Source organism: Phasianus colchicus, chromosome 21, assembly GCF_987193195.1.
Source record: "Phasianus colchicus chromosome 21, bPhaCol1.hap1.1, whole genome shotgun sequence".
NCBI classification, from domain to species: Eukaryota; Metazoa; Chordata; class Aves; order Galliformes; family Phasianidae; genus Phasianus; species Phasianus colchicus.
In genome coordinates this window covers 5596455-5877119 of record NC_143456.1, presented here as the reverse complement: position 1 = coordinate 5877119, position 280665 = coordinate 5596455, and the positions used below count along the sequence as shown (strand labels likewise).

At 44.5% G+C, this 280665-nt stretch overlaps 18 protein-coding genes, 1 long non-coding RNA gene and 3 other non-coding genes across 53 annotated transcripts in view; 7 read left to right on the top strand and 15 right to left on the bottom strand.

The window, feature by feature from the left end:
- The window catches only part of LRRC75A (leucine rich repeat containing 75A), a 47212-nt gene extending 33767 nt beyond the window's left edge, over positions 1-13445 (bottom strand). The window contains exon 1 of the mRNA XM_031591743.2: positions 12105-13445. Within this exon, the coding sequence (XP_031447603.1) occupies positions 12105-12365 (261 nt within the window). The 5' untranslated portion in view covers positions 12366-13445. The remainder of the gene's footprint in view (positions 1-12104) is intronic.
- Positions 13446-28835: 15390 nt separating this feature from the next.
- On the bottom strand, positions 28836-43719 carry TMEM248 (transmembrane protein 248). Of its 3 annotated transcripts, none has more exons than XM_031591746.2 (7): positions 43499-43719; positions 36282-36456; positions 35367-35652; positions 33881-34031; positions 32909-33092; positions 32316-32459; positions 28836-31568 (listed from the first exon to the last, which is right to left on the bottom strand). In XM_031591746.2, the coding sequence occupies exons 2-7, from the start codon at positions 36438-36440 to the stop codon at positions 31548-31550; spliced, it is 945 nt and encodes a 314-aa protein (XP_031447606.1). In that variant the 5' UTR covers positions 36441-36456; positions 43499-43719; the 3' UTR covers positions 28836-31547. The 3 variants fall into 3 exon arrangements, with proteins under 3 accessions (XP_031447606.1, XP_031447605.1, XP_031447607.1); XM_031591745.2 differs by lacking the exon at positions 43499-43719 and adding an exon at positions 43017-43304; XM_031591747.2 differs by lacking the exon at positions 43499-43719 and adding an exon at positions 40161-40234.
- A 755-nt stretch (positions 43720-44474) lies between these two features.
- On the bottom strand, positions 44475-65884 carry RABGEF1 (RAB guanine nucleotide exchange factor 1). 6 transcript variants are annotated; one of them, XM_031591750.2, is made up of 10 exons: positions 65776-65884; positions 57511-57696; positions 55879-56045; positions 54801-54920; positions 51772-51941; positions 50511-50592; positions 49605-49737; positions 49126-49217; positions 48540-48796; positions 44475-47590 (listed from the first exon to the last, which is right to left on the bottom strand). In XM_031591750.2, exons 2-10 carry the CDS (start codon positions 57687-57689, stop codon positions 47192-47194), a joined length of 1599 nt encoding a protein of 532 aa, XP_031447610.1. In that variant the 5' UTR covers positions 57690-57696; positions 65776-65884; the 3' UTR covers positions 44475-47191. The 6 variants fall into 6 exon arrangements, with proteins under 6 accessions (XP_031447610.1, XP_089978794.1, XP_089978791.1 ...); XM_090122668.1 differs by lacking the exon at positions 65776-65884 and adding an exon at positions 58893-58917; XM_090122665.1 differs by lacking the exon at positions 65776-65884 and adding an exon at positions 57900-57920.
- A 2959-nt stretch (positions 65885-68843) lies between these two features.
- Positions 68844-78965, bottom strand: KCTD7 (potassium channel tetramerization domain containing 7). Of its 2 annotated transcripts, none has more exons than XM_090122681.1 (5): positions 77919-78965; positions 75262-75437; positions 74369-74538; positions 72488-72666; positions 68844-71974 (listed from the first exon to the last, which is right to left on the bottom strand). In XM_090122681.1, exons 2-5 carry the CDS (start codon positions 75403-75405, stop codon positions 71598-71600), a joined length of 870 nt encoding a protein of 289 aa, XP_089978807.1. In that variant the 5' UTR covers positions 75406-75437; positions 77919-78965; the 3' UTR covers positions 68844-71597. The 2 variants fall into 2 exon arrangements, with proteins under 2 accessions (XP_089978807.1, XP_089978806.1); XM_090122680.1 differs by lacking the exon at positions 77919-78965 and adding an exon at positions 77354-77789.
- An 874-nt stretch (positions 78966-79839) lies between these two features.
- Positions 79840-106924, bottom strand: TPST1 (tyrosylprotein sulfotransferase 1). Of its 7 annotated transcripts, none has more exons than XM_090122676.1 (6): positions 106688-106924; positions 95323-96266; positions 89401-89599; positions 82057-82107; positions 80886-80961; positions 79840-79887 (listed from the first exon to the last, which is right to left on the bottom strand). In XM_090122676.1, exons 2-5 carry the CDS (start codon positions 96165-96167, stop codon positions 80917-80919), a joined length of 1140 nt encoding a protein of 379 aa, XP_089978802.1. In that variant the 5' UTR covers positions 96168-96266; positions 106688-106924; the 3' UTR covers positions 79840-79887; positions 80886-80916. The 7 variants fall into 7 exon arrangements, with proteins under 7 accessions (XP_089978802.1, XP_089978803.1, XP_089978801.1 ...); XM_090122677.1 differs by having other exon boundaries at positions 106746-106924; XM_090122675.1 differs by lacking the exon at positions 106688-106924 and adding an exon at positions 105229-105346.
- CRCP (CGRP receptor component) lies at positions 104440-147549 on the bottom strand. Of its 5 annotated transcripts, XM_031591762.2 has the most exons (11): positions 147356-147549; positions 144547-144691; positions 137191-137227; positions 134938-135036; positions 131275-131369; positions 121051-121108; positions 110400-112610; positions 109521-109933; positions 109291-109392; positions 108436-108577; positions 104440-105351 (listed from the first exon to the last, which is right to left on the bottom strand). In XM_031591762.2, exons 2-7 carry the CDS (start codon positions 144555-144557, stop codon positions 112470-112472), a joined length of 441 nt encoding a protein of 146 aa, XP_031447622.2. In that variant the 5' UTR covers positions 144558-144691; positions 147356-147549; the 3' UTR covers positions 104440-105351; positions 108436-108577; positions 109291-109392; positions 109521-109933; positions 110400-112469. The 5 variants fall into 5 exon arrangements, with proteins under 5 accessions (XP_031447622.2, XP_031447620.2, XP_089978810.1 ...); XM_031591760.2 differs by lacking the exons at positions 144547-144691; positions 147356-147549 and adding an exon at positions 139069-139199; XM_090122684.1 differs by lacking the exons at positions 144547-144691; positions 147356-147549 and adding an exon at positions 137364-137517.
- Positions 139306-139376, bottom strand: TRNAG-GCC (transfer RNA glycine (anticodon GCC)). The gene has a single exon. It is a non-coding gene; the product is annotated as a tRNA-Gly (tRNA).
- On the top strand, positions 144054-153990 carry LOC116227864 (delta-1 crystallin). Of its 2 annotated transcripts, XM_090122669.1 has the most exons (18): positions 144054-144135; positions 144247-144309; positions 145420-145614; positions 146581-146664; positions 146978-147034; positions 147299-147396; positions 147746-147823; positions 148134-148211; positions 148355-148407; positions 148720-148782; positions 148996-149110; positions 149686-149770; positions 149950-150009; positions 150181-150264; positions 150571-150651; positions 150747-150851; positions 151024-151130; positions 151622-153990. In XM_090122669.1, exons 2-18 carry the CDS (start codon positions 144298-144300, stop codon positions 151770-151772), a joined length of 1506 nt encoding a protein of 501 aa, XP_089978795.1. In that variant the 5' UTR covers positions 144054-144135; positions 144247-144297; the 3' UTR covers positions 151773-153990. The 2 variants fall into 2 exon arrangements, with proteins under 2 accessions (XP_089978795.1, XP_089978796.1); XM_090122670.1 differs by lacking the exon at positions 150747-150851.
- On the bottom strand, positions 149663-166337 carry LOC116228115 (uncharacterized). 2 transcript variants are annotated; one of them, XR_016459269.1, is made up of 8 exons: positions 165933-166337; positions 165148-165292; positions 163081-163150; positions 160001-162978; positions 159257-159382; positions 156689-156763; positions 149934-150003; positions 149665-149776 (listed from the first exon to the last, which is right to left on the bottom strand). It is a non-coding gene; the product is annotated as an uncharacterized LOC116228115 (long non-coding RNA). The 2 variants fall into 2 exon arrangements; XR_004166704.2 differs by lacking the exon at positions 149934-150003 and having other exon boundaries at positions 149663-149776.
- Positions 155750-164832, top strand: LOC116228110 (argininosuccinate lyase). 3 transcript variants are annotated; one of them, XM_090122671.1, is made up of 18 exons: positions 155750-155788; positions 155823-155853; positions 155951-156002; positions 157766-157960; positions 158947-159030; positions 159349-159405; positions 159944-160041; positions 160394-160471; positions 160785-160862; positions 161300-161352; positions 161783-161845; positions 162063-162177; positions 162888-162972; positions 163097-163156; positions 163430-163513; positions 163761-163841; positions 163997-164103; positions 164601-164832. In XM_090122671.1, the coding sequence occupies exons 3-18, from the start codon at positions 155991-155993 to the stop codon at positions 164749-164751; spliced, it is 1401 nt and encodes a 466-aa protein (XP_089978797.1). In that variant the 5' UTR covers positions 155750-155788; positions 155823-155853; positions 155951-155990; the 3' UTR covers positions 164752-164832. The 3 variants fall into 3 exon arrangements, with proteins under 3 accessions (XP_089978797.1, XP_089978799.1, XP_089978798.1); XM_090122673.1 differs by lacking the exon at positions 155750-155788 and adding an exon at positions 156426-156522 and having other exon boundaries at positions 155812-155853; XM_090122672.1 differs by lacking the exon at positions 155750-155788 and adding an exon at positions 156429-156522 and having other exon boundaries at positions 155822-155853.
- Positions 165505-178200, top strand: GUSB (glucuronidase beta). Of its 2 annotated transcripts, XM_090122664.1 has the most exons (13): positions 165505-165768; positions 167144-167332; positions 167485-167666; positions 168164-168306; positions 168807-168994; positions 169468-169620; positions 170069-170247; positions 170854-171000; positions 171902-171986; positions 173531-173707; positions 174335-174470; positions 175722-175859; positions 176281-178200. In XM_090122664.1, exons 1-13 carry the CDS (start codon positions 165520-165522, stop codon positions 176334-176336), a joined length of 2022 nt encoding a protein of 673 aa, XP_089978790.1. In that variant the 5' UTR covers positions 165505-165519; the 3' UTR covers positions 176337-178200. The 2 variants fall into 2 exon arrangements, with proteins under 2 accessions (XP_089978790.1, XP_031447615.2); XM_031591755.2 differs by lacking the exon at positions 176281-178200 and having other exon boundaries at positions 175722-175945.
- A 511-nt stretch (positions 178201-178711) lies between these two features.
- On the bottom strand, positions 178712-191215 carry VKORC1L1 (vitamin K epoxide reductase complex subunit 1L1). The gene is made up of 3 exons (XM_031591763.2): positions 190943-191215; positions 182916-183025; positions 178712-182261 (listed from the first exon to the last, which is right to left on the bottom strand). The coding sequence occupies exons 1-3, from the start codon at positions 191134-191136 to the stop codon at positions 182035-182037; spliced, it is 531 nt and encodes a 176-aa protein (XP_031447623.1). The 5' UTR covers positions 191137-191215; the 3' UTR covers positions 178712-182034.
- Positions 191216-192576: 1361 nt separating this feature from the next.
- On the top strand, positions 192577-194729 carry CHCHD2 (coiled-coil-helix-coiled-coil-helix domain containing 2). Its single transcript, XM_031591764.2, has 4 exons — positions 192577-192736; positions 193200-193425; positions 193988-194144; positions 194487-194729. The coding sequence occupies exons 1-4, from the start codon at positions 192687-192689 to the stop codon at positions 194495-194497; spliced, it is 444 nt and encodes a 147-aa protein (XP_031447624.1). The 5' UTR covers positions 192577-192686; the 3' UTR covers positions 194498-194729.
- An 814-nt stretch (positions 194730-195543) lies between these two features.
- On the top strand, positions 195544-200522 carry PHKG1 (phosphorylase kinase catalytic subunit gamma 1). Of its 3 annotated transcripts, none has more exons than XM_031591758.2 (10): positions 195544-195686; positions 196394-196503; positions 196971-197146; positions 197480-197534; positions 198010-198075; positions 198304-198467; positions 198880-198970; positions 199284-199437; positions 199518-199643; positions 200202-200522. In XM_031591758.2, exons 2-10 carry the CDS (start codon positions 196421-196423, stop codon positions 200451-200453), a joined length of 1167 nt encoding a protein of 388 aa, XP_031447618.1. In that variant the 5' UTR covers positions 195544-195686; positions 196394-196420; the 3' UTR covers positions 200454-200522. The 3 variants fall into 3 exon arrangements, with proteins under 3 accessions (XP_031447618.1, XP_031447619.1, XP_089978800.1); XM_031591759.2 differs by having other exon boundaries at positions 195550-195686; positions 196412-196503; XM_090122674.1 differs by having other exon boundaries at positions 195594-195686; positions 196353-196503.
- Positions 200518-204649, bottom strand: SUMF2 (sulfatase modifying factor 2). The gene is made up of 9 exons (XM_031591766.2): positions 204484-204649; positions 204116-204272; positions 203920-204034; positions 203515-203559; positions 203207-203357; positions 202818-202873; positions 202334-202418; positions 201589-201751; positions 200518-201290 (listed from the first exon to the last, which is right to left on the bottom strand). The coding sequence occupies exons 1-9, from the start codon at positions 204539-204541 to the stop codon at positions 201185-201187; spliced, it is 936 nt and encodes a 311-aa protein (XP_031447626.2). The 5' UTR covers positions 204542-204649; the 3' UTR covers positions 200518-201184.
- Positions 204650-205728: 1079 nt separating this feature from the next.
- CCT6A (chaperonin containing TCP1 subunit 6A) lies at positions 205729-211887 on the bottom strand. The gene is made up of 14 exons (XM_031591765.2): positions 211695-211887; positions 211431-211494; positions 210803-210937; positions 210063-210236; positions 209799-209902; positions 208955-209065; positions 208484-208643; positions 208143-208225; positions 207629-207725; positions 207095-207242; positions 206839-206972; positions 206629-206731; positions 206261-206333; positions 205729-206082 (listed from the first exon to the last, which is right to left on the bottom strand). Exons 1-14 carry the CDS (start codon positions 211826-211828, stop codon positions 206010-206012), a joined length of 1593 nt encoding a protein of 530 aa, XP_031447625.1. The 5' UTR covers positions 211829-211887; the 3' UTR covers positions 205729-206009.
- LOC116228248 (small nucleolar RNA SNORA15) lies at positions 209208-209339 on the bottom strand. Its single transcript, XR_004166730.1, has one exon. It is a non-coding gene; the product is annotated as a small nucleolar RNA SNORA15 (small nucleolar RNA).
- On the bottom strand, positions 210336-210467 carry LOC116228249 (small nucleolar RNA SNORA22). The gene has a single exon (XR_004166731.1). It is a non-coding gene; the product is annotated as a small nucleolar RNA SNORA22 (small nucleolar RNA).
- A 10031-nt stretch (positions 211888-221918) lies between the features above and the next one.
- On the top strand, positions 221919-226297 carry PSPH (phosphoserine phosphatase). The gene is made up of 5 exons (XM_031591770.2): positions 221919-222077; positions 222675-222809; positions 223824-223969; positions 224772-224920; positions 226143-226297. Exons 1-5 carry the CDS (start codon positions 221938-221940, stop codon positions 226251-226253), a joined length of 681 nt encoding a protein of 226 aa, XP_031447630.2. The 5' UTR covers positions 221919-221937; the 3' UTR covers positions 226254-226297.
- A 4079-nt stretch (positions 226298-230376) lies between these two features.
- Positions 230377-243740, bottom strand: NIPSNAP2 (nipsnap homolog 2). The gene is made up of 10 exons (XM_031591767.2): positions 243587-243740; positions 240534-240673; positions 240410-240455; positions 237830-237924; positions 235740-235810; positions 235231-235371; positions 234779-234810; positions 233440-233534; positions 232349-232432; positions 230377-231566 (listed from the first exon to the last, which is right to left on the bottom strand). The coding sequence occupies exons 1-10, from the start codon at positions 243670-243672 to the stop codon at positions 231502-231504; spliced, it is 855 nt and encodes a 284-aa protein (XP_031447627.1). The 5' UTR covers positions 243673-243740; the 3' UTR covers positions 230377-231501.
- A 609-nt stretch (positions 243741-244349) lies between these two features.
- Positions 244350-247049, bottom strand: MRPS17 (mitochondrial ribosomal protein S17). Of its 6 annotated transcripts, XM_090122685.1 has the most exons (5): positions 246963-247049; positions 246540-246646; positions 246150-246243; positions 245550-245696; positions 244350-245026 (listed from the first exon to the last, which is right to left on the bottom strand). In XM_090122685.1, the coding sequence occupies exons 4-5, from the start codon at positions 245670-245672 to the stop codon at positions 244736-244738; spliced, it is 414 nt and encodes a 137-aa protein (XP_089978811.1). In that variant the 5' UTR covers positions 245673-245696; positions 246150-246243; positions 246540-246646; positions 246963-247049; the 3' UTR covers positions 244350-244735. The 6 variants fall into 6 exon arrangements, with proteins under 6 accessions (XP_089978811.1, XP_031447634.1, XP_031447638.1 ...); XM_031591774.2 differs by lacking the exon at positions 246150-246243; XM_031591778.2 differs by lacking the exon at positions 246540-246646 and having other exon boundaries at positions 246963-247046.
- Positions 247050-247145: 96 nt separating this feature from the next.
- LOC116228123 (merlin-like) lies at positions 247146-270375 on the top strand. 2 transcript variants are annotated; one of them, XM_090122663.1, is made up of 18 exons: positions 247146-248189; positions 252507-252636; positions 253992-254117; positions 254494-254616; positions 258828-258911; positions 259432-259500; positions 259721-259803; positions 260805-260880; positions 261322-261459; positions 263173-263247; positions 264073-264186; positions 264626-264748; positions 265160-265377; positions 265566-265668; positions 266414-266541; positions 267143-267293; positions 267696-267905; positions 268861-270375. In XM_090122663.1, exons 2-18 carry the CDS (start codon positions 252547-252549, stop codon positions 268894-268896), a joined length of 1947 nt encoding a protein of 648 aa, XP_089978789.1. In that variant the 5' UTR covers positions 247146-248189; positions 252507-252546; the 3' UTR covers positions 268897-270375. The 2 variants fall into 2 exon arrangements, with proteins under 2 accessions (XP_089978789.1, XP_031447640.2); XM_031591780.2 differs by lacking the exon at positions 247146-248189 and having other exon boundaries at positions 252150-252636.
- Positions 270376-280665: the final 10290 nt, after the last annotated feature.

The window sequence follows — 280665 nt, the reverse complement described above, 5'->3', positions numbered from 1 at the left end:
ACTGCAGCACAGCAATCAGCTCTCAGAGCTCCACAACTCAGCATCGTGGGATGCTCCCTGAGCCACCAGCAGCTATAAGCACTGGAAACCAAGCATGTTTTTCTCTTATTAAACCATCGATCACTGCAAATTGAATCACAATTAGAGGAAAATTCAGCTGGTCCATGCAAGAAGTCGTGAGATAAGGCGTGCTGCTTGGTTGCTGCCTTTATTAACTCAAAGGGAATGCAGTTATCGGGTGCCCAAATGAGGTTACTGTGCAAAACACCGCCCAGAGCTCCTGCTATCACTGCTGCTCATAAATAGCCCCAGAGCTGCTATTTTGGCAAGCACCCCTTCCAACACTGGGCCTTATCTCCACCACGAGTGTAATGAATTGCTGAGCAGAGAGGTTGTATTATAAACAAGCAGTGAGCGTGGAGGAAGAGAAGGATTAATGCTGCATGCAATCCATCTTCCTTGGCAAGTTACGTGGGGGAAATGACAGCATGAGGTGGGCATCAACTGGAGATGGGCATGGGACATGGGCTGCACAAAGGCTGTAGGGCTGTTTTGTAGGGGGAGAATGAATGGGGTCCAGCATCTGCGTCAACCCCATCCACCCCATAACCAACCCCATAGAGAAGGGTGCTGCAAATTTGCTTGTAACCTGCAGGCCTGGTGCAAAACTGGAGTTTAAGTGCGTGGATATTTTCTGCTTAGGAGAACAAATTTTGGTTGGGAACCAGTGATTGCTCATCCAACCTCAAGTGAGGGTACGTTTAGAGAAGAGTCCATGTTTAAGGGAGGAAGTAAACATTCGCCTGGCAGATTGACTCCAATAATAAATAGTGGCAGCTCAACCCCCGTCCAGGAGGCTGCAAGTTTGGAAAAGAGGAGAGACGAATTAATGGGCAGAGATATGATGCCGCCATCCCAATAATAAACAGCTGTGAACAAGAGATTTGCTAAAGAATGTGCCACATTTATTTTAAACTGCGAGGCAAATGTAATTACCCCAGTTGGAGTTTGGCCAGACCACAGCTCACAGACTTTTTCAGGAAAGTGCCTGTGGATACTTAATGAGGATGGATGGCCTCGGTTGCCCATCCCATCTCGGTGTACAGTGGGATCCCAGTTTCCAAAAGCTTAGAAACTTCACTTGGGGAAGGCAACTCCAAATAACTTAAGTCTATAACACAAGGCAGTGGCTGACCTTGTGCAAGACCAGACTTCTCCTCCCTGGCAAAGAGCTCTGAGATCTCAGCTGGAAAACAGAGCTGGAGGACGGGATGCATCTCATCTCCTGCCAGGTGAGGATGCAGCCGCGTCACATCGCCCCGATCTGCTGCCAGCTCGTGTTAAGCTGATGATTCACCCAGTTCCGAGCAGCTGGGCTGAGTCAGCCCCTGGATGTGGCTGTCTCTATCAGTTAGCCGCCAAGAAAAGCCCTTCTAATTAGCTTATCTGAGACAATTCACGCAACCAGAGCAGGAATATCCCACTCATGCTGCTCTCACCTTTGTTTTCCAGCCCAGGAGACGTGCAGCTCAACTCCCAGCTCTTCCATCCAAGAGCAGCCCCAGCTGTTTTGCAGCAGGCCAGTCACCAGTATCAGTGAGGTTTTTGGGTTCCATTAGGTCCCCCCTGTTTTGCTGGAGCTCAAACACCTTCTGTGTTTGGGAGGGGACAAGAGATGCCCTACAGGCACTCAAGACTTTCATTTATGTATGCAGTTGTTGTCCTCATATGCACTGAATACTCACGCATCTTTGTAATAAGTATTTACAGAAAAAGGAAGAGGGTTCCAAGCAGAAGGCAGAGATGACAGATGGGGAGGAATCACTCTCTCCATAACTTCCCCAGTGTGGGCACACAGCTAGTCCTTCCCCACAGAGCAGCATTCACCATTGCATGCCTTACCCATTGGAAATTACAGCACATGCTATGACCAATGAGAGTCGTCCAACCTCAGTAATGATCCATCACACAGCCAGGATGAGTGACTGCTGTCTGTCCGTCCTTCCACCTCTCTGTCTTCCCTAAGGAGCCCCAAACGTCAGCCAGTTTCCTCTGACAATGGGAAAGGGGCAAAAATCTCAATGGTAAGAAAGTTCCCAGAAATTTTGGGGAATCGATGTCAGGGAAAGGATCTGGAGGAGCAGGACCTGGCTGCAGGACACCCCACATGGCAGCAGATGGACAGATACCAGGACAGATGGCCTGCAGCTGAGCCAGATGTTACACAGCTGCTGTCAGGGTTGCCCAGCTGGGACCACAAGGAAGACACTGGGAGAAGCTGGGTTTCCCAGAGCCAAGGTTTGGATCAACCTGCAGGAAAGCCAGCCTCACTTGCCCTGCATTGTCCCCATGTTGTACCCAAAGTCTCCTGCACCTTGCACTGAACCTACAGCATCAATATTACCATGTCACTGGGAACCTATTGGATCTTCTCTAGTGCCCAGAAGAAATCAATCCCTTCCTGCACATATAATAGGGGCTTGCAATCCAATAACAGCTATCTAAAACCTGGTTTCACTTCCAAGCCCTAGGTTGATTACTATTGCATTAGCTTCTGAGGGACATATTGTTACCGTTCAATAAATGTAAGCTGTACTTCAAAGGGACCAAATTTCAGTGGTGGAAGACTATACAAATGCTTTGACAACTGCTCTGGGATCCTCCAAAGCAGTTAGGTGCTAAAACAAACCCCAAAATCTTCCCAGGATCACAGAATCATAGGGGATGGAAGGGACCTCTAGAGATTATCTAGTCCAATGCCATGCATGAGTAGGTTCCCTATCAAACCTATTGATACAGGCTTTATTAAAAATGAGTATTTCTTATTCTTCAACACAGCTCATGCCCAAAGAAGGCTCTTCAAGGGAAGTCATTGAAAGCAATGCTCAGAGAAAGGGACCTGGAATTGAGATCAGACCCCTCTGAGTTCTGAACGTTCTACCCAATGTTCATCCCATCAGGTAGAACAGCAGTGGAGCAAAACAGGCAAATCCCACAGCACCCGGCTCATTTTCTTACCTAGGACAGAGCAACAGGAATAGAATAAATGGTTTCCACAGCTTCTAAGGGCTTGCCAAGGAGGCCAGCGGAGCACACGTAATTAATATGGACAACATGAATTTCAGTTCTTTCATTTGCAAATCCAGCATCATGGTTAATCTCAAGCATGGACAAAGTCCATTAATAAAGCAGATTCTTGTAATGGGATTCAAAGCACCAGCACAATAATATATAACACCCTTGTATGGTGGAATAATCTATGCTTCTCATAACAATCAGAGTAACACTGCTGGGTATTTAAACAGAGACACCCTGAAGATCAGCCCAGGCCACCTAAGGAGCTCAGCAGGATGTGGTGAGGTTGAAACTTCCCAGCAATAAACCCTGATAAACACGAGCACGGAGAGTTGCAGAGCAGAGAGGACAAGCAGGGAGGTCGTTATTTCACACGCAGGGCTGGCACTCCTAACGTCACCACCCAAAAAATATATATATATCGTGCCATCCCATCTTCATGGGAACGACAAGAGGAGGCTTCCCAGATCGCTCAGTGCTGGTGGTGATCCAGAGCTTTGTTTTCACTCCGCCCACGGCCAATGGAAAATTAACAATATATTAATATACATTTCACTTTTCCCAGCTCAGCATGACAGCACCCGGCCCTGGGGCTCCTCTCCTGTGGTTTCTCTCTGCAGCCTGTTGATTCTCCCTAAGAGGACCAACAGCACTGCATGATTTCCCCTTCACACGCATTTCTTGCATTGCTAATTCCTCCTCCCCAAACCTCTTTGGATTTTTCCCTTGGGGTAGGAGCTGCTGTCCCCTTGGGAGGGCACTAAGAAACGTCAAAGTTTCCCCTGATTAAGAAAAAAAAAAAAAAAAAAAAGCAAATATTTCTGCTTTGACAGTCATTTTTAACACGGGCTTTTGGTTCTTGCAGCTCTGTTGCAAATTCCCTTCCACCCAATCACCATTGCTTGGGTGCAAGAAGAGGACCAGAAGGACCCACTCCGCACACGCTCCCTATTGGGAAGGCAAAGCCCTCAGCCTCCACGCCCTGGGCTCTGTTCCCCATAACCTTACACCACCCCAGGAGCAGAAATGCTGGCAGCAAGGGAGAACCTGATCCCATCCTGTCCTGTGGGTGGCTGAGCCATCCTGGGAAACCCAACCAGACCCACAAGATACTGTGGCTGAGGAATATTACCACAGGTGCTAGAACAAAGCCTTCAGCTCCCAACTCCCACCGCATCCCCGGCGGTAGAAGCCGAGAACATTTACTTTCCAACTCCAAAATAGCCAACACTAATAGTTCTGACTGCCAGCTTTTCCTGAAGTTAACAACAAGAGGAAGAAGAACCCGAGAAGCCTTCAGGATATGGGATCAACTCCTTCACAGTGCTTTCCAGAGACAACAGCAGGGCTGAATAAGCGCTGAAACTTGATGCAAGCCGACGAGCTGAGCAGGAGCAGAGCCAGGATGAGCTCATTGCATGGCCCCAGCACTGGCTGAGCCTTCCCTCACTGCTCCCACCAGGACGACCACGACCCTGGGCTGAAACATCTCCATCAGCCATGAACAGCCAATGGTAAATGGGAAGTGACCTCAGCATTAGGTCCACGCTGAGACGTGAGTAACCACCACCAGGGGACCATAAAATGGTTGGGTTGGGAGGGACCTCAATGCACATCCAGCCCACCTCCTGCCTATTTAGGGACACGGTTAGAGAGCATGGTGGTGAAGGGCTGGACTTGGTGATCTTGGAGATCTTTTTCAACCTTGATGATTCTATGACTTGTGTTCTAAGCAACCCACACCCACAGCCAAAGGTCAGGGTCCAAGCAGTTCCCCAGCAGTGCTGCCCCTGTTGATGCTGTCCCCATTGCTGTTGTCCCCAGTGAGAGCATGGAAATCTGCACTCAGTGCCTCTGGCACGCAGGCACGTGGCACAGCAGTGCTTATTTGCTTCAGGAATGCAGGAGCAAAGCACAGGGATAAAAGTCCTCACAGTGCAACCATTGTCCAGAAGCTGGAGGTGAGATTTTGGCTGCTCGCAAGAACGCCCATGTCACATAAATGGCATTTTAATCCTTCATGTCCAATTGCACAGAAGTTTTTGCAGTGCTTTTTAGGATGCTGTAAATGTAAATAAGAAAGATGACAAGCTGCTGGAGGTGGAGAAATCTGCAAGCCCAGTAGTGAGGTGTCACTGCTCCCCTGAAATCAAGGGATGCAAAACCCCCTGGGACTCTCCTGCCCCAGGAGTGTTTAATCCCTTCAGGGTCAATGCAGGTTTCCATAGCTTTGCTCCAGCACCATTGCTGCAGGGAGGTGTGAGTCCTTCTTATAGAACACATTTGATTTACACAGTGCAGAAACACCAAAAGGGATTTAAAAAAAAAAAAAAATGGCTTTCAGGAGAGGAGTTTTGCTTATTTATTTTCTTTGCGTTTGCAGAGAGCAGCGGCTGATGGGCACGAGATGACAGCAATACACACAGAGATTCCTCGCCACGTTTCAGGGCATTAATCTCAGCTGAGCTGCTGCTGTCTGCTGAGTGGGGGAGGGTGCGTGGGTGCAGCTGGGCTGCCCCGAATTCCCTCTGCAGCTACAGGGTGGGAGGGAAAGCAGCCTGCAACCCAGCGAGCAGTGCCACGTAGCAGGACGCTGCAGTGAAAGCAGCCACTGCCTGCAGAGGAGCAGGGAATGACAGCGTTGGGCATTGCATTGACATTGCAATCCCAGGTCAATGCACTCAGGATGTTTAGAGCAATCCTAACATCCAGAGCAACCTCGTATCCTGCAGCACAAGGCAGCCTGGCAGCAGTCAAGTCATCAGCCTCAATCACTCGTGGCACTGAGGGGCATGGTGGGCACGGGTTGGGGTTGGACCAGATCATTTTAATGGTCCTTTCTAACCTTAATGACTCTGTGATCTCACAGCCCAGCAGAGCTGCTATAAGCAGGAGCAGAACACCCAGGGACATTCATCCAACAGGTGCTGGGTCGGGATCTTTTCCAGACCCACTGCAACACGAGCTCTGTGCCATGAGCAATAATTGCAACCTGCTTGGATCACCCAGCCTGGGGATGCTCTGCTCCTAATACTGAACACATTGAAGAGCATTCTGCATTTGGATTATAAACATCGCTTTCAACTGAAGAGAGGATGGAAAACACAGCCCAGCTCCCTGCAATCGAGAGAAGAGAAGGCAATGGCAGCAGGCACAGCACAACACCTGCAGTAAGCCGTGCTCAATGCTCTTAATTCCTCTCCAAAGCTCTCCTGCATGGACAAGCTGTACTAACGCAGCCCTCTGCTCAGTTTACCAGGCAGGCAGGCTGTAATTCTCATTACACGGGTTGGTAATGACCCCCATAACAAGGCAGTGATTTTGTCTGCTGAGATGAGGGTTTCTCTGAAAACAGCCTGAGATGAGAGGCACGCTGACTGGGAAGGCGATGGTGGAAGTGAAAGCTGCAGCAGGTTATAACCCCACTTCTCATAGAGTGCTCTCCAAGCCTCCCAGTTTCCCAAAAGGACCCTTCAACATTTCAATTTGCACCACTCAGAACTGGGAGCCTTGTACCCGTACATACATATATATTTTTACATATATACATATATATATATTTGAGTGAAAATGCCATTTTACTCTAAACCATTCTTTTTAAACAAGCAATTGAAGAGGCTGCCCAGGGAGGTGGAGGGATTACCATCCCTGAAAGAAACAGAGAGATGTGGCACTGAGGGACGTGGTCAGTGAGCATGATGGGGTTGGATGTGAGGACCTGATTGGTCTTTTCCAGCTTGAATGATTCTATGATGGCAAGCCACAGTCAGAGTTTGCCTGAAATACTTATCACACTTTGAGATTTTATCAGGTCAAATCCCATTTAAATGCTAGATTTCTGTGTTTCAATCCCCAGTTTTCACCTCCACGTAACTTGAGTTGCAAACAGAACACAAAAGCCAACAATCAGTCACGTAAACCCCAAATCCACCACTCCTCATCAGAACAATGCTATACACAACCCATCACACAGCTGCCATCTGCCAGCCTGGGGAAGGAAGCATCACATTGCTCCCAGCAGAATACACCAAATACAACCAAACGGGAAAACATCCTCTTGCTTAAAGAATAACCAAACAATCCTCCCCTTAAAACGAGGCCCAGATCCCCAAATCCAACCCCAGCCCACCCCTACCATGCACACTGACCACATCCCTCAGTGCCCCATCCCTATGGCTCTGGAACACCTCCATGGAAGGGGATTTCCCCACCTACCTGGGCAGCTGTGCCACTGCAGCACCTCTCTTTCTGAGCTGTTCCTAATATTCAACCTAAACCTCCCCTGGAAATGCTGACCCAGGGTCTCTACCAGCTGAGTAAGGAGGAGACTTGTCTAGGTTGTGCTCTTCAACACCAGCAGTGAAGAAACATGGGGTTTGCCTGGGTTCTCCTCATATTGTCCTTGCAGCAAACGGAGCCTGCCTGGGTGCACTGCATGTGCATTGCATTAATGCATCCCCCAACGCCCTGATTTCTGTGCACACGCTTCCTGATCTTACTGGAGGCACAGGGAGTTGTGGAACTGAGCCAGCAGTGAGTGCACTGGATCTGCCCTCCCTGCATCTCAGAATCCCACATTTTTCTTAGGACAAGCAGTAAGAGCTCCCTTAGAGGGTTTTAACTAAAGCAGGGCTGTTCAGATGCTGGGCAGACAGCAGGGTGCATCCACCCATATATCCCATAGGGAAAGGGAAGAGAACAGAAGGAACCACGATGGGAAGCAAAGAAGCAGCGAAAGGACAGTGCAAGAGAGCAGCTTGCAGCAGAGCACAGCAAGGAGACCAGAGCTGTCATCATCTGCTGTCAATGCTTCCAGCAACCTAAGGGTTAAAACCAACTGCAGGGAGCACTGTTTTCATCAGCAGCTGGGACCAGAGGAAACCAAGCAGCAGTGTGGAGCTCTGGGGCCTCTCAGGCTCTGTTGCCCAATTTCCACCTCTCTATGTCACAGCCATTGGTGACAGTGTCTCCAGCCCAGTGCTGCCAACTTCCTCCTCCTGGGGCAGAAGTGATGCTGCTGGGGTCTGACAGCATCCCAGGAGCTGTAGGATGGATGGTCCCCAGGCCTGGTACATGGGGACATAGGTAGGCATGGCACATCCAAGTAGGTATATTCAACCAATTGTGGCACCTGTGGGGCTGAAGTCTTGCTTCAAGGCTGGCGTAAAAGTGTTTGGGGCATCTTTAGGGCAGCTGGTTTGAATCTTAGAAGTGAAGGTGCTGAAAATCATCCCCCTTCATCCTGCCAGCACCTAACAATCCTGACCAGTTCATCACACACAGTTATACCACACAGCAGCATCTGCCTCCCTGAAAGGCAATTGGGGAAGGAAATAACCTGGGAACAATCTGACCCACCACAAGAGATCCCAATGCGCTTCTCTGCCAGCTTCCCTCTGCAAGCCAAGAGCAGAGTCCTGAAATGCAACCAAAAAACAGATGGGGAGGGACTAATTAAGTAGAAAAACACCACTTAGAACAACTGACAGTAAACACACAGCTGAAACAGAGCTCTGAAGCCAGCCATGCCCTGCTCCAAGGAAGGCTGCTATCTCCAACCTCAGCATCACTGCCTTCCCCCACCGCACCAAATCCTGTCGAGACCCAAAGCCCCAATGCAGGGGAAGGGCTCAGTGGGCACCAGACCACATTTAGCCCCATCTCATTCCTCCAGACCAAAGCTTTTGGGATCTCTGATCCCTCTCCCCAACCCCTTTGTAACCCACAACCACCGCAGTGCCAGCAAGAATCCACCTCGCAACTCACAAAGCTTTGCCACACCTCGGACCTTGCAATTAGGCTTCCATCCATCTTCTCCCTCCTGATGCTTTTTGGGAACGCTTTGCCCTGTTCTCCCCTTTTTATTTCACTCCCAGCCCCTCTGTGCCCCACACAGGTGATGGCTGAGCCCTGGTGAGCTGAGCCAAAACCAATGGCAAATTCCTCGAGTGAGACGTAATGTGCTGGGAAGTGCCTCACCACTTCGCTTGGGAAAATGATCCGTTTGGCAGCCGAGAGGAGGAAAACATGCTTTGTTTTACAAATCCTCTCCCCAGCAGGAGAGACACTCCCAGAATTTAATATACTGACAGTGCTTGGCTGCTTTAACCACCGAAACCCAAGAGAGCTTCAAAAAAGAGAAAAAGCACAAAGCGATGCTCTGTGTAAGGCAAAAGCCCATCATTTCTCAAAATGGGTGATGGGCACAGCCCTCCACCAGCACAGTTCTCCCACCTGTGTGAGCTGTTGGAGTGAGATGACGGGTGAGAGAGTGGATTCAAGGTTTTCCCAAGTGCTGACACCTCCACTAACCCAGTTTTCACCATCTCCCTGTGGCAATTGCCTGTGGGAAACCAGAGAAGCTCATGGAATGAATGAGGTTGGAAGGGACCTCAAAACCCACCCTGTTCTGATCAGTTTCAGGCTGATCAGAATTCAGTTTCCCCCACCAGCACAGGCTGCCCAGGGCCCCATCCGTGACACTGTGCACCTCCAGGGATGGGGCACCCACAGCTCCAGACTGCAGTGTCAGGGCCTCCCAGTCCTATTGAGTAAAGGATGCCAACGGGTAAATCTAGAAAGGCGCCTTGCAGCAGAGAAACTAGATCCAGCAGAAGGATTATCACCATAAGAAACCAGTGGCCCCATCCCAGTGACTGGGAGGTTCTTGTGGCCATTGCACCCCAAGCGTTGGCCTCACTGCAATGAAAGTGTTCCAATGTATTTCCACTTCTCCCCAGCTGCATTTAACTGCCAAAAGCAAACTATGCGCAGCACAGGAGGAGGGTTTGCAAGAAAACACACATCATCAAAAGAGCGCAGAGAACAGTGCTTTTTGGGGAGGGGATTTTAATTCTGCAGCTTGGGGTTGAGGTAGACCTGCAGGCTCCGAGGAGATGACAGCATTACCAGCACAGAGGAAATAACAAGAGGGATCTCCAGAAAAGAAACCATTAATACATCAGACTGAGCAAAAAGAGCACAGGTTGGCTTAGGTTGGAAGGGACCTCAGAGATCACTTTGCTGTGAGCAAGGTGGCCATAAGCAGGGTTTCACTGCCCTGCCATCGTTGAACCCAATTTTGGGGGGGCTGGCAGGCAGGAGGGGTTCCCACAAGCCTCTTCTTGCAACCCATGGATGGGGCAAGGAGTTGAGTCAAAGCAAACCAAAAATCTGCTGCCTGCCAGCATGCTCATCCCACTCAACCCAAGGATGGAGCACCTCCAGGAGGCAGGGACGCTGCCACCTGCCCCCACGTTAGCAGGCTGAGCTCACTTCAAACCTTGATGAAATCAATTGGAAAGGCTCCCAGTGACCTAAAACAACAGTCTCGATGCAATTGAGAGCACTAAGTCACTCGGTTTGCTGGAAAAACCCCAATTTCACAGCTTCATCAGCATCCCAACACAGCCCACAGCACTGGGATCCATTCAGCGGGGCATCCCACGGCTCTACCTGGAGGCGAGGAATAACGCTGCCTCGTTACAATGTGCTTCAGCTCTATTATAGTATCTAGGACAGAGCGTTCCCTATTTTGACACTCTAAGATCTATTTTATCAGTGGGAGCTCTTCAGAACCGCTCGTGCACAAAGACTGATCTGACTCTAACAGGTTTGTCGCTGCCATTTTTCAATGGATTTCTAGCTAGGGACTCCTTTTTTTTTTTTTTTTTTTTTCCCTAGACAGACAATGGGAAAAACCTGGACCTGAAGCAGAGAGAATATAGAGTAAGCCATGCTATTACACAGGCACAGAGATTATTTCTTGTGAGGGGAGGCAGGTGTGATACGAACACCCTCTAAAATTAGCACCATTTAGAAGGATGAAGCTTTGGCATGGATGAGGTGGTGGAACTTTAGGGCACGGAGCTGCTGTGAAATGGGGTGAGGGCACACTCATCCTAAACCAGCAGTGAGGTTCAGAGCCATTCCCATAAGGGACACAAAAAGAGCTGAAACCATTTGGGTTTCCCAGCTGGGCTGCCCCAAGGCTGGCATTAAGTCATGGATACCACTGGGATGCAGTGAATGGAAATGTGCCTCGGGGTGGGGCAGGTTATGGGGTCAGGGATGTGAGCTTAGTGACGTGGAATAGAAACTGAAGAGAATGGCTTTAGTTTAGAAGGGATCTTAAATACCATCCAGCTCCAACCCTCTGCCATAGGGTCGCCAACCAATAAATCAGGTAATCTAGAACTACTTGCCAAAAAGTTAACAGGATCAGAAAATGGGGTGAAAAAAGCAAAGCACCAACACCAAAACAAGAACCACATGGGACCCTGGAGCAGCTGTGCTTGATGTGGACAAGCTGACACAGAGCAGAGCCACGGGGCTGGGAGCTGCTCCTGATGCCCAGCAAAGAGCGGAGCGCTCCCCAGCTGGTAGAACAGGTTGTTCTGAGCCCTGGGGATCCAGGCAGAGTGAAATGCAGCTCAGACTGCTGTCTGTTTGCATGCAAAAAGTGCAGTTTTTCAAAGCTCAGCATGCCCCAGAGCCCAGCGCTTGGGTCTCGTTATCGCCTTCTATCAGCAGAAATGGTTACACGGTCATTTGCTGGATGCAGCGCACCGCTGCTCTGTTTGCTCAAATCAACTTTCTGTAGTGCTGCTCCTCAGCTGACGCCCAGCTCAAGCAGGATTCCAAGGGGAAAGGTCTCAGGTTCTGAGCAATTCACCCCCTGCTCCCACCAGCCCCAGCCAACGCAAGCAAAACTCCACCGAGCGACGCACTGAAAAGAACGCACTAAAAAAGCCAACTGCCAACTGTTGGCATCGCTAAGCCTGGAAGAAAAGAGCTGATTCTCCAACGCTGCTGGCTCTGATTGCCTCCGAGCTCTGCAGAGCCGCTTCAAACCAGAGAACTTTTGGAAAGTTGGGTGGGAACCTCCCTGAGTGGGCTGTGCTGCATAGCCCAGATCAGCACAAGCAGCAAAGGGAGGAAGAAAAATGCAGCCAGGAGGGCGACCCTAAATCAGCTTCTCCCCATCCCAAGCAGGCAGCCCCCCCCTGGAGAAACCTGTGCATCCTCACCTGCCGCAGGTGCCTCAGCAGCTCGGTGGCCTCCTCCTGCTTGCCCTGCTTCACCAGTCCCAGCATGTCCTGGATCATGCAGATCCTCCGGTGGTATGGGGGGAGGTTGCCTGCCCCCTTCCCAAACTTCTCACCCGATTTCACCACCAGCGAGGCGAGGAAGTCACCCCTTTCCCTGGGGGATGTTTTCTTGCGGTGATGGGCTGGAGGGCTCTCCCTGGTGCTGCCCGGCTGGCAGCCCTTGGTCTGCTTGGTGCCCATGTTGTGCTGATCCCACAGCCTTGGGGCTGCATGCAAAGGTGGGAGCTTGGGGCTGGCCTGCACAGGGTGGGGTAGGAGGGGGAGAGGGGGCACAGAGGGGATGAAGAAGGGGGTTATGAGTGCATAGGGGGTTGCAGAAAGGGATGGAGGGGATGCGCAGAGGGTTTGGGTGCGCAGCAGGATGCAGAAGGGGATGGGGGTGTGCACGAGGGGTCTCGGGGTGCACAAAGGGGGATGAAGAAGGGGTTTGGGAGTGCAAAGAAGGTGGCAGAAGGGGATGTGGGGGTGCACAAAGGGTTTGGGGGAACGCACAAAGGGAATGCAGAAGGGGTTTAAGGACACACAGGGGGATATGGAAGGAGTGTGAAATGCAAAAGGGGTTACAAAAGGGGCTTATGGAGCGCACAAGGGGATGAAGTAGGGGACAAGAGGAGAGCACAAGGGGTTTGGGGAGGGATGCACAAAAGGGAACGAAGATCCAATTTAGGGGGATGCAGAAGGTGTTTAGGGGAAGGCACAAAGGGGGTGAAGAATGGGTTTAAGGAGAAGCAGAGGGAGTCCAGGGAGATACGTAAAGGGGATGAAGAATGGCTTTAAGGGAATGCAGAAGGGGATGCACGAGGAGCTGGGAGGTGCACGAAGGGTTCGGGATTCAGGACGGGGCTCGCAGCCCCGCAGCTCAGCAGGGCGGTGGGTGCCCGGCGGCTGAGCTGCTCCTCTCTTGTAGTCGGAGGAGAGAACGGCGGAGCCCGGCGGTGTGGAACCGCCCCACGTCCCCGCAGCTCCGCTCCATCCCTCCGGCGCGGTGTGAGCGGGGCTCCGAGGGGCTCCTGCCCCGGTACCGGGCGGCGGCGGTGCTCAGCGCTGCGAGGGGGCGGCGGCGGTTCCGTGCGGTTCTCCCCCTCCTCTCGGAGTCTTTCCGTTCTCCTCCTCCCGGCCGCGATGCGGGGCAACTGTTGCACGGGGCTCCCCCCGGGGAAGCGGCTCCGTTCGGGCTGCTGCGGGGGTGCGTGCGGCGGGGAGAGCCGGGGGAGGGCCGGGGGCGGGCACCGAGCACCGAGGCAGGGCTTGCGGAGGAAGCTGGAGCCGGACGGGGCTCTTCCTTCCTCCTCCTCCGCCTCCTCCTCTTCTTCTCGCCCTGCAGAGCTGGGGCTGGCACCGGGGGGGGTTCCTCAGAGGGACCTCCAAAGGGAGGCACAGCTCCAGGGCTGCTCCACTTCCATCACAACCCCCGAAACGCACCCCCGGTATCACCTCCCAGCCCCCCTCCATGCGCTCGCCATGCTCCTGCCAGCAGCTCCCCTCCAATATTCAGTCACTCCTTATCTTCCCTTCTTTTCGGGCACGGATTGTAGCTTCTAGATAAGGACCGCAGCGAACAAGCAACGCTTACCGGCTGCAGCACACGGATGTCTCAAGAAATACCTGGGAGAAACGGGCTTGCATGGCCACAGCAACAGCTTCAGAGCTGCTCCGGGTGCGAGGTGCTGCTTTCCAGCCACAAACTGCACGCAACCACCCCCACGCTGCTGCTGGGCTGGAGCAGTGCTGGAGCTGAGCACACAGCACCTAGGCAAGCAGTGTGGAAGATGCTATGGGGCATCTCGCAGCTGTAGCAGAGGTAAGCCTGCAGCAGCTTTGCATCCTTTCTGCCTCCTTTGCATCCTGTCCACAAACACACACACACACAGTTCGTTATGCTGATGAATAAAGGGCAGCCCTCCTCCACGCCCAAATGGCTGCATAGCTGTGTTAAAACCCCAAAGGCCAACTGCTGTAATTCATTTCCATACCATGAGAAAGGTGCAGAGCCCTGTAGATCTCAATAGGGTTTGGTTCTGTCTTGCAGAGCTGTGCTACACTGCCCTCAATGCCAAACCCAACACTTTCTCATGAGCTGCATCTTTTACTGCTGTCATGAGATAAAAGCTGCTTTTCACTGCTCCAGGCACATAAAGGCAAGCCGTGCAATGAAGCATACAAGATGTACCTGGAGGAGGAGTGGTGCCCATCCCTGCAGACCCTGGGGTCAGGCTGGATGGCTCAGAGCACTGATGGAGCTGTGGGTGTCCCTGTGCATTGCAGGCAGTGGGACCTGGGGGTCCCTTCCAACTCCAACTGTTCTGTGATTCTATGACACAGGTTGTAGAAACCACCAGGTTTTGTTGAACAGTGATTCAGGGGTTCCCATGTTGGAAAACCTACTGAAGGAGCATCACTGCAGACCTGGTGCTGTGTCATGAAGTCAGTGGGATGGGACCACTCAATTTTCCCCACTTACAGTGAAGCTGCTTGGGCCAAAACCCCATGAGAAGCCACAGATTTACAGGCATGGGGATAGCAAGGCTAGGCTTGCTGGAGCCCTGAGCAGCCTGATGTGCTGGGGGGGCACTCAGCCCATAGCAAGGGTTGGATCTGAGGTCCCCCCCAACCCAACCACCCTATGGTTCTCCTGCATCTGGAGCTGCACCCTGGCAGGAGAGGTGGCTTTGCACAGCAACCGTGGTCCAGAGTAAATAAATAAAGCACAACCTTTGCACTTACGACACTCCTGTCAGCAGGGCGGATAGTTTATCTGCTGCTCCTGATCACACTTATTTATAGCACAGAACAAAGCCAGCTAAAAAAAAAAAAAAAAAGCCACCAAGAGCATGGTGTGTTCTCTCATTACACCGACGCAAAGCAGCCACAGAAGAGACCCAGCCTCACCCCACTGCACACAGCAGCAGGCACCATTCCCCATGCACAAATGGAGCACAGCCAGAGCTCAAGCACTGCAACCTGGCTCATCCCTGTGATGTTCACTGGCTGAACCCCTCTCTGCAGCTTCTGGACCAACCAAATGTTCTGCAAAAGTCATTGGATCTGCAGCTTTTCTGACGGTGAGCAGATGTGTGCAAACTGCAAATCAATGACCACAGGAGGAACTGGCTCTTTTTGTGTTCCTTTCTTTTTGACACGGTTCTTACCACTTAATATATATAATATAAGGGATGTGTTAGAAAAATCCACTGCTCTAAACTGAAGTACCTTCAGAACACAAGGGCGCAGAAGGAAACGGTTTCTCCTCTCCCACAGATGTCATATTTAAGAATGTTCTTGCTTTTACATCAAAATGAAAGCAAAACCACTCAAGGCATTATAATAGAGCCAGGACACATTCACAGCCCACCAGCCAGCAGCCCAATGCTATGAGGCAGCCCCCGACCCAGGGACACCCCTCCCTAAGTTGTGCATGCCAACCTCTGCACCCACACACTCAGACTGAGAGGGGAGGGTTTGTTAGGTAGAAAAACCCTTTTTGACCTCAGATCCCAACCAGGGCTCGCATCTTAAATGGGAAAATCCATTCTGCACATGCATGGTGCAAGGTGGGCATTGACATGAAAGAAGGGGACAGACTCTTCATGGGGGGGCTGTTGTAAGAGGAAAAGGGGAAATGGCTTTCAGCTGACAGAGGGGAAGATTTAGGCTGGATGTGAGAAACCTGTTTACAGTGAGGGTGGTGAGACATTGCATAGGATGGTGGTGGTGGTGCCCATCCCTACAGACCCCCAGGGTCAGGATGGAGGGCTGTGAGCACTGATGGAGCTGTGGGTGTCCCTGTGCACTGCAGGCAGTGGGACCAGATGACCTTTGGGGGTGCCTCCAACTCAAACCATTCCATGACAAGGGGGATATTTCTCATGGGATCTCTGAATGAGAGCTTTGCATGAGCTCCCAACCACCACTCCTACGTGCAGCCCATCCCACCACCCAGAACCCCACAGCCTGGCATCAATCCCCTCACCCTGCAGGTCCAGGGGTTTCTTTGCTCTGCTGTTGGTGCTCAAAGAGCTGCACTTCAGAGGGCAGCACGTGGTGTCCTTGCTGGGGATGGGATGGTATGGATTAATTTTAAATGTCACTACCAGAGTTGGGTTAACGCTGCGTGGGGAGGGCTAAGCTGGCTATCTGAAATACTGCTTTCAAGATGGCATTTAAAGGGATCTCAGATTTAATGAGATTTGGTCTCTTACTTAAAAAAGCAGCCATGCTTTCAGCCACCATCAACTCCAGCCAGAGGAGAACCCGACCCAAAGAGCACCTGCAGGGAGAAAGGCCCAGATGAAAACCTGTTTAGAAGAACAAATGTCTACCTGTATCCCAAGCTTTGCTCAGCTGGGGGCTGACAGCAGTGAGACAGCGCTGATGGAACGCAGAGAGATGTAATTGTGGATGAACCTAACTCAGGATAAATGGGGCAATATAATTATAAAGAAACATTACACGTACTCAGAGCGGTTTTTAAGGAGAAATGAAAGAATCTTGCACAGATGCAGTATGTTTCCTCCGGGCAATGGATGAAGTTTTCCCTATACACCCTGAATTCGTTCTCCAGGATTGGTTTCACGTAGAAAAGGCAAACAAAAAAGATGAAAAATACATCCCTGTCTCCATCACCTACAGCAAAGGGAGCACAAAGGCAGCAACATTGGTGCAACCCAGAGGGAAGCCTTCCTCCTCCTCCTCCTCGCTGTCTAAAGGTGCCAAGAGCTGCTCCCCCCATCCTATAAGCCCCACTCCCAGGTGTTTGTTCCCTCCACTGCCACCTCTCTGCGCTCCCACATTTCCCAGGCAAAAATATGTCCATACTCAAACCCTTAACCCCGAGAGAACATAAAAATACTTAAGCTGCCGGAAGCAATACATCTTCCCTTCACGTGATGGCTTGGGCTTTTTTCCACTCCACGATCTGGATGCTGTGTTTATAAAGGCAGAAGACTGTTTACACAGGGTCCAGAAGTTGTTTAGCAAGAGGTCGGAGCTGCCAGCAGGGCTCGCTGGATGTTTGCATGGAGACATCTCACAAACCACCCTCTCCTTTCCCTTTGCAGATAGGCAGGATTGAAACAGCTTGGATGGTTGTCTGCACTTCGGTCCATTGGGAAAAGTATAGCCTCGCTTTGCTGGATAGAAATAAATCAGTGAGCATCTTAATAGAGAATTATCCCTTTGTGCTGGTAAGATTTACTGCCAATTCGATGGGTCAGAAGCCCTGGGCTGCATTCTGGTGTTTTTCCATAAGGTTGCTCCATGCCTGAGCCACGTCACCTCCCTGTCCTCGCAATGGGACACGAGCACATCCCTGTGATGGTGATCTCTTTCATTCCTTCCTAGCTGAGGAAGGTGCCTCAGCACTCTGCTTACACCAGCGCTCATCCCCGTGCTGTTCTCTACTGAGTTGAACCCCCTGAGCCACCCCCATGCTTGTAGGGTGTTTTGGCAAGCTTGAGCTTGAACCTTTCCAAATGCTTCCCAGCACTGCATGGAGACAGATGGTTTGGAGCAGTCGGTCCCATCCATCCCACCAGCCTGAGGTTTCGGATGTGAGGCCATCCGTCACTCCGGGAGCTTCTCCCACTGAGGCCATTGAGCACTGGGTGTGTGGCTCTGGATGACACACTCCATTTATTTACTCCAGGGTGAAAAATCTTCATCACAGTGCTGAGGTGGTTCTGGGGACAACATGGAACCACAAAGCCACCAAAGACTTAACTCACGTTGCACCACAGACAATGCATGCCCAGCCATTCCCAGTTTGGATTGGTGGCTTCAGAGGGCTTCACACACACCACGGGCACCAAACTCATCAAATCTCAGCACCAAAGGCAGCGATGCTGATCACACATTGCCTTCCCAAAGGCATCCAGTGATTATCAGTGGGGCTCAGGCTGCCTTTTGTTCAGAGGACAGACATCACCACCACCACTCAGCCCTGCAGGGAGGGCACAGGAGGGGCTGAGCTCAGCGGCTGTTTGTCAGAAACAAACTGATGCAAATCCTATTTGTGCAAAGCTGCTTAAGTGCTCTCACTGGGAGAGCAGGCTCCTGGCTTGGCGTGGGGCAGGGGTTGGGCAAGCTTGGGGAGAAGGCTTGGGGATGAGCAAGGTTACAGTCCGAAGGTCACATCCCACAAAGGCTGGGAATTTGCAGCTCTCCAGGATTAAAATAATGATAATTTACAAGGTCTAGGCTCAATTACCTGTTTTTCAGTGGTGCCTGAAAGGAAAATGAGTGCAGATGGGAAGGGTGGGTAATAAATAAATCCCCATAATTTCATCTCCCATTTGGACCGTGCGCACCCATTGACCGTCCGTGTCTCCAGTAAGCTGTGCTGCCATCAGGGGCTTTATCTGGGATGAAAAACTATTTTCAGGGCATTTGAGAGAACAGAAAATTTAGGCTTAAACTCACAGTTATGAGCAGCAAAATCCATGGTGCACAGCACAACAGCATCGCCTTGGGTCAACTGCAAAATACAAGTTTGGCCCTCCTCATTTTAACTTTGTTAGAACTATTACATACATATTTATATGTATATAGATACACACACCATTCTGTTTACAGAAGAGCCTGGAACAGCATTTTCAGGCAGTAAAAAGACCCCTGGCTTGGGCTGCACAAAGCTCAAGGTGAAGCTGAGGTCCAACCTGGACACCTCCTCTGCCCATGAACCAGAAGAGATCCATCTCCTGAGAAGGAACAGGTGAAGCTTTTTGTGTTTGCAGCTCAAGCCTCTCAAGCGTGGTGTAGAACTGACCTGAATCCAAAATTTCCTGGCCAGAGTGAGGCTGAAACCACTGTGTGTTTTTTTCCAGCATAGAGTGAAAAGTTGCTATTTCAAAAACAGTTATAAATCAAAGTTTAAGCTTGCTTGTGCAAGGAAAGCTTTCTGATTTTGGAAACACTGTTTTACTTGTTGGCTCTCTGTGACAAAGCAACTCAAAGCAAGTCAGCTGCCACTGACACGATGCCGTGGTTCTCTTTAATAATACATCTCCTTATGCCTTCCTCCCCTGGGAATAAACAACAGCTTGCATCAGGCAACGCAGCAGCAAAATTCAATTTCATTTCATTGAAATAATCAAATGCTTTGGGGTCACTTCGGTAGAACACAGCCATGCAAGTCAGGCTGACCTGATCCAGAGATGCATCCACGCTGTGCTCCTGGCAGACAACACAGCAGTGCTCAAAGTGGGATTTGCAGAGCATCAGAGTTTGCTGCACTCCCTCCCGCTGCAGCAAAGCACCCAGAGGCCTTGCAAGACCAAATCCACGTGTGGTTATACGTGTGTATTTGCAAAACCTCTGCCTCCATCACCCCAGTGCCCTCCATCACCCCAGTGCCCGGTGGACACAGCTCTGATTTCAGCCTTCCCAATGAACCTGCTCTGACCAGCGTTCCCTTTTTCCTCCCTTTCCCATCAGAGTGTGAGAATTTTTGGTAGGATTGAGGATTTTCCCATTTCCAACCCAATGATGAAGCCAAGAGCCTGATGCCCAATCGCCAGCTCAACACAAAGCCAGTAGCTGCTGATCCACCAGCGTGCCAGTAATAAATGATTACATTCCCAGGAAGGTAAGGAGAGTAGAAGCAGCTTAAAATATTCCTTGGGATGTCTAAATAATGCAGCCCAGACAGAAATGAGCATGTTAAAGGAAGATGCCATCATATGCTCACTATATCCCAATGATGTGGGAATGGAAGGAATGCCAGGGAAGCAGCTCAGGTCCTTCAGCTCTGGGAAATCCCAAAAGGAGCAGAAAGTGCTCTTCTAAATGGTTTTGTCTTTTTATTTTCATTTTTTGTGCTTGTTGTTCTGTGCTTTTTTAAGCAACACAAATGGGATTAATATTCCTTGAAGAGGTGGAACAAGACAGGAAGAGCTCAAGCCTGCTGGAGAAGGCAAGAGGAAGAAAAGAAGTGACAGGTTTCTCAAGGAAACATCAGCTCAAGCTGACACAGATGGATAGCCCAACTCCTTGCACATGTAAACAGTGAAAGTTTAGGGCTGGGATTTGATAGACCAAGCTGGGTACACATCTTGCATCCCTTTCCTAGGGGATTTGGGCTCTTTAGCCTCTGGACTTTGCTTCACAGCCATTTTAGAAAGACAAGATCAGTCAAAATCAAAACATAGAGGCCCAGAAGTCTCAGTAAGGAGACGTGAGAGCACAGCTCCATTGAGCACCAGATGGCAGCAGGGCTGACCAAACACAAAGGCCTCTTCCCTACTTAGTCTTCTCAGCCCTAATCTAAAGCCCTTGCATCCTCAGCAAAGAGCTTACTTTCCTCAGTAAGAAGATGAGGCTGTTATATCTTACAGAGCCGCAAGAAAACTTATTTGGAGGATGAGATGAGAGATCCCAAGACCCAACAGTCTCAGGCCTTGCACCAAATATCCCCAGTGTTGCTCCTCTGTCAGTGGGAGCAGATCAATAGATGGCCTGGGGTAGCCTATGCTGAGCAGAAAAGAGGTAAAGCTCTTCAAAGGGATTTCAGGTGACCCTGAGCAGAGCTCAGAGCCCCAGAACAACTATTTTGCCAACGCATGTTGACATTTGGGGCACAGGTGTGCAAGGTATCCTGGTTCCCAAGTTCTAAAACAAACACATGGGGGAAAGCTTTGGGTTTCTTTGCATCGCACTGAAAGCTATTAACAGGGAAAGAGTCCAGATTTCCATACAAAACCTTCAGAAAAAAAAAAATCTGTGCTTGGCCACATAATGAAAAGGGCACATCAGGCATTGGAATGTCAACCCACAGCCACACCAGGCTTCCCCCTGGCCATAAATAGAAGGAAAAACCTCATGAAAGCATCAGAAAACTCCACTGCCAGGCACCTTCTGATCCTCACTATCAAGGCACCAATCATCACAACCAGCCACATCTCCAATGCGAGCACAGGAGTGAGGCCAGCTGCCTGCAGATAAGTTATGAATGGAAGGATGGGTACTAAGGGTCGAGGGAAGGTTACAGGCATGATTCTTGGAAGGCATGAGAAGAAAGATCAAATCAAAGCTAAATGCTGCTGCTCTTCCTCCTGCTATAACCTTTGGTGCAGAAATAATCCAGGAGTGCTTTGAATTCCAGCTGCTCCTGCAGAGAAGGTTTGGAAGTGCCTTATTTGGGATTCAAGCTACAGTGCAGAGCAGGGAGCACCAACAGCTTTCATCCATAGCATATGGGGTACATCAGAGCCTGCCTTTCTTCTCAGCCAGCCAGGGGAATTGTATGAATCTCAAAACCCCCAAGAAACCCTTCCAACTTATAACCACTCATTTATCCAGAACTGATGCAGAGAGATGCGCAACCACCATGAAACAACCACAGAGCCTCACACCAACACTGCTCCACGCTGCTTTTATCCACCCTTCCCCAGCAGGGGCTCTTCCTCTCTTCTCAACCATAGGGCAGAAGGCTTTTATCCCCATTTTGGACTCAAAGCACAAGGCAGACTGGAGCAGGTGTTCTCCAATAGCTGAGCTCAGGGTCTCCATCAGCCTCACCCTTCCCTGAGCTCATGCTGTTGCCAGAACTACAGAGCTGATTCCTTTATGACAAAACCCCAACTGCAGAGATACAACAATGCTTATTCAGAACTGCCTTCTCTTGATGCATCCCTAGCAAAGCATTTCCCAACTAGCATCAGCAGCCTTAAATTCTTCATGAACAGCAGTTAGTCTCACCACGGTTTCCATTGCATGCCATGAATTTTAATAGAAATACACACAAACTGCCATCCCTCAGCACCAAGTGATCAAGAACACGAGGTTTGTACAAGGTGAGAGGTCCTGCTGTTGGCTTTTCTTCCCTTTCTTCTTTGTTGCTGCCTGTTTTTAAACAGTCACAGCAAATTGTTGCAGTGGGTGAGAGCGTGGCGAAACAGTTTGGGAATCACCTGGATGCATCACAGCAGGGCATCCTGCACCAGCATTTCTCAAAACTAGGACAGACCAGAAGAAAAGATTCAAAAAGGAAGCAAAAAAAAGAAAAAAAAGAAAGCCAAACCAGTGCCACCAGCAGCCCTCACTGTTAGCAATGCTCCTACATAAGGAAGGCAAAATGTCCCAAACGTACATCCTGAGCCAACCCAAAGACACTGGAGATCTTAAATGCTCTTTCTACCACTGCTGGAGGGGCTTTGGCAGTAAATAAATCAACTCCTTTGCTTTTCCTGTATGTCAGCCTCTAGAATGGCCCTGTTCAGACACTGTGCTGGTACCACACAAGCGTGCCTTCCCACAGGCAACGGTGATTCACCCTCTGGTTTCAGCACCTCTGGAAGTATGAGAAATTAAATTTCCCCAACGTATCCTCGGCATCTCCTCCCAGAAGGTTAAAACAAACTAATAAGCAGAAACAAACACTTTCCTTGCCAGGAGGAGCAGCAATCTATGCACACACTCAGCACGCTCCTAATGGAGAAGCCTGGCTGACGTGATGGGCTGACAGTTTAACGGAGATCTTCCCATTTCCAGGAATGGGCTTGTCGAAGGTTGCGTTCACTTCAGCAGCTTTCTGCAACAACAAAACCCTCAGATGCCTGTGGTTGGAAGTGACCTATTTTGGATCGACAGAACAATGAACAAAGCACCCTCTCTCTGGCACAGGGAGCCCCACGGAGGAGTGTTTCGCAAAACCTTTTGGCAACAAGGGACCCTCTAGTTTTGCAATCCTTGTTGAGCTTATGGGCAAAGCTGTGCGTCACATGAAATCCTGCTGGGAGAAGCTGGAAGCAGCCAGCATCACCAGGAAGCCCTCGGACAGACAGACAGACAGACAGACCCCAGCAGCAGGATGCTGAGCTCCTCACAGGCTGTCCCAGCACAGACTGGATATTAGAAATGCATTGGCACAGCCGCCCAGGGAGGCAGTGGGATCCCCGACCCACTGGAGGTGTTAAGAACTGTGGGGATGTGGCACTGAGAGATGCGGTCATTGGGCATGCTGGGGTGGGCTGGGGTTGGGATCTGAGATCTCTTTTCCAACCAAAATGATTCTATGATGCAGCAGCTCTCAGGGACATCATGCTTCCAGGGGAGCACCTGCAAGCTGCTCTCAGGAAACGTGGCTAGAAACAGCAGACATGTGTGCTAACCCCAGATTGACATCAAGAACAAAGGCTGATGCTCCCTGCATGTCAACAGAGACCACCCAGCTCTAACCCAGCACAGTTCAGAGATTCCTGTAGATCAGCATAGCACCAGATGGGACCTGGGGCTTGCAGGAGTTCAGTGGAGAACCCAGTCATGGGAGAAGCCCCCTGTGTACACAGCTCTGTCCTCTGGGAGCTCCACCACATCCTCTCCAACTCATCATGTTGTAGAAATCCAGATTTTGTTATCGGGCCACAATGAGTTTAAGCTCAAATTTAGCTTTACCTCCTGCTACAATGCCACCAATGAGTCAAGGGGAAATCCTGGTGCTGCAGTATCTGGCGCGTCGACTCAGGGTTGCATTATTCACTGTTCACACTCAGCCACTCGATTGTCAGCAGATCTGCTCAGATCCCAATTATTCAGCAACAGGGAAAAGCTTCTTGAAGTCTTTTGACTTTCTCAGGGCAGCTGTGCCTGCACTGACATAATGTGCTACCCCAGCAAGGAGGGGCAGTGAACCTGAGCAGTGCTGGGCTTCAAACAGCCCCAAACACTGGGGACACCTTGAAGTCAAACACAGCAGTCTTCTGCCTGCTCTAATCAGCAGCAAGGACCCTGCTGGCCTCCAGCTGCACTCAGGGTTGGAGATGACAACTGCCACTTCTCGTGCCAGGGCTTCGCACTGCACTGCAGTCACTTGTTTGCTCCAGGCATTCACAATCACATCTGGGCAGCCACTTGGTGGGCAGAGCTTTTCTACTGCAAAACTGCTTCAAACAGATCCCATCTGCGTCCCTTCAGAAGAAGCCAATGAGGCATTAACCCTGCAGACAGCTCCAACACCTTGTATGAGCACACGGCCACGACGGGCACTGCTGGGACATCTCCAGTGCTGAAAGCTTCCTGTGTTCCTACAAACCATTTTGTTCATGCACAATAAAACAGCATAAATAATTCCAAGCCGGCTGTGCTCCCAAAGCACGGTGTGCCAGGGTTTGCCTCACTTGCTTTGCTGCCCTCCAACAGCCAGCAGGAGATGTGTGTGTTCAAGCAAGATGCACAGCAGGGGGAGAAAGGAGATTTCCCTGATCCACTACAGCCGAGAAAACACAGACTTAACAGCTAACAGGAGATGAGGAAGAACTCCAATCCTCAAACAAATAAATTAAATGAGGTACCTAATTCCTGTTGCCTTCAGGGCAGATAAGCACAGGAGGCAGATCTTGGTCAAGAGGCATTAACTTCTTGCTGCTAGCAAACGATTGAGTCATCGTCCAGGAAACAGCACCTCCTTCCTCCCTCCTGTATCAGTTCTGAACGTGGTTGACCCCACGCTTGTTAGCCAGCACCAACTCCAGGGATGCCCCAGCATCCCTTTGGGGTCAGGAAGGCTGTGTGTGCAACTAGAACACGCAGGCATCCAGGGGGAAAGATGGCATCACCCGAGCTTCCTCAGAACCCAGGGAACAGCCGCAAACATCGCTTCTCGACTCGATCACAGCCCCGCACCGCGGCTCGCTTCGCCCCTCGCCCGGGTTGCCCCGCCGCCACGCCGGGCCCCGCGGCTCCGTGCCGGGCTCTGCCGCCCCCTGGTGGCGCCGGGCGGGCAGTGCAGGGCCGGAGCTCAACGCGCCCCCGCGGGAGGTTCGCAGTTCGTCCCGCGGCCCTGCGAGCTCCAAAAAAGCTCCTTGCAGAAGCTACGGCCATCTAAATTAAACTCAGTTCCCCCCATTGCTGGGTTTTTGTCCGCTGAGCCCGGTCTCGCTAGGGATCGCCTCGCAAAGCATCCCCTTCAAGCTGCTCCCTCCCTTCCCAAGGCTTAACAAACACAAACAAGCTTTCAGGCTCAAAGACAAGTGCTCAGCTTTGCTTTAAGCCGAGCTCTCAGCCTATAGAAGCCACCTCCCGAATTACTTTTGAGATCCAGCTTTGCCACCCCATACAAACATCCAAACGAGGACGTGCCCACTGCCCAGCACACCACAACCACCGTTATTAAGACTTGCCTGGGAGGAATCCAGCAGCTCGAGCTCCTTTCCCAAGCACTTCTCACACTGCACCCACACCAACTTACTGCCTCTCCCCCCTATTAAAACCCGCAGCACAATCATCACCTCCCCCCGCGCAGCTGAGCTGCAATCAGAGGCGATCAGCAGCTCCTGTGGCACACAGACGATGCAACCCGGCCTCAGCTGCTCTGCAAAAGGCAACAGAAGATACCAGAATTCAGCTCTAGGATAAAAATCCTCCCGTTGGTGTTGAGGTGCTGTGAGTGCTGCTGGATGAGCTCTAAGTGGCCGCATCCAAGTGTGAAGGTCACAAAATTACTCTCCTTACCCACTTAGGCCAGCTAGGTAGTAATTTGGTTTATATGGGGCTCTGGGGTCAATAGGGAAAAAGAATCTCATGGGTTTATCAACGTTTTGCACTCTGTCACCTTGCCTGAGCTGCTTTAAGGTTCTCTCCCTCTTCTCCAGATTGGTTGCACGCTAGGAGCAGACTGAGCATCTCCATGGTGTGTTGTGCTAAGCATAGAAAGGACACTGCCAGCCTCCTCACTGCAAAGCCCCTTCTGTTCTACGTTGGAGGTCAGAAGATCTTTGCCAGTCAATGCAATGTATTGGAAAATACCTTCGTAATGTCTACAAAAGGTCCGTGGATTTGAGATCTTACATTGTTACTTACCTCATTAAGGTGCATGAATCACAGAGCAAGCAGCAAATGGCAGAGATAATGCAAGGAAGTCTATGCTCACGTCCTCAAGTTTAAACATGATGTAAAGAGACATCTTTAAAGGATGAATGGGGAATATTGATTCTGCTGGGAAGCCCCACAGGTTAGGAAACCTCCACCAAGGTCACAGCACTTCAAAATCCCTGTATAAAGGAGAAAACTGAGACACAGAAACACAAAGCAAGTTGCCCAAGTCACCTAGCAAGGCAGAGCAAGGAATCAAGAGTGCTGATGGGCAGGAACGCTGCCTGCATCAGTGCTGAACAAAGATCCAAATCCAGCAACTCTGCACCCTGGCTTTCAGCATTTCTGCCATTTTATTTAGCTGAACTTTTTTCAACACAGCACAAACGGGCACCTCAAGGTCAGTGCCCCACATCTGAGAGGTTGGCAAAGGCTCACAGAAAGACTGCTCAAGTGAGCAGAGGCCACAAAGAAACCTTTGTCCACACAAATCCTCATGGATCTTCCAGGAGGACGTTGGTGAGCTCAAATATCAAGTTTTGAAGTCATTGAGCAAAACGGTTAAAGGCAGACAGACCCAAAAGGGTTTAACACATCTGTGAGGCTTTCTGCTTCTTGCTACAGATGTCTCCCTCCACCAGGCAGTTCAGCACTAGCAGCATTTTTATTAAGGTTGGATGGCAGAGAAAAACTTGCAATCTACATTTCAGCAGCTGCCAGCACACTTATTCATGTTAACTCCTGCACAATGTTTCCTTGAAACCCTCTCTTTCAAAAAGGCAGTGACAGAAATCTGCTTGCAGGACGAAGGCGCTGCTTCAAGACAGATGCTGCTCCTCATTTCCAGCAATACTTCCACATAATACCAAAATATTTGGCACAAAACATCTGATTAAAGAACTGCCATCGCTGCTGGCAGATGGTGCTTCTCAGCCCAGTCTGCTAACGTTGGATGTAATCTGATTGCAAACACTGTGCATGCAATTTTTCCAGCTCAACAACCTTTACATAATTTTTCATTTTAGTTTGTTAACCAACATTGCTGTTATGAAGTAAACAGCCCGATTACAGTGCTATCAAATGAATCCTTTCTGCTCACCCCACCCTTCCAGCTTTGGGAAACGTCCTGTTGCACATTAGCCCAGCAGCCAGGTTTTCTCCCATTGCACCACCTGCATAAAACATCCCTCGGGCTGCTCGTGCTACGAGGAGCCAGGAGAGGGTCCTGAGAGAACTCAGCTTCATGCTTTGGCACTATATGACAGCAAGACTTTCCCTACGTAAGAGGTTTGTCAAGTATCCCCAGCAGCCTTTGCTCTAAAAGAAAAACAAAGGATTAAATCATAGAACGGTTGGAGTTGGAAGGGACCCCCAAAGGCCATCTGGTCCCACTGCCTGCAGCGCACAGGGACACCCACAGCTCCATCAGTGCTCACAGCCTGGTCAGCCTGACCTTGGCTGTCTTTATTTCTTGTTTTTCTTGGGAATTCACAGCTGATCCTCCTCACTATGCAGTAATAGCTCTAGAAAAAGGACGTTCTTCAAGGAAGCTACATGTCTACAGAGCTTGTTGAACATATGCGTGCATTTCCCAACCAGAGGCTGTGTGAGTTATGAAGGAGGGTTTGTTTAACAGGAAACAAACACAGACATGTGCTAGTGTCTCTCTTCCTCACCGCTGACAGACTGAGTGCAGCAGAGGCCAAGAGGATTGCTTTGCTAACTCATAGTGATGGATGAACTCAGAGACCATGCTGGCACAGGGCATTCATGCTCTGGACAGATATTTCAGAACTAGTCAGACTTCCTACAGCCAGACCAAAGGGATTTGTCACAGCTATTCTCTTCAATTCACTTTTTCCCTCCCCTATTAATTCTCAGAGTTTCTCTCCCCAGCAAAAACTCTAAAACAACTTTACAGCTTTGCTTTTAAACAATGCTCCCATTTGTCACAGGATTTGAATAGGCCCCATCTGGAAACACCCAGAGTCAGAACACTGCGTGAATGCTTTGAACCACATCCTCCAGAGAAGGAATACAGGCTGGCCTTGTATCTGTCAAACACTCGGTGCCCAGCTTGTAACAAGCTTTGAAGGACAACCCCGAGTCTTTCTTTCCTATTCTCCAGCACTGAAAAACAAACAGGTGCAGCCCGTTCCAGCTGCACAGTAACTGGAGCTGGAATTTAACAAGTTCTATTATCTTGATTTCAACAGCCATCCACAGATGCCCTTTAACGATCCCAAGCCACCTGCAGGCATTGAGGAATGCTCAGGAACTGGTTTGGGTTCAGCTGGGTAACACAGCACCTGCAGCAAGGAGGCTGGGAAGGAGGGCCTGATAACCACCAAGGCCAGCAGGAGGCTGAGAAGAGAGCAAACAAGGCTTCATTTCTGTCTTACATTCCTTTCAGAGGACCTTAGTGCAGTGAGAAATCCACACGCTGAGGATTTTGCTGCTAAACCTAAAGAATGCTGACAACATGAAGGACAAACATTTGCTCCACCTATGTATTCAGCACAGAGACCTGTATTGTATCAATAAAGCAAGCTTAATGTACCCGTGACTGATAAGAGGGACAAAAAGACAAGTAGAGCCCCAAAAAAGCAACAGGAGAGATAAGTATGTCATAAATTCTCCATTATAGCAACTATATGGCATTATATTCCCTGCCCCACGATACATAAAAACACTCTTCATCAATTCTACATGCACTGTAAGTACAGCAACGTTTGAAATTCCAACCTATTACAAACTTCACTGCCAATTTCTCCCAAGGGTCGATGTAATGTAAATGGTTTCTGAAACCTCCATAGCAACTGGTGAGGAGAAAGAAAGACAACAGAGTAAACTTCATTGGTTTTATTCTGCAAAGCAATATGCACATCATACAAACACAAAATTAATCTAGGAGAGAAATGTCATTTCCAAATCAGCTATGAACTGTCATGCAACAAGACAAGTGAAATGTAAGAACAAAACAAAAAAGCCATCTTAACCCTACAACCACCTGCAGAGGGTTGAAAACCAAGGCTCAGATTTTCTATGTAATGCCAAAGAAAAACGCAAAAGAAAATGGCAGCTTTCTAAGAACAAGAAAACACATACAAATAGAATCAAAACTGATTCAAGTCATAGTTCAAAAGAAAAAGAAAACAACGAAAAAAAAAAAAAAGGAAAGATCAATATGATCTGAAATCTAATATTAAGTTTTTATTTTTCTGTTTGGCTGCATTTATCTTGTTTTACATCGTGCCTAGGAACAATCTGATATTCCTCAGGATTGCAGCAACCCAACCTGATGGACTCCTTCCTCCCTGCTGCAATAATGGGGCAAAGGGAAAACTAAGGCCACACAGCTCTTTAACATTTTCCCTTTTGCTTCCATTGGTCACAATCTCCAGTATTTCTCTGTATTTCCATACAGTGGGTGACAAACCACAAAGCAGGCTCTTCTCCTCACCAAATAGCAAAACCAGATTAAAAAAAAAGATATATATATATACATATGTTTCTTCCCAACAGACCAATTTGTAAATGGGACATCTGGAGGTGGATTTTTAGTTTGCTGGAAGGAGGTGGGTTTGCTTTTTTTAAAGGAGTCACCATCAGTGTTCTCTAGGTATTTCTAGAACCTGCAGCACCACCCCAATCACTTTCGTCTTCCTGCCTTTGGTCCCCACATCAACCCTCTCAGGCAACTCTCACAGTCAGCACTAAAGCAGAAGGTGGTTTGCATGGATCAGGAACAGCTCAGACAATTTCCACGAGAAGCTGTTTTTACCTTGCTGACCCATGTCAGTGAAGCAATATTAGCCCATAGCAGCATCAGGAGAAAACTGGAAGCTTCGTTTTATCCCTAGACTTCAAACTGGGCCATCTCTTGAGCTTTGCTTTAACATCACTGGAGAAAAAAATATATTAGTTACCACTGCTTAAGTAACTGAATTCTGGAATGGAAACGTTCTGATCAAAAAGTGTGACCCTTGACTGCTCTTCAGAGCATCTGAAGCAAACTTACTGAATGCTGAAGTCCTATACATACAGGCCCACAGACCAGCAGGGTACCATCCACAACAGTGTCTATTGGTAATAAACTTAGAATCTTATGCCAGCACAATGGAGACTGTAAGATTTTGACTTGAGTCGTCTTGTTTTGTGTAGTTTAGAGTGAAATTTACCAAAGGAAGAGAGAGAGAAAAAAGCCCATAAGTGTATTTTCGCAGACCTACACTACAAAGAGAAGATGAAAGGTCAATTAAGGCAACCAGTGAGATTTTAAAAGCAGTGGTGGAAATGTCTGCAGGAAAACCACAACTCCTGAAAATTAATGAGGTTACTGAATAACATGAGGGAAATAAACAGCAAAAGCCAGAACGGAAAAGAGAAAAAGACACATAATAAAGCTCCTCTGATCGAAGAATGGACACAGAGAACAGTATGAGTTTTACTGTGTGGTTTCTTTGACCTTGATCACGACAGCCCCAGTTCCCTCCTTGTCATCTTCCCCTGAGTGGACAGCATTAAATGGAGATTGGCCTAAGCTAATAAAAGTGACATTTTCCGCTGCCCTTCAGAGATGGATGGAGAGCCCCAGAGTGAGGCTTTGTAACAGAGGACGGGATTTCTTTTCCTTTCATTATTTGCACTTGCCTGAGGCTGTGCAGAGCCCCGACAGACAGCACAATGCATCTTTTTACCCAGTGTCACTTTCTAGAAAGAAGGCTGACAGAGAGCTGCTCTGCAGCATAGATGCACATTCTGGGTTTGAGGGCTGCGGATGGGAGGCCAAGCAGAAAGCTTCCCAGGCAGTCTCAGTGCTGACTGACCCTCTGGCATTCAGTGGGCCAAATGGAAAAAAAAATAATAACAGTAAGAATCAAACTTAGTTTTCAATAAGAAAGATTTTAAAATGGGACTTCACTTCTTAAGGTTTTTTTTTACTATGAATAAAAGCACAAGTTTGTCCTAAATACAGCACTATTAAAATGTGTATATGTATTTCTTTTTTCCCCCAAAAATAAACCTAAAACTGTTGATATCTTTTCTCGCAAGCAAGGAGCAAATGGAAGAAGGTATCAGGCCACACAAACACACATTTAACTCATGTAGTAGATTGGTGGCTCTGGAAATGCAGTATTATATCAAAGGTGCATACCGTTTCAAACACACTGTACATATCATTGGGCAAATAACAAAGATTTGTTGGTTTGAGACATTTGCAAAGGCATCTTAACCTGCCCAGATGCAGCTAGACAAAAATATCTTGCTCTGACTATATGTAGCCATATCACTAAACATATCTACACCAACATTCAGCTATGTCCACAGGTAAAGACTGAACGCTTCTGGCCGCACTACAATGCGGAACAAGTGCATCATCTATTCTGAATACACCTTTATAAATATGTACAAATCAATTACAGGCACTTGAAATGTCTTTGGTTGGAATAAACCAACATTGCAAGATAATGTATTCACAGAGTGTCAAGACCCATTCTGGGTTCAGCAGGCAATGATTACGGTTCTCAGTCATTCTCAGTAAGATGAGAGGATGGATTACGCTTCTGACAAAGCAACCTAAACAAAAGAAAAAGAAAACATTTTGTTAAAGTCAAATTCTTAATCTGGTAACAGTGATATTGCTCATCTCCACACAGCTGGCGTATCTGCCCTCCAGCTTTTCAAAGAACCTTGAAAGTCTAACTTGGAAAGGATCAAAGGAAGTCTGAAAATGTTTTGTGCTTCGCATAATCTGTTTAAAAACAATACAGAACAAAACTGCTTATACTATAGAACATCATTAAGATCAAAAGAAGCTAGCATTCACTTCCTACCTTACAATAAACACATTCATATTTAATCCTCCAAGCAAACGTGCAGCTCCAATGCAGTACTGAATAATGACTGTTCCATTACCTTTGTGATTGCTTCAATTCTGATTAGCAGCCACTAGAAATATGTAGTATATTTTATTCAAAAATTATATTTTATTTTCAGCCCGTTGTGGTGAAAGATAAACCCATTCAGTGCTATCTATGCAATGCTACATACAAATTAATAACATCAGAAGTGGGGTGGCAGTCATTATGGCACTGACTGAATTGCACTAATCCACCTCTGCAGGAGAGAAATCTACCTGAGGATCTACACAGCACACATCTGTATTTTGCAGCACCCTTCCTTAGTGCCCACGATGAAAAACTCCTGTCTGTTTGAAAAGAAATTAAATCTACATTTCAAGAGATAAGAACAACCAGTCTGCAGTACATACAAAAGGAGGCTTTATGTTATCAGAGTCAGTACTTTGTTATTACACAAACTCACCTTTTCAGAGCAGAATTCTGTATTGCTTTGTCTCAGTTTGCTTGGTCTGCCTTTAATAACTGCATAGCAGAACATTGTAATCACCATCACAAAAAGAAAGTAACTGGTATGCATGAGATGTAGGTTTATTAGAGAGCGATCATCCTGCATAGGGAATTAAAACCATTCACTGACAATGCACCAGTAGTTGACACTTTCTATTAAAGCAATAATTACCAAATCAGCACAGAAATTACTTCATGAATCAGCTTTCTCCCCTATACAAGGCTGGCATTATAATGAAACTGACTGTGGCACATAAAGAGCCAAAAATGCTCCTCATGTTAAAAATCTGTCCTAGAGATCTCTTCCCATATAGCAGCAGTGCTTTTTGCCAAATGACTTCAAAACTGGTTATTACAAGTTGTAAGGGCCATGGAGATAACACAAAGCGCATCACACCCACCACAGGTAAAGTCTCTGTCTCAGCCCCTGCACTACACAGTAAGCCATCACTACATCTGACTATTTTAGGACATGAACAGAATCGTATTCACTTAAACTACAGCTAAGCATCTCCTCAACATAAGATAGAAAAACATTGTGGCACTTACATCTGGAACTATAACAGTTAGTTTGGGATTTAAAGCATGATACACTTTTCCAATTGCTCCTTTGTAACACCAGAAGGGGTTATAATCCTGTGCATACTTGGTGTTAGAGTCCCTTGCTGTGGTAAAGATCTTGTACCAAAGCGTAGCATTGCTGTATGTTTCAGGAACACAATGTGGTGGCTGACTGCAGAAAAACAGACATAATTAGCACATTAATTGCCATTCTCTACATTCAGTAAGACTGAGTTACAAGACAGAGTCATGCCTAAGTCTTCGCAGCTGCATAAAACACAATTTTATTCTGGATCTCCAAAACAGCAAAAAAAAAAAACAAGGATTAGCCAAAAGAGCATATAACACCAAATGATTACTATCCTAACATTAGAATTTAACTGTATGTTGTGCCAGGAAGCCAACACCCCACAGCTTAATTAGAAAAACACTGGCTTTCATATGGCTTCGTACAGTCAAGAGAACCTGTCTGATGGTCTTCCTGAGTACACTGCATAGTGTCAGGGGTTCAGAGGAGACAAAGGGAAATGATTCTGATGAAAGGGCTGTGCTTAGTGGGTTTGGCAGCAAAGCAACATTCAGCTTCTGCTGATCTCTCAGCAGGGAAGAGGATAAGAACCTCTGAGTCAAGCCTTAGCTCTCATACCAGGCAGTGAAACTGCATTATAGGATATCTTAAATTTCACTGATTCTGTTGTTCCTACTGAAGCTTAAATCACAGGTTGCATGCTGAAAGGCAGGTATGCCTGGAGTCAAAAAATCCTCTGAAAAATCTAGTGTTGCAGAAAGACAGCAAAACCCTCCAGACTCAAGACAGGGTTCTTTCAATGGGGGAAGGAAAGCAGGCACACCATTTGCACGGTCACATCATCATCCATCAGGATGTGCCAGCCTCAGAGAAGCTGCTGAGAGGTTAATCTCCCAGCAACCAGTCTATGAAAGTGTTTAAAATCCACTTACACTGTGACAGGGAATACATTGCTGGCTGCTGTCACAGTCATGCAGGTTGTGAACACAACCTGCTCGCAGTGACCATGAAGAACACAGTCGTCTGAATTCCAGGCAGCCGGCAGCGTGAACGTAATGTTTATCTCCTCGTGGGATTCTCTGCCTTTGAGAAAAGAGAGGAGAGGAAGAAAGCTGGTTTTCAATCACAAAAGTATCTGAGCAACAACCACAAGGATAAGGGCAGTGTGCAACTGAATAAGAAGGCAACCTTAGCCTGAGTCTATACCTTTGAAGTCACCCAGCATGTCTGCTACTAACAATGCAGAAAGCAAAGAGAATGTTTAAAACCAAATAAAACCAAATAAACAAAACCCCTGCAAACAAAGAAACTGCAAAGCAAACCAACAAAACCAACCCGGGAACAGCAACAAAAGCCAACAGCTGCTGGCCTATCTAATCTCTCCTCCCCTCCAAAAGAAGTGAGGGCATCAGGCTCCTCTCAGAAATGAAAACCTCAATACTTGTAAGTGAATTCATACACGTTCAGAGAATTGTATTAGAAAGTAAAATAACATATTGTCTTTCTCCTGCTTAAGACTTTGTTGAAAATTTGCTTTTTCAGAAGTTCACATTTCTGAAAAGATGCTAACAGATACTGAACTGCAGGTTGAGCGCTGTACTCCACGTGGATATATTCATCTTCATATGGAAAATAAATCCAGGCTACTTGAAATGGAACTTGCATCTGATAGCTCATAAAGCAGTAACAAAATAACACACAATACAAGAACACAGATTTATAGCTATGACTACTGTTTCTTTCCAGATCTCTGGGGCTGAAGACACCTTCTGATATGATTATGAAATGCAACCTGGGCTAAAAGCTTACATTCACTGAGGTTCTATCATTAACAGTGTAATCTCCTGACAAAACTGTCAGAACAGCCACATAAGAGGTCTTCACACCACAGAAATTTTAAACATCTGTTGCTGTCTGCAATATTAAAATGCTGTACACACTTCTAAGAAATACTGATCTAATATCTGAAGATAAATCACTGAAGCACGCACCATTAATGCCTTTGAAACGTGACAAATATTTGAAGTTGTATCAAGACACAACTCTCCAAAGGGTCACTTGTTGAAGGTTTCGTTGCTTAGAATTTTTTGGCTTAAAAATAACCTTCCATTGTCATTAAGTTTGTCGCTTCATACCACAAAACCTCATCCTGGTAAATCTGAAGATTCTTTCCCATTCTGAATGCAGGGAAAAGTTTCTCTAGCAAAGAAAAGGGCTCCGCATAGGACTGCACTCACAACATGTCTGGTAACATACATTTTTGAAGCTAAAGATACATTATCAAAGCTGATGGTTGGAATTAGTGATCAATGGTTGGTCTAGATGATCTTAGTGGTCTTTTCAACCTTAATGATTCTTATTGATGACATTGGAAGTTTAGGATATCGTTCAAACTTACAAAAGCCAAGTCTTGCATACCTGAGAGTCCAATCTGGTGTCCAAAGATGGTGGAACTTAGATGTGTGATGTTGCGGGAATATCCGCCAAATGGTCTGAGTGGGTCCAGTGTCAAAGTGATTGTAACAGAGATGTTGATGGGACCAGAGTCCTCAAGAGTCTGTGGGGACTGCGTGGAAGACCTCGCCTGCCCGCTGGTGACTGTACTTTCTGGAGTTGTGGTGTCATTGATGAGATGCTTCAGGGTTTCATTCTCAGATATACAGAAGTCCAAATCATTGAATCTCAGGAGGAAAGTATTCCAGTCCTTAAAACAAATGCAAAGATTTAGTACAGATCAGCAAGCTAACCACAGGCTGCCCCTCCTGCAGCAGCACAGACCTTGCAACATACCACCTGGCTGCAGTTCCAAGCCACCCAATGTGAGTTACACAGCTCAGGAAGTGAGCACAGACACCCCCATGGCATCTCAACAACAGGCAAGTAGTTTATGAGCGTTTGGTGTTCAATCCCAACCACTACTTGGCTCAAGCAGCAGGAACATCCTCCTTCAAACTCCAGAAAGAAGTACTGGCTCAGTCCATTCTCACCAAGCTCAAAGTATGAGCATTTTCCAACAAGGCTTTCCTCATTATTGAACAGCAGTGCTAGATAAGATCACAAGTTTCACAAACAAGCTGACACAAGGGATTAAGGAAAAGAATGGCCCCTGGTTACTCTAAGGAAGATCCACGTCAGATGGTTCGGCCTCACCCAGAAACTAAAATAAACTATTCAAACATTCACACCAATGTCACCTTCCTACTAAAATGAGCAGGGAGTAAATCAAAGACAATATCCCATAAGACTGCGTACTTCCATAAAACGGTTCCTGAGGGAGGAAAATAGAATTCATTAGCACTGGGGATGTTTTACAAATCACTATTTGTACCATACCTCTGTCATTTCTGGTGACTTGATCTCCTTGATCTTAAAGAAATAACCCAGTGTCAGAAAAGCTATTGCCATAGCGCTTACGCTGATCATAAAGACCACGAGCGGAGGCCGGCTGCTGATGTAAACCTTCAGGTTCTCCAACAGGTTTATGTTGAACATTATTCTGATTGTTCACCTGCAAAAGAAAGAACATCACAACAGTGACTGGGGCTGTGTGCGCTACGGGGTGGGGTGATTGTGGGGTGGCATTCTGTACTAAAAATGAGATGAAATGATGTAACTCTGGTCACTGAACACAGACTGGTATGTCTCAGCTAAAACAAATCAAAACATGTTCACATGAATCAAAATACATTCAACCTCACATTCTTAGCTCCCTGGGAACAGATTTTAAGAATCGAGGACAACTCCTAGCACAGATATCGGTGATGAGCAATGAAACCAGCCACCTCTCCACTTACCCATGTAGAATATACTGTGACTCTTTAATCCCAGTAACATTCAGACTCCTCAGATGCAGGTTATAACGCAGCCCACAAATCAAACTCCACACCTCTCTGCTTCAACTGCTTTTCGAGTCTGAGCTAAAGCCTCAAAACACCTCTTTCCCCCTTATCCCTAAAGGACAGGACCTTCAAAATGGGATCGAGAAGCAGCCAGGTGTATTTTAGGATTCTGCATCAGGAATCCTGCTGTCAGAAACACCCAATGACAGAACTGGTGGGGAGAAGAGCACAGCTCTTTGAGTCACACAGCTAGGGAACTTCTGCTAGAGACTGTGAAGAAGGAGAGGACTCCAAACACGCTGAGGAAATGTACCGAATCATTACTTTTGTCCAAAATGCAATATTTTGTCTGATTTTTTTTTTCCATTTGCAGAGTTTGATTGGTAGGCTGTGTTAAATCTGTGTCAGCTTTCCTACATCCCTGCACAAAAAGCAAATGTTCAAGCATTGGAGGCAGCCCTGCAGCACTACCTCCAGAGCTGCAAGAAGGAAAGGTGAAGCAAATCTTTTGCTGTTGTCTGACAGCATGGGTTACAAAGGTTCTAACCCCAGCTAAATCATAAGGAAGATGGCTATTTCTATAGCTACAGACCGCCTGCCTCAAAATCCCCCAGGAAAAGGCAAGCTTTGAGACCACTGTCTGAAGAATTCAGCACTGAAGTGGTTAATGTTTGAGCATTCATACAGATCTGATAACCTTTAATTAAGCTGGAGACTGCTGCCTGCAGGTCTGCATGGTTCTCATTGACTCTTATCAGAAGCACATGTCACTTCCAGCCCAGCTGGAGCCTGACCAGTGGAAGGATGCAGGGGGACGAGTTTGGAGGAGAGAGAGTGAGATCTGTGCTCTGACACAGGGAGCCGAAAGAAAGCAAGAACAGGAAAATGACAAGCTTCCAAAGTTTCTTCAGATCCCACCACGTACAACAAATGCAACTTTCTTCTGTTTATTTTTGACAGCAGAAACATCGACTAAACCTGCACCATGGCTCCAGAGAAAAGATCACAAAGTGTGTAAGGCAGCCTTGAGCTGCAGAGGTAACACAGCACAGAGCCTTCCCTGTCTGCTCCCCACGCACTGCAAAGAACCCTGCTGAAACAGGGGTTCAGGGCTCACTGCACAGCACAAAGTCACAACCTGGGTTTATTTTTCACACCATCGACTGATTTTCGGCCCTTCTGCAAAGCCCTGGAAAACTGGGAGCAAGATGGACGGGGTGCTGCAAGCACCTCATCACACAAACAGCGTGTCCTGCACGGTGCAGAGAAAGCAGAGAAAAGAAGGGAAAGAAGGAAAGGTGAGAGGTGATGACAAGCACGCTTACCAGGACTGCTGTCCTCATCCAGGAGCAGCAGCAGCTCCACCAGAGAAGCCTTGGAGGTGGCACAGAGGGGCAGGGAGTGCTGCTGCTGGGAGGATCCATGCTGGGCTGCTCAGCACGTCCTGCCTCCCATCCTCCTGCTGGCAGCCCATCTCCTACAAAGCCATCATTAACCCCCCCAGCACCCCATCTAAAAGCACAGTGGGATGGAAATAGACCAGATAAACCAAAAGCAAGCTTGTATTCAGTGTTCCCTCCTGGATTTCCTTGGGAAAATAACACCACAGATGCAAGCTTTATTACAGCCGTTAATCAAAGCTGAACGTCACTCAGAGCACACACAGTGCTGTGATCCCCTTTTAAAGGGGCTTCCAACTGTTCCATTAGGGTTCTTGTTTTAACAGAGGGTCTAAACTCGGCCATAAAAGCCAATGTGCTGAAAAGCACGCACACAAAAATATTGGGGCTAATATTTTTACGTAACAGATCACCAGCTTTACAGTGCCGGGTGCCTAATGTGCTTCCACAAGTCAGCAGCTTTGCAAGCAATTAGAAAAAGCTGTAAGCTGAACTGTAATGTGCCTTTGGAGAGAAAAGGGAACAACTGTGGATTTTAATACCCGAGCTGCCACGAAAACAGCAATTGGACACAGCTCATGCAAAGCAGAATTACAAGCAGCATCGCCACGCTGCTGCCCAGAGAAACAATTTTTAGGAAAATAATGTTTGAACAGCATTAATTACCAATGAATTTGTGCAAGAGATCAGAGCAGAAAAGCCAAAATGTGTGCTCCTACAGCAGCTCTGGGTTTGGGTAATGGTCCATACACTGATGCTGTTCCCTTCTGCTGAGCCTGGTTAGGAACGCAGAGCGGCTGCGCCTCTCCTCGGAGCTCACAGCTTCCCCTGTGTAAATGAATAACCTGAAGGATGCCATTGAAACTTCCATTTCTCTTTCACACAGTTAAGAAAAGAAACGGAATGCTATTACCTCCTGGCAGGTCAGGCAAACAAGATCACATTTCACTTTTAGCTGAATGAATAAGTAATTGAAAGAGAGGTCTGAAGCGCTGCTGCCGGCTGCTCTCCCTCTGGTTCTGCAGTTTAGGGCACTTTTCCACCAGGACAGCTCAGGGGTTAACACAGCAACCTCAGGAAAGCAGCACAAGCAATTGCTCCTGGTTTGTATTTAAAAGGGTATGGAGAAAAGGTGATGGCTGATACAGATCCATGAGTTTTTCCAAGAGTAAATTACAAATAAGGGAAATCTTGATGTCTATCGCAAAGACCAAAAAGTGAATGAAGTAAATCACAGCAGAAGGGTAAAAAATCACTTTTTGGGGGTTCGTATCAAAGGAGCCCAACTCATAACAACAGAACCTCATGTTGTATTAATACAGCTATTAGAGGACTAAAACTGCCACTGCCAAAAGAAAAAAAAAGATGAATTTCAAAGTGATGAAAGTAAACACATGACACAACTTTTTCACGTCTCTTGCCACGATGTTGCCTAACATCTTTTGTACAGGCAGCTTTGAATCAACTCATTTCCTTCAAGATATTTTCCCTTCTACGTGTTCTACGTCTGCCCATCTCCCTGCACTTAAAAGCACATCACCCCCACTCTGCAGTTCATTTTTATGAAATTAATTATGTTCTTCAAGATGCACCACTACCAGCACCACTCTGGGCATTGGAGGTAGGTCACCTCAGGGTTAACCACCCTGATCCAAAGTGATGTTCTGTGCCAGAAAAACCCTCCAGCACAAATCAGCTGAGCTGTGATTGCCCATGAGTGACACACAAACAAAGACACAGTGCTGATCTCATACCAAAGCACTTCTCATTTCAGAAGAGTAAACAGCAGCGGGCACCAAAATTATCTTGGATTTAATTTGGCTTCCTTCTCTTCAAACAAAATGGAATGTCTAGCACCTAAAACACTAAACGTCGTGAGATAAATATTTTCTTTTTTCAATCACAACATTTCCAAACACGTGCAGCTGGCAAAAAACAGAGAGCTTTCCCACTTATGTCATAGGAGGACTTACTTTTCATAGAACCACTGAGGCTGGAAGATCATCAAGTCCAAAATCCAACCCTTCACCATTTTCCATACTGATGACTATGGAAGAATAAAATAAAGGAGGTTCTTCAGTTCATCTTTTAGGAACCATATGGAGACACCGTGGGGTGAAACTGCTCAGCCTGCCGACATCTGTGCCTTGGGACTGAGGAATCCACCCGAACACAGTGCTTTCCCCAATGGCTGATTCTCCTTCCCTCCTTCAGCCTCAGAGGAAATGCCATTGGTCTTCTCTGGGAGTTGGACTAGATGACCATCAAGGGCCCCCCTTCCAACTCAAACAACTGCATGACTCTTCAGCCAGGGAAATACTAACAGCAAGGCAGGCTTACCAAGGACAGGAGAAGAGATCACATCCCCTGGTATCCTTCCACCACTGTAAGCACAACCACCCCGAGCCCTGCAGGCTCACGGCAACCTCTGCTTGTTCTCAGACCTATTCCATCCCATAAAGATCTTTCCTGATAAAGGAACATTTTCCCAGGAAGGAGGAAGCACACAGCACTGCCATGGAAATGGCCAGCTGAGGAAGCACAGACCAAAGATGCTGCACGATGCTGAGTGACCACGAGAGCCTTATTGCTGAAAAGGAGATTATTTCCTGATATTGCTGTGGTAACGGGGTCATTCCACAAGCAGATTATTAAGAGAAGCGTGAGAGCCCTGGGACTCAACAGAGCCAAACCATTCATACTCGCACCAAGTGTATTTTTCCACCTCTTGAAATGCGTTTTGAAGCCTAATTAAACATTTCAACATCCTCAAGAGCTACAGAACCAGCAGACATCTCAGCTCCACCCGTAAAACAAAGGCAGAGGAGGGAAGTGATCTGATCATTAGAGTCAATCTGAAGGCTCAAATAAATACTGAATTTCATAAGCCCAAGTTCCTGTGCGTAACTTCTGTCAAAGGCAGAAAACAGAATAAAGGCAGAAGGGTTAAAAAACAAAAAGGAACGGTTATCTACAAACTTTTACTCATCCAAACAGCTGTAAAGTAAAAAGTAAACCCAACTTCTGCCTGAAAACAGCCATTTTGCTGCCAAAGTGCAGAACACAGCCCCGTCTGCCAACAATCTGAGCAACGGGAAGAGTGTGTTTTCATATGCAAGAGTTCTGGCTTGGGCATCTCTTAAACCTTCCAACTGTTAGAAGCCAAGTGATGACTTACGGCATGACTTATAGTCTGGATCACACAGACTGCAGCAGAACAGCAGGATAACATAAAACAGCATAGAACTTCAAAGTCCTCGCATCTAAAATTTAGATGTTACAAATTATATATCACAGAATCATTAAGGTTGGAACGAGCAATAAGATCATCTAGCCCAACCATCAGCCCAGCTCCTACATATGACAGCCTAGGAGTGGAAAGCAAAAGGCCAATGATTCATTTGTATAGGATCTGCTCAATAGAAGCAGTTGTTATAAATTTCCATTAGAAAGCAAATTTTGTGTACCGTACTGATGGCAGCCAAAAAAAACCACAGTTCACAGAAAGGCTCTGCTCAGGAAGCAACGAAAATCTCAGTGACATTTTAATACACACTGGTTTAGCAACCAGTGTACGCAGGTTAATGGTTGACTTCATTAAGGCTACATATTAAGGAATGAGGTACAGTAAGAATACCCAAAAAAGCTTCTTCAGACAGTTTGTAACGAGAACTGTAATGAGACAGAGAGCAGACAGGTATGCAGCCTGAATCCCAAGAATGACGACTGAGGAAATGGTGTTAGTGGAAATAAATAACAAAGTACAGCTCTGCATGGGGACAGAGGATAACACCGACTGCTAAGAAGGGCAGAAGCAAAGCCAGCAGCCACAGCGAGGGAAAAGAGTGCAAATATGGCAAAAAAAGGACTGAAACAAGTAGGCAACAGCTGATAGCTGTATCAAATATCACAGCTGGGTTAGAAACGTTGTGTTGGTATCCACACCTGGCCCAAACAAACATAACTGTAGTTTGCTTAACCCAAACCAGCCCGAATACGGTTGTCGTTCTATAGACGGATAACCAACAAAGCCTGTCAGCCAGGGCACAGCTTTCCATACACAAAAGAGGGGAGTTCTGACATCTGGGAAGCAGTTTTATTCTCCAAAAATAAAACTCCTAATAGTGGCATGGGGAAATCTGGGAAAAAGCAACAAACTGATGGTTTTCATCCATTAATGCTTCGTTTGGGGCTCATTTGGTAAAACAGGATCGTGTCTAAGAAAAGTTAAACTGTCAGGCAGTGCTCACTGGGAAAGGGAGCTGCACCCTTGGCTATGAGCTCTGCCCTGAGACAATGCAGTCCCAGCCCCTGCCCACATGAAGGACACCTGGTTATGCAGTTGCTGCCCTGCTCCCCACCTCTGACGGCACAGAGTCAATCCTGTGCTGCTGTTTCAATTCTTATCTTTCAAGTGGAAAAGAATCACGTTCCTCTGTGCAGAGCCACTCCTCGAATCGCGGGAAGCAACAGAGCTGCAGAGGCCTTAATCCTCTTTGGGAGGAGTGAACTCTGGGGTCAGAGAGCACTCAGTTTCTGGGCAGGACTCACAATTCTCTTATCTCCACTCGGCTGCTGGCAGTGCGGCCCCCCATTGTGCAGGTGCTGCAGGTGGGTGTGTGGCACAGGGTGAACCCACAGCCACCCCACGCTCCCAACCTGGCACCGGCACATCCGACACCCGTTTACTCAGAACACCAACATTTATTAAACCGAGTTAATGACTGACCAGGCTTTAACACCATTCGCATTTCAGGACACGCTACGCATCGTCAAACGTCCCTCAAGTACAAACGAGGATGCAGAAAGCAGCATTTAGGGATTCATACCCAGAGCCACGGGGTTGTTTCACAGGAATGTGGGCAGAGAAAAGCAGATAAGGGAGGGCAGAGGTAACTTCAGGGCATCTCCGGAGGAAGGCAGAGCCTTGAAGCGCAAGGGAAGAGGAGGCAGGGAGCCCTGGGCTCTGCTCGTTCCTTTGTCAGGCTGAAGCGTTCCCATGGTGCACAGTTCTGTGCTTATGATGCACGGCTCGGTCCGAACTTTGGACACCCAGCAGCCGTACCGCACGGGAAATATTATTTTTAAAACGGGATAAAACCTTCAGATAGAGATTAGAGTAAAAAGAGAACGCGATAAGGAAACAGGAAGAAAAAAAAAATAATAATAAAGGGAAAAAAAAAAAAAAAAAAAGACAAAACAGCAAAAGAATCGCTACTCGGAAACGGAAATATCCACAGAGTCCCGTAGGGAAGGCCCGCTGCGATCCCACGGCCCGTCCGACCCCCCGGCCCGTCCCAGCCCGCCTTACCGGCGCCCGAAGGGGGAAGATGCCGCCGGGCCGGGCGGGTGGAGGCCCGGAGGCGGCGGCGGGGCTCAGGGGCGGCGGGCCGGGCTCTGCAGCATCCTCCTGCCCTGCCCTGCCCTGCCGGGGGGCTGCGGGGCGGGGAGGGCCGCTCCCGTCCGTCGCCGCGGCGCGGACAGCCGGACAGCCGGACAGCCGCCTCCTCCGCCTCCTCCTCCCTCTGCCGCCGCCGCTTCCGGGGACGCAGCCGTCACCTCTCACCCCGGCCGGCCCCAACGACGGCGGCGCGGGGAGGACAAAATTGTGGCGGCGGCGTGCGGCCCTCAGCCTCAGCGCGGGCGGAGCCACCGCACAGCGCCCGGCGTGGCGTCGGGGCTCGCGGCGCTGCGAGGCGGGCGGAGCTCGGCTCCTCACTTCCCGCACAGCCCCCGCCTGTAATCCCGCTCTTTCCCCCCCCCCCCCCCCCCGAGGTCCGCCCGGCCTCGCCGCAGCCCTGAGCGAGGGTTTGCGCAACGCGTTCAAAAATCAGCCGGAAAATAAAATAAAATAAAATATTTTAAAAAAGGGCCGTTGGATATGAAATCGCTGCCACCGCACCGCGCCCGCTGCCCTCGGTGCCGCATCCCCACGGTTCCTGAGCGCCCCCAGGGATGCTGAGCCCCTCCCCGTGCCGCTGCAGCACCGCTCTTTGGAGATGAAATCGTTCGCTGTGCCCGCCCTGATGCCCCCCTGGTGCAACTTCAGGCCATCGCCCCTCATGCTCCCTCCGTTACCTGGAAGAAGCAGCCGCCCCCCGCCTCGCCCACGTCTCCTCTGAGGAGCTGCAGGCTGGAACAGCGCTCCTCCTGCCCCCCGACAACTTTAAACTTCATTAAAAGTTGCTGTTAAACAGCACCGTTTACCTCCGTCCCTCCCTACCCGACTCACGAGATGCCCACAAAGAGCCTCACAAAGACAACGTCCACCACAAGACGGGGAAATATTCGTGATAATTTGGTAGAAGAATCAGTTTAATTTCATAGCTCGGTTATGCAAAACCGAAGATGTACAGTCCAATTAACCAATGCTACTCCAAAAGAGGCTCCTTACCACAGCAAAATTAATAGGTAGCTCACATGCAAAGTAGCTTACAGCATGTTCTGATTCCTGGTAACGAGACACGCAGACTCCATTTTCAGTAACACAGAACTAGCAGCAGGCTGTGGAAAAAACAAGGAAGCTCTGGTGCTGTGACTGTTACCAAAGCCCTTTGGCCAATTCACTTTTTCAATTAAACTCCCCTGTTCACTTGTAGCTTGTTCATAGCTACTATTTCCTAACAGGACTTTCTGTCCCAATCTCACCTGTGGGACCAGAGCACCTCGTACTACAGCGATGCCCAATGCTGAGCACCAAGCCCACCTGGTGTTGCATAGGATCACCATCTCATGGTGAGGTGACACAGCATCCTGCAGCTCAGCACTCTGCACGACGGCTTGCCCATTCTGAACCTCAAACACTAGAAAGATATTCCGTAGTTATCACGTTAGTGACTGAACTACCTTATTTTTAAGCAAGACAAACTATTGTTTTACCTACAGACAAGCTGGTCACCTAATAAAATACTGACAAGGTATTCAGCTGGGATATGGAAATCCACATTACCTGCCTTACAGGGATCTGGAGGATTTGTTTGCCAAAACCACTCCCACTTCAGTGGCTCGATAACAAGATGGCATATGGATTAGAGATACCTTAGTTACCAATGCACCAGGTCAGTCTATCTAATGTATTTAACTTTCTGCAAAGAAAAAGACATTGTTACCTAGACTTGCACTTGAATGACTAGGAATTCTCTCCCCCCAAACACAGATAAATCAGAATCAGTCACAATTACGTTCACATTAATCATTAACACCATCACAAAACCCAGTGATGAAATTTTTTAGGAGCTCATTAACAAGGGTGTAACGTACACACTTTTATTTAAACATAGCAAATTACACAACAGCTAATTTCCACCCCCTGGAAAGCCTGCGTACCAGGATATCAGAATTAGCACCTAATGTTCATAAACCCAATAAAGGCTTTGCACTATTATTTACTGCAAGCACTGGTCAGATCCTAGGCAACGTGGACAACATGGATATATGAAATAATCCAACTTCTGTGAATGCCTGGTTAGCCCATTGCTTCACCTTACCAGGGGAATTCTGAGTAACTGGTTCTCTCCCAAAGGAATGCATAGTTCGTGCAGCTGAGTACATGTGACAAAAAGGAACAAAACCACAGTTTTGGTCTGAAGTTATTGCAGTGCAAGTCTAAAATATGTGTTTGCAGAGCAGTGGAACATACAGAGGTAGGGGACACTCCTCCTTCTTGCTAAGAATTTAATGTTGCTTAAGAGCAGTTCAAGCTAAGTAGCTCTACGTTAGATATCTCAGGTACACTAACAGGTCGTGGCAGACTGGATGAACTGAGAGATTTAAAATGATACATAAAATATTTCACTAGGATTAAGAAGTTCCATTGCGAGAGGTTACTTTTTTGTGGAGTGAACTGTTCTTAATTTGAAATTCACCGATCTGAACTTGTAGTGACATAATGCCATATTTATCTTGATGCTCAATAGCTCAGCAAGGTAATTTTAGGGTCATCGGAGATCAAAAGAGTGATGTTTTGTGAAAATAAAGTGCGCTTTTCTGCTCAGAGCCACGGCTCATCCTTCTGCTAAAAAGCAGCCTCTAATTAGATGATCTCATTTATCAACCAGGATTGTCAGAAAAGCAATCAAGACCCAGTCCAATGATGGAATCTGATGGAAACTGCCAGGCAATGCCAGAAAAGAAAGCCACTTTGGGCATAATTCTTGCATTCTTTCTCTCCCCACTTTTGTTCTAAATTACGCAGTTTTTATTAAAAGTCTTCCCTCATACATATGAAGCCTGGCTCATCATTCTCTTCATGAGTGCTACCAGCAAAGCTGTCATCTGCACTGACACCAGAGAGAATGCTGACATTACGTAAAGAAATGTCCTATTTTAGATGGCACTTTAAAAAAATTAAAACAAAACCACCAAAAACCAGGAAGCTGACATGAAGATGCCTTCATGTACAAGAACACCCCCTCCAATTGATCAGTTACACCATTTAGCTTATTGAAAGACTAACAGTGTACTTGGCTGTAGACTGCAATGCAATTCAACCAAAAGGTGCTAAAATGAACACATCCATCTCATTTCCACTAATACACAAGATGTCATGCACAGCTGAGACATTAGATTTGAAATCTATTTACAATTGTACATATTTTACAAGATACATTTCATCTTTACAGCTACAGAATAAACCAAACTAACATTGGTAGCGTTCAAGTTTCAGCTGGAACTTGAAATCTTTATGTTAAACTTAGTAATTAAAAACGTTTAAGTGCATGCCTGTGAGGAAGCTTGCAGGAAAGATGTCAGTGAACTAGTGTTGCTTAAAAATTACACTGGTTTGTGTAGAAAATTTAAGTTCAGTTCAAAAACTCACAAAAGCCTAATAGAAATCTAAATTGACTAAAATAAATACAGTTTATTACACTTAACCAAAAAATGCACCTTTAAAAATGTATTGATTTAAGCTCATCTGATTTTTAGCCTTGAATTTACTTCCCTTCCCAAGAAGCAGATAGTGCTAGGTGAGAACAATGATGCTCTTCAAATTTAACACCCATTATTATCCTGCATAAACCTGAGGCTGCAGTGGTGGGGGCAGCTTGTCATTCTCCACATTTTCAGAGTCAATAGCTGCTAAGGCTTGATTTTTTGGTTTTATTTCTAATGGATATTTCTCAACAATATCTTGGACTTCCTTTGCAACTCCATCAGTCCAATCTATTAGGTCTTTCTCAAGCTTCTTGGCTTCACTGACAATTCTATCCTGTCTCTCATTCAACTGAGACAGGAGATCTAAGTTTTTATACATCTGCTTCACACCCAGGCACACATCAGGTGACCAGCTGTCAGATTCTTGCTTCTTCGGGGATGTCTGACCAGTCATAAAACGATCAAAATCCTCTTGGCTTAAATTTAAAGACTGAGCATCCAGTTTTTCAATGAAGGCCACAGCGCAGCACTACAAACAAAACAGAAAAAGTATCATTGCAAGCTACAGACTGGAACTTGGGTGCTCTATTTTTTAATCCTGCTGTTAGACCCAAAATTGATTATTTTATGCCTCAGATCATTCCAAAGGAGCTTTTCAGAGAGCTAGCTCTATCAGACAGTTCCCAGGCCTCTCTCTCCTCTCCAAAGTTTGAAGAAGTCAAACTCAGAGAATGATGCAGGAAGACATCAATCATTTCAGCTGAATAACTTACAGCACACACCACAGGGTCACTGCATTCTGGAAATGGGATGAGAAAGAACATGATAACTAGACAGAAGCACTATGTTAATATTTAATAAGCCAATCAGTGAGATCCAGTATGCTCTCTCCATTTTCTAAAAGAAGGAATGTTGAATGCCCACCTTACCTCATGGACATACTTCTACTGACAGGAATTTCTAACATTCCAAGTATCTCATTCAACTACATATTTTCCTTGAGAGCTGCTTTAAGATGAAATGTAGAGAAGCCAAGCAGTTCATAATCACAATTCTTTCTAGCATAAACAAGCACACATACAAATGCCTCCTACATCTGTTTACCTCCACAGACTAATTCTGCAAACCCCTGATGAGATGAAACTCTCATGGACTTATATGGGGAACCCTGCACCTGTAACATCTGCAGTGCCCAAGCCCAGCATTTCAGGAATAGAAAACACTCATCTCCTTAAAGAATAAAAACATACTCAAGTCTTAACACAAGACTGCTTAATAAAGGGCTTCATACTCCAAAGAGCAAAACACTGTCTAGTTTGGAAAGTAAAGAAGGAAGACAGAGGAGATACACAGCAAAAGAGCTTCTTATACTCTAAACAACTTTAAGCATTATTGGGAGAGTTGTTCCACTTTTCCTTCTGTATCTAAATAAAAGACAATCTTCTTGTATGAAGTGTCACTGCTGGTCCTGCACTTACCAAGTTGGTAAAATAGTAGCCATCTTCTCCTGTCATTAACCTGCTTGGATTACAAAAGCGTGTTATATACTGGATGTTGGACTGCAGACGGGGTGGGTTTCCCTTCAGAACAATATATATAAGTGTTGGAAGAAAGTCATCAGCAGAAGCTGGTTCATTTTTGGTTATCTTTATAGCATTAAAGATGTGCTTGCTGCACTTGGTGATGCATGCCAACTTATCACGAGGAACACGCTTTGAATCCATCTCAATAATATCTGTAAGATACAAAAGTTTTTCAAATCATTAAAACCATTTTAATCATCACTCAAACAAGTAGAGTACAATACAGAAAACTGTAAGTTTTGGTTTTCAATCTGTTTATTCAACTTTTTCTTGGTTGAGTCCAAGCATCTCAAATAGATTAGGTAAGCCTAAACACTTCTCTCATTGCAAAGTTGTTCTTGCTTCACAAACGACAAACTATGAGAAACATAACAATGACTACTGCCAAACTAAAAGCCTGAGCCTCTTTCTGAAGACAGCAGAAAATCTCTCTGACCAGGAGACCTGAAATTTAAACCTGTAAGTGTTATCACTCACAAACCTGTAATTGCTTTTACAACCATATCAGAGACTTCTGGAATCTCTTCATTGACAGGAACACACAGCATTTGTGGAGTTACCCAGTGCAAAGCCCTACAACAAGAAAAACAAAAAAGTGAAACCATTCTGTGCCAATAACATTCAGGTGTTTGAAGCCAGCTGCTTCTTGAGTTCAATGCACAAGGAGTGCTTTGTGTAGGTGAGGCACCAGTCCAGTTATAAGACAGTTTGTTCCACTGAAGTTACTATTTAAGAAAAAAAATCCCTTTTTGCTCTAATTTTCCAAAAATATACCAATTCATTTTCCTAGTGTAGTACAGCTATTCATTATTCATTTATCCTATTTCTAAAATAAAACTCTTTTAACACTTTCTGGTTAAAAAACCTTTTGTGTACACAGCAACGAACTCCTAACATGTTTGATTCAGAACCCTCTGACAGACTGTGGATTACCCAGCTGTTTTTCTTTAAGAGACTCACCTGATCCTCTTCTGGACAGCGAGATCTTTCTTCTCATCATCAGTTGTTTCAGGACAAAAGACGTATTTATACTGTCGAGTCATAATGTATTTTTCTATCTGATCCATTGCTTTCTCAACTTTCTCAGGTGGCACTGAAAGGTACAAATCCCCCGACCCCAGTACAGTGAACACAGTATTCCATGATTCTTTGGAAGATTTCATACAGTTTGATTGTAATGTCACTAAATCAGTGTTACTGGCTTGAGCCATAAGTCATATAAACGTTCTTGAGTTGATAGACTTGGAGTATTTCCACTCTTTGCAGCAGGAAAAGCACTACGATGACATGTCAAGTTCACAATGGAGCACATGCACCCAACAGCCTACCAATCTGGTTCAGCTGTTTGCAGCTCAGTAGAATATCTCTTGAAAAACAGTCTTTGAGAATAAATGCAGTGAGGCTCTCCAAGTCCTCTGTGCCTGTCTACCCCTCTAAAAGCAATCCTTAAGTACATTTAAGATGTGCCACTTACATTCCAGACACAGAAACAAAGCCTGCAACAGTAGCACTTCCCTATCATTTGCTTCTTGTGCATTACAGTGCAATGCAATGACCACAGGCTGTAAATTGGGTTGAGGCTACACATTCAACCTCAGTTCTAAACAAACAGCACTGAATTGAAAACAGGAAATTAAAACAATTGAACCACACTTCAAGAAAACCTTTAAAAACAAATCATTTAGATTGTAAAACTCTACAGAAATGGTGCTGCAGGGAATAGCAGGTAACTTTGGGACTAGAATTTCTTAACAGCATATCAGGTGTGGTTATGAACACTCTGTTTTTACTTGAAAATATAAGCAGTTTTATCCTCAAAGCATTACTTTTCCAGCACTAAGATATGAGGAAGGAGAACGTGGATACCTTTCCAGCGTGTCTGCAATTTCTCTGCTACATTTTGATAGAAGTCCTGGGCACATTCAGATTGTTCCTCAATACTTAAGTCCTGTAACAGAACACTGATTAAGCGTGCACGTATGGAAGAAATGGCAGCAATGCCTTTGATGGCAAGTGTCCAGCTGCAATAACAGTCTGAGAATGCAAATATATCCTCCCCAGAGGTGTTTATGTTGGCTACATTACATTCAAAAACATGAGAAACTAAGGTTGGCTCCTTAACTTGTGAAAGGCTTATACAGCTGTTCAGCAAAAATACATATTAGCACTGAAACTAGACAGGTGCAATTTCCCCCATCACATCTCTGGGTAATGGTAAGAATGCAGGCTACTAAAGCAGAATGTTTGCTCTCCATTCTGTCTCTAACTTTTCAACAAAACAAGAATGTAATTATAAATTTCAAAGAATGCCTGGACAGTCAACACTCCTAATAAAGTTACTATGAAATATATTCATGATGTTTGTGAAATAATGCTGTCCTACTATAGGGTTAGAATTAACATTACTCCTCGAGCCACTTTTCCCTGCTTAAATGGGAGCACAACTTAGCAACAACAAACACAGAGAAAACTGAGGCCAAACCCAAGCCTGAACATGATGATGCCTCAGCTCTGACAGCAGTGCTGCATTTTATACCTGGTTTATATGCAACAGCTAATTAAGTTTTGAGAAACTTCTTTGACTAGCACAAACTATCAAGGAATCAGGTGGGAAGAACAACTTAAATGGTTAAAACTAATAATAATTCACTATTTTCACAAACTCTGTGTTCAGAATGAATCAGTTCTAAAAGTAAAGAAATAAAAAAAATTAAGATGCTTTCAAAACAGGGCATGTAAGGCTCCTTCAGAATTCCCTTTGAATTTCCAATCGAATTTGAGAATATAATTTGAGCAGCTACTTATTAAGTAGAAAAGGTAGGGAAAAAAAGTAGTACAGGATACTGACTCATTTCAACCATAGGTGGCACTACAGATCTATTCATACCTCCCTTAGGGTACTCAAGGCACTGAAGTTTGAGAGTTTTGGGGCTCATAATATATCAAACCTACAAAAAGCAGTGCATTCAGAACTGAAGACTGCCACTACATCTTCATTTGACTAAGCACATCAGCTTAAAACTCCTGTACATAACACACAAAAAACTACTGGAAGAAGTGCAGCATTTTCTCAATTTCTCCCTTGTTTCCCCATTTTATCTATATAAAAGCCATGCAAATCACTTACCCTTTTATGATTCATTGTGTCTAAAAATAATTTACATTGCTTATAGATATCTTGTCCTGGTTTATGGTAGGTCTTGAGAAATTCTATGAATTCCTTGGATACTCGGTCTGTCTCGATGCTAGCCTGCCTGTTTATAGAAGGGCTGGGAGCTTTGGCTTCTTGGATCTCTGCTGGGAAAGTTTGGACACAACAGATTAACCTTTTCACACTAGTGTATGAATTCAGAAAGCACTGAGTATGTATTAAGTTTTCAAAATTTCTTTTCCCCTTCAATCTTGCAGTTGAAAGAAACCATTCCATTTCTCAAATCTTAGCAGTGAAATGGTGGGATATTATTAAATGGAACAGTGAGATACTCAGCTTGTTAGAGAAGCAAAACACTGACAGCCACAGAGCCATTGAAACAAATGGCCTTTTATATTAGCAAACTACTGTAGTGTTCATTTGCTTTCAGGTTCCTTACGTTTTCCTTCCCAGATAAGATCCCTCCACATGAGTTCAAGGCCTCCTGATAGGAATCCACAGCACTCAAACTAATGGCGTGGTCCCATTTCCACTCTCCCTCACCTTCAAATTCCTGCTCCTCTCCCATACTTCCATCAGCACAAGCATTCATTCAATTGGCTCCCTAGCTTGGGGAGTAGCAACTCAGAGTAATCCTAGTTGGAAACCAATCTTTTTTATGGGTTTTCCAGCTGAATTAGGCCCCAAACTGGCACACTAGAAGCACCAGTAGCAGCACAAGACAAGGAGTGGGAGCATGAGGTTGGTGCAAACACAGCAGCTCCTCTATGGCAAAGCAGCAGAAGCCCCAGGGCCACACCTGCAGCCCAAATGAGAACGTGGCCACTTGCATCTCTGCAAAAGCAGAAACATCTGTTCAAGGAAGAATCTGCTTGGCTCTCAAGGAGGCAGGAATACAGACTGCACACAGCACTGGATGCAAGCTTACATAGCTGCAAGCACAGTTTTCTTCCACAAACACATCTGACTTTGTAAGGTATACTTTCAAGGAAGTTAGCTGTACCAATCCAGTACCTTTCCTATCCAAATTTAGTTCACCCACCTTTCAACTTGCCAGCCAACACTGTTCAAAATGTAGGATTGAACAGAGGTGATGTAAATGAACATGATGAATAGCAAGCAGCAAAGAAACAGAAAACATAAATATGTTCATAATCAATGGGATACACGTATATCTTTCAAGCTGAAAACACTAACATGCACAACAACAGCTCCTCGTTTCAATAAGCACACATGCAGAACTCCAAAGTAAAAGAAAATAGATGGGATTAGTATATTTAAGTTGGTACGTTTAATTTGGACTGAAGTAGCTTATTGCTTTGTTTGTTGTGTTTCAGAGCTGTGTTTCAAAGCTCTGTGATGACTAACAAATACACATCACTTGACCAAAGCACGAGGCTTGCTAGGGCCTCCAGGCTTCAGCACAACCTTCTCTGGATAATGATTTGATCAGGCACCATCAGAGCATTTATGTTATTTAAGCATTAAGGAATGCAGAAGGCTTCACATATATTTAAATTCCAACTGTAGTGATGAAGATAGAAGTGCAAATCATTCTCCTTTATAGTTATACTGCAACACCTTTTCAGAGGGAGTTACTCCAGTTTTTTTTAATGAAGATTCAAAGTATGTACAGTACAAAGACTGTACTGTATTCAAGAATTACTATTGATTCAATATTGTCACATTTAATATTTCATAACCAGCAAGTAGAAAGCATCTCTTCAAAATAATAAACAAAAAAAAAAAGTAGATCCACCTTTGAAAGGACAGAATTATATTTTTGACAGTTAATTAGCGGTTTAATTGAAAATAAACCTTCAGTAGTTCTTTCATTTATTTCAACACTGACCTCACTTTATCACAAAAATAACGAACCTCATTCTGCTATTTGTGCTTAAGGAATATGGACATGAATTTTTCAGCTGCAGTTTTAAAACAGGACTAGAGAGATGCAGACAACTGAGGCAGCTTACTGCTAATAGAGGCATCAAGAAAATCAAGTGTTAGAATGAACAGCCTTAGACACAAGGACTCTGTGTAGTTACTCAAATACTTCAGCTTCACTGATTTGTGTTGAAACCTTGATCTAAGGAAAATGAATCTGCAGGAACCAGTGTAGCTCCAGCAACAAAATGTTTTCAGCTTTGTCACGTACTCTCCAAGAATTGAAATAAATTGAAATTGAATTGAAATAAAAAGCAGCTGATTGCAGGAGGGAGATTCCATCTGAACAAGAGAACCAACCAGAGGAGATATGCCAAAATGGAAGAGTTCAGGAGGAATTAAGAAAGGATAATCTTCTACAAAGAATAAACATCATTTATATTAAAACCTTTCTCAAGGCATTCTACCACGATGCTAATTGCCACAGCAGAACATCAGCACTCCAGTGATTCACTATGGTTGTGCCATGGTTGTGGATCTGAGTTCAAGTAAAGAATATGAAGTGTGTGTTATTAGCTTCACTACACAAATGCACTCAGAATCTTCATGTAATTTGTAAAACAGAGGCAGGAACATTTTCAATTTTGTTTAGTAGGCACAACAGGACAAGACTGCACACAAGTGACACAGGGCAAAAACTGAAGAGCTGTCAGTATTAGAGGTTTTAGTGCTTTTTCATTTAAACAAAACAATCTATGTTCTTGTGATATGAAACTGTTTTCTTAATGACAGACATCTGGAGATGTTTTGAGATTGTAAAAGTTCTTGAAGTGTGAATTCTTCAACTGCAGTACTTCATAATCAGATTTATAAAGGCAGCCTGGAATTGGGGTTTTTTTGGATAAAAGCACAAAGCAGTACAAGACCCAGCAACTTCTTCCAAAAATTCTTGTTTGGAAACTTCATAATCCTTCAGATATCAAACTAAGGTAGAGCCTTTTGTACCCAACAGCACAAGATATAACTGGCACAACCCTAGTTGGTATTTTGCAAAGCCCAACTAAAGAGTAAGCTTACTACAACCAAGCAGACAGCTTGCTCAAGCTGTGCTGCATTACCTTCAGTAGGGGAAGCCAGTTCCCAGGAGGGAGTAAAAATCTCCTTCAAATCCCTTAGAATGTTATCAGCATTTCGCTCCCTCCCAAGCTGTCCTTGCTTAACGACTTTCTCTTGAGCCACTGAAATAAATGCAAAATCAAGCAAGACACCAAGAGCAGGAGCACAACATGAGAGATGGTGAATGGGATTAAAAAAAAAGAAAATATGGGAAATGAGAAGAATGAATGTAAAAAAAATGGTTTCCATACATAGCTGAATGCTTCATTTAGCAATCTGCTGCTTATATATATAAACATGTATATGCATATATATATATATATTTGCAAGACAAATTCTAAGATGAAATGAAGACACATTTAAGACTTCTTTCTAAGGAAATACATCACCTATAAGGTTAAGATGCATTAATGTCATTTTTTTTTTCCCCTCTGGAATTCCTCCTCCACAGTCCAATAGTATAAAATGTTGACCATTACAAGATACTGCTGTAGGATGGCATGAGTGTGACCAATTACACTTACTTGTACATCTGCTCCAGCATAAACTTTTAGTCAACCACAAACTTGATATCCACAACTCACATATGCAGAAATACCACAATTTTCCTTGCATGTTTCCCTTCACTTAAAGCCACCATGCTTACACATTCCAGTTCTCCTCTTAAAGATGCTGAAGTATAAACTAGAGCAGCATCGCTTGATGCTTTGTATCAGCATTTCTATGGCACTTACACAGACTTGTTCCACATGAGTGACAGTCAGTACCTTTTCTCTGTTTTCTTCTGGAAAGGTTCATCTGCAAGTCTTAAACCATATTATCACACAGTGATTGACTCAAGATTCTAGTATGAATGTGCATCACACAAGCACTTCTACTCAGCAGTGTAGTTCAGCATCACCTACAAGCTCACATTTTCCTGTGTTTTCACTAAGATGTCACATACTCCCAAAAAGCATAATTATTCCAACTTTTTCGAGTCACAGAGCATCCCACTGCTTTCAGGACAATACATCTGCCCAAAATCATTTCTGACTTCACGCTGCACAGAATCATTAAAAATGAAGTGAAAAGAGTTACCCTTCTTAGCTCCTGTTCTGGAGGAAGCAGTGAAGAACTTCTTCACAGTTGTGACCTTTCGTGTTTTCTCATTGGTTTTCTTCTCCTCAAATTTTGAGAAGGTCAGTGACTGTGCCCCTTGGGTACTCTGACTGCTGGCATATGCTTCTTCCTCCTCACGCTGCAGCCTGGGATTAGAAAAACATCAGCCCAATTTAACTGGTTACTGCCAGCACAAGAAAAGTTAACTGTCTGTGCAATAAATTAATTAGTCTTTTGACATGCCAATTCTCTTCTATGCTCACCTTCATTTCTAGCTTTCTCTCACACATCCCTTCACTACACTGAATTCATTCCCAGATTATAATGGGGAAAGTGAAGGAAGGCTTAAAATAGGGAGGGGAAAATGGTAATGTCAAAAGGAAGGAGGCTGAAGTAGAGGTAGAGGTGAAGGGAAAGACTATGAAAGCGTTTCCAACAATCCTCCAAGTAAGTTTCCTGCCCATGTCCTGGTCTGGGGAGTTTTGCTGCATATCACCAGAACTACTTTCCATCTTAAGATGTCTCCAACTGACATTCAATCCCTTTCAACCCCAAAAATGACTTGGCTGTCTTAAGACAACTCCTCCATTCTTGTCAGCTGTTACTGCGTGTTTCCATTCACAGACAGTCCGTCATCTTCCTTTATCATCTGACTGAAGATGAACCACGGCACGCAGCTGAGGAAGTGAAATACCCTGCCACAATCTCAAAAATATTCTGAGAAACAGATTATTGCTGTCAAAACTTGCTTTCACAGTCTTCTGAATTCACACACTTGCTTGAATGAATGAGGCAAACCCTTCACTGCAACCTAATAGGTGTCATGCAAAGACAAAGCTCCTTTTAATATATGAGGGGGGGAGACATACTAATCCTTCAACAGCTACTATTTTTCCTATGCAGAATTATTAAAATGGGTCAAATTTATTGTTCTTCATGCTGCTCAAAGGTTGAGCAACTTCAAGCTCCCATCCAACTCAGAACAGCCCATAAATGACCTTGCATGATGTAATCTGGAGGCAGGAACTGCATCTCACCTGTGCTGTGAAGCCTGTCTGCACACTGCAGCAAACAGTCTCAGCACCTTCCTGCTGAATGGTTACTCAAAGAATTAGAATTGCTCGAGTTAATAAAGCAAAAGCTTTGATGTCTCTGGGCTTAACTCTGCAATTGAATAGAATGACCACAGATGACACAAGCTATTTTTTATACAGCAGCTGAAACACAGAACCACTGTGCTGGCTGTGTTCGAGACAATAACTTTGTCTCCAGAGGCAGAGGTATTTTAATCAAAATTGTCACTTTCACCCTTCTAACTGCTAGTTAGAGTTGCAGATTTCAATATGCAAATTAGGTCAAAGTATTTGTTGAGAGGTTGGGGGGTGTTTACATTTCTTACTTCAGACTTTTGTTTGAAATGCCTTAAATTAGTACATCATCAAAATTCATCTTTGTGTCAAAAGGAAGGCTTTCATTCCTGCTGGAAAGGTCAAGTTTGAGAACTGGTGATGAAAAAGCCACAGCAAACAGCACCAGAAAACATGAGACAGGGACAGCATTTAGTAAAATCACCCTACTGGGAGAGACAAAGGAATAAAGAGGGCTCTTTACCGCTCTGCCAGCTCCCAATCCTCTTGGATCTGTTTCTGCCTGGCCTTATGGTATTCCTCTCTCCAGCACTTGGAGCAGAAGCCCTGCCAAGCAGGATTGCCATAGTAACCACATCCCTTCTTGCACAGGAGCTCTGACTGATCAACGTGAATTCCTCTGCGCTCAGATTTCAGGCTCATTTTCTTCCTGTTTAAAGAGAAAAGGGTTAAAGACAGAATCAGCAATAACCTGCTCCAACCAGTTTCTTTTGAAGGCTTGTCTCTTAGAAAGATGTCACCCCTTTTAATTATTGAACAGTTAGTTCCATAGTAACAAAATAAATTCTAAAGAAGGAAAGGCGCAGTTATATAAGCACACAGTGCCAAAAGCCAACTGCAGCATTAGCATACGTTTGCATAGCTGTGACCTGTAAACAGTGCTCTGCAGCTGGGTGACAAGCAGGCCAGCACTGCCAGCCCTGCAGCAATGGGCACGTGTGTGTGCAAAGGCACACTGCTCTGAGCTCAGCAGCACAGCCTTCTGACAACCAGAGGCACAAAGCAACCGAGGGAAACAGAATGACAGCTGCCATCACCAAAGAGAACTGAAAAGAGAACTGAGCCAGCGCAACTCTGCTGGATTTATATAGAGAGATTGCAAGAAAATGATTTATTTTGCAGCTCTGCAGCCCTTCCCTTTCTTTTTTTTTTTTTTTGCTAGACAGAAACGTGCCCACGTGCCAGCTCAGTCCCAGGAGCATTTCAACCACCAATTTTAAATGCTGGATTCATTTTAGGATAAAGGCAGCACACAAACACCTGCCCTAGCAAGTTTTATGGCCTGCATGATAAACCATTTGAATTGCAATAATGACACGCACAGAACTAGGAATAGTGCAGCACTGCAGGGTAGGTCTCAGCCCCCCAAAACAGCCCCTTCTCACTCCTGGATCCACAACAGTGCCTCACATATGCTGGAGAAGCATCTCAGCAGGTTGGGTTCCTGCTCTCACGCTCGTTGGTGAAGTTGTCCCTCGCATCATCGAGTGGCTTCTGTTGGAGGGGACTTAGAGATCATTTAGTTCCAAGCCCCTGCCACAGGCAGTGTTGCCAAGCACTGCATCAAACTGCTCACAGCCCTGTGTCCAACACGGCCATCAGTGCCTCCAGGACACGCTCCCCTATGTGCAGAACTTCAGGTCACCACGTGGAAGGTGTGCAGTGTTTTCATTAAGATGCGACGCATGGAAAGAGAGATGAAAAGTAATCTTAAAATAAACAATGTCAGCAACTGCTGAAGGAATCTTGTTTCTCCCCCAGGCTCATAATGAGACTTAATGTTCCTGTGTTTGAAGAATGTGGATCTCTTTGGTTTTGCATATCTGCCCAATAAAGGTTACTCACTGCTGGAAGTTCTGGCACTCGGCACCTCAGGAAGATCCCTCAGCTCTGCTCTGAGCCATCCAGCAAAGCACACACAGGGAGATGCGTGGCTGCCAGTAGCAGATTTCCACTATGGGAAACGACAGCAAGATGATCAATTGTTTTTAAAGACTCATCATGCTTAAGGCTTCCTGTTAACCTAAACAAGTTATTTTAAGCAATGTGAAAGGTATGATTTTCTCTGACGGAGGAACAAATTAAATTCTCCATCTCATCCAAGGATTAAGGTTCTCTCCTCCAGCATCTTATTATCTTTGGAAAAAAGTCATGACTTTCTAAAGTAATCTAAAAATCGTTGTATGGATCTGTTTATCAAAAGAATCAATTTCACAACAGCATTATTTCTAAAGACAAGTTTTCTCATTTATTTACGCAGACCCAGTAGCTGTACAGGCCCTTTTCCTTCCCTGTCTTTCCCAGAAATGCCTTAAGCAGACATCAGTACATTCCTACAAACCAAAGAGGAGAGCACCACATTTTAAACATTCCAGACAGCTTTACATCCCCCACTGCCTTTCCCAAAATGTTTTCATTTCTGCACTGCCACCATTTTTTCCTTCCTCAAATCACTGCTCCTCTCGATGATGGTGCACAGCACAGTGTATAACAAAGCCCAGAAATTAGAAATCACAGTTTTGTCAGCTGCAAGACCTGAAGTTCAATGGGATGACAGGCTGGAAATGGCATGGTGTTGGGATCTGGAAGCACAGCCTTTTCTCAGTGCCACACACACCCCTTACAGGAAGGTGAAGGTTTGCAACTTCCACAGCTGCTCCTGACCTGCATGTTAAACATTGCTTCCCAAAGCAGAGGGTGCTGCAGCATTTTGGTCACAGACTTCTAAAGCAGATGCCTGAGATGAGAACAGAGCAAAGCACAAAGCCACCACACGTGCAGCTGTGCACACTGCCATGAATGGTAAGGCTGACGGGCCGGAGCTGCAGCAAGCTATCAACACATGCCACACAAATCCTAACACAACATCACAGAAATGTTACACACATCTCCATCGCTCAAGGAAACGCTGTCTGACCTCATCACCCACCAACACGAAGCAACTTACAACAGTTCTGCAACTCCGTTCTGGGGACCACTTCCATGAATTCAAATATTTCCTGTTCCTAATGAACAGCATCCAACAGCCTCGGGCACTTGGATGTTCCACCATCCCCACAGGCACAGAAATCAGCTCCCATCACTTGCAGGGCTCAAGCCACATACCAGCACTGAGGTTACCTCTGGCATCCCACTAACCCTTCTCCCACACTGGGACTGAAAATAGTGCTCTGAACAGTCAAAGTTCAGCAGCTTACAGCGCAGGAAGCAACATAGGCTGTTGGGGGTGAAATGCAGGTTTTTTTGCATTCTTTCTGGAGAGGTCTGTACGAAGCTGCAAAGCCAAGGCACTCACAAACAACTTGTTCTTTTTCTTCCCCTTCAAGTAGTTTCAATTGCAGTTACATCAGTTTTGGATCTGGGGACGAAGGAGGTCACCCTGAATCAATAGGAAGAAATCACATGCTGAGCACGGAGCACAGCCTTTCTTCCTTTAAAGACATAGGGCCCTTTAAAAAAAGGCTTCACAGCCAAGTTCTGCATGTCAGCATAACAACAAGTTTATTAAACCTGACTATGAACAATCCACCCCACATCAGCTTTCCTACAATCAAATCACTACGTCATTTACCACCTTACACCATTCCTAAAAAAGCTTTGATGGAGCTTCTAAGAATCCAAAATGCTCCGCTCCTCTCTCTAGTCACTTCTTTCCTTCCTCCAGCTAGACATGTATCACTCCATTCAAACACCAGCTTGATGTGTTTGCAAGGCCAGACCTCATCTTTGCACTCATGCCCTGGATGTTCTCAGTAACACAACCTAGTGTGTTCTCATGGAGCCAGAGGGGGAGGCAATGCTGAGCAGCCTCTGTGCTGCCTGAGCACTGGGAGGGCAGAGTAACAGCAGTAAGGAAAGCAACAAACCTCCACACTGAAATAACAATAATCCTTCTTGCCATCAAGAAGGATCACAGGGCAGCAGAGGATCGTGGGTGACATCAGGCAGTGCAGTTGGGGTCCTCGAGATCCAAGCTGTGTCAGATGCACGTTGTTATTATTAAACCTCACTTATTTTTTCCTTTTATTCAGCGGTACTTTGAGCACTGGCATACTTGGAGCCATTTCAGAGTGCAATACTGGCTCGGAGCATCTCCTCACACCCTTCAGTGTCTCTTGTCAAGTTTGTCATCCAGAAATACATAGCTCTTTCTTCAGAAAATGGAAACTTATGTGATTCATAGAGGATAGGCCAGCTGCCTGCCCAGCAGTTCCTCTGTGCCTTTGTATAGCCACAAGTGAAAACGTCTGGGGAAACGATAGAGGGTTTCGATCACCACAGGCATAGAAGCAGACATGAGCCAAAACCAGAAAAACCAACTATCTGCATTGCACTGCCCTGAGTCACATTTCTCAGTCTGTCTGTGAAGATTTGCTAAGAAAACACAAACAGCAGAACACACGAAACTTGCATTTTGGTACAAGCGCTGCAGAAGGAAAAGAACCAAAGCACCAAAGCTGCTTGGAATGTGCTGGGGATGGAAGAGGAGGGAGCTGCTCCTGCTTTGCTTTTATTGATATACTTTTTGCTGACCTGAAGTACAACAGCACACCTTGAGTATAGATGCTGAATATAACACTTTTATTCTGTCTTTCAAGGATTTTCAGTTTCACGAGCCCAACTTTCTCATGAGATGCAATAAGAACAACTCACATCTACAAGGGGATTCCATCAAAGCCTGCAGTCTTCACAACCTGCTACCTCCAACCTACACACACTGGGAAATACCTGCTGTCATCCAAAGGGAACATTTAGCAGCCAGCAAAGCACAGCAGCACCTGGCTCACAGCACACACCTGTGCTCACTCCCTCAATGGTGAGCCCACAGATCCTCAGTGGGTTCTGCCAGCGTCCACAGCAGGGCTGCAAGGAGCAGCAATTACAGCTCTCAACAACAGCAAGAGGCTGTCTCCTAATGATCCACACAGACCAGGTTACAAAATAGCTGGAAAAACTCACAGGGAACCTGTTAGAGCAGTGCTGTAGTCACTGCAGAGCAAACGCGCTCGTAGCCTTTATGTAACTCAAAAAATAGGATCTGTCACCAAGAACTGATTTAATGCACACATGAAAGATTCCACTTATGTAACACATCCCTTTCAGCAGTAAACCCAAGATCATTTTCTACCACGTTAGGGTTTACAAAGGCTGCAGGCAGAGCTGTGGCTTTAGGAAGAGCACTGTTTGTGCAATGAGGTTTAGACGTGGTATAGATTCATCGTGAGCTCTGACACCACCTGCTCGTTTCTCTTGCTGCTCTCTTAACGTGCACCAACCTCAGCTCCCAGGCACTGAGCAGGTGAGCAGACACCTTTATTGCTGATGTGGACAAGATACTGACTTCTTCATAAACTATTCATTAGCCCTGGATTGCTTACCTGGGATGGAAGCTGGAGCTGGCAGGGCTCACGTAGCAGAGCTGAGCGGGCCTCACTTCATCTACAGGTGCCTTCATTAAGATGTAATTGCAAGTCAATTTACAATTATGACAGGCTATGAAAAACAGCTTCAAAGTAACTCAGCGTGTAAATCCTGCAAATCAAAGCGGTGGCTTTTATTTTATTTTACTCTACTTTATTCTATTTCTTGACAGCGAGGCTTCTCATGAAAGCCCTCAGCACAACCCTTACAAATAAGCCCTACAGTCTTTTCTCTGGACAGACATAAATGCAATTTAGCTCTCCAAGTTTAAGTCTCCATAGCACTTTGTGAACAACTCGTATTAATTCTTCTCATTAAAAAGTCATCAAAGTGCTCCAGAAAGTGTTCTCTGAACGTCTGACACACCACTGCCCACTGACTGTCTGGTCTTTAATGGCCATCCCAGGAATGAAATCTTAGAGCAGGAGAAGTAGCAAAGCTCGGGAAGTCTCCAAATGGGCAATTCCTAAAGTAATGGCTGCTGGTTTACACTGCATTGCATCAAAGTTGTGAGGGGAGATGGATGGGATGAGGTGAAGGTCTCCAAGAATGAGACATTTTGCCTATGAAAAACTATCCTGAGAATAATAGGTGTAGCCAACAGCTTCAAAGCTATTGCTGCATCCCAAAGGAAGTGCTCAGAAACAGACAAACTGCCTTATCAAGAGAAACTGCCTTAAGCAAGAGAAACGTAAACGGTCTTTTCGGGTAAACGGTACAAAATGTTATCAGCACTGGCATCTGAAGAAGCAGATGATCTTTTAAGTGAATACCACTCTGAAATACCAACTTGTAAAGAACCAGAGTCCCATCCCACTCCCTTCCATCATCCAGGAGCTCATTCCAAAGAACAACCACTGACCCAAATGCCACAAAATTCCTCAGAGCCATCTAAGGGTTGAAATAGCCGTGACTCATGTGTAGCCCTGTATGTTCAAGTATGTAATTAGCAGAAAGCTAATTAAGCATGAGCTAGTTTCTTCCAAAGGAAAGGGTGGGGCAGCATGATTTAACAGAGTCAGAAAATACAAAAGCCATTAGGCAACTTCAGAATTGAGAAGGAAATGCAGCATCTATTCTTGCTCGAGCCTTCACAAATTTAGGGAGCATCTTTCTTGCAATTATGAAACTTCAGCTATAACATCTGCATCCCAATATACACGTTATTGGTTGTTGATTAATAATCCTGAGGAAATAAATGGTTGTTAACTGAAACCATAGACACAGAGCGTGGTCAGCCACCTGAAAACGAGCATGCAGACTCAGGCTATAATTAGGCAGCGGAAATGGCAACCACTGCCTTAAACTTCTGGAGCCCAATGACCAAGGGGCTTCGACATCCTACGCCCAGAGCTCACTGTTTACTCCAACATAAGGTCACTTTCCTCCCCTCCAACATCAATATAGACCTCAGGCTACAGTTTTACTTGCCCACATCAAAATCACAAATTCTGCTCTGCTAGGAGGAGCATGTGCTCATGAATTAACAGCCTCAGTCTCACCACATCCACATGACTCATAATGGCACTTTTAAATGAAATCACAAGAAGCTGGGAATTCAAGTAAGAGGATGAGCCAGAACTTCTAAAACCTTCTCAGAAATAGCAGCTACCAGCTTCTACACACTTTGCTTATTCTGCCTGCACATAAACCACTGGATACAAGTTAAGAAGTGAACTGCTCTTCTCTCAACGAAAATCTTGAAATCATCTCACATGGTAACTGCTCATTGTGCAAAATGATCTTATGAACTGATATAATTGGCTTCATTTCCTATTATTTTCTCTTATTGCATGTTGTTTTGGTGGTTTTGGTCAGTGAAATATCATCCGAGCTATAACTGTCTTCCCAATCTTGTCTTCCCCTGCAAAACACTTGCGCAGCTATGTCCAGAAGGCTGACACGTATGGTCCTCAAGGCAGGGCTGCTCCTGCACTGTCAAAGAACCACAGAATCATTTGAGTTAGAAGAGACATTTAAAGGCCATCTGATCCCACAGGGAAATTCACAGCTCCATCAGGTGCTCAGAGCCCATCCAGCCTGAACCCTGGGTGTCTGCAGGGACGGGGCACTCATCACTTCTCTGGGCAACATGTGGCAGTGCCTCACCAGCCTTATAATAAAAGACTTTTTCTTTATATCCAGCCTAAATATCCCCTCTTTTAGTTTGAAACCATTTCTCCTTGTCCTATCACAACAGACTCCACTGAAGAGTCTGTCCCTTCTTTCTTACAGCCCCTCTCTAGATACTGACAGACCACTCTACGCCCACCCCAGAGCATTCTCTCCCCCAGGCTGCACGTCCCAGCTCTCAGCCTGTCCTCACAGGGAGATGTTCCATCCCTTGGATCACTTTTGTGGCCCTCCTCCGGATGCGTTCCAACAGCCCCATGTCTGCCCTGAGCACTCCAAACCTGGATGCAGCACCCCAGGCAAGATCTCACCAGCACAGCAGAGGGGCAGGATCCCTTCCCTCCACCTGCTGGCCGTGCTTCTTCCGATGCAGCCCAAGGACACTGTCAGGTGTACAGAGCTACAGTTAGCTGTCCTGCCATGCTCAGCCTCCAGCCCCCGGCTGCCATGAAGGTGACCTAGGTGAGCAAGCTGAGAGCCAAGAGCTTTTCCATACACGCCCCAAACACCAACATAAGGAACTGCCAACGCATAGCAATGCTTCAAAGACAGTTTCTCAACAGCGAGAGCAAAGCAGAACAGTGTCACCAACAGACTTAAAACAGAGCTGCCATTAGGAACCCCCTTCTTCCAACACCGTGCAACTCTACCAGCTTGGCACCATGCCCCATCCATCCCATAGCAGCGATTGGGCTCTGCCTGCCACAACCTGCCCGACTGACTCAGGGCCCCACACAGAGGCAGGCTGAGCACCTGGGCACGTCCCTCACTTCCCGATTCCTCACCCCATCGCGGCCGCTCCCAGGCGGTGAGCCGGGCACCGCGCGGAGCCCCGGCTGCAGCTTCAAGAACTTTGATATTATGGGAATGCTCACGGACAAGGAACCAAAAGAGAAAACAAACAGAGGAAGAGGGGAAAAGGCTGAGTGGACAGATCTGCGAAGCTCAAAATGACGGCTGCAACCCGGAGAAGGGGAAGGGGTAAAGGAGAAAGGAGAAAGATGACCGGTGCCACGGAGCTGCGCTGTCAGGCTGTACCGGCGGGCCCGGCCGCAGCCCCGCGACCCACAGCGACCCGGGCCTTCAGCGGGACGGAAGAACAGAGGCTGCCCAGGAGGGACCAGCCCGGCTCCATCCCCTCAGAGAAGCAGGGCAGGGCCGAACAGCGGCTCACCGTTTCCCGGGCGGTGGCGGGGCCGTCCCCGCGTCCCGCGCTGCTCCGCTCCCGGCACCGCGCTTCTTCCGCTCCGCGGCCGCACGCGGAAGCGTGCTGACGTCACTTCCGGGGCGGGGCCGGGCGGGGGAGGTGCGCTGGGATGTGAGCGCTGCCGGCGTGACACGGGAGGTGCGAGCCGGGCTGAGTGTGGAAGAGGATCGGACAGCGAGAGCAAAGGGCTGAGGAAGTGGAAAACAGCCCCAGCCAGCTATACAAATCCTGAAACGGAGCTCCTTTTAGAGCGCGGAGAGCTGCTCGGAACTCCGCGGTGCTGTCTCACATGTGTGGCTGGGTGTGGGGGGAGGGAAGAACTCCGATGATCAGATTGCAGTCGCTGTGCTCAAGGACCATCTGTCAGGGAAGTGCTGATGTCCTTAAGGAAAGCTTGGAAGGGTGACTGATACCGTAATTATCGTGTGGTCACGGAAGGCAAACTCAAATCACGCAGTGCAAAAAAGGGGAGAGCAGCAGCTGCAGCCCAGGTCAGCCACATCCCAGCTATTTTCCGTATAATTGATTGCACAACAGAAGCTGCATGTACACATTCTTGTCTTTTATAGAGGGTATATCACCTGTACTGAGAAGCCAGGTGTAGTAAGAAATAAAGTACTGCAGTACCCACACTATTAAACATTGCACATTAACTTAATTAAAATAATTGAGGATAAATGCAAACCTCAACCATTAGCATCCAGGCTGGGTTTTCAATTGCTTTAGGGGCAAAAATGCATACAGACACCCAACTTCAGCAAAGTCACAGTGGAAGGGTAGGTAAACTGGTAGTAAACCTGTGTAAGTAAAATGAGTAAGAACTGCTGATCTGGAAAGCAATTTCCAGTTAGAGGAGTACATACAGAACACTGTATCATAATTATCCTCTGAAAACTAGCTTATTTCAGAAAGGCAATGAAAAGACAGGAGGTTTTTCTTTGCTTAGATGAAATTGTCAATCAATGCTAAAATTCAAGCAGTCTGATCCAGCAGACACCTCACCAGTCACTGCTGTGTTTCCCAGTTCAGTGCACAGCCTCTGCATCTTCTCAGACTTTGTTTATCACAGGAACGTGAACCTACACACAGGAACTGGAAGAACACACCAAGGTTAACCAGGCTGCCACAAGGACTGGATTGTGTAAATTCCTCAGGTGTTTTTGTAATACCTTAGAAGTTCAAACATCAGAGTGGGTGTTCACAGAGCAAAAAATGCAGTAGTGCAGAAGAGAGGATTACTGCATGTCCTGCAGACAGAAATTGTTCATTTAGAAGTTACAGAAAAGGGAAGGAACCAGGAGCAATCCAGAGAGCTCTTATCTCATCATGGATCTTCTAGCAAGACACCTCACCTCCTTAAGCATCTGAAAAACAGAGATGTGGGGAAGCACAGCGGGATCTCACCGAAGTATTCCTATTCCTAGCAAGGTTTTTTCCTGGGGAAATAAGCAGCAGAACTAATTCCTTCCTACTGTAACTGTTGCAATAAGCAGCACGTACTCAGTGCACAGGGTATGTGCAAAACAAGCTGTGTTCAGGCTTGGGGGGCTGTGAGCTGTGCTCACTCGGCTCCAGGTTCCACTGGGAAAACACAGATAATGGTGAGAGCCATTAACAAAAGAACTGGTCAGAACATCTTACACAAACACACATTAGAACAATAGGGCTCCAACTAGATTACGGTTTAACAAAGCTATCACTTGGAACAGTTTCAGGTATCAATACCCTTTGGAATTTGCTGCACATTTAACAATCACTTCACTAAAAGTCAGATTGTGTGCATGTGCAAATCTCACAATCTTATCCATTTCTCACATGCTGAGGTGTCTTTGACTTTTGCCTCCAAGGACTTCAGCTAGCCAGAGCCAACCCAGTGACTGCTTGGTGTCACTGCTGAAGCCATCCTCACCCAAGCAGATCAGAAGAATGGAGGCTGCAATTGAATCATTAGGAATTTATCCTCTACAGAACTCATGGAAAGAATCAGGAAGGACTCTCAATTCTCCTGCAACTATAATAGCCTTTACTGTTTCATGTACTGAATGACTCTGAGATGAGTGATTTTACACAATGAGTACAGGGGACATTTAAGGCATAAGCAGGCTTATCAGAAGCCCAACACTGAACTCCTTGTATCTCATATTAGTTTCAGGAATTAGTACTACAGAACTAAACAAAACCAATAAAATCTCACAAATATCCACACTAACAAGTACATGTATTTACTATATCATGATGTATCTCCCAGGCACACTTCTTTACCATTTAAAGATCCATCACAAGGGTTATGCCAAACTTTCTGCTGCAGGAAATCTTTATATCATGAGTGTTTCACAAACAGGTATCCTTCCCATGTTACAAAGCAAAACCGATGCAAAAGTGTTTGATGTACTGTGAAACTGGCCAAGTCACTTATTCTAAGCACTGGTGTTAAGACTACTTTTTGCACTACACTAAAGAAAAAAAACCATATTTCATGTGTTCACACAAACAGCAACTTCAAATCTATCTAACAGCTCTACTTTTTAAACAACAACCCTCTGACTATCTCACAATCACTCCCTGCTGTTCATTAAAATCAGAGAAAGCTCTGAAATCCAGACATGCAATCCATACTTTGAAAATATTTCAGATTTCTCATTTAGAAGGGCAAAAAAATAAAAATTGTTTCTAAATGTGTTCCTGAACATCAATCTGGAACCAAAATTGCACTCATCCTGTCTCAGAACACTGAATGAAAACCGTCTTTCCTTCATGGTGAATGTGGACAATGGACTGACAAACATTGTCCTTTTAATATTTGCAGAGATGATGTCCACCAGAACATCAGAGTGATAACATGAAACCATACTCTGTGTGGCCAAATTGCCAAGAACAGTGCAGCAGCTTGTAGCCACAGGGTGTCTGTAGGGTTATGTGTGTGGTAGAGTAGCAGAGAAGATAATAAAGTGACAAAAACACAGAGCAACAGTTAAGTATGTCCTAAAAGACCTTTAGCCAGATATAAAGAAATTCCTGAACAAGAAGGGAAAAAAAAAAGCAGTATTACATAGGTATTTAGTTTAATTAGACAATAATATCATATTTATGATATAAAAAAACAATGATCTTAAACACTGATTTAGTAATCAGAAACTCACATCTTTGTTGCAAACTCAGAATTTCAAAACACATGCTATATGCCAGGAAAAGTCAGTAATGTCATATAAACCAGTGATGGATGACACTCCCTGACATGTGCCTGCACTACTCTTCTGTTTCTGTCAAAACCCAAATGCACATTAGGCAATATAATCAACGCACTGTAAACAAAGACTGCTTAGAACAAGCGTAGTTAGTAACAGTATTGCTAACTTGTACAAATCACCACACACCATGTATGAGTTAAATGAAAGCACGTTGGCTCAAATCTGTGTTTCCTCCTTCAATATTGCACTTAATTATTTCTGTCCTCTGGAAGATATGAAAGGATGAAAGTTTCAGTTAAGATGCAATTGATACAGACCCAGATTTTCACCTTCACCTTTTGGGTTAGGCAGTTTCCTTACTTTCTCACTTATTTAAACAGTTAACAGGAAAAAATTTACAAAATAGCAACACGTGCACATTAAGAAATAACAAACATGGTTCTAACAGGAATTTTGTCACAGTTTCTCTAGGAGAACAGCTAAACAACACTTTAAGCCAAAAATAAAGAAATCACTGCCTGCTTCATGTCAATAAGTGGTGCTGAAATTCAAACCAGAGTTACGTCCTGTGTGATATGGGAAGCAGCAGAAAAATAACAAGAGAATATTCCAGTACAACTGGGATTCTCATTGCATACCCTAATAAACTCAGAAGTTTACAGGCAGCCAAAACTTTCTAAGCCTCAGCTTTAAGGTTTTACATCATTTTATTCCAAACCGTGGTTGCAATTTAAGATTCTTGGGGGAGAGAAGGCAGCAGAAAAGATATCATGCAAGCTTCCTCTCAGTTTAGGGAAAGTTTGTTTGACTTGTAATTGTAGGTAGTCAAATAGAGGCACAGGAACTTGTAACACAATAATACTCAAGGAACAATTAAATCCAAAGAAATTTGAACTGATAGATTCAAATACACCTAAGTGACATTCACCTCCCTCCTCCCAACACTGTGCTTTACAATTTCAACTCTGGACCTGAAAGTCAGCACCTGACAGCAATGAACTCCACATAAGCACTTGCAAAGAGCTCTTAAAAACTTTATGTCCCCGACTCTGAGAGACCATTTAATAAAAATTCCTAAATTAAACACATAGAAGTGTGAACATTAATCAATGCAAACAATCAGCCTCCTCAAAATATTTTTGAGACAATTTTACGTCAAGTTTTTAATCATTATTCTAAGAATTATCTCAGGTAAATGATCATTTTTATTATCATAATTAATATGTGTCTAAAGTATTTTGGTCAGAAGTTTAATTAAGCAAGAATCTTGGATTAACGAGTCCAATGGAATTCAATATGCAGACATGTACTTTCCAGCTCCCCTCAAGATTACTGTGAGGCTGCCTCAGGTGGGGTCTTTCTGAACAATAGTTTCATTTTCTGAAGCTCACAGCATCTTCAGACAGCTCCATCTATCTTTCAGCTTTGGACAGACAGAAATGGAGCTTCAGCAGATGGTTATCAATGTCAGAAGTGCAAAAATTACCTTCTGGAAAGAACATGGCTCTGCAAAAGCTGCCTCTTTCAGCATGGAAATAAATGTACTTCCCAGATACACTAGTGGCTAAGTGGAGAAATACCAGAATATGAAGGAAGAAAAAAAGGTGCTGATATCACACAGAGAAGTGTCAGCAAGAACGCTGGAAGTTAGATTTAACTGAAGAGGTGAGGAGAAGGAAGCACTTGTCTCATATCATCATTTGACTAGCTCTAGAACAAAGTTTAATAGCACAGACTGTAAAAAGAATCAGTAATAAAATAATACACATTAAATATTCTTAATACTTCTGCTAATAGGAACGTACACATGGAGTTACTCGTTCACCAAAAGCCTCTGCAAATGACCTGATTCTATAGTTTCTTTTTGTAGATGCTGTAAACATTTAGAATTTCTAAGGCTAAAAACAGGCACAAGTCTTTCATGAATGGTAATTATTCCAAAAAGCAATAAGGAATATTCTCCAAACCTGCTGTTCCTTTTTATAACAACGGAAACAACTAAATATTATACAATGCAGATTCTTAATTTTTAAAATATGTATATAGCTTAATCTTCACAACAATACTCCTCTATTTTTTTTTTAAATTGTCTATTACACCAAAATGACACTTGCAGGATCTCTGTGCGGGGTGTTACTCAATCCATGAAGTGGCAGGCCTACATAGTGACTGGAACACTCTGAAGTGTGTAAAATGGAACCACGTTCTATCAGCATTACTTACTAGCACCTGAGATCCATTACACCCACTTTGCAGACAATGGGACTGCAGCCACACAGTAGGTGGCACATTAAAAAATAAATGTCAGACACTCCTCTCCATAATTTCCATGAGGTGATTTTGTTTTGTGCCTCATTAAGGTACCTGAGCCAACAGTCTTGTTTCAGGCTGTTTGGTTGGTTTTTTTAATATTGCAGAGGTTTTTCAACCTCTGTGACAGGTCCCTCTTTGCTGAACAGCTAAGCACTAGCCAACATTTCAGCAGACTGATTCCAATATATGTTAGCAGCAATGCATTTCCAGAGACATGTTGCAAAAATATTAAAAGCAATTGTCATCTAGAAGTCCTTTCATCTCCTGCACCATTCTGGACAAAACAACTCACCACCAAGTGATCTTGAACTCATAGATAGGACGCTTGCAGTAATAGTGATTTATCAGGTGTTTATCACACACACCAATACACTGATGATCCACAGTTATCCCTCTATCAGACAGGTCTGTCACAATACAATGCAGAAGGTCATACACATCAGCCACAGCCTCCCAAGGTCCAAAAGATACATCCACTTCACAGTGATGTTCAAACAGCTTTGCCTCACTTTCACTTCTTTCAAAACGTAAAGAATTGAAATGTGGGCATTCATAAGGAGTGATGGGCATCTCCTCTTTGAAGACACAGACTTTCAGTTTTGCAAATCTTGCTTTTCTTTGCACAGCTCTAAGCTTTGCTATTTCAATTATCCGCTCCAAATGATCTAAGAAACAAAAATTGAAAGTAACAATGAAACACCTAGTGAAAGAAATTAAATCTATTCTTTTTTCACGTGAAATACATTACTTCAGTGTTTACATGTTATTGTTAATATAGTATTAGCAGTAACACAAAGATGGATGCAGCTACATTCTATATTCATTAAATCAGTCTCCGTTGTCTTGTGAGCTTGGTGTCCTCACCATGTGCCTGAACTGATTCCATTGCAGGCTCTAATGGAGCAAACAGGGAGGCACAGAGATGCTCCTGCTCAGTGATAAGCCTTGCATGTTGTGGCCTAGATCTGGCTCCCTTTGAACACAGCATAAAAAATTCACAACCTCAGATGCATCAGGAACAAATCTCACATGAAAGCCTCAGAGGCCTAAGCAGCATGGGAGATACATAAGAAACTTATGACATACAATGGAATTAGTCTAAAAGGAGGCCTAAAAGCACCACGTAAACTATCTGAATCATGGCAGATACAACAGTCAATAGTGCTTTGTTTATTTACCTTTGTAGTATGGCATTAGGCCCAGGAAAGCTTGCCTCACTTTCTCTCCTTTCAGAGGCTGGACATCCTCTAGATGGTCTAGCAATGGTCCTATGGAATAATACTGAGCTTCCTTGTAAACTGACCTCACTCGCTCTCTGGGCGGCAGGTCACCAGACCGCAGAAAGTTAAGGATGTCTCTGAAAGAAGGACAAAAACACTGAGAATTAACAAGTTTCCAGCAAAACTGTTGCGCGTGGGAAAGGAAACACTGTGTATTCATTGTTTACTCTACTGAGACAGAAATCCTTAATCTTCAGTAACTCAAATAAGCACGAGTTACATTTCCAGCCAATGTTTTTAACTAAAAGTTGAGGGAGTAACCCCTTAAAATAGAAAAGGCCATTTTATGGGAAAGAAATCATAGTCACTGTATTCCAAATTTCAATCTGGGACAAAAACTTATTTAGTTTTCCTGGAGAATCTGACATGCGGACGTTTTACCCCACTCCAAGGTTCCATGTGAATGGATGGAACATTTGCAAAGGAGGTGCTCCTTTCACAGGATCAGGGCCATATCCATTCATACAATAAGAAAAAATGAGAGAAAAAAATAATATTTCCTTGTGATTCTGACACACTGTTAAACCCCTGGAGTTTTAAAGAGGAAAATAAATCACCTGATAAGCATTAATCAAGTACTACTGACCATATCAAGTAAAACAAGCATTACTGCAATCTTCACGTAACAAGTGCTAACTTGGCTCTCTGCTCCCACTACAATTTGACTTCAGATCAGTAACATCACAAATGAATTGGTTCTCCAACAAGATGGCAGGAACTTCTAAATTGCCAAATGTAAAAATATTTTCACAGTGGCTAAATCTATTTCAGTCCCACATTAAGGTACAGTTCAAACATGCCATGAAAATAAAGCAATCCTTCAGCAGAGAAGGACTAAGGAGATGTCAAGGACAAACAAGTAACTTAAGTTAAATTGCAAAGCATGCTTTGTGACCCTAACCTATGAACACTGCAAGAAATGATGTGCGTCTTTTCTAGTGATCTCACATCATTTCAAACAGAATTGAAACATAAGGTTATTTTTATTAAAAATAAAACAAGCTACACACAGGCTACAAAGTTCAAAATGAATCCTGAAAGTATATGGTACTGTCAGCAAAAATTATTCAAAGAAATACTTTTTAAAGTGTTGTTTGCCCCCCTCCCCCAGTTGTGCTTTAATCTAATGTATTTCTGAAGAGCTCCAGAGGTTATTCCCTTACCAGACAGCATACGTACCTCGGTAATTTTTTCTTCTTATAAAGCTACAACCCATCACAGGCACAGATACTGCATTAGAAGTCCACTTTTATTGTCAGAAATGCATTGGTTAAAGCCTAATAATACTTTCCCTTGCATATTCAATTCAGGGGAAATAGATAATGAAAAATGTGATTAACATAAAAAAGATCTTCATTAAAACAGGAATTTTTGGGGAACTAAAATACTTCTTTAATCACTGAAATTTTAATGGAGTAGATTGGTATAAACCAGTCAAGTGCCAAATACGTCACTTTTTAAAGCAGCAAAACAGCTTGATTCTCTGAGAGCAGATGTTCCAAAGCAGATGACGTGAATTTGTCCTCTAGAACATTATCAGCTGCTTTTCCTTCTCCACTGTAAAGCTTAAGCCCTTAAGAACAAAATAAATCATTCCCAATGGTGACGTGCTGCAATTCATTTTTTCTCAGAGATTTTTAAGGCATGGATGCACACCAACGCCACTTTCCTAAAATCTACTCCGCAGACATCATTCAACTAGAAAAAACAAGCATAAAACTTAAGTTTTCCTTTCCCTCAGTCACCACTTTGGAAGCATACTGAGGACACTGCACGTACCCAAAGTAAGTTCCATCTCTGTCAATGAAGTATCTGCCTTCGGCATCCGTGGGGATGTAATGCCTTCCGCTGAACATCGCCGCCAACATCGTGTCCTCGTAACGCCTCAGCGTTGACAGCCTTGTAGTGAAATACATGCCTCCTACATTCAGTGGAATGACTTCTGGGAACTGGAAAAGCAATCACACTGTCAGAAACGAGCCTCCAATGCTTTGTAGTTATGCACAGGCCAAGAGAGTAGGGATTTGTAGAAGACCCAGCATACAATCTGTGCCACCGTGACAAAACTTGGTCTGACAAATGCCTCTGCCCTGCTGCCACAAAGCAGTGAGCTTCATGGGTCAACATCTTATATACCCTAGATGTTGTCTGGGTGAATTTTAGACAGAAATCTGGAACAGCACTGGTCACTACAGCTTTCATACCAGATATCTGTTAAAAGTGTGAATGCCTCCTTTCGGCATTTTGAGGAAGAAAATAAATCAGAAACAAAACAAAACAACAACTCCTCCTTTCCCATGCAGAAAAATAAAAAGGGGAGGAGGTACACACTCCCAGGCCAACCCTGGCACCTGCACTTGGCTGCGTCTCCATTGGTTCCCTTACAGCACACTGGCAAATCAGTGATTCTGCACTTAAATGAGGCTGACAGCAGGCCCCAAAATCTTAGCATCACATTGCATCACACTATAAGCTGCCTCGCTGTCAGAATAAAGACTTATTCGTATTTGTCAAGCTCAAGCAGGGACGGAGATGGGGAGCAATCGCTGTAATTCAAGGGCTTGGCTCCAAACCGAGCTGGACGTGCGCTGACAGCCCAGGAGAGACGCGGGTTCGTGGCGCTGAGCTGCGGGAGCCGCGACGCCCGGGGCTGGGCAGCGAGCAGCCCTTACCTGCTGGGGCAGCAGCGGCAGCGCCTGGCCCGCCTGGGTGGCCGTGGGAGTGGCTGGCTCTTGGAAGTCATCCTCTGCATCCGAGCTCGACATGGCCTCATCCGGGTCTCCGCTCCCTTTGCTCTGCCCTGTGACTACCACCATCCCTCTGGCTCTGCCCAGCAGCAGCCGCGGCACTGCTCACGGGAAGCGAGACCCCGGTCAGGCGGGCGCCCTCCCACCCCACGCGGTAGCGGAAGGTCACGTGGCGGGCGGGGCGCGCGCTGGCGGCTGCACGGGGACCGGCCCACGGGCAGCGCCGGCACCGGCGGGCGGGGCTGGGCCGCGGCCAGCGGGGCTCCTCCGCCAGCACGGCCCCACCAGCCGCGGGGTACGAGCCCGACGCCCATTGGCTGCGCAGCGCACTGCCGCGCGTTGCCATTGGCTAGAGGGATGAGGGCGGTCCGCCCGCCGGCAGCGATAGGCCCGCGGCAGAGCGCGCTCCCGCGCCGCTCCCGCCTCCTGCTGGCGGCGGCGCGCCCCGGGCTCCAGGTGCGGAGCGGCGGCCCCGCGTTACGTAAAAGGCTGCCGTGCATCGCAGCGCCCGGACGCGCTGACACCGCTGGGGGTCCCGTCCCGCTCCCCGCCTCCCTCCCATTACTGTAAATTATTAAAGGAGGAGGAGCATCTGCTACTTGGGCGCTGCCTCTCGACTACATAAATGTTTCATAAGGACTGCTTACACTCCCCAGCAACAAGAAGTAGTGACATGAAATATCTATGGCTACGATTAGCTGTTGTGTCTGGCTAACTGTTGATGCAGGCACCGTGATCCTCCCTTAGCAAGACATCGAGGTTTAGGAAAAGAAAACATCTGTGTAAGTTCATTACTACGTGTGATAACCTTTGGAATTGCTGTACAACATCCTACATATATTGTGAACCTCGCTAAGACCTCAGCCCATAATTAGTGCAGGGTTTTATGAAGAATATGGCACAAGCAGTGGGTAATCAGCACGTCTCTATTAACCATCACAATAAACAAACAAAACCAACCCTGTAACTTTAAGTAAACGCATCCATTTCATGCTCAAGGATGTCCAGGGCCACCTCAACAGATAATTAACGAGAATGCATCATCCCTCAACAAAATGATTTCTAAATCAAATATTTATTTGAGCCGTGTCAGCACCATCCAACTCTACCAGAGATTCCTCCTCCTGGTTTACGAGCTCCTTGTCATTGGAATGGCCTGGGCTGCTTCCCCGAGCTTTTCTGACTGCTCAGACGCCGTCTCAAACACGCACAACAAAGAAAGGTTACTGAACTGGACCTGCAGGTCGTGCTTCATTCCCTGGGCAATGGCAGCAGCCCCAGAGTTGCATTAGGAATGTGTGCTGACAATAAAATTATTTTTAAAAAAGCCTCTCAAAGCACTGCTGTACCCTCAGCTTTTCTATATTGGCTTCAGCAACTTTCTCCTAAACACCTTCAGAGGTTACGCTGCTGGCAAAGTTGTATCCCTATAGAAAAGTGACCCAACGATGGCACAACTAAACGCCATCAGAGCAAAGGTCTGTGAGCCCAACACAAAAGATCTGCTAACCCACACGGGTGCTGATAAAGCCAACCCATGGGAGCTGTATCTGGGGCCATTCGACCCAGCTGCTACACAGCAGGGCAGGACCTGCGTTCTGTCTCACACGATGTGAGGTTTACGTGAGCAAAGCAGAAGAGGCAGGGCATCCAGATACAGCGATTCTAATAAATCTGTGTACAAAGACCAAACAGACGCTCTGAAACGGGGCGGGAATCCCTGAACTCGCTGTGAATCAGACTGTAAAACTCCACACTGTCAGTATAACTGATTATTAGTGAGAAGTGATGCGGATTGAGATGCGAGCACACCGCAGCTTCTGTGTTAGGCTACAGAGAGATGCTTAAGAGCAAGACGTGCAGCGTGTGAGGGGAAGGCGCCCTGCCAGCAGAGATCTCCTCACACCAATGTGGGGCAAGGGGAGGCCTGACTGGAGATGAAGGCCGCCTAGGCAAGCCTGGCGCTCGATTAATTGAGTATTAACGAGGCAGCTAAACGCCAGCTCTGGCTTAGCACCTTGCCAGGTCCTGTTAATCATCAGTGGGTTCAGCACAGCTGGGTCCTGGCGGCGTGACAGGCGAGGGCAGCGCCCTCCTCTCAGACCGCCATTTCCCACACCCCCATCTGGCGGCGGCGCTGAGGAACTGCGGGGAAACACCTGCGGCCGCCTCAGAGAAAAGGGCGGGAAGCGGGGCGGTCCTCGCCGCGCAGACACCAGGGGGCGCTCCCGCCTCGTTTTCGCATTCTCTTCAGTTCTAAGGAGGGTTTGGTGCCCAGTTGGGTAACTGAGGGGAATCCCTTCCCCGCAGGCACCTAAAAGCGTGTGTCTGCTTCTGCTTTATCAAATGCAATTAAATCACTGCAAGAGGAAGTGCATTAGCTAACGGAAATGAAGGAAAATAAAGCTCTTTCACGTTGTTAAGCAGAATTTGGGTAAAGAGAAACAACTGGGGGGGAGGGGGAGGGGAGAAAAAGCCTTTAGGTAAACTCAGTGTATAACCCTGATTATCTTCACTGGGCTGAGTGCCAGGTCAGAAAATACAACCAAAACAAATCCCCAAACCAAACCATCATAACTTACCTCAATAGTGATGTTCCTGAGTGGCTGATGGGCGCTCAGAGCTTCGGGGTATCCATCTGACTGCACTGTGCTACGAGCTGGAAGGAATGTCCTTCAGAAGAAGCCATTTCCCCACCATCACCACCTGTCCCAACACAACTGCTCTGGGTGAACAAATTCCATAGGCTAAAACCTCCCTGCCTACCCCTGTGGGAAACAAACGCCACGTTACAGCCCACACGCCTCTCAGTGGGCACCCACCTTCATTTCGTCCCATTGCTCAGCTCCTAAAGCAAAGAAAACCCACCCAACATCAAACCTCAAACAGATCCACAGCCAAGACATGAGACAGAATCACTCCTAGAATCACTAAGGTTGGAAAAGACCACTGAAGTCACCAAGTCCAGCTATCAACCCGTGCCTGTGACTGCTCAGACTGCGTCACAGACGACATCTTCACAGATGAATCATTTCAACCCCGACTCTGAGGCAAAAAGTCACGTTTAAAGCATTTATTTTGAAAAATAAAATACAAAAGATCATTGAATTGTAATTATACATGTCATTTATCTTTTTTTCTTTTCTTTTTTTAAATAAAAGGTATTTAAACCATTTCCACATGTTGATAAAATAAAACTGTTCCACCAAAAACCGTTTAGGACGAGCACAGACCACTCCTCTGAGATTTTCATACACTGAAAACCAAACTGCTGAAGGGAGAAAAAAATAAAATAAAAGACCCTTGAGGATGGAGGCTTGGGATTAAGACGACAGAAGAGCAATTTCAGACACAGGCATTGTTCTGTGTTTCTGAAAACCTCAGAAGTAGTTGTTTACATGTAATACAGTTCTACATTTAACAGTGACTTTTCTAGTTTTTGGTTTTTTTTGTTTTTTTAAACAGGCTTGCATGCGCTCACAACAACAAAACCTCGAACAAAAAGAAAAGAGTATGAAAGTAATGGGGAGAGAACTGTGAGAAAAGCAGGCCATGAGCAGTACACCTCATTGATCTCAGTGGGACAGTCCTTGTAACATCACTTCCATTGAGAAGGCAGCAGTGTTCTTCTAAAGAAAAAGAAAAAAAAAAAAAATCAGTTTTTTGGGGGCTCAATGTAGTATTGTTTTTAACCCCTCATAGCATATTAAATTTATGGAAATACTGCATAATTACAAGCAACCACCATGATTCAGTGTGTGAAGTTAAACGAAGTCGATCCATTAGGAGCTGCCTTTTCAGTCTGCTATCAGACTTCCTCCCAAAAACACATTTAGGCACAAATCTGAACTTTGTGCATTCAAAGCACCCAAGGAAGCGGGCTGTGTCTACACAATGACAGCATCTCTTTCATCACAACGTACGAGTGCTAATTACTGCTGGGCTGTTAATTTGGTTTCTCAGAAATCAGACTGTTTTAGAGATATTTGTTTTAAATACCTTTTTGAAAGATGTAATTGGCAACGTGAAGTAGTCATTTTAACGTTGTCTACATGAGAACATTATGGTTTCCCTATCAATTCCAAAATAAACATCTGCAATTAATCTTTGTAAAACATTTATATCCATTATTTCTAATTGGCGTGACTTCGGCTATATTTAGGGCTACAGAAGAAGCTCTATGTGTGGCCACATATTGATATCTACACTGGCTATATTTTAGCAGCCTACTGCTTTTGGATATAGAAGAATGCAACCGGTTGAAGTGCTATAAATTCTAATGGGCCATGCAGAACTGCACAGTTACTCTTAAACCACAAACTGTGCTTCTGTAGCTCTCACCACTGTCACTTACCTCAATGCCACTTTACAGATTCAGAACCAAGACCTCTGTTTTCATGTTTCTCTTACCCAGAATCTTGAGTGGAGTTAAGTAAGCTTAAAAAGATCACTTCAACTACACCAAGAACAGCAACTGAACAAGACTGCAAGCATTTCTATTACCTTCTGTGCAACAAATATCCATTGCATCTTCTATTCCATGGGTTCAGTCTGTTAAGTAAATAATTAAATAAAATGAGCAATATTCCATTAGAGAAAAAGACAGCAGCAGCAGCACCAGTGCACCATTCAGCTGTTTGGTCACATCACATTAATTTTATCTTTAGCGTGATATTAAAGCAGAATATTTCATCAGAATTAATTTCACCTCTAGTTTTAACATCTATATTTTAAAGAAACCTCCAGTTCAAAAAGGTTGGCCTTGCTTTTTGCAAGAATCTTACTTTGGATCAATCTGCTGAGAACGAGGTAAATACTGCAGTCACAATACGCTAATTGTGTAAATTCACCTCCTGATCTTTAGGAGACACCCATTTTGCACCTTTCCTATTATATGGATTGCAAGATGACACTTGCTAGAAACACTGTGTCTTCTGACACAACACAAGGTAACTGGAAAATAGAATTTAATCTAATGGATGCTGCAGGCAGATGAAGGATAATTTGTTTGGATAATGACAGCAAACCATCATTACACCACACGCTAAGCTTTCAAGATAGCTCATCCCTGCATTTGCCAGAAATCCTTATCAGCAATATTTAATCTTTATGTTTTGACACACCCTATGTTTGCAGCCAGATATGCTGCAACTGTTACACTGCAATTTTGAAATAAACAAAATAATTGCATTTGAAAGCATTATGAAATAACTGCAGCACACTTCCTCAATACAGTTTGCTAACAATAACTCTTAAGCAGCACATACTGAAATAGTTTTCTTGCCATTAAGCTGCATAGACATATTGGCCAGCAGTTGAGAGTGAACAATGCTGTGAGCAACAGCACACTTAGCTGCATGGTGCCAGATCCTTAATGGTGTTGTTCTATTAGCTGAGCACAACCAGCAAAGCGCGAGCGCTGACTGGAGGGTGAGAGCACACAAACATCCAGTAAGAGTGCAAAGCCCATATCAGAGATCACACACAGGTTTATCAGAAAGATTTGGTGTCCACAGCAAAAAGCTATGTTCCAAAAACATGAGACAGACACTATAGCTATTCGACTTCACTGATCCATGTTCATTTTATCTTGCCACGGGACCTCCTTTCTACTGTCTTCTTTGGCTGGAACAAAAGAAACCAGTTTTCCTTTTTAATAAGCTGATTTTCATTTGAAAGGATTGAAGAAGTCACAATGTGTTGTCTGTGCATGGTCGATTCTGTGCATTTCTGAACCTTTACACCCAACAGAAGTCATATTCAAGGAGTCTTTTCCCAACGCTTGGGAACCAAAGTCAAGAAAGCTTGTACCCCCTGTAAATTACTTGAGTTAATACAGGCTGCCTACATTTACATTCTCAGTAAGTTTCTGTACTGACTGTATCATCACTGATGGATATAGAAATATAAAAGAAATACAAGCACTGTAGATAATGTGCCTACTTTGGTCCTGGTCACAAAAATCACGGTAACTCCAAAGGTTTTTGTTGAGGTTAATGAGAGGCCAGGGTATCTCTCACACTACAGTTGCAGGAAAATTTGGAGGCAGAGAGCCCCAACAATGCTTTCTCTCCACATTTTGCAAAGCTGTGCTCCTGGATATGCAGGACAAGTTGGAAGGGGGGGAAAAAAAACAGAAAAACAAATATTTTTCTACTTAGCTTTACTTGAACACACCCTGAGACAGTAACAGGAATGAGCCACTTCCTGTTTTTTCTATCTTAGCACAACAGAGAGCACTTTAAACAGCACTTGGACATTTAGTATCAATTAACAGCTTGCACAAATGATCATTTTGGTTTGTTCTGCCAGATACAGCAGCACATTTTTTTTTCTTTTAAAGCCTCATTATTTCTGCTATCCGTGCCATATTTGCTTGAAACCTTTCAGTGCACAGCAACAAAAGGTGATATTCCTCTACAAACAACAACTTGGTCTACGTAAGAAAATATACAAAATGCCTTTAGTTTCATGGCAGCCTTCAGTCAGCTGAGGACTGCAGGCACCACAGTACTACTAACATGAGAGTTAAACGTGCATTCAAAGAAAGCCTTAGGGCAGCTGAGTGGGAGCAAGGGAGATGCAATCTCATGAAAAAGCTGTTCACAGCCCTTCTTTTAAAACCCAACAGAAAAATCAAAAGTATGAAGTGTTTGTAAGGCTGTTTTCACAGTGGCTTGCTGCTGTTCCCATAGAAAGGAAATTAACTGAGCACTGTACCTGTGGCGCTTCTTTAAGGAAGTCAGGAAGCTGAAATTCACCTTTAAAAACCTGGGAGAATAAAAAACAAAACAATTTACTATTCAATGCCAGCACTCACTGATGTTTGAAACTATAAGAGCTTGGTAAACAAAAAAAAAAAAAAAAAAAAAAAAAAAGGATTATTCTGGGTTATCACCATTCAGCAATGCTATATCAGACTACCTGGGAACTTTCAGTTCTTAAACATCTGTGTTTTACAGTTTCAAAACTTGACAAATGTCACTGATACAAACAGAATTATTGCTCTTGGACAAATGCAACTCCCACAAAGTCTGGGAAAGCTCATAACAACTTCAGCTGAAATGGCCAACACTCAGCATCTCCTTTATCCCATTTCACACGCATCCATTCCTTCATTTACATATCCAGGTCTGTAGGAAAGTTCCATCCAGCAACTCCTATATTTGTGGATTCCTACAGCTGCAACCTCAGCACCAGCCTTATTTTATGATAGTTTGTCATGACCACAATTCCCCACCTTTTACAGCATAACATCGCTGCTGAAACACTGCTCTGGAAAAGCAGCGAGCAGTAAATATTGTCAGACATAGCAAGAGCCACACCAAACAACTGTTCCCACTATCTGACCAATTAGGAAATAAATTGGTGATGGATTGTCTTCTCTTTTGAGGATGCTTTTTAAAAGCTGTTTGCTTCTGAGATCAAACTGGAACACATTCCAAAGGGGGGGAAAAAAAAAAAAAAAAAAGGAAGAAAAAAAGGTTCTGGATTTGACAAAAATAAGCAGAATAGAATGGAAGGAGTTTTACCACCGTCCTTCCTGCTGAACCAAAAAGACTGAACACCCCACCGTCAGCGGTTTTTGTGTGGCTGTAATCACATACAATCAAAATCCACAAACCTACTTAAAAATTCTACAAAGCCAAACCATGGCAGCTGAGCTGCTCCAACGCATCTCTCTGAGTTGAGATGCCTGATTTGCAAACTGCTTCAAAGGAAGACAACTCAGGAACTCCAGGCATGCTTATTAACAACATCCGCTTTCCCTGCCTTGCTCTGAACAGACAACCAGAGCCTGAAGACCATTTGGTCAGTGCCCTGCTGTGGCTCACAGCTGCTGTGTCAGCTTCGAATTTCCTGCCTGTAGGACTGCTCACCCCAAAGCACATCTGCAGCATTAAACCTCCTGCATGACTCATGTGCAGGGATGGAGGAGCTGGAAGCTCTCCTTGCTCTTTATCACTAGGCTAAACACATCCAAACAACCAGCCTCAACATTAGGGTAGGAATTATTATACATGTACAACGCAGAACGCTGCTCCTTCTGATATCTCATAGAAATAGAAAGACTGACTCAGCGATGGGCAAAGCTTTCATTTACGTTCAGTTTGGGGATACAGTCATTCCCATGGTAACCTTAATGAAAGCCACACCGGTCAAAAATTCAGCATGCGGCTTATGCAGCCTGGATACACAATAAGAGTATAAATGAAGAATGGTATTTCATATCTTAGGCTTCTAAGCAGAACATTAGGATGCATGCTATGTTCTGGAAGTGGACATTACAAATCAACAAAACCACCACATAAAAATGCTACAGAACAACCTGGGCAAAGCTCACTGGGAAATGCAATCCGTTATCAGATTTGTGCCAGAGCTGGAGGGAGCAGACAGCCTTCACTTCAGGTCTATTGGAATCCACTGCAGTTGTCAGCTGAGCATTTTTAACAACAGTAATACCGATGATGATGCTATATTGTGGTTTGTCCAAAAGAGAAGTGACCAAAACCACATTTTTCACTCTGGAGGACTGTTTCTCTTTTCCGCTCCTGCAAATATGACTTAATTCTAATATAAATACATATCTAAAATACATATTTTTTTTCTCTGCTCTAAAAGCCTTACCACTGTAATGCCCTTTTACTCCTAATAAACATCAATAGAAGGTAATTAAAGGTATCAACCCAACAGCATCATTAAGGAAAATAATGACACTAATATCACAGCCTGGAAAAGTAAGACGTTTCAGAGGCATTTGATTATATTGACATAAAATATCCCCATTGCACATCATACCCATGACAAGCCTGAGAAGCTGCTGCTAGATTAGGCTTAAGACAACTGTATGTTTTGAATTCTCATTCAAAAGCAGTATTATCTAGAATTCTGGTTTTGTCAGGATTGAGACTGCATTCGAACTAGTTTAAAGTAGTTCCAAAAATGGTGAGTGGTCCCTTCTGAGTGAATAACCAGGGATCAACTGCAATCCCGAGATTCGTAGAACAATGACTCCATTTGCAGCCAAAGAAATTAAGAGGTTTCAGATTCAAAATTCTTTTCAGGCCAGTTTCGAACTCTAAAACACATTATTTGGAGTGTGGCAGCACAGAGGCTGAAGCAGGATATTGGAATGGTTTCCATTCCAAGCAAGAATTCAGTAAAATAGAGTTGTGTTTACTATTTCTAAGGGAATTATTTTGCAAGCCCAAGTGGATTTCCAAAGGGGAGGGGAGAATAATCTGAAGTCCAAGTCAGTCTGCTGTTCACTGTTTGCATTATTCAAACCCACTTAAAAAGAAAAATCCCAAAACATTCTTATAGCTAAACTAAATGCATTTTTGTTCTCAAAAAGAGATCAGAAAAAAGCAACGTATTCAGTTATCTGAATACCCTCAGAAATACACAAGGAAAGCCAAGAGAAGGGAAGAAGGAACTCTGAGAAGTGCAACCTACAAAGCAACAAAGATTTCCAACAGGCCACTGCATGTCCACCAAGAGGCAGTTTGCAGCTCAACTTCACCTGGTGCCTTGTTTGTTAATAGCTTTATGCCTTAGTAAGCACACGGCTGTGTAGCTGGTAAAAATAAAGCAAAACTTAAAGCATAACTGCACAGAACAGCTGTGCAGTTGGGAATCTCCAGGCTGGAAGCAATACTCACTAAACGTGCTAATAAGCAAAGCAAAAGAAAATGCCCCATCACTGGATGTGGCTCTGGGCAGCCTGGTCTGGTGGTTGGTGACCCTGCACATAGCAGGGGCTTGAAACAAGATGAGCATGGTGGTCCTTTTCAACCCAGGCCATTCTGTGATTCTGTGATACTGAGGAACTATGTTCTGTTGGTAGTCCTACAGCCAACAACAACGACAAAAAAAAAACACTATTTTTTATTTTAAATATCAGACAATACTCAAAAAGCCCACTGCCTTTATACTTACCTTATGCCAAATGGAGCAAAATGGAGATGGATGGCTTTTTTCTCCCTAGGCCACTTAAGCAGCCTCTCATAACTGCATTCCTCCACAATTACACACATTTGACAGCACAAGTAATTATGCAGCAGCACAGACTCACTTCACACCCTTTATCACAGACTGCATCTGGGCTTTTAAAGACAGAATCAAAGTCCTGAAATCGTGTTCCTCCTGGACGTCTCAACACTTAACAGCAAGAGGCATTTCCTCACAATTTAATATGGGCATGAAACAGGAGTTTATAGAAATCTGTTTTCCTGTAGATGTTAACTGCAGAAAATACCATCAACAGAACATAAAACAGAGACAGATAACAGCTTTCAGATGCGAAAAGCAACATATATTTAAACAGCCATGATGAAAACCATAACTTCTTCCACAGTTCTGTACATTTCCGTCCCTCGATCTCTGCAGGGTAAGCATCACAGCCTCATGAAATAAACGACTGGAATATGTATTCCTAGTGCTCAAACTCATTCAGAGGGAAGAGTGTGCCAAAGAAAATCTGATGTAAGCCATTGCAGATGTGAAAGGAGAGTGCTTGGCCAACCATAACATAACAACACGCCAGCTTCTGCAGGGCAGCATCAGAGCTGTGCAGCTACGAGCTGTCCTCCCACCTCTGGTGTGTTCTGTGACACTGCTGCACACACTTCCACGTGTGTGATTCTACTGTAATATTTCAGCATACAGTGGCTGAGCTTTCAGTTCAGGCAGTTTGTTTCCATTTTCTGCTTCATTTACATACGAACACTCATTTTAGCAACAAGATGCTCGTTTTCAGGGTGTAGAATTTGTTAAACTCCAGGAAAAAAAAAGTGGTTTGTACCTATAAGGAATGGACCATTGCAATTGCTGTAACAAAATTAACAGACCAGCAACAGCACAGTGTTACTCAGAGCTTCACCTCTGCCCTCTGCTCCATCTCTGAGATAAAGAGTGTCACACAGGACAGTGCAGTCAGCTCTAACCAAAAGCAAACAAGAAGTTAATGGCTGTGTTCGTGAGAACATCAGAGAAATCTGTTAGATTTGTACTCTACAAGCACAGACACTCACAAAGACACCATATTCCATAAGACCACATTGTACACTGTACATTGGAAGACCATCAGGCAAAGAGATGGAGTTGCTTCAGGCTCTCTTACTTCCTAAAACAAAACCAGAACTAACATGGTAGAGTATAAACACCCAGTAACATCTTCATGGTTTTGTGCTGTTACAGGAGCATGGAAAACCAACCCCAGCCCTTGGTGTCCCAGATCAGTAAAATTAAAGTGAAAAACCCAAGTTCAGCAGAAATCATTACCTTCCCTGCATTTCCTGCAAGCACATAGAAATTCTTCTACAAGCACTGTCCTTTAGATGGTGAGAATCATCATTTTACTTCCAGACTGAATGGAAAAAAATATTTAAACCTGCACATACGTAAGTCACCAGAAGGGGGACAGAAGGAGAGGAAAATTAAAACCAACAGGATTTAACTGCTCGGAAAGCTTAGGGGAAACTAAGAGCATCACGCCAGCCATTCCCTTCCATTTTCCCCAGTCACAGCCCTATCGTGCTATGGGCAAACTTCACACTGTTGGTTCAGCCACCACCATCAGCAGCTCTGAAATTACTGACATTTTCAATATTGAGAATTAATCTCATCTGCAGCCTTTCCAAGGAGTGACAAATTTTGATCAGTTATACACAGCTGGTATGACATAGCATAAATGCAGAAATGCATGTAGCATTTAATCACAGCATCACAGAACAAAGACATCTTGCAGCTTAATTTTGTGGAAGATAATTTTGAAAGATTCCAAATGGACAACACACTCCTAGAACTGTCCTAGGAGTACAGTCTCAGAACTCTGAGCCGTCTGCATTCAAGAGGTTTTCTAGCTGCGAGTTTGTCTGGCATCCCATTTATCTGTATGTTTTTTATGTACAGTATTAAAATCATCATAGAATCATAGAATGACTTGGGCTGGAAGGGACCTGAAACAAAAGTTCTCTTTAACAATGAGAGAAATGTTGCTTCTTTAACACACCTAATAGCAATGAACTGGATGACACAGTGCTGTTCCATCTCTATTTAGGTGGAGCCACAATCTCCCTGCCAGTAATTTCAGTGGTGCTGGGCTTCCACCCTGCTGTTGCAACTTCCACAGTCAAATTAATGCCAGCATTACGTACCCCAAAAAACTGAACAACTCGTTCCCCATCTCCAAAAACAAAACCACCAGCCCTTCCCCATACTCCTGCTTTCTGTTTGCCAGAATGAAGCAGCTCCTTCCATCCCAAGTGCTAGCTCATGTGCCTGACCTGATTCCAAAACAACAACATGAGCAGAGAGAAGCAGAAGTCAGTAACTCAGCGTTAGCCCAGGTCAGTCCCACTAAGGGTTACCATTCTAACACAGCACTGTTCTGCTTTAGGAGTCTAAACTTCTTTAAAATCTGTTTTCAATGAATAAAGTTCAAGTTTTGTACTTGGTTTAAAGTTCTCAGAGACCACAAAATACAAATATAACAGAGCTGCTTCCAAAAAAGCGAGGCAATAAACAGTTGCTTGCAAGATTTATATATATTATTATGACTGAAAAATAGCTGGAAATATTTCATTTGGACAGCTTCACCTCCAGCAACCCATACAGCACAAAGCTCTGAAAAGCTATCCCAGGTGAAGGAATTTTAAGACAGCAAGATCAAAATTAAGAAGTGACTTACAAATATTGACACCTTTGTTTCTAAGCTGAAATATCAAGAAATAAATGAGCACAACATTCCAGAAGAAGTGGACATTCCCAGGGCAGCATAAGCTACCTGTGATGGGCACACGAGGACACACCACAGCTCCCTTTTCCAGCCTTTCCCAAATACCTTGAACTTGTTTTGAAGCATGTTCCCCATCCCCAAACATAAAAAAAAGTTGTGGGGAAACAAAACAAAACACAGCATTTCCCAGGGATGAGTCAGATCCTGCTGATCACCAAGCAGGATATTAGTTATTTCCATTAGGGCCAGCATTTTGGCAGTTTTCTGTGCAAGATGCCTGATGGTCAGGAAGCTTGACAGTGTAAAAATATTTGAATTGTATCAATAAGAGATAATCAACTTTATATTATTGAATTACTGTGTAAATTTTCATCCAAGTCACTGTTTTTCAGTATGAATTTATAGGCACATGAAGATTTTGTGTTCCATTCTGAGCTCACAGCTATTAAATAGTCAACCTACCATCATCTAATGCATTGCTAACTGTTCTATAAGGGTTTTTCAGAGAAGGCTCCTAAAAAGAAGATGCAAAATGTTTGAAGATTACACAAAACACTGTTTTCTTCTCAGCAAAGTGTACCAACCAGTTTTTAAATATCAGAACACTGGTGAAAGACAGTCCTTTCACATTGTTTAATTCAATTTCTCCAGTGCTGACTTTGCTGCAGCAGCAAAAGTCACCTTCTTTTAATACAGTATACATTCTCCAAAGGACAGAATTGAAAAGTTAATTATTCTTATTCCAAACAATGGTAATGAGCTTTTCAATGGATACCTCCAGGGGTAAACAGTTGTATAGCTGAACTATTCAAATCCCAGCTACATTAAATTCAGGCTAAAATCCTCGTGTTTAGGTTAATCAGCACCAGACTTTCCACCGTCTTTTGTTTGTTCTACAAAGGAACAGCAAAGAACTGGAGCATTTGATATTCTAGTCATCCTGGGCTATTTTCCATGGGTCACTTTGCAAATTTGCTCATGTATCTGGAAGACAATTTTGTGGAAGAGCATATCCCAAACCTTATATATAAAAAAGTTGAGCTCACGTTCGATAACGGGGCGAGACAACTAGCTTTCTTCTAGGACTATCCGCACAGTTCTCAAGAAGTTCAGTTACACACAGCAAAGTACACAACACAAGCCTGTTGGTTGTGAGAAAGGAAGAGTGAAATGGAAGATGAACAAGAGCTAGATTTCCAGTCCTATGAAATTTGGCCCTTCACAGCAAGGCAAGCATTAAAAGGTATTGGAAATGGACTGGAGGAATCTTTTACTCCAGAGTTCACCTCCGCTTGGTCAACAAATCAAACACAAAAATGCCTTACCCTTCTGGTATTTTCCACAACTTTCTGATCTGGCTTCCCATAGTTTGGTGGGTTGGCATACGGATCATAGCCCAGCTTTGCTAGCATGGGTGCGATCACCGGCATGTCCTGCAGAACATCAGCAGGGATCTTCCCAACCCACTTTGACAGTGCTTCCACATTGACTGGCTTGATGACTTGGTCAGTAGATCTTTCAACTCTGCAGAGGGAGAAGGAAAGGTTATATTCTGCACTCCAACCAAGACTTGCTTCTTCACTGGCAGTGAGACCTTAATGCTTTTTTTTTTTCCCCCTTCCCTCTCTTCCTCAAGATTTCCTGTTTCTGGGGTGCTGGTGGGAAGTTTTACTACACGAGGCTAAAATAAGAATGATGAACACAACATCCACACATGCTTTCTAACTTAGGCTTTCACAGAGAATGTGCTGAAGCAAGTCCTTAGCAAGTGAGAAGCACACACACACCTACATACAAAGCTGTTTTCCCACTGAACTACTCCCACGTTTGCTGTTTCGTTGTCTTAACTGCTCTTGAAAGTTGTATTCTAAATTAAAACCCATGTGTCATTTATTCTTCCCCTCATATTGTGACTAAACTCTTTATTTCCTTTAATGGGACACACATAACATTTCCAGAGGCACTTTTGAGTACCACACCATCTTTGCACGACACTCAAATGAAAGATGCTTCATGAAAAGACCAGTGGAACTGACAGAGATAAAGGCTGTCATCATGTTTTGTACAATTACTTTAACTGACCAATGGTCACACAGCTCTTAAAGGAAGCAAGTGAATGATCCTAAGTGTCACACGTACTGTGTGTATAAAATAGTTTATTGCTCACTTAAATCAGCCATTTGAGTCTTTCATTCTTGCACCCCACTTATTGTTGTGTGGAGCTTTTTTTGTTTGTTTGTTTCATTTTTTTTAAGGAAGAAATCTGGCACTGCTTTGCTTTCCCACGTTCCTTGCTTCTTTTAGATTACAAGATGCCAAATCTCCTTCCTGCACTCCTCTCTGCAGGCCAGAAGCACTCAGAGCACACACAGCAATCTGAGGCTCTCAGACTTTGTTCTGAACTCAGAGCACACAAGGATTCGGGATGTCAAGGCTCATCTTTCCTTTAAGGCAGGTTGAGATCAGATCTGTGTATACAGAATGCCCAGAGGAACACTGACATCTGCATTACAAGTGATGCTGTGAGGTGTGCCTTACAAGAATTTAATCTCAAAAAGCTCTACCACACAGAAAACAAAATTAAAAGCGGAGTACAAAGGATAACAGCACTACCTCATCTGCATGAGACAAAGCATGAGAATACAAAGATTCAAATTAACACTCCAGCAGCTAATTCTTCAGTTGCACAGCGGAATGTGAGAAAACATTCTGAGAAGAACACTCCTTAAATCTTCCCAACAGTTTGAGAGAACAAGAAGCCTGAAGTCAGGCTGCTCCTTCTCAGCCGAGCCCAAAATCTCTTCACCAAAGCTGTGAGTTTGGCCATCTGCAGTAGCAGCACAGAGCAGCTTTGGTTGGAAGGGACCTTAAAGATCATCGAGCTCTGAATGCAGCTCGGGCTGACTGCCCCCACATGGCCTGGGCTACCTCCATGGATGGGTACCCACAACCTCTGGACAAAGTAAGGAGGATGCTGCGATAAGCAGGAATGGGTTTGGCCAACAGCTCACTGGAACCCCAAAGCATAAGTGCTATGCAGCAACTCGGTCCCAAATTAGTACACATATGGATATCTTGTCCTGAAGCAAAAGCACATTTCAAATGTGCACACTGTCCCCCACTGACATTTCAAATCCTTGGTAACAATAAGCTGAGCACAAAGCAATTCCCAGTGGTGACAGACAGACAGGCGGCTGCAGAGCTGCTCCTCGGAGCTCACCCAGAAATACAGCACTGCACATTCAGTCCTCTGCTGCAATCCTTCACTGCCCTGTCACTTCAGATGGGAAGAAATACAACAGTTACTGGGGAAGACCCTTCAAACCAAAGAACATCAGGACAATGGAGTGAAGGGGGAGAGGGGGGCAGAAGGGAGGAAGAAAAACATCATAACGAAGCAAAACAAGAAAATACAGCAAGCCTTGACAAATCTGATTGTGTATGCATGTGGCAAACACTGCCTGGTCAGTACTGCCAGGTTCCATGCACAACTGCAGGGACAGGCTGGGCTCTGAGAGCAGCTGGTAACCCCAACCACTTCCACCACTGTCCTCCAATAAAATGGAAAAAAGGTATTCACTAAAAATATATTCTGAAGCAATTCTGCCTAGACAGCTATTTTCACAATAAGCCCAATAAAAATGCTATTAAAGAGTTGACAGCTCTTTGCATCAGTGGTCACCACAGCTGTTTTCAGTTAGCAGGCAAATGCCAGAGCTATATTAACAATGCTCATTATAGCATGCAGCCCAGCCATAACATTCCTCCAACAGAACAGCCACGCTGGCAATTACTTCAAACAACAGGTTCTGCACTACTGCTTCATTCCGTGGTGCGCATCCTTAAAACCTTGCAGCATTCCTCAAGTAAGAAGCAAAAGAAGGAGGGAGGAATAGTAATAGAAAAGCAGTGAGAGTAGGGCTGGGTCAGCAGTAATCAGAGATTGCTGAGCAAATACACAGAACAGCCAACAGTTTCCTTAAATCAAGCAGCTAGGGGGAAGACGTGAAGTCAGATTGTTAAGTACGAACTGTCCAGTGCCTCTCATTGCTATTGAAAGGCTATTGCATAAGAGCTGCTGAGTTTGGAGTAAGAGAGAACGGAGACTGTTCACTTTCTGAAGAGTTGTGCAGGCCACCTGGTGGCTGGCTTAGCTTGGGAAGAGAAGTAACGTGCTTTAAGGCCATGCACAGCTGCTAATAAAGCACCTCACACTGAGCCAGATCCCCATTCTAACACACACTGCATATCACAGTACTGGGTAATAGCATCACTGCAAGCTCTTACTGGGGCACTGCGATCCCTTTCTTGAAGTGCCTGCAAGCATTCCAAGGCAACAAGCACTTGCCAAATTTCCAAAACCTTGCAGCAGTCCTAACACCTCCAGCCATCCCACTGGGGGCCTTTCTGTCCCATCCAACACCCTGCAGGACATGGGGAAACAGTTCAACCCAGCTGTTCCTTTCCCTGCTGTGCTACGAGGCTAGCACTACTAAGGCAGTGTCACACTTAGATACAGATTGCTTGGTCCTTGTGAAATGCTTCTCCTGCCAGTAAAACTGTAATTTGAGTGATCTGATTTGAACGCATCGTTACGGAACAGCTTGAAGTACATGGCAGAGGGCTCTGTGAGAAGAGAAAGTTGCATGTAACAAATAGCTCTGTTCTGAATTTCCTCAGATCATCTCTGAGGGCATCTTCAGCACTGCCCTTTGAAAAGGCAGGTGGGAGAAAGCTATGGGCAGAGCGTGGAGCCAGGCCTGGAGCCAGCTGCTTCAGCTGAAAGAAGGTGCTGTTCACACACTGCAGCATGGAGCACTCCCAGATAAACCTCAAAGGAAACTCCATGCTGCAAGAGAACAACGCAGAATTGAGCCTGAGCCTGGAACTCAACACCTGAGGCCATAAGGAATTTGGCTGCAGCTGAGAAGGTGCCAAATGCAACCTGATAGAGGGAAAACTAAGCGCTGCGAGGTTTATTTTGTTCAGCTGTCAAAATCTGATAAGCCGTGGCACAGCCCTTGAAGCTCACAGTAAGGTGTGTGGGAAGGATCCTTCTGCAAAGCAGCTCCAGGGCAGCGAGGAGAGGGGGATGTCAATGGGGTACAAATGCTGCAAGGAAACCAGACTGGGGAGCCTCGTGCTCCTCTTACTCAATTTCAGTTAGCATCATTTAATGACATGAAACAGATGTGCAAGTTACAGAATTTCATAGGCACTGTTTGTTCTACAGCCCTCTAAAGACTGAGTCACTAAAATCATTATCAAATTATAAAGGTGTCTTGCAATTGGAAACCAAATCTCACCATGTATTTCAAGGGTATTTGATTAGATAGACACACCACAGCCATAACATTAACATCCCCTCTGCCCCCTATTGCCAAAACCTCCTGAAATAACTAATTATTTCCATGTATCACCTTGCAAGAAATAGCAAAACCATCCAATTCTATCAACAAACTCAAGTGAGGGTCCCAAAGAAAAGAATACTTTGAGACAAATTGATGATTGGACTAGTTGACCATACAGGTCTCCTCTAGCCTTAACAATTCCATTCAGTGGGCACGGTGGTGATGAGCTGATGGTTGGACTGGACACTCAGTGGTGTTTTCCAACCTTAATGATGCAATATTGTATGATTTTAGTACCAAATTTCAAAGTTTGAATTGGGAATATTCCCAAAGTCACGTTTTACTTTCAGCACTACATTCTCCTAACTTCTAGGGACGTGAACAAATATTCTCAACTCCTCACATCCTATTCCACCAGATCCAGCAAGAAATACTACTTGAAACCGTGTGAACTCCGTAAGGCTACTGAGTTTTATAGTCTAGAGGCCCATTAATTTTTACAAACCCTGATCTGTGAGCTGTAAAGCAGCAATAATTTACTAAAAAAGGCCTTCTGCACGGCTATTTTTACAGGACACTTAACAGAACTTGGCAGCACCTATTTATGGCAGTAAAAGTCAGCCTGCTCCCCCCTCAGCCACCACTGTGAAGCAGTAACACAATACAGATAGCAGAAGAGTGCAGGCACAGCAGATACAGCTTGCAGAGACATCCAACAGCACACTGCTCCACGTTAACACCATCTGAAGGCTTCCATCTGCTAACAAACAAGACTGCAAAAAAAAACAAACAAACAAAAAACAAACCACAAATATGGCTGGGATGCCTTCTTGACAGCAGCATCCAATTTTATCACTGCTTTCAATCATAACCCCTTACAATACATTAAAAATCCCACACAACAGGAGCAGCCACTTCCCTGTATAAAGAAAAAACCCACTTCCAACTTTTCTCTCTCAAAACTTTAGCTGAAATCCCAGCCCATGCTGCCTGCTGAGCAAGGTGCCTCTGCTACTCAATGCACTTGGTCAGTGCTGTATAGTAAAAAGCAGAAGTCAGGGGATTTAACTGTGCTTTTTAATCAACATTTCAGATGGCTTTTTAATCAACATTTCAGAACTGTAAGTGACGAGATCCGTCAGATTGATCTGCAACAGCATAAAGAAAAGCCAAAAATGCAAAAGAAAAAAAAAAAAAAAAAAGGAGAACAAAACATACAAACCCCAAACACCCACCTCCTAAATACTGAAGTTTTCTAAGCACAGCTGGATTTCTGTTCCTGAAAGCAGTTAGGTCAGACACACAGATGGTGTGACAGACTACTAAGATTTGCCTCCAACGAGGTTAATTTTATTCAGTGCTTGTCCTCAGAGGAGCACAAGCCAACAGAAGAGCATGCCAATTCTGCTTTCTATTTTGTTGGAACAATTTCTCAAGTTTCCTGGAAGAGTACGTCCTTGGCAAATATACCTCAAAGGCCATTCCTGCATCAACAACAGTAATTAAGTTCCTGAAATCACACGGGTGATCTTGCTAGGACTAACAGTGCCAGTCTAGATAAAAACGTTTATTTTGGGGCAAAGGGAAAAGCAAAGCTCTGCTGGAGGAAAGGCTGATGCTCGATGTCCAAATTCAAGTTAGACTGGCCTTAAAGTATGAGCTAGTTCACTTGGTCCATACATATATGCTACAGGGACAACTGCTCAGAGTTCACCCAAGACTGCAAAGCAATAGTTGACAGTCATTCCTATTTTGCATACAATCTGCACCACAGATCAGCTTCCCAAGATATCACCAGCTACTGAAGAACTGAGTTATGACTGGTCTTTCATATGCAAAAGGCCCTATTTTATCTTTCAGAGCAATAACAGATAAGAGAGGAACGCTCATACTCACTTGGAAAGAGAAACACCCCCGGCTTTTCCAATCATTTCTTCGTGGTGCAGCACTGCTTGGTTCCACGGGATGCGAAGGAACTTTAAGAGAGTTCTCATCCATCTTTCAGGATGCAATACAAGCTGTTCGTAATGTACCAGCATACATCTCTCAAAGCCAACCTCCATACACTGGTTATACATAGTTTCTATAGCACGATTCCACTTGGTCAAACAGTCTCTGTAGCTGTTGAGGTCAAACCCAGCTATTGTGACTTTTCGAGATATCATGGAATGTACAGATGCACGACCATCCCGTACCATTAGAAGAAATTTGGCATTGGGGAAAATTCTAGCAAGATAAGTTAAGGATTTTAGAGCAAAAGGGTCTTTGTTACACAAATAAGGCGCAGGCTCCCCATGCTTCACGATGATTTCCAATAAAAACGCTTGCATGGCTGAGTCCAGGACCTCATCTGTGACTCCAGCTTCATCCAGCCGGATCTTCTCTTTGCTTGATCTGGCCCACATCTGCTTCACTGCCAGAATTCGTGGGATTACCCTCGTCTCCTCTCCACATCGAATATCCGGATGAGCATCAAGCATGGCACGCATCAACGTAGTGCCACTTCGAGGTACTCCTCCAATAAATATTAAAGGCATGTCTTTGTTGTAAGCAAAAGTTTTATTTGTGTTTCCATTAGAAGCAGTTCTTACTGTGCTTCTCAGGCTCTCCAGCCGCGCCGGCTGGCTGCGCTCCTCTATGCGGTGGTGGCACTCCATGGCATGTTGGCCCAAGTAGAACACGGTCACTGAACTGATCACCAGGCATGCCAACAGCAAGTTCTGCTTCAGCTTTCCAACCATTTTGATAAAGACTGTCGCTTCAAAATAAAGAGACCTTCTATTGCAGATTACTTTCTAGTTCACGTGCCATGGAGATCCTGATCCAAAATAAGTTAGGGTCTGGTGAGAGGAAAAAAAAAAGAACTTAATTAACAGCTACAGTGATGCATCAGCACCAAAAATATCTGATGGCACTCAATACAATTAGTATCTCCTGATGTTGTATTAAGAATACTAAATGCAACATCTAAAAAGCAAAGAGCCAACAATGCAAAGTCCTCTTGTCTACCACGGCAGCAAAACAACACAGAACACGATTTGTGATTATAAGTGCTATTTACACAGAAGTTCTCCGGCACGGTTCAGCACTATATTTGAAAGAATTCCACCACTGGATAACTTCTGTTACACTCTGCAGTCAAAGACACTGTTTGTAAGGGACTTTAGAATAGGGAAAAGCAACCATTAAGGCACCTTTTCTCATTAAGTGAGGAGCTTGACATGCTCCATTTCCTTCAGAGAACACAAGATTATAGCAAAAGACATTTCACAGCTATATAACAACGTTTGACTGTGAGATTCTCCAGTTTTTGATCATGGGCTTAAAGCAACAAAGAGAAATAGTTCCCAGTAAACTGAGGACAAATCCATTTTCATTTCAAGGGAAGCTTTGGTGAAAGAAGTGGATGATCACTATGAACTGTAAGCGGAACCCAAGACTGAAGTTGACCAGGATCAAAACTAAGATCAGCCTTCAACAGCTGAAATACTGAAAAACTGAATAAATTAGAGAGAGAAATCAGCCCTATTCTCAACCAGGATACCAGCAGGAAAAGGTAAAGCCTTATATGATTTCAAGCCGTGCAACGAAGCATTCCCAGAACAAAGTATATATACTGCATTCTACCTTCAAATAGGAACTGTGCTCCTTTCAAGCAATGCTGCCAGCTTGCACTTTCTTTTAGTCTCTCCTACATCACCTAGACAGATCTGCATTCTTGCTGGTACAACAGTGAGCATGGTGGGGCTGGGCTGCCAGATGGACCTGATCATCTTAGAGGTCTCTTCCAACCTCACTGATTCCATGGCAGCCAGCACCCTCCCCCATCCAAAACACAACACTTGGAAGTTAAGAATGTGAAAATGTATTGTCGTTTTACAAAGAGGTTTATGGAAAGTACTCCCATGACAAATCAAAAGGCAGTGGCCAATACCAGTAAGACGGCTACGCTCCATAAAGCATCCTGGCAGCCACATCCATGAGTTTATAGTTACAGTCATCCCACGTTTATAGTATGGAATGGAAATACATGCTGTAAAAAAATGTTTAACTGTTACATCACAGCGTAACCTCCCTTCTGGTTCTACAATATCACACATAAATCATCCAGTCGGTTTTAAGCCCTTACAACTATCACAAAACAATGGAAAAAAGGCAAATCAGGGATAACCACTCGTCCCTTTCCTGAGGTGCCAGTAATGTCCTACATTAAATCCATTCTCAGCTCTATGAATTAAGCAGTTGCCATTACCTGGTGACAGAGCATATCTCAGTACAGTTCAAAGTGAACTTAGCTACAACAAAAGCTCTGCTTCTCTCCTGTAAGTTATTTTCACGTGGCTATGGTGCTATCATCTACAACAGGACAATTCAGTACCCAAAAACAAATGAGACGTGCTGAAATGCAAGGCTTTGCACACCTATTACTAAATATTTTATGACTTTTTTTTTTTAATCAGTAATGATGGGAGAATAGTGCCTGAAGCCCCAAAACACCCAAAATTGAAACAAGGTTTTTCACAAACATCATTTTCCATTTTGGCTCCTTCAAACTGCACCATTTACAGTACAAGTGAGAACCAAAGACCTAATTAGATCACTTCAGCAACGTACATGAGTCTGAACAAAAGCTTTAGATAGAAACAAAAGGTTTAAAATCCGTTGCTGAATCCACACAGACACATGCAGGAAGGATGAAGAACAAGCCATGACTTACAGTGGGTACCAATGGTTATATCCAACATGGGCTGGGACAGAACTGCTGCCTCAGCTCCCAGCTGACTTCATCTGCTCACACTGACCTCAGCCCTGAACATTTACCTTCTCCATCCCTAGAAGTTATTGTACAGACTGCTCCCTTACCTGTGTTCTGCCGTCCAACCCCGCTGTGTTTCTGGAGACACGAGCTAGCCTGAAAACCAACTCTTCCTCTCCGAATTCAAATGAAATTAGCCCTCTAATTGCTACTTTAAACATGAGCTCGCTTTTCAGAGCTGAAACAACTCACTGAGCAGCATGAATCACAGATGCTTTTCATTGTGAGGAGCTCCAAGCGCTGCCGTACTGCCAACATTTGGATGACGGCTGCCCTCAATGCTTTTCCATCCCCATCAGCAGCAATCCTCCAAGTCCAAACCCCAACCACCCCACCGTGCCCACTGCTCACATCCCTCAATGCCACATCTCCATGGTTCTGGAACATCTCCAGGGATGGCGACTCCCCTCCCTGGGCAGCTGTGCCACTGCAGCACTGCTCTTTGGAAAAGAAATTCTTCCTCATTTCCAACCTGAATTTCCTCTGATGAAACCCACAGCCACCACCTCTTATCCTACAGAGTCTCATTACACTTCATGTGCTGCTCCCTGCTGAAGAGGTGGCTTAACTCTACCTTAAATACATGGATATCAGCAGAATTATCTATACACACAATTCAACCCACAGCTCCACAGCACCGAAAAGCAAAACGTCTCTCCTAAGCAAACTCAGCATGCACACAATTTTCAGTTAGGGAAGGAAACTGTTCTACTTAAATCAGCAAACAACACCCAAAATCCCTTTAAATGCTTTAAGAAACAGAGAAGTTTTAGTAAAAAGCGCTCAGAAAAGAGCTAATGCAACAGGAGGACACTTTGCTGCAGAGCACACAAGATATGCAAACATTTACACCAATCCTGATGTTATTTGGTTTGAGTACATTCCATAAAGCTCATTTCCTCAACCATAACCCCCTAAAACAAAACACTGAACCAAAGATCTCCTTCACCTTCCTAACTAAAAACAAACAGGCAAACAACCAACCGCCCCCTGAAACTACAGAAGTTCACAGCATCACTGAATGCCCGAAGTTGGATGGACCCATGAGGAGCATTGAGTCCAACTCCAAGTTCAGCAGCTGATCTCTGCAGGAAACAGATCCCTGCAGCCATTGCTATTGGAACAACAGAACCAAGCTGAAGACCAAGCAGCAGCAGGGCAGAGCAGCGACCAAAGGCTGAAACACCGGGGTTGGTGAGGCAGAGGGATGAGTCACTCTCAGCAGCAAATGCTGTGAGCACCACAGTTTGCCAGTTGGTTTCCTAAATTACCATTGACCGCTCACAAAAGCAGCAATAAAAAAATCCACGTGACACACACACACGTGAGAAAACAACCACCAACCCACCGCAAACAGCTTCAATCGATGCAGTAACTTTTGGTAAGCTCAGTGATGCCAAAGGCTGAAAGAGCATAAGCAGACAGAGCTTTGCTGTCCTGTGACCTTCCGTGCTGCTGTCTGCCTGGAAGCAGTGCTTGGAGCATGCAACTGCCATAAAACAGCAAGACCAGGGTCTTGTGCATCAGGAAACCTACAGAGGAGCTGACAAAACAGCACTGCTCAGCAAATCAATGTGCTCTGCAAGCCAGCAAACTCCCTCCCGGGCCCCAAGATACACATAAAGCTCTTCAAGATAAGTGTGACAGATGGAAGTGACTGCCCTTCCAGCAGCTCACAAATCAACAGACCCCACCTTCGTCCTTCCATGAGTGAGCGCTCTGGATCGCATCAACGCCAACCTGGAGGAGAGCTACAAGTCAGTAGTGCTTGCTAACAGCAACAGCTGACAGCATTTTACAGCCACAGCAAGGCAACCCGCTGTCCCTTGCAGCATAGAAGTCCAGCTTTGAAAAACAGTGGGTTCTTTACTCCACTAAAGCTACAGCCCACTCTTAATTGCAATAATAAAATGACCAAAAACCAACCAACAACAACAGAAACGCCACAACGTGAGCTGTAGATCAATCAGCAGCTTTTGAATGACAGATAAAAACAAACTCCCTGCAAATATACATGTAGCAAAACCACACCGAGATGGGATCCGCGCTTTGCAGTACATGAAAGCACAGCTAAGCAGCACTGCATGCAAACTGGATTCACTTCCAGAAAAGTCAGACCTATGAGTCAGCCACAAGATGTTAGCAAAGCAGAATGACTGCTTTGTTTCCTCACTCTGCACACAGCAGTTCTCCCCCCCAACCCTGGCCTGTACATGCAGTGGGTCAAGACCTATCCTCCTAAAGTTCATCTAAAAAACGCTGAAGATTTCAGTATAGAAAAGAAGCAAGTCATTCATTTGTATCTTATGGTTAAACAGCCTGGGGTTTGTTTAAAACACTCCATATCAGGGGAGTAAAAGAACACCCATTACGCCCCAGAACTGAGCAGCTCCCATGAGCTCTACAGGTCAAACTCTCATTACAGAAACTGGAAAGTCCAGTGACCGTCAGCTGATGACTGCCATCCAACCAAGCAGCTTTTTCCAATGCTAAATCAATGGGCCAACACCACTTCCATCACCCACCTCAAAGAAACCCACAGACACAAAGCAGTTTTTGGTGATCAGTTTGTCCTTGGCTTCTGCCTCTCAAGCTTCTGGCTCACGTTCTGCCAACCAGACCTCCCTCTAGAGCAGTGCTTGGTTTCTGTGGGATGGACACCAACACTGGACTGGAGCAGAACCCATTGTGATGGAAGCCCCTACTCAGCCCTGTCCCCTCTGCTCACCTCAGCTTCCACGCTTCTGCTCGACCTCCAAAACAAGGTAAGCAAAGACAGTAGGAGATGCAACAGGCTCTGCTTTACTCATGCAGTTAACTGGATCAGCCCCAGCACTCTGTCGCACAGAAGGAGCTCCAAGCAGTTCCTGCCGAGCCCTCTGAAGGCCACTGTTGCTCAAAAAAGCAGAAATGTACCCACATGAGCTTCCCTGAACGCAGCAAGCAGAGCAGACTGGCTCTGCAGCTGCTGGACTTCAGCCACTCATCTTCCAGCCCAGCTCCAGGCCACACACTGCACACACAGCACCCAGCTGCAAAAAGCTTTTGGGTGTTCTTAAACAAAGGAGTGCCCTGCTGCTGCCCTGAGCTCTGCAGCAAGGAGACACCGCCAACATCACCCACATATGGATCCAAAAAAATATCAGTAGTAATAATGCTAGAGAACTGGGTTCACCATTTCTGAATGCGTTTTCCCCTCAGGCATTACACTCTAAAAATATATACTGGAATGGTGGCTGAATGTTGTTAGGAATCCTCTTCAAAACAACACAGTGTGTTAGATACGCGCTTAGAAAACACTGCAGACATCATGCAGTCCCCAGGAAAAGTTCTGTTTTAAGCTCACCAAGCGTTTCAAGCAGGAAGGCAGTAAATGCAATGGCAGCCTTTCAGGGTTTCTAAGTGAAAGCTGAAGACGAACTGCACACACATCCCATCAGAGCTGTCCTTCAACACGTGGGTTTGTTGGGGTTGTTCACGTTTGCTCGCCACAAAGAAGATTGCATAGGAAGGCTGGCAGTTACATGATAATGGCATAGCACAACTCCGAGGAACACAACCCAAGTATTCACATCACACCACTAACAGAAGGCATCCAGGCTGCCACAGGCTCAGTCAGAAGGTTGTTCTAAGAGTTAATTAGATCTCCTGGAAGCATTTTTTATGCCTTCAAAACGCTGTTTGCACAATCATCCCAATGATGCCCCCCAAGGCCAGATGCCACGTGCTGCTGTTAGTGGATGATCTCGGTGGACTTTTCCACCCTTAATGACCCTACCAGCCACGTAACAGCATCACTCAAAAGCACAGCGCAGTGCAAACGAGCAGGGAGAACACCCAGCAAAGCCAGGAATAAAACTCAAGATCTCAACACTCAGTGCTTCACCTTCAGTCTTGTAAAGCCATCCCAGCTCCCAGCCCTGCAGCTGCTCTCCCTGCATGGGTTACAGTGTGAAAAACAAAACGCCCTGATAAAACAGCACGACTTCATTTTCATTCACCTCCACGAAAAAAGGAGCCGCGATGCACAACAGCCACAGCCGCAGGGCTGGCAGACGGAACAGCAAAGTCGGAGCTGGATGGAAACACAGACGTGTGAGCAACGCGGGGACAGCTGTAACACAACGCGTTCCCCCGAACCCGCGCGTTCTTTTTGTTTTGTTTTTGTAATCCCAGCCTCTGAGGAGCAGAAAAGCTGAGTTCACCTCCACGGACACCGACCTGAAAGCTCCACGTGTGGAAGCAGCGCGCAGCCAGCCCGCAACCACAGCGATCGGCTCCTACGGTCCGCATCAGAGCTTCCTCCGGATCCGTTCAGAGCGGCACAGAACCGCTGGGGTTCGGAAGGACCCCTCAGCTCCCCATGTCCGCTCCCAGCCCTCAGAGCCCGCAGCCCCGCGGCTCCGGGACGCCTGGAAGGACGCTGCTCCCCCCGCGCCCTGCAGCTCCGCTCTTTGCGGATGAAATCCGAGCGAAAGCGGCGGAGCGGCGCCGGGCACGGAAAGGCGAAAGAACGGCGGAACAAAAGGAGCAACGCGGGCGGGGAGCGGAGCCGGCGGACGCTTTGAATTGGAGGAGAAGAAGAAATAAAGAAGAAGAAATAACAGCAGGAAGAGGAGGCGAAGCAGAACGCAGCGCTCCGGCAGCAGCCGCGTGCTCCGCTCGCATCGGACGCGCTGAGGTGGCACCGACCGAGCCTCGAACCCGCGCCCTCGGAGCCGCCCCGCGGACTCGCTCACTCACCTGCACCGCCGCCGCCGGGCCCGGGCCGTTTGTGCGCAGCAGCAGCAGCAGCAGTGCGGCCGCCCCGCCGCGGCGGGCCGCCCCGGGCAGCATGGCGCTGGGAGCCGCACCGGCAGCGGCCCCCGCCGCACCGCGCCGCCTACCGCCCCCGGCCCCGCGCTGCCATGGAGATCACAAGCGCGTCCCGATTGGTCGCCGGCTTCGATGTGTCGCGGAGCGTCATTGGACGGAGGGTGGAGATTGACGGGTGGAGGGCGGGGCGATGTTTTTAACCCCTTCGGGTTCGGGGAACACCCGCGGCGCGCAGCTGGAGCGGGCGGAGCACATCTGGGAGAGAGCGGCCGCCTCTGGCCAGCTGTGCCAGGCGGCTGTGGGGGCTGGGAGCAGCTGGGCTCCGTCATCGCCTGCCGGCCACCCCCCCAGGGGCACTGCTGTGCACATCTGGTGTGGCTGCACATCTGGCACACCTGCACGTCCCTGATCACCACCTCCCCCCGGCCCACGTCCTCCTGCAGCACTGCTGTCCTGGGAGTTTTGCTGGGAGGAATGAGAGGGAATGGATTCTGCACGCTCTGTGCTCAAACCCCACAGATGCACAGTGATTTCCATGAAAAATAGCAGAGCATCTGGACCTGCAGGAGCCTTCTAAGGACAGAGCTGCCTGCTGAATGCTGCCCGCTTCTTACATGTCAGAAATCAGCCGTGTAGGTGCAAACATCCCAGGTGCATTGCCTATCACACACTGCAGGGAGCCCCAAAATGTGTCCCCAAAAGGTGGGGCTCGTTGCCCATCTCCAGCGGGGACAAAACAGAGGCAACCAGTGGGGCTTCGTCACCTCCGAGCATCCCTGAGGCTTCTAGCTGTGAAAATCCCTCCAGGTGCCAAAATCCTTCTCCTGTTTCTCTCCCAAGGTGATAAAGGCCGTGTGCTGCCCGTTGTGCCTGGACACAAGGATGATTTATGGCTGAAACACTGCATCCCATTTCCACTAAGACTGCCTTGATCCATAAAGCGGCGCTTTTTAGATCGCTTTATTGGTTGGGTTTTATGGCTTCAGATCGCTTTATTGATTTTTTTTTTTTCCTTTCATGGCTTTAAGCCGTGACTCACGCAGCTCCATTTGCAGGCTGCAGTCCGCAGCCCCCGCACAGTGCCCAGGGAGCAAACAGGGAAAGGAAGATCAGGAGCTGCACATGGCTACAGCACCAGCACGGCTGCCCCGAGCCGAGAGCTGGGATCTGCAGCCGGGCCACAGCAGTGCTTTGCTTCCCTCCCTTCACATCCAGCACAACGCTTCTTGCAACAGATTAAATCCACTCCAAAAACATCCCTGAATTCAACACGAGCACAGTGGTTAAAAGCAAGAAGTGCGTTCCTGATACCATGGCACTCACTCGGTGTTCTACCCCAATTCCACCTTCCTCTTGCTAAGAATGCAAAGAATTTCCCTCTCTGCACAGCTCGTTCCCAGCTCTGGAGCTGCACTCACTGCCTTTGCTGTGTCCTGGCAGCACTGCAGATGTTTTTCTGTTTCCTCGAATGCCTTCACAGCAGTTGCACAACGGAACTGTAGGCTCTCAGCTCCCCGTGCCCTACAAAAAGGCCTTTCTGATCCTAAAGGAAGCACAAGGGAAGGAGCAGGATGCAGCCCTGCCCGGCATCCCTCCAGCTAGAGATGAGATGCTGTTATGAATTACAACAATTACTTTCACTCTGTGTATGGAGAAAGGATGGATTTGGCACCTGGCTGTCAAAGCTGGGAGCACTGCTTGGACCGGTGCCTTGGTTGGGGGCCCAGAGATGATATTTCCCCACATCCCACCACCCCGACCCAGCACAGAGTGGGATGGATCCCCAGCTGTGAGCACCACTCCAGCCGGATCGCAGCCCGTTGGTGGAATTTGGGGCATGGATGTCTGCCTCTCCCTGCAGCTCAGCACAGAGCCTTCGTCAACCCTGCAGGGTGATGGTTGGCTCCATCATCCCACCCCTCATCCCATCCCTCATCACATTTCTGCATGTGACAACCGACAGCCGACCTTCCCTCTGCCTGCAGAAGCCATCATGCTGTATTCATTTCATAGCAAGATTTGTTCCCCAGCTGTGAGAGCACAGGAGCTGCAGCACCCTTGGGGCTCCCGGTGGGTACCAGCCCTCCCTCCCCCTCTCCATCACACACCACAGGCACGGTTTTTCCACTCAGAGCAGGAGCTGAGTGCTCCTCTCTCACATTTCTGGGCACCTTCCCGTGCTCCTGGCTCACAGAAAGCTGTCGATGTGGCACGAGGGATGTGTGCAGGCTGAGCACTCGGGAACAGCTGAGAGCAAAGCAGAGCCCAGCTCCCTCCTCCCTTCCGGGTTTCCTCTGAAATAAAATAAGAAATAAAGTCCAATATTGCAGAGAGCCTGGCTGCAAGAAGCACACGGAGCTCTGCTGCACAGGGATGCTTGGCACACTGACCCAGGAAATAAATCTCTGCTGGGCACTCAGCACCCTCCGTGCAATGGGGCAGAGCTATTTTCTCAGGGATTGACTCCTATTTAATGGCAGGAGATGCTCAGAGGTTTGTAAAGCAGAGCCCTAACCGTGTGTTGCAGCCATGAATTATCTGCTGGAGTGTTTGAGATGTCAGCGAGACAGCAATGATCTCATCCGTGTCTGGAGAGCGGTGCGAGGAGGTGCAGGAGAGGCTCCCAACCATCCTAAAACAAAATACAAACAACCCCCAAATCCCAAATCCTGCTGCCAAAGTGCTGCTCATGTCAGGCTGAGGGTTTCCAGCGCTGAGCTCTGGCCACGAGCTGGAGCACAGAGAGGCTCCTGCACCACTGTGGTTTTAAAACCAAACCTGTGCTGTGCTGAGAGTTGAAAAAAAACACAGGAAGAAAAAATGGGGTCCTGTGCTGGGCCCCACAGGAAGGATCCCATCCTGGCAGCAGGTTTTCCCCATTCACAGTGGCTGAAAATCAGCTCCTGGTGCTACCAGAAAGCTATTTAGGGGGGAAAAATGTCCCATCAGTTCCCCACATCCTGAGCACAGGTTTGGAAGCAGCAAAGCCCCCAGGCCAAGGTCAGGAATAGTGCAGGCAAACACAGGCAGAACAGCAAACACGGCCATGTCCCACATAGGTCTGTCAATCATTTATCCCCCCATTTATTTTCAGACACAAAGCAGCACCTGGTGCAGTGGGAATCCCTGGGGAAAGGAGAGGGGCACCCATAGGGAGCTGTGGGGTTGGGGGGCTGTAACACACACTGCTCTCCTCCTGCTCCTGCACATGAATTAGTGCATATGTGTATGTGTGTATATATATTGGTATGTGTGTATATAATATATAGGTGCATAATGTATGATTATATGCTTATACATGCACAGCTATATTGGAACATTTTAGGCACTTAGGTGCACTTTAAATGCACACATTTAGGCAGATACATAAACACCTGTTAATTTGAACATAGGATGTAACAAGTATTTAGATATTTCAATATATATAAATACATTTATATAACTAAATATCCAAACAATATGTACAAAATTTGTGCATATGGGATGTGGGGCACTCAGGACTCCCCAGCCCACAGTTGTCCACTCCAGCACCAAGACACAACTGTCAGAATGGTACCAGCACTCCAAAACCCAACCCCCAACACGTGGCTCACCAAAGCTGTGTGCTCTACATACAGATATATTACATACCCACATGTGCTCCATGCTCACACCCTGCACATCCCCTTGGCCGACCGTCCTCACTCACCATGCTGCTGAGTTTCACCTTTTTCCACTCAAATTCTGGATCCCATCAGCAGCAGCAGCAGCAGCCCCCAGACCCCCTGCCCTTCAATGGCAGCACATGGGATGGGTGCAGAGCCCCAGAAGGGCTGGGAGCTCTCGGTAGGGCAGCACCCAGTCCTTGGGTGCTCAGCGCTGCTCCTCCCCACCCACTTTTATAGCAGCCCGATAGCTCCCATTGGCTCCAGGCACACTTATTATAGTGACTGGTTATGACCCATTTAAATGGTGTTAAATAATTTCTCAGTTTGTTGTCCTGCGGAGAGTAGTTACACATAGGCACATTTTAATGATTAACTCCTGGGCTGTGCTGAGGCACCAGCAAAGAGCTCAGCACTCACGACTTCCCTCCCTGTACCCGATGCCATTGGGGCTCTGCAGCATCTCCTATGGGTGCCACCAGCCCAATTCTCCTTACAGGGAGCACTCTGGCTCCCAGTGCCATAGAGAAAGGTGGCGAAAGGAGATGGGAAAAGCCCTAAAAGCAGAGAACAAGCAGGAAGATGCTTAGCAGTAATTTGGGGCTGGGTTGGTCTATTGAGCCACTCTGGGCTCTTCAAAGCAGCCACAGAACACAGGGTGGGGTGTTGGGATTGGCTTGCTCTGCAGGTCCCCCAGTGTCACTGTGTGTGGGACGGGGCCCACAGGTGTTTGTGTTGGCAGCAGGAAGGGACAGACTGATGGGAGGAAGCGGTTGAAATCCCTTTGGGTTTCTGTGCTTCCTTCTCCTTTCCTTCACCTCCACTGCTTTGTGCCAAAGGGGCTTTAATTGCTGCGTTCCACTGAGGTTTCTAAGGAAATCGGTGAACAATGCAAATGGGGAAAAATAATCTTTTTGGATGGATTTGAATGGTACAAACAAACAAACACACAAACCATAAAAACAACCACCATGCTTTACAAGGAGAGGAGCAGACTGATGCTCCCTGCTGGTCTGGACCCCCCGGGTTACATGCAGGCAAACCCGATACTCGGGGCTGCTCCCAGCCCAGACCCCCCAGCACAGGCTGACCAAAGCCTGGGACAGCAAAGTGTCACCTTTTGTTTGAGGACAGCACTGCACGGCTCCGGACAAAACTTTGGGAGTAAACTGACCAAGCTGAGGGAACAGCACCTGATCTGAGCTTTAATTCTATCTCTTTGAAGAAGAAAAGCCCAGATCAACTGAGGACCAACATGCCACCCTCTGCTGTCCCCAGGGTCTGGCAGTGGGGGAAGGTTTTGGACCCAGGACTCCTCCATCAGCAGATGGTTTGGGTGCTGTTTTGGCCCCATAGAGGAGAAGTGCCAGATTTTCTTCAGCAGCTCTGTGAGGCTCACACCACACAGTGGGGGGAAGGCTGCCCTTAAAAGAGGGCAAACCATGGGATTTGCAGCAGAGCAGCGGTGCCATCAGCACGTACATTGCCCCAGCTGGGAGCAGCCTGGTCCTCTGCTCAAGGAAGAGCAAAAATCCCAAATAAAAGCAGAATCCCTGCTCCATGCTCCTTTCAGATGCTCTCTCACCCCGTTGGGCTGGTTTATTTTAACCACCTTCAAACTTTAATGGCATTTCTGCTACCCAATAGGTGACTTTCTATAAACACAAACTAATAAAATAAAGATCATCGATGCACAAAGAAATTAATTTAAGCTCCATGCACTGGGACACTCACTCATGGCATATAAAGGTCCTCAGGGCTTAACAAATGTTTCCAAAGCGTTCTCTCCATTTTAGTTGTGCCTCGGCCAAGGCTCGGATTTTTCAGCGTAAGCATTTCTTCTTGCTCAATAAAACCCTTGCAGTGGGATCACTCACTGTGGGAACACAAAATATTTTCTCCGTCAGCGCCTGCGGTGGTTCCAACCCTGACCCAGCTGGATAAATCCCAATTGTGCCCCAACCTCTGCAGGGCTCATACTGGGAGCCCATCCCCAGGGCAGGACCAGAGCATCGCCTGCACTCTGTAAGGGTGTGTTGGGCCTCTCAGAGAATTCCCTGGGCCCCTCCAGGGTGTGGGGGTTGGACGGATCCAAGATGCTGTTGAAATATTTTGATGAGCTGTAGCATCCCACAGACAAGCAGCTCCCTGCCTGCCTTGACCCCAAATCCCTTCCCAAAGGGATCCAGGGAAGGGCAAGAGAGCTGTGATGAAGGGTCTGGAGTACGATGAGGGGAGGCTGAGAGATCTGGGATGGTTCAGCCTGGAGAAAAGGAAGCCTGGGGAGACCTCATTGCTCTCTACAGTGATCTGAAAGGAGGTTGTGGCAAGGTGGGGGTTGGCCTCTGCTCCCAGCTAACAGCAACAGGACAAGAGGGGATGGTCAGCTGTGCCAGGGGAGGTTCAGGTCAAATATGAGGAAGAACTTCTCAGAAGGAGTGGTTATGTGTTGGTACAGCAGCCCAGGGAGTGGGGGAGTCCCCGTCCCTGGAGGTGTTCCAGAACCATGGAGATGTGGCACTGAGGGATGTGGTCAATGGGCAAGGTAGGGTTGGGGATCTTGTGGGACTTAGTAACTGATTTTCCAACCTTAACAACTCTGTGATTCTACGAACTCAGTCCCTGACAGTTTGGGGATGCACCATTTTTGTCTCCTATCGGCTCTGCGAGCTGTGGGCTCTGGGCAGGTTCCTAAAAGAGCAGAGGGAACAAGTTAGAGCGGGGCGCCCATTCTCTCTCCCAGTCCCTGGAGCTCTGCCCTGCTCCCCCCATGTGCCCCTTCCCCCATAGCCCAGCATCACCTCAACCACAGCACTCACCTGGGCCCTGTGCTCCCTGTGTGTAGGTCGATGCTCAGGTAGCTCAGTGCCACTGAGGTCAAGCAGAGCAATGTCCATATCCATGTCTGCCAGCCTGGGACCTGTGTCATTCAGGTTCCCCGCACCAACATGACCCTGTTATTGCCACTAAACAAATTTAACTGCTCTTTCCCCTGCTGAAGGGGGCACAGGCAGGGCTGGGCAGCCCCATACTCAGACTTGATCTTGTGCCCGAACCAAAGAGCACAGATGTTCTCATTAGAAAATAATTTCATCACACAGTTCAGCTCCATGTTATCTCAGTGACGAGGGACGTGCAGCGTACACAGGACATGCCTTTATGGTAGGGTAATTCTCAGGAACACGAGGCTGTGAAGTCTGGCACTGCTCTGTGAAGTCCGTAACTCAGCTGCCTGTAAGGAGAGAGCACCTCAGATACATGAGCACATGGCCACACTTGGATGGGTGAGGAAGGGCACAGCCTTGAGGTTGGTACAAGAGATCTGCTCATCCATCAGGATGTACAAAAACCCCAACAGAACAGGACAGGACTGCCACATCACCAACAGAGAAGGCTCCCAAGCCTTGAATTTATAAAAAGAGAAACCAAGGCAGATGAAAATCCATGTACTGTAAAGGATCAAAGTAGGAGAATTGACAGCTTTCTCCCTTTCTCCTGGAGAAGCACATGGAGCAGAGCACTGCTGCACCCAGAGCTGTCAATCAGCCAACACTCAAATGCTGAAAACAGAATAAACATGTGGAACACACAAGAAATGAGCAGTCTGAAAAATAACATGTGCTTAAATATTCAAAAAATAGACTGTAATCTGTACTTTTCTTCTCAAAATTACCAACTGAACTGCTAAGTCTGCTTACATTTTCACGTACACTTGACACATCACTGGGCTGCTCTTTCCACACTGTCATGCCTCCAAGAGAACTAACAGATCACACTGATAGCGTTGGGAAACTCATCAGTTATGAAAGCAGAAAGCAGCCCTGGAAGACAGGCAGATCCTTTAAGTAATATATGGGACAGTGGAAAAATGGAATCACATAAACAAGATGACATTTGCTTTCCATTAACCATTTCTGAGTCTTGGGATTCCAAAGAAAGCATCTGAGATTGAAAACCACAACATATGAACCATTCAGAGAGAGAAAGCAATTCTTCACCTGTGTATTCAGCAATTTCCAAGATGGAATATCCTTATTAATAGATCCAATAAAACATTCTTGCTGGCTAAAGATACTTTCAATCTGGTCCCAACTGCTTCTCCTAAGTTTAGAAAATGCTTCAACAACTTAATTTGAGAAAGAGTGCAGATAAAAATGTAAATGCTTGCAGCCCAAGACCAAGAGCATCAAGCATTAATGATTGCTAAAAGTAAAAATGCTAATTTTAAATTTAATTTCACATATTTCTGTGATATGGTTTATTCATCTCTTTTGGTTTATTTGCACATTTAGGGAGAAAATACAGACATCAATTTATCACAAAAGTGTACTGTGGTCTTTTCCCTCTAATACTGCACTTAACATTCCCAGTTGAAGTGTACCATCAGCCTCCAGTGTTGGGAAGCCTTAATGTCAGATAAATCACATTTAGGAGGTAACAAATACATTTTCCAATACATTCCTTTCCTCTCCAAACATCAAAACAGCTTAAAATACCAAGGAAATGCATATAAAAAATCCTGCAAACAACAGAAGGTATCATCACTCCCTTTCCTGTATCACATAACTAAGGCTTAAAGAGGGTAAACTCCCCACTTTGGATCACCAAATAAAACCATGACAGAAGTGGGTGCACAAGGCAGATGATTTGATTCAAGCTCTTGGATCTTCAGGCCAAAAAGAATCTCAGGATGTGCTTCAAACTTTATTTCTTTTTCCAGTCCACTGTAACAATTACAGAAGAATGGTCTGAAGTATAAAACCAGCGCCGGGTGTAACTCATGACTTTGTGCATATCTACAAAAGATTTCTTACAATCATCAATGCTTTCAATGTTTAATACTTGATCCTAAAATCTTTAATCAGACAAAGCTCAGTACTCAGAAAATCCTCCTCCACACACGACTGGTTTTCGTTCTTAGAAACCAGATTAGGACTTCAGTGTTGACTCATGCATTTATTCCACGGTCAAAGCACATTGCTTATACACAAATACTGGAACAAACACTCAAGAGGAAAATACAGACCTCACTCTTAAATGTCCTTTTGTTTGTGTCACTAAGGGCCTTAGCATTACAGTCCAGAGCCTCAGCTGCTGCAAAACTGGTCCAATCCAGCCGTGCTCAGGGCAATACATTCATGTAGCTGATCATCTGCACCTACCATGCATCTGCAGATTGTCCAACATCCCTGAGAACAGTTATCCAACCTACAGATCCTCTCACTCCATGATGCCATCAGCCTACTTTATGTGTTCCAAAAATACCAGGCAGTTTCTGTATGTTACTCCATGCACAGATCTCTGACAGCAGCCCTATTCCCTAACAGCTCCAAAAGCTGGCTTTGTATTGTAAGTCACATTCTGAAAAGCAGTTGGGCAATTCAGCATCATCTGAAAGCAATTATAAGACTGCTGTGATAATTAAAACATTGCCAGCTGTATATTAGACTACTCAAATATACAGCTGTTACATGGGTAATGTAAAAAATACAAAAGCTTCCCATTTTGTGCCCTGTAATTTGTCTGCTACATTATAAAGTCAGTCACTATCACCCCTGTACAAGACAATATGCTGGAACAACAGTGTTCTCTTCCATGCCTCCTGGTAAACAATGGGTTCCCTCATCACCTCTGAGTAATAGAAACATTTAATACGTTTTACAATGATGTCCAATACAAGCTGAAACTGGTATCAAGTAAAAACAGAAAAAGATTAACCAATTCTCTTCTGCTGAAATTGTTGCTGGCTTTGGTCTAGATGCCTCCTGCTATTGGCCACCTCTGCCTTCAGTTTCCATCGCTGAGTCTCTCTGCTGTTCTTCTGGATCCCCTGGAAGAATGCTGGCGACTGTCTGGAGAAGCGACTCGATCTGCTCCTCTGTCAGTCTTTCCTCGCTTTCTTCTACCATCTGCAGGCCAAAAACAATTCACTGGAGTCATTAAACCCATACTTCTGCCCTCAGCTCCAAACCAAAGGACTAAACTAATTGGGAAATACTATTTTCAATGGATGAAAGACATTGTAGAATGTTTTTGTAATGAGCTCCGACAAAGTGGAACTCTTGGAATTTTCAGAAGAATGAAGAGCTCCATTGTTAACCACGACAACAAGCACTCCATAATGAGACCCTGCTTTCTTCAAAACAACAAAAGCAGCACACTCAACACAACCTTCACTCTCCATTTTCGCCTAAAACCTTTCCCAATCCATGCATCTGTATGTTGTCCCAGGCCTTTGCCCACGTGCAGAGCTGCCTTCCAGACCTCATTTCCAAAGTTCCTGGGCAAACTGCGTGTTCTTTTAAGAAGTGAAACGAGATAACACAAAACTGGTTACCTGAATCTGGGTATTTCATCCAGCACCTAGAAGGAAAGTAATTACACCATAAAAGAAGCCACCTACGCCTGGAGCAGCCGTATGTTATTAGAACTCGTTTTGATTGTGAATTTCCGGAGTATGAAAGCATATAAAAGCCCTGAGCAACACAAAACGTGCTGTCATGAATCACCAATAAAATTCTATATGATTAATTAGGGACCTACTCTCACTGTGGAGCTGCGGGAACTCTTATATGGCTGCTACCAGTCAAAACAACTGCCCTAATTTATAGGCAGCTGCTAAAAGGAAAAGCTTGTCAGAGGATTGCAGGCATAAGCCAAATGAACTCTTCAAACGCAAATGAAACCAATTAGGACTGTGGAGTTTGAGATTTGCTTTTTTTATGCTAAGTCCTTTAGAACGTCCTTTGAAGCGTGGTGATTTATATTAATTATGGTTCCAAGTCAATGTACTTTAATCATTTCTAGCTGCAAATTATCAGCCATTCAGATGCATCTTGCCTTCTACAAACCAGAGTGGTATATTCATTTTACCTTCACCCCTCCTCTCCATGTCCTCTGACATGTCCTATGAGCCCTCTTTGCACAATCAGGTCATCTTTCAGCCATTACTCACAGCCCCTTGATGAGAGGAAAGCAAGCACACTGCAATCCACTCATGTAGCAAAAGGCAGACGAATATCCATTTGCAGATGACTTTCTGGGAGCTGTGCTGATCAAAGGATGAAATCCTCTCTGGAGTGGCTTTCAAATCATGGTTAGCTCAGGAACTGTGGTAGGACCCTGGCCTGAAAAATAGCTTTGGCTCTCATTCCTGTCAGCTGTCATAGTATATATTACAAGTTAAAATATGCAAAGAACATTCCTAGCATTACCCTTCTGTGTAAGCAACTGTTGCAGCTATTGAAGTGGTACCAGATAATGGCCTTCAGGGCTGCTTCTCAGAGGTGATCATGTGGACAGGTTAACTGGAATACCTTGGAGCATCAACATTACACAATGAAATCTGTTACAGTGCATAAATACAGGCTTTGTTGCCAATGCTGCTGACACAGCCATTACTCCCCAGATGATCTATGCTGCTCAGTTTTGTAGAGGGCTGTGAGACTGCTTTCTGGACAGGATTATTAGTGTAGTGTTATTAATGACAGCTTTGAAGGTGACAGCACCACAGCAGCAGGAACTGAAGAAACCTAACAAAGAAAAAGCTCACATCACAGAATCATTAAAGTTGGGAAGACCCCTAAGATCCCCAACCCCAACCCACCCCCACCATACCATCAACGAGGCCCCTCAGTGCCATATCTCCACAGTTCTTGAAAATCTCCATGGACATCTTTGAGACAGGTAAAATTGCCTAAGGCTGATTTATCTCTCAGGGCCAATGTCTCCTGCACTTGTTATTGCTTCCAGATTTTCAGAAAGCTGGCACCTCGCATGGGTTAGATCTGATTTATTGGGTCATTTGAAGTCTGCCCCTCTTCCCTATTTAAGTTTTATCCTTCCCTGGGTTATCTCCATTCCCTTTCTTCTCCATACACTTCTTACAGAATCAGAGAATCATCAAATCACTTCAGTTGGAAGGGATTCTTAAAGGCTATCTGGTCCCACTCCCTGCAATGCACACAGACACCCACAGCCCCATCACTGCTCACAGCCCCTCCAGCCTGACCACGAGTGTCTCCAAAGGTGAGGCATCCACCACCTCTCCAGGCAGACATTTCCTGAACCTCTAGGTACTTAACAACTCAAGTTAAACACAAGGCCCTGATCAGAACCTTAACAGATAACAGTGATGTCCAGATCAGCAACAACCCTTCTCAACTTTTGCACTGATGACAAATTGTACTTACAAGTCTGATCACTGTTTCCTACATGCCTCTGAGTGCTGAAGAGTAATGCCCCAACTCTCACTATGAACACTCATGTCAATGTCATTTGAACTGGTTGAACACAAGACTGCAGGACTCAGATGCTGCTCAGGACACTGACTGATGAACTCTGGTGGCTGCTCTGGCAGCTTAAGAAATCACACCCTTGCAGAAAGCTGATAGAAAAAATTAGCCTCCCATGTTTCAAATGCATTGGTGGTGTAACTGATGTCTCAGATTGAGCTGCTCAGAAAAACTCCTTCAAAATAAGATGCTGGATCCAAGAGGTGATGCATCTCCAAATTCCCTTCTGTTGACAGATCTGTAGTGTCTGTCAGAGGGAAGAGGTAATTCCTTCAGTTGCTGCAGCGAATTCACTGTGGGCTCATCTCTCAATGCCTGAGGTCCGTGCATCCTTACTGCCAGCTCTTACACCAGGAACGACTGATAAAGGTCTGTGTTTTGGCAGGATGGACACAGTGCTGTATTTCAGCGCTATTTGGCTGTGATGCTTTTCAAAAGTACAAAGGATCAAAAGCACCAGCTATAAAAATCAATTCTTCCAGAGAAACAGCATGAGAGTTAGGAAAACACAAGCAGTAAGGAAGCAGCAAAGCAGCAAGCCAAAGAGAAAAACTCAAAAATCAAGCACAGAGAGTGTGCAGACAAAGAGACAAATGAAACTGCTCTAAAGGAAAACATCAAAACAAGAAATCACAAGGGAAGCAGAAGGTGATTCAGATTCAACAGATGTTTGCAGCGTTCATTGATTTGCAACTATAATACCTTTGCTATGGAAAGGACGAGGAAATAAGGTTATGGTACTTAGAAAACATGCAAAAGGGAGAACAAAAGAGGAGAAAAAAGGAACAACTGTACTCAACATCTGACTTTTCAGCAAGAATTTTACCAATGCAGGAAAAAAATATGTATGAAAAAGCCCTGCTAACCTCTAGCTTGCAATTGCCTGAAAATGCTCAAGCAACAGATTCAGACTGTAAGCAGTCAGGAATGCAAAGTTTATACTAGGGAAAACAAAAATGCAAATGTTTTTAGTCAGTGGGTGATGTAAGATGTTTATGTTGGCAGTGCCACACAAGGCACATGGAAATGGTGCCACGTGCAAACGGTGGAGCATCATCCCCAAAGCTCTGAATTCAAATCCACTGGAACACTGGATTTTTGATATTCAGGCAACTAACAGCATTGGACAATGTTACAGTGCCACAGTTTATAGATAAAAGCATCCTCACGTGCAGCAAGACAAGCATGTCCCTTCCAGAGGGCTGAGAACAAGCTTTTCTTGACATGAACACAAGAGAAAGGCAGTTGGCCACATTATCTGTGCTGCTTCTTGTAATAAATAAATCCCATGTCATCACTCCTTCAGCATTCAAGTTTATGCTACTCCAAAATAACTAAAAATAATAGGCTGTTTGAGCAAATATTATAGCCTACCAACCCTAACTGTAAATACATACAGTATGAATTTTCTATGAAATGCAACTATGTGGGTAAGTTCAACTCAGGCTTCAATAGTAACTTCAGTGTCAGTAACAGCTCATTCCCATTGCAATCTCATCATGCTGTAAACAATTTTCATTTTCCCTCAGCTAATGCTCCAACCAATGTGATGTGTAAGACCAAAGAAGGGAACAAGGACATGGCAGAACTTTATGTGGTAATTGGTACAAAATGCTTACTGATTAAATAAATGGAAGCACGTTCACCCTGCAGTAGTGGGTACTTTTCAACCCTCAGCACCCACATTTCTTACTTTATTATTAAAAATGGGTCAGAATTAAGGAATATATACAAATTCCTGGTAAATCAGCTGAAGCTGCTGTACTGCTCAGCTCCGAGAGAGCTGCTATCTTTACTTAGAAGCCTATTGATCAGTACTTCACCTGCTCAAAGCACGTCAGTAAGCCACAGCTATCAGATTGGTTTCAAGTGCCTGAGAGGCCCAACAAGACATACAAGGGCTTGAAGCTCAACTGCTCGAATTAGGCAAATATTTACTAAATGGAAAGCACATCCAAAAGAGAGCAACCACCCATGCTTCATCTTCTACCCACCCGAGCATCCGTGAGCTGTCAGTATCCAACTCTACCAAACTCTATTCCCATGCACTGGGTTTTCTGAGAGCCCATCACAGCATCTCTCCTTACCCACCCATTCCATTCTTTCTCTCCACATACATCTGCGTGCACAGATTTTCTATGCAGCAAAACGAAACACGCACTGCTCATCATCCATCACTCGACTCTTGTTACAACAGAATGGAAAGACAAATCATTCATCAGCTGCAGAATTAAGCTGTGGCAGATGCCTCTCTCAGCAATGTAACCACTACTGGGAACCAGAGCTGTATTCATTAAACAAACGCATATGTGGGATATTTTACTACCATGCAGCCCTTCCCAGCTGCACAATTTCATAGTAGTTTTCTTTTTTTTTTTTTTTTAAATCCAGTACTACGTATAATTTCTCAGAGGCACAAAACAACCTCAGTTTCCAAATCAGCAGACTAACAGAATTAAATGAAGGGTTCAGTCCCGTCGCAACGTGCTGATAAATCCTCGTGGCAAAAAGTGAATTGCAGAAGGTTTTATAGAAACCAGAAAACAACCCCTAACCTATCAAGGTAATTTCAGAGACCAGTGATGGCTTTGCTATTCAGAACATAAAGATGAGAATGAAAATCTGGGTGCTCACAGCGACACGTGCACGCATGAGCATACTGTAAGTACACAGATGTATACATACTTGTACAGACTTATTTATTACTCATCAAACACTTTAGGGATGTGCTATCACTGACTACAGTCGTACCTCATCTTCTCTGCTAACCAAAGTAGTGTCAATGTAAAAGAGACTCCATGCTCACTGTGCTTATTTGAAGCTTTCAAAGTCAAGTCTCCTTCCTTTATCCTCCTGGGGTAAGGCAATATGCTGCAAATATTGGAGAATGAGTAGAGGCACACAACAGAGGATTCTAAGAAAGTTCTGGAAGAACAGAGAAACTCCCAAGATAAGTAATGTTTGATAGGTAACAAAACTCAGCAGTGCTCAACAGAACAGCCTTTGGGTTAAAAGCTATTGTTTATTTGAATAATAAGCGAAGAATTCTATTAAAAAACCCACAAATCAATAAACTATAATGAAAAAGGAAATAGGAATCCAATCACTTGCAAAGCTAACAAGCACATAATTCACCTCCAGTATAGAAGGTATGATTTTATGAGAAAGTGGCTGCTATTTTCTCCCTTAGCAATAATTCCAAGCAGTGCAGCACCAACACAGTAACAGAAAAAAGAACATAAAAAAGAAGTAAAAGAGTGAATGATTGAACTAATGTTCCTCAGAGATAATTGACCAACTATGCAAAGTGGGAAGCAAAAGATACTGTTGAGAAGATGAAACATCTCAATTCTCTAACATCTTCCATTTTCCAGCAGAGTACATTGCATTATTATTTCCTGTTAAATAATAAAAGACAATCTTGTGTGCTCTATGTAAACCAGTCTGACATCAAGGGGTACAAACCTCTCCCAGATGGAAAACTTGTTTTAAAAAGCACAGAATTGAAGTCCATTTTTCCATTGAGAGAGAAGAACGTGGAGCAATTTGGTCATTAGAAGATGCTTAATCTACAAACCCGTTAAGTGTCACGGTTAGATCAACACTACCAGCTTTTCTTCTCCTCTGTGAATCACTCAGCCAGCAACAACACATGTTATAGATTAAAGCAGGAGGTCAAGATAGCTGTGATGTGTACAGTGTTTTACCCAGTGGGATACGAATTAGAATTTCATGCTCCTTTTCTTGCTATTGTTGTTTGGAAATAAATCCTGGCACACAGGCCAGAAGAGGCAAATAGGAACAATACAGCAATTTATATAAAAAGAATTATGAAAGAACTCGACAGCAAAACATCTTAACAAATTTTCTTGTTAACATAACTATCCTCTCCCATCAGCTGTTAGAAGCACGTCGGGTAAATCTGACTCCATCCCATGGACAGGCAGCCACGAACATAAGTTTGAGGCAGCAAAATTACCTGGGCAATGCAGTGACAGAGATATGGCTTATTTGGTATTTGAAAACAGGCTTTAAAAAAAAAAAATAATTAGTAGATTTGCCTCCACTGTATGAAATGATCAGAAATTTCTGGTTTTAAATCCAGTGAGGGACTCCAAGCTTTTGAGTGACAGGCTGGTTCAATGAGAAGAGAACCAATGTTACACCTAGCATTCACTGCTCTGTATGCTGTCTCATCCATCAATTGCAGTGGATCGATTTGCCAACATGAAATCCATGCCTGGGCAATCTTCTCCCTGCTGACATCACAGAACAGTGCTGGTAAGCCTCCACAGCTCAGTGTTACTGCATACTCAAAGATGCTCTGAGTACAGAGGTTTTCTATGTTCAAAGACATTGCATTGCCACAATTTCTTTCTCCTGTCCTCACCAGATGACAAATGATTCATTGCAGCAATCCGAAGTCACAATCATTTCCTTGCTATGGCTGCTAGGCTCAGTGCCTTGCCAACAAAATGGTCTGCAGCTTCCTAGCAGTTACTCTGTGCTCAAAACATTCTGATGGGCTTTGATGAAAGAGTTATGTACTGCAATTTGGGGGATAATTTAACATAGTGTTAACCAGTCAATCTAGTCTACTGTAATACTATTTTTTAGAGAAACCTGCACTGGAAATTACAGGGGTACAGTAATGTAACAGAAGTAACTGCTTTTCCAATACCTCCATGCCTTTACAAACTCGGATCAGTGCCCAAATGCACCAACACTACAGTTTCCACAAGTTACTTTTGATCATCTGAGAGTGGTTACACATCAATAACGAACTCAAACTGAACTCCAATCTCTTCTCTGTATTCTGTAAGTTTTAGCAATGAGCTTTGCCTCTCTTTAGATATTTCCTCTACTGTAAAGCTCCACTGTTTGTATCTGCCTCCTGGTCTTCAACCATGACAACAGCAACACTATGTCCTATATCTCACTGATAGGTAGGAATTGTGAACTGAAGGCAGGAGGAAAAAGAGACAAAAATGTTACCTGAAAGCCACTAAAAGATTACTGCATTTCAGGAAGGCAAAAAAAAAAGACAGGATACTGCCTAGACAGCCATAAAATGGATCCATGCCTAAAGCACACGAAGTGAACAGAGCTACAAGAAAGGCTCAGCACTGCTTACAAACAACTTCCTAGGCACAACTCAGGAAGGTCTGACACTCTTGGCTGGGTTGATGACAAGACTGACACTGATCTCTTCAATAACAGAAGGCAGAACGAATTCCTTACTGGAAGCACTGTGGAATGAGACGCCCTCAGCACGGCAGTGTCTGCTCCATGGTACAAAAGAAACACAGCCCTACTGGTGTATCTTTAAACCTTCCCTTTTTTTCCAGCAAAATGCAATCCTGTTATCACATAATTGGTTTCAGGATATGATTATAAGCAGATGTTCTGGATGTAAGAGATCTTTATTAAAATATCTTTATTATAACAATTTCTTTATGATGAGATTTTGTATCCCCCAAAGAGAAACTTCAGAGAACACAGTCCATCTATTTCCACTTAGCAGCAATCCTTCTTTACAACTGAATCATGCTTAACAGACTGATGATAGCTACTTTCCATTCGAAGGTTGTCTCATACCCATTTCTCATTCTGCACAGCTGCTCAGATACCATATCCATCATTGCTCCTTCCTTTTAGTGTGCTTGGTTTTAGCCTAAGATAAAACCCTGTCATAAAAACAATCGTGTCATGACAGTTGTCAAGAAGCAAAGTCCCTGATTACAGAGCAGCAGCAAAGACTTGGGTAAATACAGTCTTATAGCACTGTAATCAACTGTTAATGATTCTGTTGGGCATTTTCAATATGTGACACTGAAGCAAACATAGGGGTGGAGAATCTGTCCAAGAGAAAGATGGTGAGTCTCTATGGGAAGACTGCAAGAGGAAGCAGAGGGGATTAGGAACCATGAATGTAAAGAAGCATATAAAGGGATGTATTCAATCACCGACCATGAGAAAGTAATTACTCAACTGATCTTCAAGGTTAAAGCTGCTTTCATTTAAGCTCTGAACAGTCAGGAGCATTGTTACTTACCAGCTGTATTTCAACTGCTGTCACAGGCCTGTGGTTCAGCAACTGCAGCTTTTCAGCCCTGCGTGCAAACAAAGTGTCAAACAATCCGTGTTACCATACAATTTGAGGATCCCCCAAATCGACTGTTAAAATACAAACACATTCCTGATAATTTAAGGATGAAAAGCCACCGCCAAGGGTAATTGTGACAGAGTTTGTGGTGTGGTTTCATACCTTAATTGCCATGAAAATTCAGGCATTTTAAGTACAGTCATTCCTTGTGTGTCTAGACACATTGTTGTTGCCACCTACGACTAATTTAGCAAGGCAGAAGCCCCTAGATCACATACTTGCCAGTACAATCTTTAATAAACACACAGTTACTTCTCTGTTAATTGCTGCACAACAATGCTGAACAACTTGTCAAAGATCACAGCAGCTTTCGCTGTAACAAATGACCACAAGCACTATTATCATACCTAAGAAGTCACAGCCCAGCAGTCAAATGGCAGTAATTTATTTATTCCTTTAGCACGATGAAATTGCAAAGGTGAAAAAAAAACAACAACTTGTAACTACATGTACTGTCTGCAATCCACAAAGCTCAGGCCAGTGCACTTTTTCTATTACAATGGGCAAATGCCAATACTTCTGCACTTATGCCTTTGGACAGAAGCATAGGGAAAAAAAAAAAAGTCAGTAAGAAATCATCAGTTTGATGTTGATATTTAAACACAAAATGTTGTAATATTGAGGGAGAAAGCTGAGCACCACTGAAACCAGCAGCAGAATTCCTGGTACCATCCAGAACCATGATTATGTTCATCCAGCCTCACTATTTTCTGGCTTCTTTTTGGCCAAACAGCCATTAGCTCTGCTTCTGCATCAAGGAATCTCATGGATATCATCTGAAACACCCTGGTCATTAAAAAACAGGTACAAGGAGAACGTGCCATTGGCATTTAAAAATCTTTTTTTTTTTTTTTTTTGGGGGGGGGGAAGGATGAAGATGTGAACAAACAAGTATTTGCATGCAATTCAAACCACAACATTTGAGCAACAGCTCCAAATTGCTCACTTTACACCCTACTGAAATAGAAATCATCCCAACAGCAAAGTCAAAAAACCAACTGACTTATGCCAGCACTGCATATTTCATTCATTTCAGAAGCTTAATACATTAACATTGATCACAGAATAGCAGCCCGGACAACAACCTGAGCTGGGTTTTGTGTTTTAGAGAAGAAAAACACGATATAGCATTGCTTAAGATACAACAGATGGTTAAAAGGATACATGAAACAGTACCAAAGGCACTTAATGATAAAAATACACAGCTACAGCACATTGATACAAGAAGTAAAGAGACCTGAACAAGTACATTTTTGAAATAATCATTACTGATTATTACTCAGCTGCTAGGAGGGAATATACCCTATGTTTACAAAGTACTTCTTTATCACACACGTTTGTGTTAAAGAGAGGAGGTGCAGTTCACACAAACTGCAATTGTGAAGAGCTAAAACCCCAAATTTACCATCATTCAAAGGGCATGCTTAATGCGTGCTTACAGGGATTCTGAAGAGTTTCCCTGTGATTTATTGAACCTGTGGGTGGTTTTGAAAGGAAACCTTGCAGCTCTCAGGAGAACACAGAGGCTGTAATCCCCAGCCCAGGCCTTTATGAGCAGCAGGTCAGTGCCTACGTGTCTGGAGACACTTCAGAGACTGCCTGACTGCACACAGCCTCTGACACCAGCTGCCTCTGAAACACAACACCAGCTAACAGCTTCTCACATTGTAAGAACCTGGATAATGTACCATTCACACAAGTGCACCAGGAAACCTTCCCAGACCGTGGTGTTCACACTCATCAGGACAATTCTCTGACAGTGACATTGCTCTGGTGACTGCACTGAACACAGAGCTCCCAAAGGCCACCAGCTGATTCCCAAAAAGAACAAGGCCTTTCGTGTATCCATCCAACTGAGTGATTCTACCAGCCCTATTTCACCCAACTGGCCAGAACATAAGTGCCATGGTGGTGGGAGTGCCATTTCTAAGAAAAAGCACTTGCTAAATTAGTTGCCTGGATCCACTTGTGTGTCATCTACAACATCATAAAGGCCACTGAGCCCATTTTACAGACCGAGAGGTTACAACGGTAAGCACTTTATAAGAGGTGGGTTTTGTCAGTGTAAGAATGTGAAGATATTCGGCATGGGAGGAGAAAAAAGAAGGTCCTTAAGACTGTACATGGCAGCAGACATCACTGTATTCTTTGAAGATGCCATTAAATAATGGAGAAAAGGACCGTGTGGGCATGGACCCCAGCCAGGCCTGCTCCTTCTCTCTGGGACTTTGCACTGCTCTGAAAGACATCTGTTCTTCCATTCAGGAACCAAAAGGCACATCCCATCCAAGCAGCTGAAACTTAAGACAGTAGGGAGAAGGTCCTTTGTGTCAGCTCTGTTATAAGTCAGTGTGTCAAGGGCGATCCCTACTGCAGCAACTGCATTCTCTCTTCCCTTCTGCAGAATAACTGTTTACGTTTTCTTCCTTCTTCTGTTAACAAACCTGTTGGCAGTGCAGGATTTAGTCTGAAAGTCTGAAGGCTGTGGTTATACAGACAACACAGAGGGAAAAGAATTAGCTTGGTGACCCCAAACTATCAGTTTGCTTTGGTTTTGGAGAGTCAAGGGTGAAAGCCAAATATGCTTCCATTGGTAGGAAGCAGTGAGCAAGCTGCCTTTGTTTCCCCTTCCTAATCACTTGTATCTATTTACTTAGCAGCTCTGTGTTTACAACAAGAGACTACTCTGTGTTGGCTGCCTTAGTGTCAAAACCAAAATATTAATAGCTGCTGCAATTTACTGCTGTCAAAGGCAATGAAAGGAAGAAATAAAACCTTAACACAGATGGGAGACAACAACTGAAAACCCTTAAAATTTATAACAGATCATTTCAGGAATCAGTAAGAGGGAAAAAAAAAAAAACAAAAAACCTACCCATGTCAAATTGTAACAAAAGACATCACCTCCCATAAAAGCAGAAGTCCTAACAAAACCGGGTAAAGAATATTAATAACATCTTCAGCACACAAACCTGTCTCGTTCACCTGAATAAATGCATGAAAGATTTACTGCTTTTTCCTCAAGAGCCAGGAAACTGCTTGGTTCAGTGCCTGCAGCACTCGATGGAGACACAGAAGCTGGTGTTCTGCTCCTGGCCTGCCATGTTATTTGCTTTCCAGGACCTGGCCAAGCACACATCTGTGCCTCAGACTTTTGCTGACAAAATGTCAGAACCAAAGAATCAGGATCAAATAACTGAAGTCACAAAGTGTCCGTGCTAAGAAATGCAAACCTCCCTTATCCAGAGGTATTTTACAACAGGTAGAGCTCCATCTTGTTTATTACAGTGAGATTACTGGCAGAGCAGGCAACAGCGGAAACGAATTAAAAGCAATTATACAACATGACTGAAACAATCAATTAGTGAAACTGCTCTTGTTTCCTGAAGACAAGAAATGCAGCAGAGAGTAAAAGGTCACGTCTCAAAGGTTTGCGTGCTTGTAAGCCATTAACATTATTATAAATTATTAGGAAATAGGCAGAAGTTACATGGACAGGACAAACTGATCTCAACAGCATTACTTCAGCAAAGACTGCATGGTTCAGAACATTCCCAGTTTTCAAAACATATCCAGAAGAATGAGAGCTGATTTGCAAGTAAGTAATTAAATTTTTATCTGAAAAACTTCATGCCTGTTTTGGATCTGCAAAACTCCCCACTGGAAAAATGACTCAGAACATCAAAAAGGAATTAGCAGCAGGGTGCACAGAACCAAAAGCGACATAAATGACATCTTGCTTCTAAAGCTGCTTGAGTAAGGTTGCAGGGTTTTAGAAACCATAAACACTAACTAATGCTGAAAAGTAACAACCTTTAGGCATATTAACACTATATGATAATGATTTAAGCAATGCATTTGCTTTATTTATAGAGAGCCTGAACGTGGTGACACAGAAATGACCATCTGGAAATCGGTACCCAGCCAGAGAGCTGCTGATCAATCCAAACATCATTCTGATAAGGGTGATTTAAATGAAGATGGACATTATTTTATTTTGGCAAAAGATTTTTAAGGTGACAAAGGAATAGCTGACTGCAAATGAAGTCATAAGAACAAGCACACTGATATTAGTGTGGTACACCAGCTACCAGCATAGGTAGATGTTTTTGTGCCACTCTGCAATGAAGAACAATAACATCTTCTATTTTTCGTTCAGTAAATATCCATCTGCTAAGATTACTTAAGAAACACCAAGCACACGTGTACAGGACATCAACAGTGACTTCTGCTTCCTTGGGAGGTCCGTGGCAGCAGCACAGAAATTTGCTCCAAGCACACATGTAATCTGAGCTCACCTTTGGGGATCCTTCTGAAGCTCTGCTCCTAATCCTTCTTCTTGTGTGCACTTTCTGATCTTCTCACACAATAAACACACTGAGAAGGGTACCCTCAGTGTACTCTTACAGCAAACACACAAAACACCTCTGTTTCTCCACAAGACTGCAATCCCCAGCCCCTGCCATTAGCAGCAAGCAGCATATTGCTCCATGCAATGCTAGCTGAAGCTCAGTACCCACTGCACTGATTTTGCTTGATGCTGATATCAAAAACTGACCTCTTGCACCACTCATTTCTTGATAGCAAGTACATAAACCAGAACCTGGATACTCAGAGATCCATCAGAGATAAGGTCCAAGGAAGTCAAATGCTGCAAGCTTGCACATGCATCAGCGTCAGTGCTGAATGCAGCATTTTGCATGAGCAATTTAGCTCATGCTTCATTACATCTAAAAAATGCAAGGAACTTTTTCCAATGCAGATGAATCTACCTTCTTTGTACAGCAACCATATTTACACTCATGCTCATTAAATAGAAAGGAGAACTGTTTCATTCATCTAAACAGAAGGTGAGAAGTATTTCCAGCACAATTTCCCACGAAAGGTGTGCCTTTGTATCTCCTCTGAACTGCCTGGATTTTACTAACTCTGTTTGGAATATGAAAGCTATTTGTTCATGAGAAGGAATACATACAGAAGATGAGTGACAGCTGAAAGGAGTTTGGTAATCAACATCAGAGTTAATCACCTGCTTGCAGCCTCCTATGGGACCTGCATAGGGAGAAATCTCCAAATGGCAGTTATTGCATGAGGCTGAGCACTGCCTCCCCACCTCCACCTACTGAACTCCCAGACTGTACCTAAATGCACATATATCTTGGCTTTCTAGGAAGAAAAAGTAAGTTACTAGTAAGATCTAAAGGCATGGTTAAGAAGAGAACAGCATTTGTGCCAAGATGCAGCAGACAGAGCTAAAAAAAGCCCTAAAACATCTGCGACCGCAAAGCCAGATTTATCCTCAGGAATGTGTGTATTTCAGTTGCTGGGAAAATTATAAAATAACAGCAGTATACATTAGCAGTGTGCCTTGTTACTAACTGAAAACATCAGATCTGAAAGGCAGATCCTACCTCATGTCAACCAAGACAACTCCTGTCTGAAGCAGGAGGACAGGATTTGGTTTTTGGATGAGCAGCCCTGAGCTGTCTGTGCACTCACAGCCCCAATCTGTGCATGCTCAGCACAAACCTACCAGGTTGTATTCTCCATGTGGGTCTTTGGTGCTGGCACACACGTCCAGGATGAACTCCATGGGTTGACAACTGCACCAGAATACAAAAAAAAAAAAAAGCTACAGAGCAAAGGATTAATTGCAAGTACATCAATTCAGTGGGAAACAGCAGTCCTCTTTATGGTGTTGTTAAACTAACACCATCCTCCTGCCCTCAGTGCTGATTATTCACTTTGAAAGCTTTAGAGGAGAAAAAAATTACAGAGGAAATCATTCAGTCTTAAGTATTGTAGAGGTTTATCTTCGTTGTAGTTTTTGGCAGCAGTGGGGGAAAATACTTTCTAAAAGCACTACTGACTTTCAGCACAGTAATTCCTTGAATGTGTTGACTTCCAAGTCAAAAAGAGCAAGTCTATGTCCTGTTTTTATAATATATATAATATCAGTGATTGGAAAATTGATTATTCCTAATTTTGATCCAAGACAGGTTATCAGGAACAGAAAGAAGTACCAGGAGAGCCAGTTTTCATTTAATCACAAATACAGAGCACAGCTTAATAAATGTTCTTTTCATGCAGTGCCATTCACACCACCTTAAAAACTATTCCAGAGACTAAAACTGGAAAATTAGCTGCTTTATTTCCAAGTACAACACGACTTACTGTACTGCAGCATTAGCCAAAGCTTGAGGCCTCATCAAGGTAAAAATAAAACTCACTATGATGTCAGTTCTGAGTTTTTTCATTATAAAAAAGAAATCCCTCAGTTCTACAGTTGCAATTTTTTTTTTTTTTTTAAACCAAAATAACTGATGACAAGGAAAAAGCCTGTGCTGTGCCATACTTTGCTGATTACATCAGTAAAACACGTTTAGTTGTCCTGGAAATTGCTCCTTTTAGCAAGGCAGCTATCTGAAATTACTCTGAAAGGTGTAAATGGTTTTTACAGGCCTTTATATATAATACATGTATTTAATTGAAAAATTGCCTCTTTTTTTTCCTCCTGTGTGTGCCATTGTCAAGAGAATGCATCACAAAGTAGAGGAGCATCAGCAGAAAAGCAGTGTTGGCCTGAGATGTTGGTAATCTCAGTAGCAAATATCAGCAACAACAGAAAGAAAAGGCTTTGGGGGATGATCTTACAGAAAGTGCACAATTTGCCAGCACAACACTATCAGCTCTGTAACAGCAGCCAGAACTTCTATCTTGGGACACCACAAGCAGCCTGACCAGCACTGAGTTCTGTACTGTAACCTGCAGGAGGAAGGCAGGAAAAAGAGAAAATCTGCTTAATTAAAAGATTCATGATTTAAATGAATGTGCCTCAATCCACAGATCGTTTCTTCTCCGGATAGAGTCTGCCCTTTCTCCACCACCCAGACATTCTCAGATACTCTAGCACAACCTAGTGCTTGAGAGCAGCAATAGCTGGGCAGGGAAAGTCTCATTGCCCTACACACCTCCATCGTGTCTTTAGACACAGCTGCAAATCCTCCTTGTCATAAATGCCTTGTCATAAATCAACAACTCTCCAAGTCCTCACGTTAGAAAAGAAGTCGCAGAGCCTAATTAACAGCCTATTTCCAAACCAGCCACATCTATTTCTCTCACAAAGAGAAAACAAAACGCTGCTGTCCCCTTAGCCAGGGGCACAGACTAGGAACTAAGATATCTTACATCAGCTGCTTCAGATTACACCCACAAAAATACGGTGTGAGCATCTAAGAGGTTAAGGGAGAGACATCTCTTTGAATGCCTTATCCAGAAAGGAAGTAGCAACAACAGACTCCGGAGTTCATTACTTTCAGTGGGAGGAAAAGTCATTTACAGTGAAATGATGGAAGCAAACACTGCGGATTCTTTCATCTCCAAGGGGAAGAAAGCTCTCCATCAGCTGACTGGAAAGAAACCTCAAGTGAAGCCTTTCATACAAATAACACCTCCATTCCACGGAATGGAATTGATTAAAGCCTTTAGTTTTTCATTTAACAACTGAGCAGTGTTGAAATGGTCTTGGATATGGACCAAAGGGAAGCTCAGTATTTCCTTGGAGACATTAATACTTTGGAGCATTCAACATATAGTGCATTATATAGCAATTGCATAACATATGCCTTCTGTGTTTGGTAAGAAGCAGTGCCAGATGTGCTCTGACAGTTCTAGCTTCAAGTGCTTGAATGGAAAAGATTAGAAGAAACCAGAAGTGCCAAGACCACACTAAACAATTCTGTTTCTTATTTTGTAAAGTACGTGGCAATCACAGTGCTGGCAACTTCTCTGCCAGAGGACAGATATTAACTGAAAGTAAAATTATAAAGGATGCTCAAGAAACTGAAGTATCCCAGTCCAATCTGAGTTCTGATAAGTGATGAACGCTGTAAATTTGTAACCTACACTAGTGGTTTGCTCTTTGCTCTCCCCTTTTTCCACTTCTCAGAAAGGAATTACTGGGAGCAATTCTTTTGCTCGTCTTACAGAATCTGATTCAGAGAAAAAAGTCAGAGAAAATGATACCTAAAACCAAAAGGCACCTCCTGCCAGCCATGAAAAGAAAAAAAAAGTCAAAAACTCATTTATAGCTTCTAACAACTCTGACCTTTGCAGCAGGCTTAGGAAGGCAAGTATTTCAGTAGATCTGCAGAACAGTGGGGCCCTATGGGGAGACAGTGAGAGATTCTATAGCTGGAATTCTCTGTATTATGACCCAATATTACTTAGTACTTCACTCTCATAAATCAGATGGACAATCCTGGGAAACAGAGGTATCTAACATGGTAAGAGAGCTCCCATGCCTTTTTCTAAGAGCTAACCCAGAGGTCCTGGTCAAATTCTATCAGAAAGAAGATGGAAATAGGAAAAATTTCATCTCAGAAAGAGAGGTGCTGCAGTGGCACAGCTGCACAGGGAGGTGGTGGGGTCACCATCCTTGGAGGTGTTCAAAACTGCAGAGATGTGGCACTGAGGGCCGTGGGCATGGTGGAGCAGGGTGGGCTTGGGGATCTGAGAGGTCTTTTCTAACCCCAGTGATTCAGTGATTCTATGATTTCCAGACACTCAGCTCTTTACAGTAAACAGAGTATTTTCTCCTTGCCTGAATACAGAAAATAATTAGGATAGCTTGCCCACTACATAAATTAGAACCATACTTTATGAAATGAGCTGCAAGAAGCTGGACAGCAATGCACTGACCTGGCAACTTTTGTTCCACAAAGAAAAGCACTTACAAGCTAAGTTACAATACTCATGACAAAGCTTCCAAGTTCCAGCCTTCCCTATCAGGGGTTAGGGACACTGAGATCTGAGCTGCTGATATCCTGAATGGGAGGATAATGATTTGTAGAGAGGGGTCACTGAAAAGTCAACAAAACAGCTGGCTGAGTCCGCTTTCTACTCAACTGTGCTTTGTCAAGGATAAACCCCTTGCATTGTAGCACTGTCACAAAAAGAAATGCAAGTTGAGAGCAATCAGATCAGCAAAAGCCCCTCCGCCAAGGATGAAATCCTTAAGAGAACCAACAGCTGAGAAAAATGCAGTCAGTGTATATACAGCACAAACTAATCCCTCACAGCAGTCATGTAGGAGAAACTGAGTCTTTGTTTTTTGCTTTAAAAAGCAGATGACTGATTAAAGCTATTCAGGCAAGTAGCCCTCTGATTCCATTTGGTTTGGCATTGATTACTTACAACAGGCTTCACTTACACTCCAAAGAGGTGTCTGACAGCATTAAACATCATTAGCACTATGAATAGGCATTCACACCAAAGAGAAACACTACTCCTGAGTCTTCTTGTAACTGTGATGGAAATCGTGGATTTCCTAGGCAGGTCTTCCCATAATAAGGGACTGTATGTTCAGCTTTACAAAAGACTGCAGGGATAGGGGGGAATGCTGGATTGACACATTTCAGTAATAGAAACATGTAACTCCAAAGTCCTAGAGAGCACTAATAATAGCTGACAAGTAGCACAAAGATGGATGATGTATATCTTAGTTTGCTAAACACTAATTAGCACAACCCTGAGGTTGGATGTGGGGTTCACAGACTTAGGAGGCATTTAGCTTCAGAAGACCAGGCTTCCCAAACACCTATAACAAGCATCTATTACCTCCCTGTAACACAGCCATTTTCTCCACCTCTTCAGAATTAATGTGTTTTTGTTTTTTATTAATGAAGAAAGATCATAAAAATAAGAACGTTGATAATAAACTGAGATTTTGTTTCGGGTTTATTTTTGGTTCGTTTCTCTTCATTCTCTTATCTTGTTCAAAACCCACTTACAACTTCTAATTTCTTCCTCAGAACATTTCATGAATTCTATTTAGTGCTTGGACAATGCAAAACCACACTAAAAACAAAGCACTGACAAAGTAAATGACAAAGTACTGAAAAATACATTTGTGAACACAGCCATACTCAAGGGAATCCTCATGCCTGCAGGTGTTAATGAGTGAGGGGAAAAATGTCTGGATGAATACTGAAACGAGAGAAAACACTTAAAATACCTTAATCAAAACCAGACAGACTGTCATACTGTGTATGTGAGAACCTCCTAACATCCCTATTCATTTATACTTTTGCTTAAGGATGCATCTCTACTTACTTGGTCAGCTTATGGCCCTTCATTGCAATGAGGAACTCTTTGACAGTCTCAGGACTCTGGTATCTGCATGGTGTTTTTGAGATGTATTTCAGCGTCTGCAAGGAATAGCAAGAAAGTATGCATTAGTCCCCAGTTCTTTTCTTCCCATGCTGGCTATGAAATCAGGCATTATTGAAGAACACTCAAAAAAAAAAAATATCATACTGTCATTTCAGCTTTTGAAGGTTCTTTTTCTAATTACTTTTTTTTAAGAAGTGGAAAGCTATCACAGATCTCACACTTCCTTCTTCAGTAAGACTCTACTGATACTTCTCAATGGAGTAAGAAACAGGCAACACAGAGCTTCAACCTCATGTAATGAAAATTACATTAATACTTATCCAGGAAACCTCAGTGAATTCATTCACAGATATGACCTAGAGAGCTCATTATACTTCAGGTTACAATTACAGCTTTGATGACTCCCCCTGTGGCTTTGGATGCTCATCTCCCTGTTCTGCCCAGAGCCCAAGGTGCCAACTGAAGGCTACAGACAAAGAGTGATCTTTAGAAAGCATCTGCTTTCTTGATTTGGATTAAATAATCTCAGTTGATGCTCAGACTGTGATACAGCTGTGCTGAACACCATCACTCAGACTTATTTGTCATTTTAAAATCAACAGATTCAAAGCCAGCTGAAAAAGGTACAGGTGTATGTGTTCATTGCTTTGTTGTAGCTTGTAACACTTGAGAAAAGCAGAGTACTGTTCATCTTTAAAACCATACTTAACTCCTGCCAAGTTTTAATGAATTCCATGCCAGGAATGCTCCCACTGCTCATCCATAAAAAGGCACTGCAGTTGCACAATGCTAGCAATGCCTCTCCATTCTACAGCTGTTTTCTTTTTTTCATACATGTTCTTGGCAGTGCTTTCTAAAAGCTGATAGAAGCAGGTTAGATGGGTTGTGAACATCTGGCAAGGTTAGTGCAGTATCAGCAATGTTCATCTGCCTTGAGACCATTTCTCTCTGCTCCATTTTTAATGTAAAACTTACCAACCTCAACTAACTGCTGCAACATGTTACATCTGCTTTCCTTTGTTTAAAGCAACACAACACCTAGCAGACAGATCACACCTTATGGAACTGGAACTGAGCAGATCAAAAAGCAATACTGGTAATATGACTCTTCAAGAGAAATAAATCAAATTCAATTTCCTGGCTGTCTGTGCATGGGAAATAGCCCAAAATGAAGAGTTGGGAATAATGAGAAACAAAAGAAAGGTCCAGGAAATCCTCACATTGTCTGCACTGTGTGCGTCAGCAACTGAAGGATTTGAAAGAGCATTGGCAAAGTCTGCTTTGAATTAAGAAAAAAAAAATCTTCAGCTGCTGATCCTGTGCAGCTGTACACAAAGCCTACAAGTACCCATCCAACCCAGCCAGCTAACTGGAGCAAGGCGACGAGACACATTAATTAGGATACCATATGCACAAATTAGCTGTAATAATAATAAAGGATCTGTAATTCTGTATGTTATGCTCTGACGTTTCTTCTGTACTCGTAACTATTCTCAGAAAATCTCTGAACTGAATACTTACATTTAACAGTCTGAAACCAAGTAAGCTGAATGAGTTTACACAGCAGAAACCAAGGCAGTGGGAAAAAAAGATTTACAAGACCATTGTGTCAAATAGGAAGATATACAAATGTATTTCCAGCATACTTCCATTAAAATTTGTTATTTTACAAGCCTGGGTAAATAAAAACAGGCTTCAACAGCACAGTTGTTCATTCTACTTAAGAAGTTGATCAAAAAGGTTCACTGGACTGCTGAGAAACACATTTAAAAGCACAATGAAAGGTCAGACAATGATTCTACCTGCAAGTCTTGTCTGCCCTTTTCATACAAAATGGACTTCTTATTTATCAGTAAAGACAGCTGACATCATATTTCACTCAATACAATTATTTAAAGGAGCAGTTTCTTTTCCAGCTTTGTCTTTTTCCACACCTTCAATTGAAGTGCCTGATGTGCATCAAAACACAGCTCCTAGTTTAACAAGCTGTGTCTGTTTACTTCAATACCAATGGTGCAAGCACAGAACTCAGCAAGGCATACCCAGCATGAACAAAAGCAGTAAGATGACACATCTGCTTCTCTTTCAGAAAAAAAAAGTACCCAGGGTTTATACTTCAAGCTTCACCCCCTGGATAAAAAATGAGCATCCTATTGGTATTTAACACATAGCAGCAAAGTAATTAAAACTTTAAGCTGCATGCCGACACAAATAATTAAAATGAAAAAATATGTACTCACAGGGTGTTTCTGAGCTGTTTGAAAGAGGTAGAGGAAGAGACTGTTAGTCTCCATGAAGATTTAAATTAGCTTTTTGGTAAGCCACTATTCCGTTGAATCTGAGGCTTAGGAATTACAGCTCTGTACCTATCCAAACAAAGGCAGAACTAATAGAAAAACAAAGCCTAGGCCAAATCTTCTTCACATGAGTAGTTTCACCACTCAGTGGGATTACTCATGCAAGCAAGGAAATCTGCTTCCAACCAGCTGCCCATCACAGTGCTGCTCATGCAGTCCTCAGATACGGACACAAGAGGTCATATTGCTGGGAATGTGCCACTTCTGTGTATTTAAAACGTTAACATCTGCATTATACAGTTTTAATGGCTCTTTCTAGCAATAGGTTAAACATCTGCTACCAATCTGGCATCCAACTGCTGTGGATATCTGTACAAGTAATTCTGTGATTCCAATTGTCTGTGCCTTGGCCTTTTAATAAAATCTATTTTAGTTGGAAATTATTAGTTTAATTCTGTTTATAAGAAAACACCCAGTGCAATCTGTGCCTCAGCTCTGAAACCATGCTTAGGTGGCATCATCAATTAATCACACAATAGCAAGTTCCTGGCCTGGATCTTAAAAGGATATAATATGTGCAATCTCTAAAACAAACAAGCAAACAAACACTAAAAGAAGAACAGAACAAAAAACCCCCACCGTTTTTGTTTATTCTTTTTGTAAAGAATTTTAATCAGAGCCAAAGTCTGTGATCTGCAGCAGTCAGCAAGCACATCCCAGCTAAAGAAAACTTCCAGATCTCTGAAAATGAGCTTTCTTACAGCAGGACAGGCAGTGCTGTTATCTGGGCAGATGGGAAGCTGGAGCTTCCAGAGAAAGGAGAAGCCTGGTGATGCATATTTGGTGCCTGCAGTTTCCAAACTCCTGCCTGGCAGCACTGGACAGTCTCAGCCCAGAATTACCTGGGTCAGACTTATGTCTCTGCTTCATTATTTGTTCCCACTGAAAGGTGGAACAAGTGCACGGAGAGCACAAAGTTACTGAGCAGTCAGAGTGGATCCAGTAGAATCCAACACCCAACAACAGATCTAAATGCAGCCAGAACTGACCCTAGAAATATTCAAGTTATGATCACATCACAACACATCTGAGTTTATAAATCACATTGACAGAAGTGTCTCCACATGGAACCAGCTGCAAGGCTCTGCACTTATAATGCAGTCAGCCCACAATCTGAATAAACTGACCAGAGATTACAAAAGTTGACAAAAAAAAAAAAGAGGGTAAATGTGAAGCAAAATGACCTAACAATTTGAATCAATACAGCTTGTGGTATTTTACAGAGGGGATTTACAGTGTCACCCACCTCATACATGATTGTGTTCAGATTCTGCTGACCAGAGCTCTGCTTGCTTTTTCCACTCTCCTTGCGCTGCTGCTTAAGATCAGTGAGTAGCTGGAACACCTGGGAAAAAGCAAACAAAAAAGCTTGCAGTCATTTGAGAGCATTTTACCTAAACATAATACATCAGGAAAACAACCAACCCAAAATCCTAGCTAGAAAAATTTAAAAAAGGATTGCTTCTTTGCTGACTGTGCCAGCAGGTAAAATGAAAAAACATTCTGGCAACAGAAAGGTGAATAAAGAGATTCATAAAAGCAAGAGCAAAAGGATTTCTAGCACTTAGTAAGTGTTATTCAAGAGTCCTAGGAGAGAAATCAGGAGGAGAAACCTATTGTTTATCTTATCCCATGTCCTGAACAGAGTGGGGTACATACACTGCTGTACGTACACCACTGTGATGGCACACAGCTCCTATTTAAATACAAGTGAGATGCTCAAAGAAAATTCCCTTAGATGTAATAGCAACACCTTCATGTTAATGATGCAGTGAGTGAGATCTAGAAGATAAGCCTGAATGCAAGGAAAACATTTTGATTTTTGCAACTATCACATCTGCTGCAACACCACAACTTCTTTACGTGTCACAGTCAGATGAGCAGCAAAGTACTGAGAAAGCCTCACAATTACTGCTTGATTCCCATATGAAACCACATCTGGTTGAAATTTCTTCAGATGTTTTCCCCCTGCTTTACAGATTATTCAAAGCCAATACCCTCAGCACAGTAACACATCACTTCTTACTGCTGCTTCTTGGTAACTGGCTTAATTCAAGTTCCACTGAAATTATAAACTTAAGGAAGAATGCAAACATTTCTAGATGGTGAGAAACACCAACACAGCAGCTAGGAGCCCTGCATTTACTTTGTGTGGTGTCTTCTATGAAAAAGGAACACAGTGTCCATTAAGCACAAGCAGTCAATCCTTGAAAGCCAAGCTGAAACCATGCACTGAGTAGCTATCTGAAGACAATATGACTGCTGACAATGAGACATCAAAAAACAACCCCAAGCTCACAAAAGAAATTCAGGCATAGAACATTAAATGCATCAGTCTTGAACACTTCCTTTCAAACACCACTTTCTGAGTAAAATATTACCTTGATAAAGAGAACGTTAGCTATGCCATCAAAGAAAAGAGGAGCAAACAGAAAGAGGTCCATAGTTTTAAGGGAATCAGTAACTTGAAGAGCAGTAAAAAGCCATGCCCAGTGTAGCTGCAGGCACTGCAAATCCCTTCCTGCAAAGGGCTGAAAGCTGCACGCATGACAGCTGTGCTTTGAAAGCTGAATAAGCACTCATCAGTAACTTCATTTTCCCCACTTCCTTCTGCTCTTTTTCAACATATGTGGTACATTTACCAACATCAAGACAAAGCTGAACAGAATTTTGTCCAAAGAACACAAAGAATTGATTCTGCAGTTCTCCCTGCTCCACACCATCCCTTTGGGACACCCACAGATTTCACAAAATGGGGCCAATGCCACAACTGAGCCCCAGTAATACCAAAGTCCCAATGTCCAAAGAAGGAAGCAGAGGTGATTTTGCAATAAATAACCTCCGAAATACTTGCTATCTTCTGTACTGCAATAGTACACTTATTTTGAGCAGATACTTAGTGCCAGCGTGGCTAATATCTATTTCTTTGTAAGACAGCTCTTCCCAAGAGCCTCATTAAAGCTCTTCTAACAGCCACCAGACAGTTGTTTTGCTGTACACACACAGCTCGAGAGAAAACATGTTAAGATTTACTTCAGAATAGGATAAAACAGCTGTGCAACTTTCAGCCTCAGCATTAAAACAATATGAAGAAAACATACGGTTTACTAAAACCATTCAAAAGCTACCTTCATAAACAATGCACTGAGAGCTTTCTGTCACCTGGCTGAAGTTAAACCAGTAAGAACACCAAATTTCACAGTCACAGAGCACTCTGAGTCAGAAGGGAGCTATATAAGGATCAAATTCCCTCTAATTTCTTTCTACCTCACTTAAAAAAAAAAAAAAAAAAAAAAAGCATCTTTACTCTGGAGATAGGAGAGTGATTAGGAACTTACCTACACTAGAAAATAAGACTCTCCAGATTTCCTTTTTCCTTAACAACAAATAAAATAGGAGGACAAAACAATAATCACAGACAGACTTCAAAAAGAAGTGTACAGGCGACTGAGCACAGCACCACAGCGCTGGTTCAGCATCAGGATGGAGGCAGACGTACCTCAAAGTTACTCAGCAGTGCAGCATTCGCATCTTTTCTAAAAGAAAAGAAAAAAGAATACAATTATTTACGGTCCAAATGAAACCGTCTGCAATTTTTCTTTGCAGAATCACAGGCTCTAGAAGAACAGACACTATTTTTGTATTTCTTCACAAAATCATTCAGAAACTTACCTGTGAGGAATCTACAATTACCAATCTGCTGCCACTTCAGGAAAATCATTATTTTTCCACAGCAAATCATTCCATAAACATCCATCATATTTGATACACTCTGTCCCACGAGCCATAACACACTTCCATTTCACACTCCTTTTACTCAGACAAACTCACCCAAATTCACCCTAATCTCCTCTCCTACATAGAAAGGCCTCCAGTTTTATTTGACAGGAAAAGTCATTAGGATTGCACAGGCTAGTTACTGATTAGTGAAGAACAAGGAAAAAGAAAATACAATTACTATTCCTATGCAATGTACGTGTGAGTCTAGCTATGCCACTCAATTCACACGCAACACGATGAGCTCTAAAAACAAATGAACAACCACTCAAAAACTTATCAAAGTTCCCTCTTTATTCATTAACTCAATCTTTATGTGACTGCTCCTTCGTTAGCAGCACGAGGCTGAGTGCCCTGTTTCCCACCTGTTTCCTTATTAATCCCGTCCCAATGAAGAAACACTTGCTATCCACCACAGGTAGGCTGACTGCATTCTCATCAAGTTAAATGTGTTTTTTTTAAATTTAACTATATTACTACTGCATATTGTAATCTTATATTCGTAAATTAAAAAAAAAAGGGGATGGAAAAGCCTGACGCAGAACACCATACATTCCCCTCACAATACATTGTGCTGAGCAGTCAGCAGCCACCACAACAGCAAGTTTCCATACAAAAGGAAAGAAAAAAAAAAAAAAAAAAAAAAGGCTTTTCTCAGGTCTGTGCGTATAACAACAACAAAAAAGGTGCAATGTATTGTTAAGCACCAGCCGTGGTCTGAATAGAACCGTCCCGTTCATCGCTTTCCAACGCGTTAAATGCATCCACAAACTTCCACAGGTTCTATCATTGTTTTTAAATGAAAAGGACCTCCTGAAATACGCTGAGATGAACTCCAACTTCCATTTCGCTGACTCGACTCAAACTTCAGCCAGTGAGCTCACGCAGCTGCCATTCACGTTTGACAAACCCTATAGCTTCTGTTGTGAGGTAAATGCGAGTCTTCAGAAGCTTTGCATCCAGGCTATGCTACACAAATCCCTATGGATCAAAGACGTTTTGTTGGAAATCATAACGCTGCTGGGGCATTGCACTGCCTGACAAAAGTGAGAGGATCTATAGAGTAAATGCGTTACTGGGAAAACGGGTCCCTGGGAAACCTATCAGAAATTAAATTATTTAAGACAACCGCTTTCTTTTTTTTAATTTATTTATTTTAAAACAGCGTCGTGCTTATTTTTCTTCTTACAATGGATAGAAAACGAGCCAGCCTACATCTTAAGCCTTCAGCACCGCCTGCTGTGCTGAAGTACAGAGCTGGGAAGCAAGCCTTGCTTCAAAACCGATACAGAACTCACCTTTATGCCATTCAGGCTTACCAGCCCCAGACAAAGCCTTAAAAAGGAACGCACCAAAAGAATCAATCATCTTTCTTAGGACAGAAGGGCCTCCTGGGCCTCAGCACAGGACAAACACCATCAACCCCACAGCGATGCCAAGATAAAAAGGCGCTCGGCTCAGACCCGCACGGACACACCTGCACGCACCACACAGAACTGCACGCACAATAAAGAACCCCACGCACCACAAAGAACCGCACACACCATACAGAACCCCGCACAGGGAGCAGCGCGGCCCCCCAGCCCGCCCCGCTCCTTACACCTCCATCTTGTCCGCCGCCCCGCGCAGCCGCGCGATGAGGACGCCGCCTCGCGAGGGGCGGCACCTGGCGAAGCACAGCCGGACGGGAGCGCGCGGTGAGGCTGAAGGAGGTTCGGGTGAGGAGGGAGGAAGCGGAAAGCGAAGAGGAACGACCGAAAAAAAGAAAAAAAAAAAAAAGAAAAAACCCAAACCAAATAAAAAGAAACGTTTTCGCAAGCCAAAAAAAAAAAGCAATTGCATTGGCCGGGAATCGAACCCGGGCCTCCCGCGTGGCAGGCGAGAATTCTACCACTGAACCACCAATGCTTGCGCTGAATGCTGCTTCCCCCTCTACCCCTCTATGCTGACTGCTGTCCGTATCCCTTATGCTCTCATACCCACCTTGGATGGCAAATAGGCTTTCGACATTTTCACGCAGCAATAAAAGACCTCTCAGGCATTCACAAACCTTTCAAATAGATGCACCTCTGGATGATACGGAGGATGAGAATATACCATAAAAACACAATCATAGAATATCCCGAGTTGGAAGGGAACCACAACGACCACCAGGTCCAAATCCTGGCTCAGCGCAGCACCACTCAAAAATAACAGAATGTGGACCCTTTGTATGTTGAAAGGAAAGGCAGATTTCACTTGCAGAACAATAACTACTGCAGACAGAAAACTTGGTATGAAAAATGTTATTTGGAGTGGAAAATAGCATTGCTGTAGTCCTTCCAAATCAATATCAAGCATTTGCAAACAGAAAAGTAAAGCCTTATAGCTGTATATGTGCACTGCTGTAGATGTGTAGTCCTGCTATGGTCTGACTTTTGTGTGTTGCTGTGTGGAGACTGGAGTTGGATCCAGTGATCCTTATGGGTCCCTTCCAACTCGGGATGTTCTCTGATTCTATGAGTCCCATACATCTGCTTGTTCAGGGCAGGGCTGTAAGAGCAATAGAGGGAAGAGGAAGGCTTGGACATCTTGTGCCCACCATCTGTTATAGCAGCACACAAAATCCACTAGCTAATATTCTCTCTGGAGTCAAGCCAGGAGAAAATCTACTCTCAATTTGGGTCTTTGCTTCTCCTTGAGGTGTTGCAAATTGTTGGCCAGTTCTGAATGATTTGAGAAAACAGAAGCACTTCAGGACTCATCTGAAGTGCTCAGCCATAAACAGCTCTTGGGTATTCAGGTACAGTCATGGTCAGATACCTAAGTTCTGGGAAAGTTTAAAAGCCTACCATAAGGCTTTTCCAGCCCTTTTCATTTGCAGGTCCCTAAAAAAGTTTCATTAGATACGTGGATCCATCCACATATAAGTTGTAGTACAGATGGAAATTATTTTATACCCCAGAATCACTTTCCATGGAGTCCTTAGGAAAAAAGAGCCAGGTGAAGAGTCTTTAGCCTGCAGATTGAAAGCTGTTGTCTGACCCGGTGGATAGGCTGCAAGGGATGCTGGTCTTTTTCATGTCAGGATTAAGTGACCTTGCAAGTTGGCAAATGCTCTGCAGCTTCTTTGCCATGTTTCTAATCTTGCCCATGAAACTGCCTGTACACCATCTCCCAGCTAGACTAAAAGGAAGAAAAGAACTGAAAAGCTTTCATTTGAGAATATTATTTCCAGACCTTACCAAATTTCCAGAGTTGTGTTCCAGAATCCTACAAATCCTTACCTCTTGTCACTCTCTGTAGATACGGGTTCAAAATCTTCAGCATATTAATTGTATTTCTCCTTTGTCAGATTTCTCCCCCAACACCAATTTATCATCTTTCTGTTCAGTGTTTCTCCAAAAGTTTTGTTCCAGACCTTTTTTACACAATGACAACGCCCAATCCCAGCAGCTAGAAAGAATGAGCACAACACAAATGCCTCTCTCAGTGGCCCTCAACCTTTTTCTTTCCAAAAGAAATATTCTTCCTACATTCTTCTTAGCAGAGACATGCAGCCTGCTAGGGCTGAAGTACAAAAACGACCAGCTACAGGTCCACTGACATCATGCCAGGGGAATCTCTAAGAGAGAACTCATTACCATTACATACAACTTTGCAGAAGAGATGGAGTGATTAGCTCATTGAACTTTGTTTTTAATTGCTGCACGTTAGATGTTAGACAGTTATGCTACACCATCCATAGGGAATGCAGACATAGGTTTTTCTAAATGTGCTTAGCATGTCAACATTTTAAGCATTGGCTTGTGATTGTTACCACTAAGGCTTGGTAGAGAGGGGCCTCGGTATTAACTATTGAAAGCAGGGGGCCTAGCAATTGCTATTGAAAGCAGATCTGCAGGGTATTTGTATTCTTTGTCATGAAAGATGTTTACTGTATTCAGCATTTCGTTGATCACCCTATAGTGTCTTTTTTTCTTTTACATTCAAAATTCATTAAACAAGGTTGTTGTTTTTTTTTTTTTATATAACAAAAAATGTCAGCACTGCTTCACACCAGTCTAGCTGACGGTGCGTTTGACCAGCACTTTCAGCCCACAGCGCTTTTTTTTTTCTTTTTCTAAACCAAAATGTCACTTAAAAAAGAATGTTTTTAAAGAAGATGTGTTGTAGCTCTTTGTCACCCCAGTCTCAGTTATGAAAACCGTTATGAACAAAGGATTTCTATGCACCACAAAAGCACATTAGAGCTGCACTCCACAAGTATTGCGCTCTTCCAGCAAAACAGAAATAAACACTGTAAATAGTAAGGGTGTGAATGTGATTGCTAAAGCAAGTACAAATAAAATTCAAATCTTAGAGGACATTAAAATATAGTTAATTAAACTTCTTTGTGCCGCAAAATGGGCGATTTCCTCTTACTACTTCATTGTATGTCAGCTGGGAATAGTAATATATGAGTGACGTGCCATTCTCTGTGCCAAATGGCAAACTAGTGGACAACAAAACACCCTTCCATGAGAACCTCCTCAGGATTTAACTGGGGAATGGGGATCTGGGAGGCTATTCTTTTATTAAGAAAATAAAGGACTGAAAGAAGAAAACAGATAGCAGTGAGACATCAATAGCAGCACAAAAAAAGAAGATGATAATGATGAGGATACATTTCAGTGTTTGTTAGAAGAGACCTATTCTGCAATTCTATTTCACTATTTTTTCCCTCAAAAAAAAAAAAACCTCCCCAGCCCTAAGTGTCTTTAAGACATCCTATTTGTTCAGTGTTCAGTTTCACATTAAGGATTTCTGACTGGCTTTACAGCTTCACTTCCATTTCTATTACAGCAATATTACTCTGTATTCTACGTTGACCACTGCATAGAAGAGATCGGTGTGAAGTGTTTCATCTAAAAGCAGGAAAAGAGAGAATTAATATCCTTCTAGATACAACGTGGGGCAGTGTTTTGTACTTATAAACTAATCCTTGTGAAGTTGCTCAGTGCAAAGTGATACCGCTGATGGATCGCACGTGGAATCACTTGTCCTTGCCATGTATAATTCCAGGCATGGATTAATAAAAATAGGATCATCTGATAACAAACACAGAAGGCTTCGTGATCACAAAACTAGATTTGTGGTCAAGGCACGGATTATGAAAACAGCAGAAATTCAGCTAAGTTGTTCCCATTGATTAATACCCGGCTGCATGTGGGTTGCAGATTTTTGTCTCACAGCATCCATTAGAACAATTTATTTCAGCACCACAAATATAACACATGAATGTGTTACTGATCTCTCATCTCACTTGGGCACCTGGGATCACTACTTTTCCCCTTTTTCCCTCTGGGCACATCCTGCTGGATATCTTTAGGCAGAAAAACATATAGTCCTCACTTGGGCTGTGTGCTAAACTATACTCACAAATATGAGACAGATTCTCTCTGTACTGGGTGCACTCAGGTTATAAACTGAATGCTCATGATTCTCCCAAAACAACAGCAATTTCCTGTCAAAGCCTGGAGTAAAGACAAGGACACTTGTAAAGGGTGAAAGAGACAAGAAAAGTAGTAAAAATGATGGATTTCAAAGCAAGAAGGATGTGATCACAAAGCAAGCAATTAAGCAGTTTCCTAGCGTAGATGTCCTGGAGTAAATGGAAAAAGGAGACAAGTTGAAGAACTGAGAGAAAGAAGAAAAAGGACAGGACAGGCAGCAAAAGGGAAGGAAGAAGTGGGGATGAGAAAATTAGAATATGTTTCATGAGCTTTGCCAAAGGTCTGTGCCATGCAGATGGAAGCATGTTACACTGTAGTAGCACACAGTAAGGCAAACCAGCAAGTGCTCTTTCAGAGCAGAAAAGTGCTGTGTCTAATGAGAAACTGGTGCTGGGAAGCAGCTTTGTGAGCAGCTGTTCCCAACGCTCCCATTTTTTAAATCAATTCTTTAAAACCATGATATTTAGAGACTGATGGAGTTAAGACATGGGCTATTTGCCACAGCTGCAGACCAGTGACTGCTGTGGCACTGCACAAAACTTACAACCCACAGCCTCAGGTTCACAGGACCTTCTCAAGATTGACCCAGTGCAATTGGTGACAGCAGAAACCCTGAAAGCTGAAGTGTCCTTTGACGTGGGGTGAAAAGGCTCATCTGCACGGGAACTGGAGACAAAATAGCTCCCAGCTGTTTCATTCTTCTGTGTTGCTGGCAATGTAGATGGAGTGTGGATGATCTGCCCAACATCCCAAGTACATTCATATCAATGTAGAGGGGGATGCCAGAGTGAAAGGACTCCTTCAATACAAGGATACTCCCTGACAAGGAGATGATCTGCCAGTGGAACCACACAGCAGAAGCTCTCCCACCACAGGTGGGAGAACTCTTACACCAATATCTTTACAAACAAGAAACATGAGGGCATCTCTGCCAGCTCTCTTCTTCACAGCCACCCTACCCACTGGGAAACCTCTCCCTGACCTTTTCCTGATTGAGCAGGGGCCGGACACAGGACAGGGGTGGGCAGCATGAGGGGGGCCAGGGAGGAGGGGAGCAGAGCTGGGCTGGACAAGGGGATACCCCGCCCCAATGGGGCGTGACGAGCTGCCAGCCCAGGCTCCGAGGCACGTAAAAGCGGGGCAGTGAGACCGGAGAGCACGGAGCAACCAGCCAGGGCTGAGCTGCAGAGACGGTGAGCAGAGCTGTGCGGGCAGCTGGGGAGGCTCTGTGCTGCTGTGGGGCTGGGGCAGAGCTGAGCTGAGCCAAAGAGAGCTGAACTGAACCTCGCCTTGCTGTTCTGCAGGTTGCACCAGGTGCCAGGATTGCTGCAAACACGAGCAAAACGTCGTCCGAAATGGCAACCGAGGTGAGGCCGAACTTTGCTTTTCCTATGGGGTGCTCTAGGGGTGCTGATAGCTGACTGATAGCTCCACAGGGCATCTGGCCGTGTTCACAGGGGTGCTTCAGGGTGCCTGATTTCTTTTCCCAGGATTTTGAATGGAAAGGGAACAGCAAACATATTTGCTGCAACATACTTATATACTGCAATAATATGCTTCTTTACTACTTATCTACTGCCATATACTAAGATATATTCCAATACCTCTTCACCATCCAAGCGCTTAGCTCCCAACACTGGCCTTCAGCACTCCATCCATTCACTGAAGCGGGCTGCGCTCCCAGCGAGGGGCTGCAAAACCTTGCTTTCACAACTCGATTCCTCCGCCGCAGCTCCTGTTGACAAACTGCTGTAAAGAGAAAAGTTAGTAGACTTGACATTTCGTGCCTACAGTTTTCCTCCTCTCCACCGGCTGCCTGGGAAGGGGCTCCCGGAGCCGCCCGCTGTCCATGGTACCGGCAGCCCCGCAGTGCTGCTGTAGCTTCTCGGAGTTTGAGGATTTGCGAGCTTGCTGCTGTTTCTCTTTTTTTTTTCTTACTCAACATTTATAATACTGAATGGTCTGCACGTTAGCCATTTTGGTGTTAGCTTCAAACACTTTGTAATTAGGAGTGTTTTACGAGTGTGGCTACTTTTGGCCCATAGCTCTTGGTCAACTGAGTATTTTCTTACATTCTCGCCACCTTCTACTTTGGTGTTTCAAGAGGCTATGAGGGAGTTGATAACCTGTAACTACCTTGAAGATAGATCCATACAGCCCTTGTGCTATATGCACTAACATTTGTTTTCAAGACAAAATCTCTCCAGAGTCCTGCAGGGGTAAAATATCTTGGACTCCTGAGCCAGACTGGACAGCTCAAGGCTAAATACCTGCAAAAATAACATTTACTCCAACTCTTCAACTTTTTTTTTTTCAAAGCTCTTGAAGTCCAGAAGCCTTTCTGATCAGTGCTACAGCACTGCAAAGGAAGATGCTGGAGCACGCCCACAGTTTTATTTGAATATGGCACTGAGAGATTTTTAGGAGAATATACCAATAATACATTTAAATATGTCCTTTAATTTCATTACTCTCAGGGGGATAAACTTTTGGGAGGAAGATTTGTTGGAAGCACAGATCCCATCATGGAGATTCTCAGCTCTTCTATATCCACTGAGCAGAGACTGTCTGAAGTTGATATCCAGGCAAGCATGGCTTATGCCAAAGCCTTGGAGAAGGCTAGCATCCTAACCAAAACTGAGCTGGAGAAGATCCTGAGTGGCCTGGAAAAGGTATTTATTTCCTTCATAAATTGTCATGCATGCTCAGTACAATTCCCATAATAGTATTTGATGAATAGCTTATCTGACAGCATCTGTTGTCACCTCCCTGAGTTGATGCTATAAAAACCATCCTTCTGTATCCCCCTATCCTATTTCTTAGCACTAGGCATGTGGAAAAGTGCATTCCTGAAAGGGAATGCTGTCTGAAACCAGGGAGAACTGGAGAAGCCCGTGTGTATTGCATTTGGTACTCCAGCAGATAATCTGTAAAGGAGATAAATGCTTAGAATCCTTCTAGCTAAAGCAAAAATCCCTAATGAGCAAAGTGTGAATACTTCTTGTGGAAACCTGGTGCCTCGGTGAGGTGTGCTCAGCATGACCTGCCCTCCCTTCCTCATCACACTGAACATTCCTGAGGAATTGTTTCAGTATGAATTAGGAATATTCTTTTTCCAGTGGCACTTGGGATCCCTTTGTGTCTGGCTGCCTGAGCTAGTAGAAGGCAATGCACAGTATTGTATAGGGGTGAAGAAGAGTCAGCCACTAGGCACTTTTTTTGAAATATTCATTGTTGTTGCTCACCTACCATGGACAATGGGCAGTCTATACAATGTTTGTATAGGAAAATCTTTACGGACAATGCTAAAGCAATGACTGCCACTTCAGCTCACTTTCTCACTGTGATGCTCAAGTCCTGCTATAGCCAGGATTGCAGGATCAGCAAGGATCAAAAGATGACTCTCCACCAAGATCAATAGAGAATATAGGGATAGAGCAAGCAGCCAGCCTTGGCCTGAAAGAACAGGAATGCTGGAGCTCCTATGAGAATGCTTTCCACCCAGCTGGTTGCCCCCAGGCTTCTGCCACCCAACTGGAAATTGGGTGGCAGAAGTTGGTATTTCCTGGGGACAACTTACAAGTCCCCCGCTCAGGGAAACAGTATGAGCTGACTTGTGTTTCTGTTAACATTTATAGATCTCTGAGGAATCATCCAAGGGAATCCTTGTAATGACCCAAAGTGATGAGGATATCCAGACTGCCATTGAACGCAGACTGAAGGTTTGGTTCCTTTAATTCCTCTCATTCCTCTCTCTAGCTAGTGCTGCCTGACATTAAGCACATGTGCCTCAGTCCCCAACATGGTGAAATTTCTCAATGCCCTGTGATACTGACATACTAGGTGCACAGCTTGCAGAGTCCAGGACCCCTTTTGTGTGGAAGAGAGGCTGTACTAGCCTAGAATCCAAACTTCTACTTCCCCAGAAGAGAATCCTAGACCTGAACCCCTTGCTGATTTGGAGGATGTCTGCTCTTGCAAATAAGCTCTTGCCCAGAATAGAGACACTGACAGAAGTTATTCTCTTGTCCTCAGGAGCTGATTGGGGATATAGCTGGAAAGCTGCAGACTGGAAGAAGCAGGAATGAACAGGTATATATGAAACTATTTGTTTTTCCCATTGTGCTCCTCCCCTCCTCAATTCAGGAAACCTCTGACCAGAGCTGCCTTTGGCTCCCATCCTATAGAATAAGATATAGTGACATTATAACATCAATATGACCAAGGACACATCTGATAAATGGAAAATTAATCTTCCCAACATAAAGAACAAGGAGGGAGTTATTTTACAATGACAGTGTCAGGCTACCATATAAGTCACATACTTTTTTTCTGACTATGGCCAATCTTATCCAGGTTGTGACTGACCTGAAGCTGCTCCTGAAGAGTTCCATCTCTGTCATCTCCACTCACCTGCTGCAGCTCATCAAGACCCTGGTGGAGCGCGCTGCTATGTAAGTCCTTTCCCATGTCCATGGTCTCAGCCTTCTTGGGACAGGAGACTCTAGACTTGCTCTTTGACTGGTAACAATCATGGCAACAGCAAAGTCTTCTGCAGAAGATGTTATAGTCAGGCACTGTGTAATAGCACAGGGAATAGCTACTCTTTCTCCACAGCCCACGTCAGAGAGACATTCCTCTTTCCTCATTGTATCCTAGGGATATAGGGAGAGGAATGCAAAGACCATGTACAGTACAACACAGGCTAAAGATATTCTCCTCATTACCTTGCCAGAAAACCCAAGAGTGTACCTTCCACTGCTCTCTATACTGACAGCTGTCTTTCTCTTCTGTCATATGCAGAGAAATTGATGTTATCATGCCTGGCTATACCCACCTGCAGAAAGCTCTGCCCATCAGATGGAGCCAGTTCCTGCTCAGGTAACCACCTTTCACACTGGACTCTGGGAAGGGAAGCTTTCTCCATTCTTGGAGCCCTGCACAGATGGAGCCTAGAAGTGCATCGTTCTCTGATGGGGCAGTGGGGGGAGACACAGCAGAACTAACCCTAAAAGCTGCCACAGGAAAGCTCCATGTCCAGTGCCTCTTGGCTCTGACCAGCCAGAAATGCAAATGCTGAGTGCACTGTGAAGGCCAACTCTCAGCATGCCCCATCTTTGGCCAGTATTACTTCTTGGCTCATGCAACATTTTTTAGCTTCATCTGCTTTCTCTCTCATGTCCCCTCCTAGCCACGCTGTTGCACTGACCCGTGATTCTGAGCGCCTGGGTGAGGTGAAGAAAAGGATCACTGTCTTGCCTCTGGGAAGGTAATGTCTACTTTCTGTGTAATCCCTGGGTATCACTTTGTTATCTAATGTCTTGAGGGATATCTTCTCCACTTAACAAAGATCAATTTTGATTGGGGTTTGCAAGATAATATATGTGACTTCTGTTTCCTTCTTCTTGGCAGTGGTGTCCTGGCAGGCAACCCACTGGAAATTGACAGAGAGCTTCTGCGTAGCGGTAAATGTCTACTGTTGAGTAGCATGGGTCTACTTGATGTATCTGGGAGGGAGGGAAGAAAAAACAAGTGGTTTCCCAAGGCATCGTCACGCACTATAATCTTGGACCAAGTGTCAAGGATTCATATGCTTTTTTAATGCAAAAAGAGGGCTATGTCTGTGAGGTGGTAGCTCCCATGCAGTGTTACACTTCAGCATTGGTTGCTGTTGGGACTACTCAAGGACTCAGTCACCTGTAGGCTGGGAGAGTCTGATAATGTCAAGCCCTGGTCACGATAAATCTGACCTCTTCTATCTGTCATTTTCCTTACAGAACTGGACATGACTTCCATCACCTTGAACAGCATAGATGCCATCAGTGAGAGAGACTTTGTGGGTAAGTACAACTCTATCCTTCTTCCCTCCCCCATGTTAGAAGCAGACACCGGGCACCTTCCCAGTTAACATCATTTAACAAGGGAGCTGAAATCCCACACTGGGAAGTAACCAAACAGGAAATCTTTGCACATGTCTAAGCTCCAGTCAGGGCTCCCTGGTTTGTCAAACACAAACGCCCTTTTCACCTCCTGCTTTTCTGCCTTTTCTGCAGTGGAATTAATCTCTGTTGCCACCCTGCTGATGATCCACCTTAGCAAGCTGGCCGAAGATCTCATCATCTTCAGCACCACTGAGTTTGGCTTTGTGACCCTCTCTGATGCCTACAGGTAGGGGCCTGGTCACTGACAGTCCATCCCCAAGACTCTCCTTGTCCCTGATTTCTGTTTCTGGCAACTCAATCACATCTCCATTCACTCCTCCCCAGCTACTGCTGGCAGAAATATGCTGTAAGAGAACAGGCACAGAGAACTTCCTTCTCTGCTGGGAATTCCTGCCAAAGCCCTTCCCAGAACAGCCCGTGTTTGCAATACTAACAGACTTCCTGTCTCTCAATGCAGCACGGCCACTGCCCTGCCTCTCTGAGGGCACAGAAAAACAAGTCCTGCCTGCTCATGCCTTCTGTGCAACTGGGCCTTGAAGAGAAGCTTCTGTTTTGTCTCCTCTGAGAGGCAGCACTGGGTGGTAGCTCCAGACAGGACGGCAAAACCAAAGACTCTGCTTTGGGAAACATGAGAAACTCTGTGCACTCACTTCACTGCTTTCCTATACTGAGACAGGTGTCCAGACAAGGGGGGCTACAAATCACTTTTGCAGGGCTGGGCCAGCATGCTGCATGTCTTAGTCTGCATCTGCACAGACTGGGGTCTTGCTCACCATTATACTCCCAACATTTTTCTTCCAGCACTGGCAGCAGCCTGTTGCCTCAGAAGAAGAACCCTGATAGCCTGGAACTGATCCGCAGCAAAGCTGGTCGTGTGTTTGGACGGGTGAGCCTGTTAAAGAAAGAAGAGGGGCAGGGAAACTGCTCATATTGGGGCTGAAGAAGCTTCCTTCTTCATGCTTCTGTATAAAAATTGAAATTATGCTGGGCATAGGCTGTGAATCTCTGCTGGGGCAATGTGCTTGTCTTCCTGTAACTAACTGCCATACCTGTTTCTCTCTGCAGTTGGCTGCTATTCTCATGGTTCTGAAAGGAATTCCAAGCACCTTCAGCAAGGATCTGCAGGTAAAGCAGATGTTAGCTTCCACTCCAGTTCTTTGTGTCAAGTGTTGTCTCCTGCTGTAGAGAAGTCTCTTGCACTATATTTCTTGCACAAGTACAGCTGGTGTGCAAGATGATAAAACTGAGGCTGCGTCAGTTCATCTAATAGTAATTTCCATCCATGCTCTCACACAGGAGGATAAGGAAGCTGTCCTTGATGTTGTGGACACTCTGACTGCTGTGCTCCAAGTTGCCACTGGAGTGATTTCTACCCTCCAGGTAAGGCTTCAGCTTCTCATTATTGAATGAGATATTCATTCAATATCTCATTCTCATATTGAATGTGGTTGGAGGTCACATTTTAAGTGTAATACAGATACAAGAGCTCTAGTCTGCTCCTAACATGAAGACTTGCTCACTCTTACTGCTTGGTAGTGCCCCACCACAGGCAGCTCAGATACACTTGGGCAGAAGGTCATTGGAGAGCCTGGTCCCTCCTTGATGAAGTCCCCTCACTGAGACCACTAAATGTGTCCCCAAAGAGCAGCAGATGATAACTTCTTGCTCTGCACCTCTTCTCTGCAGATCAACAAGGAGAACATGGAGAAGGCTCTGACCCCTGAGTTGCTGTCTACTGATCTGGCTCTCTACTTGGTTCGTAAAGGAGTAAGTATCAGAGGAAGGCTTGGAGCTCTGACTTCTTTAGATTCAGAATACTGCTCAGTGAGGGCCTGAGATGAGGCCTTCTGTTCTGTCCCCAGGTGATGGTCAGTGTGGGTCAACAAACACGAGAGCTGGAAACACATTCTTTACATGTATCCCAAGTAGTGGAACTGCTGCCGGGTGGACTTGATAGTAATTTACAGGTGGAATTTTACGTCCTAATGCCTCCCCTCTTCACACCCCAGAAAACAAGGATTTGGATTTCATTTCTCTAATTAAAATCAAACCAACCAAAATGAGAGCACATCTACTCTTGCCCAAGACTGCGCTTCATTTGCCTGGTTACTTGATTGTGCTCTTTGCTTCTCATTGCAGATGCCCATCAGACAAGCCCAAACTGCTTCTGGGAAGGCCGTCCACCTTGCTGAGACTAAAGGCATCACCATCAATAATCTCACCCTGGAGGACCTGAAGAGCATCAGGTTTGTACCACATTACCATAGATACCCTCAAAAGACAGGTGTCAGCCTGGCTTTCTTATGGTCCCCTTCTGCACATACCCTGGGCTTGACAGAACTGCAAAATTCTTCCTGGTCTATATATATACCATTGCTGTTACTGCCAAGCTTGTATCAGCTGAAGGGGCACAATATCACTAGCACTGAACTTATGCAGGGCATGGGCCACAGGTACTGGGAGGAAATGGAGAAATTCATGCCTTGACCTGGAGGCACAGGCGCTGTAGAGGAGTTTGGCTTCAGACTTCCTTCCTCCCTCTGCCCTTGCAGCTGTGTCTTTGGTATGTCAGGAACTGCTCCTGACAGGCACTAGAAGTGCAGAAGCAGAGCTTCATGATGCTTTTCCCCTTGGAAAAGGCTCAGCCTCTACTTCCTTATTTTCTCCACAGGCAGTATAAAGCCATCAAGCAGTGCCCATCATTCCCCACTGATACCTCTTCTCTTTGCCTCCCCAGCCCTCTGTTTGCCAGCGATGTCTCCCAGGTCTTCAGCGTTGTCAACAGCGTGGAGCAGTACACTGCTGTGGGTGGTACTGCCAAGAGCAGCGTGACTGCCCAGATCGAGCAGCTGAGAGAGCTGCTGAAGAAGCAGAAGGAGCAAGCTTAGAGTGTGGGGACATATCCCGTGGCTGCAGCGTTGTGCTTATCACACTAATCCAGAGTTAATAAACACTGTGGTGTATTGTAGTTCACTGAAACTTCTGTGTTGCGTATTGCTTTCAAGGGACAAAATTGGGCTTCCTCAGCCCTTCTGGGGCTGGTCACTGGTGTGAATGAACTCTCTCCTTCCTGGCAAAGGAAAGGTATGAGGGGAGAAACTCTACTGGGCAAGGAGGGCAACAGGAGGGTGTGTCTACATCAGGAGACCTGCAAATGATGGGAGCAGTTGGACACAGCACAAGGCTGGACACAGCTGTGCCACAGCAAGCTATACAACATGCTGAGGAAAGATCGGGGTGTGCGTAGGGAAAGACACATGGTACTATATCTGTAACACATGCCACATGTCCAGCCCCCATTGAATTCCAGCTAGGACTATCTTTCCCAGCCAGTCAGGCTGTCTGCCTTCTGGCAGGGAAAAATTTCCTCATCAGCTGGCAGTGGAACATGCTTAGTCTTAAGCAGAACGTGGTCAGCAGGACAATCCACAGCTCCTCCTCATTCATCATTAAACCACCTTCTGCTCTGGTTTACTCCAAAAAACAGGAGTTGCATTGTTTCCAGGAAAACTCTTTTTTCTGTGTGACCCAGTACAAGCTAGCTGGGGGCAGAGTACTTGAAAATAAGCTGGCATTGCTGGCTAACCCTTAGTAATAATCTACCATCTTCCCTTCTGCCCTTGCAAATGTAAAATCAGAACACAGGCAAGAAAAAGCATTATATTAGGAATGCAAGTGCACCACTTTGGTGTCTTTTTTTATGGGGAAAATATTTGATTCAATAAGCATTTGTAACATTCCCCTGCATTAGTGTTCTGCAGTGATTTCTGCACAGAATGACTGCATGGAATGACTTCAATGAAAGGCAAAGGAAAAACTATTTCTATAGAGAAGACAGGGAAGATTTCATTAAACACTAACTTGGTACTGACAATACAATAGTGCTAATTGTCATGGAAAATTTCTCTTTTGTCAAAACATTTTAAAGCTGGTGGTTTGCTCAGCACCCTGCCCTCCACGCTGATACAGCAACACATTATTGACTCAGAGTACTGCAAGGCTCTGCAACACACGTAGGTAAAGGCAGGAACACAAGCATTGCCTCACCATGTTTTGGTTAAGGACTGTAGCACAGACAGTGCAAAGTACTGTGAACTAAACCTCCTGCCATTAATGATGTACTACAGAAGACAATAAGTGCTTTCAATCTACCTTTACAGCATTAGTTCTTGAAATACATAGAAGCACCAGCAATACAAACTTCCCTTTCTTCAACGCTTCATATCACCCTCACTCTCCCCTTACTTTTAGCCTTAAACATGATTTATTCTGCTGCCATGTAAAGAACACCACATTTAAATTACTGCTCCATAAACCACCTTTGTATTTGCTCTGTTACTTTATGTTCCAAAACAGAAACAGAGCTTGTGCCTGAGTCTCTAGATAGGTTAGCTGTGGAAGGGAAATCACTTCTGCTTACTTAACTGAGGGGAAAGGTGCAATAGAGGGAGAGGTGACACCAATACCCAACACTAACAAAGCCAGAGCAAAAGATCTCTCTCCATTTCTTTCTCATATTTCTTTCCTTCTCTCCCATAATCTTTCTCAATTCGTGCTACTCCCCTCTTTTTCTTTGTTTGTATCTCCTAGCCCTGCTCAGTACCTTAAGAGGTCTCAGCCAAACAGATTTCCTCTTGCTCCTAGCAGCAAGTGCCTAGCATTACTCCTTATAGCTGGTACCAAATGACATGGGGCCCTGCCAAATTGAAAGCAAAGCAGAGATTTTAGCAGATTGTCACATCACAGTCTCCTACGTAGATGAGTAGTTCATAATCATTGCTACTTCCCACCAATCCACCGTTTTCTTAAAATTATGGAATAACATTGATGGGGAGGAGACTCTGAAGGTCTCTGAAGCTCCACAGACATTACAGGAAACTGACCCAGAACACCTTCACACTTCCACTGTCACTCTATTATGACACATTGTGATCTGAGTGCTTAAAGCCCTGCCTCTCATCCTCAGAAGTTCTGCACAAACATAAGGATCAGTGCCTTGGACAGTAGTTGGGGGGGACTTGGACTTAAATCCCTGCTCTGTCACAGACAACAGGAAGTCATTTAAGCCAAGAATTCAATAGCTATCAATTTAGATAGGCATTCTGATATGTAGTCTTTTAATAAACTACTAAAAGACTCAGCAGATGGTTCAGTAATTCTGATCTGACATCCAACCAGATAAAAAGCCTATACAGAGGCTCTTAAACATTACAAAAAGTAAAGAAATATTCACTTAGTCTCCTCAAGGAAAATATCTCTAGCCTGCTTTCATGCTCTGGAAAAGTCCCACTGAATATTTTGTCTCCTAAACACATTACTATGCATGGTCATTCTGCCCTCTAGTTCTCAATTAGAAAAGCAGAGCTGCTAACACTTCTCCACTGTCACAAAAGAGTAGTGAGACCAGATGGATTTGTATAACAGCAACGTCCCCTGCAGGCACCAGGGATGAATATGAGACAGCAATACCCAAATGTATCCATCTAACCTTCACCAGCAGCAACACAAACCAAACTTCATTGTGATTCCTCAGTCATTTCTATGCCTCACATTCCAGAATAAGTGTACAAAAGTACAAAGAAGTGGAAAAAATTACATAGAGGCCTAGAAGTAGAACAGAAATTGGAACTTTCACTGTTATATTTAACCACGCCACTGTTTAAATACAGGTAATATTTAGAAACCAAATTACACAAACAATGTATATCATACATATATAGGATGCTTAATGGTATAAAAACTCAAATTGTAGACACAGGGAAACTCAGGAAATGCCATAGAGATCCCATTTTCCTTTCTCTAGCCCTGTGGGTGTCAGGAGCAGCTGCGTGCCCTCTAACCCTCCTGACTGCAGTGTGTTGAGCATCCTCCTCCAACCCTTGTGGACTTCGAGCAACTTCTCTGCAGTGAGAGGTTAAGCATAGAGGTACATTCTTTGTATATGTTATGCATGTTCCATATAACCAATATGGAACCTGTATCACAAACACCAGGAGGTAAATTAAAGCCTCTCCCTGTATATAATCGTATATAATCCATTCTAGATGCAAAGATGGTGCTTACTGTTTTGACAGCTTTCCAACAACCTTCAGTCAAAACCCAGAATAAGGACAAAGACACTCAAGAAAGACCATCAAGACAAGAGTAGCATCAAGTATGGAGGGCTTCAGAAGAGGAAGGAAACTGGTGAAAAACTTTCAAACAGCTTTTTCCAGTGCAGACAGTGTGATGCTGTGTGTGTCTGCAGGCCTGCTAGTCTTAGAGGGAAAAATCATCGCACCAGGAAAAAAAAAAAAAAAGATCACAAGCGGAAATGTTTGAGAAGCAACAAATTCAGAGTTGGTTATAAATCCAGACAGAATGTGAACTTTGTTCTGGGCTGATACTGAAGGCAGTGCTCTGGAAACCCAGCGACAAAATATATCTGCTCATTCAGGCTGGGTAGCCAGAGGCAGACAAGTCTGATGCTAAACTGTGTCATTGCCTGAGCCGCTTTGCTACAGAAACCAACATACCCTAATCATACAATCCCACTGGGCCTCAGGCTTCATCTTCAACTCAGAAAGGAGAGGATGAGTAGAAGGAGTGAGGAATGACAGAAAAGATGGCTAGATTACATCTCTTCCTACCTAAATCACCCTACAGTCTTGTGACAACAGGGATGATGAAAGGCAAGAAAAACCCGAAAGGGACAAGAAAATTAGGTTGCACTTCGTGTACTCTCTCAAATACTTCTGGCATTGTACAGATAGAAAAAATATGTGGTAGCAGCACACTTCCAAATGCCAAGCAGAAACGAGCCAGTTCTGCGGGGTCCTACAAGGGAGGGGGAAGTGGAGTGGGGCCGGTTGAAGGGACACCCCGCCCTGCCGGGGCGGGACGAGCTGCCAGCAAGGCTCCGAGGCGTGTAAAAGCAAGGAAGAGGGGTGTGTAGCACGGAACGACTAGCTGGGCTGAGCTGCTGAGACGGTGAGTGGGGCTGGGGGGCTCGGTGGGGCCTTACTGCTGGGTTGAGGTGCCAGGGAAGGGCCAGAGCTGAGCTGTTTCGTTCCGTTCTGTTCCACAGGTTGCACTGGGAGTGCTGTGCACACGAGCAAACGTCTGAAATGGCATCTGAGGTGAGGGCAAACTGCTTTTCCTACCAGTGCTCTGGCAAATGCAAGCTCAACTCTGTTACAGTCTAAGTCTCTGCAGCCTGCTGTTTCCTTCAGGTTCCTCCCCTTACCTTGGGGAGACTAATTTAATGCACTGGTGCACTTCACTCAGGCCAGCTTGTGCTTAGGCAGATACTTTACAAAAGCTTGTGTAACTACTTCTGTATACAAAAGCTTCATTTTCAGTTTCTGTGCCTAGTGACTAATTGTCTTAGCAACTCATGCCTTCTGCTTTCAGAGTGGCTACTGCAGCCTTGGCTTCCTCAGCTGCTGGTTACAGATGACTGTGTCCATCAGCTGTCTGACTGTGCTAGCCTGACCAGAGTTCAGTAGCTAGCTAAAGTTAATCCTTCTGTTTTGCTTTCCTGACTGCAAATGTATCTGTAGCAGTTTCTGCTGAACCACGTCTTACTTCTGTGGAGCCCCATAGCACAGAAGATATGCCTAAGACGGAGCAGTTCCTCATCCAAGCACTTAGCATCTGGTACTGGCTTTTGATTTTTACATCCCTATGCCATAGTTCCATGGGCACTGGATCCACTGAGGACCTCTAACTTTTCCTTTCAGATTCTGATTTTTCTTTTTACCTCTCTTCAGCTGGCTGACAGAGCTGCTGTAAAGATGTGAAAAGAACTACGTGCAACACTTACCTCTATAGGCTTTCTCTTGCTGTCCCCTCAGACGCGTTGTTTCAGCAGACATTGGCAGAGATGTGGAGATAGTCACTAGGGAAAAAAGTTTCCAGGGTTACTCAACAGTATTTTGTCTGACTGATAAAACCCCAGCACAGATTAGTTTGCAGATGTGTTGGCCAACTGTTTGCTGTCCATGGTAGTTACAATGTACGGTATGAGAAAAGACTGACAGGACAGGGGTACTTAAAAATCATACAGATTAGTGATTATTTTGCAATCTGCAATGGCAAATATATTTAGACCCTTCCTTTAAATGTTCTCCAATTTATTCTTTGTGCCTCCTGGTACTGGAGAGATGCTTTTGAAATCTTGGATTAGTTGCAAGCTTTGTGCACAAGTAACATTCCTATTCAAGTTTGCCAGAGCAAACTATTCAAATTTCCATTCAAGTTTGCCAGAGCTAAGGCTTCAGGAGGCATCCTACCCAGATAAGCAAAGATCTGACCAAGTGTCATGTATGGCTCCTAATGAATCCATTCAGTTGCTAAATCACTGATGCAAAGGGTTTACACGCATAGTGTCATGATGTGTGGCAGGAATTAGGTACTTGTCTTTTGTCACATAGTGAAGTAATTAGGTAGATGACATGTTCAAGGGTGTGAGATTAGAAAATCAGTCTGGTTTGAGTAGAAAAACAAGTTTTCTTCTTACATATTTTATAATCTTCTTTGTGTTTTGACTTATTTTTCTGGACATTCCTGATGCTGAAAGGTACCCAGAGTTCTAGAGTGTGCACCTTAGCTGATTTGATGCTAATTTTATGGCAAAGCTTGCAAGCACATCCTGGACTCTGGAGTTGCCTAAACGGTAACTTCAGTCACTTGATATGTGGCTTATGCTGGCCCATAGCTATTTGTCAAACAAAGAAAAATCTGTCTCTATTAGACAACAACACAACAAAGGACTGCACTGAAAGAACATAACTGAGCTTGGCCTCTATATTGCATAAAGTTCTCAGTGGAAATTACATAGTTCTTAAAACTATAAACGAAGTTATTAGGCCTCTTTGATTTGCCTCTTCCTCTCTCTCAGGGAGATAAACTTTGGGGGGGAAGATTCAGCGGAAGCACAGATCCCATCATGGAGATGCTCAACTCTTCCATTGCCTGTGATCAGAGAATGTCTGAAGTTGATATCCAGGGAAGCATGGCTTATGCCAAAGCCTTGGAGAAGGCTGGCATCCTAACTAAAACAGAGCTGGAGAAGATCCTGAGTGGCCTGGAAAAGGTATTTATTTCCTCCATAAACTGTAATGCGTGCTCAGGCCTACATACAATCCCTACATTAATACTATGATGAATAGCTCCTTATCTGAAAACATCCCTGAGCTGATGCACTAAAAAGCATCTTTCTCTCTCCTCATGTCCTATTCCTTAGTTCTAATTACGTGTAAAAGTGCTTTCCCAAAAGGGAGTGCAGTCCTGAACCAGGGAGAACTGGAGAGGCCCGTACATTTTGTACTCTGTACTCTTAATACTCCAGCAGACCTGGACAACAGACTGATTGACAGATTCCATCTAGCTAAAGGTACCAAAGCCAGGCAGTAGGATATGAACCAGTTGACAAGCCAGAAAGGGGAACCTGAAGCCCCGGTGAGTGCATTGTGAATGTTCACTATGGAAACCTGGTGCCTTGGTGAGGTGTGCTCAGCATGACCTGCCCTCCCATCCTCATCACACTGAACATTCCTGAGGAATTGTTTCAGTATGAATTAGGAATATTCTTTTTCCAGTGGCACTTGGGATCCCTTTGTGTCTGGCTGCCTGAGTTAGTAGAAGGCAATGCACAGTATTGTATAGGGGTGAAGAAGAGTCAGCCACTAGGCACTTTTTTTGAAATATTCATTGTTGCTCACCTACCATGGACAATGGGCAGTCTATACAATGTTTGTATAGGAAAGTCTTTATGGACAATGCTAAAGCAACGACTGCCACTTCAGCTCACTTTCTCACTGTGATGCTCAAGTCCTGCTATAGCCAGGATTGCAGGATCAGCAAGGATCAAAAGATGACTCTCCACCAAGATCAATAGAGAATATAGGGATAGAGCAAGCAGCCAGCCTTGGCCTGAAAGAACAGGAATGCTGGAGCTCCTGTGAGAATGCTTTCATTTCCAATTGGGTGGCAGAAGTTGGTATTTCCTGGGGACAACTTACAAGTCCCCCGCTCAGGGAAACAGTATGAGCTGACTTGTGTTTCTGTTGACATTTATAGATCTCTGAGGAATGGTCTAAAGGAGTCTTTGTGGTGAAACAAAGTGATGAGGATATTCATACTGCCAACGAACGCAGACTGAAGGTTTGGGTCCTCTAACCTGTTGTTCCTCTCCCTCTCTAGCTAGTGCTGCCTGACATTAAGCACATGTGCCTCTGTCCCCAACACAGTGAAATTCCTCAACGCCCTGTGATATTGAGATATTAGGTGCACAGCCAACAGTATCCAATACCATTTTTGTGAAAGAGATGCTACACAAGCCTAGAATCCAAACTTCTACTTCCCCAGAGGAGAACTCATAGCTACTTACAGGATCCTAGAGCTAGGAGGAGGTCTGCTCTTGAAGGAATTCTTTTGCTTAGAATATGGAGACACTGACAGAAGTTATTCTCTTGTCCTCAGGAGCTGATTGGGGATATAGCTGGAAAGCTGCACACTGGAAGAAGCAGGAATGATCAGGTATGTATAGAACTACTTGTTCTTCTCCTCCTATATTACTCTCACACCTCAGGTCCTTACCAAGCTTCTTTCTGTCATCTCTTGCATGCAATGACACTCTCCAGCATGTGCTCCCTATGGCTTTAAGCTAGTGATGCTGTAGTTATTAATCATCACAGGGAAGTGGTTTCTGCAGGATTGCTGCCCTTGGAAAGCCCACAGAATCCATTACTTTACTGTCTGGGTACCATGCATCTTTTGGGATTTGCCTTTTGCTAATGACACACTTTGGGGAATATTGTGGGGGAATATTTGGAGAATAGTGGAGTATATTCCATCCCTAGCTGCCTATACCTGAGAAGTCCACTGAAAAGAATGAGCTTTGGGAAGCAATATACAACAACTTTCATGAATCAGACATGGGGCATATCTGCTAAAATGTCCCTTCACACCACATAGAATGAAGAGTTGGTAGCCCTGCCTTGCCTTTCAGCTGAACTGTATTTGGCACTAAGCACATCACATTCTCCTTTATCTCATTGTGGCCAATCTTGTTCAGGTTGTGACTGACCTGAAGCTGCTCCTGAAGAGTTCCATCTCTGTCATCTCCACTCACCTGCTGCAGCTCATTAAGACCCTGGTGGAGCGCGCTGCTATGTAAGTCCTTTCCCAAGTCCATGGTCTCAATGCTTCTGGGACAGGAGACTTCTAGGCTTGCTCTTTGACTGGTACCAATCAGGGCAGCAGCAAGGTCTTCTGCAGAGGATGTCAAAGTGAGACAATATGTGATAGCCCAGGGAAAGACAATGGGCCCTCTTTCTTCACAGCCTGCTTCAGGGAGACATTCCTCTTCCCCTAATGTATTATGGAGATAAGAAGAAGAGGAAGGCATAGCACAACACAGGCTAAATATGTTCTCATGACCTTGCCACGAAACCTGAGAGTTTACCTGCCACTGCTCTCTATGCAAACAGTTGCTGCTCACCCCTTCCTCTCTTTCCATATGCAGAGAAATTGATGTTATCATGCCTGGCTACACCCACCTGCAGAAGGCTCTGCCCATCAGATGGAGCCAGTTCCTGCTCAGGTAACCACCTTTCACACTGGACTCTGGGAAGGGAAGCTTTCTCCATTCTTGGAGCCCTGCACAGATGGAGCCTAGAAGTGCATCGTTCTCTGATGGGGCAGCTGGGGGAGACACAGCAGAGCTAACCCTGAAAGCTGCCACAAGTACATCTCAGTCCAGTGCTACTTGTCTCTTAACAACCAAGAACCTAAACACTGACTGTGTGGAGACCACCTCTCAGCATGCCCCACCCTATGGCCATTATGGCCATTTCCTCTTGGCTCATGCAAGGTTTCTCAGCTTCATCTGCTTTCTCTCTCATGTCCCCTCCTAGCCACGCTGTTGCACTGATTCGTGATTCTGAGCGCCTGGGTGAGGTGAAGAAAAGGATGAATGTCTTGCCTCTGGGAAGGTAGTGTGTACTTTCTGTGTAATCCCTTTGTGGGCATCACTTTGCTCTATTAAATGACCAAGAGACAGACCTTTACATCCTCTGAACCAGTGGTGTTTGTATGCTACACACACTGCAGAGTTTCAAGATCTCAAGCCTTGCTTCATGCACCAAAGAAAAGTGCTATGACTGACATACCCACCAAACATGCTCTTCTCCCTTCTCTTTGAAATCAAGAAGTACAAGGCTTTCATCATGCAAATCTTTTTCTTTGGAAGAGAACTACTGGTTTAGTCTAGCGTTCAGTTTGCTGGGCCTCAGACCATGCTTCAGGGAGCAGTTTGACGCCAGATTCTTTTGAAGAGAGAAAGAAGTGTCATCCCTCATTGCTAGAGATCAGTTTTTGTTGGACTGTGCAAGATATCATGCATGACTTCCATTTCCTTTTTCCCTGGCAGCGGTGCTCTGGCTGGCAACCCACTGGAAATCGATAGAGAGCTTCTGCGTAGTGGTAAATGTCTCCCTGACTGAGCAGCAACGGTTTGATTATAATATCTGGGAACTAGAGAAACACTGACACACTGTCATAATGCTATTTTGAGTTACACTGCAGCACCTCAACATGGGGAGGGAGGGTAATAAATATAAAAACAGAATAATTTCTGATGACCAGGGACACAGGTTGCAAGCAGCTCCCAAGGAATTGGTAAGGACTAAGACTTTTTACCAAATTAAGAAAGCACATGCCTGTATGGTGAAATAATAAATTAAATTGAACAACTTCTGCTACACACTGGCCACCTGGGACAAATAACAACACCTCAACACACCTTATTTGTGTTCCTTGGACTACTAAAGGGCTCACAGACACCTGCTGGGGCAAGGTGCAGACTTCAAGTTAGGCTAAACATGATCTCTTTTGTCCATCACTTCCCTTACAGAACTGGACTTTGCATGCATCAGCCTGAACAGCATGGATGCCATCAGTGAGAGAGACTTTGTGGGTAAGTACAACTACACTATTCCTCCCTCCCCCATGTTAGAAGCAGACACCGGGCACCTTCCCAGTTAACATCATTTAACAAGGGAGCTGAAATCCCACACTGGGAAGTAACCAAACAGGAAATCTTTGCACATGTCTAAGCTCCAATCAGGGCTCCCTGGTTTGTCAAACACAAACAAATGCCCTTTTCACCTCCTGCTTTTCTGCCTTTTCTGCAGTGGAATTACTCTCTGTTGCCACCCTGCTGATGATCCACCTTAGCAAGCTGGCCGAAGATCTCATCATCTTCAGCACCGCTGAATTTGGCTTTGTAACCCTCTCCGATGCCTACAGGTAGGGGCCTGGTCACTGGGCAAACAGCCACTTCCCTCAATCTCTCCTATCCTCCCTTCCTGAGAGAATGAGGAAGTGGATGTCCCTGCTGCACAAGACTGACATATAAATCAACACTCCAGAGGATTAAAAGCCTGAGTGTAAGGCAGCATTAGGGTAAAAATTCCTCATTAAGTATCAGTGATTCTGATTCTGGCAACTCAATCACATCTCCATTCACTCCTCCCCAGCTACTGCTGGCAGAAATATGCTGTAAGAGAACAGGCACAGAGAACTTCCTTCTCTGCGGGAAATTCCTGCCAAAGCCCTTCCCAGAACAGCCCGTGTTTGCAATACTAACAGACTTCCTGTCTCTCAATGCAGCACGGCCACTGCCCTGCCTCTCTGAGGGCACAGAAAAACAAGTCCTGCCTGCTCATGCCTTCTGTGCAACTGGGCCTTGAAGAGAAGCTTCTGTTTTGTCTCCTCTGAGAGGCAGCACTGGGTGGTAGCTCCAGACAGCACTGCAAAACCAAAGACTCTGCTTTGGGAAACATGAGAAACTCTGTGCACTCGCTTCACTGCTTTCCTATACTGAGACAGGTGTCCAGACAAGGGGGGCTACAAATCACTTTTGCAGGGCTGGACCAGTGTGCTGCATGTCTTAGTCTGCATCTGCACAGACTGGGGTCTTGCTCACCATACACTCCCAAAGTATTGCTTTCTTCCAGCACTGGCAGCAGCCTGATGCCTCAGAAGAAGAACCCTGATAGCCTGGAACTGATCCGCAGCAAAGCTGGTCGTGTGTTTGGACGGGTGAGCCTGTTAAAGAAAGAAGAGGGGCAGGGAAACTGCTCATATTGGGGCTGAAGAAGCTTCCTTCTTCATGCTTCTGTGTAAAAATTAACTAACCAATTGCCATACCTGTTTCTCTCTGCAGTTGGCTGCTGTTCTCATGGTTCTCAAAGGACTTCCAAGCACCTACAACAAGGATCTGCAGGTAAAACAGAAATTAGTTTTCACTCCAGTTCTCTGAAGAGACACAGTTGTCTCTTGGTCTATAGAAGCCTCTTGCACTTTATTTCCCTGCACAGGTGCTACTTGTGTGCAGGATTATAAAAAAGTGGGGCTGTGATACTGCAAGCTATAAATCACACCCAGCCCAAGACTCCATGATGACACTCCTGCTCTGCTGGCCAGGCTGCTCATGTTGGTGGGCTTTTTCACTGCATCAATTAATCTAACAGCAATTTCCATCCATGCTCTCATGCAGGAGGACAAGGAAGCTGTTTTTGATGTTGTGGACACTCTGACTGCTGTGCTCCAGGTTGCCACCGGAGTGATTTCTACCCTCCAGGTAAGGCTTCAGCTTCTCATTATTGTATGTGGTTGGAGGACGTGTTCTGTGTGTAAGAGCTCTAGTCTGCTCCTAACATGAAGACTTGCTCACTTCTACTGCTTGGTAGGGCCCCCACCACAGGCAGCTCCGGTACACTTGGGAAGAAAGTCATTGGAGAGCCTGGTCCCTCCTTGATGAAGTCCATTCTTTGAGACCACTAAATGTGTCCCCAAAGAGCAGCTGACAGTAATATCTCTCTCTGCAGATCAACAAGGAGAACATGGAGAAGGCTCTGACCCCTGAGTTGCTGACTACTGATCTGGCTCTCTACTTGGTTCGTAAAGGAGTAAGTATCAGAGGTCCCCAGGTGATGGTCAGTGTGGGTCAACAACTGCAGGTTTAGATTTCATTGTTATAAGGAAAAACAAACCAATCAAAATGGGAGAACATCCATTCTTGACTGAGTCTGCACTGGACTATCATCTCTCCTTGTCATTGTAGATGCCATTCAGACAAGCTCACGCTGCTTCTGGGAAGGCCGTCCATCTTGCTGAGACTAAAGGCATTGCTATCAATGAACTCACTCTAGAGGACCTGAAGAGCATCAGGTTTGTATCATTGTTACTTTGCCATAAATCCCCTCAAAAGGCAGGTGTCAGCTTAGCTTAGTACAGGCTTCTTTATGGTCGCCTTCCATGAACAATCCAGTCCTGACCCAAAATTGTCATGGCCTAAATATCACCGCTGCTACTGCCAAACCTGTATCAGCTGAAGGGGCACAATATCACTAGCACTGAACTTATGCAGGGCATGGGCCACAGGTACTGGGAGGAAATGGAGAAATTCATGCCTTGACCTGGAGGCACAGGCGCTGTAGAGGAGTTTGGCTTCAGACTTCCTTCCTCCCTCTGCCCTTGCAGCTGTGTCTTTGGTATGTCAGGAACTGCTCCTGACAGGCACTAGAAGTGCAGAAGCAGAGCTTCATGATGCTTTTCCCCTTGGAAAAGGCTCAGCCTCTACTTCCTTATTTTCTCCACAGGCAGTATAAAGCCATCAAGCAGTGCCCATCACTCTCTGCTGATACCTCTTCTTTTTGCCTCCCCAGCCCTCTGTTTGCCAGCGATGTCTCCCAGGTCTTCAACATTGTCAACAGCGTGGAGCAGTACACTGCTGTGGGTGGTACTGCCAAGAGCAGCGTGACTGCCCAGATCGAGCAGCTGAGGGAGCTGCTGAAGAAGCAGAAGGAGCAAGCTTAGAGTGTGGGGACATATCCCGTGGCTGCAGCGTTGTGCTTATCACACTAATCCAGAGTTAATAAACACTGTGGTGTATTGTAATTCACTGAAACTTCTGTCTTATATATTGTTTTAGGGGACAAGATTGAGCTGGGCTTCCTTAGCCCTTCTGAGGCTTGAGGAATGCAGTTCACTGGTGTGAAAGAACTGGAACTATCTCCTCCCTGGCTTTTAGGAGAGCTTTTATGGGCAGCACACTCTAGATGTGTATCAGTATCTGCACTCCAAAATTGTCCTGTGAAACTAAAATCCATCAGATGGCATTTCCTTCCACCCTGATCTCTCTGGTAACACTTTCCATCCTATTTTATTTCCAATTAAGCTCTGAGGGATGCATTTCGAATAGGAAAACGTTACCACGGTTCATAGTTCAGCCCAAACGTGACTTCCTAACACAGCAAGCGCCTTCCTGCTCGTGGCTGAGCTGCCGCCAGGTGATCTGGGCTCTTTGCCACATCTGATGCTCTCCAAAGGCTGCCGGGCCGCCCGCTTCTACAGTCGTCTACGGGAGAAAAAAAAACAAAAAACAAACACAACGACTATTAAATAAATGAATAAGTGAATAAATAAAGGTACAAAACGTCTCAGGACTCCAATAGCAGCAGCTCACTCGACCGCCACCGCTGACCTTCCCACCGCCGGCCGCACGCAGCAGCTCCGCCCGCTCCCGCCCAGCCCAATCGCGGCCGCCACGCCCCCCCCGCCGGCCGGGCGCTGCCCACAACCAAGATGGCGGCGGCGGCGCCGTGCGGCTCGGTGGGGCAATGCCGCCTGCAGCTGCTGGTGCTGGTGGCGGCGGCGGCGGCCGGCCGGGCGGCGGCGGCGGCGGCGGCCGTGAGGGGCGGCATGCTGTACCCCCGCGAGAGCCCGTCCCGAGAGCTGAAGGAGCTCGGAGGAATCTGGAGCTTCCGCGCCGACTTCTCGCCGGGCCGGGACGCCGGCTTCGAGCAGCGCTGGTACCGGCAGCCGCTCCGGCAGGTAGCGCGGGGCTGGGCGGGCGGGCAGCTCCTCCGGGACAGCGCTGCTGCGGGGCTCTCTTCCCGGGAGCAGAGAACCGTGCCGCTTCCCCTCTGCTCAGATGCTCGCCTCGCATCGGGGCTGCACGGAACGTCCTGTCCGAAGGCGCTGGGGGAGCGTATTACCGCGTGCTGCTGGGGCCGTCCGGCGCTGCTCGGGGCTCCGCTCCTGCGAGGCTGCAACGTGCCGTCCGCACGCTGGTAATGCCCCTTCTTAAGGGCAGATAAGCAGGTTACAGTGTAACTTCGATCTGCTGTTAAGTGAACCCCGGTTCGCTCTCTGTGCGGTGATTATGCATATCCTGAGCTGAAAGCTCCATCCTTCCCCTTTTAGCGTTCTGGCCGGTTTTTAGCCTAATTCTGAGAGGAGGGGAGGAAAAGAACCAGAGGAGAGGGATCCCAAGCAGTGCTCCCAGCAGGGGCTGAGAAGTGCACTCAGCATTCACACACTGGGAATCTCCTTCAAGTGGCCATCCTGGCCAAAGGTTTCATAGCGTCAGGTGCTACAAAATCTGCTTCACCCCCTGTTAGCATTTTGTGATGTCTACTAAGGATTGAGTTTCTCTGCAGCTCCGTACATGTGAGCACTGAGTCAGCCCTGCACATGGAGCTCGTTCCTGGTTCCACTCTTCATGGAAAAGGGAAGCGCTCCAGCTGTGCGCTGCTGCAACATCACGAGTGCAGCAGGTGCTAAAAATGAATGGCTCAGTTGTGTCACAGCATCCGGTTACTGAGATGTTAAATGCATTACAACACTGCCTGCCTAGAATCCTTACATTAATAACAAGCCAGTGAATTAACACTATGCCAATTGCTTTTAAGGAGTGAGAAAGGCCACTCAGCCCATCTAAAGAGGTACAAACAGTGCTTCCTTGGGAGTGCTGACCTGAAACATCTGCAGCTTCTGCTGCTGTCACACCGTAGCTCATGGCCTGGCACAAAACATCGTGGCAGTGAGCTGACATTGCAGCACTGTGCACTGAACCGCTGGAGCTGTACAAGAGAAACTGCACTTTGTGAGGCATCGCAGGCTGAGCAGCCACCTGGGCATTTCCCTCCTTCCCTTCCCACTGTGTGGTACCAAAGCTGTTCATAAAGGCATTTCAGGAGAGGAAAAGATATCAGCAGGTTCATCATGTATGAATATGGCTTGATAGTAAGCAGGACTTATGTGGGACAGACCACGCTGGTTTCTAGGCAGGTTCTTCCAAGTACTTCCACTTAGAGTGGCTGTCAGTGGAAGGGGATACCTCCAGCAGTACAGGCTACATAACCAAACAGCAGAATTTCTTCTTTTTAATGATTTGCTCCTTCCCACTCTGTTCAATTCCTGCCAGACTGGTCCTGTTATTGACATGCCAGTGCCTGCCAGCTTCAACGACATCACTCAGGACCCCCACTTGGAGAACTACATTGGCTGGGTGTGGTATGAGAAGGAGGTGCTGCTTCCTCAGCGTTGGCTGCAGGATGACTTCAGCACCAGGGTGGTGCTCCGGTTTGGCAGCGCCCACTACTACTCCATCGTGGTACGTTGCACGGGTGGTTGTGTTTGTGCTTCCAGGGTCATGCTGCACTAAAATCCCAATTGCCCATCACTGTGCTCCTTCCCTTCTTGCTGCTACGACTGCCACCAAATCTTAAACGTGCCTCTTGGACTCACGACTCTCTTCTGTTGCAGTGGGTGAATGGAGTGCAGGTTGTGGAGCATGAAGGTGGCCACCTCCCTTTTGAAGCAGATATAAGCAGGATTGTCCAGCGCAGCCCGGGGGTTCCCTGCCGCATCACTGTTGCACTGAACAACACTCTGACACTGCACACTCTACCTCCGGGGTCAATTCAGTACATGAATGACAAAACAAGGTGAGCCGCTAACGTGCTGCACTGTGAGGTTAACCCAGGGATGAGAGAATGGGGATTTATACAGCTGCTGTCTCGTAAGACCCTCTGTGCAACTTAGAAGAGCACAGGTTGTGTTTTTACTGAAATTCATCAGCCAAGCAGTGAGAAGTTTAAGTTTCAGTGTGATGAGGAATCTACACTGAACTATTGCATCTGTTTTATACACAGGGAACTGAGATTAAGTGGTTTGCAAAGCTGAATCAGTGGCAGATTGAGAAGCTTGAGTTCAGCTGGAAGTACAAGAGCCTGCTGTCCTGAAGGATCAAACCCATTCAGTGCAGTAGATGTTTGTTAACTGGTAAAGCCTTTCAGCATAGCATCAGTAGAACTGCTGAAATACAGACCCATCCTGCTGTAAAGATTGTTTTACCAGCATGTTTTACCAGCATCCATATGCTGCCTTCAGTTCTTGTGTAATGAAACATAATGCAGCCATTTTTCCTGTCTTGCTCACTCAGGTATCCCAAGAACTATTTTGTACAGAACACCAGGTTTGATTTCTTTAATTATGCTGGAATCCATCGCCCGGTTGTGCTTTACACCACACCTTCTGTCTACATAGATGACATTACTGTGACAACTACTTCATCAGAGAGCGTTGGTAGGTTCAGAGCAATTACAGCAGCAACCTCCAGCTCCAAATTGAGATGACAAGGGCAATAGAAAAAAATAACCTGCAATTCCAATTGAATTTGTTTTGTAGTGGTTTTTTTTTAGCCTTAGCTGGTCTAGTGCCTGGCTCGGCAGTTGCTGATTAAAAAATAAGCAGAAACAATAAGAAAAAGTACTCACAAGACTCTGTTGTTAAAGAGAGAGGACAATGAGGTGTTTCTAGAAGTAGGATTCCTCAGCAGAGGCGGTCTTTCTGCCACTTAAAGCAGGATTATCTCTAAGAAACAGATATTTGTGATATACAAATCTACCTGAAAACTTCTGGACCTCAAGGCAGGTCACGCTTGTTATAATTTGTACCTTTCTATTGCTGTTGTTGTTTTCCCTTGCTATTTAATGCTGCTGTATGTGAAAATTTCCCCACATATGATGCATGTACGTTGCCTTTCATGCCAGCCTCTGACTGTGCTTTGTTGTCCTTTGAACCAGCAATGGTGCAATATCAGATATCGGTAGTTGGCAGCGAACTCTATTCCTTGTCTCTGAGTTTACGTGATCAGGAGGGAAAAGTGGTTGCTACAGGCAGCGGGCCAGCTGGAGAGTTAAAAGTGCCAAATCCAAACCTGTGGTGGCCTTATCTGATGCACGAGAGCCCTGGATACCGCTACTTCTTAGAGGTAACAGTGACATCTCTTCTTCTGTGTGCATTTCTTCTCACTATGTAATAGCGTTAAGGAACTGCCGTATGGCCCATCTTTCTTATTTTTGCTCTCCCCTGGATCCGGTCCACATCTCTAGAACGGCATTACTAGTTGTGCTGTAACCGAATTGAGCTCTGGATGCTGAATGCGAAGGTCGGTGGTGAGATGAGCAGGGCACCCCTGTGTGCATGCGTGTGCTCTCAGATGTTTGCCTTGCACATCTCTGGCCTGATCTGCCTGCCGCAGAAGGACTATTTAGAACAATACGAGGGAGGAGATGCTGCATGACGGAGGGTAGAGCCTCTGGGAAGCAGGCTGAGCTCCTCTTCCACGTACATTGCCGTGCAATGAGCTTTCTTCCCACTCTGCGCAGAGTGCAGCATCCATAGACAGCCTGGAGGGTTCTGCCAGCCCAGCACCTCTCACACAGCTTTCCTTTGGGAACCCAGGTGAAAATGCAGGCTCAGGCCAGCGGCGTGCCGCAGGAGGACATCTACACCCTGCCGGTTGGCATCCGCACCGTTCACGTCACCAGCACGCAGTTCCTCATCAACGGAAAGCCTTTCTACTTCCACGGGGTCAACAAGCACGAGGACGCGGATGTAAGTGCGGGCTCACCTCCCCGCGCTGCCACAGCCTGGCTGAGCCCCAGGCTATCGCTTCCAGTCACGAATAGCGGTTTCCCGCCCTTAGAAGCGGGGCGGGCGATGAGCTTTGAGCCGCGGATCTGCGAGGCGCAGCCCGGCCACGGGGCGGCTCTCAGCCCCTTCCCGCCTCGCCCTCCTCGCCTCAGCGCCGCGCGTTCCCTCACCTCCCGTTCCCTCACCTCCCTCCTTCAGGAGAGCGCTGTGGAGGGGCAGCTCGGTTACAGCCCTCACTGCGGCTACTTCTCCCACCCCCGGCCTTAAACTATGCTTAAGGTCGCGCTCATAAAGACACACAGAGAGATCTTGTGTGCTGAGGCTGGAAGAGCTCAGTGCCGCCCAGCTGCGGTGCGAGGAGAAGCCCTGCACTGCAATGCAACAGGATTTGATTTGTTGTCCCCCTCAGATTCGTGGCAAAGGCCTGGACTGGGCGCTAATCGTGAAGGACTTCAACCTGCTGCGCTGGTTGGGGGCAAACTCCTTCCGCACCAGCCACTACCCCTATGCTGAGGAGATCATGGACCTGTGTGACACCTACGGCATCGTGGTGATCGATGAGTGCCCAGGAGTGGGGATTAAGATGCCGTAAGCAAAGCACGAAGCGCCATTCCCCTTATGTCTTCCCTCCCACAGCTTCCCCCTCCCATCCTGAAGCTCGTGACACCCTGATAATGAAGGCACTTTGCTCTGTTTAGAAATCAGCCTGTCGCGTTTCAAAGCCTCCCCCGGTGCCACGTCTGCCCACTGAGGTTGGGCAACCAGAGGGCGTTCTGCCACATGGCTGTTGTGTCATCAGATCTGGCTCCATTAGTGAGCCCAAACCATGGCCCTGAACTGTGCAGCAGCCTTTGGGGAAATAAGGCAGAAGCCACGTTCAGTTTCAATGCTCATTGGTGTTCACATACCACCAAAGCTTGAGTTACCCATTCCATTTGCACGTAGAATCATAGATTCGTCAAGATTAGAAAGTACCTCTAAGATCAACTGTCCACCTACCACCAATACTGCCACTGACCACATCCTTCAGTGCCATATCTCCAGCGATGGGGACTCCCCCACCTCCCTGTGCAGCTGTGCCACTGCATCACCACTGTTTTGGAGAAGAAGTTGTTCCTGATATCCAGTCTAAACCTCCCCTGGCACAACTTACCTGTGATTTTATATTCTTACCTAGTCTTGTTTCCTTTTCAGTGAGAGCTTCGGGAACAAATCACTACAGCATCATCTTGTTGTGATGGAGGAGCTGATCCGCAGGGATAAGAACAGGCCCTCAGTTGTGATGTGGTCAGTAGCCAACGAGCCAGCATCAGAGCTGCCCCCAGCAGCTTACTACTTCAAGTAAGTGCTCATACACAGAGCTGAGGCTTGAATTTAGGCAAGCGTGTACCTTCGTGCTTTAAGATGGCACAGAGAAGTAACCCACAGATGCAAACTAAAAGTGTAACTAATACATATGTTGAACCAATGTTCAGAAACATGTAATGGTCTCACCTGTTGTTTCTGAATCAGTAAACCTCTGCAAAATTGCCAGGAGTCCATCTGGTCTGAGCATCTCTTCTTGAAATAAGGGTAAAGCAAAAGCAGACCTGATGGGAACAGGTTACCCTGTTACTTAAGAAAGCTGAGTGTTAAATTCTCAATCTGAGAATTACTGCAAAAATGTAAAATATTTGGCCTTTAATTCTGTAGACGAGGTTCTTCAGTTAAGTGTTAGTTATTTGTTTTGTGGGTGTTAGTGACACCCTACTTCAAAGCCACTGCTTTGTGTCCCTACAGACCCCTTGGTTTTATTCCGAAGAGATTTAAGCTTTGGATAGCCAAGAATAATCCTGCAGTGGGGGCAGCAAACTGTCACTGATAGCTGTAAGTGCATTCAGGGAGAACTGTGAATTTTCATTTCTCAAAATGATCCACCACCCTTCTGCAATGCTGGGGTTGCTGCAGAACCTCACCCTCCCATTCTTTTATTTCCCTCATTTTGGGCTTCCTTAATAGCAGCCTACCTGTGCCTGCTGTAGCATAAGGATAAGGCAGTGTTTTTGGAGAAACATACACAGAGTTATAGCAGATAATCAGGATTCTGCAGTATTTACTTAAAAATGCTCAGCCTACAAAATTGAAAGCAGCTTTAAATGTCTGAGGGAGCAGAAGGACAGAGAGCTTGGAAAAGTGAGCTTATTCTTGGCTGCATTGCTTCTCCATGCTGTTGTTGAACTCTTGCTTTATTGTTTACAAACAGGACACTGATAGCTCACACTAAAGCTCTGGATCCCTCTAGACCTGTAACATTTGTGTCTGATACTAATTACGCTCTTGATCATGGTGTAAGTTTACTTTAATTTCTATCTTTTTTTATATAATTTATATGCTAAATTTGTTCTCAGGTCATTTCCAGTCCTTTCCCTTGCCAAATTTACTATTTATGAAGAAGAGGTAGAAGAAAACTTACATTTTTGGCTTCCAGCACAAAGCCCTTTATACTATAGTGGTAGGCCAGCTAAAAAAACCTGCAAAAGAACAGTTCTTGGTATTAGGTGGAGTATGTAGAATCAGCCCCCTGGATTTTGTTAACATTGTGACAGTTGGCTGTCCCAGTTATTTTGTCTATTAATGCTCAGGCTTTCCATTTGCAATTAAACTAAAGCTTAAGCCCTTTAAAACCACTAACAGACTTTATGGAAATCTAAAGAAGGAAACTTTGTCTTAAATTCCTTCTTTAAACTGCTCTAGTTAGTCTTCGGCAGATGTCTGTTAACTCTGAATAGACTAAAGGTGCTTCCAGCCCAAGTTTAGCTTCATAACTCAAGTCTTTTAGCTGTGTAATTAGCCAAAAGGTACTCTTCTTGACTGTCTGTGCTTTAAGCAGGCCAGAGCATGAATCAAGGATCTATACACACACACACAAAGATTTCAGTGGTAGTCCCCATGTCACTTTTAGTGTTTTATAATAGTTCATGTTACTACTGTACAATAAGCACTCCAAGCAGGTGAGTTTGTAGTTAGTACATACGTGACATCACCACCTGTCCTTGCTACAAGTTATACTCAGTATTTCTTTGAAGCTGTCCTACAGTTAGCAGGGATGGCCTTCTGTAACTCCCCACCTGCAGGAAAAAAACACCCTGGTGACCTTAGTTTCAAAGGTAACCAGCAAGTATTTGCTCTTGGATACTGCTGTTGCATCAGGCAGGTGGGCGTGCACACACACACACACACACCTCTTCCCAACCCTACCAGCATATTCTGACCAGCTTGAGGATACACAAGGAAAACAAAACCAAAGAATAGATCTCATACGCTGCTGTAATATTAGAACTTCTTTTTTATTACAAAACATGTTAAGAGAACATTGAACAAGTTACATACAACATCACTTCATCTTTAGTAGGCTTTGTGCCCTTTTATCATACTGTCCATGTGGTAGAAATGGCATATAACTTGCAGAATGCTTATTCTTAGTATTGCACCACTGATGCACAAATTTAGTTGCTAGTCAAAATAATTGACTACTAACTTGACCATCATATTCCAATACTCAATAAGTATGTCTAAATGTACCAGCAAGCCAGAGACATCTTGGAAACACTAAAACTTCTAACAAACCTAAGCATAAAATAGGTTAATCTTGTTTAACATTTTTATTGTGGCTTAAGACTGTAAGGAAATGCCAAATTAATACACCTGTACCTTGTAAAATTTAACTTCTTTTAAATCTCCTTCATGGGAAACATGTCATGTTGGGAGGGCCAGAATGATAGGAGAAAAGGCTGAATTCCATAGAATGAACCAAAATGAGGATTAGTTCACGAATGTTTGCATACATTGAGCTCTGTGACAAAACACTCCCACCCTGTTTTTTTTTTTGTAGGCTCCTTATGTGGATGTAATCTGTGTGAACAGCTATTTCTCCTGGTACCATGACTCAGGCCATCTGGAAGTTATTCCGCTGCAACTTACAGCACAGTTTGAGAACTGGTATAAAACCTACCAGAAACCCATTATCCAGAGTGAATATGGAGCTGACTCGGTTCCTGGACTTCACAGTGTAAGTGTTAAATATCCTGAAGCCATTCTCTGCTTAATTTTCTCCTAGGTATGCAGTTTCCAACAGCTCTGACTGCTGGTATAGCTGCACTCCATGTGAAATATAAATAACAACACTTCTGTGTTTGGGTCCTAAACTACAGTGTGTTTGTTTTTCCCTTTATAATTAATCATTCTGCAATCGAGGTATAGCTAACTGTCAACTTAAACTTACAGCATTTAAACCTCTCCAAGAAGATTGAAATCTGAATCTGTACTTTGGCATTTGCAAAAAATGCCTCAGTGGAAGATGCAACACTGGGGAGTGGACATCCATGTCACAGCACCATTCCCCATAAAAAGGGATGGCACTTCTACACCTTTCACAATAAAGCACCATTAGGAAAGCAAAACCACATACATTCCCCAAGATAAACTTGGCATTACATTTTGTTTCCTCTCACAATTTCAGTAGTTGCTAATCTTTAGTAAAATAGCCATTGTTAATGCAGTGGCCATGAAAAGATCAAACAATTGTAAAACTTGTCTTCAGGAAGCAGGTCTCCAATAAATGGGAAATTAATGTATGGAGCCTTTGCTGAGATTAACAGTCACCTTCATTCAAAGTCACCTCTTTTTCCTGGCTTAGGATCCACCTGCTATGTTCAGTGAGGAGTATCAGAAAGCTTTGCTGAAAGAGTACCATTCTGTTTTTGACAAAAAGAGGAAAGAGTATGTGATTGGGGAACTCATCTGGAATTTTGCTGATTTCATGACTAATCAAGGTAAGCTTATATTTACATTCTGAACAACTTTGCATTCTCCCTCCAAGTATAAAATTGTTTATAACACATAGAAAAAATACCGTGTTGTAGAGTAGGACAAAGGGACCCTCTGCTTCTGGAGATGGAACACAGCTGGTTTGTGTGACAAAGTCCAGTGTGACTAAAGCCAGCAGGGAAGGACCTTCTGTACTTAATGCATTCTCTTTCTCCAGCTTGAGTTCCCAGCTGTTCCATCTGCCAAGGTGCTAGCCAGAACGTGGCACAGTGCAGGAGGGCAGAACACGAGGGAAGCTTCTAAGCAGACACAGATTAGATATCTTTCTTGGCCTTCCTCAAGTCAGAGCTTCAGTTAGCTTTTAGGGAAGTGTCTTGCTTGCCTTCATATTTCATCTGTTACTGCACTTAATAATGCAGCACCGTAAGTAAATGCATTATTAACTCAGTGTAGAGATTTAGCAGTGGAGGGCCAGATATCACAATGGTTGACAATGGTCTACTGTGACACCCACTACTAATAGAAGGTAAGTCATTTATGAAGTATGGGGCACTACAGTGCAGTCACACAAATTGAACTACTGTAGCTCAGAAGGAGACCTAAAGAACCAATTACACATGTCACCTACAGCAAACTAGGGTAGTAACTGTCAGAGGTAATATCAGGCAGATAATCACCATTTAAAATAATCTGTAGAACACCAACACAGGTATTCAAAAGCTAAGTTGTCACAGAGAAGCAGTCAGCAAGGTTCAAACAGAACAATGGAAAAAACTCAGACAAACTTACATACGCAGATGCAGTTCCAGTCTCTCTACATGTTGCAGTCACTAATTCTAGTTATCTACCAAGTCCAAAATAGGCAAAAAGGATGTGGGCACCACTGAGGGATAGAACAGCCAAACAATTAGTAACTGACATCTTCATCATCAAGTTACAGGGTGGCATTAAGGGCAGAAGTAACATCTGCTGTAAGTGCAATACTGATTGAGTTAATAGACATACCTGAATTAGCTGTCATCGACTTCCAGCTGTAAATGCAATGAATTGCAGCTATATTGCTCTGTTCTATCAGTTACTCTTGCCCATATCACACAAATTTCCTTTGCCAAACTCCCTGCTGTATCTGACGTGTAGAAATAAGTGCATAGGTCTCTCCCACTTAACCTGATTTAGAACATACATTGAAACAATTCACAATAGGGGATAGAAGAGCATTTTGTATATAACTGCTTTATTTTATAACTTCTCTACAGGGGTCACACGTGTTTTGGGGAACAAGAAAGGAATATTTACCCGCCAACGACAGCCCAAGTCAGCTGCATTTGTTCTGAGAGAAAGATACTGGAAGATTGCAAATGAATCAAGCTGTCTTCCTCCTAGAATAAAATCACATATCCTCTTTCTATAATGAAATGAAAAGGCATTAACAGCTGGGTACTATGCTGAACTTTTTAATTAAATTCCTGTTTAAATAATATTTACGCCTGACACAAGTCTTGCAAGTCTAATGCAATTTCTAGTCCACCTAAAGTAGTTACTATGACACAAAGCAGATCAGAAACATTAGTTTTACTATGCTCAGCCATGCCTGTAGGCTTCCTGTTTCCAGGTAGTAAAACAAATGTTCTGAGTTTCAAGGAGCTAAGTTAGACATCCTGAATGAGGTATCTGTTTATAGCAAAAAAACAAAACAAAATAATTACAATAGAAATCAATGCAGAAGACTTTAAAAGTCCTAACTAGCATAAGTGAGCATCAATTCCCTCAAATGCAAGTGAGGTTTTCCAGTTATACTTCCCTAACTGCTACCACTCAGCTCACAGCACGTCGTCCATGGGATTACTGACTACATAATTTCTCTTGTTTAAAACTGGACAGAACACACGCAGCTGGCTGAGAACTTCTGAGAGTTAACAGCAACTCAGGAAGCGTGTGAACTGCTAGTTCTGTGAGGATACCCAACATACTCCAATACAGTATGGAATTCATACCACAGCAGCAAGGTGGAATATGTTGGATAGGTAGGTACTACATCAACTGAACTTTGTTTAGAGCTATTTAATCACAGTACCAGAACTGCCACAATTAGATGCAGCTTTACCTTGCAGCATGGAAGAGCTTCCTTCACGTTAAATTTTCATTATGCTTTACAGGAATAGTGTTCTAGAGGGCAAATTCAATCTAAGCCTTTTTGATAGGGGGCCTGAAGCATTCTAGGGTAGGATTATGTGTAAGTTAATGTGTACACAGTACTTGAGACAGTAGTGTAGTATATTAACTTCCCTTTTAGGCTGCACACCAGCCTTAGAGGACTCTAAAGGCCAGATTTTAGGCTATAGTAAGTAGTGCTCACAGAAGAGCCCAGAATCTGCCAGCTTCTTATTGCAAGCTCGCACGGTTGTCCCAACAGCAGCATCACCCACAGCAGAACCACAGAAGTAGGAGTTGCCCACTGAATTTTGGGACAATGCCTTAGTTTCATTATCCCAGTTCACTGATAATGTGTGAATCTGTTGCTATGCCTACTTTTTCTGCACCTGGTCTTCTGCTAGTACCTCAAGAAAGAATTTGCTCTTGTGTTGTGCAGTGGCCAAATTCTCATTCCTTTAGATGTGACATATTAGAGACCAACAACACTTTCCATTGCCACGTAAAGAATAAGCACGTACATGTTTACTGCAGACTTCAAACCATTTTTACTTGAATTTCTAGGGGGAAAAGAAACAACATACTGCCAATGTTCATCATGGTTACACTTGTGTTAGGTTTACAGACCTTCTCATTAACTAAAAACCCAGAATATAAAAGTCTACCAATATTAGAAAGACACTTGTTCAGATGTAACCTGATACAAGTGTGAATAGTGTACTCAAGCCCACTACCACTGTTTGAAATCAGTGTCAACTTCTTACCCTCTAGATAATTTTTAAAAACCATTCTCCTCCCCATTTCAAGACAGTAGGACATACCAACAGCTGCCACATCGAAATACAGATCAAGATTTGACATCATTAATGCATTATAAACCAGGGCTGAGATAGCTACAATAAAACTCAGGATTTGTGGTTTCAGAAGAGAAGGCTATCCTTTCATTCAGTCCAACAAAACATACGCAAAATTTAATATCCACACGTATGAAAAGCACACACTTCAGAGTTTCAGTTCCTGCTTGTTCTCAACAGCTCAGTGCAACTGTAAACTCAAAACCCACCTATCCAAGCCTTCCTCCCAAAACTCCCATCCTCCCTGCTCCCCACCATCCCTGTCCCCCCAGATCCACAAAAATAAACAGCAGTTTCCAGATACTCCATCATTTTGTCAGAGTGGAGTTAAAACACCTGAAGAACCAGGGAAAGAAGGAACTGATTAACACACTTAATGTTTTTTTTTGCATGTTACTGAAAGAACTGTAAACAGTAAAGCCTCAATGCTGCTCAACCATTATACACTCATGTGCACACAACATTCAGCAAGACGCAACAAAGCTGCAGAAGTTCTATACAAGGGTATTCTCTGAGGACCCAAGTGCTTTAACCCTTCTACTGCTAGCATACAATTGCTTTGAAAGAGATCACAACTTGGTACATTTGGAGAAACAAAATTACAGTACTGACTTTAAAAACAGTTTCTAAGGCTCAGACTGAGTCCAAAAAGGCCTCTGATTGGGTTCATTCAAGCTCTTATGTTCAGACTGCATGAATGCAGCATAAGAATGATTGCAGCAAGACATCCACAGGTAATTTCTACATTTATTTTTTTTTTTTATACCAAAAAGTTATGTGCAACAAATAGAATTCATACATATTTACATTGTTTTACCTGTTAGCAAAATCTTATCCTAAGCCTGCAATAAGAGAATCTCTCAATCTATATATTGATAAAAGGAACATCTGCCCAATGTCTCCATTTAAATGGATGTTTAGTTTGGAGTTTAAAGCACTGGTGATAAATAGTTGATGGAACGCACTATACAGAACACACACCTAATATTTAGGCCATGCTTAATACAGTTTTATGGTAACAGAATACTTCACCTTTTCTGGACCAGTTTTGTCTAGATCACATTTAAACAACGTTGGCAGATCTGAAGTTATTAGATCTCTCCTTAACTTTAACCAATATAAATTATGAGACCCAAGTGCTGCCCAAAGCACCTCGCCAATTCTCTGAACAATCAACAGACTGTACAGCAGAAGACAAACATGTACTGCAGGGTGTTGAAATCTGATAAGAGAGACTCGCTGTCACTTTAGATATCGGAAATGGTAGGGAATGTTTTGTTGGCAATCCTTAGCACTGCAAACGCTTTACAGTAAGAAAGTTCCAAGAACACTCATTTCCTAAACAAGACTTGAATGCTTCATTGGCCTTAAGAGTTTCAAGTACCTTACAGTAAGAGGATTTCAGGAATGTTTACTTCCTAAACAGCTTTTGGGATGAAGTTGTTCTTCCTTGAATCGGCCCCTCCCTGCAGGGCTTCTGAGAGCCAGGGAGAGGCGAGGGCAACAGCCCAAATTCACAACCACTGTATCTTAACAATTTTTTTCCCTTCCATTCTCATGGGGTTGAAGCCATAACGAGTAATGACACAGTCTCCCCTTGTCCCTCTGCCAGACCAAGTATTATTAAGTAGCACTTAGGTGCACTACTGTATCCTCAGAACTTCCCTTGTTTTGTAAATGGCAAATTCGTATCAATCACATCTTTGCTGTGACACTTGTTCTGGCTGAGGGTGGCAGGCAGGGGAAAAGTTGCATGAAGCACTCCTCTGATTTCTATCACATTACTAATGGCAATCTGAGCCATTTTACTGGAAGAAATATGATGTTTCTATCCTTGGTAGCAATGAGAAAAAAGTCAAAGATCCGGATGCAAAAAGGTCCAAATTTCTACTGCTAATATTAACTCTGCCCTTTATTCAGGCCAACTGCATTTCTGAAGCACGACAGAGAAAGTAGAAGAGTTAGGGCCATTTCTAGCAAATCACTTCCAGTAAAAAGGAACTGCAAGAGAAGCACACAAGACAAGAAAGTTCACAATTAGGATCAGATTTGCAAGATTGTGCACAAAATACAGCGGCAAATTCTTCCAGAGACCAAACAGATTTCCCATTTGACCTCAGTGTGCACACAGACACAAACTGCAGACAGGACTGCTGAAAATCTGGCCCTAAACAATTTTACTAAACAAACTGAATTAACAGACTATGCCCACACAGACAAGCACAAGACACAGTGAGTTAGTCAACACCTATACTTTCTGCTGATGGGGCTTTTTTCCTTTTTTTCTTTTTTCCCCTTGGGTGTGTGTTACACCCCCAAATTGGACCAAGTAATCATTGATTACACTTGTCTCTGTTGCTGCTTGCTCTGAGCTATTAGCACTGCAATCAGGCAGTGCATGTTCACCTCTTCCTCCAATGAAAAGATGCGTTAGCGTGGATCACAGGAATGCTCTGAAATAAATCTATACAACATACAAACCAGTGATGCTGGTGATACCGCCTCGAGGCTTCTAGAAGTACAGAGGAAAGCCTTGAGGGACCAGTTCAGCATCATTCACTCCCCTCATGTCAGAGTTCAAGGCATTTGAGAGACAGAACTAAACATCAAGACAAGCTTTAACTATACTCTGGTCAATACAAAATGCATTTAATGAATTGTCTAAAACCGTTAGACAAGAGGGACAAGTAATTTAGTGTTACATGCAACAGATGTTACTCATACCACAGAACTCTATACATAAAAGCAGTTTCCACCTACATCCTTGATACAAACCAGAAAATTACTTCAGTAGCAAATACTATTTTGTGAATTCAACCTAAAAATTCTATTTTCTCTACTGAATACTGTATGTTTCACAGTCAAGTTCATCCTCAGCAACTTAGTGTTTGTAATCCACTTAGCCATACAACGTAAGTGTCTTTCTGACATTCATGTTTAAGAAACAATCCTAAGATTAGTTAAACTAATTCTTTAAATAAACAGGTACGCAGTTGGAATTCTTTGTATTTAAAAGCTGACAAGGGCAAAAAGCAGCACAGCACCAATTACAGAACGTAGCTGAATATTCTGGTGTCACAGAGTTCCAAACAAGCGTTTCACTTTTCCAAATGACATCATTGACTTCCTATCGCATCGGTTTAGTATTGCTACCACTTCTCAGTCTAAAAACTAAAATAGGTTTCTTAATACTTTTCTACGTCCAGCAAATTTGCTGGGGGCTTTTGTTTGTTCACTTTTAAAGCAAGGACACTTCTGTCTGCCAAGTTCAACACTAAGTATTTGGTTTAAAATTTTAAGACAGAAGGCACTTTTAACATTCAGCTTTAGAATACTGCGAGCAGAAACAGCATTACAATTTTGTTCTTTTGTTTAAATCTGCAGTTTAATTTTTTTTTTAATTAGTTATTAGAAAGAGCAATGATAGCGCTGCATCAGATTTCAATTTCAGGAGCACATTTACTTCTCCACGAAACAGACTGCCCTTCCAAAGGATCCTGTGTGTGTCAGGCCTAAAGTTCACTTCCCAATATAGCACAAACCAAAGATCCTGACAAAGATCAATTCAGTATCTGCTTATTCGGTGCACTACTTGGTTATCCCGCTCAGTCAGTGGTTTCCACTGCAGATTGCAATCCTATACTGCAGCATTCATAGAACATCAAACGTTAGTAACACTGCCTGTCTGACCGCAATTTAAAATGAAACAGCACTGCGTGGAACAAGAGCACTCTCTGATACACCAAGAGCCCACACTGTATCTCATATCCTGGTGGTAACTTTCTATCGACCACATTGAGCTATTTTCATTCTGTACAGAAATGAATGAAATTGTGGTTTGAGGAATATACTTCAGGTTTCAGCTTTAATTCCATTTTCGATAGGGAACAAGAGAAATGGAACAAAACCCAACCGTCATTTTTTGTGAAAGCACCAGCAGTGAGTGCCCCAACAAGGTGCTCTACAGAGGTCACTTCTTCCATCACGTCAGTTGACTGTTAGCTGAACACTCCAAAAGCTCCTAGGCTAACAAAACTGATTGTACAGTGAGTTCTCCAGGGATGAAACCGAGATTTCTAAGTTTATTTACAGTATAAGTCCTAATCAAATCTAAGTCCATCAGCTAAAAAAAAAAACAAAAACAAAAATGTAATACACAGACTGTAAACATGGCAACATTAAATATCATAATGCTATTCTAGAATATTTAATGTCATGATCACATCTCGTTATACCTGAATTTATATACAGGATATTTTATAGCAAGTGTTACCCACTTTACAAGTGGAGGGGGAGGAGAGAGTCTAGGTTCTGCCGTGGCTAGAACTCCTTCAAAGTAAAGTTAAAGCTTGTCTTTGATTGCTTTACAGCTTTCTTTACAACCACATTTAAATTGAAGATTAGCACAAAAAAAAAAATTATCTAGGGCCCCTTCCAATTTCTAATTAAAAACTCAGTTATGAATCTCAGGGAAAGCGTCTGATATGGAGAATAAAAAATTACTGCAAAATAAACTTAATGGAAGTTGGGTCTTCAGGCTGTCAGTCACAAGTTCGAACAGGCGCTACTCCTGTTTGGGTTGGAGTTGCCGTTTCCAGGCCTCGTTCAAATAAACTAGTCGTTTGTAGTTGATGATAAAGAGAATGAAGTTCAGCAAATATGTGATGACGCAGACAATGCAAAATTCCTTCAGCACGAAGTACAGAATGTACGCCAAGTACAAAGACCCTACTACAGACACTATGGAGGATGTCATGAGGATTAGAGCTGCTACTGCACTTGCTGTCATACCTGCAACAAGAGAGAAAGAGTTACTGCTGCTGCTCTCCTTCCACCTTACACAAAGCACAAAGCCTAGGCACTGCAGTTCCAACTCAAGGCTGCTCAGCAAGTCTCTACTACATAAAAGTCAGTTTTGTATACCATGAGTTCAAGATGGCTGACAAATCACTACTGGGAGAGAGCTTCTAGGTTCTGTACAACAATCCTTTGATAAGCAGTATGTTGTATTTAGCATCTTCCATATTCCTGAATTATGGGAAAATTACAGGTTGGTCAAGGTATGGCTACCCACATAAACAGCTACAGCACACTGGAGTTACAAAGCCATGCACACGTTATTACATCACATGCTGCCCATATTACTCCTGCAAACTTCTAAATTCAATCTTTGTCTCCTTTCTACCCTGCAATCCAATGCTAAGCACATTTAAGTGAAAATACCAGTGCAACAACTGTCTTAATGCTTTACATCTTTAATAACAGCAGGAGAAAATAAGATTGCTCTTGTTAGCATTTGGGCTTTTAAGCCCTTTGCACAGACGAAGCATACGACTGCTAAAAAGAAATCCCTTGCATTTTATCTGGTCTCTCACAGACTGTGCAATGCATAACACGCTCCTCTTATCACCACAGACCTGTTGTATAAACTGAATTAATACTTACCAAGTAGCATTTGTAGTATATAAAACACGAGTCCAAATACACTGTTGGACTGATTTATTGCACTGTCCTTTCCAAAGATGGAACCCAACAGACCGAATCCTCGACCCCATCTGTAAAACAATGAAACATTAAATTGTACGTGGGCACCTATTGCTTTGCATCAGTATTTTCAACTCATCACTGTTAGAGAAAAAGAAATTAATTAATTACATATGGTCCAACATGACACGGCAGCCCATATGAAGATGAGGGTATCTCTGAGCAGCATGCAGCTTGCAATAGGCTGTGCTCCAGGTACAACTTTATCCCACATACTGCTGATGAAAGTTATTTGATACACCCAGAGCTACGAAGCTCACACAGCTGCAGCTTCACCAAACATCAGGTCTGCTTCCCTGGGTTGTAATTCAAAGCTCATTTACCAAATAAATACTTTTTTCCTCCAGCAGTTTGCTCTATTACAAGAGTTGGACGGATGCTCCCTGCATCTACAGCTCCATGAAAATGGTGGCACTCAGTAATTAACCTAGTGTGCTACATCTGTGCCAAGGGCAGTTTCTGCATCCAGACAAAGCAAAGTTTGCTCTCCACAAGCTACAACACTGCTGATGCAGATCACCATAGATCTGACACCAGTGAAAGGCTACCACCACAGCCTCCTACACGAGAAAGGTGCCACAATAAACACAACTGGACACCTCCAGCATACTGCATCACCTCACTGCCATTTGTGCAATGTTTTCAAAGCACAATCAAATTTATCATTTTAATTCAAGCTTAATAACTGTCCTGTGCATTTCTTTCCAAGAAGCTGAACAGGATTATGCTCTGATTCCTAGAAGTGTTCTTACTGCACGCATGGAAAAATGGAAAAACACCGAACTTTTGGTCTTGAGTCCTGTGAATGACTGAAGTGAAACCTCGGCATCAATTGAAAGCTCCAATCCAGTATAGAAAAGACTAAAGGCTCTGATCCTAGGGTTGTTCTGGAAGTCAATAAATTGTTGTTAATGGAAACATAATGAGTTCAAGCCCTGCACAACAGTCAGTGTTCCCATACGATGTGTCCAGAGCCACAAGGTCACAGTGTGGTGAAGGCTTTAACCACATGCACAAGTTCATTAAGGACCTCACTGGCCCTGTGGCAGCTTTAAGGACATCATTTATTGCATTTCAGTCCACAGAGTTCAGCTCCAATCTCATCCCTCACAATTTCAGGTGGCTGGGAAGCCTGCACTTTAAGACACACTGCACCTTTTCAGCTTGATGAGGTTGAAATTGTGAGGAAGTTCTGCCAAAGTTTTCTACTGAAGAGGCTCAATCATTCTCTTATTCCCTTATTTGGCTCCTAAAAGCCAAAATGCACAATGAACCAAGTCAGTTTGCAAGCAGTCGGAGCAGAGATTATGATAAAACCTTCCTTCTCACACCTAAATCACAGCCACCACCCCTGATTTGTGTGTGATAACTGAAAGCCTAAAACCATGCAGCAAACATAACCAAGGAACAGACTGCAGTCTTAACAGGGGAAGAAAAGAAATAAAACATCAATAAAAGCTTAACGAAGGACAAAGGTTACAAATTGCTCAGAGTTCTCTGGGGAACTCATCTTTCTTACAAAGCCTCTAATTTCTAAGAACTGACTATTGGTTAACTCCATTTTTTTTTAATTGGAGTGAGCTGCAGTGCACTGACTGCAGTTTGCACAGCACATTCACAGATGAACATTAGTGGCTTCCTGCTGGCACTGCCCCGGCCCTGCAGCACCCATGGGCTCTGCTGGGGAAACAAGGCTGAAGTCACCCCGTGTGATTCATGGCAATATGATGAGCACACATAGTAAGCCTGCTTTTACCACGCCCAAGTTGCACTGTTGTTACAAAGGAAAACAAACCTCACACCGATCTGAACCGACCTCAAGGAAGTCCTAAGGTAGACCTTGAGGACACCTTGCTGTATGTTTCAGCTAACTCTGGTTGCAGCTCCATCCGTACAGCCTGCTTCATGTTTCATTTGCGGTTATAACTTTGAAAGCTCTCAAAAACATCCTCTATCTTTCAGAACATAGATCCAAAAAAAACAAGACAAAGCCACATTCACATGGTTTCCCAACACATAAAACTGAATATGACAGTGATTTTTATTCACAACATACATTCCTTCTAGCAAAAGTCTTGAAAGTCATTATCTCCCCTCTAAGCAGTGCCCTTTTTGGTTTCCGACACTGATAGAGCTCAGAAGCATTGCATTGTTTTGAAAGTTTAAAGCAGTATTTCTATGCATTTGATGCTTCTTCTTGTGTTCCCCAGTTAGAACTAAGGTCATCTTGATGCACTAGTGACACACCTCCACGTGATCAGGTACAGTTCAATCATTACCTCTTTTGCACAATTCTCAACATCCTCTGCGTTCCAGAATAGGAAATGCACTTCCACACTAAAGATTTCACTGCAGTTTAGCAGACAACACCACTGGCAGAAAGACAGTCACAAGAACTCCATGCAGTCCAGCAGCATCTCAGTCACCTTAAAGGACAGACAACCAACCTCCATGCTGACTGTTCAGTTTCAGTAGCATCCACACTGTGGGCAGCCTTGCTGGATGTACCCAACCCATCCTGAGTGCATCCTTCTGACCACTGTGACATCCTCCAGCAATGAGTTCCCACATCACCTCAGTTTCACTCAGCAGCCCTTAGCTCTCGTGGCAGGAGAGGAACCAAGTGCTGTATGTTGATGTTAGCATATAGACAATAATCAGCCTAAGTCAGGTGAAGCCCAGGTGGCTTCAACACCACATCCCTGTCACTGGAGCAGCAGGTGCCCAGAATAGGGCACACACACTCCCACAGCTGATATTCTCCCAGATACCTTCTTGAAACCTTCATGAAAACCTGAGAACATGGAGACTGGTGCAGCAGCAGCAGGTTTTCCCAGCACTGTTCTCTCCCAGTGTTTGGGTTAGCTGTAAGGGCAAACAGGAACGAACAAACCAATGTTATTTTCAGAGCATTTTAACTTAAAGAACCCAAATTCTGTTTTTTTTTTTTTGAGTCGTACCACCTCATTTAAATCCAGTCATTCCAGGCTTGTTTTTCCATCCCATACACATTATTTAGCTATCAACATCAAATACCATTTCATCATTTGTAATCCCGTGGAAGCAATTCAGATAATTTAGTAGGAAAAAAAGTAATCCTACACTTCACAAGCAATATGTTCACTTCCTTAAATGCCATCTGACCTCTGAGATAAGTGACAGCACAGAGTGAAAGCTCCAAGGAGAGGAGCAGAGCTGCCCTGTGCTCACACCTCACCTTCAGCCAAAAGCTGATGTAAAGGTCAAAGGATATGGAGCATTTTAATGCCGAGCAATGGTAAGAAACTCTGGTGCAGCTTCTTTACAGCCTCACTAGAGGATTTTGGATTAAGCCCAGTTTGTTGTTACAAGGTCATTTAGGCCACTCTAATAGTTTTAATAAATTAAGTAAAAGCCTCCAATTAAAAGCCACAAGTAAGGAGATTAAAAATTCCTATTTGTAAGCTTGCCAAGAGTGCTCCAAAATCTTGATACTTCATTTCACATTTAAATCTATCAGCTGTATTTACCATCATCAACTCCGACTTTGTTCTATATATCCTCCAGCTCTGCATCACAAAGATGATCCAGAAAACCTCAGCATCCAGATGAGCCCAACCCTGAGCAGGGAGCACTTAATGACCTGCTAGCAGACTGCACAGAAGCACTGGTTATTCACATTATGAGCCAACAGCAACACATGCCTTCTGTACAACCTCTTTTCTGTAACTATCATCAGTGAAGCCCAAAATTGAACGATGGGTACTTTGTATTATGGCATCAGACAAAACTATTCTCATCCGATTGCAAATTCTAGTCAAGCCAGAAATAATATATTTGAAGAGATGTAAGCTGAGCAGTAGAACTCAGAGGCTGTAAGGCTGGGAATAGGACACACACACAGCTGGGCTGCTGGTGTGCTTCACAGATGTGCCCCCACCAAGGTGTATCGCACCAGCCTCAATGTGAAGTCATCACTTTTACACTAAAGCATGAGATGAAATTCACTTCACCATCGGTTTCTGGGGTTCTGGATGAAGGCAGCTTTCTGCAGCAGTCCTGCAGCACATAGAAAGCCCTGCAGCCCTTCCCAGCTCGTATCCTCCACAGAATCACAGAATGGCCAGGGCTGGAAGGGACCTCAAGGATCATGAATCTCCAACCCCCTGCCACATGCAGGGCCACCAATCATCCCACCTAATGCTAGACCAGGCTGCCCAGGGCCCCATCCAATCTGGTCTTGAACACCTCCAGGGACGGGGCATCCACAACCTCTCTGGGCAGCCTGTTCCAGTACCTCACCACTCTCTCTGTAAAGAATTTCCCCAGCTTCACCCAGTGGAATCCAACATGCACCTCTCCCACTGGAGCCCTGTTTGCACATACAACCCTTCAGCAGTTCAATCTTTTTCCTATGCAGAATCAAAGATGCCTGACAAAAACAATGATGTGGCTCAGATTAAAGAAATTACTAACTAGCAAAGATGCACAACACCACAACGAGTGACCAGGAGTGAACAGACAAGCACAACACTACCTGTACCATCTCTGACCACAGTCACTAACAGCTGCATCTGTCAACTTCAAACGTAATGAACCATTTGCTTGTAGGTACAGCAACAGAAAGATGCTGGGACAACAGGAACCTGCATTAAAAGGAAAGATGCAGCAGTGCAGTTGGACTCAAGCATCACAGCATAGAAGTTCTACATCATGAGACAACAAACCAACACCTCACACACCAGCATGAAGTTCCAAACAAGGAACTCCTAAAACGTCATCTATCAAATTATGATCAGACAAACAGCAATTCTTAAAATCTTGCTTTGACTCTGACATTTCTTCATAAGTTGGCTAAAGGTGGTAGTGTAGACAAATACTGTTTCCAACCCCCCCTGCACAGCTGGTTGAAAGCTACAGGTGCTGCTGAAGATGCACAGTGATGTGTCATTGGTCATTCAAGCCAGTTATCCTAGGGCTGTATTAAAGCTCTGACAGCAGTAACATATTCTGGGCTACAATGCTTCTTTCAGTAAAAGCCATCCACTACTTTGCTGTGCCCTGCAGGCGCCTGAAATTGATGAAGAGAAAGCAGAATCATCCCATGGCACAGCAAAGAGCAAAGCAAGGAGCCCAGCATCTTCATTGCTACTTAAATGTTGTGTTTCACTTCAAGCCCTACCCCTATTCATACAACTTGACTTGTCTATTAATTTCCTCTGTGAAACTATTATACCAAGAAAAAGGAAAAGATCCATCAGAAGCTGCTACCAGCCAACTTCATTACAAGTAAAGCCAATCTTGCCACTTCATTTTTCTCAAACACAAGAGAGCAATTCACTTAAAACATCCACAGCAACTGCCAAATGACAGCATTTCTATTTCCCTGTGTCTTATCACCACTTGGATAACAGCAGTGACCACTATACAATCCACAGCTGTTTTTCTTTCCAAACCATCTCATGAACTTTCCCCACGATAAAAGCCTGAGACACACCCGACCAGGAGCATTTGGAATAATAAGGGACACTAATTAAAGCTATCTCTCCACTATAATCTTCTGCATGAGTCAGTCTCTGATAGAAGATTTCCCATGCTCCTCCCTCTGCTTGCTGCTAATCTTCACAACATCTTTCCTCATTCTTGTGCCAATACCAGATTTGGCTCAGAAACAAGAGTTGGGAATAATAACAGCTTATTAGCGGAAAAAATCCTCCCCAGTGACCAGAACTGAGTTCCAAAACAACTGAATTCAAAGAAAGATATGCTAATTTATTCCAATTATTCTATACAATTAATATTAACACTGATACCATGACTGTGCTTTTTCAAATTCCATCCTCTGCTGGAACCATCACTGGAAATGTGACAATTTTGACCTTCCAAGTCCCATTACTCCCATCAGCAAACGTGCCTTAAGTCACACGACTGAAGGAAGCCTCTGGAAGCTGTGCACGCATCAGTGTGTCACCCCTCTAACTCTGCAGAAACAAATCACAGTGACAAATTACACGACTAGCTGTGCAACTGTCACTGAGACAGCTGAATGAAAAGAGTTCAGAGTTACGCACTGCACACGAGAAAGCTGGTATCTGAAATCCTATTATCCAGGTGAAGTCTAAATTGCAGCCTGAATTTCCTCCTAGGAATGAAGTTTCTTTGATGCGTGCTAGCAATGAGAGGCATTGCATTAAAGAGGGAGAGGAAAGCGACTGATGGAAGGGATGCTGTGGCAACAAAGAGAATAAGATTAATTTCTTCCACTGTTATTCCTCCTTCAAAGGTTAACAGCCTGCCCTCTTGTCTTGATTTTAAAGGAATATTCCTTTCTGGTCTGTGGCCGTATACAGCTGAAAGCACATTCCTCTCCAAATATGGTTTGACAGCACAGAACTCACACGCTCCTTCTCCACAAACTCTTCTTACCACCTGCTTCCATTACCCATAAGCTATCCTGACATTTGCAATACTTCAGTCGCTAAGCAGGGTTCTCCTAGCAACTGCTGGGGAGATTTCTAGTGAGAGCTCCGTGGATTTTATCCCCAAACACTCACATTATTATTTAAAACTCCTGCAGTAAAGCACTGACAGGTCTTACCACGGCATTTCTGCTGTGGCATTACTAACGAATGCTATAATTACCCAGCATTATTCTCTAATTATATCTTTAGATATTTCTAATTATAACCATTCTGCTTTTTCAAAGCGCTCGGTAAACATACATTAAAACTGCTATTTGAAATTCCCCATCTCAAGAGCACTCCTTATAGTAACAACAATCCCTGAAGGACCGATATCAAAACAGCCCACAGCAGAGGCTGCTCAGGCACTGAAATCCCCACTATTCTCTTTTCACCTCTATGGTGGTGGTGAATTACTGACAATGCTCACACAGTTTAACCTCAGCAGCCCGTGCATAATGTTAATTTCTAATTTAAGTTATTAGGAAAGTGTATTGAAGTCCTCTTTCTGTTTAGGCTGAAATTGCTCATGTTAGGACCCCTCTGAAGCAGCACCATGAACAACCACCTTCACAAATTAAACGCTGTCCACAGAATGAAAGGCAAAGGCACTCAGCCACAGGGGTCTCCTTTCAGACAGCAGCAAACACCTCTGTAACTTAACACACACACCAGCACCTCAGAACTGATATCAGCAGCAGGATTTCCACATTTGTTTTACCTAAACAAACCAACCAGCTTCCACCTCAGCAGCTCAATCACATCTCCTCACCATGGCTTTGTTGTGGCAATACCTTTGTATGGAGCGGGACAACTGGGAAGGAAGAAGAAACCACAAAACCCCTCATAACACTGAAGGACTCACTGGACTGAAGGTGCAGCAGAACCCAAACTCCCCCAGTCTCAGCTGCTTACCCGTGTACGTGTTTGCACGTCTCTGCACACACACAGCGCAGTTTGCAGAGCTCTGCACAGCCATTTCTCCAGCGGAAGCACACAGGTGAGGCTGCAGGGCAGATGAAAGCTGCACCTCCTGCAGCACATCGTCACCCAGCAGTGCTGCACTGAGCGGGCCGAGTGTCCGCACCGCCACCGGCCTTCAGAAAACAGCTGCCACGTTGAAGACTAACGGGAAGCCCATGGGATAAGCCAAGACGCGAGCGGGGCTTTTGCAGCTGTGCCGAACCCCTCCTAAGGAAGCCCTCGCCACGCACGGCAGACCCCGCAACGCCGCGATGCAGAGCAGCTCGGGCTGCCCGTTACAACAGCCCGCCATCAGCCCCCGCCCCGCACGCTGCCGTGCGGCCCGGCCCGCCTCACACCCACGGCACCCCTTCCTCCTCCTCATCCCCATCCTGGGTCTTCTCAGCGCGGGGCTCCCAGCCCCTCCGGCTCCCAGCCGAGCCCCCCCCGAGGCGCAGCTCCGCCCCCCGCCCGGCCCGTTCTCCCCCCTCGCTGCCGGCGGCCGCTCTCCGCTCTCCCGCTCACCTGGAGGTGATGGCGGCGGAGCAGCGGACCCTCTCGCTGAGGTCGCACAAGGCCTGGTAGTGGAGATCGCGGCCCTTCTCCCGCTCCAGGTGACAGGCGTAGAGGGACAGCAGGATGCCGGCCGCGCACACGGCGGAGCGGGCCACCCGCTCCCAGCGCGGCACCGACACTCGCAGCAGGACGGGCGCCGCCATCTTACCCCCTCCCTCCGCCTCAGCCCGCGACGCGCGCCCGGCGCCCACCGGCAGCGCACGCGCGCCCTCACCCCATTGGCTCTCCGAGAGGCCACGCCCCCTTCTGGCCGCGCCGGACGTGGCGCTCCGCGACGACGTCACGTAAGGTCGGGTGGGGAAAAGGAGGCGTGAGGTGGGCGCCGCCACAGGGGCGGGCCGGCGGCGGGGCGGGGCGGGGCGCCCCCTGCTGGTCGGAGGGGAGCACTGCAGGCCCGGCCCCGTCCGCCGCTTTGGGCCGGAGAAGCCCGTTTCCCTCCTCCTCCTCGCGGCCGCGCTGAGGCTCGCAGAGCTCACAGCGACGCACGCTTTGATCCGCTCGTTCTCCTTCCTTTCCCGTTTCTTTACGCCTCTCGTTAGCAGATGGAAGAGTGAATCCGTGCAAAAGCGACCTCTGCAAGTGTTCCCAAGGAAAGCAGGATGAGGCGACACAATGGCAGCATTCATGCCCCGAGTTCTGCCATCCGTGACGGCATTGTTCTGGCAAACAAAGCGAATTCCAAAAGAAACTCGTTGCAAAGTGACTGCAGCAAAAAGAACGAAGCCTTCTGCCGACAGGAACAGAAGGAAATTGAAAACTATTAATCAGAAAGGAGTTGAGAAAACGTTAATAAAAAAGAGTTGTTTGAACCCCGACGCCCCGCATCAGATACAGCTGCTGTCACAGCCAGAAGTTACATCCCTTGTATACAGGATGTTGAAGCCACCAGATTGATGAGGCTGCTGCCCTTGCACAGCAGAAGATAATGCAAACAAGGCCTTTCTTCTGTTGTGCCATCAACTTCATAACCACAGAATCACGGAAACATTGAATTATTTGAGCTGGAAGGGACCTTTAAAGGTCCGCCCAAACTGCCCTGCAATGAACGGGGGCAATAAGCGCTGGGTGGCAGCGGCACGTTGTGCGTGTGTTTGTTGTAAGGATGGGAGGCAGTTAGAATGGGAAAATAAAGTGGTTCAAATGGCTCCTCCTATTGAGGTTGTTTGAGAGTTTGTGAACTCGTTAGGTGTAATCTCACGCAGGTTGGTCATTTGGGCTCCTTTTCATTACTGCCTGTAGGTTAGGTAATAACAATACTAAAAACCCAGACAGGTTCCGTGCTGCGTTGATGGCGTTAATTAATGCATTAAGGCTGTGGGAGCAGCAGCTTCACACCACGGCAGCGAGCTGTGGGACCGTGCTTTAATTGTACTGCTATGCAATGAGTTTTGTCTTTCTTATTACTCTTATTAAATGGTTGGTGCTTTTCTAAAGCTCTGCTAAGAACCGGCAGCAGGTTCCCAAAATGCGTCGTGTTTTGTCTACAGCATTCCTTCAATCGAACCCAGCGGGACCAGCGCCTCAGGCGGGAAGGATGGGGGCGTGGCCACATCAAGCCCCGCCCCTCGCTGCGGCGGAAGTGACGCACCACGCACGGCGGAAGTGACGCAGCGCCTGGCGGGTGCCTATTGACCTTCAGCGGCGCGGCTCGGCGCGGTTACATTTTCTCTCGGTTTCTTTCCCGTTTGCCGCCATGCCGAGGGGGGGACGCAGCCGCTCGTCCCGCGTGGCGCCGCCCGCCAGGTGAGCGCTGCTGGGCCTTCTGCCTTCCAGCCCTTCTCTCGGGTCCCCGCCCCAGGGCCGTGTAGGCCGCAGAGGCCTCGCAGCCGCGTCGGGGTGGGTGGCGCAGAGGGGCCGTGCGCTGCTCGGGGCTCTGGAGCGGGGTGGGCGCTTTGCTGGGTGGAGGGGATCGGTTCCCTGTCACGTTAAGGTCGTGTCTAAGAAGGCCTGGAAGCAGCCCCTTCCAGGTCGGGTCTCGTTGCCCATAACGTGCTATTGGGGTAGGGATGTGTTGGCTTTAAAAAAAAAAAAAAAAAAAGCTGCAAACCTCCCCCTGCGGTGTGTTAATGACTGCCTGGAACACTGCGTCGCCGTGTCCTTGCCATCTGCACGTGGGGTCACGCGGGGAGGAATTGCCGATGTTTGCTCTCTGAAGGCTTCAGCCCTTTAGAGCAGGAATGTGAGCTCTCTCTGTGTGTCCTCACAGCCGGGCGCCGCAGATGAGAGCAGCACCGCCAGCCCCTGCGCCAGCACCCGCCTCTGCTGTGGCTGCTCCTGCCCCAAAACAGCCCGGGCTGATGGCGCAGATGGCCACGACTGCAGCAGGAGTCGCTGTGGGCTCTGCTGTGGGGCACACCATAGGTCATGCACTTACCGGAGGCTTTGGTGGAGGAAGCAGTGCTGAAGCTGCCAGGCCTGATATTACTTACCAGGTAAGGGAAAGCACGGCTGGGTGCTTATTGCTGAGGTGGGATTAACTGGAGAGAACAAATAGGCTGAAGTAATTGCTACAGGCTTAAAAACTGCACAAGTTCTAGCTGGGAATTCTAGAGCAACTTTTTTGACTTGGTCTCCAAATTAAAGTAGTTCAAAGGGTCACGCATGCAATATGTACGTGTTGCAATGCACACAGCTGTGTTGTTTTCAGTACCCTTGATTTCACAGGGGACTTCCATGTTCCAGGTCTGATAATGATAAGATCTATTGCAAGATTTTTGTCCTGCAGTCACCTCTTGTGCTGCTGAGACATCAGTATGGTGCTGTTGCCCTGCTCGAGTACTATCCAGAGTTACTTAAGTGTGTGTAACCTGCACAACTGCTCAGAACGCCTCACGTCATCACTCAAAACTTTGTACTTCAGCCTATTGGTTTGCATTTAAAAAGTAGTGTGCTATGACAAAAACGCAGGAAAGAAGTGTACAGAAAGCAGCAGAGGGGTGGTATGGCTTCATGGCAGTTTCAGGGGGGTGCTTACAGAGGTGTCTGCTGTTTCAGGAACCCCAGGCTGCTCAGCCTGCCTACCAGCAGCAGCAGCAGTTTGCTCCTTGCCAGTATGAAATGAAGCAGTTCCTGGAGTGTGCACAGAACCAGACTGACCTCAAGCTGTGCGAGGGCTTCAGTGAAGTGCTGAAGCAGTGCAGGTTTGCTAATGGTAAGCAGACAGCAGTACCAGGCAAGTGTGCTGATGTGGGAGGACAAGAAACTGCCAAACACAGGTGTCTGGACTGCTGAATCTTCACCACCTGTCAGCAAATACTGGGGGGTGAGGAGGAACATCTTAGCTTGTGTCTGCCTTATAGCAGGGATGATGGAATGGTTTGAGATGGAAGGGATCCCCAAAGGCCATCTGGTCCCACTGTCCACAATGCACAGGGACACCCACAGCTCCATCAGTGCCCTCCAGCCTGACCTGGGGGTGTGCAGGGATGGGTACCATCCCCTCTCTAGGTCTAAAACTTTGTGTGATTAACTGTTGTAACTTCTTATCTTACAGGTTTAGCTTAAGCCTCCGGAACAAGGCTGCTGAAGACCACCTTACAAGAACTGACCTATGAATGAAAAAGCTTTGCTAATAGTCTAAAGCTGTCTGATATCTTGTTAGTTTTGTGTAGTCACACTGTTGTCTTTGTGGCTTCATTTCTGCCATAGCCTCTACAGCTGTGATACAACTGCAAACTAATTGAGCACAGAATGGAAAAAAATGATCAATAAAGTGGAATGAGTTGATTGGGGCTAACTATTTTGTTTCTTTAATTATTGTGTTGAATGCAAGTGACGTGGTGTACAAATAAACTCTCTGGAGGTACCTTGCTCTGGTTTTGGACTGCTGGGTGAGTTGAGGTTTGAAGGTGAGCAGGCATGAAGTGATTTTAGCAGGCTGAGCAAGCTTGCCAGGTGTGCTGGCATGAAAAATGCCTGCAGGGCTGGAGTTGCAGCACACCAGGAACATCCTTTGGCTCAGGGGTAGGACTGACATTTCCTCGAGTATCTGAACCCTAGGGGCAACTTCTGCTTATTACAGTGTGGGGAGGAGGGAGGTTATGGCTGACTTTGCAATGCTGTGTGCAGCAGGTCAGCCTGCATCCAATCACAGTTCTGACTACAGCCTCTGTATTCGGTTTCAAGAGGCTGAGAAATGCCATCCCTCTACTTGAAAACCCGGTGGAGCATTACAGAGCAACCTGTGCCTGCACGCTTCCAAGGTAAAATGGCTGAAACACTCTTATGTGGGACTTGTAGCCCCCAGTAACACAATTCATTTAAAAAGTACCCCACGATACCTTCTTGTTGTTTGCTGAGCTGCTGTCACGCGTCCCATCTGTTCCTTAGAGCCTCACCTCTCTGTTCCGCATTTCCTGGAAGCGAACGGATAAAATTAGCGCTCGGGGCCGCCCGGCGTGGAGGGACGCGGGCAGAAATACCACCTCCGAGTGGTTCGGGAGAAGCAGCGCAAAGAGCACAGCCCGGATCGCCGCGCTGGTCAGCGAAGCGATGAAAAGAGAACAACCCCCCCCTGCAGGCACCGCCCCGCCCCGGGACAGCCCGCCGCTCCCCGCTCCCGCAGCGGCCCCGCCGTTATTTTCGGCGCCGCTCCTCCCCCTCCTCCGCTCCTCCTCCCGTCCCGCTCCGCTTCCGGCCCCCGGCGGGCGGATGGCGCACGGCTGAGCGGCGGCGCTGCGGGAGCCGAGGGGAGGTGAGGCCGGGCCGGGGGGAGGCGATGCCGGGTGGTTGTCGGGGGGCTGCGGGGCGGTGCGGAGCGGCGCGCACTGACACCCAGCCCGTCTTCCCCATAGAAGCGTTTTTTTCTGCGCGGCTCGTGTAGGATTTGAGCCCCAAATTGGGTCAGCGCGTCTCCCAGCAGCTGCGTTTTACAGTATAAATGTACAGACGGCGTGCGTTAATCGATACTGACCCAACGCAAAGCGGGCTGTGCGGGTTTGCCCCCGGCCCTCACCCATCCCTGCAATCCAATTCGGGCTGCCACCAACGACGAGATTTGGGGCTCTGGCAGCGTGCCTGCGAGCAGCAGCTTAAAAGGGAAGAAAACAAAGTGCTCCTTTCGGGAGGTTCGGAGCCTGGCTGGGCGCTGCTGGCACCCACGAGTGCTGCCCCGCCCGACCCCGCGCCTCGGCCCCAGCTGACCCCGCAGCGCTGGCAGCAGCTCCAGCTCTCCTCTCCCTTCCCTTTTCGTGCCATTTTCTCCTACTTTTTTCTCAGCCAAAAGCCATCTGGGACGACTTTGCATAATAAAGAGGGGAGAAAGAAGCGTTAGAACCAGAAATAACGGGGGGGGGGGGGGGGGGGGGGGGAGGAAGAGAGGCGGATCTCGAAGCTCAGCGAGGTCCCTGGGTGGTGACAGGGGTTGATGTTTTGGGACCATCGGAGCTGTTCTCCCGCCAGCCCTGTTCCACCTGCCAGGACCCAGCCATGACAAAGGAGGAGGACCTCCCAGACTGGAACACATCCAAGGAGTTTTATGAAAAATATGAGCCAAAGGAGGTTCTGGGCAGGTAAAGCTTGGTTTTGCCAAACTGTTTTGCTTGATCACAGCAGGAATCTGATATGATCAGAGCCCACAGCACCAGAGGGTTAAAAATAGCATTGAAGAAACGCTTCCCATCTGCTCAAAGTTTGTCCCCCTAGCCAGGAAAACACCACAGCCCCAGTGTGTGTCTGTGGGGCTGTGCTGGGTGGGGGGAAGCCCGTAGACTCACAGAATGGTTTGGGGTGGAAGGGATCTTAAAGATCATCCCATTCCAACCCTCTACCCACCCACAGTTGCCCAGCTCAGGACCCTCCCAGGAGCTCACACCACATCCCTATTAGTTTATAGAATAACCCGTGTTGGAACAGACCCATAAGGATGACTGTGTCCATCTCCCAGTTGTGGGAAAGTGATTCCATCCTGATCCTCCATAGCACGTCATGCAAATAGGGATGGGGAAGTACCTCATCATTCCTGTGCTGTTCCTGGCAGGGGGGTGAGCAGCGTTGTCCGCCGGTGCATCCACAAAGCCACCAGGCAGGAGTATGCCGTGAAGATCATCGACATCACAGCAGGGAACATCTCCCCCCAGGAGGTGCAGGAGCTGCGTGAGGCCACAGCCAAGGAGATCGACATCCTGCGGAAGGTCTCGGGACACCCCAACGTCAGTGAGTTGGGGCAGGAGGGTTTCTGCCACGTTTACTCTTTGAGCCCAGGAAGGGCTTTGGGTGATGTCCCTGGATGTCAGAGCCCTGTGAGATCCATGGTCCTGGCATGATGCAGGGCACCTGCTCAGAGCATCCCCTGCTCTGTCTCTGCCCAGGCTGCCTGGCCATCCCCCTCCTGAGCTCCTGATCAAAACGCTAACAAAGATCAGCTTGTTAATTCAGTTAGCAATTAGATCAGCAATTTTCAGTCTGTTAGTGGAAAGGAGCTCTCTGTGCATGGGGTGTGTGGTAAGGAGCACGCTGCAGAGAGCTCACAGCTCCATTTCATTGCAGTCCAGCTGAAGGACAGCTATGAGTCCAGCACCTTCTTCTTCCTGGTGTTCGATCTGTAAGTACCAGCTCCCCAAGCCCCATTTGCCTCCATTTCTCCACATTTCCACCTTGCAGACAGCCCAAACTCTCCCCAGCTTTTTTCTATGGCCCCAATAGGCAAAACTGGGTCTTGCTTCAGGTAGGAAGGAGCCTGCTCACTCAGTCTCAGCTCTGCTCTCCTCAATCAGCAGCAGCTCAGGTTTCCCCATAACCTTTGGTGGGAGCTTGGAGTTATTTATATGCCCAGCAGGACCAGGGCTGGCACAACGCTGCAACTCGTGGCACCGTGATGGACCCACTGGTCCCTGCCTGCTCTGTGTACAGCCTTTCCTCCTCCTGCCTGATATTTTGCAAGATATCAAGGCATTTTTAAACGTTTCTTATTAATGGGTCAGCTTGTCATTTTGTGCAGTTAGTACTGTAGGGCTGTTAAAGGGCAGTAACCCCTAGGCAGTCCATATCTTGAGGCTGATTCTCCTTCCTGCATGCAGGATGAAAAGAGGGGAGCTTTTTGATTACCTCACCGAGAAGGTCACCTTAAGTGAGAAGGAAACCAGGTAAGGCTGAAATTGTGCTGCAAAACCAGAGCATGAGTTCCAAGTACAGCCGTGCAGCCAGCACACAGTGCATACGAACAAAATGCCACCTGGGCTGTGCCCCTGTGCTTGGGTGTTGAGGCTTTTGCACAGGGGCTGAGCTGTGTGGCCCCTATCCCTGTCCTTGTTCCCATCCCTGGGAGCACAGTGCCAGCAGGCACTAGGAGTAATGCTGTCTCCCCTCCCCAGGAAGATCATGCATGCGCTGCTGGAAGTGATCGAGTACCTGCACTCCATTGACATCGTGCACCGCGACCTGAAGCCGGAGAACATCCTCCTGGATGATGACATGAACATTAAGCTGACAGACTTTGGCTTCTCCTGCCAGCTGCATGAGAATGAGAAGCTCAAAGGTGGGTGCACAGCACTAACATGATGCCCATGGTGAGCTGGTGCAGCCCCCTCCAGCCTCGCTCCTTCCCATGATGAAAACACTGCAGTGTTTTATCCACTTTTTGTCCTCAGTTGACCCTCATTACTCTATTCATCAAGTTTTTCCTCCTCCTGTCCTGCAAAGAGCAACATAATCAACAACAGGCATCTCCTTCCAGCAGCATCCTCCCCGTTCTCCTCACTCACGTTATAATTCATTATAACTCACCAACTTAAGTCAGCAGCCAGGTGCACACAAGGTGTGGTCGCTCCCTGCCATGACCATCACTGCAAGGATCTGAACACATCTTGTTGCCTCACTAGGACAAGCTGCTTCAGCGTGGCACAGTCTTCCCTGGGTCCTTAAGGGGATGCTCTGCCCCTGTTTTGCAGAAATCTGCGGCACACCTGGCTACCTGGCCCCCGAAATCCTGCATTGCTCCATGGATGATGAGCACGAGGGCTATGGGAAAGAAGTGGACATGTGAGTGAGGTGCCCTCAGTCCTTGGGGTGCTTGCAAAATGAACGTGGTTTGAGGCACTGCAGGAATTGCTCCTCATTGGGACCAGCTTTAGGGTCTGTGAGGAATTGAATAATGCACAAAAAAATGTTCCATAGGGCTGCAGGGGGCTGTCCTGGTGAGCAGCAGCCCCTGGATGCACCCATATCCCCATGGACCTGCTGGAGCCTGAGCCCCAATGTTCCAGGCTGGCCCCTGCACCCCATTGCCTCCAGGTGTGGGATATGGATCCTTTGGGTGCTGCTGGAGCTGGTGTGTCCCGCTGGGTCCCTGCAGGTGGAGCACCGGGGTGATCATGTACACACTGCTGGCTGGCTCACCTCCCTTCTGGCACCGCAAGCAGATGCTGATGCTGCGGATGATCATGAATGGGGACTACCAGTTCGGCTCCCCAGAGTGGGATGATCGCTCTGACACCGTCAAGGACCTGGTGGGTGCTGAGGAATGGGGAAATACAGTGGGGAGCAGGTGGCAGGGACGCCATGGGATCAATCTGGTGCTGTCCTACAGATCTCCCGATTCCTGGTGGTGGACCCACAGCAGCGGTACACGGCGAGGGAGGCACTGGCACACCCCTTCTTCCAGCAGTACGACGTGGAGGAGGTCCGACACTTCAGCCCCTTCCGGAAATTCAAGGTGAGGTTGGTGCTGGGAACAGGGACACCTTGGCACCCTGAACCCTGGAGGAGAACGTGGGATGGGTGTTCTGGCTGGGTAGGAAGAAATGGTGTTCAGGAGGGTTGATGAAGCTGGGCTTTGGCAGGATGCAGCACCAGGGTGGGGACACCTCTTCAAGCACTACTTTGTGATATTTCTATGTAGTTCATGGTAGATGGGACACTTACAAGCATAGTTTACTGATCTACAAGTAAACACCATTATTTTTATGCATATACAGCCTGAAAGGAGAGCATAGCATGTGTGTGTATGGGGAGAGGGGAGGAGGGAGTCTCTTTTCCCAAGAAACAAGCAATAGAGCAAGAGGAAAACAGCCTCAAGTTGCACCAGGGAAGGTTTAGGTTGGATAATTAGGAAAGACTTCTTCAGAGGGAAGATTGTGAAGCATGGGAACAGACGGCCCAGGAAAGCGGTTGAGCTCCCATCCCTGGAGGTGGTTCAGCAACACGCAGCTGTGTTGCTTGGGGACAGGGCTTAGTGGTGAGACAGGGGCCCAACTTCCCCCTTTCCCCGCAGGTGATCTGTCTGACCGTGCTGGCGTCCGTCCGCATTTACTACCAGTACCGCATGCTGAAGGCGGTGACGCGGGAGCTGGTGGTGCGGGACCCGTACGCGCTGAAGCCCATCCGCAAGTTGATCGACGCCTGCGCCTTCCGCACCTACCGGCACTGGGTGAAGAAGGGCGAGGCGCAGAACAGGGCTGCGCTCTTCGAGAACACCTGCAAGGCTGTTCTGCTCGCCCTGGCGGCCGAGGAAGAGCTGTTTTGATGGCGGCATCGCTGCTGCTTGAGTTGGGTTTGCTCAGAGTTAAGGCAAGTAAAATATTTCCAAACCAAACCAGTGATTTTTGGTGCTTTTTCTTAAAACCTGCTGACCTCAAGCTAGGTGCAGATGGCTGTCATGCATGCTGGGTATAACCCAGTTTGGGTCTTCTCCTGACTTGCTCTAAAGGTCTGCTTTGGAGTAGTTGCCTCCAGTAGAGCAGCAGATCACAGAATGGCTTGGGTTGTAAGGGACCTCAAGGATCATGAATCTCCCACCCCCCTGCCACATGCAGGGTCACCAACCTCCCCATTTAATACTAGACCAGGCTGCCCAGGGCCCCATCCAACCTGGCCTTGAACACCTCCAGGGATGGGGCATCCACAGCCTCTCTGCTGGACTTAGGAGGTGAGCAGTGCCTGGCAGACTGTCTTCAACCCGCTGTGCCCAGGGCTCCTGTGCCATCAGATTTGGAGTTGGACTCACACAAACAGCCCTCTGATTGCTGCAGACACACCAGAATAAGACACAATGTCTGCAGCAGCCGTGGGCCATTAGAGACAAAATGCCTGTTGCCTGCAATCGCTGCTCAGCACCCAGACACGCAGAAATGAGTTTTAGGCCAGAAGTATTAATTTTTTTTTTTTAAACTTCACTGGTTTAATGAAAATGGTTTCTGGGGATTACTGTCCATCTCCACAGGAGAAACTATCCTCAGGTTGTGCCAGGAGCCTTCCTCAGAGCTCAGGTTTGGTTCTGCTGCTCTTAGTGGTGCGACTCGGGATGCTGGCAGCACAGCGAAAGCTGAGGTTGTCAGAGGCTGAGTCTGGTGTGTTCCCCATCCTGGGAAAGATACCCAGTTAGGAATCCTGCATGGTTAGTGCTCAGACTGATGAATGTGACCCTGTCTAACATGCTCCCACTTACCTAAGTTTTAGAAAGGTATTTAATTATAAGTACTTGATGGAAAACAAATTATGTGAAAAGCAATTAGGACTGAATTTATAGCATTAGAATTTTTAGCAGTATCTGTAGAGTGTTTTCCTAAATGCTTCTCAACAAATCTAGATAGGAACAGCCAAACAAAGTAACCCCTTCTTATACAGCTCAAGGAGAAACCACAAGCAGTACTGGCACTGACCTGGTAGTGATGCAAGCCCAGTGGTTTGCAGACCCATCCACAGTGTCAATCCATGAGGCTCCTCTCAGCACACGCATCGCCTCAGCATGTGGCTGGGGAGGGCCTGGTGGTTTGTACTGTGAGGCTGTCCACTCCCAGGTGTTCCCCAGCAGGTCATAGATTCCTGAGATAGAAGGTTGCCACAGAATCGTTAGTGTTGAAGATCTCTAAGATCATGAAGTCCAACTCCACTCCACCCCATCATGCCCATTGGCCACATCCCTCAGTGCCACATCTACACATATTAGGATTATGGGGTTGCAAAAACACTTCTGTGCATGGGGAGATGGGGCTTTAACATCCCAGAAAGATTCTGGCAGAACAAGAAGCTCCTCACTGTACTGCTAACCAGCCCCTAGCAGCAGCTGGACCTTCAACAACTGTCTTATCTTAAATGTCCTCACCATTTTCCACCTACAGGAGGGAATGGCATTTGCTGCCCCTCCAGCACGTCTGGGATTTTCAAACAAATCACATGGAATTGCAGAATAACTACTTGCTAATGGGCATGGGATGTTACAGTTAAGTGCTCCAGCTGTACATCAGCTGCAGTAACAACACTTTCACTGGGCTCACTCACACTATCAAGATGCTGATGAGATCCCATTTCACATTTGAAACTCTGCTACAACTACAGAGTTTATAATTAGCGTTGAATGGTGAGTAGATTGTACCCAAAGAGCTGGGCAGTGATGTCTTTCCGTACCATAACTGTTCTGAGGTGAGAATGCTGCCACCGGGGACACACCGTGATAGCCATCCTCAGCTCTGTCCCCCTTTGGGAAGTCACCCTGGATGAGGAAAGATGACATTAAGCAAAGACCCACTGCAGAGAAGAAAAGTCCTGCTTCTTACAAAAAAACCCCAAACAACATATATTTATATATATGTATGCCTAACTACACTTAAACAATGGAAATAACTCTTCACTGCAGATTAACTTGGCACACTGCATTTGTGTCCAAGAGAGGAGATCAACCATCTCAAGCTGTCCTAAGGGAAAAATAATCATCTTTGCAAAAAAAGTGTGACTTTTTGGGAGAAGTGAAATCCCAGTCTCCCAGGGGCACTGGGCTCTGTCTGCTCCCTTGAAACACTGTGGACAACCCCCAGGAGCTCTCCAGAACCTCACAACCAAGTCCTATGCACCCAAGCCGACCACTGCACCAGGACAGCTGGTGTGAGCTCACCTGCCACAGGTTGGTCCGGTTTGGCTGGAACTTGTTTCCCCAGGGATACAGCCTTTCTGTTGAAGAAGAAGAGAGCAGTTATCCAAGGATCCTCTCATTTGTTGTGGCTGCTGTTTTCTGCACAGCTTGGGATGCTCCCACACACCCACCAAATGGAATTTAGTGCTTTGCTGAGGGAAGCACATTAAGCTACTGTTTATCCCATTTATTTCCAGGATTAAAGAAGTTATTCAGCCCTTGGGTCAACCCCTGGAAACATCTCTATATGGAGGCTGAGGAAGCTCAAAGGGACAGACAGGAGCTGGACTCAATGATCCTTATGGTTCCTGCCAACTCAGGATATTCTATGATAGAAAGCCACTATGGGCAGGGAGGGGGTGCCTACATACGCTCCAGCCCTCCCCGGGCAGCAAACTCCCACTCCTCCTCAGATGGGAGCCTCTTCCCCTTCCAACTGCAGAATGCCTGCGCGTCGTTCCAGCTCACGTGCAGCACTGGGTGGTCCAGTCTGTCTGCAATGCCAGAGCCAGGACCTGCAGGCTGTAAATCGCAGTGATCTTCATCAGTTTCATTAATCATCAAAAAGAGAGAAAGGATAGAATAGAGCAAGGTGGGGAGCCTGCACAGAGGAACCAGAGGTGCTACCTTCCCCTTGGTCTTAGGAAAGAACTCACCACCATGCCTGATTCACACCTACCTGTCGCCAAAAAGCTTTCTCAACTGGCAGCCACCAAGGAGCAGACTGGGAAAAGAAGCGACACTGGATTAAAGCTGTACTGTTCCCCTCCCCAGATACCCTTCAGTCATCCTACGACAGCACATGGAAAGAGGAAGATGTGTTAGTTTGGGAACTGTTTGATCTGGGTTATTGTGAATCACAGAATGATTAAGGTTGGAAAAGACCTCTCAGATCCCCCAACCCCACCCCACCATGCCCACTGACCACATCCCTCAGTGCCACATCTCCATGGTTCTGGAACATCTCCAGGGATGGGGACTCTACACTCCCTGGGCAATCACCACTTCCCCCATCACTGAGCTGTCCCCACGATGTCACCCACCTACTGAATCCTCTTGATCTCCCTCCAGGCTTCAGATTTACCTCTAGTTTTTGGGTGACTTTTTTTTTCAGCTCTTCTGATACGAAATCCTCAAAGACAAAGCTCCAGCCAAACGCTTCTGCTTCAGTTTTGTATTTCTTTTCTCTAACAAACTCCCTGGCACAAACACAACGCGCTCAGGCACCCGTGGCAGAGTTCTCCAAGAGCTGCACCAGCAGCCCCATGACAGCAGCTCACCTGAAGTCCCTGTTGGTAACAGGGAACTTGTCAATAGCGAAGGGCTTCACTGTCACCTCCCGGATGGGCCCCTCCTCATCTCTGCTCTGCATGGAGCTGGAGCCCATCTGGAACTTCCCCCCGGGCAGCTGCACCATGTGCTCATCGTTTCCAAATGCTGAAAGTGAAGCAGTCAGTACAAACATTAGTGGGTAAACCTAAATGCACAACACAGCATTCTTAATTTGCAAAAAAGCCACTTCATATGCTGGATTCACACTGCAATGTAACAAGCGACTGCAGTTAGCATTTATAGAGTTCTGCTTCCGCAGGGGGGTGCAGGAAGCCAGGCAGCGGTGCGAGCTGAAGCAGCAGCGCTCTCAGCTCACCCAGCAGAGCACAGCTGCAGCCCAGCACGCAGCAGCAAAGCAGCGCCGCTCTGTGCATCTCCCTGGGAACAAAGCTCAGCAGCGCCAGCAGCAAAACGCATCAGCAGCGGAACCGGACGGCTCTGACCCAGAAGAGCTTCAGGCTGGACAAGTGTTTCCGGGGGGAAGGGATGCACTTCCCCCACGCCACGCCTATTGCACGTGCTTTACAATTATGGCACGTACGCTTTTTCTTTTTAAAGAAAAGGGATACTTTACATTGCATGTAAACGTTGATATTTCACCTCCACGTATGAAAAACCTCCTATAACCCGGGCTACTGACAAAGCCACACCACCAGATGTACTTTATGTGCGCACCTGAAGTTTTAAAAAGGTTGCTCGCTCCAGTCATGCAGCCCGGACATAAAACAAAGCTGATACAGAGTACGGAAAGGAAGCAAACGAACCGCCCTCAGCCCTGCTGTAGGACTGCAGGGGATCTACCTACCCTGGGGGTCACTCCCTTTCTCAGCCCCAGCTCCAGGGCAGCAGCTCTGACTGCTCCCACCCTGCACCCAGAACAACACTGCTCCCCGTTAGCACCGCAGGACCTGGACATCCAGCCCTACACTAACGTTGCAAGGTGCTGCAGGGATTTCAGCCCTTGTGTCCATCCTGTATTCATCCCCTCACAACCCAGCATCTCCTTTCCTCATACTGGGTAAGTATAAGCGAGATAAACATTCTGACTCCCCAGCCTGATAACGCGAACAAGATGAGGATTACACAAAAATCACGTAGGACAGCAGGAACCTGCTTGTGCTGCACACATTCAACTCCCTGCTTGCGAGGCTTTGTCTGGACACAGCACTCTGCCTACATCTCCTGTAGTGTCCACAGCCTTACTTACACACAGCAGAAAGCATTAAGCTACCACCTATGGCAAGGAAGAGAACACGCAACACATTTCAAATCTTCCCCGAGTATTTGTGAGCAAGAGAAAAACAAATTATTGGCATAATCCACCTGTACGAGATGCTCTGCACTAATTCCACACAAACCCCAGCACTCCAGAAGCAGCGTCCTGAGCAGGCTTTCTTGGGGTACTCTCAAGAACTGGAATCAATCACAAATTCCAAATGCAGAGCCAGCAAGCAGAAAACACAAATCCAAGCCCATAGCCCAGCACTGTCTTCAAAGTGCTGAACAAAGTTCAAGACTTTGGTCCACAGAATGTTAGGTATTCAATAACAGACACAGAAAGCACAGAACATAACAGTTTATTGGGTAAAAAGGACAGCAACTTCAGTTGTACACTTCAGAGAAATTAAAAATAAATAACTGCTTTTTTAGAACCAAATATTTCCATAGTTGCTAATATTTTCAGTGGCCGCATTTACCAAAGAGGTGCTGCTAGTTACAGCAGTGACTTCCATTGCTGGGAGAATCCACCGTGGCCCAAAAAAGCACTTTCAGGTGGACTTCTTGAAGGCATTCCAGAGAGCACTACTGGAGCTGACCACCACCACCAACAGCAGATCCAATTCAGCCTTTCAGAGATGACATTCCAGCTCGCATAATTTCATCCACCAAGAGAATGTTGCTAGCAATCACCGTGCTGGAAATAGTAAATAAATAATTAGAATGTTTGTTTTGGCACAAACAACTCAGCTTTATTCCTACACTGCAAGACAGCTTCCTCTAATAGAGATTCCTTCATTCCACCCACATTATGTCACCAATCTTGTCAACCAAACACCCATTACTATTTGAAGTGAAAACATCACAGCACTTACCACGAATGAAGTAGTTGCTTTTTGACATTGTAATTGTCCCAGATTCCAGCTGCTGCAGCTACCATTGGCTCACCTAGGAAAGAGGCACAACACTGTTTAAACAACCAGTCTGCATAATTCAAGGGAAGAGATCCTGCTGCTTAACAACTCAAATTACTTGCTGTGTACAGAGTGCACATGGTGCATTTAAGCATTACAAGTAGTAGCACACCTGCCAAGGCATTCTGTATTGCCTCGTTCCATGAAAACCTGATCCATGATACGTTTGGCCTCCTAGAAACACTCCTCTCTCAGCAGAATTGTTTTGCTGCTCTGTATTTACTGCCAATCTGATCTTATGAGATTCCATGGTTTTAAAAAACTCTTACCAGTGTTCAAGTCAACTCCAATGAGCTGCCCAGATTCTGCGTGTTCTGCCTGAACTTTCACCAGTGTTTCCTGGGGATCGTAACCAGAGTTCTGAGCGAGAACCTTTGAGACAAGAACATTACTTCACATTAATGTAAAGAGATCTCCTGCAGAAAATGCTAAGGATCCTAGCGTGCTTTAGAGTAACTTTATTCTGGAGGTCTTCATACCTTAGGAATGATGAGGAGAGCATCAGCAAAAGCTTGAACTCCAAGCTGGGCTCTTCCTTTTACACTGGGTTTATGCTTAACAAGAGCATTAGCTACTGCCACTTCCAGTGCACCTGCCCCTGGAATCACACACCCTACAAGGCAAAGCAGTAATACTGAGACTTCACAATAAGAACTTACACCAATCTAAAGAGCTAACTTATACAACACTCAACAGCACTCAACAGTTTTGAGGAGAGTAGTAGCTGAGACTTACCATCCTCAATAGCATTTTTAACAGCACGCAGACCATCTCTTACTGCATCCTTTATCTGTGTAAGTGTATGCTTATTCGGTCCCCTGATCAACAGGGTAACAGAGCGAGGGTTGTCACACTTCTCAATGAAGGTGTACTTCTCTTCTCCCTATAAACAGTATTAGGTATTCACCTTACATATTTTAAGCAAACAAAAAAACTGGGCACTTTCAGATTCAGTTCTGAGTAACATCTCAAGAAGTGATGAGGAAAAAGTCTAGTAGAAAGAAACTAGCAGAATCTTATTCTCATGTTCTTAACTTTGTGATATTAAAATATGGATCTATCAGTAGCAATAAGCAATGTGACAAGAGCAAATATAAAGAGGGACGGTAGGGTTTAAAATCCCATCAGCATTTATTCATACTGTTTATTCTAAGAGCTGTACTGCAAGGAAACACCATGCACAGTCACATCAGTACAAAAGAAAACTTGGGGCCAAGCAATACCAGAAACATTTAGCTTGGCTTCAACTAAAAGCCTAGCTGTACTCACCAGTGTGTACTCGTAGACAAGACCTGCATGTCCCAGACAGTCAGGAGTGAGATCCTCCACAGAGTTCATAGCAGTACCACCACACGCAAGGGTCAGTCTGAAAGAGTTCGTTTAGTGCTTAGCAGTTCTCTTATATTAAGTAAAATGTGAAGTCACCAACACAAACCGCAGTATTTCAGCATTCAAAATAATATAGGTCCTGGGCTTGCAACAGTTTTGTTTCTTTTTATAAGAGAGCTCTTCACTAAAACAAACAAACAAAAACCTACAGAATTAAGCCTCACCAGAAGAGGCATCTACTCTTGGAGCACAGACAGCTTCAACTCCTACCTCACTCCTTGTACTGAACTGCCTACTTCACAGTTTGTATAAAATACACTGAGTTACTCGAGTAACATTTAGACTGAAGATGACTATTTGCTGACAGCCTTTAAAAGCTGATTCCAGCCAGATGCGACTCACTGTGCAGTCTGGGAGAGCAAGCCATTTACCCCTTCTCTTCCTAGAAGCATACCTTTCCATGTTCCTCCTTTTAGCTCTGCGCAAAGCAACAATTCCTTCTTTTGCAAGTGCATCCAAGGAAAATGGGTCAATTCCCTAGAAATAAAGAAAGGGACTATCAAGATAAGAAAACAAAGAAACAAATCCCCCCTCAGGTTGACACTAATAAGTTCTTCCTCAGGACTCAAAGAAATCTCAGGAAGGAACTGCACATGTATAATCGTAAGTTCATCAACCTCAATTTAGTTATTTGCATCCAAAGCACTGTACTAAATGAGTCAAGCAGCACCAAGCTTGCCAAGAAAGCCAACATTTCTGGTTATTTTTCCAACTTAGTTAGATTCTTTATCTCACCTTCTGGTTAATTACAATAAATCCTTTATCTGAATCACCACAAACTCTTCTTTTCAAGTCTATGATTTTGCTCACTCTGTCTTCAATGAACTTCCTTTCTGCTTTCACTAGTTTCTCTCTCTCTTCTGCACTTTTGTAGAAGAACCCAGCGCTCACCTCTCTGGAGAGAAAAAAAAAAAGCAGTAAAAGTTAGCTGTCCTCTGTGTTGTAGAAATAAGCAGTTCAAGGAAGAAGGAATCCTTTCAGTAACATTCTGAAAATTAATACGCAGATTTTATTTCAGTTACTAATTTCCTCTGCTTCCATTTTCTGGAAAAGGGAAGCTCCACCTTTTCCACCCCAACTTCTACACTATCTGCCACGCTCCAGAAGAGCATCTGTGTGGCCCTTCTGGTACTTGTTTAAGCACACCTTACAGGAACTAAAGAACAGAAAATACATGTGTCTGACATGCTGGTGCTGTGTACTCACGTTTTCTCATATTCTAAAGATACGTTGCAAGTAAGAATATAGGCATCTTCCACCCTTTTCTTCATGTCAGGATGGCGAGCACCATGATCCAAAACCAGCCCCCTGATCAGCCTGAAAGATCAATGAGCATTTTGTGTGTCAAGATGGTCAGAGATAAGTACTTAATGGAAGTACACACTGCTCGAGATAACTGACAGTGTAATCAGTCTAGTATGAACTGCCTGTGAATTTGTATTTGAAGCAAAGAATGATCTTGTATCCCACTTCTAAGGGCATGCCAACTCACATATAAAAAGCATGCCAGAGTATAAAATGGGAATTTATTCTGGCATAGTGTCTGACTGCAATAGCTACTGAAGAAAGCTAGCGCAGAATTCGTCCATGCCATTGGACATGAAGAACACCCAAAGAGACAGCTGCAATCCAGTTTCCAGGTACTGATCACTACTGTCTCACAGAAGTTGAAAACATGAAGCATACTCAAGTCACAGACACTACCACTAACACATGGTTATAAAGCAAACAACCATGTCCATCCACAGCAAAGCAAAAGTCGGAGCCAGTGTTACTCTATGCTATTCAAAAATCTTGTCAGGATGTTAAGTTCAGTGACTGGGAAACTTATGCTGTCGAGACCACTCATGGCCAAAACTTGTATTTCTGCCTTTCTTTCACTCCCTCCCTAATGATTTTTCCAACAGCAGCTCTGAGACCCCAAGTTCTTTCAAAAGAAAAAAAAAACAACCACAGCACAAAACCCCAAACACACACACAAAAAATCAACCAAGGCTACTCCACTATCAAGATACCATTAAACTGAAGCTTGAGGATCCCCATTACTTACGTGGTGTCAGTTTCTGATTTATGCTTCATCTCCATGATCTCTACCATATGAAGGTCAATAGGTTCACCTGGTTTTCTGACCGCCAAAACAGAATCTACTACAGCCTGAAATAGAGGAGGGGGGGGGAAATCCCCAAAAGGGCCATCAGACTCTAAAGTGCAAGCTCACATCTTTCTACCCACTCTCTGCCTAAGAAATAACCCCATTAGCTTAAAACCTGGAGCACAACACACAAAAAGGGGATGAAGATACATGGACACTTGCCTCTGTTAAGATGTCAGCAAGTTCAGTATGAACTTTAGTACGAAGGGACGTTTTGGCAACATCTATAAGGGTCTCCCTGTCCATTTCCTTGGTTACTTTGACCTGCTCCAAGACTTCAAGTGCCTTTTCCTTTGCGATCTCAAATCCTTCTGCTACTATTCTAGGGTGCAAGCCCTAATGCAAGAAAAGAAGGGACATAATCAGACAACAGTAAGATAAAATAGTGTTTTCCCTGTAAGTGGAACAGAGAGCATACATGCTACAGTGATAAGAAAATGTACTGTCCTTCTGAATACATATAAAAGGAATACCAATCCTTCCAATGCAGAGGAAAAGCACAGATTATTCTAGCACAGAATTAAAACCAAGGGAACTATGAAGCACACTTGGGTGTTCACTGTGCAATATGAATGCCTAATCTCCAACTTATACTACCAAAACATCTATTATCACAGAGCATTTCCTCGTTAGCACGCAGATAAGAAATGTTTTCATTCAAACAGAACAGCATGAATCAGGCACATTATTAAAAGCTACAGTATAAATACGGAGAACAAGCGTTATGTCCTCTTTAGCTTTTCTCCATTTTATAAGTTCTGTGACATACTCATTTTAAGCAGAAAGAGGTATTTGATTTCCATGTTTTTGAGCACCAAACACACAACAAAAAAAGAAAGCTGAACAGTCTCAGATGAAGCTTTTTTACTTGCCCATCTACAAAAGAAATACTGCACACATACCTCAGAAATATAGAGATCTGCCTGCTTCAGCAGCTCTCCAATGATTAAGACATTTGAGGTGGTACCATCTCCAGTGATGTCATCCTGTGCTGTTGCTACTTTTGCTATCAAGGAAGCTGTGGGGTGTTGTATTTGCTAAACAAAAATAAGAAACTGAATAGTGAGCCTTACTGCACTGGTACAGGTAGCAAGTAATCTAAAATCAACTAACCAAGGTTTTTAATGAATAGATGATGGTTTCCACGATTCCTGGCAGTTAGGCTGGTTTCAACACATAATCCCACTCAACAACAAAAGAAATGTAGACTCTGACAGTAAATTTCTTGAGCTAATCTATATAATACGGTCTTTTTTTTTTTTTTTTTTTTTTCCCTGGGGACCCAAACAGCGACAGTACCTCAGAGAATGGCAGGGAGCTGTGCTGGGAAGGGTGTTAGGAGATTCCTCACCAGGGCGGTGGGCACAGAACAGGCTCCCCATAGAGCAGCCAATTCAGCCTAACCTGCCACCACACACACAGTGCTAAATCCCACACAAAGGCAGCCGGCCCCCAACCCCCACAGCCCCTCACAAGGACGTCCACAAGCAGGTTCCGCACCCCCCGACCCCCCCTCCTCCCCCAGCTCACCATTTCCTGCAGCAGCACGTTGCCATCTTTGGTCAGCTTGATGTCTCCGGCCCCCGACACCAGCCTGCGGGCGGCACGAAGCGGGTGAGCGGGCCTCCGAAGGGCCCTTCCCGGCCCCAACCCCACCCCCCGTCCCCCACCCGCCCTCCGCTCCCCGCCGCGCGGTCCCGCTCTCCCCTCAGCCCCAACGGCCGCCCGCGCGCTGAGGCGCATGGCGGGAAGGCCCGGCCCACCCTCTGAGGGAGCCGCGCGGAGGTTCCTCACATCTTCATGGTGCCCTTAGGGCCCAGGTTGGTCCGCAGCACGTCCTGCAGCCCTCGGGCCGCGCTAATGTTCACCGCCAGGGCGGCCTGGGCGCGAGCCACCTCGGCTTTGGGGTTGAGGGCCTTCACCGCCATGGCTGCCGCTGCACGCTAGGCCGGGCCGGGCCGGGATGGGGCGGGAACGAAGCGAGCCGCGCCTCCCCGCCCGCCCCTTCTAGAACACTCCGGAGGGCGCGTGTTCCCATTGGCCCGTAGGCCGCCAAAACGCAGCGCCATTGGCTGAGCGGTCTGTCGCTCTGCCCGGAAGCTCCCGCCCTCTCGCTGAGGGGCTGCCGGGAGGCGACGGTTGGGAGGCGGGCGCGCATGGGGGAGCTGCAATCAGGGCTCGGCTCTGTCCTTACAGCGAGGGGATGCATGTGTGAACGAGGCTTTTGAACGGGCTGAGATCCTTGGTCATTCTTATCCCACGCACTCATAGAATCATGGAATCATTTAGATTGGATCTCAGACCCCCAAGCCCAGCCCACCGTGCCCACAGCCCTCAGTGCCACATCTCCATGGCTCTGAACCGCCTGTCTCATGTGACAGGTATCCTAGCCATGTTCACAGAACCGTAGGAATCAATAATTAAACACGCCAATTTAAACTTAGGTTGATAGAATTAATAGTTAAGCGGGATGGATTAATAATCGAAGTGGTTCTTGGTCAAAATCCAGAACTGAGGTTAATCAGAACTCATCTTACCTAACAAGGCAGCAGCTCCCTCAGCCCAGCACCCTGGCAGCCACCACAGCACAGCCCCACGGACCTTCCAAGGCTCTGAACACTCGGCAAGTCTTTAATAAGGGGGGAAAGCTCTCCTCAGGCAATGCTGAGACCTGTGGAAGTAAAAGACACCATTAAAGTTAAGGGAGAATGCTGGAAGCGTTTAACTCACAGGGCCAGTCCTTGAGGTTGCACAGTGTACACATCATAACAGCTTCGAGCTCCCTGAAAGCACAAGATGGATAGTTGTACTTGAGAGCTGCTGCCAGGCTCCTTACACACACCACAGATTGCACCGTGTTGCCCCATCCAGCCCTATGCCCCCACACACCTGCCTGTGCACCTGGGGTGGCTGACAATACCAGGCCTGATGCAATTCTTACTTCATTTTGTAAGGAAAGTGCCTGCCCCCAAAATAATGGACAGCACAGAATAATTCCCCACACATCTTCCCACAGTTGGCAGCTCGGGATGCAGAGGTTCTGCAATCCACTGCATTGATGCTAAGAAATGCAATGGGCCATTGGTGTTTCCGTGCTGCTTCCAGTAGTGAACACTAAGCTAAGGTAGCAAACTCCAAGCTACGAGTAGTAAACCCTAATTGTTGGGTATGATTTTGTACCCAATTCGTACAGTTTTGGAAGAACTTCACTGAAATGCTCAGTGAGGGTCAAGTGTAAGGGCAGGCTCACCAGCCCTGCTGATGTTGGCAGTAGGGTATGGCACCTGCTGGTAACCTGCTCTTCTGTTTTGGGTGAGGATCTCAGGTTTCTGGGCAAAACGCCATGCATGGCCCATCATTCTGGCTGGCAGGTCTGGAGGGGACAGCTGCTAGTATGCTTGGGTTTCTGATTTTTACATGTTTTAGATAGAGTTGATGTTTGAGCACCATATACTGCAAGTCTGGAGCCTTTTTGGTTGGCAGAGCAGGGTGCACCTCTTGTGAAATATTTTAATGCTGACTCTTTAGGATGGAGGCTGCTTTTCTTTCTTCCTTTCTTCCTTTCTTTCTCTCTCTTTCTTTCTCTCTCTCTCTTTCTCTATTTTTTCTTCTTCTTTTTTTTTTCTTTTTCTTTTTTTTTCTGCTGCTGTAATCATTAAAAATAAACATCAAACATTGCAAAATGCAGGAAATTACACTTGGTATTTCATAACTGGGCTCCGGAATTCTCCTGTTAATGTTTATTCTTCACTTTTGCCGGGGTGCTACCAGCCTGCTGAAAGCAAAAACAAAACCACCCAGCCCTGAGAGGCTGCAGTGCTGATATTTAGGGTGCATAGCCTCAGTGCCCACTTAGAACACCTGAATTCCCAGCACTACTCCAGTTTCCAGAGCACACACTCAACACACAAACATTTTGCTATTCTTTCTTCTCTGGTTTGTAATTTTTTTTTCTGCTTCAATCCTTTCTCCAGGCTGTTCTCAATAGAGGGCAGCCTTGTCAAACCCATAGGCAGAGCAGCAGGCACGGTGTATTTTACGTTTTCCCGGTTGCTGTTCTCTAACCTGCATGGGTGATGTCCTGTGGAAAGCAGGAATCTTCCATCCTACACCCCTGCAATGTGTAGGGCTGGCTGCTGACACTTCAGATTCATGGTCTCCACGTTTTGAACAGATGGAGAGGTTCCATAGTCATATACAAAACTTATGTGCTGAATCCATATAAGCCATGCTGTTAACTCCTAAGCATCCTCTCCATGCATCCAGGCAGATATTTCTGTGGTTCTTTCCTGGGTCACGTCTGCAGGTAATTTATGTTACAGTATAATAACATTTCTCATTAGCATTTTCACAGCAAATGCCCACTTTGCTGCATGTTTCAGAAATCACTACAAGCTTTTATTCACTTTTCAGTCTTTTCATTGTGGCTGTTGAACTGTTCTACTTACTTGCTTTTAATGCATAGCAAAAATGCAGGGCAGAGGCTTACAAGGCCTAAATTGTCCTTTGGAATCACTGGAGCTGCAACAAATTACACCAGTTTAGAATTGTTAACATGATATTTAAGTGAATTAAATCCAACAGCTCTGTTAAACTAAGCCAAGTAGAGGGAATATCCGGCATGAAATCCCCAGTGGTGATTCTCACAAGTGAAATAACACACTGCTTATCTTAGCAGAAAGTAAAAGCAGTGTTCTTCCATCCTTATCAAGATCTGTTTTTATTTAACCTTATTTACAGAAACAATTTCTAAATCTGTTTAAAACATATTGTGCTGCCACAATAAAACTAACATAAAGGATCAAACATAACAGCAAACACATCACCAGTATTCAGCAAAGGCTCTTGGCACCAGCGCATCCTGATATGAGAAGTTACTGATAGATGCTTACATTGACAAATGTTCATACAAGAACTAAGAACATCTGAAAAAATGTATAGGAAGGCATGGGTGCAGAAGCACAGGAAGGGGGTATTGATTCAGTTCATGCTCATAAGATTGAGGAAAATAATGCCAGAATTGCAAAATAGATCATGCATAGAAAGTGACCGGTGTATCCAGCAGTGCAGAACAATCTTTCCAGATGGGTAGCAGTCATAAGACTCCTATCACAAACAAATAAAAGCAGCTAAATCAGCAGTCTGGCTTTCTTGACCTTGAAACAAGTGACTGGCTTCATACTTGTGGCTTGGCAGCGTCTTGTTTGCTAACTGGTGCCCACAGCCATGTTTGCAGAAAGCCCTTCTGCATGATGCCAAAACACACGCACAGACAGGTTGTGCAGTTTTTCAATTGCCTTTGACAACATTTTATCTGGGTAAACAAAACAGAGCCTTCTTACAAAGCAGATTTAAATTTGCCTTCAAAACTCATGATGAATTTTGATTTCAGATTTTTTTTTGTGTATGTAATAACGCACACTCTGGTTTGCTGTCGATTAACAACTTAAATGCAATATTGCCATTTTAATGCATCTTTCATCTGCAGTGAAAGAAAGCTGTATCCCTCGCCTCTGCACACCAAGAGAAACTCCTGACCGCCGGCTGGCAGAGCCCCTCCTCGGCTCTCATCCCTCGTCCTGCTCTGCGGAGGTACGTGTGTTTGCTCAGACCTGCCTTGCTTTGAGCACGGGCTGGCAGCAAGTCAGCTCCCCATCACGTCGTGCGCTGCCTGCTCCCTGCCAAGCCATGCCTACCCATGCTGGGAGTGCCCCGAACTGGGCCCGAGCGGCTCCTCCCCCAACGCAGGCAAGGTTACACCTCTTCCCTACGCCTGTCAGCGAACAGCTGGACTTCTCTGGTTACATGTGTGCAACCATTTAAAAAAAACATCCAGGCCGGCTTACTCAGCAGATTATAAAGAGTGATTTACAAAATGCGGCTTTCTTCCAGATCAGCCCGTGCCGTTGCATTTATGTGACTGAAGGTCTCAGCTGATCCGTTCTTTTCTTGTGCAGCCAAGAGGTTTGCAGCAGCAGCAGCAGCCACGGCCAGTGCCATACTGTAAGTCATTGGGAACATTTTTTTTCTCTCAGTTTGGAAGGGGTTGGCATTTGGTGTATTCAGTTCCATAACACTTAACATATTTTTCTTGCATAGACAATGAACTGTATCCCTTAGGCTGGGGCTGTGTGCTGCTCAGCAAGATGTAGCAGTGCGGTGCCTGCTTTATAGCAACAGCATGAATGAATGATGCAATCGTGCAGGGGGGAAGCATCATCATTTTGGCAGGAAAGGCAAGAGGAGATTGGAGAGCTGGGAGATATCTATCAACATCCACCAGGTTTCCTCCAGCCCTTTTAAAATGTGCTTCAATAAATTTGTTGTTAGGCATTGCTGTACAGATATCAGCATACAGCTGCTAACTATCCATCTCTTGACTTGCATACAGGTTGCTGATACTACCTTTAAAATCTGAACATGAAACCTGGAAGTTAGAAGCAGCCTCAGTGAATTTAAGGACTAAATTTTTCTATTTTCATATCAAAAACTACAGAAACTCCCAATTCTGGATTGGTTGAACTTTTAAAGTACTCGCAGGAATACATAGCAACAATTTGCTTAAGTATAGCTAATGTGTTCCAATTTATAATCTCTCTTCTTAAGCTTTCAGAACACACTGCTAATACTGAGAATTAAACCTCAACATAACAAAGATGTATTACCATTCTAATCCCATTTTGCAGATGTAGGACTAGCAACAAGGACTAACAGCTTTGTTTAAACTACTACCATGGAAGCTCTGCTGTGGATATTCTCATGAACAGAATCATACCTGGGGTGGGAAAGGTCCTAAGAGAAAAATCAAGAACAAACTTCTCTGACTCTCATACTCTAAGCAGCAGTTTCCCATCAATGCATCAGGAATGGTTTTATGTGGTTCCATTTCTGTTAATTTCAGTGCATGTTCAATGCAACATTACTCTGCTTGAGAACGTATCTCACAGTGACTTTGTTCTCATCCAAAGTGAGACTGAATTCACTGGTGCAGGAAAACAACTCTGGGCAAAGTAAAAACAAAATTGGTCTTCTTGTGCACTCATAGCTAAACTGCTCATGCTCACACTGTTAAATGTGAAAGTGAATCAGAATCACAAACATTGTTTGCACACCCAGGATATTCCTGAATGATCTGTTTAAAAAGATATTTTAAGAAACATTTTATCAAGATCTACTTAGTCTTTTTTTTTTCCCATAGCATAGGTGTGAATGTAATACAAAGTGGCAGTGTGACAGCAATTCTGAAAGCTAACAGGTGGAGACACACTGGATACGTTAAGATCACATCAAATTCTCATCAAAATGCAGCTGCCACAGAACACACAGAGTTCTGAGTGTCACTGCAGGTTCCTTTTCCACTACAGCTAGAGATACTGCAGATGTTCCAGCTTTTCACAGTGTGGCACATGCCCTTCTTTGACCGGTCAGCAAACAGAAAAGATTATAGTTGTTTTCCTTTAGCATGTGTTCTTACATAATTGTTAGGCCTGCTTCTGTGACTCCACCCTCTCTGTTACGAAAGAGATTGTATTTCTTCTGGAAATGCCAGTTTTTTTCCAAGTGTTCTAATGCAGTCTGGAGGCACCGAGATCTCATGAAAATGCCATTTTCCCTTTTGACTTCTTTTTTGTCCATTTGCATCTCAACTTTCATCCCACCTCTTTCCCTTTGTCTCTTTTCTTACACCTCCAGCTTTTTCTTTGTTCGCTGCTTTCTCTCTTTTCAATTTTCTTCCTTTCATCTTTTCCCCACTATATTTTATTATCAAACCTGTTGAAATGTTTGCTGCATGGATACTTTTCCAGCATGGAAATAATAGAATAGAAATAGATTTCCTATTTGAAATACAATGGTTGAGTGTGCAGAGATTTTCTACCCAACTTTTTTTCACATAGAGATAGAACTCATAATTATTAGTTGTGGGAATTTCTTTTTTCTTACCATCTCATAAAAGCATTGATGCATCTAAGCAATCAGATGGTCTGTGTTTCAGAGTAACTGAATCTCTCCCATCCACAGCGGCCCGTAACATTCTGGAATTAAAAACTGTTATTACTTCACTAAATCCTTTAGAGATTTGCCCATGGAGAAGTTTTGCAGAACTTCAATTCTCTTTCCTCACATTTCCAGATGACACCTACCTGTAGATAAGAATCACAGAATATCTTGAGTTGGAGACCAACAAGGACCATCGAGTCCTGCTCCTGGCTTCATATAGGACCACTCAAAAATCAGACCGCATGACTGAAAGTATTGTTCAGACTCTTTTTGAGCTCCAGTGGCTCAGTGCTGTGACCACAGCCCTGGAAGCCTGTTGCAATGCCTGACCGCCCTCTCAGTGAAGAACCTCTTCCTGATAACCAACCTGAATCTCCCCTGTTGCAGCTTCATTGGATCATTGAGCCCAACTCCTGAGTTCACGCAGGGCAACATAAGAGTTAAACCATATAGCTAGGTGTCCAAACACTTGAACACCTAAAGGCTTGAGGCCAAGCCATGACCACTTTGCTGGCCACATGAACTACTGTGTATGTCCTTATTTCCCTTGCAAAGTTACCTGGAGGTAATTCTAGGCAGTTGCCTGGTCAATGCCATGGCAGGATGGCCTAGTGAAAATTCTGAAAACAAAGAAAGGAGCAGACCCTCCTCTACCTGTACCTCCCTTACTCCTGTGGCCTGTTGCTCAATCACAACTAGCCTTGCCTTATGCTCTCATTTACATTTAGGCCTGGGAAAAAAATTTCACAAGTCACTGAATTTGGCATGTTAGTGTTTGGAGTGGCATTTGCTAACCTCTACAGGTGATGGTCAACCCTGGAGCTTTGCCGACCAAAGCAGAATAACTTTATTTTACTCCAAGCTAACAACCTTTAACTCCTAATATTTGTTTTTCTCACGAGCAAGACTCCCTGCAATAGCTGAAACTTCCCCAAATGTTCTCCTCTTTGATCCAGTACGAATTTCACCATTTTACAGTTGATCACAAGGTCTCCAACTTGTGTGATGATACATTTGCCACAAATGAGTCTGCATCTTCTAGGGCTCAGTGCCTACCTTCAGTTGAACGTGGAAGGATTTTGGCAAGTCATACGCCAAGGGAGATCAGGAACTATTGCTCTGTTCTGCATTTCAAAAACACAGTTCTTCCCTTACAATATGTCATTTTTAGGCATTATAAACCATAGCCTAAAACTCTTTTGGAAGAGTCATTGTGTAGAACAAAAAGAAAACAGAGTTAATTCCAGCCACAGTTTTGTGTATGTATCCACTGAAATGAGGCTCACAGCAGTGTTTCCATCCCTGTAAGGAATATTTAGAGGAGAATTAAATATGAGAAATGGGGTAGCAGGGAGAAGGAAAAGTTAATGTCTCCTCCTTTCTCCTCCCAGTGTGTGCCTAACTATAACATTTTTATCAGATTAAAATTGTGAAGACATTTCCAAAAATATATTTCAAGTTCTCACCAAGGAATCGCATAACAGTGCTGTCACCACACAGCCATATTGCATCATAATATGGTAATGTTGCAGTGCAGCCTCAGGTTAACATGAGGCAATGTGACTGCTTTGCATAATAAGGAATCAGTGTTGGAATAACATGACGCAAATGTCACACAGCAGTGATGCAACAAGTTTGTCCAGTAGAGCAAATCCTGAAAATTGGCACCAAACCCATGGCTAAATTCTTTATAATTTCCAGTAAGCTGGAAAAAAAATAAATGACATGCTATTTAAAAAATGTTAGTGCATAAGTAGATGCAAATGGCTGCCAAGCCCTGCCCTGAAGTCAAAGCCCTCCTGCTCAGGAAGTTCAAAATCTTCCACTGAAAGTACAGAACTGTGCTGTGGAGTCAATGTCAAGCCAAGGCTAATGCAAAGTAAACTTGGAATTCATGTTTCACGTGTCCACCTGCTGCCAGGTCTTAGCTCAGAACCAGTCTCCGTCCAAGGGAACACGTGTCACTAAAGAGATTGCTTTCTCTTATGTCATGTTGATGGCCCATAATAGTTTTTCCTATATGTAGAGTGCTATAAATGCAGCAAATAATTCTCTCGTGCATGAAGCTTCTAAGGTGAGATCAGTTTTACAATGTCTGTGCAGGGAACAGCTCCAATGCACCAAGAACAGAGACCTGTCAAACTATGGGCTGAGTGATATCTGCTCTCCAAATCTCACTCACACCTGCAAGACAAAGGAACATTAAGAAAGAAACAGCATCACCTTGGCAGTCTTGTGCAAAAGCCACAAATGAGAGCCATGTTCAGACCACAAAACTCAAGAATAGCTAGAAGACCCTTTTAAGCAGTCCTGTTTCATGGCTTTGTCTTTAATCTGTCACATGACTTGCTGTCTTTTGTTTCTTTCTTTTCCATATTTAACACTGGTATCTACCTGGTAAACTGAGATTAACTTACAAATGTGGTTCTTAGCTCTACACAACAGGTTTCTCTCCTAAGGTTCAGTTGCTTAATTGTGGACTTTTATTTTACCTTTCAGTGAGGGACTGAGACAGCAGTTAGCTCGGTTTGATCCCAAGTTTCTAAACAGTAGTTAATGCATTGGTCCTTGGTTAAGCAGTGTGTTCTAATGTTGATTTGTGCACCTAAGAAATTAATAAAAATGAAACTTCTGGGAGCTAGCCCAGCAATAACAGTGCAGATTGAACAGCAGCTTTTAATCTGAACACCCCGAAGCACTTGGACAACCACTTCTGCCCTATGGCAGGAAAAAGACCATCATCTACAACCAGGCCTAGTGGGAATAAAAGCAAAGGCTTCTATTTGCTGCTTTGACTGTTAGCTATTGAGCTGTGACCTCTCAGTAGGCACACAGAAACTTCAGGAAACAGCACTGATGCTTACCATTGATGATCCCTAGATGACTCCTGTCTGATGGTGAGCTACTTCAGTACTGTTCAGCTCCAAGGCTCTTCCACAGCAAGATATGTAGCAATCAGTGAGTATCTTTTGTGTGCAAAGGATGAAGTTGGACAAAAAAGGAAAAAAAAAAGTTTTGTGGAAACTTGTGCATGTAAGAGCTCTCATCATGAAAACTCACACAATATATAGGAGAAAAATAAATTAGGTTGAGCAAGAATAAATCAATATGACACGCTGTTAAAATTATTTCTCCTCTAACCCAGAAAAAAAGAAAGAATCTGCCACCCAGGTCAATTATACATGAAGTCTGCGTGTAATCTAGGAGATCAGAAGAGAGAATCAAACTGAACTTCAACAAAAATCTGGAAATGGAATAGATAGAAAGTTGTGCCTAACTGTACAGATTGGTAAATAGTGAGGTCCACACAGCAATCCCTTATGAAAGCATAAAGCACAAGATTGGTAGGGTTAACTAAAAATATTCTGAATAACACCTTGAGCTTCTCACCTGCAGAAGTGCTCAACACCTTCAAGTGAACAGATGTAAAAAGGTAGAAAATAAACTTTTGTCAGGTATTGTTATGGAAAAAGTGGTTGTGGGCTTTGGGAACTTCACTGAACCCCTTAAGGTATCACCACGTTATATTAATCAAGACAGAAAAGGAGTGGAATCTTCATGATTTATGGACTACCGCTCACTGATATGTTTAAGGGGCAACTAATGTGATACAGCACATGGGATCTGATGAGAAATCAATATCCATCCGAGTAGCTGAGGCAAGAAAAGAGAATTTTGAGTCATGCACAATAGTTGGCAATCTGATGGTTCAGCAAATGCCAAGTATTACAGCCTTGAACCCATAATGAACATCAATGGGCTGAACCTGCTGAGAGCAAATCAGCAGCTGTCCACAGCTCCACAGCCCACCTATAACGTAAATTGAACATCAGCAGGCAGCAACAGCAGAGAGCAAATCAGCAGCCGAGCCAGACCTCCACCACTGCTCGCACTTTGATAAAAGCTGGCTAGGAGGCTGTGCTCGACCCTTCTCGCCACGACCAGATCAGTCGCTCCAATGGCTCAAGACGGAGTCCTGTACTGTGACTCACAGAAAGAATGTATCTTATCTTCTTACAGTAAGAAGGTTCCTAAAAGGATGGCGTCCCTTTTGGAGATGAAAGAAATCTTCCGCAACGCTGACGCAGTATGCTTTGATGTGGACAGTACAGTCATCAGGGAAGAAGGCATCGATGAGCTTGCAAAGTTCTGCGGAGTTGGAGATGCTGTTGCAGAGATGTATGTATATTTGCTATTTTCTTCACATGAACAGTGGTTAAAAGTAAGCATGGATGAGGTTGAGCATAATGAAATACTCTATTTTTTAAAAAATTGTGCAGCCACTCAACAAGACTATACTAAAATTTTCTGAAGTACGTTTCTTTGGCATACCACCATGAGGTGTCATTGTTAAACCAGACTAAGTTCTAGTATAGCCTTACATGAGATGGAGGAGAGGAAACAACTCTCTTCACCTCTTTGAGGCTGATGTTTCCACTGAAACTTGCAGCAAAAGTCCTCATAATTTCAGAGACATCAGTCAGCCTGCAGTTTAGGAACAGTGTTTCCAGTGGTTCACATTGCACTCACAGAGAGAATCAATTTTCCTTTGTGCCACTGGGTCTTACAAGAGTCTGATTTGTGGAGCTCTTCCACCAGTGATTACTACCAACCTTTTCATTGTACCAATCTTGTCCTCTACAACATAGGTAGCAAGGTATAACTAGAACTAATGAGCTCTTAACTTATTCCTTGACACTGCTGTTAAACTAAGTCCCTGGGAGAAGCCTCAACTTGTTAAGTGTCACTGATCTGTTGTGTTTGGATCTCAATCAGGACCCGCAGAGCTATGGGTGGCACTGTGACATTCAAAGCAGCTTTAACGGCACGACTAGGACTCATACGGCCCTCCTATGAACAAGTGCAAAAGTTAATATCTGACAATCCACCTCAGCTAACACCAGGAATACGGTAAGAAAAAACTGAAATAGACTAATGGATAAGTTATTCAGATTGTTTCAAAAAACTGAAAATGTTTCCTTTACTATGGATTCTGGCCATAGCTGTAAATCTAAATTTTTTTTGGCACATACAGTATGTTTAAGGCAACACTGTGCTTATATTTTCTCCTTTAAATGAAGCACATGCTCAGCTTTTTCTGTAGAAGGCATAGCTAGATGTAACCACAAAGGGAACATTGTTTCTGTGTTTAGAATCACATGATTTTCCTTTTCACTCCTTCCCTTTCTTCCTCCCTCCCTGGGTAGCCTCTTTTAAGCCTCCACTTTGCTTTCCAGTATTTAGCATTTCTCCTGTTACTACTATCACTTCTACTGCTTAGATCACTGTATGCTGATCTTCCTGTCTGTACAGCCAGCTTTTGTAAAACTTTTAATTGCCCTTAAGTCCCATTGACATTAATCGGGTCTGAAAACTTTTCATTCTGTAATTCTTCTGGTGCCTTCTATTACACAGAATATTTGGGTAAGCAATTTTGAGTTAGACAATGTTTGCACTTCGTACACTTTAAGCCCACTTCTGCATTTTTGTGCAGTGGTTTTTATGTCCTCTACATTCTATGCTCTTTTTCAGTACCAAAGATTATTTTTTTCCTTGCTATTAGCTTCAGAAAATTATCTGTACTGGATCTGGTCTCGTTTGTTCAGGGGAATAAACATGAACAATATGAAAGTGTAAAAGAAAACATTTCTAAGCAGTGCTTGTTTCTGGGCAACTAAATACCTGTTTGCCTCTAGATGGTTTTGCTCAGCTCTTTTCCAGCACAAACTTGCAAAGAAAAGATAGAAAAATTTCTAGGAGCAGATTAGGATGGAGCTAGAAAGCAGCACACACCCTAAGTAAAGTGGATTAACAAAATATATGGATGGCCTTGTTTAGAAAATATGTATTTTGGCTTTCTTGGTATTCCTTTACACACCTAGATGCTGCGTGGCGTTCACACTTGGTGACTTTCTTTCTTCCCAGGGAGCTGGTGAACAGGCTTCATCAACGAGGGGTACAGGTCTTCCTGGTCTCTGGGGGGTTTCAGAGCATCGTGGAGCATGTGGCCTTACAGCTGAACATTCCAACAGCAAATGTTTTTGCAAACAGGCTGAAGTTTTACTTTAATGGTAAGATTCCCCTAACTAGCTATTTTCTCTATTAATTAGTGCCATTTTTTTTTGTGTTTAAACAGTCAGATATTGTGCTACAGATATTGTCCAGACTAAACTGCCTTGTTACCAATCCAGCCAGCTCCAAAACCAACTCCGTCTCCAAGTTGGAAAATTACAAGACTTCCCCCAAAAACACAAGTTTAGGTCATTTTTCAGATAAATGAAATAGAGCAGTACTTTTAAATTGCAACTTGTGCCAAAGTTAAAAAGCATTACAGTTGCTGACAGCAGAATTTCATTCTCTCTCACTCTTTCAAGTTTAAAGAGCTTATTACACTTACCTGCTTTCAGAAGCAAACTTCACTTTCAGTGAGTTTGAGGTATGTATGGTGACCAACGAACTTAACTTTAGTGCAGCTGCTCTGGACTTTAAGCTAGTGTAATCAAGCAGAACTGTGGTTAGTGTGGTTGGTTCTTACTTAGTGTTTTATACACTGTTTATACATCATACTGGATGTGGCTTTTCAAATATTTAGACCAGAATGACTGGATCAGAGTGACTGGGAATGGATTTGACACACTACCATACAGGGTTTCTAATTTGTCCCCTACCATTTCTGCTCACAGCCCACTGAAGACTTAGGTAAAATACTGATTTTTATGCTTACCTTCTGATTATTTCTTCAGGATGCTAATTGTGAAGCTTACAGGACTGCATGTAATTAGCTGCATTCTGAAGAAAACACCATAGGCATTTATCTTTCTGCACTGACATGAAAATATGCTGTGTGTCTCACTCATCCTTCTACTGTTCTAGGAGAATATGCAGGATTTGATGAAACACAACCAACAGCTGAATCAGGGGGGAAAGGAAAGGTTATCACTCATCTGAAAGAACAGTTCCACTTTAAGAAAGTAGTTATGATTGGAGATGGAGCTACAGACATGGAAGCCTGTCCTCCTGCTGTAAGTATTTAAAAAGTGCAGCTTAAATTCCTTATAGGACTTCAAGTAAGAGCTGCAGCACTTCAGGGATCTGTGTAGGCAGTTTCCTCTAGAAAAGCTGCATCATGCAATGTCTGGTTTCTCTCATCTGAAACTCAGTAAATGTTCCACTCTCTAAGCCAGGGTGCTGGCTTTGTCCAAGAGAACTGCATAAAGTCTAACAACTTGTTGCAAATCAAGCTGATATCATGTCTGCCTTTTCCACCTACATTGCCAGTGTTTGCCTCCACACAGGGCCCTGTACAGAGGTTCACTATCAAGATTCCACTTCTAAATGCTAATAAATGGTGCTAAGCATGAAGATCTGACATAGATCTGATGCAACATTTACTTGATACTAGCCTAGCAACAGGATTCATCTCAATGCAAAGTGATGATACCTTTGAAGATAGCCCTATCTCAGGGATGAAATAAAAATAGCTAACTAGAAAAATAGCTTTTATAAGTGGTCATTTCAGAGATGAGAGATCCTAATTGTGTCTCATCTCTACAAAAAAAATACCCCAGTGCCCCTGGTTTGCCAATGTTGGGGGCAGATATCCTTGTACAAAGGAACAAACTCTGAGGGCTGTTGCTGATGTGACTTATGGCAGCAGGTCCCTTAGCATTAAATATGTGCGTGATCAAAGGAGCTTACTATTTGCTTAATATTTTCTACCCGAATGCAAAAATGCAGCAGTGGAAATTTTAAACATTATTTTCACTGCAGTTGGTTTTGTAAAATCTAGAAAGATGACTGTTCATGGTTAATGATTGAAATCATGGTTAATGTTTACTTCTGGTATCTATCAAATGAGGTAAACAGAGTTAAGATAAACAGAATAGGGATAACTGCGAGATGCTGCATGCATGTTCAGAATGTTAACTCATTCTTGAATAGTAAGGCTCTATGTTGCATCACAGCCATATCAGATTTTCAGTACAAATCTCAGATCTGGACAATCTGGAAGTTACTGTTGCTGTTGAAACAAAACTCTAATAACCAAAGCGGCATGAAATTACATGTTAATGAAGTTCCTGTTCTTAAATATGGAAATGAACATGCCAAGTAAAATAGGGGAAGAGGTGGGGAAGAACACTGTAATTTTAAAATACAATCTTACAAACAAATTCAATTGCTGAAATGCTTCATACCTTAAACAGGACTGCAATAATATACGTGCTCATTCTTTGTGTTTTGAAGGACTGCTTCATTGGATTTGGAGGAAATGTAATCAGAAAGCAAGTAAAGGAGAAAGCCAAATGGTACATTACTCACTTTGATGAACTGCTAAAGGAGCTGGAAGAACGATAAATTATACAGTAAAATAATATATTTAACAGCTGTAAGACAACTATAAAATGCAATTAAACATATATTTGTTTGCAAAGTTGTGTTCTGGATTTTCTAATGATTCTGAGTGTTGGGTACTTTTCTTACATGAAATGCCTGTTGCAAATGGTACCATGCTAATCAAATAACTTGCAATGAAAATATAAAGATCTTTTGAAAACATCTTCTCCAAAGTGGAAAGGTCAGTTGATTATTCACTCAGAAGTGAAGACCCAAGGTAAGTATCAATAAGTTAATAACACTTTAATGGACTGGCCCCTGGTTAATATTGTGTACCTATTGCTGCAAAACCACTGAAGCAAATACCTCTATCTAGTTGGGGTAGCAAAAGAAAAATGAGGTGGCCACCAAAAGAAATTTGTTTAATCAACAATAATATAATCTAGGAGGTAAATAGTTTCCATTCCAAAGAATCTCCAAACTAGATTAAACAGTGAACATTCAGTAATGTTTCCTACCTATATAACTCTGATTTCATTAAAATATGGTTTACAGGAGAACCTGAGGTGTAGTCTCTTACCCAACATCATTGTTACTCAACTTCTAGAGTCTAAAAGACATGAGATGCATACAAATCCAAGGCATATGCAATATTCATCAGTATCCCAGAAGCATATTTTAAGGCAATTGATGCTTCACCTACCTCATTAAAACACTTACAAGCAAACTCTCAAATTGTAGTTTTGTCGGATGGTAACACTGTTTACTTAAGTGTTTTATTTATTTAACAATCTCTTCTCTGTCAACCTATAACTGGATGGAAGCTGACTCACCTATCTTTACAAAATGCCTACTGATTAAGAAAACAGTGGGAAACTTACCTGGTCTCTTTTTTTGCCTCAAGTGTGGATCAACCACCTTCAAACTGTTTGTGCCAGAAGTCTAACCTGTTCTAAACAAGTATTTAACTGAGGTTTCAGCTAATGAATCCTTGTTTCTTAAGAGTCTGTCTTCTATTGCTACAGTTCTGATCTTAGCGAGACCTTATGCAGAACTCACTTGATAAATTGTGCTTTTTTTGTCAGCAAATCCCTGATATCTCTTGTGTGTCTTTTTAACTAGCACTGCTGACACATGATAGTACTTTTATTTCCCCAACTTATAAGAATCTCATCTGAGATAATGTAAAAAGCTTTACTAATGGCAAAATGAAAGATATGTCTTCCACTTCCATCCACATAATAACATCACAGGAGAAAGATGGGCTGATATGACATAACTTGTCCTGGGGACAGAACCCTCTATGCAGGCTCATATATCCTGTGTGCTTACAAATAAACCTGAAACTGAAGATCACTCTGAATGCTGTCACTCTTAGGTTCACCTCTTCCAACCCACCAAACATTTTATAGATTGGTAGATTAAAAAGTGACGTGCTTACCTTCCAGAGCCTCACACTGTCTCCACAAGATAACCACTACTGGTTTGCACAACTTGCACAAACTTTTCTTAATTTAATATGATTAAATCAAGGTGAAGTGATTCTGTCCAATTATGTAAGCACCACCAGCAATTAAAACAAATACTTGTTTTGCCCATTTTACTACATCATTAGGAAAGACAGATGGGGAAAGGGGAGAAACGGAGTCATGGATAGTGATGAATGACAGCTCTCAGTAATGCCATCTCAAGCTTTGGGCAAAAAGCAGAGGCAGTAAGTTACAAACACTATTTCAACACTAGGAAAGCAGAATGATAAAAAAAAAAAAACCAAAACCAAAAACCAAACAGAAACAAATAGATACAGTTATACTGAATATTTGTATTTAGTTTAAACATCTCCACAAAAGACAAGACAGCCAATAACTGGGAGGCTGCTCACCAGAACTCTTCTGGAAGTATTAAACATCATCTCTTTTGAATTCTTCCTGAGAAGAATCTCAGCCAGCTCCAGGGGCAGCCCATGTACAATCATGCTTTTGTTTAGGCAAGAGTGCATGGGTAGAACAAGTGTAAACTCCTGCTCTTATTCAGCTCATTTCTATACAATTCTACAGTTACGAAGCAAAGAAGTGTTTCTGTTTGTTGCAGTTTTCTATTGAATTAAAAACACCTAGCTACTTGGCTATAGTTACAGGCCCTGATCCTACAAACATTATGACATGCTTCAAGTGTATGTAATTCCACTAACGCCACAGTCAGCAGACGGCGGTACGTGAGGCTTTGTGCCACAGAGATGTTAACATTCACAACAGTACCTCCTGCCAGTGTGACTGCTATGGAAACACAGCATTATGCCAATGATTTCACAAGAGCTCTTTAGGTCTGACTGTTTAGAAAAAAGTAACACCCCCTCCAGTTGGCCAGCAGCAGGCCCTACCTCCTAGAGCAGGAGGAGTGGAAAGATTGGTTAGTTTAGTGAGCAGCTTTTGTTTGTAAAATACTGGAAAACTAAAACAAAACTAAGAGAGAATAAAGCAGCATGAGGCTACTTTCAATATTACAACCAAGCTACTGGTTTATTTGACCATAACCCATCATAGAGAGCTGGAGAGTAGTATAGGTTATGAGGCAGATAACCATTTTGTCTTCAAGTGTGTCTCCTGACTAAGAGCTATGGGGAAGTATATTGCTTCATATAAAACGTTTTATTTCTATGTGATTATTCACAAGACAGAGTTGCTTTTAGTTATACCTTCAATTTCCATGAGGGGACTTTTTAAGAACAATTTGTCATCTTTCTAGGAAGACTACAGGACCACTAAAACTTCAGTTTGTATCTTCATTACAGTGCTATAACTGGATCAGAAATTAGCAATTACCAGAAACTCTCACAGGCATTACTCCCTGCTTTCCAATCACTGGAAAGTGACTTCAGTTCTGAATTCTACTCTCTAAGAAACGTCAATATTCTGTGAGCCAAAGGAAGAAAGCAAAGGGGGCCATGACAGTAAGAGGAAAAAAATCACAATAATGTTCATAACAGGAGAAAGCCAACTTCAAAAAAGACTCAGGCAACAGTAAGTAAGGAAAGACTGTCATTATTATTCAGCATGTTCAGGTTTGTGAGTTTATCTCACATAGTTATCCGTAACTAAAGTAGCAGGAAGTCATGCCTCTCCAGTGATGGACAGAGCATGAGTTTGTAGCACAGGACAGCATGTACATTCATAATGTGTTGCAATACTACCCAGAATTCTGATCTTAGATAACACAAAGACTCAGGAGGCTTGTGCCATATGCAGAACATCCCGTTATTCCTCACATATTTGACTCATGCAAAATTTAATGGGCCTTAAAATAGCAAGAGTTATGCCCAGCTATATTTAATTCCTAGTGTTCCTGGCTGAAGGTGAGAAATGTGGATTGCAAAAGAATCCACAAAATCCTTTAACTCCAAAAATGTATAAATGTAAAAAATAAATCCTTTCTCTGTCACCAAGATGGTTGGTTATGAGGGTTGGATTACCTGGTGAACCCTCTAGGAATAAGAAAAAAGAGAGGATACTGGGAGAAATAACAAGGACCGCAAACTGATGGGTTTTTTTTTTTGTTGTTTGTTTGCTTGCTTTTTGTAGCTAAAAGTAGCTTCAGAAGTCTGGAAAAATCCCAAATGATAGCACTGATCTCATAACTCAGCTGAAGTGATGTATGTGGCACATTAACCATGCCAAGCTGAGAACTTTAATACAGTAGAGAAGTTTTACTCAGTAAAATCCCATAATCAGCTGACAACATAACACAGAAAGCAAATATAAAACCAAACATGAATCAGATCAAATGTTGATTCTGTCCAAGAAGAAGGTAAGAGTGTCGTGTGTTTTACGTGAGAAAAAGGAAGAAATTAGAACTGAAAAAGTAAACATAACTTATGGAGAAAATGAAAAGGAGAAATATTTTGTATTTATCACCGTAGCACTTAAAACATTTAAGAAAAGGGCATATAATGGCAATATTGTAAATTAATTTTGGAGAAAGAGAGCTGAATACCGAGAAATGCTGTCCCTGACACAGGGAAGTGATACTGGAAGTGACTGACTCACTAAGCTGTAATGTGTTCTATGCAATTATTGAAACTGTTCATCAGAAACACTGCAAGATGAGAGAAAAGACAGGTGGTGCAATACGTATATGGTGCCAGTAATATGTGAAAATTAAAAGGATTTTATTGACTGATGTTTTTCCTCAAACTCACTGAAATGTACAAATTGGACATTCAGTAACTGATTTGTACATTCTCTGTGTTACACTGATTCTTGTAGCCACTTTGAAGAGAGAACATTATTTTCACTGACAGGATGTTCACATCATCGCAGACATTAAAAGTGTTGATATTTTCTAGTTTAAAAGTGAAATCAAAATAGAACTGGACATAATGGTACGTTGCTCTATGCCAATCCTATTGACTCAACATGCGTCAGTTTCACACATTAATTCTTAAGCACCTACTGTACAGTTAGTGAAACACCTGACCAAGCATACGTCTGAAGTCATGACTGCTTATTAAATAAAACCCCTTTTCCTAGATTTCTGAGTTATATCTAGAGATAAATGTATTTCACTGAAGTTGATTCTCTGCAGAATGTTCAGACAATCATGTCAGTATCTCTTTGAAAACAGTGGGTCATACTTTTTAAAAAGGCTCTAAACAATTTCACAAAATTAATTCCAGATGTTGATATCTAGAAAAACGTGTAGTTAGGTTTCAACAAGCTTCAACGTCCTTGTGAAACAGAATGCCCTATTCTCTGTCTGCAAGCTATCACGTGACAGACAATATTACCCTCAATTAGTAACCGTCTGTTCATAAATTTAGAGCTACTTTACTGATTTCAGCCCAGCTAGAAAGTTAGGTGAACTGCCTGAGGGTTTCAAAGCTCCTGATTTCAGAACTTCCCCATTTGTTTTTGCAATCTGCAGCCATTATAAATGCTACACAAAGGCCACTGCAACTATAACACTCCATTCTATTGCTGCTGTGAACACTGGGCATTTTCTGTCCAGGAGGAGATATTAAATACCATACGCCATACTTAACCTGAGGAGTTTCTTTACATTAACCAACCTTTTAGCTACGGTCCTGTATTTCTTTTTTTCCTGGTACAATCCCAAGAGCAAAAGGTCATTAGGTTCTGAAGAAAAGAGGTCTCCTTTATAAGCTCAATACAGTACTTTTATATTTTTGACTATGATATACCATGTATACCATAAATTAATTAAGACAAATACTTGTCACTTTATCTATGTAGGCACAAATAATTCAATGACTTTACTGAAGTGGAGAAATCTTCAATGGTATCATGATTCTGGACTCCATTTCCTGAATAAGGGGCACTGGAAAAAAAAAAAAAAAAAAAAAGAGATAGGGTTTAATTTCACTGACAGAGACCATCAACAGTTCTGCATGCTCAGTTCCAACAGATACGACTGCCTTCAAATTACCCCCCAGCTTGTGCATGCCAAATCAACAGTAACCACCAACAGTCCCGTAACTGAAGCGCGGTCATTCTGAGAAACTTCTGTTTTTTTTCATGTAATTTGTCTGCTTCTTTGAATCAAAAGATATCTTACATTTTTTCTGGTATATTTTCTTTGAAAAAAAGCTCACGGAACTAAAATCTGAGATTTTTAGCATACTTCTCTGAGTTCTGTAATGAAAGCTATCTTTGATCTGAGCGATCTCCAGGTATCAGTTCCAAAGTCTAATTTTCCATCTCAAAGGAATGTATTTAACAAGTCTCCAGTACTTAAGTGAAATATTAGAGGTAATAATTTAATATACAGATACATTTTACTGTTGGCTTCCTAGATTGTTGGACACAATTTAAGCATTTACATAAATCTGCTCCTCTTCTGTAGAGGCATTTGAAATGAAAATTTACTATTAACAATAGAATTTTTTTACCAATTATGCAAGGCCTCCAAAGTTTGTACAGTCAATTGCAAAACTCCTTTTACAGCTTAGTGAAATGTCCCTCCTTAGAGCAGCAAAACTGAACACACATACATAACACAGAGATGCAAAACTTTTTATCATTGAATAATGTAATGAAGAATAAAAATGATGGCCTGCAGAAAGGTCTGCCTCCAGCATTCCAAAGGAGTTAATATGTTACCTGTGTAATAGACTAGTTCATCCCAGCCAGGTTTATGCCACGCAGCATTCCTTATATCTTCTCTGGTCTGGAGATCTTTGTAAGCTGGCAAGAGACAACAGCGAGCACAAAGCTTCTAAGTAACTCCTTTTCCTTCTATGTCTGTACAGCTACCTTAAAGGTATTCTAGTTTGTGTTATTAGAAGACTACAAACTAAGATGTTCTCCACAAAAAGGAAACCAATGCAAATAGAAGGAACTGGGGAGGAGAGAGAAATGTACTCTGCAAAAGCTACATTATGTAAGTACTGTGTGGTTGGAGTGTTTTGGGTGGGGATGGGTAAACAGTCATCAGCATTCATTTCTGTAAAAAATGGCCAAAAAAACTAATCTGCGTATTGATTGTAGTTTTTAAATGCAATAAAGGCTATCAGAGGCAGCATGAGAAAGCTTAATGAGGTGGGGAGAAATGTCTTAAAATAGATAAGGGAGATAATGCAACAGAGTTCTACATGGGTGGTGGGGATCACATTTCAAAAGCTGGAATACAATATTCTGAATTGTCAAGATCTGAAGTTAATACTGCATGTTTTCTAAAATAAACATTAGACAATAAGTTTCTTCAAGGCAAAATAATCCTAGAGTAGAAGGAACCTAAGCATCAGTAGAAATTAACAAGTGGAGTGAGTCACAACGTTGTACTGCTATAATGTAAATCACTGCTTGACTTCCCTTCTTTTAAATATGATATGTGTGATGCTTCAAACTAAGCTGTAAAAATCTGACTTCAGCATAAATGGGGATGGAAAAAAGAGAGGACAGGATCTGAGCTGTCATGCTTATATTATTGAAAGCAAACAAGTAGATAGGAAAAGCCCTACAGAAACTTGACAGAAACAAGACAAAGCATAAAATGTTCAGTTCTGCTTGTTTCTGTCAAAAATAAAGTTGTCTATGCAAAAATACAGAAAATCAATATAGCTGATGTAAAAGAAAATACTCGTTAAGACATTCCTCTGGCTTTTGTAACAACTTTGTCCCCTGGGCAAAGTCAACAGTCTGTTAGAGGCTGACTGAGTGAGAAAAAAAACAGTTAAAATAAACAAATTTACCCCAAAGGTGATGAACCATATACAGCTGTCCAATTTGTGAGAAAAATCCTCCAACTGCTTCGTTACTATCTTGTCGGAAACGAATTGCACGGGCCCTACAGAAGAGAGGAGGAGTCTTTAAGAACAACAGACCTGGTAGCAAATGAATGATAATTGAAAAGAAAGCAGATGTGAATAGAATCCCAAACGTTAAACAGCATTTACTGTACACTTTCTCAATTAAAAATGAGGAAAAAAACCTAAACCTGTTGATTTCTAGCACTAAGTAGTTAAAAGATGCCTACATCTTGTTAGAACGTGTTAAAATTTGAGGCCTTGGTTTCATCAGACTGTGCATTAATCACTGTCTTCAAGATTAGATCCATTAAGATGATAACTGCTTGAACAGTATTCAGCTCTCAAACTAAAACCTTGGGCTTCTGTCACCTTGCCTTTGTCACACCCATTTACCACAGATTTTCTGGTTGCAGAATATAGCTTTTTTTCCTCACATGGATCTCTGTCTTGTGACAGTTTGTGATTTGTTGTGTGAACAAGATCAATATCTTTGAAAATTATAAATCTGTTTCACCTTCTAAAACAGACTGGTACTATTGTAGATATGCCTATTATGTAAAAATTTGAAATTCAATTTAATGGAAAATTACTGTAATAAAATAAATTATACCAATGACAATGGCTAAACTAGAAATCCAAGTCCTCACCTTTGTCAAAATAATTGAAAATACTCCATAGTTAGTTAACTGTCAATCACAAGAACTGCACGAACTTACTGAGTATGAACTGAAAGAAACTTACTGTTGAATAAGTCAAAATTAGAAGCATACACTCAAGAGGACACCATCTCAAATGTTTTTAACCTATATGCTAGAATACAAATGTGCTGCTCAAAAGGTTTTCAAGAAGCAACTTAGCTTTTAAAGATTGAAAGAGTCAAGACTTATAATACCTGAAAGAAAAATAAGTCAACTTCTACTGGTGCTGAAGTTGTGGAAGAAGGACACACTCTTAAGAAGTTAAAAGCATCCTTCAATGAGCAGTGCTTTCTACTCAAAATAAATTATTTCTTATTTCTACTATATGATATTGAACTAAAAGGCTTATGTAAAAGAAAACCAAACCACTCAGCCCACAGCACTGTTTGCATAAAGAATTCCTTTTCCTTTCCTCAAAGGATAAACTGAGGGTCAAAGAACTATTTTACAAGTTGCCTGAGAACAGAAGCAGACCATTAACTGGGTGCCTGAAATGCTTCAGTACCATTCTGTCACTTCCACTTCATAACTTTTAAACACACATCTCTCAAAGACAAAAACAAAAGTGCTAAGGCAGTACTTACCAGTAATTTCCCCACTCAATCATAGTTCCAGGCTACAAGAACAAAACAGACTGTTAAGACTGTAGCTTAAAGAAAACTGCAGTATTTTGATGGTACTCACATTTACATATGGAAAACACTAATAATAAAAGCACTTCCTTCAAGTGATAAGCGTATTATAATCATCTATAATTACTCAATTTACTTACTATATGAGTTCTTAGTCATTTTCCAGAAGTTTCCCTCAAATTAAAACACAGGATTTCCAGCCCTTCACAGGAGACATCAGTATCTCGTTGGAGCCTGCCTCCATTTCAGACCCCACACTTTGAGAGCAACAATGACTCAGCCATCAGCTTTGATAAGAACCAGGTTTTTAAGACAAGGCCTGTTTTCCATCCGCATTGTATAAACACTCTTTGAACATTTTATGACATCATATAGCTTAAAAAACAAAAAAACCTGAAACTTACTCTAAGTTGATAGGATCTCAGTTCATAAATATTCGGCCCCTCTCTGGGAACAGGTTCATTCCAGAAGCTGAATTCCAGCAGTAATTGGTTCTTGCGAGACAGAAGCATGTTACCTCTTTCTTTGCGAAACTCTGTGAACTCCTTAAAAACAATGTGGTCATTGTCAAACTGTATATTATGTTTCAACAACAAAAAAAAACCCACAGTATATCCCCTACAGTGGTTTAGATTTTTCAATACTATACCGAGGTTTTGGACACTGAAATCCTTTAAATTGCAAAGGCATCCAAATTCCCCTGGCATCTCTGAAAACTTCAGCTGGCATTTTAATAGAGCATCTGAGAATCTCTAACGTTAAGACTCAATATTTCTGAATCTGGATCTCTTCCAATCTGTTTCTAAGCTTGCACAGAAGGTGATAAGTAAAAGCAGGTGTCCAAACGTGCACTGTTTTGCTCTATTCTACATTCTTTTCTTTAACCACCTGTAGCAAAATCCAAGAGTTTTACCTTATTTTGACGGAGTTTACTCATGACCTCATTGAGAGCTGGATAGCCTCCCTCATACCTCCATAGGTGAACTGAAACAGAAAAAGGAAGTATTTTCATGGACTTTGTGTGCAAACAGCAAAACTTATGGAATATCACAGTACAAAATGCTTTTCATAGAGCAGAATTATACAATAACATAAGTCACGTAACAGGTTTAAACAAGATTTTCATTAAAGAAAGCACTGCACATTTGAACATTTTAACAGAATCATCTGCTTTTTGGAAAGCGCTCTTTCAAAAATTGTACAGTTTAATCTGAAAATAAGAGGAAGATTTCTAAGAGGAGGTTTTGTTGCCATGCTAGTAAAGTGTGATGACTTTACATGACCGTAATTTAAAATGAGATTCAACTGAAGGGGCTGACTTAATTCATAAAGATCTTTTAAAACTATTTCATCTAAGAGCAAGGGAGTAGTAAACTTTTTAGTTCAGCCAGTTACTCAAGCAAAAAGAGCATAAGAAACTTTCAGCAGGACACCAAAAAATGATGCAAGTGTTATTTTTGTGGTAAATGTTAAATTAAAAAAGCATACGAGAATTTATCTAAATGTGCTACAATTGTTACATTTTTGTTAGGATTTTCTCCATTACAACATAAAAATTTCAGAATAGGTATTTGCATTTGACAGTCTTTTCAAAGTATTCTCTCCTTAACAAGGCTCTAATAAATCCTAACTAAATTTATTTAGAAGCACTTAATAAAGCAAGGCAACAATAATTCAACTCAGAGAGTCAGAAAAGCAATTTGCTCTCCTACCCAGAAGTCCTGAGCCTTTTCCAGGAGAGCGAACTTGAGACTAATGTATAAAGCACTTCAATACGACAGCAGATTCATCCAGTATGCCTGCTTCTATTGCCTAATCCCCAGGGCAAATTTGATATATCCAGACAGTATTAACACAGCCTGAGTACAAGTACTCAACAAGAAAAAAAAACCCCATAATCTGCTTTATTATACTGCCAGAACTGTTGCAATAACATTTTCAAACCAAGCTATGGATGCAATTACAGATATAGCCTGTGTTAATACATTACAAAAACAATGAATGAGATTTGGCTAAGCATTTTCATTTCGATTATTGCCCACTTTCCCTTCAACTTTTAAGAATTCTTTCTCAGATATTGTTTGGTTTATCTACAGTCATTTCCTCACATTTGTGCAGTGTCAATATTCCAATATGCTGTGAATGCAGGAAAATTTACTGGGTGTATTGAAATACTGAAACACAGAACAGCTTGGGTTGAAAGATCATCTAGTTCCAACCACCCTGCTGTGTACAGGCTTCCTGGATAACAAAGCAGTGACACTGACACTAGCACAGCTCTAACCACAGAGCTTCTACCACAAAACAAGCATTGGCACACCACTCTGTACGTGGTTTCCCATTCTTTCCTTTTCCCAGAGCCCAGGAAATTGTTCAGGTTTTCTTTCTGCACAAGTCTCTTTGCAGTTACCTCTGTAGCAGCTCTTCAGTGCTTTCTAGTTCAATGTATTTTCAATCTGCATTGTTAGGTGGTATCCTTATAAGAACATGAACAGAAAACCCCCAGTAAAGATTTAGATTATTGTGAGTTTACAATGCAATCCTTTTTTCAGATGGCATTATGATTTGCATTTCATTATCATATAGCAGTTGCAGTATGAAAGTCTGAGTAAAGCTTTTTAATTTTTTTTTGGCTTATAAGCCAAAACACTGTCTCTGTAAGCCTTTGGCTTAAGTATTCAGGAACACAATCCGTGCCTGCAAAATATTACAGGAGCAAATTTGACCAGGGTTTCTCCAATTGTTAATCTACCACCTGGAAAACAGGAAAGTATTAACGAGAGGACAAGCTTTAGGAATTAAAAGCTTCACTGTCAAACTCAACAAGACAAAAAGCAAGCACTGCAAATGTTAATACGACTACCGATAACCGATACACACACATCCTCACTGTATACATTGCTAAAGGTTTACTGTCAACAGAGATGATTTAAAGAGAAGAAACCTGCCAAGCACACGTTTCACTTGTATGGTTTTACATTCTGTTGTACTTCTATCTCCTACCAGCCTGATCTTGCTCTCCGTACCACGTGTTCCAAGTCCCCACCAGTGCACATGGGTAGTGTTTTTCTTCATGAATCTTTGGCAGCACCTCTTGACTTGAAAACAAGGAATACAGACACTATGTTGCATTTCCTTCAGGGAGGCTACAGTTGATATGTATAACAAATCACCACACGTTTATCATTATGGTACGAAAATTCACAAGCTCTACGTTTCAGAAGAGAAAGCTGAAATACAAGAATCTGCTTTGCGAGGGGAAAGATAGCTACAGCTCTACATAAAAATAAGGTGAGTGCTACTATTTCTTACACTGTATGACAAATGCACACCATGGTAGAACACTCTGGATGCAATGAATTATGTGATAACACCTGGGTTATCCAACACATTAGGGAAATAAACATCAGGATGTCTCACAGAAAGCACAGCCTGGCTACACGGGTGATTTGCTTTAGGAAAACGTTTTCTTTATCAACACAATACACAACAGTAGAAAAGGACAGTTTTTCTTCTTTACCAGCAACAATGTTATTAAAAAAATTAATTAATAAAATTAGTTAATAAAAACAACTGTTTTGATTGATCAAATGAAGACTGTGCTCAATACTATGCTGCCTTACTGCTTTCTCCATGGCTTCAGAAAGCAGATATAGTTTGAGGCAACTTATCATTGAAGCACGTGATGAAACTGCCATGAAAACATGACTAACACCAGATTTCTGTTTGACTATTTCCAGTAATGGCAGTGCTTTTTCAAACTTTAAAAGGTGACTTACGTTTACATTGGGAAATTAAGTTTTCCTTAACCTTAACTTGGTTAAGTCAGCTTTCACTGCACTGAATAATGATGAATGTCTATTGGGCTGGTTGAACTTTGCCTTTTAATATTTTCCCCTGAATAATTACTACTCTTACTCTGCAGCAAACAGGCAGTATTTCTGCAAGGTATCAAATAGTAGGAAGTAGGCTGGTCTTGTCCTGACAGTCAGAATATGCAAGTTTTCCTCTTGGTTCTACCACTGACTTTCTTGATGTCCCACAACAAACCTTATTACCAATTTATATTTCAATATTTCTCATTACAGTGGAAATTATACAGTAGAAAACTTTCCAATGATGTTTTCAGTCACTATCAATTTGGTTTTGCAAAGCATAACAAGATCTTAGAGAGGCAGCTTTAAGCAGGAACATTAATTACTACAATAATCATTAAAGATATTTCTCCAAATTATATTAAAAAAAGACACGGTATGTTGTCATTCATAGAAAACCATCTTTTTCCTTTTAAAAAGGAAAACTACTTCTTCAGAAGGGGATCCTTAACCACAGTGATTCATGAAGTGTTCTCCTAATTGCCTTTGTTATGTTCTCCCTTTATGAACACATGCTGACTAATCTTTATAAGGAATTTACTTGTCCATGCTTGATTTAGGGGGAGGAAGGAGGGAAGTTCAGAAGGTTAAAAATACCTTCTGTTATAAAATTATTCTACTGGATTTGTCCAACTGTACAATAAGGAAAACAGGTTTGGGTTATCTAGACCCATTTCAAAGCTTAATATGGCTAAGTCAGACAATGTTGGACAAAGAACTTCTGTTGAGGACATAAATAAGGAGGTATGAACTTCCTTACTCTCCAGCCCAACTCGTGTCTCAGTCAATACACCACTGCTAAAAAACTGGTGCCACTGTACTGAGAATGTTTTATTTCACTGACAATGTGATCAAGGACAGTAGGAAACCCTGCTGTTTCCAAACAAGGGAACTCTACTACTTTTCCAAATTATACAATTCAGTTCCTTATATACAATTATATAATTCAGTTCCTTAAAAACACAACTGTTCTGCCTCCAATGGAGTCATCATGTATGGAGGACAGGGCTAATACTTTTCTAATTTGGTTCTTAAATTAGTAAATTTTAAATGTTACTCTTCACGCATTTTAGAAAGCTGTGACTTTCTGGATAACTAATAAGAGCACTGCTCTCTCTGGAAGTTATCACCCCAACACACAGGTCCTATCCAAAGACTTGTTTAGCTCTTTAAAGTAGATCTCAGTAATGTAAGTTTGTAGAAGGAAGACAGAGATGATCTGAGGAAAAATCAAATCCTGCATTTTCAAAATTTCCTTCAAACCATTCTTTAACATTGGCATGCAGCTTTACTTACCAGTGATCTCTCTCTTTCCTTCCTATATGAAGACAATAACACCTCCAGCAAGTTCCTACATGGCAGCTGGAGTTGGGGGGGCATACTAGCATATAAGGATCTAACTGCTACTGTAAAACTAAGGGTGGGAAGGAAGCTATTGCAACAAACTTCACCTGTGTTTGCACAAAAGGCATCACCCTGAACTGCAGATTAGAAAATGACACTTCCAAAAGGGAAAGTAAGGGATGACCTGAGTCAAGTACCTTTTGCCATATTTCTCCAAGAGTAACATCTATTTACCATCATACCCTGAAAGCAAAAGCTGAATTTGTCCACCTCCCCGCTAATACTTATCGCATTTGCCAATTTTTAGAATGCTTGTGGTCAAATCAACATGTGTAAGATGTGAAAACATAACATGCACACTTACCAAAGCTTGTTGTAGGCCTCTAGGCATTCTGGTTTTACATTGTGAACTGAAACAACAACATCAGATGAGAAATGCAGGAATGGAACAGAGAAATGGTAACGTTAAATGTAAGAATATCACTCACTCTGTAGTTTATACAGACTGCTGGTCTCTCTTTTGGCTAGAAGGTTGGAGTGAGCATCTTTCCTTGGATCGACTTTGCGAACAAATAGCGATTTTAACCAACTGTCTTCACGAGGTCTGCTAGCTGAAGATACCATCCCCCTACATATCAACAAGTACATTACACTGTCACTGAGCACGTCTTGAAAATGCCCATAATGCAGGGAAGATGGGCACAATCAAGTATAATACAAACAAAATTAAAACAGTTACATCCAGCTCTGTTCCTCAATCTTTCCACTGAGTCACTTGGCAGCAAGCTAAAGGCAGCTCTTTTCACACTGGGAGTTACCTCCTCACAAACCATTTCATGTGATACAGAGCTGAACACTTAAGCATGCACTCTCTACTCTCATTCTCTGTAAGCAAATGGGTAAGAAATGGGTAGGTAGCTGCTTTTGTTGTCTTTTTATATTCTTTTTAATGAAGCATATTTACCCAAGGTCTGTCTTGATGTATACAGACAGGAGTGAAAAAGAGCTAGAAGTGGCATAAGAAAAAATTTGTACAGCGTAAATAGGAAAGTAAGTGCCATATGTTCCTATGTTTGCTTAAATACAGCTCTGGAAAGGAAAAGTTAAATGACACACCTATTGTATTTAACTGAATCTTTATGCCCCCAATCTTGAACACTCTTTCTTCTTTCTCAAAAGAAGCACTTCCCTCAGTTCACCCCTTTTTGATGCAGTTTCTGCTGAAACACTGAACTATTTCTCTGAAATACTAAGAAAGTGGCAGCACAGCTGGAAATTTAAACCATTTTCTATCTCAGAAGTCAACTTTATACCCTGCACCACTGACTATGAGATCCAGATGACAGGTTTCCATCTTCAGATACAAATCTCTCTTCCAGTATCAAAACTTTCTGACAATTCCTCAAAGAAAAAAAAAAATAGGAGAAGAAAATATCAACTTCTTTTGGTGCAAAAAAATCTCAAAGAACACAATTGTCTGTATTGCACAAAAGCAATTCACACCAGCAGCACTCCTCAACAAATAACATTCGAAAACTAATGAACTGGGATATCCTGTGGGAGCAGAATGGATGAACTGAGAAGTATTTTATAGCAGAGAAATAGTAAGTACCAAAACAACCACAGCCAAGACAATATTCAATGCTAAGAAATAATTGGTAAGTATTTTGTTTTTATTTATTGAAGACAGTGCTTTATTTGACCCTAGAAAATCATACAAGCACATTCCTGTGCATTCATTCCTGAGTACAAGCATTCAAAGGAGCATTCCATGATACAGCTGTTGGCAGAGAAGGGTGGTGCAGGAGAAGAGGTTTCACTCATCTCAACTGAGGGAGGAGGGAGGCACAGCACAGCTGTGTTTTACACCTGCACCAGGTGCCACAGGAAGGTACCACGCCTCGGCTGAGGCCATGCTGGAGAGCCCATCTAATAAAGGCTTGCCTTTTTACAGCTCCTGTACAGTAAGCACTCACTGGACACAGAACTGGGCTCCAGGAGGTAGGACTCCATTTCAGCCCTGCAGTGCTTGTTCTTTCATCTACAGGGAGATCGGCACACTGCTGACATATTCTCCTCTAATTTCTAAATGCAATCAGCAAACTAATATTCAGAGCATTCTTCTGCGAGGAATGAAATAAGTACTTCAGGTGTTTATGCAATCTCTTACTCAGAAATTGTGAAGTTCCTTATCAACAATGACTAACAAATCCCAACTAGCCATCTAAATGTTCACTTTACTTACAATAAAGAATGGTAACAGCTGAAGTTGATTAAAACAGACACTCTGTGTCCCATCTGAGATGCTACAGCCTTAATTTTCACCACCACATCCCCTGAGATACACATCTGGGGTCCATCTGGACACCCACAAACCACGGTGCTCTGAGCTGAATGCCAGGGACTAAACGACAGACTTGTTGTAAGCATCAAAACTAATCCACCACCCAAAAGATTCACTTTTAAAATAACATTATGCTCCACAGCATGATAAAATCTGTTCCAAGTAAAACACTGGATCCAAATTACCTGAATACCGCTAATGAAATTAGAGGTAGATGCACAGAATGAATACGTTTGCACTATATATATATATATATATATAGGGAATTACAATCGCACTTCACAACTTTTTATTTTCTGGGAATAATGCTCATTAAAGAGTTTTCATGCAACCTTTTAGGGCACTGTTTAACACTGCTAGCAAACGCTTATCCTACAAATGTTATCTAAAGGCTCAGATTTCTTGCTACAAAAATGGGCTGTGACCACAGGAGGAGAACAACGAACAGCGTGGCCGTGTTAAATTAACAGTGCTGTGAGGACATTCCCATCTGCCTTAACTTCTGCGTTAGCATAAACTGGGTAGAGTGGGAGGTATCAGGTCAAATATTTAGATTCTGTAGTAATCAATGTCTGCCTGGAAGAGAAAGAAAAACAGCTGGTCTGTAACGGACAGGTTTTCACTTGTGCTCTATACAGATGTCAAAGCTGATGTTAACCTCGAGAAGTTCAACCCGCTCACAACCAAAGCGTGCACCTGCTTCAGAGAGCTGCCGGCAGCGCCGATCCCGTTCCAACCGCGAGGCAGCACCGCGCTCCGCCTCAGCCCGCCGCGCTCACCGACGACGCCCGCCGCGCACCGCGGGGCGGCGCCACAGCCCGGCGGCTGGGGGCGCTGAGCGCGGGCGGCCGCGGCGCGGGACGGCAGCCGGACGGGGGATGCGCCGCCGCCCCGCCGGCCGCGATCCCGACTCGTAATGGGGTGGGTGCCCGCGATCCCCACCCCTGGGCGGACTCGGGGGCCGGCCTCGCCGCCCGTGACCTTGAGGGACGCCCCGGCGGCCGCACTCCCCGCCCCACGGAAGGCGGCGGGCCCGGCTCCGGCCCTTCAGCCGCGGCGCGAGAGGGGCGCCATTTCCAGGCGGGAGAGGGGAGCTGCGCTGTGTGCGTGTGGGGGGCGGGGGGATATCCGCGCGGACGGCGGCCGCTCCCTCTCCCGCCTCGCTCGCCCGCCCGCCTCGCCGCCCTCAGAGCTCACCTGAGGGCCAGGCCGCCGCCGGGCGGGATACGCGGCACGGCGCCCGCTCCCGCCGGGCTCCACCGCAGCAGCACTCTCGCCGCCATCTTGCTCCGGCCGCCTCCCTCCTGGGCCGGCGCTGTAGCGCCGCCGCCGGCCGAGGGGGGCGCAAACGGCGCCGGGGCGCGGGGGGTCCTCCAGCCACGCCCCGGTGGCAGCCGCAGTGCGCATGCGCGGAAGCCCGGCCCTCACCGCCAGCCGTGGTTTGGGGGCGAGGCCGAAATCCCCCGAAACGGCGGGTCGGGCTGAACGGTTTGCCTGCCCGTGCTGGGGGTGGAGCTGCACGCTGTATATTCACCTGAGTACGAGTCGGAGCACAGATTTCCTTCCACTTAGATGCGGGCTTTAGCCAGCCAGCTGTAATTACTGATTTATATATTAATGACTGATTTATATATCAACCATTTCTACAAACAGATCAACAACAGAACCTACAGCCCCAGATTAAAGATGCCTTCCCAAAGTCAGAGACTGTATTCTTATCAGCTTCTACCTCATGCTGGGAACTCACTGAGATCCCTCTCTCTCAGACCTAAACACTCCTTGGACAGGCTACAACAACAGCTATGCTAAGCTACCCAAAGATAACATTCTCATTTTACTGCCATAATAAAGGCAAGTGGTTGAATTTTGTCAGATCTTACAAGTGAACACAGCGCTGGCAGGAGCAACTTACAGAGGAAATGAGGACACGTGCAGGCAGCTCACTTTAAAGTTTCTACACTTCTTTTCAAAAGGTTTAATAGCATTTTAAGCCTACAAATCACAAAAGATCGCCTGAAATACAGAACAATTAAAACAACCCTTCTTGTATTCTTGTCTCTTGGTACAGAAGAGTCATTCCCCAAGTGAGCAGCTGGCTTTGGAAAGTGTCAAGACTTTGGGCAGAACTACATGCAACAAAATGAAGCATTAACGTTTAACTCACATTTTCCATGTTTTCATATGAGGCACCAAGTTTTTCTTCTGGAACGTCTGTTCTTAGAAGCAACTATGCTTGCTACTTACTTTGACTACAAATTTCACCAAAACATTTTAACATACAATTTCAGGGACCCAAACATCCCTGACAGAGATGAGCTGGAAAGCCCCGTTTAATTATTTTCTCCACTATTTGTCTGTTGAACAAACTTTGAGTTCCTGGAGTTTTTCACTTAGATAAGTGGTATCTGCCTCTGTCAGGTTTTCTGAATCTGATAGATTTTCAAGAAACCTGGTTCCTGCACAGGGCTTTCCTGTGATCGGATCTATGACATTTCCAACCTTGAAAACAATTTCAGCCAGTTCGTGTTTCACGTGTTTGCTCCTCCGCTCAGGCAAAGCCTTAAGAAGAACGATGTCTCCAACAACACACTGCTGCAATGGATCGTGGGCAAAATAGGTTTTCCTCTTGTTAAAAAACTGCGGAAGGAAGAAAAAGGAAACTTTGGCATTAGGATTCCAAACAAAGCAAACTTTTACACCACCTATTTGTTCCAGTTTTTTCCACATAAGTGGAGAAAATACTAACTGTTCCTGCTTGAAAAGCATTTACAAGTAAAAATGCTCTTATGGCACGTTAACATATAGATTCAAACACTAAGCATGCTTCCAATTATGTCTGCAGAAGAATGCCTACAGAATATATTGGAAAACTGACTAATTAAACATAGTGCGAGCCCACAAATCTTCCCTTTCCAACTCAGAAGTGCATTGACAAAGCACTTCAAAGAAACATTTAGCAGACAACATGCACAGGAAGCATCCTGACAAAACACACTGCTTGTCATCCCTCTGTACTCATCCTCACAGCCAAATCACTGCACAAGTCCCTTAGGGAACTGGCAGCATGAAGAGTTATCAACAATTCTAGGGGTTAAGTTAATAAAACATTCTTCTGCACAGTACAAAAGTTATCTGGCAAGATAAGATAACCAGCTTTTACCTTTAGTAAGTAAGGATCTAGTACAAGTCTTGTCACTCTCACTTTGGCAGTTTTCTGCATTTTGGTTCCTATGACTTTCCCTACTATCCATTTTGCATGGACAGCTCCACGTGGTACAGACATTGTTTAGTTATGGTCATCCAGTGCCTGGCAACAAGCAAGCAGACATGTTATTTTAACACAAAAATAACCAATTTCTGATCAATAGGAAAATTATGATTTTAGTTCTAGACTAACAGCTTAATTAGATTTTGTGGGAAAAACAGGGCAGATACAAGCAGTTCAAAACACTCTGTGGTATTCCCTCAGTCTTGTATTACATCATAAGAAGAGAAAAACATGCCCACAGTTACAGGGAGTTGCTTCTGGATGGGAGTAATGCTGGAAGTAACTTTTAGGATGAGACCTTATCCCATAGGGTCAAAAAATTCCTTTGAATAACTCTATTTCATACATGAGAGAAAGATGCATTCCCATTGAAATTAGTATGACTTTACTCCATACTCCAGCAGCTCACTTTGCTGGAATAGTCCGAGTGTATTCTGAGCAGTGCTAACCCAAACACAGGAGCCTATAAACACAGCTGACAAAGTCACTTACTTGTGTATATCACACGATTACCAGCCAAGCTCATGGAACCTACAGTAATGAACTTCTCAAAGCATGAGGCATCTTGCTGCGAGCGCTGCCTCACCTACAGCAAGCACAATTAACTGGTGAACTCATTTCTGCAAGCCACTTCACTTCCCGACCCTATTCGTTCTGCTTAAATAGGGCGTGCTTTCTGTATCACCCTTCTGAGAGTCACAGGAAAAGCTGATGGTGAACATTAAGACGCTTGGGTCTACATTAAAATTGCTGAATGCTCATCTCCTTTTTCCATCTATGCACTGCTAAGCACTGCCAACGCCTGCGGAATCTTCCTTTTTAACACCACGCTTGCTCAGATAGTGCAACCCATTAAAAACAAAAGAATAGAGGAGCACATACACAGCACGAAACGCCTCACGCAGCACAGCACGGGGCTGCTTTTACCATCCTCCACTCGGCTGTACGGCCCAGGGGCCTGGAGAAGGGAAGCGTGAGGAGTCCTCCACCTGCAGAACAGGGCTAACTACCAGCACACGGCCATCGGGCGGGGAGAGGCAAGCAAGAAAACAAGCATCTCTCACACGCACAGCTGGGCTGCTAGGAGAACGGGGGGCAGCGCCGCAGGGAGAAGGAAGCGGACGCAGGGAGAAAGAAGCGGACGCAGGGACGGCCCCGCGGCCCCTCAGCCCTCCACAGGCCTGACCGCCAGGCCCAGCCTCCGGTTCCCCGCTCACCGCTCAGCTCCGAACACCCCACGATCCCACTACCGCCTCCCCAGCCCCGACCCACTCTCAGCCCACCACCCCCCGGCCCGTTCGCTACCGGAGCCGCCGCCGCGCCGCCTCACCGGCCTTAAGGGAGCGGAGCCGGAAGGGGCGGGGCCTCAGCCGGAAGAGCCGCGCGGCGGGGGGCGGGGCGTCCCGGGGAGGAGTGAAAGGCGCCGGCAGTCCTCCTGGGGGGGGCGGAGGTACCGCTGTACGGGCGGTTTGTTCGCGTGCACCGTCGCTCTTTTGGAGGATAAATTTTTCTTATTGCCCCGTCCCTGGCGCAGTGTGAAGCCATCCTCTCCTGTCGTATTGCTGTTACCTGGGAGCAGAGACAGATCCCACAACCTCCTTTTGGGGACTTGTGGAGTGATGATGTCGCTGAGCCCCCTCCTCTTCTCCAGGCTGAACCATCCCGGATCCCTCAGCACCTCCTCACGGCACCGTGCTCCAAATCCTGCACAGCCCCGTTGCCCTTCCCTGGACACGCTCCGTATCTCAAAGCTGGCGATTTTCCATGTCAATAAGTGAACCACCCTGAACTGAGACCCGGATGGTTGTTACTGGTTATGTCGTTGTGTTAGAAATTCAGCTTAAATCTGTAAAATCAGTGGTTAATAAACACCCATTTTACAAACGAAACGCTGGAAAAAAAGCTTTGGTTGTGCCCATAGTTTGAGGCAATGTACTCCTGGCAGCTCCTCGCCTATACACTGGCTATCTTTCTATTTTTTCCCCGTTCTTTTAAGTCTTTATCACCTGCATTTGGGCTGCTGCCCACTTCCCAGGCTTTGTTGTGCCAACCTCTGTCACCACTGGCAGAGGGCAGTGAAGACGGCTGCTTTGTATGGCTGCAGGCTCTGAAATCGCTGGATCCAATGCTGTCCGAGGAGTCATTTGGGAGTTTATTCTAGTTCTTACAGTTCAGGCTCCTGGGCTGCTCCTGCTGGAGTGCCTTACTGCTTGAATTACAGCGGAGCAGGGAGGAGTTTTGCTGGCACAGGCAGGAAATGGTTAAGAGCCCTTCGTATCACCTGGGAAAGCGATTCTTTGATTTTTCAGAGGGCGCTAACATGCTGCACTCCGTGGGAAACAAAGGGAAGGAGATCAGCTATAAGAGTTGGTGCTGGATTTTATTTTCAGCGGCAGCGTGCGAGAGCTGGATATTGATGGCTGAGAAATAAAGGATTCCGGGTTAAATATTCTTTTCTTCACTCAGACAATGATCTGTGAAGCGGATCCGATTCCAACCGGTGCCTTGAGATAACTTCTTTCTGATTGAGAGGTAAGAACAAAACTCACAGCATTGACCCATTTTAAAACAGGGAATTCTTTGCTGAAGCTGTTCCACGGGCAGTGCAAGGAATGCAAGCAGGAGTAAACAGCCATAAGAAGCCCACAACACTTTCTCTTTTCCTTTATGGTGTGTGTGCTCCGTTTGCTTGCATTCATTTCTGAGCTTAAGAACTGAGAGAACCCCAATGAACAGGGGAACACGCGTCCGAGAGCTGCAGTAAATGTTTCAGCAATGACAGGAGAGTTTATTTGTGTTAATGTACTTTGGCACTTGATGCATCTTATGTTGGTTTCTCTTAAAATGCTTCCTGAGCCTTCTTTCTTTATACTGCATTGCACTCACAAGGGTTTTTGTTTCTGCATATGGGCTTTGCTAGCAAAGGGTACAGCTGCTGCCCTGTTCACATGCTGGACCCAGAAGGACAGACTGCTTCTGGGATGAAACACTGGGATCCTACAGTTTCCATTAATTCTTAGCCTGTATGCAGAGGGACCAATGAAGCCTCCCCTTAAAAAGCAATACTGACTTCTTGTGTGTGCCCCCAAAGCATCTGTTTCCACTGACGTTTGACTTACTACAATGTGATACTTCAGGTGATCACTGAGAGCAAGTGCCATGTGAAGGGAAACATCCAATGGAGAGCCCTGCAAACTCTCCCTTTACTTTGTAAATTCAGAACTGAAAGGGAATAGTACTCTCACTTGTGGCAAGGTTTATTGCAGCATGCAGCAGCATGAGGTATTTCTCAGTGTCTGTTTCAGTAATGCATGGAATTCGGGGATTTATTGAGCTTTTTGGGGAGTACTGATTTCATTTGCTTTGTTTCTGCTTTCAGTGAATACAGGCAGTACTGGCTGATGCAGGGGTTATTTCCCATTTTGATAAGCTGTGTAGTACAGTGGTGCAACCCTGCAGCCTGTGAGTGCCGTGATACAGATAAGCATCAGTCACTGCAAGAGTGGCTGTGCCAGTTATTCTGGCTATTGCTCACTGTTCCCAGTTTCCTTCCCCCACGCTTTATACAGGCACTGATTTCTTCCTGTGAAGAAAAGGGAAGACTGTAACCCAGTTAGAGTTGGTGGATGTCACCCCGGACATGAAGAAAGGCAGCACTGGGACTGTTTTCTTCCTGCAAATCAAATTCCTCATCACTGTGTTCCTGTTCCTCTCATCAAGCAAAGCTTTTTATCATAGGTAGCTTCCATAAGGCACAGGGGAAGCTGTGGACTTTCAGTTTTAGAGCCATCTGTTCCCAGATTCTGCCTGGACAGGAAACTTATTGCCTTTTGGGCAACCCTATTGCCCAATATTAACCCCCTATTGGATTAATATTGTCTTTGGGAAGCTACACCATGCTCTACTCAACCCCATTTTGTTGCTCTGGATCTCAGGGTTGGGTGCCCCTGGCAGCAGTTGAAACAAATCACTGCAGCTCAGTGACAGAAATCAAGTCTTGAAAGAAGTTATGCACAATTCACACTTATAAGCTGTGATAGTTGCAAATACCTGGAGATGGTTGCACTTAAACAAAAGACCACAAACCCAGATTGCCCTACTTGGCGTGATTTCTCTTATACAGATGTTATTCTAAAATTCTGACTGTTAAGTGTTTTTGCTTATGTTGGCAGTACCTGATGTTCACTTACACTATTTAGTGTGAAAATCTTTTCTATTTCTTCAGCAGGACCATCAATTAAAATGCAGCGTACATATCTTGGGAAAATTCGATATTCAAAAATGTCTTTTCACTGAGTCAGAATGTACTTTTCCATGGAATAAAAACTCTGGAAAGGAAAGAAAGAAAAAAAGAAAAGCTATTGGAAACACTGAACAAATTATATTGTCATTTCAACCAGGTTATATAAGAAAGAATGAGTTCAAAGTGAAGGGCTCTGGTGTTTTTTTTTGTTTTTTTTTTTTTTGTCGTATTTTGAGAAAATAAGTGCATTCTTCTGAAGCAGTTCAATTCTATCTGTTCAGCATTTTCCATATGGAGCTCTTTGAGAATGTTCTGTACTGGCCTGAACTCCGAGTTCCTATTTCACTAAATTGGCCGTTTTACGTTACGTGCTAGAAATGAGTTATGAAGTTTTCTTCTCTTTTTGTCTCCAGCCGTTGGGGTTTCTTCTTGGGTGAACAGAAGAAGGGTTTGTGTCTCATATTCCATGCTGCTTTGCAGTTCTACTGCTTTAACTGCTATTCCAATGGTGAAAATACTTGCAGCAATCCTCTGGTTTTGAAGAAAACCGGACAAGAAAGAGCTTTGGAGTGGAACAGGTTAAAACATAGTTGTGCTATTAGCTCTGCTGCAGCTTGCAGATTAGAGATCAAGTGCTTGCTGGAGTAATTACTGATGGTTCGGATGCTTCCACATGATGCTCTCCCTGTCAATATTACTGCGGTCACATTACACCATACTCCTACAGTGATTTTGTGGTTTTAAAAATATTCCTTTCCCTTTAATTGAAAGCACCTTTGTGTGCCAAGCAGAAGGACCTGAGCTCTGCTTAGCAGCACACACTGAGATGTTGCCCGAATTATAGAGGAACTGCACTCAGAGTTGAGATCTGTTTTGCTCTCCTTGAAAGAAGCATTCCCCCAGGACAAGGGCTTACCCTGAGAATAAGAATTTGGTATTTTCCTGGATATCCTTCATAGGATAGGATGGGGGTTGGAGCTTCATAATCCTTGAGGTCCTTCCCAACCCAAGCCACTCTATGATAGGATCATAGAATCACCAAGGTTGGAAAAGACCTCCAAAATCAGCCAGTCCAGCCCTCCTCTGTATGCCAATCCTGAAGCACACTGTCTTGTTCTGATGCCTTTTGGTGTGAATCATCCTTTTCTAGCACTGTTGGCACCTTGCAGCAATTAATTAAGCCTATTATTCCTCATCCTAACCACTGTTCACAAAGAACAGACACAATCCTACCTCGTGACATTTGTACTAGTTCAAATGTCTCTGTACTAACCAGTACTTTCCTTTTTACTACAGATTATTTTCTAGCCCTCAAATCTCTACTTTGGGATCTCTCCCCAGTGATCCCATTATCTTTCTTGCCCGAGACTGGACAGAAGACTTCAGCAGAAACCATAACAGCCCAATAGGAGGGAGAGGACTCCTGAATTGATCTCAGTGGTGTCAGCAAGATGAATTTTCTCCTGAGCTTTCCTTCTCCGCTCTGAGTTGTCCCAAGTTCTTACTCTCAACACTGGCAGATATCTGTTTGCTTTGGTACCCGAGTTATCTGTTCTGTCCCTGCAAGTCAAAAAGAAAAGCTTCTATATCCACTTTACCTCTTATTTAGCTATTTTTGGACAAAGGGCACATGCAAAGTAAGTGGAAAACGCTCAGTGTGTTTGCAAGCCAATTTATAGCTCAGCAAAAGAAAAGAAAGGGACGAGGTATTTTATAAAGTACTGGAGGGCACTAATGCAACTTCTCAGTTTAAACCTAAGCCTTTATTTTGGAATTGCTTAAGGAGAGATTGGAATTCTGCCATGCTAGAATAGCTTTACACTGTAGGAAACCAATAATGCCTCAGTCTCTTCCTGACCTGTATAATTCACAGGTACTAACTGGCTTGTGTGAGTCTGAGCTGTTAATTTTATAAAGCTTTTCTTTAAAAAAAAGAAATATGAAAATTTTACAGGCTGACTACTTGTGCTCAGCGACCACCTGAGGATTGCACAGTGCTGATTCCCACTAGCATTTAACCCCAACTCTCAGCGTTTGGTTTGCCTGCTATCCACAAACCCCTCATGGCAATGGAAATTGCATGTTTTTTTGTTTTTTTTTTTTTAAAAATGGTATGTAGTCAATCGCATTTAGAATGTAAAATTTATGAAAGGATATTGTGTAGGCTGCTTCAAAATTGAATTAATTTCACTTCAGAAGAAAAACCGCTGGAAAAAAAATTGTTCTAAATAGCTTTCATCGTTGTGCATTTATATGCCCCAGAGAAATGGGTAAATTCAGCTTAATTTCACTGCATTTATTTATTCCTGGTACTAGTATAATATCAGGGATTTAAGATCTCGTAATGTGATGGAATTCAGTAGGTTGGTTGCCCAGGGATTCATAAGTGATGGAAAAGCACTGAGTTGTATTTGATACAGTTTTTGCTGTGTGCTGTAGCTCTGTTTACAAGCAAAGCTTCCACTGAAGCATTTCATATGAAGGCATAGCAGCACATACAGCAAAGACCTTTGCTGAGAAAGGTTTTTCTCACCCTCCTTTACCTATCTAGCCATGAAAATGTTACTGGAATTCCTAGCCTTTAACGTAGCAATGTTTGGTTTCAGGTGTGGCTGTCCCTATAACCTAAAAAAAAAAAAAAAAAAAATGTCTATCCGAGGACTGAAGAAGAAACAACCAAAGACTTTTAAAGTCAAGATTATAACGGTGGATGCTGAGATGGAGTTCAGCTGTGAGGTAAGACTCCTTATGAGAAACTCTTTTAATCTCACTTTCAGCTGGGAGGGATTGTTTGTCCCAACTGAAACTAAGATGATTCCATTCATTATGACTCTGTAGTCAGTTGGACAGCAGGAAGCACCACTGTAGAACAACATGGAAGAATCCGAAAGTAGCAAGTATTCAGTTGATGGATGAGCTGGGCTGCAACAGATTCATTAATAAGATTAATTCCTAATCATCCAACAAAAGTGAAAAATGTGCATTTAGAGAAGGGCAGTTAGGAAACTGATGCCTGTTGGATCTGGCAATTCTAATGAGTTGAATGCCTCGTGGGGCATTTAGCATTTAGTTTATTAGGTCACTCAGACAAAGCACATAAATCACAGGCAGTGTGTTTCTGTGAGTTATGGATGTAGATTACTTGCAGACAGAATTGTGAAAATAAAGAATTTGGAAATCTCAGTTCAGAGCTCAGAGTCCTTGTTAACAAATCCAGCTTGATATATTCCTTCCTTTGCTCTCTTTCCTTTCTCCCTGAGTACTCCTTTCTTTCTGGGTTGATTCCCTGCTTTCCATCCAAATAGTGCCCAAAAGTTTATTTTTTTGCCATTAAGTTCAGTGACCGATGATGCGATGAGACAAAAATCATCTTTTAATATGTGGCCAGATACAAGAAACAGATGTGCAGACTCTTCAGTGAAAAGTGAGATACTGTGTGTGCGCTTTGGGACATCTGATCAAAGTTTGTTTTCTGTGTAGCTGGGATAGTAAGTTACTTTCATTCTGCATCTTCTCCATTAAGTTGCCTTTTTTTTTTTTTAATACCAGATTAAAAAACAATCCTGGCTAAACTATGCATTAAGTCCTACCCCTAGAAGACAAGCTCCTGCTCATTTAAATCAGAGTAGCATAAAGGCTTGGCTCGTTGCCACTCAAATAGCTGAGGTGTCTGAAAGATAGATTTGCTCTGATTGTTTGGCATTTCTGCTCTGTGCCCCTTTGATTTCCCCTGACCTACTCTCCAGACTCTCTAATTTGTCTAAAATGTAGAGTAAGATTTTTACAAATATTAATAAAACTCTGCCTTGTCCTCAGAGATCAGCAGTACAACCCTCATTCCCTCTGCTCACGAAGTGCCCAATGCTATGATTAAATGACTGCAGCTTTGAGCACTTGGGGGAAAGGAAGTAGGCATTACAGCTATTGCACCTCTGCTGTAGGCAGTTTTAGGTGTGTTTCATCAGAAAGCTAAAGGTGTGATAACAGTTCTTGGGAGAAAAAACAAATAATAACCCAGTTTGCCTGCCTAAAATACAGCAAGATCATTCAAGATAAATCTATTTTGCTTAAATTTTCTTTTTCTCTTCCAGATGAAGTGGAAGGGGAAGGATTTGTTTGACCTGGTGTGCCGAGCACTTGGCTTAAGGGAGACTTGGTTCTTTGGCTTGCAGTACACAATGAAGGGAATGTGTACCTGGTTAAAGATGGACAAAAAGGTATACAAAACAGGAATAGTAACCTAACAATCTTCTGCTCTTGAAGGACTTTTTTGTGTTGTTGGTTCTTTTTTTTAAGCTCAAGACCTAAAGGAACAGGTTAAGTGACAACCCATAATTCTGGATGATACATGGCTTTAGGACTGAATTTCATAGTGTTAATCAGTCTATTTGTACACAGTTTGGTCTGAAGTGTCACCCACCAATCACCACCACGCACCCTTACTATTAATGCATTACTTCATTGCCTGCCCTTCTGAACTATGAACAGTTTGCATTAAACACATTATGGAGCAAAATCAGTAACCAGATAATGTTATTCTGAAATGTTTCTGTATTATTTTCGCTGCTGATCTTTGATTTTGTCTTTAAACAGGTTTTAGATCAAGAAATCCCTAAAGAAGACCCCATTAGCTTTCATTTTTTGGCTAAATTCTACCCAGAGAAGGTAGAAGAGGAGCTGTTACAGGAAATAACCCAACATTTGTTCTTTCTTCAGGTCAGGAATGTTTTTAAACCTTGAAATCCTTCTATGTTCATGCTAGTCCCTTTGTATTATCTTTGATTTTGTTGGCTGCTCTTGATCTCAGAATGACTCTGCTGGTTTCAGTCATATCATTGTCTCTATAAATATCTCATTTTTATGAAATACAAACATCTCTCCTAAACACTATGGTTTTACATTCTGTAAGCTGAGTGTTTGACTTCTGCAAGGGCTTTGTTCTCATAATGGCTTCTTACTGTTTGTGCTAGAGAATGGGAGTTAAATTACTGGGACCTGCAGTTTTGTGTAAACAGCTTTTTACACTGCAGTGCTATAAAGAGATGGAAAGTACCACAATAATAGTGGGGTAGCAAAGTCTTTGACTACTGCAAATGAGAACAAACCCAAATACAGCAACCCCAGATACAGAAATGAAGGAAAAGAGTTGCTTACCTTTAGAAAACCTCAGGTAGGCAGGAATCTCCACCAAGATCACCTGACTACCACTGCCAACCCTTAAATGAGATCTGGAAAGGGGTGGATCCTGGCTCCATGCCTTCCAGTCACTCAGGTACATTGCTTGCACCTGAGCTCCCCTGGGTTGGCCCTGCCTTCCCACCAGGTGCTCAATCACTGCTTCAGGCTGTGACTTAGCAACTTTGGTGCAAATTCCACATCTGGATACTTCAGATTTGTTTAACTTCTAGTCGTCTTCATTCAAAACAGGAAAAAGTCCATTCTAGGCTGGCACTGCCTGGAAGACTTTGTTTTTGAAGCTAATGGAGAGAAGGCTGCAAAACCAAACATTTTGGAAATGTTTATTTTGTACACTCATAAGGTTTCAGATGGGATAAATAAAAGCAGATCAGTTATATAAATTAATGACCACAAAGCAGATTTTTACCAGATTTCCTACGCTTGCAGAGTACTGCCTCCAGTTGTCAGTCTGGGACTGAATTTCTCCAGGTTTCCCAAAGAGCTGTGGGTTCCCCATCCTTGGAGGTGCACAAGGCCCGGGTGGATGGGACCCTGAGCATCCTGATCTGATGGGGGGCAACCAGCCCATGACTAGGGTTGGGTCTAGATGGGCTTTAAAATCCCTTCCAAATCAAGCCATTCTGTGTTAAAGTATCTCCCCTAACTGGTCAGTGGTGATTTAGTATCAAGTGAAACCCTCCTTTTTATTGGCTTTAAAAGTTGCCTCGAGGCCTGCATCAACTGGACTCCTCTGGCTGCAGTGAATGTTGAATGAAGAAAGTCTCGAAAGCTTGTCATCGTCCTCTTAGATCTGCTTAGGTCTTAAGTAACCATTCCCTAACCTAGTTCTTTCACAACAAGAAGGTCTAGAAAAGACCTGCTATTAACTGTATGAACCTATGAAGTGCCTACGCAAGCAATTATGGTGGCAGTTGTGAAGGTGAGGAAGAGGAAAGGAATGGTGATAAGCAGTATGGGACATTAAGTTTTTTTTACCCATATCAACTGCAGATGGAACAAGACTCAGGACTGCAATCTATCCCTGAAACTAAAACTCCAAATCTTGTAAAAACAGCCCAAGTTGTTACTGAGGAGTCTTGTTGTGTAAGACTAGAGGAGGCATAATCACTAGAAAACAAGAACCTCCTAACCTGTCCCTTGTTAACACCATGGTAGGTTTTGCAAAATTAAAAATTTCCATGAAACAGAGGCTATCAGAAATAATAACAGTAACCCCATGCATGCACTGATGCTCAGAGCTTTGCAGAGGCAGCTTTCCTGTTTGCCACTGGCATTCCTTTTATCCCAGAAATTCAGTGTTCTATGACCTCTGTAAAAAGTAGTTATCTATATAAATAAAGTAAATACACAATTAAAAAAAAATAAACAAATGTGCATCAGCCTAGAAGAGGGAAGCCATGCTGTGGCTAAAGAGCAGTAACCTCAGTTACCTGCAGCTGTATCAGTAGGTATACAGGCATTGAGTTTTGGATGGTCACTTGCTTTTTGCCCCAACATCAGTGCCTTCCAGCTTCTCTTCTGAATTTCTGAATTTTCTGGCTGTTGCAGTCTTCTTCTGTGTTGCTTTGTTCTGGTATCTGCCAGCACTATGTGCCTGTGCAAGTAGATTGGACTATGGAATACAGTCAGCCTGCATCTGTAAATAAACAGTGTGTGTACACTGGTTCCCTGAGGAGGATGTGCTAGCAAAGTGATGGGGAAATGCTGTTAATCCAGGGGTTAATATACTAATTAAAACTTCATCTAGAACCCTTAACCACTTGGGGATTTGTTTTTTAAGCCAAGTTTGGAAAGGAATGAGAGCGGCAGAACACTTTTCCTAGCCTTTTAATCCTGATTTCACTTTTCTCTCCTTGAACCTGTCTCAACTAGCAGATGTACAATTAGCAAATTCTTCTCATTCCAAAGTAGAAAAACAAGACAGGAACAAATTGAAACTTGCAAAGTTTCCTGACTGTAAGAACTTCAGATCACACCTGGATGCTAACAGGAGAACGTGTACTGACATCTGGATGCCTACAGATTGCAGTTCTCCTGTTTCAGATTTTGCATATTAATATAACATAATGTCTTTTTGTCAAATCTGTGAATATTGTAAATCTCTAAATCTAAGTTTTCTTTAACAATTGGATAATTTGCTCCTTTTACAAGGATGTTGTATTTATAGAAGTGATTAAAACCAACAACAAAACGACCCAAAACCAAACCAAAAGACCTCCCAACAGTTACAGGGGATTTGTCTCAAGTCGTTCTCAGTTCTGAAACGTATTATTTGCACCATGGAATATGAATGCTGGAGCTTTCCAATTTGGAAGAGAAGTGTTTTCATTCTTTCCATTTTAACAGCTTTGAAAGAATTTTCTCTCTGTTATAACTCAGGTTCGTATATTGTGCTTAGCAGAGACTGAATATAAAGAAAAACTTTCTTGATGGTTCATTTCAGTTCACGGTACCTCCAGTTCCTAAATGTGCCTGTAAAGGCAGCTCAGTACTATCTCAAGTAATTTTTCTTCTTTGGAAATGTAGAAGACTGCGCATTATGCAAAATTTTCTTATCTTTGTGCTTGTTAATGGGCCAAGGATGTTATATCTGAGAGGCGGATTTGGGAAGATTAATTTCTTCTTCCTCCTTTGGTTTCCAGGTAGAATTACCCGATGGATTTAAAATCAAGCAACCTTGCATGAACTGTTACCTCTGATTATGCTAGCACCATAGATTACTTACACAAAAAGAAAGCTAACAGACTCTCTACCACTTATACTGTGCTTTCATTTTTAAGCCCTGTGTTTATGTTGTGCATAGACCGCTGTAATTGAATAAATCTAACACTGCTGTGAGGCAGTTTTCCCTTTGTGGGGTGTCCTTTATTCCATCCTTCTGGGAAGCTTGGAGAGATCCTCTTAATGCTTTTCAGTATAATGCATCCGTTGCCATTCAGAATGCAGCTGGACACAGCCTTTAGCAGTCCCATTTGGTTGGACCTGCCTGGGTGACCTCCAGAGGTCCCTTCTGACCTAAAACTTGGGTATTTTTTGTGTTGCAAAGCTGCTTTTTATGTGTTTTCTAGCAAAGCTACTTTTTTGTGCTTGTGGTTATGTAGCCCTTTGATGCTATTTTAGATGGCAAGTCAAATCACTGCTTGGTATAGCACATTTAGTAGGATGGTTTTTAATGTCTGAGTAGCTTCCGTATCATTGCTCAGTGCTGAAGGTAAAATCGTTACAGCTTCATTCTGGGTAATGAGTTGGTAATAAAAGGGAGCATGAGAAAGGTCCTCAATTCTACCTGTATGGAGAAACTAAAACAAAAAGCTTAATGAGATGAGACCTAAAAAATCCTCCACCAATTTATGAGAAAGGCTTTTTCCTCTCACTCTAAATTGAGCGATGTGATTGAAAATATAACAGTTCACAGAATCATGGAATATCCTGAGTTGGAATGGCCTCCCTGCATTAACATGGGAGACAGCCCACTGGCATTGCTGTGAACTTGGAATTAAGACTCTTCAACTTCCTAAAGGTCTTAAATATGAATATATATATATATATATAATGTAATGCTAAGGTTTCCTATGTTTCTGAATGTCACTTTATTGTTGCTGGTATCTCGTAATGGTGATAGCTGGTGCCAAGTTACAGTCTGGGCATGTCTAACTTCATTTCAGCCTGACGTAAGCCCTGACTTTGAGCTGCTTCTTTAACTTGCTCCTATTTTTTCCCCGATTTAGGTTAAGAAGCAGATACTGGATGAGGAAATCTATTGTTCTCCAGAGGCAACAGTTTTACTGGCTTCTTATGCTGTTCAAGCCAAGGTTTGTGCATAGCAGTGCTCATATTTTAGCCAAACACATATAGTGTGATGTATAAAATACTCAAGTGTTAAACTTTGCTGTTAAATTGGGCCCTGCTGGGAGGCACAACTGCTTCTGGGAAAAAAAAGCATTAGATGCCATTAGATTACCATTACAAGGATTTGGAGAAGGAATTAGTTTGCTATTTTATGCTATGCTTTCATAGTTTTCTGGGATTTCTTTGGATCTAGCACTTTAATGTAATTTTTCTCCCAGTTGGAGTTTTCCCCTGTTATAAAAATGTCCATGGATTGAGAGGTGCTGCTATCACGAGCAGTGGCAGGGCAGTATTCCTTAGCATCTTTCAGAGCATGGTTACCTTTGTGCCACCAAGAGCCCATGGTTCAGATGAGGGGAGCCTGTTTTCTTGTCCTCACACTGTATGGGACAACCAAAACAAATTTTGTGTCATCAAACTGCAGCCATTCAGCATTCTGCACCTCACAAGCTGAAGTGTCTTTTTTCTTTTCCCTTGGGACAGTATGGTGACTACGACCCAAACTTTCACGAGCCAGGCTTTCTTGCCCATGATGAACTTTTACCCAAAAGGGTAAGTCTGTATTATGTATAGAACCAAAATCTGCATCTCCCCTTTGCTGCAGAGCAGGTGCAGCTTTGGGTCTAACTAGAGCAGTAGGAACTGATTGTTTGCCTTGAATGTGGCGAAGTGGCTGAGCTGTGAACTCATTGCTGCATTCACAATGCCTGCGAGAGGCAGCACACGTATTTTTGTCTTCAAAAGGAAATCTGCCTCCTTCCTTCCTCCGTAGGTCCTCAGGCAATATCAGCTGACAGCAGAGATGTGGGAAGAAAAGATTACTGCTTGGTATGCTGAGCATAGGGGTATCGCCAGGTATGAAATAATTTCATTTTTTTGGAAACCCTGGATTGATCAGTAACCACTTCTTTGCGGCCTTCAGTGACATTTGGTTTTTGTAACTGAGCAAAGAGATACTGGGTTGTAGGCTATGCTGCTAGGAGCTTTGCTTCTTAAGAAAGGGAAAAAACCTCCATTCCCCAAGGGTAAAAGTATCATTGCACGTAGGGCAACCATGTGCTTGTAAACTGGATTAGCTTTGAAGCTGAGAGCTTTCGCAGAGCTTCACAACCTAAGAGTCTAAAAGCTGATGTATTTTATACCTTGTAAAATAAATAATAACAATAATAAAAATAATGATTCAAAAAGGTGTCAGCGTGCTTAGGAGGGTACCACAGCACTGCAGGCATCGAGCCATAGTTCCAGGAGTGAATTTTGGTGCTACTCCATGTGGATGTTCAGCTGCTTCTAACACATTTAGAATACCTGGAAATTCAATTAAACACGAGGTGGGAGCTGCTGACACCAGAGCCAGCCTGTCCTATTATTTCAGTTCAGTTTTTTGTTGGCTCTTCTAGATTAGCACTGTCTTTCCTGAATATTTTCCTCAAGACTTGATGCCTCAGTTTGGAGAGAGAACAACAGTGAGTGGAGAGGTTTGGCTCCTTTGGACTCTGCCCAAAGCACAGTTTAGAATTTCTCAACCAGCTTTGCTTCCCGAAGTGAATATAAGGAAAACAGTGGTAGAGGAGGACTCTAAGAAGTGATGATGCTGGAGTGGCAAAGCTAACCCACAAGGATAAGACTGGACTTGAATTTTAGTAAAGATCCCACTATATATGACTCAGATCAAAACAGATTCAGCTTTGTCTTCTGTAGAGATGGTGTTTTTATTATCCCTTTTCTGTTGAGAGTAAGACAGTGAAATTAAAGAAAGTACAAAGGACTGGAATGGCTGTTCTTTTTGAAATGGGAAATATACTGTCAGTTAGGACAGAAAGATTGGACACAAGTATAATCATCGCCTTATTCTCTAGGGATGAAGCTGAGATGAACTACCTGAAAATTGCCCAAGACTTGGAAATGTATGGTGTCAATTATTTTCCCATTGCTGTAAGTGCTGTATTTGAGCAGTTTGCAATTGCTGGAGGTGATGGTAGTGCTGTTCTAAAATCCTTCAGGGAGTCTGGAGCTGGGATTCCTGACTTCTGTTCTCTGCTGTAGGGAGGCTGTGTAGTGATTGTCCTCATTTGGTTTGCTTGCCTGCTGATAGGGCAGGTGGATACAACAGCAAAGGTTCTGCTCTGTGATTGCACTGAGTTCTTGAATAGCTCTGGGTATGTAATGGGAAGAAGGAGAAATAAACGAGAAGTTTGAGCTGCTTTATTCAATTGGATTTATTGGCTAAAAGTGGCAGCATTCATCATCTGTATTGTAGAAACAGTCGTTTTCTAAAAATAAAAATAAATATGGGTGAATTAGAAAAGCGTGGTTCTTGTCTATGGTTGTTAATGTCACCAGAAGGAGTGCTTATTAATATCTGTTGTTTTTCAGCAAAATAAAAACCATACTGATCTCCTGCTCGGCGTTGATGCCAAAGGTATTCATATCTACAGCATTAATAACAGGTTCTCTCCAAATAAATCGTTTGAGTGGAGTGCTATCAGAAACATTTCCTATAGTGAGAAGGAGGTAGGCTGGATCTGATATATTATTCTTTTAATATGGGTGAGGGTGTGGACTGGGATTCTTGGAACAGGCTGAAAGCAGTCACTGTTTAAATAATTTGGGGGAGGGGGAAAATCCTAGGGAGCTTTGTTACGAAAACTAACAGACTTGTCCTTCTGATGTGCTGCGTAATCTCAGTTCCCCTAAGAACCCAGGGCTGCTCTCAGCTCTCCAGAGAGAGCCCACTTTTCTGGTTCCTTCCCTGCTGCTTGTCCTTTGCAAAACAAGTTGGTCTCCATAAAAGATAGATATTATGAACGTCACCGTGGCTGGCTTCAGTTATCTCAGCGGGGATTAGATGATCCATAAAGACTGAATGCCATTTTTGCATGCTGAAGTTATCCCTGTAAATGAGGTCTGAAGCACACTGGCAAGCGGAGGCATGCAGGGAGATGTACACGTTTCTCTGCCTAAATTTTTTCCAGTTTATCAGTGCATGGTTTCAGCCTTCAGCACCGTCCTTCCATTACAATTCCACTGAGATTTCAGAGCCCATCTTCTATTTGTAGAAAGCACGGTGGGAAATGGGTGAAATCTGGAGTTCTTTCAAACCGTGTGGCTACATGGAAGGCTGTAACCAGAAAAACAAAACCCAAAAATCACATCAGCACCAGCATTCCTGGAATTTGCCAGCCAAAGGACAGCACGGTCTTTCCCTTTCTTTCTTTGGGCCTCCTGAAAAACAAAACAACTCAAAAGACAGGATGAGATCTGCTATCTGGACGTGCATACAGCAGGCAGGGCAGCCTACAGGAGAGTTCTATCTCTGAAGAATTTCATTTCCTTTTCTTTAAATTTCCCCTCTGGTCTGTGAATAACTCCCTATTGTTGGGGAATTGGGCAGCCCTCTATTAAAGCTCTGCTTTATTTGTTACCCAGTTCACAGCCCTGCTCCTCGCAAGGCTCCATCAGTTGTTACCTGCAGGCTGCAACGAGCTGTAGTACGTTAAGATCTTGGTGACTCAGAGGGTTTGAAATTATACGCTGCATTGCAAATGAATTACAGGAATAGAGTGCTAACTCATGAGTCACAGAGAGAAGGATCTTAAAGAATGGGGCTGGTTTTTATTATGCAGCCAAACCCAGCGCAGCATGTAAAGTAAAACAGTGCACACTGACCTGGCGGCATGAAAAACCTTTTATCTCTTCTGGAAACAGCTTGGGAGATAGGAGTGAAAATGTGAGAAAGCAGGAGCTCTAGTACTGTTATGGTCAGAAGAACAAATCCTTCAGGCCTTTGTGATATGGTTTGTTTGCACCTGAACTGGTTGGGATTCAGATTGGGGTTTGACATCTCCCTTATTTTATACCCAGAAGTCAGATTCCTAGCAATGCATTCTGTTTTTCCTGATAGCCAGTGTGTGTTCCAGTGTTCTCAGTACAGTTTGCAAGGCACAGGTGGTACTGATGTGAGAAATATCATCCAAACTGTCATTAGATGTGGCTCTGTAGGAGGCTTTATCTTCCAAAACGGCCTGTATAAAGGGAGCAGCCCTGGTTCTGATTCTTGTGAGCAAAGCACTTGGAATCACTCTCCCTGTGTTTGTGGCATAAATCGCTGCTTCCCTGGAGAGAAATGGAGATGGGCAAAAGTTTGCATTAGTATTAATAGATTCAGCTTTGTTTTTCCTACTTTTCACTGTTTCCTCTCATTTTTTTCCCCTTCTATCTGAACAGTTAACCATTAAACCTCTTGACAAAAAAGCAGAAGTCTTCAAGTTCTTTTCCTCTCAGCTCAAGGTAAACAAATTGGTGAGTGTCCTGTTTTCCTCCTCTAAAACTGGGCTGGCAATACTGAGCTCGTAAACCTGTGCAGAGGCCAGGGAGCATTGAATTTCAGCACATGTTTTCCATAGGATTCTTCTGTCTGGGAAGGCAGGGTGTGTATGGTTGTCCTCTCTCTGTGTTGGCAGAGGAGATGTTGGGTGAAAAGTGAGATATGAAGGAAGGCCCAAATTGCAAAGGGCAATGCAGGTACAGGAAAGGGGGGGTGTAGTACATGTGGCACTGAGGGATGTTGGTGGGCACGGTGGGGATGGGTTGATGGTTGGATTTGGTGATCTTAGAGGTCTTTTCCAACCTTTATGATTCCATGAAAGGGGCAAAACCGCTGCAGCATTGGCCTATCTGACTCCTGGTGGGTACTTAATTGACTTCCGTGTCTCTATTTCTGAGAGAAGCAGCAAGGAGAGGGTCCTAATCAGCTGGTTCATTCTGTCATCCCTGGCTGCTTCCTAGCACAGCCAGAGCGACTGGACCATTTCTCATTGAGCTTGTGGAGGGGCCATCACAGGTCACCATTCCCACACAGCTATCTCTTGGCTTTGACCCAAACCAGACAGGGAGGAAGGATGGAAAGAGAGCCCCTCATGTTGTTATGAGCTTTTCTAAACTATTACAAATCTGGGTATCAGCCTGCCCTGGATGTCACTGTCCTTGGAAGGGAAGCAACTGCCAGCACTTGTGCTGGAGTGAGAAATGTCAGATTCTGTCCTGTCAGGCTGCTGTGGGGCTCTTTTATCCACTGGATGGGGTGAAATTATGTCACAGTCACATTTTCTTTTCTTTTTGATTCAGATTCTGCAGTTGTGCATTGGAAACCACGACCTATTTATGAGGAGAAGAAAAGTGGATTCAATAGAAATTCAGCAAATGAAAGCACAAGCCAGGGAAGAAAAGGCCAGAAAAAAGGTACATTTTCTGCTCCTCTGTTATTGAAAAAGCTGATTATTATTCCAGCTGGTGCCCTTGCTATCCATACGTTGCATTGATATGTGTGTAGGAGGTGAAAAAACACAGAAGAATTAAGTGTGGGAACAGCTCTGTATGTGTATGCAGCATCTGAAGATGTAAGTGATATTTCTGAAACCAAATAGGTGATCAGAAAGATTTGGGGTACACAGCAGCTCGATCCAAGCATTCTCTCCCAGCAGTCTGAAATAACTGGTGTTACCAGTCAGTGGAGTTCATTTCTGCTGAAAGCGTAAGTAGCTTCAGCACTGCATCTCTGCTGAATGTCAGCTCACCAGCTTGAGAGCAGTCCGTCCTCCGTTAGATTAGTTTCTTATGCTGCCTCAGGCCCAGATGCGACTCTGCTGCAAACCCACAAATGTGGTATTTCTCTTTCCAGATGGAGAATCAAAGGCTGGCCAGAGAGAAGCAGCTCCGAGAAGAAGCTGAGCGAGCCAAAGAAGAGCTGGAAAGACGACTTTTCCAGCTGGAAGACGAAGCCAGGCAGGCCAATGAGGCCCTGGTGAGTAGCACGCCAGCTGAATATTCCTGTGCTTGAAGAGCTTTCTTGGTTTGGGAGCTCTTTTCTTTTCTAGAAGACTTACACAAAGCTGGAGAGGGCTGAAACTGGGAGAAGAGGGCTTGGTGCGTGCTGCATTTGGCATTGACAGCTAGAGGGATCAACTTCTGTCAGTTTTTGGTTGATGTCTCTGTCCATCTCAGAACAGTCTCCTTGCTGTGTAGAGATGAGAGGCAGGACAGAAGATAAGAGATTCTAGAGCAGTGGAGTAATACCAAACCCTTCAACTGTTTTTACTTTAAGGATTAACATTTTTATCCCTTGACCTGTTGACAGAAACATCTTCCTGATTGACTTCAAGGATGAAATTGAAAATGCTAGGCAAGGTAACCACAACAAATTGTTTCCTCTTAGCTTCGATCCCAGGAAGCTGCAGAGCTGCTGGCTGAGAAAGCTCAGATTGCAGAAGAAGAGGCGAAATTGCTGGCCCAGAATGCTGCAGAAGCAGAGCAAGAGCGACAGAGGTTGGAGATAACAGCTCTGAAAACCAAGGAGGAGAAACGCCTGATGGAGCAAAAGATGCGGGAGGCAGAATTGATAGCTGTGAAGCTGGTGAAGGAGTCTGACCGGAGGTTGGATTTGCTTGAGCTGGGATTGTGTGGCCCCTCCTGAGTTGCCTAAATGGAGAGAGTGCTATTTTAGTCAAATCAGGAGTGTGGGGGTGAGAGCGCAGCAGGGAGGGACTTTTCCCAAGGTCTGTTGTGCTCTGTCTCTATACTGAAAATCACCAACGATTCATGTCAGAATACTTGTTTTGCAGAGCCAAGGAAGCGGAGCATCTGAAACAAGATCTACATGAAGCCAGAGAGGCTGAACGGAAAGCAAAGCAAAAACTCTTTGACATAACCAGGCTCAATTATCCTGTAAGTTTCTGCTCTGGGTACCACTTCATCTTGGGAGATAATCAGATATTGATTGCATGTTTGTAGCCTCGTCAAAGTAGGTTGTGTCACGTTCCATCTAGCTGTGGGACAAACACCTACAGGACCAGCTGCTGATTGAACACAGTGTAGCTGCAATTGAAATTATATTTTTTCAGTGCATTGAGTCCAGAAGTTAAAGATGAGACAAATATTAAAAAGCAAAACCACCACCAACAAAAACTGAACCAAACAAAACCAAAACCAGTTATTAACAACCAGGTGTTGTTTGTAACTGGGGAGCAGAGAATGCCTGCATTCGTCCCTGATGCTGACTCTGTGCCATCTCAGTCAGGCAGTGTGTTGTGAAGGTGGTTGTACTGAACCAGCTGTGTTGTCCAGACATGTGAATTGCACGTGAGTGTCTTCAGGCAAAGCAAGAAGGTAATGCTAGGGCTGTGTGCCCCCAGTTGCTCTTCTGCTTCACTCTTGCTGAGAATGAATTCCCATTCTTAGCTAGAAATAAGGAACACTGCAGTCCAGATATTTCTCTGCATTTGGATCTGGCTTGTGGACTGTAGCAGTTCATCTGGAGCCACTCAGGTAGATGGAAAGGGCTTCAGGGACGTTTGTTTCTCATAATGTATGGTACCTCATGGAATGGCTCAGCATGGCACTCTTGAAGAAGCTGGTGAGAAATCCACAGTCAGTCAGATCTTACCAACAGTGCTTATTTTGGCTCTTTCAGCACATGGTCAAGTACCCACACTATTTGCCAACTGACACCAGAGATGCCAACTTTGACAAAGGGTCCATCAAGCTGGATTTGAAGGACATTGACCTCAAGAGACTGTCCTTCGAGATAGAGCGAGAGAGGTATCAGTATGCTTGTGGTGTAAATAAAGAAGAATATATTAACTGTGGAAAGTACAGAAAAGAAAAATTGTTTGGGAATCAACAGGTCACATCCTTAACACCTCAGTCTTCTTGTAGGTATGACTGGAGGTCTTTTACTGAACTGGTGCAGGTTGTGTCTCTGTAAGACTTGCTGTTTTACACACAGAAAAAGTTTCAAGGTGGCATCAAATCATGACAGGTCCAGAACCCTCTTGTCTTAAAGACTATTATGTCAAGCACGAAGTAGTTTGTTTGAATAATAGCAAATTAGAGGACAGAAGTTTCCCTCTAGTGTTAGAGTGTGGTATTGGTTTGGTTCATAGGCTTTTCCTCTTGGTCTTGAGGGAAATTCTTGGTTAGAAAGTGAATACTGAGGGGTTGAAGTGAACTTCCTTCTCTCTGGAGCAGAGAAGTGAGGCTGACATGTAACAGACTTAATTTTGCCTCTCTTTCTCTCTCTCTTTCTCTCTCTCTCTCTATATATAAAGGCAAAATTATGCAAAGATTTCCTCTCCTTCTTATCTCGTTATTGAGCTTTGTTGTGCTAGTAAGCTTTTTGTCTCTGATGTGTGGACTACAGGCTAGATTACTTAGAAAAGAGCAAAAAATTTGAAGATCGACTGAAAGAACTGAAGTCTGAAATTCATGCTTTGAAACTAGAAGAAAAACAGTCTGGGCTTTACTCTCACTGGAATGAAGTATTGGGATCCTTGGATCGCTCCTTAGGAAATGTATGTAACCTCAATTCCAGCCACTTCTTTAAGCATAGTGTGGTCTCTCGTGGTTTGCATCCCATTCTCATTCATGTGCTTTGTGGTTGTTATTAATCTGTTGTAAAAGTCTTGGCTTTCTTTTTAATTCAGGCAACAAAGAACTAAACTCAGATTTTGGTCAGAAGTTTCTTGTTATATACACAAACACTCTTCCTGAACCAGGGCAAGGATAAGGGCTGTCTTTGCTTTCCATATATAATAAAAATGACCCTGAGTAAATTGTTTCAGAGAGAAGGGAGGATGGAAAAACTGAGGGAGGATGACCTGTATTCTCTGGCAATGCATTTTATGTCCTTTTTGGCTTAATAAATGTTGATGTAGAGAGGGCATTAAATTTCCACGTGCTCTTTTCTTTTAAAGATCCCATCGTGGATGAAAACCTTTGAAACTGGCGATTCATCAGATATAAATCTTCATAGGCCTTTCCCTGCTTACTCGTTAAATCCTACAAGCAGTTGGCCTTGTACCAACAAAATCCAACACACGGTGCCAGTGCAGAAGTCATCTTTTCAAACCAATTCCTTGATTGCCAACAGTGTGGGCACAGGAACCAGAAAACAGATTGTAAAGGTAAGCAGAAAGTAAATTCCCAAGTAATGATCAGAGGTTTAGAGTTCAGAGTAGAAAAGTGTGGTTGGCTTTATAAAATCATAGAATCGTAGAATTGCTCAGGCTGGAAAACACCTTCAAGATCATCAGGTCTAACCACAAACAGTTCCACAGATGGGACTGTTTTATCCAACTCTCTCCACCTCTCAAACAACAGGTCACAAAGCATGGCTGTTCCACAAGTGTGGAGGTCCTTCATTGAAGCACCACTCTATAACTTCAAGGCCACCTGTTTTTTCTCCCTTATGATCAAAGCTGGAATATAAAACTTTAAGTTTTGGTAAATGAAAGTGATGCCCATGTGCAGTAGAATTTGTTAAATTTTATTTGTATCAGCCAGGCTTGGAAACGAGGAGAACTTAGAACAAGAATCTGTAGAAATAATGAATTTGGTCTTACAGAATAAAGTCAACCCATTTTTCTTCTTGACTGGAGTGAAGAATAGATGCAGTGTGTGTTCAAGAAGAGCTGTAGGAATGTACAGTCCTGTGCAACTGGAAAGAAGTCAGCTTCCTCCTGGCAACGCTAATTGTGTGAAGTACTGGGAGTACTGACATTTTTTAGTAAACAAAACTGGGGGTTTTCAGGATCAATTAGAGGTTGTAGCATATAACCTTCAAGATCTTAACCTTTGGGGTTGTGTGCTTAAAACTAGAAGGAAAACAATTCAGTGTAGCAACAACTGAGAAAGCTGTTCTTTCTATTGCAAGTAACAAATAAATGTTTTAAGACTAACCTGACCCCTCGCAGGGCTAAGGCAAATAGATCTGTTTCAAGAGGAAAGATAAAGCCATCACAGGGCATCTTGTAAAAGACTCTGGTCAGATGAAAAGGAGAAATTGGACCAAGGCAAAGTAGGTTTTGTTTCAGTAGGAGTTCAGAGCGGAACTAATTTTTCCCATTTGCTTGCATGTAGGTTCAGCAGCATGACTCAGATGTGATCTACATTTGAAGAGCCTCGTCTCCTTACCAGACTGGTGAAACCTGATGGCATCTGTTTGGCTGCCACAAAATGCACCCACATAAGAACCCTGGTGCAGCTCTGTCTCCTGACAGCCATCAGCACAGAGATGTGGTTCTATAGGTAGCAGTGCCATTTGGCTTCCAAGCAGGTCGCATGAGCTGGGAGCACTAAAACTGCCAGTGTAAAATGGCTCATGGCTTTGGGTACAGTGGTAACCATACACCCAAAGGAGCATTGTTTACTTTTTAATGCACTTTTGAAAAAACACTTTATACTTCTAAGCCTTCCTCCCCTATGTAATTCTACACACTGACTTACCAAGATGGTTCTTTTTGTGTAGAAGGGATGCTAGGTGTCCAGGAGACGTTTGGGATGAGAAGAAAAATAGTCCATCAGCTTGGTGTTCACCTACACAATAGATTAATTCTGGTTTGGGTCCTGCCCATGGGACATGACTCTTACAGAACTACTCAACCTTGTAGTGTTTGCCTGCCAAATATTTTCCCTTTTCTCCCCAAATGTTTCTCTGTTCACTTAATTGATTTTCATTTCTCTGTGAGAAATCTCAGTGTGTAATTCCAGACGTAGAATTGGACATCTTCAAATACCTCTTGTTCCTGGGGGAATCCATTGTTTGGAATGCAAAGCTTCTGTTCTCTCTACATTTCCAACTAGATCGAGCACTTTCTGTTGCTTGCTGCTTCAGCAAACTTTGCATACATTAACTTGTTTCCCAGTTCGGTGTGACACAGCTTCCAAATGAGACAAAGACAAAAGATGTTAGTGATGTCTGCTAAAGCTGGACTTGCTTCTGATGGAGAAGTGCATGCAGCAAAATGTCTGCCTCATTAGGAAAACCTGCTCATATTTTCTCATTTTGTGTGTGTTTAAGTGTCTGTTTCACCAATAAAGTCTGAGGACTTTGGGGAAGCAGGCGATACACAGCTGTAGCTAACGTAGCAGCACAGTTGAGCATGTGAGACGTGGTGTAAAAAATAGATGCAAATGGTAAATATCTAGTTCCAAAAGCTAAAACTAAGGAAAATACATGAAATAAAAAGCTTCAATTTTCACTTGCTAGTAACAGCTTTGAACTGAGTGTTGTGTCAATATTGCAACAGCATTAACAAGGCAACTTGCAAGAACAAACATGCAAATCCCCTCTGTATACATCTACAACAAGCTGAGCACAGTGGGGGATAGCATCTGTAGCCAGCTCTCTGCTCAGACTTCTAACAGTCATGACAGTTACATGGCAAGATACACGTAACTGCTATCTGCAGCCCTGTCCTGCTGTCTTTTCTCCTAGCCTTAAGAGTGGCTGCTGCTGCTGTTGGCAGGAGGAGGGAAGAGTGGTGGAAAGCTTAGAGTGGTTTGAGTTGGAAGGGCCCTTAAAGGCCACCTGGTTCCCTGCAGTGCACAGGGACACCCACAGCTCCATCAGTGCTCAGAGCCCCTCCAGCCTGACCCTGGGGATGTGCAGGGATGGGACCCCATCACACCCCTGGGCAGGGCCTCACTGCCCTTTCTGTAAACAACTTCGTCCTTATATCCAGTCTAAATCTCTTCATGGCTCTGATATTTTTACAGGTTATTGCTTGCATAATTTCTGATTGGTTTGGGGAAAAGCCTTCCGCATGAGATGGAGAAGACACAAGGGGCAGAGGCAGATGCAGTGAAAGCCCCAATGTTGGGCTGGTGGCATTGGCCAGAAATGGACAGTGATGAGATAGGAAACACTCGTAGTGGAAAAGAATAAAAAGCAGTTCCGGACTTGTCTTTCTCAGCTCTTGCATGGGGAGAGGAACGGGGTGAAGAGTGCTGGGACTTCCCTGTCTTCCAGTTTCCTCTTTTATGTCCTGATGTAAATAACAAAGCTTATACCCTTATCCTTCCTTTCTCCGTCACATTTGAGCTGCTTCATGGGATGGGGCAGGAGGGAAGTGAAATGCTCCACAGCCATGTTCTATTCATTTCTTTGGACTCGGTAAAAATCCTGTGTGCCACAATGCAAGGGAGGACAGAGTCCCACTGCTGCCAGATTGAAAGGAAGCCTATCTGTACAAGTTGTTCTCAGCCTGTGGGCTTAGAGGTATTCTTTCTGTGCATTGCTCTTCTGCAGCACCACGTACCTGTACAGATGTTTGAAAGGTGATTAACAAAAAGGCAAGAAGTTATTGCAGAAAACCAGGTGAACATAGATGTACTGGTCTGGTGCTGGGAAGGCACTGCAAAGAGAAGTTTGCTTAAAACCTGAGTAGATTCTTGAGTGATTATACTTGGATATCAGTGCTTCTGATGCCTATGCTCACTAGTAGTGTTGGCTGCTTCACCAAACAATGACAGCTGTATTGAGAGCGTGGGGTTTTCCTTCATTTGGAGAAAGTGAGAAGTGTGAGCCCTGAATTCCCCCAGAGCAAAGTGGAGAACAAAGATAGGCTGTTCTAATCAGTCACTGCAAGATTTGTCATCCAAAAGAGCGAGGTGTTCATCAGGTGATGCTGCCAGCAGCTTTGAATGACTGGGGCTGGAGATGGAGCTGATTGTGGTGATGGTCTGTGGACCTGCAGGCAGCAGATGGTGCTGAAGTGCAGCCTGTTCAGATGTGCTCCTCATCAGCTTGGAACAACCAGGCTAGGAGGCCCTACATTACAGTTTGACAATGTCTGCCAATTTCTATGTTCCCACACCAAACTGAGCTTGCTGATGTTTCTCTTCATGGAGTTTAACCTGTCATAATTTTTGATGGGAATTCAAAATGTGTAAGTGCTATAGTCTGAGAAGTAATTATTGCACACACAGCTTAGTCCCGTGGGTATGAGCTAGCTCCCAGTGTTGCAGAAATATCCTCTAATAGTCCTGACACATTATTGTGTCAGAACTTGTAGAAGCTGTGGGTGCCCCATCCCTGGAGGGGACCAGGGGTGGGCTGGAGGGGCCCTGGGCAGCCTGAGCTGCTGGGGGTTGGAACGAGGTGGTCTTTAAATCCCTTCCAACCCAAGCCATTCTATGATTCCATGATTGTCATCATCTGACTTTGAAAAGGGCCTTCTGAGTGGATCTCTAAATGGATTTCTGAGGGTGAAAATGGATCTTCTGAGTGAGCCAGAAGTTTGTGGGACCCCACAGGTCCTGTGCTGCTTGATATTTTCATTAGTGCTCTTTGAAACAAGTACAGGCCTGTTAAATTTGCAGAGCATGGAAACGTTGTGAGTGATCTAAAGAGAGCCTGAGAACAGTATACAAGTGCATAAAAGACTACTAAGGAGGGGCTATATGATAGAGGGGGACAAACTCTTGAGCAGGGTCTGTTGTGATAGGACAAGGGGAAATAGCTTCAAGCTAACAGAAGGGAGATTTAGATTGGATATAAGGAAGAAGTTGTTTCCAGTAAGGGCGGTGAGGCAGTGGCACAGGTTACCCAGGAGCAGTGCTGCCCATCCTGCAGACCTCCAGGGTGAGGCTGGAGGGCTGTGAGCGCTGATGGAGCTCTGGGCATCCCTGTGCACTGCAGGCAGTGGGACCAGATGGCCTTTAAGGGTCCCTTTCTTCTCAAACTGTTCTGTGATTCTCTGATTCTATTGCAAGGAAGACTGAACAAACTGAACATGCTGGTTAAGACGTGATATTCTAGTGTCATACTAAAACCAAAAATGGAAGAAGAAAATATAGCAGCAGGGAGGGAACGCTAGCAGAGTGAGGAAGTCTGTTCCTGGAGTGAGCCTTTATCTTCTGCGTGGAAGCTGAAAACTTTCTACAGCCCTGATTTCTCTGTTTCCCTGAAAAACCACTTGCTCTAACCCTGAGGGGCTCTCCCTGCCTTCATTAAGCGCACAGGAAGAAAACCACGTGTTCTTACTCAGCTGGTTGCTCCTGATCTGAGCCGTAGAAGTGAAGAAGTGCAGGTTAGTTGTCACTAGACTTCATCCAGTGTTAGCAAATAAGGGTTGCATACATTTCCTGCCTGATCTGCTGAGGCATTACTGCTGTCCTCCAACCCAGTGCCACTTCTGTGTGTGCCCTCACTCCCGAGCCCACTGTGCTGAGGCATCTCAGCATCTTCAGAGCCACCATATCCTCTCCGTATCCTCTGATTCACTCAGTTGTGAAGATCAGCCAGTCTGTATTCACCTTGCTGGGCTACAGGGTTAACCTGGCACCACAAGGTGGGTGCTGCAGTCTCCTGAGTCATCTGCTTTTGACCTTTTCCTCCCTGTGCTGCTGTTTTTAGGGAACCCAGTCATCGGCAGTGTGATGATTTCACATCCTGCCTCTTCTGGCTGCTGTTGCAGAATTGCTCTCAGGCTTCTTCCTCTTCTTCCTTGCAAGCAGGCTGTCTGCCCTGCAGCTCATTTCAGCAGCAGAGGCTGTGCTGCTGCCTCACTGCTGTCTAGCCACGTGCACTCCGAGCTAGCAGGATCTGTTGTTATTTCTTGTGCCTGAGATTTTTACTCTGTGTTGCTGGAGGTGGCTGCCAAGTCCCTGTGTCCTTCTGTCCCCAAACATCCCTGCACTCATGTTTAAACCTCAAGAGATGAAGGGCATTAAGCCAGCACCCCTAGTTTGAATGTCATGTCACAAAGATGCTTGGAGGTCTCAGAATGTAAACCCATGAATCAGGCCTTGGAAAGGGACTTTGGGATCAGGCTGAGCCACACAGGCTGTAGTAACCCTGCTCTCACCTCTGTGAGCAGCAATTCCCTCTCTTTCATCTCAAGCTCACAATGTGGAATTGAGTCTGAGCACGAGCCCACTCCAGCTTCTCCCTTATCCCTTCAAGGGATGGGCTGTGGGGTTGGCATGGAGCAGGACTGGCCTGGTACCCACAGAGCAGCTCTCCAGCAATCAGGAGAACTTTGAAACAAGGCACATGTGGACTGAGACACCTTTCCCTGCTAACATCTGCGTATCTGGTGGTCTCTAAATGGTGCATGGGTGCATAGGGCAAAAGCAGCACAGCGAGGCCTGCTCCAATGGCCGTGTGGCATTAGTCCTAATGACACATCTGTGGGTGAAGGATGGGTCTAGGTGAAACACTGAGCTATGTGTTGTTATTTCTGGTTTCCTGCACTCTTTGGGGCTCCTTTCTGCTTTCCTACAAGGCAAATTTGATGTTAGGAAAAAATTTTTTTACTCAGTGGGTGGTGAGGCCCTGGCACTGCTGCCTGGAGCTGTGGGTGCCACATCCCTGGAGGTGCTCAAGGTCATGGAAGAGGGGGCCTGGGCAGCCTGGCAGTGGGACCAGCCCACAGCAGGGGTTGGAAATGGATGATCCTTAAGGTCCTCTCCATGATTCTATGATTTCAGGGGGATTAGGGTCAGCGTTATAAAGTCCAGGGGAGTCCAGCCCTGGGACTGCATGGAGATGCCTAGATTTGGGTAAAGAGCAGCTTTCACACTAAAGAACACTTTGAATCACGAGCAACATCTCTCCTGAGAGGAGAGGGTGTCATTCTGTAGGAGCAGAGTTACACTCAGCAGGGGGATGGCATAAGGCCTGCAGGAAGGAGCTGCCCTTGAGGGGTAGTAAAGGGCTGATGTCCACCATTACTTCAAACTTGGTCCTAAAAGCAAAGACAAGGTGCAACAGCTTGCCCAATGGGTTGTAACCCCCTGTGCTCTTCCTCAGGGGCTCATGGAAGGAAAGAAAAGAATGGCTTCAAGTTGCACAAGTGAAGGTTCAGGTTGGAGATTAAGAAAAATTTATTCTCCTAAAGAGCTGTGATGCAGTGGCATAGCTGCCCAGCAAGGCGTGGGAATCCCTGTCCCAGGGGGTGTTCAAGAACTGTAGAGATGTGGCACTGAGGGACGTGGTCAGTATTGGTGGTAGGTGATGGTTGAACTGGTTGATCTTAGAGGTCTTTCCAACATTAATGATTCTATGGAAAACCAGTCCTCTGCAGCTGAGAAGTGGAAGAGACTGCCCAAAGAGAGCTCCATGGCTGGCCATGGGAATAGGGGAACATTGTGAGTGCTGGTTGGGGGCATTGAAGTGAGAGACCATTAAATAACCTTATGACTCAGTCCTGCATCCTGGGGATGAGAGAAGCAAGGGGAAAGGCATGCAAACTGAGCCCTGAAATAATGTGCCAGTAAGCCTAAAAGGGAGATTCCAGGAAAAAAAAAAAAGAGGAACTCAATAGAAATAGACTGAACATTTAAAGCAATGCTGTAAGAATCTTTTGACTCACCAGAGAATCAGCCTAGGAAGCTCTGAGGGACTCACAGGAGATGATTTGGAGAAGATAACTCACCTGGAGGACAATAAGTGAATGCAGCAATTGCCCTAGCATAACAGACTGCCTTTGTATGGCCCCATGGAACGTCTCACTTCAGAACAGCACTGTGGCTAGGGACAGTTTTTAAAATAGGGCTCGAAAAGGCAGCTGTGTACAGGCCTAAAGATAACCAGCCTGCATTCAGGAGGAAAGTCAACAGGACTGCGTTCATCAGGACGGTGATGACATTTTCTGTCCTGCTCACCTGAAGCCCAACTGAGAAAATCTAATTTCCCACCTGTTTGCATTCACAGCCAGCTTCTAGCCCTGTATCATTATACCAGCAGTGCTCACTAGCTGAAATAGCTCTTTTCCACCCAGGTGTTGGCCTCTGTGATGGTTTCCCCCAGATCAGCCAGAACCCCTTGTTTCCTAGTCCCCACCCTGAGCTCATTGCATTTGCCTCTTCTCATGCTGTATAACATTGGGGCCTTGTCCCAACCCTATAGTTTGTAGCATGGGTCTTTCCCTGCCCCAGACGTTGCCATGGGCTCCAGCACAGGGATGGCTGCTCTCACCCTTATTTGTTCCCAGCAGCAGCATTGTACAGTCTGCACTACTGAATCAAATCCTTCCCCATTACTCCAGTCCTCAAGGTCATTATAATCTTTCTCTGTGATATCCTGGCCTCTCCTGGATTGATGATAGCATCTCATTCTGCCTCATCAGCAAATTTCCTTTGCGTTCTTCTTGCTTTTTGTGCCAAGATCATTAATGCAAATGTTAAACAGAATCTTTTTTTTTCTTTTTTTTTTTTTTTTTTTTTTGAGACAAATTCAAGGAACTGCACTGGTAATTCTCCCCTCAGTCCAGCATTTCCCCTTCCAGCTGAAACTATTACCATGTTCCTTACAGGCAGCTCTCTTTCCCACTTTACATCACATATGCCAGTCACATCTCCTCCTACTTAGCTAATAATTTACTGTGTGGCACCATCTCAAATGTCTTACTGGAGCCCAGACAAGTGAGATCTACTGCATTTCCTTTGTTGCAGATATCTGTGAACTTATAAAAGGAAGCGATGAGGTTAGCGTTGGTGCGTGATGTGCTGCTGATTTATCACATTGTGTGCAGTTCATGAGGATCTGGAGGAGATGAGTTCAATGGGAGGCAAATGTTTACAAAATACAAGATTATTTCCATCAATCAGGGTTGGAGATTAGGGTTTAAGGGAGTTTAGTGGGCAATATTGGTGATAGGGAGATGGTTGGACTGGATGATCACAGAGATCCTTTCCAACCTTAATGATTCTGTGATTCTACCAATCTATGACTGAGCAACATGCTAAATGGTCACTGTTGGCAAATGCACTCAAGGGTCATCTGAAATACTGATTTCTATGTCTAAAGTCAAAAGAATTACAGCTGCTTAGGCAAGAAGATGGCCTGTGATAACGTTTCTGATTTTATGGCCAGGTTTTAAAGATATTTGCATCCTGAGTATTTGGCCCATGTAACTCAGAAATCTCTTTTCTTTTTCTCTTCTATGATGTTTGAATCACCTAAATGCCATTTTCTTTAGAGAGCTAAACTTAGAGTCATAGAGTGATAGAATCATAGAATGGCTAAGATTGGAGGGGACCTTAAAGATCATTTAGTTCCAACCCCCTGCCATACACTGATGGCCAGCCACTAGATCAGGCTGCCCAGAGCCCCATCCAACCTTGAATACCTCCAGAGATGGGGCATCCACAACCTCTCTGGGCAAAGTTCTTTACTGGGTTAAAATCAAGGATCAATAATAAAGGACTTAATATCTCTTATTTTCTAGAGACGATCTTCAACACTCCAAGTCTGAAGATTAATCCATATATAGGAAAGCATAAAGGATAGGACAGAAAGTAATTCTCCAAATCCCATAATGTTACTGCTGTAGAAACCAGTGGGATGATCTCTGAATGCCACGTTCAGCTCATTGCGACTCAGAGAAGGATACAGCCGACACAGAAGGCTTTGAGGCAGGTGATGAAAGCATTCAGAGACTTGAAGATGAAAGAGTGAAAAGAGTGGGGCAAATAGATGAAGGGAGCTTAAAAAGAAGCATTCAACACTGATTATTTACCCTTTCATGCAGGAGAAGAAAGGGATGTGGTTAAAACAATTTAAAGAAAGAAATGGTATATCAAAGAGAGATATTTTGACACAAGGCACAATAAACACAAAACCGGTGGAAGGTCTCATCAAGGGCAAAGCAGAAAAGAAAGACTGAAGCAAGTGCCTGGCTATGAGATAACCTCAGCTATGCAAGTTTAGATAGTACTTTATTTTTAGCCCATTTTAATGTAACTGGAGCTTATGCAATCTGTGTCTGGGTGCAGGAGGATGCTCAGTGTCTGCAAACTCATAATTGAAATCACTTTTTGCAGACAGACTTTTTTTCCCCTCTTAGTGCCCTGATGGAGTGTTCACGCGGGCAGATCTCAGCAGGGGCAATGCTTGAGAGCTGCTGCCTCAGCCAAATCGTACAGAAGAGGTACAGAGCTGTACCTGTGGGGGACCAGAGTCCATATGCCCTTGCAAAGCCAAAGCTGCTGAGAAGCAGCCCCAGGGCTTTGCTCCACCTGACTGCAGGGGTGAAGATGGGACCCCAGGTGCAAGCTGTAAGCAGCAAAGAGCCGGATGTGGAGCAGTATAGGGGAAACTGTGGGGGCTGCTTGGTGGTAGAGGGGTAGAGCAAAGCTTGACACTGTGGCAAGAAGCTGCCTGTGGGCTGGTGAGTCAGCTTCTGACTTGAGTGTTTTGCTGTACCTTGTGCTCAGAATCCTGCTATTTGTTGAGGGATGTAATTATGTTTATATGAAGTAGGGTCCTTCTTTCTTATATAAAGACTTGTTCCTTGCACAAAGTGTTTCATTCATTTCCCATATTTATATGTACTTCTATATTAAATGTATTTTCTTTGTTTAAGGAACAAGAGATACTTGAGTCTGGGGTCCCCAGGTTCCTGGCTGTGGAACTGAGGGTTTTCAGCTCAGAGTGGACTCAAAGAGGGAGAATGGCCATGAGTTGGATTTAGGACTATGGAAAAACACCTGTTGTGGGTCCCTGCAGGGCATGGCACAAGATCCTGAATGTGAATGTAGCATCCAAGGCTTCAAATCAGAAAGATATCAGTGGGAATTTAAGAATTTAGCTTTGCTGGATTTCTCTGTATAACAACGTATGAAAAGGTCAGCAATGTCTCACAGCAGGGTGAGGCTGTTTGGCTGATCTGCATTTTCCTTTTCCTCCAGCCACGGGACCTCTTTGCATAATTTTTATCAATGACAAGTGTTTCTTCCCAGTCGGATGTTGCATAATGCGTGGCTTTCTCTGCACTTGCACGGGATTGTGGTGTTGGCAGTTTCTTTCAATTCTTCTTGCCTGCGGTTTCCTTGCTCTGCGTTTCCTTCTGTCCCATACTGGAGCACAGTGAAGGCAGGAGAGCTGCAGTGCACAGGGATCCATAAGTCTGGCAGCATCTCCCAGAAGAGGTGCAGGGTTATTCCTCTGCCTTGACCTGTGGCCATTAATACATCCTACTTTAACTAGTAGGCATTTTCCTCTGGGCAAATAGTACAGGGCTGGGGAAGGGTTCCTAAAGCCAATCACACACTAAGGCAGTCATCTTCTCTTTCCATAGATCTGGCTGGGCACCTATGTGCCCATCTGCTGCTACAACACTTTTAATTGTGCTGAGTGTTTGATCATAACTTCTTTGTGGCTTGCCTTCACATTAACAAAAAGCACTTCATCTTCAACTACCTTTTTTTGTATTTTTATTTGTAAAGCTGTGTTTTCCGCCCTCCTGTGCCCCCAGCAGCTATTCTGAAATCTTCACTTGGAAGTGCTCCCAGCAAGAATTCAAGTTGTGCTTTCTCTCTCCCCGCACTGGCTTCTGATTTCTCTGCCACATTAGAAAGTCATATGAATACAGATGTCTTCTACCACAGGAGAATTAAAACCATAAGTCATTTCTTCACTCTCCCTTTAGATCACTTCCTTATATTAAATTCCTTAAATACACTCTAACACTAAAGCTTTCTACTTTTTGCTGAGCTGCAATTCTGTGTAATTCATCGAAATATCCTCTATTCCAGTTAGAATAGGAACTTCTTCATCAGCATCCAGTAATAAGTTCCATTCGATTCTCATCTAAATGAAGAAGTGAAAGCTTGGGCAACAACTCCTGCAGTGAAGAGGAAATATTTTTTTTTTTTTAACCATTTCCATCAAAATGAATGTTTGTAGTTTTGAGATTGACTAAGGTTCATAACAGATGGCAGGTTTTCTATGGTTATCCCAGAAAAGAGATGATTGCACTGGGAAGCTCTTCAATACCTTTTCTCTTTGCTTGGGAAGGCATAGCTCATCCTCCCGAGCCAGCATCACCCAGTGTCACTGCTCATTTCTACACGTGGTCTTGGGACCCAGTCCTACTTGAGTTGGACCTTGGCTTGGGGCTACTCCCCAGAGGATCCCAAGCCCTGCTTGGTTTAAGATCCCACTCTCACAGCTATTCCAAGCACCGATTGCTTCTCATCCTGATAGTAATGGCTTGTTGCATTCCGATGTCTTTCCTCCCACTTCTTGTGGCTCCTGGGAGGTCAGGGGAGATGCCAAGGGGGTGGCTGGTGATCAGGGGCAGGTGAATGTTTATAGGCAGAGAGGCTCACAAAAACATGTGTTTTCTGTTGACTAAACTCTAAACCTCAAAAATGTTTACACAGAGGGTGCTCTGAATTTCTCCACTGTCACTACCAGGTTAGAAGCAACTGTGATGTAGGCAACTGTGAAGAGCTGGAGAGATTGTTCCTGTCCTTAGCTCTGAGGCTGGGTCAGCACTGCCTGGCTCCTCCTGGATGGTTCCAGGGGGGGGTTAGAATTATTGAATCATTAAGGTTGGGGATCTGAGAGGTCTTTTTCAAGTCCCCCACCATGCCCACATCCCTCAGTGCCATATCTCTACAGTTCTTTAAAGATTTCAGGAATTGGGACTCTACCACCTCCCTGAGCAGCCCGTTCTTTCTAAAAGAAACAATCACAATTTCTTCTCCTCATCCTATACCTCCTGCTGAACCAGCTCTGAGGGGTACTCCCTTCACGGCAGGGATCTGACAGCAGGGAAAGGCACAATAAGCAAAGGGCCATAGCAACTGCTGTGAGCCTACATGTGAACGGGGACCACAGCTCTACTGTGGGGTGGAAGGATGGACACAACCAGCACTCAGCATGAGTCAACCTCTTCAGAGCACAAGGGTTTAGTCACCCCCAGTGAGAGTTGGGAGGATTAGTTGTGGCAACAAACCCACAGAGCAGCATGGGCAAGAATGGAAAAAGGGAAAAAAGAAGAGGAAGCACTGAGTTCTGTAGCTCTTTCTGTATGCGTGTCCACAGGGACATTGTGAGTTATCTTTGGGAATTGCCAATGCTGCCCCTTTTTTCGGTCACGCTGTGCTTGGCACTGTGTTTCATCCACAAAGCTGTGATGTGCTGATCCC

Excerpts from the sequence above, each read along its gene's own strand:
- RABGEF1 (XM_090122665.1), bottom strand. Across the intron at positions 51,942-54,800 it reads ACTGGCTTCCCCTACTGAAG|CAGAGATCCAAGAAGCCAAA; the intron begins GTAATGCAGCAC and ends AAACTTTCCCAG. Across the intron at positions 47,591-48,539 it reads GCTACTATTTTACCAACTTG|TGCTGCGCTGTGGCCTTCAT; the intron begins GTAAGTGCAGGA and ends TTTTGTTTGTAG.
- VKORC1L1 (XM_031591763.2), bottom strand. The coding sequence starts at position 191,136 with ATGGCGGCGCCCGTCCTGCTGCGAGTGTCGGTGCCGCGCTGGGAGCGG. Across the intron at positions 183,026-190,942 it reads TCCGCCGCCATCACCTCCAG|ATGGGGTCGAGGATTCGGTC; the intron begins GTGAGCGGGAGA and ends ATTGTTTTACAG. Across the intron at positions 182,262-182,915 it reads TATACTACAAATGCTACTTG|GTATGACAGCAAGTGCAGTA; the intron begins GTAAGTATTAAT and ends CTCTTGTTGCAG.
- TPST1 (XM_090122676.1), bottom strand. The coding sequence starts at position 96,167 with ATGGTTGGAAAGCTGAAGCAGAACTTGCTGTTGGCATGCCTGGTGATC. Across the intron at positions 89,600-95,322 it reads GGGGGTGTTTCTCTTTCCAA|AGTTGAAAGATCTACTGACC; the intron begins GTGAGTATGAGC and ends CTCCCTCTGCAG. Across the intron at positions 80,962-82,056 it reads TCCTTAAAGAAGCGCCACAG|CCAAAGAAGACAGTAGAAAG; the intron begins GTACAGTGCTCA and ends CTTTTGTTCCAG.
- CCT6A (XM_031591765.2), bottom strand. The coding sequence starts at position 211,828 with ATGGCGGTGAAGGCCCTCAACCCCAAAGCCGAGGTGGCTCGCGCCCAG. Across the intron at positions 206,973-207,094 it reads TAAAAATGCTATTGAGGATG|GGTGTGTGATTCCAGGGGCA; the intron begins GTAAGTCTCAGC and ends TTTGCCTTGTAG. Across the intron at positions 206,732-206,838 it reads CTCTCCTCATCATTCCTAAG|GTTCTCGCTCAGAACTCTGG; the intron begins GTATGAAGACCT and ends CTTGTCTCAAAG.
- CRCP (XM_031591762.2), bottom strand. Across the intron at positions 121,109-131,274 it reads AAGGGCCATAAGCTGACCAA|GGCTGAAAAGCTGCAGTTGC; the intron begins GTAAGTAGAGAT and ends GTTTGCACGCAG. Across the intron at positions 112,611-121,050 it reads CAGCAGTTGAAATACAGCTG|ATGGTAGAAGAAAGCGAGGA; the intron begins GTAAGTAACAAT and ends TTTGGCCTGCAG.
- SUMF2 (XM_031591766.2), bottom strand. The coding sequence starts at position 204,541 with ATGCACAGAGCGGCGCTGCTTTGCTGCTGCGTGCTGGGCTGCAGCTGT. Across the intron at positions 202,419-202,817 it reads ACCGGACCAACCTGTGGCAG|GGTGACTTCCCAAAGGGGGA; the intron begins GTGAGCTCACAC and ends TTCCTCATCCAG. Across the intron at positions 201,291-201,588 it reads TGGGCTTGCATCACTACCAG|GATGGGGAACACACCAGACT; the intron begins GTCAGTGCCAGT and ends TATCTTTCCCAG.
- PHKG1 (XM_031591758.2), top strand. The coding sequence starts at position 196,421 with ATGACAAAGGAGGAGGACCTCCCAGACTGGAACACATCCAAGGAGTTT. Across the intron at positions 197,535-198,009 it reads TTCTTCCTGGTGTTCGATCT|GATGAAAAGAGGGGAGCTTT; the intron begins GTAAGTACCAGC and ends TCCTGCATGCAG. Across the intron at positions 199,644-200,201 it reads GCCCCTTCCGGAAATTCAAG|GTGATCTGTCTGACCGTGCT; the intron begins GTGAGGTTGGTG and ends CTTTCCCCGCAG.
- LOC116227864 (XM_090122669.1), top strand. Across the intron at positions 147,035-147,298 it reads GAAGAAGCAGGAATGAACAG|GTTGTGACTGACCTGAAGCT; the intron begins GTATATATGAAA and ends AATCTTATCCAG. Across the intron at positions 148,783-148,995 it reads CAGTGAGAGAGACTTTGTGG|TGGAATTAATCTCTGTTGCC; the intron begins GTAAGTACAACT and ends CCTTTTCTGCAG.
- CHCHD2 (XM_031591764.2), top strand. The coding sequence starts at position 192,687 with ATGCCGAGGGGGGGACGCAGCCGCTCGTCCCGCGTGGCGCCGCCCGCC. Across the intron at positions 192,737-193,199 it reads CGCGTGGCGCCGCCCGCCAG|CCGGGCGCCGCAGATGAGAG; the intron begins GTGAGCGCTGCT and ends GTGTCCTCACAG. Across the intron at positions 193,426-193,987 it reads GGCCTGATATTACTTACCAG|GAACCCCAGGCTGCTCAGCC; the intron begins GTAAGGGAAAGC and ends CTGCTGTTTCAG.
- GUSB (XM_090122664.1), top strand. The coding sequence starts at position 165,520 with ATGGCGGCGGCGGCGCCGTGCGGCTCGGTGGGGCAATGCCGCCTGCAG. Across the intron at positions 169,621-170,068 it reads ACAAGCACGAGGACGCGGAT|ATTCGTGGCAAAGGCCTGGA; the intron begins GTAAGTGCGGGC and ends TGTCCCCCTCAG. Across the intron at positions 171,001-171,901 it reads CCAGCAGCTTACTACTTCAA|GACACTGATAGCTCACACTA; the intron begins GTAAGTGCTCAT and ends GTTTACAAACAG.
- NIPSNAP2 (XM_031591767.2), bottom strand. The coding sequence starts at position 243,672 with ATGGCGGCGAGAGTGCTGCTGCGGTGGAGCCCGGCGGGAGCGGGCGCC. Across the intron at positions 235,372-235,739 it reads GTAAACTCCGTCAAAATAAG|GAGTTCACAGAGTTTCGCAA; the intron begins GTAAAACTCTTG and ends ATTGTTTTTAAG. Across the intron at positions 234,811-235,230 it reads TGAGATCCTATCAACTTAGA|CCTGGAACTATGATTGAGTG; the intron begins GTAAGTTTCAGG and ends TTGTTCTTGTAG.
- TMEM248 (XM_031591746.2), bottom strand. The coding sequence starts at position 36,440 with ATGTTCAACATAAACCTGTTGGAGAACCTGAAGGTTTACATCAGCAGC. Across the intron at positions 32,460-32,908 it reads TAACTGTTATAGTTCCAGAT|GATGATCGCTCTCTAATAAA; the intron begins GTAAGTGCCACA and ends TTCCCTATGCAG. Across the intron at positions 31,569-32,315 it reads CAGAATTCTGCTCTGAAAAG|GTTGCTTTGTCAGAAGCGTA; the intron begins GTGAGTTTGTGT and ends TCTTTTGTTTAG.
- KCTD7 (XM_090122680.1), bottom strand. The coding sequence starts at position 77,375 with ATGATTAACAGGACCTGGCAAG. Across the intron at positions 74,539-75,261 it reads TGCCGCTGCTGCCCCAGCAG|TTCCCAGAAGTCATTCCACT; the intron begins GTAAGGGCTGCT and ends TTGCTTTTCCAG. Across the intron at positions 72,667-74,368 it reads AGAGATGGAACTTACTTTGG|AGACATCCTTAACTTTCTGC; the intron begins GTACGTGCAGTG and ends TCCTTCTTTCAG.
- PSPH (XM_031591770.2), top strand. The coding sequence starts at position 221,938 with ATGGCGTCCCTTTTGGAGATGAAAGAAATCTTCCGCAACGCTGACGCA. Across the intron at positions 222,810-223,823 it reads CAGCTAACACCAGGAATACG|GGAGCTGGTGAACAGGCTTC; the intron begins GTAAGAAAAAAC and ends CTTTCTTCCCAG. Across the intron at positions 223,970-224,771 it reads GCTGAAGTTTTACTTTAATG|GAGAATATGCAGGATTTGAT; the intron begins GTAAGATTCCCC and ends CTACTGTTCTAG.
- LOC116228110 (XM_090122671.1), top strand. Across the intron at positions 160,042-160,393 it reads CTGGTGGAGCGCGCTGCTAT|AGAAATTGATGTTATCATGC; the intron begins GTAAGTCCTTTC and ends TTCCATATGCAG. Across the intron at positions 163,157-163,429 it reads CCTACAACAAGGATCTGCAG|GAGGACAAGGAAGCTGTTTT; the intron begins GTAAAACAGAAA and ends GCTCTCATGCAG.
- LOC116228123 (XM_031591780.2), top strand. The coding sequence starts at position 252,454 with ATGAAAATGTTACTGGAATTCCTAGCCTTTAACGTAGCAATGTTTGGT. Across the intron at positions 254,118-254,493 it reads GGTTAAAGATGGACAAAAAG|GTTTTAGATCAAGAAATCCC; the intron begins GTATACAAAACA and ends GTCTTTAAACAG. Across the intron at positions 265,378-265,565 it reads GTGAAGGAGTCTGACCGGAG|AGCCAAGGAAGCGGAGCATC; the intron begins GTTGGATTTGCT and ends CTTGTTTTGCAG.
- MRPS17 (XM_090122685.1), bottom strand. The coding sequence starts at position 245,672 with ATGTCTGTACCACGTGGAGCTGTCCATGCAAAATGGATAGTAGGGAAA. Across the intron at positions 245,027-245,549 it reads TAGATCCTTACTTACTAAAG|TTTTTTAACAAGAGGAAAAC; the intron begins GTAAAAGCTGGT and ends TTCCTTCCGCAG.